General features: G+C 45.3%; 3 protein-coding genes across 7 annotated transcripts; 2 read left to right on the top strand and 1 right to left on the bottom strand.

The window, feature by feature from the left end:
* The first annotated feature begins 79,162 nt into the window (after nucleotides 1–79,162).
* Nucleotides 79,163–89,376, top strand: AEN (apoptosis enhancing nuclease). Its single transcript, XM_081171235.1, is given in 5 exon segments — nucleotides 79,163–79,272; nucleotides 79,274–79,324; nucleotides 82,758–83,466; nucleotides 86,842–87,042; nucleotides 88,910–89,376. Coding segments are annotated over 5 exon segments (1,260 nt in total). The 5' UTR covers nucleotides 79,163–79,177; the 3' UTR covers nucleotides 89,114–89,376.
* Nucleotides 89,377–170,790: 81,414 nt separating this feature from the next.
* Nucleotides 170,791–254,691, top strand: ACAN (aggrecan). Of its 5 annotated transcripts, XM_081170997.1 has the most exons (20): nucleotides 170,791–171,166; nucleotides 199,772–199,850; nucleotides 208,734–208,810; nucleotides 209,874–210,260; nucleotides 211,459–211,633; nucleotides 213,061–213,188; nucleotides 214,223–214,516; nucleotides 215,840–216,322; nucleotides 217,139–217,313; nucleotides 219,828–219,955; nucleotides 223,650–223,943; nucleotides 225,519–225,698; nucleotides 226,598–229,105; nucleotides 229,712–229,825; nucleotides 236,531–236,644; nucleotides 243,573–243,731; nucleotides 244,537–244,619; nucleotides 245,900–246,044; nucleotides 248,591–248,773; nucleotides 251,582–254,691. In XM_081170997.1, the coding sequence occupies exons 3-20, from the start codon at nucleotides 208,741–208,743 to the stop codon at nucleotides 251,668–251,670; spliced, it is 5,709 nt and encodes a 1,902-aa protein (XP_081027123.1). In that variant the 5' UTR covers nucleotides 170,791–171,166; nucleotides 199,772–199,850; nucleotides 208,734–208,740; the 3' UTR covers nucleotides 251,671–254,691. The 5 variants fall into 5 exon arrangements, with proteins under 5 accessions (XP_081027123.1, XP_081027124.1, XP_081027122.1 ...); XM_081170998.1 differs by lacking the exon at nucleotides 199,772–199,850 and having other exon boundaries at nucleotides 209,877–210,260; XM_081170996.1 differs by lacking the exon at nucleotides 199,772–199,850.
* A 3,585-nt stretch (nucleotides 254,692–258,276) lies between these two features.
* On the bottom strand, nucleotides 258,277–288,049 carry HAPLN3 (hyaluronan and proteoglycan link protein 3). The gene is made up of 5 exons (XM_081171264.1): nucleotides 287,931–288,049; nucleotides 272,998–273,146; nucleotides 270,755–271,123; nucleotides 264,038–264,340; nucleotides 258,277–259,917 (listed from the first exon to the last, which is right to left on the bottom strand). Exons 2-5 carry the CDS (start codon nucleotides 273,116–273,118, stop codon nucleotides 259,637–259,639), a joined length of 1,074 nt encoding a protein of 357 aa, XP_081027390.1. The 5' UTR covers nucleotides 273,119–273,146; nucleotides 287,931–288,049; the 3' UTR covers nucleotides 258,277–259,636.
* Nucleotides 288,050–288,358: the final 309 nt, after the last annotated feature.

The raw sequence follows: 288,358 nt of genomic DNA, 5'->3' as shown, positions 1-288,358 counted from the left end.
ACTCATCAGGAAGGCTGCAGGACCCAAGAGAGAGAAAAGGCTCTAGATCTCAAGAGGCTTCAGATAACCTCAGAGGTACAATTCAGAGTTCCTTGTGAGGAGGGATTGATTATTAAACCAATCTGAAAATTGTAGCTTTGGGAGGGGGGAGGGGTCTCCGAACAACTCTCAGCACCCTATAGAAGCTACAGCTCCCAGGATGCTTTGGGGCAAGCCATGACTATTAAAATGGTATCTTACTGCTTTAAATGTAAGGTTCAAACATGGCCCTGCTTTGGGTTTTATTAGAACTCCAGAAACTACAAGCGAGAGAGACACTGATAGATTTGAAGAACAGAGGCAGGGTGCCTCTGAGCACATGCTAAGCCTAGGAAATTGCTTTCAGTAACAGAACTCAGCTACATTCACAGTCCATTTAAAACACATCGAGAGGGTCACAGGTTTCTCCACACCTGCTTTGAAACAATTGTGGGCTATCTGCTTTGCACTCTGTTCCATAGCTTCCAGGCTGGCCCTCCCACTAGCTGCTGGGCGTAGGGGAATAAGTCATCTCTGTTCATCTGCTCTGCTTTTCTTGGGGTACCTATTGAGACACATTGTTTGAATGTCAAGGGTTATCAATCATTAAAAATACAACGCCAAACAGGCCATTAGAAGCATTGCCTCCAGATAACCCATACCACTATCTCTACTCAAGGACAACTTAAGAGCCAAGAATCACAGCAGCGGGTGTGATCACAGCAGTGATCCCAAGGGTACCAGTGTGTGTACTGGTTAGGGCAGGGGTTAGCAAACTTTTTCAGCAGGGGGCCGGTCCACTGTCCCTCAGATCTTGTGGGGGGCTGGACTATATTTTGGAAAAAATAATGAACGAATTGCTATGCCCCACAAATAACCCAGAGATGCATTTTAAATAAAAGGGCACAGTCTACTCATGTAAAAACACGGTGATTCCCGGACCGTCAGTGGACCGGACTGAGAAGGCGATTGGGCCAGATCCAGCCCCCAGGCCTTAGTTTGCCTACCCATGGGTTAGGGTGTCATGCTAGGACCTGGGAGAGCAGGATTCAAATCCCCACTTGACTTGATCCAGAATCATAAAACTGAAGAGTTGGAAGGGATCACAAGGGTAATCCAGTCTACCCCCTTGCAATGCAGGAATATGCATCTCTCCCATACGGGGATCGAACCTGCAACCTTGGCGTTATCAGCACAAGGCTCCAACCAATGGAGCTATCCGCTATGCATGGGTAGTGGAGAATTGTGTGCTCTACATTAAGATCCTTGGAGAAAAAGGTGGGCTACAAATACAATAAATAAATCAGACAGACCAGCCCCTGCTCCCACAACTTATGTCATATATAGTGGTACCTTGGGTTAAGTACTTTATTCGTTCCGGAGATCCGTTCTTAACCTGAAACTGTTCTTAACCCGAAGCACCACTTTAGCTAATGGGGGCCTCCTGCTGCCGCCGCGCTGCCAGAGCACGATTTCTGTTCTCATCCTGAAGCAAAGTTCCTTTTTTTATATATATGATATTTATTGAAAAATTTTGAATTACAGAGAAAAAACAAAGCAGAAAAAGAAAAAGAAAAAAAACCCCACATCAAACAATACAAATTCAAAAAACAAAAATACACCGCAAACAGACAAAAATAAATCCATCTTTTTCAAATCCTCAACTCTCATTACCTTCTTTCTTTGACCTCCTCCTCCTCCCTTTTTTTTGTATCCTGGTTAATAATTATCGCAGCAAATCCTTTCCATATTTCATAGTATTCTGTCATTACATTACCTTAATCTATTTTCCTCTTATCTTATAGAAAACCTTAAAAACTTAAAACTTAAATCTTATTTTTACCGACTTCTCACATCCATAATATTTTTACCTAATTCTTTAAACATTTTTGCTAGAGCCAAGTGATTTCGTTCCAACATTTTTCTAACATTCATCAATTTTATAAAACAATCCTGGTAATAAAAAGAGAAATAAAAACAATCCAATCTTCATCCAGCGTCCCTTCCTCCTGGTCTCGGGTTTTGTCAGTCCTTTTTATCCCATAGATCTAGCGCATTAACCTGGTAACCTTATATCCGAGGCCCTTAAATCTCTTCCATGTCCCTTCCGCAGCTCTTCTTCATATTCTCCTTTCACTTGTGGGAACTCCAGCTTGGTGATGTTTTTGACCCCTTTCAACAAATCAGCCCCTTTTCCATAGTCCAGACTCAACTCCATGTGGTATTTAAAAACATGTTTCAGAATCCCTCCAAAATTGAGAGCCCCCACAGCTCCAAACATCTCACGGCCCATTGCCAGACTCAGAAAGTCCAAACATCCCTGCATAGGGGGGGTCTATCCAACCCCCCATTTCCAAACCAATCCAAACTTTATCTTTCCAAATCTGGCTTTTTCCAAGTTCATTTGTCAAATTCAAAAGCTCATGTTCCTGCAAGGCCGCAGCTCCTTCCATCTCTGGCGCCCAAGATTCAGCAACATCCTCTTCTCTCATCTGCTCTGTCAGGACACACTCCTGATCTAATTCCTGGGTGGGCTCCACATAGTTTCCCACTGCCTGTTCAAAAATTCTGGCCGCATTAGTCATCAAATCCATCTTCTCACTTAACTGTTCCAGTAGGGCACTTGTTTTACAGAGAGCACACAACAGAGCCTCTGAATACATTGCCCTACAAGGTCACAAGTCCATTCCCATGATTGTAATCTGAGACAGCTGCAAGCTCCCTGGAATTAGTTACAGTTTCACGGTCTCCCTCTAGGGGGAGAACTTCTATTTGTTCTTGCAACAAAGTATCCTTTTTGAGATATTTTGTCAATATTTGTTCCTTTAAAGTGTGAAAGGAATCAGTGGAATCATTATGTTTCTCTTCCTTTAACTATCTGTCAAAAACGTTTGTCTCTGGTCAATGAGCTTCAAACGTCAGTCCTGACACCCCGCTCCAGGATCAGGACGGTGGAAAGTTACTTTACTTTAAACTCAGGTTTAAACAGTCCAAAAAAGATCCCCCTTCTTCTCCTGCTGCCGAAGGGGGGTTCAACAATTTTAAATGATGAAAGCCAATCCTTTAGAAGCGATTTTATGAGCTCTAGTTTACGTTGTCTTTGCTTTATTCTGTCTACAAAGAAACGGAAGGCTGACTTCCTGTTTAGACCTTCCCGTTTCAGTACCAAATTGAAGTAAATTTTTAAGTCCAATTCCTTTCTGCTCGCAAGTCCTTATTTAAAGTCTGTGTGATGGCCTGGGATTCCGATTCGGAGGATGAAACAGAGGAATCCCAGCCTGCACAGGAGTCCCCGCCTCCAGGGCCGGCTGAACTGGGGCAAGGCCTAGAGGCTGAAGAGCCTGCACCTGTGGCAGTGCAGCAGGAGCTGGCCCCAGGTGAAGTCCTCCTGGCCCCAGAGGAGCCTGATGACTCAGTGGCCACAGGTGAGCCTCCTCCAGGGCCCAGTAACCCTTCGGCCTCTCCTGATCTGCAGAGGCTTAGGGCAGAGAGGCGAAGGGAACTAGTTGCCCCCAGGAGGAGTGCTCGCCTTAAGGCCAGAGTAGGCGGGGCTCCTGGGGGTCGGGACCGCCCCTGACCTTAGAAGAGGATAAAAGCCCACTCATCCCGGCCCCAGGTTGCGGGAGCAACGTCGTTGTTGGCTTCGGACCTTCCTGTGTTCTTGATCCCTGCTCGGCCTCCTGTTCCTGACTATCCGGTACTCCTGTTCCCTGCTCGGCTTCCTGTTCCTGACTATCCAGTACTCCTGTTCCCTGCTCGGCCTCCTGTTCCCGACCATCCGGTGTTCCTGTTACCTGCTCAGCCTTCTGTTCCAGCGTTCCTGTTCCCCGCCCGGCTCTCTGCATCGGACCTCGCCCCTCTTCGTGTGGACTCTGCTACACTCACGGTACCTTACCCCCGGGACCAGCACAGTCTGATTGTTCAAAGTTTAAGTACTCACGGGTGCTTATTTTAGAAGCCAAATTGTCCCAGGAAAAAGGCAGCGGTCTCCGGCAACGGCTGTGCGGCTTCGCTCCACGGAAATAGCAGTTGACTCACAGCACCGCGCCACTTCCCCCTCTTCACTTCGGAGCCCGTTAGTGGGTTCCTTTGCGGGTTGGGGGGGCGCTAAGGGTGCCCGCCGAGTCCCATGGTCACAGGCTTCATCCGCCTGTGATTTTTAGCAGGGTCCCCGCTTTGCCGTAGCGGAAAAGACCCGTTTCACGCAGAGCTAGTCCCTCCAGTTCAGAGGGAGTCCGCCATTGCCGATGGCGCCACCCCGGAAGTCTGAAGCAAAGTTCTTAACCCGAGGTACTATTTCTGGGTTAGTGGAGTCTGTAACCTGAAGCGTATGTAACCCGAGGTACCACTGTACTTTGGACTCGGCTACATTAGTAAAAAAAAAAAAGTGTTTTGAATGTGTTATAAATATGCAACACCAGATGGCGCTGGGGTGTAATTTTTTTTTTAAAAAAAATCGATTTGATTTTCCATAACGTTTTTTTTTATTTATAACGATTTAATTTCTGACTTATTTATAGAATTCCCGTGTAGACCCACCCAATGTTGATGCATTTGGCATTCCCCTATTCCTGTCAGCTGTTATGCAGATTACATCAGGGCATTCCACTGCATCCTTACTCACTTACTCTCAAGACAAGAAGGAATAAAGGAAGTTGTCTTAAACAGACTTTTGGTCCGTCTACTATTGTGGATGCTGACTGACAGTGGCAGCCCAGGTACTGAGACAGGGGCCATTTCTGGCCCTACCTGGAGATGCTGTGAAATGGACCTGGAACCTTCTACACCCAAAGCATGTGCTCTGCTGCTGAGCTACAGCTCCCTCCCCTGACCCACCCTACCCCTAAATGCTAGGAAGCTGCCTTACATAGTTAGACTGTTGGTCCATCTAGGTCAGCACCGTTAACACTGACCGGCAGCAGCTTTCTGGGATTTCGGGAAGGGAATATTTGCCAGCTCTACCTGGAGATGCCAGGGCTTGAAACTGGAACCTTCTGCATGCCTAGCAGATGCTCCACCAATGAGCTGCTGCCTTTCCCATTGAAATAAACATTGCCAGCTGCCAACATTAATGTGAATATGCTAATCACGTTGGCAGAGCAGGGAGGGGGGGGAATCAAGGTTTCCCGGGGGCCTCCTTGCATCGAATGGCATCAGCAGCCAACGTGACAGTTTGACTATCAAAAGCACCCTCCAGTCCTCTTTCCAGGGCACTAGTGTACCCTGGAACACCATTTAAGAACATAAGAAGAGCCTGCTGGATCAGGCCAATGGCCCACCTAGTCCAACATCCTGTTCTCTCAGCAGATGCCTGTGGGGAACCAGCAGGCAGGATTTGAGTGCAAGAACACTCTCCCCGCCTGTGGTTTCTAGCAACTGGCATTCAGAAGCCTTGCTGCCCCTAAATGTGGAGGCAGAGCACTGGCATTATGGTTAGTAGCCTCCAGTAGCTCTCTCCTCCACAAATTTGTCTAATCCAGTGGCATAGTGTGGGGAGGCCCACAGGGGTGGTTGCCATGGGTGCAAAATTTGTGAGGGGTGCAAAATTTCAACACCCAGTGCTGCCTCAATGCAGCTACGCGCTTCCATCGCTGGGCTCCATGCGAACCAAAAGGGGACCTCTCCAGACAATGGAAAAGCTCTTCCTTTCTTATCCCCGTGGTTGCGATCTCCTTGGTAACACAGATGCCTTAGGCAGTTGAATGTGCATGTGTACTCTGTCCGTCCCCCCTCCCCCTTCTATCCACTCTACCTCTATGTGGCTACGGGTGCTAGCAACCCACGCTATGCCACTGGTCTAAACCTCCTTTAAAGCCATCCAAGGCAGAGGTCATCATTGCCTCCTGTAGGAGGGAGTTCCGTGCTTTGTGAAGAAATAAGGAGCAGCCCCTTTTATGTTGCTCTTGTATGTCCTGGGTGGGAATATACCCAACATGTCCAATGGGCGAACTAGCCCCTTTCGCTGTTGCTTCATAGAAGCAGGACAGGCTGATGGGGAAAGAGAGAAGTAGAGAGCGTTTGCGGTATCCACTTACTACCTGAGGCTTCACAGAGACATAAGTGATGAAGGTCAAGTGCTTGGAGTTTCTGAAATGGGAAGTGCAGCGGTGGCTGGTGGCCATTGGAACTGGAAGGGCGGAAAACAGGGAAGCCAACTGTAGGTGGAGCTAGAGCCAATGACACGTAGAGTCATAGAATCATAGAATTGTAGAGTTGGAAGGGACACCAAAGGCCATCTAGTTCAACCCCCTGCAATGCGGGAATCTCAGCTAACACGTCCATCACAGACGGCCACCCAACCTCTGCTTGAAAACCTCCAATGAAGGGGAGTCCACAACTTCCTGAGGGAGACACCTTCCTTTTTTCTTTTTTTTCAAGTTCTTTATTTTATTTTTTTTATTTATACAACAAGAAAAACAAACAAACAAAAAACACAAATACCAAATTGTACACAAATTACAAAAATAACCATAGACACATAATATTCTTAGCAAACAATAAAACATCTATTGGTCTTAACACTAAAGACCCAACCTCCCGTCTATTCCATACTTCAAATTCATATTACTTATTGCCAATACACTTTTTTTTCATAATTAAACTTATTCTCATTAAATCTAATTTCTTATATCTACCTTACAACTATTACTGAAGTTCCTCGAATGCTGCAACTACTATATTTATTTTTCAGATATTCTTTAAAAACCTCCCATTTAGAAACAAATTCCTGTTTTGATTTATTCTTTATTTTTTCTGATAAACCATCTAATTCAACATATTCTGTCAGCTTTTGGATCCAATCTTGAATAGAGGGGATTTCATTACTCTTCCATTTTGCTGCGATCAAAACTCTTGCTGCCGCCGTCGCATATAAAAAGATACCCTTCTTCTTTTGTGGAATATCCAAATCTGTTATTCCCAGGAGGTAGGCCTCTGGTTTTTTATTGAAAGAGATCTTTAGCATTTTTTGCAGTTCTGCATGTATACTCTACCAGAATACCTGTATTTTCCTACATATCCACCACATATGGAAGAATGTTCCTGAGGGAGACACCTTCCACTGTTCCAATAGCTCTTACTGTTGGAAAGTCGTCGTCCCCCATATGTTTGGTTGGAATCACCTTTCTTGTAACTTGAAGCCCTTGGTTCAAGTCTACCCTCCAGAGCAGGAGAAAACAAGCTTGCTCCCTCTTCTGTCTGACAGCCCTTGAGATATTTGAAGGTGACTATTGTATGGGACGCGGGTGGCGCTGTGGGTTAAACCACAGAGCTTAGGACTTGCCGATCAGAAGGTTGGCGGTTCAAATCCCCGCGACGGGGTGAGCTCCCGTTGCTCGGTCCCTGCTCCTGCCCACCTAGCAGTTCGAAAGCACATCAAAGTGCAAGTAGATAAATAGGTACCACTCCAGCGGGAAGGTAAACGGCGTTTCCGGGCCCTGCTCTGGTTTGCCAGAAGCAGCTTAGTCATGCTGGCCACATGATGCGGAAGCTGTACGCCGGCTCCTTCGGCCAATAAAGCGAGATGAGCGCCGCAACCCCAGAGTCGACCACGACTGGACCTGATGGTCAGAGGTCCCTTTACCTTTATCTATTGTATCTCCTCTCAGTCCCTTCCTTTGCAGGCTAAACGTATCGATCTCCTTCAACCATTCCTCATAAGGCATGGTTTAGTCAACTATTAGTCAACCAATTCTAGGTTTGTTCTCATCCTGTTGAGCTCCACAACAGCAACTGGGACTAAGGAGAAGGAAGCAGTGGCACCCCCTGGTGTGACTGTACAGGTAGGCAAGTGGAGGCTGGCAAGTGGAGGCTGGCTGAAGTTAGTGGGGCACTTCTCAACTCGCCCAAATGGACCAGCCTCCACTGTGGAGGTGATGCAAGAGGGAGAAACCATTTTCCTCATCAGTGAACTTCACACAGATGGTTTTCCTGTGGCTGAACATGGTTGATGTTCAGAGTTAACAAGGGTTGTATCATTAATTCTGACCTCACACCCTGGCAACATCCCTAACTCGTAGAGCTGCAACAATGCCAACAGGATAGGTATTTGGCCATCTATGTGTGTGTTCTGGCTCTCATGCGTTGCTTTTTCTATGGCCTATGGATTACGTTTAAGTAGCACAACATGGTTGAAAGCCAAATTGTTAATTCCTTTGGCTGCCATCCTATGTCGATGGCTGGTACTTAAGTCGCACAGAACTTAAGGAAGCCTAACTGAGCCTGGGATTGAAGCCATCATGATTTGTAAAATTTTGGACTAAGTTCACCATGCTAAGAAGCTAGCGCTAAAAGTGAAGGAGAAGAAAAGAAGATTGTTCTTGGTGGGATCTTCTACACATGTTTTTATTTTGTTTTGTTTTAATTTTAATGCATTTATATTCTGCCTTTCTCCCAAATTAGGATTCAAGGCAGCTTCCAACATTTAGAAACATCATTATAAAATGCCAAGTAAGAACAACAAATTGGTCAAAAACAATAATTAGAATAATAATAATAATTAGAATAATTAGAATGCAACAGAAGCAGCAACGAAAATGCAGTTTGCCCTGACAGCAGCCCAGGGATTAGCATCATCTGCACCTTAGTTTTCAAAGTTCTGCCTGAATACGAAGGTCTTGGACTGATGGTGGAAGGATAGCAAAGGGGGACCCAATCTAACCTCTCTTGGGAAGGAATGGGTTGCCTTTAGTGTAACTTCTACTCAGAGTAGACCCATTGAAATTAGAGGACATGGCTAACTGTGGCTCTACCCTCAGTATAACTTAGCTGAATACACCCAAATGAGTGACCTCTGAATGAAGCCAGACAGGATGTTATGTGGAACTTGCTACTACTTTAGGATTGTGGAAACCAGCATTCCAACAATCAGAGAACTTAGCCTGTTTGATTATGAAGTGTCCAGCTTACCTCTTGGTGAGATCTAGAGAGAAATGGCATATATTTGCAGTGATGTGAATGCAGGGGTCAAGCATTTCCAAAAACCCAAGAACCAGTTGTGGAGGACCTGCCATTGGCTGCAGGTTTCTTCTTTTGACATGGTATTTGTGCAACCCATTCATCATCACGCCGACTGCACACTGAGCGCATTCAGCCACCGAAGCTAATGCATACCAAGCCACATCCTTGGTAATCAGCGCAGTCCTGGGGGAGCAATTTGCACCTATTCTTTGCCGTTTACAACTGTGGCCCGACAGTGTGTGTTTTGACCTGTGAAGCCCTAGCTGGCTGCCCGCCTGCCTCTGTATCAGCAGGGCTCAAAGTAGAACCTGTTATAAGAATTTTAAGGTCTTAAGTTATATAATAAATGTTCATAAATGTACCAAGCAAACATGTACATAAATATATAAACCACATGTCTGGAGCAGCACAGGAATACAGTCCTGAAACCATTTTGACTCCCAAACTGACCAAATGTTTCTCTGCAAGGAGGGAGAGGGAACCTTCTCATTGTCTCAGGAATTAAAGGTAAAGGGACCCCTGACCATTAGGTCCAGTCATGACTGACTCTGGGGTTGCGGTGCTCATCTCGCTTTATTGGCCGAGGGAGCCAGTGTACAGCTTCCGGGTCATGTGGCCAGCATGACTAAGCCGCTTCTGGCAAACCAGAGCAGCGCACAGAAACGCCGTTTACCTTCCCGCTGGAGCGGTACCTATTTATCTACTTGCACTTTGACATGCTTTCGAACTGCTAGGTTGGCAGGAGCAGAGACTGAGCAATGGGAGCTCACCCCATCGCGGGGATTTGAACCACCAACCTTCTGATCAGCAAGTCCTAGGCTCTGTGGTTTAACCCACAGTGCCACCCGTGTCCCTGTCTCAGGAATTAAGTGATTACCATCTCAAAGGAATGGCCAGACTACCAGGCAGTTGTTTCGGCAACTTACTTGGGAATAAGCCCCAGTGAATTCAACAGGACTTAGTTCTGAGTAGTTAAGATCTCCCTGTAAGTTGTCAAGACTGCTTTTGACTATGAGAAGCTCCTGGAAGCATCACCTTCCGGCTACCAGCTCCCCCCATCATACCAGTGTGACAATAGTGGTTACAGAATCTTGCAATCCGTGTGGATGACAGGCAGCCTAGAAGCAGCCTAGTGAGGATGGCACATGTTCAGTGGGCATGGAAGGCTGACTGACTGCTGGGAGCAAACACAGAAAACATGGGGAGGGGAGCAGGGTTGTTGGAACAGCTGGAAATCTGAACAGGGACAAGTCTACACTGCACTGTTCTGTTGCATGTCTCACTGCTTTTATGGTAATTTTAATTGACTTAGTCATTTATATGGTTTCTGGGGAGGGGTTAATTAGAAAATGAAATTTTCTTTATATCATTCAACAGAACTACATCACATATACTTAAATATAACATAGATATTTTTTAAAAAACTGCAATACAGATATTGGTCAAGAAAAAATAGTAATACAGAACGTAAGTTGAGAGCAGCCATTGTGCTTATAACACGTCCTTGATAGCAACATATTTTCCTATTACAGTGGTACCTCAGGTTACATACGCTTCAGGTTACATATGCTTCAGGTTACATACGCTTCAGGTTACAGTCTCTGCTAACCCAGAAATAGTGCTTCAGGTTAAGAACTTTGCTTCAGGATGAGAACAGAAATCGTGCTCCGGTGGCGCGGCGGCAGCAGGAGGCCCCATTAGCTAAAGTGGTGCTTCAGGTTAAGAACAGTTTCAGGTTAAGTACGGACCTCCGGAACAAATTAAGTACTTAACCTGAGGTACCACTGTATATAGCCAATTTTAGATAAGCACAAACAAAACATAGGCTGGGACTTTTCCTGCAATTTTGTGTTCCAATGATATACGCTAACTCCACTTCTCAGTTAATTTATTTGTCCTTATTTGCTCTGATTATAGTAAATAAGTTGTGTTAGTGAAACTGTATCCGAACCCAGCAACCTCAGTTTGCCCTCACCTACGGTCTTACTTACAACCAGTCAAGGGGTGGTTCTGCCTGCCATTGGCTCTGGCGCCACCTAGTGTTGGCCTCCCTCCCTGCCTTCTGCCCTACCAGTCTCAAAGGGCACCAGCCACCAGCGATTCAGAAATAATACCACTTCTGAACTTGGAATCTGCATAAGCTATTGCTGACAGCCATGGAATTTCCTAAAAACTGGTACAGTACTGCTTTAGAATTTGCAGCCAAGACTTTTGAGACTTGGGCCAGCAATATTACTTTATTATTATTTAAAAATTGGGGAGGAGAAAAGGCATAGCTCCCCCATCTTAGCTAGTTCAGGGCGACTTTCCTACTTCTTCCGCCTTTTTGGATTCCAGCTCAAAAAAAAAAAATGAAAAGAAGAAAAGAAGAGGAGACTGAAAGAAGCTATTGGGCGCAAAGGCTAGGCAGGTAGAGAAGTCACCTAGAGTCCTTGTCATATACTGTAAAGCTGTGATCCTCCTGCTTGTGGAAGAGAGAAAACAGGAGAAAGGTCAGTGGTTACAGCATCCACCTTGAATGCAGAAGGTTCCCAGTTCAGTCCCTGGCATATCCAGATATGACTGGGAGAGATTCTTGTCTGAAACCCTGGAGAGCCGCGTCTGAAATCATAGAGAGCTGCTGCCAGTCAGTGCAGATAACACTGAGCTAGATGAAGGTCCGTATAGTTAAAGCTATGGTTTTCCCAGTAGTGATGTATGGAAGTGAGAGCTGGACCATAAAGAAGGCTGATTGCCAAAGAATTGACGCTTTTGAATTCTGGTGCTGGAGGAGACTCTTCAGAGTCCCATGGACTGCAAGAAGATCAAACCTATCCATTCTTAAGGAAATCAGCCCTGAGTGCTCACTGGAAGGACAGATCGTGAAGCTGAGGCTCCAATACTTTGGCCACCTCATGAGAAGAGAAGACTCCCTGGAAAAGACCCTGATGTTGGGAAAGACGGAGGGCACAAGGAGAAGGGGACGACAGAGGACAAGATGGTTGGACAGTGTTCTGGAAGCTACCAGCATGAGTTTGGCCAAACTGCAGGAGGCAGTGGAAGACAGAAGTGCCTGGAGTGCTCTGGTCCATGGGGTCACGAAGAGTCGGACACGACTGAACGACTAAACAACAACAACAACAAACAGATGGAGCAGCGGTCTTCCTTTGTATAAGGCAGCTCCTGTATTCTTAAATATCTCATGCCAAAGGGCCGTAGTTCAGCAGCAGAGCACCTTCCTTGCATGCAAATAGATGGCCCCAGGTTCAAGCCCAGGCATCTGCAGGTAGGGTTGGGAGAAAGCGGAAGGGCTTGGAGAAGCAGAGTGCTGTAGTGGTTAGAATGTCAGACTAAGGACTGGAAGCCTGGGGTTCGAATCCCCACTTGGCCATGAATCTCGCTAAGTTGACCTGGGGGCCAATCACCGCCTCTCAGCCTATCCTACATCGCAGGGTTGTTGCGGGGATTAAATGAGGAAGGGGGAAATCATGTCTACCACCTTGAGCTCCTTGGAGGAAAGGGTGGTCTAGAAAGGCAATAACAGACCCTACAAGTGTCCCTGTTCCAGACTTCCATAGGCCATCCTGGTTTCTGATTTGATCCTGGAACGTTCCGCTTTTCCTTAGGATGTCCGAATTTTCATCAGAGAAATGTTGGGAGGGTATGGAGTTATGCATCCCCCGAGCCAAGGAATTAAGTAATGATACAGTTGTACCTTGATTCTCAAAGGGAATCTATTCCGGAAGTCTGTTCAACTTCTGAAAACGTTCAAAAACCAAGGTGCGGCTTCCGATTGGCTGCAGGAGCTTCCTGCACTGAATTGGAAACAGCGTCGGTTTGGCTTCCAAAATACGTTTGGGAGCCAAAACGTACAAGTACCAAGGTGTTCAACAACCAAGGTACGGCTGTACAACCTTTAGAAGACATCTGTATAGGGAAGTTTTTTTTTAGTTTTTTTATGTTTTTATGTATGTTGGAAGCTGCCCAGAGTGGCTGGGGCAACTCAGTCAACTGCACGGGGTAATAATAATAATAATAGTACTACAGGCTGTCCCTATTTTCATTGGAGAAATGTTGGGAGTTCATGGAAACGCAAGAAACAAAAACCTTCCCCGAACCCCGCAGTGCCACTACCTGCGCTAGAGGGCGCAGTGCTCGGCTTGACTGCATGAAGCAGCTTTTGCCATGAGACTCCCTTCCATCCTTCCAGCCCTTTTTTGCAGAGGAGGACAACCTCGCCTTCCTCAACGCTGCAAAATGTCCGCTCTGGAAGGGGAGAGCGCGGCGCATGCGCGCCCGCACCTGGCCCTTTGCGGAGCCGCGTTGCCATGGCCGCGCGCCGGGGGTCTTTTGTTCTGAAGTGGGTTTCTCTCTCTCTCTCTCTCTCTCTCTCTCTCTCTCTCTCTCTCTCTCTCTCTCTCTCTCTCCCCGCCCCCTTGAGGATGACGTCATGGGCGTCCGCGGCAGTGACGGGGCCACCTGTGGGTTGAGCGAGGCTTTAAAGAGACAGGCTCCGGCCGGGGAACAGGAGACCTGGCTATTGTCTCTGCACCTGAGGAGGAGAGAGGGGGAAATTCTCCCTGACGGAGCCAGTCGTGCTCTCGTTTCACACACACATACCCACACCCTGCACGCCCAGAAGCTTGATTCAGGCAGCCCGGGTTGCACACGCGCTGAACTCGCGTGTACAAGGAACGCAGAGCATCCTTTACACGCGCGCGCAACACACACATGCACACACGCAGAAGAATCCCTTGTGCGAAAAAAAGGCTGCCTCCATCAGTGGCAGCTCTGTGCCCGAAAAAAAAACCCCTTCCTGGAGGCCGCGGGAATGAATGTTGTGATTCATTCATTCCGTTGCAATTCATTCATCCGCCCCAGAGAGGTGAAACTGGAGGTAAGATCTCTAAATTTATTCTCTCTCTCGCTCTCTGTCTCTTCTCCCGTTTTTTCCTCTCGCCTCCTTCCTCTGTACTGGATGGTGGCAAGGTGATCTCCCCAAATCTAGGAGCAGAACGTGGAAAGAAAAAGAAAATGTTTTCTTTCGCGCGCGCCTGTGTTTTAAGCTGTGTGTGTTTGAGGGGACTATTCCGTCTGGTTCAAACAGAGAAGGCATTCAACAGGTAGGGTAGCTCTGAAGTATTGTTCTCTGAGCTCTTGAGCTAACACCCATTTCCCATCTTCTACACCCTGGGAGGCTCCTTAAAAATCTTTTTAATACTGTGCAATATAGACAATTTTGTTTTTCAAATGCAATATAAGAAAAAGAGAGGTGGAAAAATCTTAGAAATATAGAATATATTTTCTTTTGTAGGTGGGGTGGAGTGTGTGTGTGTGTGGTGGTGGATTTGTACAGGGTCCCACTGATCTTCTTGAACTATTTGTAAGCCACTAGCCATCATAGCGAATGGAAGCTCTCTGCACAGGGCATTGACTGCATGCTTGTGATGAGTAGCAGGTGCCTGGCACAAAATCAACAGGAGAGAAGTTAAGAATGGAGGAAGCTAGCCGTCCTACTGAGTCAGACCGCAGATCTGTCTAGCTCAGTATTGTCTGCTCTGCATTGGCGGGCAGCATGTGTCTAGGATATCAGGCAGGAGTCTCTCCCAGCCCTACCAGGAGTTGTCGGGGGACTGAACCTGGGACCCTTGGCATGCAAAGCAGATGCTATGTCACTGCATTAGGGGGAGAAGTTGTTTGTCTTCCCTCCATGCTCTGCTTGTGAGAACCCAGGGTGGCTTCTGGCTGGCGAGGGTTGGAGTACCAGATGGAACCCCTTGGTCTGATCCTCTAGATCTCTCTTTGTGATCCCCTTGAATCCTACTGACGAAGTCAGCTTGGCAGCGAAGAACACTGTCCTCCCGGTCTCCAGTTCCGAGACTGATCTCCAAAGTTTCTCATGGAAGCAGGAGACCATCAGAAACCACCCCATCCCCAGATCCCTCACCTCCTAAGGAACATAGGAAGCTGAATTATTCAGAGTCTGACTGTTGGTCCAGCTAGCTAGCCCAATATTGTCGACACTGACTGGAAGTGGCTCCCTGGGCTTTCAACCCTACCTAGACATGTTGGGGATTGAACTTGGGAGATTGAACTGCATACAACACAGATGTTCTGCCGCTAAGCTAAGCTGATTTATTATTTTTTTTGCAGTTACTCTATAGACCTTGAGGCCTTGGGGATCCTGGCTAATAAGTTACCCCTATTCCTCCCTTGGCTTTGTTGGGCTTCTGCATTATTCTTTCACCCCTCTCCTTTCTATGACATTATTTTTCTATCCTGTTAATTTTTTAAAATGCTTACATTCTTGTTGAGACAACTTATGGATCTTGAAGGATGGATATGCAGAGTGTGAACGGTTTTTTAAAAGTAGAGTGCTCTCCGCCCTCAGTCACTACTGTGGAATCTGGGCATCAGGGTCATTTCCTTCTCTGGCTTCCCATCTGTTCACTAGCTTCCTCTTTCTGATATATCTGAACTTCACTTCCTTGTTTAATAAGCCTTCCTGCATTGATTACGTTTCTTCCCTCCCTGTTTATTTTATTAATATTTCCAGATGTCTCTCTGTCAATGCAAGCTTGGCTTTATGGTAAGAAGGCACCCTCAGCTATGCCTTTGATGGTAGCCAAGCTGACTCCTATCTCCTTTTGCTAATGTCCTAAGCTTCTCCCACCCCCCTTTTGCTTTCTTTCACTATGCATTTAATCTAGGTTTCCAACCTCCCCTCTTCTCCCCTTTTTCCCTTTGGAGATCCAAGCTATTAATGACACTGCAGGATCCTCTCTTTGCAAAAAGGGCAAATTGCCCTTTGCAGAACTTGTTGAGTGCTAATAATAGGATTCTGCAAACTCTTGATTGTGTTATCGGGCTTTAATCTAATCTTTGAAGCTCTCTCTTTTTTCATTTCCTTGGGGCTTCAGTCTCTCCCCCCCCCCATCCCCACTTTACAAGAGGGGAGAAATGGTTTCTTTTGAATTCTCTGTAGTGCAAATTGAATTGGAGAACAATCGCACCCTGGGAGCTAACAAAGGGGCTTCATTGGATGTCACTGTCATCCCCAATTATCTGATTGCTGTTTGTCAAATGGTTGCTGCAGTGGAGAATTCCAGCCCAGGCTTTTGATTTTCTGCATTAACGGAAATTAGAGCTATCACTGTTCTATTTTCTTTCCTTAATGCCAACCTGAGAGAAGTGCAGCTCTGATCACAGAGAAGCCAGCCATTGGTCCCAAAACAACAGAGCCTTAAAACCTGCATTTAGAGGCTAAATGCAGAACCACTGAATTTTAGCAATGAAAGGAACTTCAGGGATTCGTCCTTTCCCCAGTGCAGGACACCCAAACAGATAAGTGGACTTTTCAGAAGGGAGAATATTGGTGTCTAGAGTTTGGATGGTGGGTGAAACCTTGTGATCTGATTCTTTAAAAAAAAAATTCCCCAAATTCTCCACTTCTGTTCGCTTGTTTGTTTTTGCTTTGCCGTTGTTGTTATTTTGTTTAAGTTTTCCCAGATGGTCAGATGAAAGGGGGAATAAATTGTTGTAGCTGATGAACTTTGCATGATCTGGAAGTCATCTCTCCTGCAGTGCCATTGTTAAATAATTTAAAAAGTGGATATGAGATGCTTTTGTGTTGGTAGTGTTTGCATAATAATAGCCAATTTCAATAGAAGGGAGGAACCAAAACACTTGTTGATGATATGCCTAATATTTCTAACTGGATTAGATTAGGACGGTCTGGAAAACAGCCATGTAGGGCAGGTTAAACATTTGGGTTAGTGCCAGCCTCGCCACTGGGAACAGCTTCTTGGAAGAATGCGGTCTCCAGCGCGGAAGTAGCTTTCAGAACCAGGTTCTTGGACAGCTCCCTCCTGAACAAAATACACTATGGGCTCAGCCAAAGTTCTGTTTGTCCCATGATTTCTCGGCTCAGGTTTGAGAGGTTTGCCTTTGCTGCTTCCCCAGGAAAACCTCTTGTTTTGCTGTTGAATCAGAACTTCAATCCTTAGAAAACCCGACTGACGACTGCTCTGATTCATCAGTAAACAGAAGGTTTTCCCAGGAAAAGTGGCTGGGCAAAACTAAAACCTCCCATACCTGTGCCTAGAAATCATGGGGCAAAGGGGAAATAAACCCTGAGAAGCTTCTGAAGTCTTTGGTCTCCAGTGCTGAAGTGGCTTTCAGCACTAGGGTCATGGACAGCTCCCTTCCAAGCAAGAGGCGTTGCTGCGCCTGAAGTCTTTGCACACTGAAGTCTTTGTCTGTGCAGCCAGGGAAACTCTGGAAGGAGATTCTAGAGACACCACACCTCATCTCTCTGTGTATATATAGAATTGTGCCCAGTTTTGTTGGTTTTGTTTCTTTGCCTTAAATTTACTGGAGGCTTGTTGGGCGTCGACTCGTGGAGCTGCATTTTCTCTTGCCAGGGAGCAGAGTTTGAGATATATTTGAGCTCTAGTTTGTGCAATGCAGGTCTCTTGCAGACGGTTTGCCCCATGATCCAGTCAAGGATATGTGAGCCTATCCCTTCCAAGGGGACTAGCTTATATCTTCTCATCACTGCTTGGTGCTAGGCATGTCTCTGGCAAAAGGCTCAGGCACAACATGGTAATTGAATCTTGGTTCAGTTGATGTGGACAGTCCTGGGTGCTTTCAGAGCGAAGGAGGAGGGAGGTGATTGTGGCAATCGTTAGCATACGTTCAGAGAAAGCTGTGGACCAGAATGGGGTGGGCGGAATAGAGGTGACGCCTCATAAGATCTCAGCAGTTACTTTGGTGAGCGTCTGCAGTAACAGCAGTTGCTGCGGTTTCTCAGAGGAGATGAAAAGCTCTTCTGGAGTAAAGACAGGGGTTGGGAGAAGCCTCTTTCTTTGGTTTCACAGGGATAATTTCATGGCACTGATTCCCACTTCTGAAGAAAGCAGCCACAGGATGGGACTGAATTGCCAGTAAGTTCTTCACTGTATATCTCTACATATATGTTTTGAAATCACTCGGAGAAAGCTGCTTTAGAAAGAAACCTGTATCACATGGGTGTTTGAGAAACAATGTGTTCAAGGACAAAGAATCAGGTCTGTTTAATTATGTTACTTCTTTTGAATCAAGGCTGTCTTGTGCTTAATTTGTACTTTGAACTGCAGCTGGTGTAAAGCTCAGAGTGCCTGAGTGTTTGTCTCATGCTAAAGGAAAGCTAGACTAAAATGGGCTAGTTCATCTCTGTATATCGCTTAAAATACCTTTTTTTCATCATGGAGATGGTGGTGTGAGCTCCCAGACAGCCCGTCATTCATTCATTCACTAGACCCAGTCTTACATAGCTTCAGCAAGTTGGCTGTATTATCTGCCTTCAGACCTTGATCTCGGCTCAGTCACCTCCCAAGCGGGAAAATGCTTTGGACTAAGCCACCCTGTGCAAAACTGACAAAAACTATCAGTACAGGCACTGAAGCAAGCAGAGTCATCGTATGATGTTAGAGATCATCTTTCCACAGTATATTTTCCCTGCCCCCCCACCAACCCACCCACAGCCACACTCTGCTGACAAACTGAATGCAAAGTCCAGCTTCTGAGAGAGAGAGCATCTGTTCCATCCACTTTCTTCACCACCCATCTGCAGATAACATCTTCTGCTGTGTTGACTATGTGCCGTACTTGGGTTGTTGTCGGGGATGTAATGAAAGATGATGTATTTAAGAGATGCGAAGGGTTCCGTGGAAAATTCCATATTTGTTTTGCCCAGATCCCTTGCATCTAAAAACAACAACATCTGCCTGCATATAACAAATTAGCACAGTGCAAGGATGAAACAGTGCAAGTTTATAGCTAGCAGGAAGCTTTTTTTACCTGGGGGGGGGGGAAGACTCAGAAACAGCCTCCACACCCACAATATGAAGTGGGCTGGTCTGTAATTCCACCATCTCACTGAATCACTTCATTCTGTGTAATTTGTGAAACAGCTCAAAAGAATTCAGAAGGGGAGCAGAGAGCAAGTGTTTCCTGTCAAACTGCTTTCATTTGTCATCTCCCCCCCCCCTCGTTTCACTTAATGTCTCATATTTTTTGTGTTCTCCAAGACGTGTTCACTGCTCATCTATTTTTTTTTAAAAAAAGTGTACTCTATACGCTGCCATTATTTCCGTCACGTCCATCAGTTTTGTGAATGGAGCTCATTCTTATGGCATATGTCTTCTTTTCTTTTTACAGCTTTTCTTTGAATTCCTTTCAAATTCCACAAACACAATCAGTATTGGGGAGGCAGAAGTGAGAGTTTTTCTTATTCAACATGTTCACAATGTTCTGTGCACAATTTCTGCTCCCTTTTGTGGCCATGGTCCAACTGACCATTGCATGTTTGTTCAGTTTGTATCATCAACAAACATTGTTCTCTGGGTGGCTAGCTGTGACCTCCCAGATATTGTACTCTGACTTCCAACTTCCATCATTCATAGCTAGCATGGCTCAGTGATCAGAGATGATGGGAGCCCTGTAACATCTGGAGGGGCCCAGGGTAGCCACCTCTGATTTAAAGGAGCTGAAAGCTGACTTCATAGGATGTGCATAACATTCTTTTACTTGGAAGTGTGTTTTGGCTGGCTTGCTATTTCAGAGGGTCCTGGACTGCTTTGTGGTTCTAATTTCTATTTCATATGGTGCCCAGCATAACGCTGTCATATTTCCATATTGTTCATCATCATATTTTAGTGCTGTTACACGTGATGCTAGCGTATTTCTTGTTACCACCATTCCTTTCATTTGGCTATTGCAATTGTCGCCAGGGCGTTTCTCGAAAGATCGGGCTGCCGTTGTGCACCGTTCCCCAATCCGTGAAATGGATGTGATTGCTAAATTGCAGCTTATTCTTTCCTTCTTTCTCAACTTGGAGACACTAATGCAACAACTCCAAATAGGTGGGATAGTCTTTGGTTTAGATGAACATTACTGAGTGTTTGGTGCATCCCAAGAAAAAGCAATTGTCAGAAAAATGAGGAGAGATAAATTGATCAACCATAAGAGCAGAAGATTTGAGGGGTTGGGTTTTTTTAGGCAAATAAATTAAACTTGCTCAAAGCTGGCTGGGAGACAGCCAGATGAAAGGGTAAGATTAAAGAGAGAGGTTAAGGAAGGAATAGAGAATAGCAGAAGCAAGAGAGGGAATGAAGTCCGAGGTAGGTGAGATGAAGCAAGCAATTAGTTAGCTCAGAGGAAGAAAGAAGATGAGGGAAGGGCACTTCATATAATTTTACAGTGGTACCTCAGGTTACATACGCTTCAGGTTACAGACTCCATAACCCAGAAATACTACCTCGGGTTAAGAACTTTGCTTCAGAATGAGAACAGAAATCGTGCTCTGGCAGCGCAGCAGCAGTGGGAGGCCCCATCAGCTAAAGTGGTACTTCAGGTTAAGAACAGTTTCAGGTTAAGTACGGACCTCCGGAACGAATTAAGTACTTAACCTGAGGTACCACTGTATCTGACTTTTCTCCTCCATATTTTTGTAGCAGTGCCCCCCAATGCCCTGGCATAGTGCTAGGTCCAGGCATCTGTGAAGGGTGCAAACTGGTGCTCAAGCTGACAACACAGTCACACTTTGTACTGCTTGCAGCAAACAACAACACCCTGGGATGGGGGAAGGAAAGAAGCTGGGCTGTTGCTGATGTTGGGCCCAAAATTATTTTCCCGCTTGAGAAATTTAGTGAACTGTTCTCCCTCACCCTTCAATTTCTCTGCTCACAAACAGGGTGGAGAATTTTGAGCGGTCATTTGCTCAAACGTCTTTGAGATGCTCAGAAAGTGAAACTGGACCAAAAGCAACAAGAAGGAAAGAATGGAGAAAAAACATTTTGCATATTGACTTATACACCACTTTTCAACAATGATCTGTGACCAAAGCAGCTTACAGCAAACATCAAAATACAAATATATTACCGTATTTTTCGCTCTATAAGATGCACCAGACCACAAGACGCACCTAGTTTTTGGAGGAGGTAAACAAGGAAAAGAAATTTCTGAATCTCAGAAGCCAGAACAGCAAGAGGGATTGCTGCGCAGTGAAAGCAGCAATCCCTCTTGCTGTTCTGGCTTCTGGGATAGCTGCGCAGCCTGCATTTGCTCCATAAGACGCACACACATTTCCCCTTACTTTTTAGGAGGGAAAAAGTGAGTCTTATATAGCAAAAAATACGGTAAATACAGAGCGCATGTCACTAAATTAAAAAATGACAAAAAAATCAACAATTTAACCAACACAGAATTTATTCATCACCATCATCATAATGTAGCTTTAAGTACATAAATACAAAGCAATGCAAGAGTTAATTGACAATAAAGTTTATGGCACTGGTTTATGGCACTCCAAGGAGCCTGGCTTAAATTCAGTTCAGGGGGGAGGGGTCCTCTCACCAGGCTAGATGACATGCAGCTGGCCCCCACATCCTTCCTCCAGAGGGAAGGGCAATGGCGGTCAGTCTCTTCTCTAGCCTCCTGAAAGAACGAACTGCTGGTGTAGGTATTATTGCCCTGTGGCTGTTTCCTGGTTCTGCTTCATTAACTCAGATTGCAGAGAGTAGGACCCTCCCCCCATTTTTTAATAGAACAATTAGAGCCAAAATCAGAGCAACTAGGGTTGTCATCTCTGAAGTTAAGGTGCTTGCATGAGATAAAAGTCCCCAGCTTTTGATGTCTTGGAGGCTAAATAAAGTTGAAAAGTATATTAAGAACATGATATGGTTCGGGATATATCTTCAGCAGGAACCAAAATAGAATGCAGGGCTCATTGCTTTGTTCATACTTTCCTGGTCTGAAAGTAACTCATGGTTTGGAGCACCAGTTTCACAATCTCCTAGGCTCCCCATTACTCAGTACATTTGGGATAGTTTTCTATATCTACATAACTGGGAGAAAGCTCTACTAAATTAAGTGGGACTTACTTTGAAGGAAATGTGTATAGGATCGCACAGTTAGATGCTGTGCTTTCCTAATATTTGGTAGGGTTGGTATTTAAAAATAAAGCGGGGTGGGGGTGGGAAATCATCTTTTGATCCATGGAACACCTGTAGCAGGAGAGTTGCTTCATCATTTGATACGTGGAGGGTTTTTATCAGCATTGTAAATGAATGTTGTATGTAGTGGAACTGTATGATTTAGCTGTTTAAAATTTTGTATTATTTTTTAAACAACAACACTGGTGTTTTATGGCTGCCCTTAGCTCTTTTGAAAGGAAGAGTGGGATGAAAAAAATATCAGAATAAATAAATAAGTAAGTAAATAAAAACATGGATTATCCTGTCACCATTTATTCTCAGCTGGGGGAGGGTGGAAATATCCTAAATTTGATAAATGCTATATGATCGATGAGTTAGCTAATATATATGTGCAATCTAATCAAGATAAGTATATCACACGGAGAGTAGCATGATCCTCTGAGCATGAAATACATTGAGAGATTCGCTGTGATTTTTAGAGATGTCAATATGATTTTTTTGCACAATAGATTCCTTTTTGTTACGACCAGTTCTGACAATTATTTTACAAATATTGTAACCACCCCATCGGTTGGAAAAAGAAGGAAGGGGAAACAGCCCGGGTGTGTGTGTGTGTGGTTAGAAACCAAAGTAAGAAAATTAAAAGCTTGTACAGTGGTACCTCAGGTTAAGTACTTAATTCGTTCCGGAGGTCCATTCTTAACCTGAAACTGTTCTTAACCTGAAGCACTACTTTAGCTAATGGGGCCTCCTGCTGCCGCCGCACTGCCGGAGCACGATTTCTGTTCTCATCCTGAAGCAAAGTTCTTAACCCAAGGTAATATTTCTGGGTTAGAGGAGTCTGTAACCTGAAGTGTATGTAACCCGAGGTACCACTGTATATTTAATTGATCCGTTGGTTGACATTCCTGCTTTTAAAGTGTGTTTAAAGCTGGAGTACTGTAGGGGTTAAGTCACTGAGCTATAAATCAGGAACTCCCAGGTTTTAAATCTCAGCTCTGTTTTGCATTCAATAGATCAGTGCTTCAAGCCACTTTCTCTCAGCTTTTGTGCTTTACAGGGTTTTTGTAATTATTATAGCAAACTAATGCTTGTGATGTGGTCTGAACCACCTTCTTCTTCTTCTTCTTCTTCCTGTCACACCCACCCACCTACCCCCCCTTCTCCATGCTTACAACTGCCCTGTGAGGTAGGTTGGACTGACATATTGGTGATTGGCCCAAGCCAAAGCTTACTGGCTGAGTGGGAATACAAATGTAAGCCTCCCCAGTCCAAGCCAAATTATACAGCAGCGACTCATTCAAAAATGCACAATAATTGGGGGTAGTGATGCAAATCTTGAGAGGCAATGGAGTCAATTGTTTTAGGGCAGGGGTAGATAACCTTTTTCAGTCTGAGGGCCGCATTCGGAGCTGGTCAGCCTTCCAAATTCCACGTGCCAGTGGCGGGTGGGATCAGAGACAAAAGTGGACAGAGCAGTTTCCACACCCGACACAGCACACTCTGTCCTCCATCCGGGCGAGGAAGAGGCGTTATCAGAATTCAGTGACACCTTTAAGCCGGACAAAAACCCTCAAGGAGATTGTGAAGCAGTGCCACTGAGGGGCGTGGCCTGGGGAGAGAGGGCGTGGCATCCATCCACACTGACCCCTACTTACTTCCACAGATTTGTAGGTGCCAGGTAGGTCCTTTTCATGGTGTCTCCTTCTTCCTGCCTGACGCCATGGCCCCCCCCCGAAAGCTCCTGATTCCTGTGGGCTGCTCGATCTGGGACGGTCTCAACCCAACTTGACCCAATGCCCAGATTCCCCCAAATCTGCCCCATTTGGTTCAGGACTCGGCCAAATCTGGTGCATAGTCCGAGTTTTCAGACAAGGCTCATTCCTTCCCGACCTGGAGATGGCAGGGATGGAACCTGGGACCTTCTGCATGCAAAGGAGATGTCCTCTCTGAGCAGATGTCCTTTCCCTCGTGGAGCATTTGTGCAGAGCATTCCATTAAAAAAGGGTATATTTGCTTGCAATGTCGAGAACAGGGACTGCATGTTTTATAGGTGAACAAAAGTACAGTGGTGCCTCGGGTTAAGAACTTAATTCGTTCCGGAGGTCCGTTCTTAACCTGAAACTGTTCTTAACCTGAGGTACCACTTTAGCTAATGGGGCCACCGCCGCGCGATTTCTGTTCTCATCCTGAAGCAAAGTTCTTAACCTGAGGTACTATTTCTGGGTTATCAGAGTCTGTAACCTGAAGCGTCTGTAACCCGAGGTACCACTGTAAATATTTGTGTGTGTGTGTGTGTGTGTGTGTGTGTGTGAGAGAGAGAGAGAGAGAGAGAGAGAGAGAGAGAGAGAGAGAGTGTAAACGAAGAACATGGGAAGAGACTGGGGAGCAGAACCTGTGTTCCAGTTTGTTTGCCACCCCTGTTCCCTGCCTCCATTACAGCGTTCAGCATGTGAGGACGGCCACTCAGGCATGATTTGCAACCTCTTCAATCCTATCCTTTGAGCTTTGCTAGCTTGATTATTTATTTTTCTCGTTCAACCCGCCTCCCACCCCCCACCCGCTGGCTCCCCCTGCAACAGAGCCCCCAGCTCAGAGGCTGCTAATTATACTAACATGGGTGTTCTGCAATGTGTCTCTCTGTTTGTCGGTTTCATTATTTCCTGACAATGGCAGCAGATTGGGGAGGGGGAGGAGGAAGAGCGGGGGGGGGGGCTGCTCTGCCTTTTCTGCCAGGGCAAGATTACAAGATTACAATGCCACAGCAGTAAACATCAGAATTACCAAGGCTCCCAGGAAGCAACTGGAGAGGAAAGATGTAGCCAGCTCTCTCGGCAAATATTGTAAGTAGCTCTGCCAACTTTCAAACACCGCCACTGCTACGTCTAACAGCAGGTGGATGTACAGATTTTTATATAATTTTATATGCAGGTATCCTGGGCTCTTTCCATCCAGTTTAGGCCCCTACTGTGGCTTATGCACGATTCAAATTAATGATCAAATTTTGTTAAACAACACAAAAAAATCTAAAAATATAAAAATCTAAATATATATCTAACAGCAGTGTGTGTGTGTGCGTGCGTGCGTGCGTGCAAAGAATCAGAGACCCACAAATGCCTCTTCTTCTAATAATAATAAAACATAATAAAAGTCACATTTCTAGAGAAGGACACTGCACAATCTTGATAGGAACACAAAAACTTCCTTACGCTGAATCAGATAATTGGTCCATCTTGCTCAGCATCATCTTCACCAGCTACGGAGCCTCTAGCCCTCTAGGGACTCAGCTATACAGCTGCAAATATAACGTTTTAAATGCATTATGCAAAGGTGACACTAGATGGTGATGGTGAGCTAATGGCAAATTCAATACATTTTTAAAAAGCATTTTCGCAGCGTTTTTTATATGTGTCTAAATTCTCCCTAGTTGTTGCTGCAGCTCTCATCACCCCTGGCCATATTTTGCTAGAGATGATGGGCGTTGTAAAGTATCATCTAGAGCAGGGGTTGTCAACCTGGTGCCTACCGCCCACTAGTGGACATTTCAGGATTCTAGGTGGACGGTAGGGGGTTCTAGGGCACAAGCTGAATCCTCCTTCCGTCGAGCACTGGTGGGCGTTAAGGAAATTTTACCATCAAGAAAGATGCATTAGTGGGCAGTAGGTATAAAAAGGTTGACTACCCCTGATCTAGAGCAGTGTTTCCCAACCACTGTTCCGTGGCACACTAGTGTGCCGCGAGATGTTGCCTGGTGTGCCGCGAGATGTTGCCTGGAGGGAGGCGGGCAAGTCGGGCGGCGAGAGGCGGGGTGGCGGCGGCGAGGAGAGGCCGCCCAGCGCGGGGCTCTCGCCGTCTGCCTGCCTGGCTGCCTGCGAGCTCGGCGGGCAGCGCCTCCGTCCGCAGCGCCCGCCTCGCGGCTCTCATTCCCTGCCCCTGCCAAAGCTCACCCAGCCAAGCCGCGCTCTCCTTCCTGCCTCGCTTTGCTGCCTCCTCCCCCCCACCCCCAAAGCTTGGAGGTTCCCCGGCAAGGGGGAGGGGAAAAAATTGAAACCTACACTTTCGTGCGTCCCTCCCGGCGTGATGCTGCGCGCTGACGTCACGGGGCTGTAATGGTGGTGTGCCTCGAGATTTTTTTCATCAAACAAGTGTGCCTTTGCCCAAAAAAGGTTGGGAAACACTGATCTAGAGGGCCAAAGGTTCCCGGTGCTGCCTCAATACAGCTGCGCACTTCTGTTGCTGGGCTCCATTGAAACTGGCTTCTCCATGCAAACTAAATGACTCTTCTTTTCTTCTTTCTGTGCCTGCAGTCTCCTGGGTGGCACAAGTGCCGTTAAGCAGTTGATTGTGCATGCGTATTCTGTCTGTTTCCCTCCCTCCCTCCCTCCCTCCCTTTGCATAGCCCCGGGCACTGGCAACCCATGCTACACCACTGAGTGACACCCTCTGGATTTATTGTAAGTAAGAAGGCAGGCAGATGGGAGCTGGCTAAGGGCAGGCTGAGGTTGGTGGGGAGTTCCCCCAGTCACCATGATGGACCAGCTTCCACGAGTTTCAGGCAGGGAACCTTTCTGATCCCTACCTGGAGATGCAGGGGGTTAAACCTGAGATCTCCTATATGCAAAGCAGATGCTCTGCCACTGAGCTACGACCTTTTCTTAGCTGCCAAAGTAGGGACCCATTTGTCTATGATGTGAAAAGAAAACTTAGGACAGGCATAGGCAAACTCGGCCCTCCAGATGTTTTGGGACTACAACTCCCATGATCCCTCGCTGACAGGACCAGTGGTCAGGGATGATGGGAATTGTAGTCCCAAAACATCTGGAGGGCCGAGTTTGCCTATGCCTGGCTTAGGAGATGGTCCAGTCCCACAATTGCATTAAGAACATAGGAAACTGCCTTATAGTGTCAAATCATTGGTCCATCGAGTTGCGGCACGAAGTGTTTAGCCCGCTTCCTGCCAAGATGCTTCATTCCATTCCCTGTCCCACCCAGGCTTTCCATTCCCCCCCCTCACAACTCCCCCCTCCCAAGAAATCCATGGCCACTGAGCATGCACATCTGTCTTCTGACTGTTTGGGATTCACCCCTGTATATATACCGTATTTTTCGCTCTATAGGACACACTTTTTCCCTTCTAAAAAGTAAGGGGAAATGTGTGTGCATCTTACGGAGCGAATGCAGGCTGTGTGGCTAAGCCCAAAGCCAGAACAGGGAGACGGAGCTTGGCGTTAGCTGCCAAAGCCTCCGCAGGGCAGCGTGGTGAAGGCACCCCGCTGCCCTCTGGAGGCTTCACAGGCTGTCCCCGAATCCAGAACAGCAAGAGGCTACCCCAGAAGCCAGATCCCTCTTGCTGTACTGGCTTCTGGGGTTCAGAATTTTTTTCTTCTTGTTTCCTCCCCCCCAAACTAGGTGCATCTTATTGTCCGGTGTGTCCTATAGAGCGAAAAATACGGTATATTTTTACATCTAAAGATATATTTCTCCCAGACGTTGGGTTCCAGCCAAGCCTGCTGATGCCTTCCGTGTGTGTGTGTGTGTGTGTGTGTGTGTGTGGTTCAGTTTTGTCTATATATATGCAATGGCACTCAAATCCTGAATGCTGGATATAGAGGGAATGAGGAAACTGTGAGGGCGGTGGTTATTACGGGTTGTATTTGACTTGCATGCAGTTGCAGAATGACTTCTGCTTGAGCAATGGGATTTTGACCTCCTCTCCTCCTCCTCCTCCCCTTGAGGAAAAAATAGTATGTGCTGGGTCCCCCCCCCAATCCTCCAGAGCAGATCTCTGGATGCTGTAGGGCTTATGTAGGGGGAAGGAGAGGGGAGGGAAGTCCTGGCGGGAGGCTGCTTTGACCTTCCTTTCCCTCCATGGTAGAAGGAGGAGAAGGAGCTGGCCGCTGGAGGTCTGTCATGCCCGGCTCCTCTCTTTGGCTCCATTTTTGGGAGCATAAGGGGGCCCTGACCCTTACCCCCCAAATATAGGGTTTGGCCCCTAGGAGCCAACGTCTCTGGTCATGTCCAGTTTTAATCTAGGCTACTGTCTCTGGAAGCGGGTGGCGCTGTGGGTTAAACCACAGAGCCTAGTGCTTGCCAATCAGAAGGTCGGTGGTTCGAATCCTCATGATGGGGCGAGCTCCCGTTGCTCAGTCCCAGCTCTTGCCAACCTAGCAGTTCGAAAGCATGCCAGTGCAAGTAGATAAATAGGTACTGCTCTGACGGGAAGGTAAGCGGTGTTTCCGTGCGCTGCTTTGGTTCACCAGAAGCGGCTTAGTCATGCTGGCCACCTGACCCGGAAGCTGTACACCTGCTCCCTTGGCCAATAAAGCGAGATGAGCACAGCAACCCCAGAGTCGTTCGCGACTGGACCTAATGGTCAGGGGTCCCTTTACCTTTACCTTTACCTTTACTGTCTCTGGGCAATTTTCTTACTCGCTCCCACTGCCCTTCTTTGCACTGTGGACACAGCTACAGTCATGGTCTTTTTCATTATTTCTTTATTTGCATGATGTAATAATAAAAGGCAATCATCGTTGCCTGCACTGCCTTTTCTAGAATAATGGTGTGCATTTGAATCCATGGCCCTCCTTACAGTTGCAGATACCGTCACGCTCAGGGTATACTTTATCCTAAGCCAGGGTTTGTTTAGTTATTTATTCATTTCTGATTTAAAACATCTATTTTTAACCTGACCTTTGGGTTTTAACTTTCTATGGCCTTTTAACTTTCTCACCTTTTGTGGGTGAGATGTTTCAGTGTGATTTCCCTTATTTCTATCTTTTCTGGTTTTAATGTATGTATGCATTTGTTTTTTGCTTAAAATATTGTAAGTTGCCATGGCAAAAAAGCAACTGGTAAATTTTATTATTATTATTATTATTATTAAGAAAGGAAAAGACAAAAAAAATAGAATTAATCTATATGTATAAACCCAGTCACCCGCAAATAATACTAGTAATAACAACAACAGACTACCATCTGTTCACATTGCAGATTAGGTGATCATCAGTACAAGACTTAAATTAAACATAGAAGCTAATATAAGCCCTCCAGGTGTCCAAATAGGTATCCACATGAAATAGATGCCAATATGATGTACGTTCAAATGTAGATGGGAAAGTGATGTCCTTAGATTGTTGCATAAATGATGGTGAGTGCTTGTCCTTCCAGGCTCAAAGTATTTTAGCCACCATAGGGCCCCATAAAACCCACTTTTGTGCTCCATCCATTAATCCTCATGTAACTACACAGGGATGTAGTTTAAAAGTACATGAACACCTGCAAATATAAACGATTTCACCAACACAAAATGGACACGAGCAACAACTTCAGACCAAAAATGGATACATCACTGTGCAATAGAAAGCAGAGATAGTTCTAAGCCTGCACTAGAAAGCACACATTCATTGTAGTATATAGTTTAACCCCAGCCCACACGCTTTAACCTTTTCCCCATATGGAAGGCACACCCCACCCCCGCGATCGTTTTAGTAGTCCTTCCCTAAACTTTTTTCCATAACCATTTTAGGATGGGGTGTCCAGAACCGTAGGTTGCACTCTAAATGTGGTCACATGTCAGGCTTTGACGCTGTGGGATTATGCAGGCTGCTGTTTTGATTCCCTTTCCTAATCATTCTTAATCAAACACCGCCACAGCTCTGACGCACGGGGAGAGAAAGAGAGAATCATAACTATCATCAAAGCCTTTCAAAGGTAAAGGGGGCTTTTCACCTGTCTCCAACCTTCATTCTTGTCCACGATTTCCCTGCCCTCCTCCCAGCAGCTCAACCATCTGGCCTGGCCTCTCCGATGTTAAGCAAATGTTTGACTCTGTTATCAGTCCGTGCCTTGCTTTTTTCAGCACCAGCACCAGCCCCCACCCCTGCCCCTCCAGACAGATGGAGCCTGAATCTGCTCAGAGCCCAGGCCTGTAGCACTCACGTGTGTGAATGAAAAAATTGAATTATTTATGATCACATAAATAAGGGCCAGCACCGCTGCGGAGCCCAAATGTGAAAAGGCTCTATTACGTGACAAACACCTGTTGCTATGGAGCTTGTCTCCAATTCCCCCCCACCAACACCATTCTTCCTCCTTGTCTCCCAGCTCCAGGCACAATTACATCTTCACACCAGCCTGAATTTCTGATTTGCTGGCTGGGGGTGGGGTGGGGTGGGGAGAGGTTTTTCACTCTTCTCCCCCTGGCTCCCTTATCATCACGCTAGCTTCCCAACCAGCACCTCATTGTCTAGCTGTTGCATCCTGGAGAGACAAAATGAAGGAGAAGGGTTGTTGAATCTTGGCTGCGATTTCTAGGATGCCTTGGATGCTGATGTTGGGAAAGAAATGTGGACACAGCACAGGTTTGGGACGTGGGCATCTCATGTTTAGCCAGAAAGCTCCCTTGCTCACAGTCCTTCTTTTGAAATTAGGAGAGGACTCTTTGATGCGTAGATGGGTTGACAGCGTGAGGGCTGTCAGTCACCCAATTAAAGAAATATTAGCTGATTAACCATGGGTTTGAGTTGACAAATCAGGTGATTAAAGGTTAACAAATTAGGAAGTAGAACTGATAGTTTTAGAGGAGGGATGGGGGGTGGACTGTGGCTCTCAGATCTTGTTGGGCTACAACTCCAAAGCATCCCTGACTCTTGTCCATGCTGACAGAGGCTGATAGCAGTTAAGAGTCCAGTGGTTTCTGGAGGCTCACAAGTTCCTCACCTCTATTCTAAAGGGAGAACCAAATCTCTTTGCCTATCTTTGTTTCTACATGATGGAAAGGTGTTGCAGCAACGGTCATTTTAGAAGAAGTATTTGGGAGAAGAAGGAGATGTCTATTTTACTCTTCAATCCCAAACATGCTTACCTGGGAGTATGTCCCATTAATCCCAATGGAACTGATTTCTCGGTAGACATGTATAGGAATGTGGTGGGATTTTTTTAGGAGGGGGAAATCAGCTTCTTGATTAAGATTAAGTTGATCCAAGTGCGTTGATGGAACCAATCTAATCAATCACCCACTAAGGCTATATTCCTGTATGCTTTAACCTAGGAGTGAGGCCCACTGAAAACAAAGGGACTTACTTTGAGTAGCATGTATCATATTGCACTGTTTGTTTATTGCATTTATATTCCACCCATTTCTCTGAGGAGCATAGTGTTAAGGCACTCCTTCATGGCGGAATTGGCACTATTATAGTTGCCACAAAATACCCATTCTACATTTGTAGAAGAAGAGGAAGAAGAGTTTGGATTTGATATCCCGCTTTATTACTACCCTAAGGAGTCTCAAAGCAGCTAACATTTTCCTTTCCCTTCCTCCCCCACAACAAACACTCTGTGAGGTGAGTGGGGCTGAGAGACTTCAGAGAAGTGTGACTAGCCCAAGGTCACCCAGCAGCTGCATGTGGAAGAGTGGAGACGCGATTATGGTACACCCAGATTACGAGTCTACTGCTCTTAACCACACTGGCTCTCCTTGGGAACTTAGTCGTTTGGTGTGGCTGCACCTGTGCTTTGGAGTTCTCTGCCTATTGATATCAAGCAAGCCCTTTCAATCTGCTCTTTTTGGTGCCTGCTAAAAGCATGTTTAGACAAGCCTATCCAGATGTTTATTAGGTTGGTGTGCATTTCAATTTGTTTTAGTCTATTGTGGGTTTAAATTTTGTACGTTTCAAATTATGGTTGCAACCTTTCCTTGTGGTAATTTTATTGTTTTATCTCTTTTGGTAAACTCCCTTGATGGTTTTTCTGCAATCAAGCAGTGTATCAATTTTATTAAAGAAATGGAATCTGAGAGAGGGGTAGTGTGGCCCAAGAGGGATAAAAAGTTTCCATTAAGCTCCAGACCTTGCTGGAGCAAGGTGTCTGCTTGGAGCTGTCCAAGGTCCTGCAATCACAGCCTCGCCAATCCATGCACAGGCTCTCATTGTACCCCTGCTGACTGGACAGGACAGGAGACCCACCATCCTTGGGTCCTACCTATATCATTATTGGTTCTGTTCTGCATGGGCTTTGGAACTCCACAGAGGCCAACCTTCTGAATATCCTGGAGGCAAGATTTTCCGAGTTTCCAGTTTTGGAACACCCTACTCTCCTCTTGTTGCCTCTGTGCTGAATGCTCCCCCCCCCAGTCAAATTCAGAAACACATGATTTGTTCTTGCTCCTGTCTGCCTTGTATCTTTCCATTCCCTGTTTCTTTAGAAGGTTCTTACAGTCTGCTAGAGTACACACGTTTGCAGTTGATCAAGTACACCCACTTTGCATCTTCCCTCTCCCTCGGATCCCATCTCTTTAACTCGACGGCCAGTAAATTCTCTCCCATAAATATGCTAATGAAAGCCATCTGGAAGAACCGCTGTTCATGCTGTGATGCAGCAATGGGGAATGAGCAGGTGAAGTTTGGACGTGGGTTACTGACATAATGTCGAGCACTGGTATGGGACGGCCATTACACATTTAGGAATAGAGGAAACAACTTCTTAACAACTCAGACCATTGGTCTACATGTAGTAAGCTGATTGGCAACAGCTCTAGGGAGTTCAGGCAGGCGTCTCTCCCAACCTAGGATTTCCTGCATGCAAAGCAGATGATTATTTATCATATTTGTTAGCCAATTTTCTTACAAGTCACTAAAAGCAACTTACATGAAAACCACTGATAAAACCTAAAAGTACAGATATTCAGATAAAAGGCAGGACTTACAGATTCTGTCACCCTAAAAGGCACTCCTTCATATTATTATTATTATTATTATTATTATTATTATTATTATTATTATTATTATTAATTACATATACAGTGTTGTTTTTCGAGAAAAAGAGGTGCCGGAACTCACCATGAACACCTCCCTCTTTCTCTTAGAATGGCAATGGCACCCACCTGAGAGGTGCCAGAACTCACCTGAGAGGTGCTGGAACTGAGCTCCACCAAGTTCTCCCTGAAAAAAAAGCCCTTATACTGCTCTTCATCCAAAGATATAAGAGCCAAATATCTTGAGGGCTTTCACATGGAAGAGGGAAAAAGCTTGTTTTCTCCTGCTCTTGGGAACTGCCCTGAGATCTTTTGATAAATCTAATAAATAATAAAATAAATTAATCAGTATTAAACTTGGGGAACTCCGACGTGCTCTGCCATTGAGCTGTGGCCCTTCATTTGGTTTCCAAGTAGTTTTTGAATGCATATTTAGTAAACCTTACTCAGGGCCTCTCCAGACTGCTTTTTATATTGTTATTGGCAAGTGTATTTTGCAACATTCCGTTGACATAATAATAATAAGGGTGAATTTATACAACTGTCCACATATCATTCTATTTTAGTAATTTTCTTGCAATGGTTCATTATTGTCATGCAAAGGGAATTTAGCTACCCCCCCCCCCCCACAACACCCCTTCCCTTCCCTAATACTGCAACATTTGTGGTTGGAAAAGTTATAGGATTTCAGCAAAATGGTAGGAGAACTGATTAGAAACAAAGCAGTATGTCTGCCTCCTCCTCCCCCACAAAAATGCAGACACAAACAGTATCTTTTTGAAAATAGTTCTTGCTGATTTCAATAAAACAAAACAGAACAACTTTGAATAAACCTAAAATTGTTTAGTTGGAAGGCAAATCAAGGGTCACCTAGTCTAACCCCCTGCAATGCGTTCATAACAGAATCCAGTTACAGATGCAGATTATGGAATACCTAGTACTGAGTCAGAACAGAGTACAGCAAGATATTAAATTGTTTTGGAAGAGCCTGTTGTATTGTACAGCCCCTTCAAAGCAAGGCATGGGAATCGGAAGGGCCTGAGAATTTTGAGCCCTTATTAATAAAGGAGGAGAATGAAAAACTACACTTTCTCCAGCCGGTATTTCTTCATGTCGCCTCTCACCTGTTTGTCTGTGACATCATTGGAAGCAAGATCCATGTATGACATCATGAACATGACTCACCATGAATGTGAAATAAAAATACACCGGGAAGGGGATGGAGATGGCCCAGGGCTTTCCCTGCACTGATTCACCACAATTTTTCTCCTCAGGAATTTGCAGTTGTTTGAGGGCATCAGGTTGGCAAAGGCCTGCCCCCCACCCAACACCTGCTCCCCACCCCAGGCCAAAGCACGAAAGGCTAGCCTCTTCTGCGCTCATCCTCCCAGAAGTCTTCTGGTCCAGAGTTCCAAGTGGGAAGCACCCAGACCCTGGGAGGGGGCCAATCTTGGCCCCTTCTCGTTACGATAACCCTTGAGGTAGAATAAAGCGGGAGCTAATTGTTTCCATAGCTACGGGAAGTGGCCTTTCGAAAGGAGACGCGCGTCATCATTGCTGCCACAAGGTTAAGCCAGCTGGGGGGTGGGGGGTGGGGGGTGGGAGGGGAACTGGAAACTGAGGTGGGGGTGTGTGTGTTGTCTTTGGGGAAACCATGGCAACCAATTATTTCCGAGGGAGCAACCGCGAGTGTCAAGGCTGGGAGGAAAAGGTTTGGGCAATCCAGTGTCATTGACAAGTCTCTCGAAGTACTGAGCACTTTAGCACACCAGACCCTTTCATCTTATGCAAAAGCGGGCATGAGAAGCCCCTGGAGGGTCTTCGGCTCTACAGGGCCAGGGTGAGGTGAAGGATACAGCGAGGCTGGGGTAGCTTAGGCTGCAAAACCTCCATGTTTATAAAGCAGATGGGTGGCTGAAGCAAGTTTCTGTCTCTCCGTGTAACCTCCAAGGACTTATCCATATATGGGGTGGGGGTGGGGAATACTGGATTTCCCCATGTATTTATTTATTTGAAGCACAGTGGCGGATCATTTTCCGCCTGAGGGCCACCTTCCCTTTTGGACAACTTTCTGGGCTATTGTTTCAGCCAGAACCTGCTGGAACCACCTCTCTGGTGGGCACCATTGCAGCTTAGCAGTCCCTCTTCCCGCTTCTTGCCTTTATGTCAGGAGTCAGCAAGCTTTTCCAGCAGGGGGCCAGTCCACTGTCTCTCAAACCTTGTGGGGGGCCGTACTATATTGGGGGGGGATGAACGAATTCCTATGCCCCACAAATACCCCAGAGATGCATTTTAAATAAAAGGGCACATTCTAGTCATGTAAAAACACGCTGGTTCCCAGACCGTCTGCGGGCTGGATTTAGAAGGTGATTGGGCCAGATCCGGCCCTCCGGGCCTTAGTTTGCCTACCCAGTGGCGTAGCATGGGGGGTGCAGGGGGGCCGGCCGCACTGGGCGCAACATCTGGGGGTTAGGGTTAGGGGGCGCGAATCCACGGGTTAGGGGGCACAAATTACTTGCCTTGCCCCGGGTGCTGACAACCCACGCTACGCCACTGTGCCTACCCATGCTTTATGTACTTCTGAGAAGCCCAAAATGAATGTTTCAAGTCAAAACGGAAGCTGGCCAGCGTGTGCAATTCTACAACCCTGTTGTTTAATGTAGATCTATGACTCTACCTAGCTCCTAGCTGCGATTGGTCAAGCTACGGGGCAAGGACCAATTTGTATTTCCTTTTCTTCAATCCATCTTCCGTGTAGCGGCACTGGGCCTTAAGCTTTTAAGCCAGGCCTCTACTGTTGCACACAAGAGTTTGCTCAAGGGCCCTTCCGAGCTGTCCTAGCCATCTACCTGAATCTATGAGAACAAGGGAGGTGGGGGCGCATTTATTTGACCTGCACCAGAACCAGGGGCGACCCCCAAACCAGCTAGGGAGATGGCTTGCCATAGTTTTTAGCACCTCTACGTTCGTTGTTGTCAAACTGGCATCTGTTCAGGGCTGCCCCGAATCACTCAGTGACTTACTGTAACCACCGTGAGTTCCGGCACTTATTTTCTTGATAAAAAGCACTACGGAGGCCATGTTCCATTGGTGGGCAGGGCCAGAAGCTGCTGCTGCTAATAATAATAATAATAGTAGTAGTAATAATAATTTATTATTTATACCCTGCCCATCTGGCTGGGTTTCCCCAGCTACTCTGGGCAGCTCCCAATAAATTAAAAACAGAATAAAGCATCAAACATTAAAAACTTCCCTAAACAGGGCTGCCAAAGTGGGTGGAGAAATATATGCAAATTTTGCCTTTGTACAGTGGGCTAATTGCTCTTCACACACTCTTTTCATCCCATATCCTTGTTAATTTTTTATATATCTATAACAAAAAACTGCATGTATATTCTTATTTAAATACATATTTTATTTCAACATACATGCTTCTAAACATATTTTATCCCAAAATCCAATTTTTTATGCATTTTGCTACTTTTTTAAAGCTTAAAACTGCATTGAAAAACTTGGTGAAGGGCAATAGCCAAAGGATAATTACATTCTTATTCACACATGATTAGTCTGGGCAGTGTGGATCAAGTCAGTTTTGGAATGGGGGAGAAATATGATTATGATTGCATTCCAGTAAGAAATCACAAAATTCACATTTTCTCAACCAAAATGGCTTCCCTTGCCATTTAAGCCTCTCCAAATTTTGTGATGTAGTTCTCTAAGTAGGAAGTGTATGGAAATGCATATACTAAGATATTAGTAAAAGTAAAAAAAAAAAAAATTAAAAATGCATTATATTAGCAAAGTAGCTTTGCCAAATTGTCTATATTAGGCAAAAGTGAATTTAAAAGCATTAGGAGAAATTCAGAGTAATATGCTGATGAAGTCTCATGAGAAGTTTCTTTTTAAAAAATGTGAATTGCCATGAAAATATGGAGAACGTGAATTTAAGATGGCGGAAAACAAGACACTGGGAGAAACCAAAATTGACAGATTCATCCATCCCTAGGTCAGTTTACACTGGAATTCACGGAAATGAAATTACTCGATCATAGTATTTTCACCCTACTAGTCCCATCTATCTTCCATCATCTTCCTTCTCTCTTTTCTAGCTGCCTCCTGTCATTTCTCTACTGTCATTCGGTGCTCTCGACAACACTCCCTGCCACTTACTCAACACCCCCAAGGGACCTCCTTCCCGTTCCCTTCCGAATGAAAATCCAGAACATGGTTCATTGCAAAGGGATTATTACGTATTCCGCCCTCTAATAAAATTCCCATGGTAAGTACCCTGGTCTCCTTAGAGGAAGGCTATTGGTAATATTGAATTTGTGAACAACTTCTATATATGCTCAAGTTGTTTCTGTGTTCAGTGGAACCTTGGGTTACGTACCGTCCTCCTTACAAATGCTTCAGGTTACAAGCTCCACTAACCTGGAAGTAGATGCCCCTAGTTGCGAACTTTGCCCCGGGGTGTGAGCGGAAGTCATGTGCCAGTGGTGCGGCAACAGCGGGAGGCCCCATTAGCGAAAGCGTGCCTCATGTTTCGGCTTAAGAATGGACCTCCGGAACAAGTTAAGTTCGTAACCGGAGGTACCACTGTATCAGGAATGATCCTGATTTCCTGCTACCTGGGAAACTTCAGTCTTTACACCGCCACATTTCTCGTGTTTCAGCTCCATGCTCAGGGTCTCCACAAGCATACAGTGTGACCCTGTACATGTGTATTCAAAGATAAGACTTATTGAGTCCAATGGGGTTTAGTCCTAGGTAAGCAAATATGGGAGGGGACGCGGGTGGCTTTTTGGGTTAAACCACAGAGCCTAGGGCTTGCCGATCAGAAGGTCGGTGGTTCGAATCCCCGTGACGGCGTGATCTCCCGTTGTTCGGTCCCTGCTCCTGCCAACCTAGCAGTTTGAAAGCACGTCAAAGTGCATGTAGATAAATAGGTACCACTCCGGCGGGAAGGTAAATGGTGTTTCCGTGCACTGCTCTGGTTCGCCAGAAGCGGCTGAGTCATGCTGGCCACAGGACCCGGAAGCTGTACACCGGCTCCCTCGGCCAATAAAGCGAGATGAGCGCCGCAACCCGAGAGACGGTCACAACTGGACCAAATGGTCAGGGGTCCCTTTACCTTTTTAAGCAAGTATGGGATTGCAGCCTTAGAGGCTGCATTACGTCAGGATTTACGACGTCTCTCCCACACAAGACGCGGCAAGCTGGCAGGTTAATTACTCTTATATTTATTTAGTAATTACACAGTAGCAACAGTCCGAGCTCTCCTAGCTCTCAGTCTTCACTGGATGACCCAGTTGGCCCTACTGGATGATGCTGTCTGCGCCAGCAGGATATCCTCCACCTTTTGCCCTACCTCCTGCTGGGCTGACGTTGCCCCAGTACCCAGCTCTTCCTTCTGCTCCGAGGAGATTCAGGTGAAGTCAGCCCCTCCTCCTCCTCCTGAGCCGAGGCTGTTTCCCTGCATTCGGCTCTGTCTGCTCTGTGCTGCTTTGAGAATTGACAACCTGCATTCCAGAGCGAGAGGGGCTTACATCACTCTCAATGTGGGAAGGAACCAAGTCTCTACTCCCTCCAGTCTGCTCTTCTTCCTCTTCGGATTCCTTGCTGTCACTCTGGGGAGGAACGTCCCTGACATCTTATTTAATTTCTTCCCACTGGGGGCTCCTCAAAAGTCCAGTCCTCCATGTTAATGCAACACAATCAAAAGTCGCTTCAAATAGGGCGTTGCCCTTTATTTTCAGCCCTGACAATTAGAATCACTCCCACCAGTGAATCAACTTGAGCTGTAGATTAACTTACCAATCAAAGCTTTCACCACGATGAATGTTGCGTGTTTATCTCTCTCTCTCTCTCTCTCTCTCCCAGTGTGCATGTGTATTTTGGCGAATGACTATTAAGACACCACACTGTGCACAGCCGGCAGCTGCTGACCTACGTGTCGCCCTGTTGATAACATATCTGTGGGACCATTATGTTTTCCTAGTGCATCTCTAACCAAAGGAACGGTCACCCTTATTTGGTTTTTAATGAGTAGGAAACAGGCTGTCACAAAGCAAATGAATGCAAAGTATAGCCAGGCAAGGCCTGGCCTTCAACGGTGTGTAATGGTGGAGAAAGGAAGGGGCTTGCAACGTGAGGATGGCTGTGCTATGAGAACAGCCAGATTACGACCTCTAAAGGCCCTAAAGATTATAGGTCCTATGCTTAGCAGAGAAACCAGGAATGAGCTGACTCCAGGCTTGTCCAACGATGCTTTGTTTTTAACTCCAACTCCACAACTCAACCACAGCCAGGCACAGGGCCAACTCATAGGTTTGATGAGGCCCTAAGCTGCTGAAGGTAATGGGGCCCTTTATATGTCCAGCTGTCCTTTGTCAACAACAAATTGTCACTTGTTTTTTGAGTTGAATATATGCTATATGGTATTTTATGGACCTAACAGGTATCTAAAGCCATTTGAACATAACAAAATATGTATTTTATCTAAGTAATTGTTGAAAAGTCCATGCAGAATGTAGGCACCCTATATATAGAAATGAGCAAACCAGTGATATTTTAGGGAGCAGGCTAGCCGGCGGGGCCCATTACTTACATCATAGGAGCCTACACAACACAAAACACTGGTGCTGTATGTAGGTTTTATTTTATTTGTTTTTTATATTATATTTTCAAAATGTACATCCACAAGTTTTTTTTGGGGGGGGGGGGCAAGAGTGTGGGGCCCTAAGCTATAGCTTGTTTAGCTTATACGTAAATCCAGCACTGGCCAGGCACCAATTTTAGAATTCAAGATAGATGTACACAACAGCCTGCCCACGTCAGGTCTCTACTTCCAACATGCAGACAGAGGCAATTTCATTGCTGAACTTAGGCTGTTTGTAGCCACAACATTTCATTAGTTCTTATTTAAGTTTCTATACTGGCAACAGTAAAGCCGGGGAAGGGGGGGGAAATCCATGGCAACAAACATTAGAAGATCAACAATAAAATTGCATTAGGGGGAAAAATAGCCAATGCATCCTAAATTAGTATTTTATTTATTTGTGAAAATAAAAAAAGTTTTTATTTATTTGTTACATTTATGCTTATTTATTACATTGATACCTTGCTTTTCCTTCAAGGTGCTCAAGGCAGCATCAAGGTGCTCAAGGCGACCCATTGAAATGAATGGGCATGACTGACAGGTTTCTTGATTTCAATGAGTTTTCTCTAAGTAAGCTTAGGTGGCGACAACCCTGTACTTTCTCACTGGGGTGTGGGGTGGACTAAGCAGAGGGCCAGTGCCTCTGTTGGATCTGAGGGAAGAGCTTTAGCTTATACCATCTCTTTGCCCAGCATAATGTTATTTGATTCCTCCATCTTCTCTCAGAACAACAACAAAAAAGCCCTAATCATTGTAGCATTTCCTCATAGAAAAACTGCCTCAGCCTTCTGGTTGCCCTTTTCTCCACCGCTTGCAGCTCTGCAGTTCTCCCCTGAGAGTCATATCCTCTAAGAGTTCATAGATGAAAATAGAGATTTCTCTCATCATGGACCGCTCTGCCTCAGCAACTGCCCTCTCTTCCACTGTCATGAACTGATCTCCCCGTCTCCACTACACAATAATATCCCTTCCTTAAGAACAGCAGAAAATCCCTGCTGGATCAAGGCAAAAGGCCATCTAGTCCAGCAAACTGTTTTCACAGGGGCCACCAAAATGCCTCTAGGAAACCCACGAGCGGAACCTTTTGCACAAAAGCCCTCTCCACGCCTGCTGTCACCGACAACTGGTATTCAGAAGCATGGACTATTGTGGTTAGGAAGCATTCATAATTGTGGGCCTCTATGAATTTGTCCCAACCTCTTTTAAAGTCATCCAAGTTGGTGGCCATCACTGTCTCCTGGGGGGGGGCAGAAGTTCCATAGTTTTAACTGATGGGATTTGTAGTCCAAATGCAGCTGGAGGGCCACAGGTTCCCCAATCTCTGGCCTATGAGATCACCAGCCAGGGAAGATCAGGCTGGCCTGGTTAAAAAAAATGCCCTCCAGATTTTTATCGCCTTGAAGCCCCTCATCTTCCTTTTCCCTCAACTCCGCTTTTCTCTTGTGTGCCTCATCTGTTTAGTTTGCAAGCATGAAGCCAGAACATCTCTCTTGTTTCTGGGAGACAATAAGCAGGATTTTTTTTAAAAAAAACATTAAAGAAAGGAAGAAATTGCCCCTTAATGCAATTCTGTGATGGGTGCCAAGGGTGTATAAATTAACTTGAGATACAATAAACATTTATCAGCCAATTAGCTCTTTGGCAATTACTCTGACACCAATCCACACTTCCTACCAAACTGCGGAACCTGCTGTGTTTAAAAAGACAACAACAACCAACTAAAGGGGGGCGGGCAAGGAAAGAAGGCTGTGGATCAGTAAAGCAAGCAGCTCTCCAACCTTGTCTGAGGAACCATACCCTTGGTGCCTCTCGTTACAGATGATGTCATTCGTAACCTAGGCTATAATCTACAAAATGCAAAATAATGCAAAAGGTATGTTGTTGTTGTTTCCATTGCACAGCTCTTTGCTTTTCACTTTCTCAAGCAGAATGAAATTCTGGGTGCAGCTCTCTTGTAGGGGGGGAGAGTACAGGGGATTTACAGAGCCAGTGTGATGCTTATTTTCAGATGCACAGATTGTGCAGGTAGGAAGCAAGCATGATCATGATGGTGGTGATGATGATTTATAACCACCTGTCTTGGAAGGTTCAGCATACATGAAAGGAAGTACCTGTTTACTAGTTTAACGGCTAGTTAAACTATGGAACTTGTTCCCACAGGAGGCAGGGATGGCCACCAACTTGAATGACTTTAAAAGAGGATTAGAGAAATTCATGGAAGAGAAGGACATTGATGGATGCTAGCCGTGATAGCTATGTTCTGCCTCCACAGTTGGAGGCAGCAGTGCTTTTGAATACCAATTGGTAGAAACCGCAGGAGGGGAGAGTACTCTTGTGTTTGAATCCTGCTTGTTAGTTTCCCACAGGCATTTGGTTATTCGCTGTGAGAACAGGATACTGGACTAGATCCATCAGGCAATATTAGTCCATCAACTCCACAGATTCAGTCTTCTCTCCTAAGCCCCCTTTTTAATACAGTGGTACCTTGGTAATCGAACGCCTTAGTTGTTGAACAAATAGGCTCCTGGATGTCGCAAACCCAGAAGTGAGTGTTCCGGTTTACGAATGTTTATTGGAAGCAAAACATCTGACGCGGCTTCCGGTTGGCTGCAGGAAGCTCCTGCAGCCAATTGGAAGCTGCGCCTTGGTTTTTGGACCATTTTGGGAGTCGAACGGACTCCTGGAACTGATTAAATTCGAGAACCAAGGTACGACTGTATTACACTCTGCAGCTTGGAAGGTGGTGTGATTTGATGTCAAAGTAGTTGCTGAAGAGATAACAGAGGTTTGTGTTGTTTTGACCAAACAGATGGAAATATGACAGGCAGTGGGGACTGGTTCGTTGGGGTGAATGGGGCATTGCCCCATCAACTTCAGTCTGCCCTAAGCCAGCCCTCACCTGCCTGCCTTCTTATTTACAAGCCAACCAGGAAATTTGTTCTATGGCTCTACCTACTGCTGGTCTCTCCAGGCATCACTGGCGAGAGGGTTGTTTGCCGTGGAAAAGCAGTGGGTGAGAAGGGATGCTTAATCCTTCCCCTTCCACCACTTCCTCCTGAAGCCCTTCCCACCAGTTGCATTTACCCTGAGTTGGAGTTCCAGACACACCTTTTGCCATGTTGCAGGGAAAGGACAAAGGAGGTGTCAGGGAGGGAAGCAGAGTCAGCAGGGAGATTTGAGCACCCTCTTCCCTGCATTCTCTGCTCCATGTTGCCCTTCACCTCCCCTCTTTTCAGCTTTTCTGGCAGGAACCTAGGCGGCCTGGTTTTTTGCTCCATCACAGAACGTGTTATTCTGCCCGCCGTCAAATGTGACTTTCTCCCAAGTAAGTAAGTAAGTAAGTAAGTAAGTGCGGGCAGGATTTCAGCTTCAGTGCCGGCATTTAATGCTCTGTAAGATCTGCCCTCAGAGGGATTCTCGCAAATTGTTGCAAAAATTCACTGAACATGACATCTGACGCCTGTTGAGAGTGCTGGAAAGCAGCCTCCCTCGGCTGGCTGGCTCAGGAAGCGATGCATGCAGAAACAGCTGACTGGAGAGCTGATGGGGAGAAGGGGAGACAGCTGGGATACAATATCATGAGGTGGTTGGTTGTGCCTCTGCCTTCCCAAGCAACACAAGAATCAACCTGCAGTGGCTGCATTAAGCCCAGTTCATGGAACAGGAGGAGAGGTTAAGGCTGTAGCTCAGTGGTAGAGTGCCTGCTTTGCATGCACAAGGTCGCAGGTTCAATCCTGGCATCTCCAGGTAGGGCTGCCCAAAACCAGAGAGCTTCTGCCAGTCAGTGTAGGCAATGCTGAGCTAGATAAGACAATGGTCTGTCTCCATAGCTTCCTATGTTTGTGTGTTCCCTGACTGAATATGTGGAATTATTGCATTAGAAAAGCACCATGGTAGATACTACAAAAAGGATCTGAAGGTCCTGGGTGACTGATCCGCTGTGAGTCCTTCTCACATGCAAATTCCTATGCAGAGCTTCTGCCAGTCAGTGTAGGCAATGCTGAGCTAGATGGGCCAATGGTCTGACTCTGTATTACAGGCATAGGGAAACTTGGCCCTCCAGATGTTTTGGGACTACAACCCCCATCATCCCTAGCTAACAAGACCAGTAGTCAGGGATGATGGGAGTTGTAGTCCCAAAACATCTGGAGGGCTGAGTTTGCCTATGCCTGCTGTATAAGGCAGCTTCCTATGCTTCTGTCCTCCAAACTAACAGGTAGCATAGAGTAAGACTAAACAGGCAGTTCTCCCATTGGAGGGATATAGCAAGCGGAATCCCACAGTGATAAGTCTTGTGCTTTGAAACTCCTTCATAAATGATCTAGAGTTAGGGTGGAGCAGTGAGATAGCTACGTTTGCTGGTAAATTGTTCATGGTGGATAAAACAAACAAGGAGGGGGATTGTGAAGAGAGCTCTAAAAGAGCCTCTCCAAACTCAGTGAATGAGCAGTAAGATGGCAAATGCAAATTTTAAGTAAGGAAGTTTAAAGTGACCCCTGGGTGGACTCGAACCACCAACCTTCTGGTTAACAGCCGGATGCACTGACCTGTTTCACCAGGCTTCCTCAACCTCAGCCCTCCAGATGTTTTTTTGGCCTACGACTCTCATGATCCCTAGCTAGCAGGACCAGTGGTCAGGGATGATGGGAACTGTAGTCTCAAAATATCTGGAGGGCTGAGGTTGAGGAAGCCTGTGTTTCACCCTGCCTCATATATGCTTATAGGGTCTGAACTGGCGATTACTGACCAGCAATGAGACCTGGGGGTTGTAGTGGACAGCTTGATGAAGATTTCAGCCCAGTGTGTGGCAGCTGTGAAAAAGGCAATTATGCCACTATCATAATGCTCTACAATGGTACCTCAGGTTAGAGACGCTTCAGGTTACAGACTCCACTAACCCAGAAATAGTACCTCGGGTTAAGAACTTTGCTTCAGGATGAGAACAGAAATCATCCTCCGGCGGCACAGCAACAGCAGGAGGCCCCATGAGCTAAAGTGGTGCTTCAGGCTAAGAACAGTTTCAGGTTAAGAACGGACCTCCGGAACGAATTAAATTCTTAACCCAAGGTACCGCTATACAGTTATGCATGGTGTCGAGAAAATGGTTTGAGGAAGGTTTTTCTCCCTCAGAACGCTAGATCTCATGGACATAGCAAAAGGCTGGACACTGGAAGATTCCGGACAAATTAAAGTACTGCTTCACACAGTGCATAGTTACACTGTGAAGCACTCTCCCACAGGATGCAGTGAAAGCTACCAAGTTGGATGTCTTCAAGATAAATTCATGGAGGATAAGCTATCCGTGGCTACTAGCCCTGAGGGCTAGGCTGTGCCTCCACCATTGGAGGTAGCAGTGCTTCTCAATGGCGTAGGAAACCATAGGAGGGGGAGAGTGCTGTTCTCCTCGGGTCCTGCTGGTGGGTTTCTCACAGCCACTGTGAGAACAGGATGCTAGGCAAGATGGGCGACTGGCCTGATCCAGCCTATTACAGTGGAACTTTTGGTTGCGAACGGGATCCGTTCCGGAGCCCCATTTGCAACCTGAAAGGAACGCAACCCGTGTCTGCGCACGTTGAGATTCGCTGCTTCTGCGCATGTGCATGACGTCATTTGGCACATCTGCGCATGCACGAGCGGTGAAACCCGGAAGTAACCCTTTCCGGTACTTCCGGGTCGCCGCGGGACGAAACCTGAAAAGACGTAACCTGAACCAAACGTAACAAGAGGTATGACTGTATTATGTTCTCATGTTCTCATCTGCCTCTGTTGGGCATAGGTTTGAGTAGACATGGTTAAGAATGCACTGTGAGTAGCGATGGTTGAGTCTTGTAAGTTTTGGTTTCTCATTTTTCTGATGTCAAGCTCAGTTCTCCGCATTAGGTTGCAGATATTCATTCATTCTTTTCTTCTTCTTTTTGAGTTTTATTTATTAACGTTCTTATGTTACATCGGTAAACATTATCATATTACATCACAAGGCTTATTATAATATAATTTTCAGCATGTATGCAAAGTTTATATACCTAAAGTAAAGAATCAAGGACAAAGATCTATTCCAAAATCATATATTTACCAACACTTTGGATTTCCTGTCTATCCCGTTATATATTCCTTTTTTTTACAAATGAATGTACTCTTATTATTGTATATTTCTTTACATTTTATCTAATACATTCCTATATCAATATGTACCCTTGGTCTTATTTCTCAACTCAGTCTCCAATGTTTTTAAGTGTTGAGGGATAAATACGCCATGTGAGCTTCTCCAGGACTTTGATCCAGTTTCTGGCAGTTACTCCTAGTGTGGCAGCAACAACGGAGGGGAAGAGAGGGGGAGGGGGAGATCGAGTCAACTCATCAACAACAAATCTAATTAACCTACAGCATAATCTCTTAATTTGTGGAAAGTCACTGCAGCCACTCAGCTAGAACCAGCCTGTCCACAACACTGGCTGGTGAGCAAATGGCAGCGGCGCAGCCACCGTGAACACTCTGCCCATGCTCAAGTGCCTTCTGCTTGCCCTCAAGTTCTCCCAATTTTGTACAGCTTGTTCCAGTGGCTGCCTCCATCTGGCATCTCTGTGGGAGACATAACATCAAGCACCAGCCTTTCCCATGTGGTAATCCCTTCTGATTGTATGGCTGTGTGGGTGTTTTGGCTCAGTCTTGCATCTTTCAGCTTCCAATTTTTATGATCTAGCAATGTGAGTTTTCTGCTCTGGTTTTTTTAGCTAGCTGTTCCCTACCCTCGTACTCTTCTTAGGGTATCTTTCAGCTTCATAGCACGACTCCAGCCATGTGTGGTGTAGTGGTTAAGAGCGGTGGACTCGTAATCTGGGGAACCGGGTTCGCGTCTCCGCTCCTCCACATGCAGCTGCTGGGTGACCTTGGGCCAGTCACACTTCTCTGAAGTCTCTCAGCCCCACTCACCTCACAGAGTGTTTGTTGTGGGGGAGGAAGGGAAAGGAGAATGTTAGCTGCTTTGAGACTCCTTCGGGTAGTGATAAAGCAGGATATCAAATCCAAACTCTTCTTCTTCAATCAGGAATCACATAGGATGCTGTCGCAATGCTACATACTAGCCAATTCGATTCGGCTATGTGCCGATGCCCCTGTACAGAGCCGACTGAAGTAGAATCATAGAATTGTAGACTTGGAAGGGACCTTAAGAGTTATCTAGTCTAATCCCTGCAATTTAGGAATCTCAGCTAAAGTATCCTTGACCAATGGCCATCCAACCTGTGTTTGGAAACCTCCAACGAAGGAAAGTCCATCACCTTACGAGGAAGTCCATCCCATTGTCAAACATCTCTTATCAACCAAATACACAGTTGGCTCCTCCTTCTGACTTTTGCTTAATGTTTAGAGATAGGGTAGGGTTGGAGTCACATAGCACATGTATGGTGCATTGGGGATGAGGTCAGTGGCATGGCACCAATTCCTCCCAGGTACTTACAGCTCAACATTGGTTTTCCAAAAGAGATGGCATTTTTGGCATATGTATTTATTAGAGGTGGATGAATCCGTCAGTTCTAGTTTCTCTCAGTTTCTCATTGATTTTCCCATCTTAAAATTCAGTTGTCCACATTTCCACAGTGATCTGCAATTGTTTTTGAATCCTCGTGTAAACCCACGAGTAATTTCCTCCCTGAAGCGCACATTTTAAAAACACAACTTTGACTGATATGCACATTTGTGCAAGCAATTTCCCCAACGTAATGCGTCTTGGTATGTTCTTTTCACTAATGCATACATTGTTAATGCACGCATTGGTTGGAGAATGGCATTACAACATTCAGAGGAGAGCAAATTCTAAAGGACAATTGTGTTTGTGTATTTGTTCAGAAAGTGCAAATCGAGTCGTTTATGATTAAAATGCAGACAAAATTAAATTTCTCCCCCATCCTTACTTGCTACTTTGGACCATTTTATTTATTTATTTTTGTAAAAAAAAAAAAGAGAGAGAATTTTCTTTCCCCAGGAGTCCATTCTTTCTACTGTCTCAACCCCCCTACTGGACCACAACTCCCAACAATCTCTTGCAGTCATCTGACAGAACCTTTTCACTTGCTAGGTAAACTCCTTCCACAGCTAAACAGGGTCTCTTGCTGATTTGTATTTCTGCGCATGTCATTGACTTGATGTGTAATTAGAACTCCTGAAGCCTGTCTCATGCTTTAATTGCCCTGACAGGGGCCACAGCATATCCGCTTGTTAATTAGTAAACCACAGTCTCCCAGGGGCTCATTGAGAGCTGCCTTAATTGTATTTCAGCTGGAAAGGAGGGATAATTACCCTTCCCTACCTCTGCTGCTTTTCAATCCCTTTTAAAAGAGAGAGAATGAAAGAGGTGCCTTCTCTTTTTAAAAAAACAAACAAACACACACAAAGATTTTTATTTAATTTACTTTTCCTTTTTCTGCTCCTCGGGTCTCCTTCTATATCCTTTCTTTAACCAACAATACCACAAGCTGAGGTTTCTCTCTCTCTTCCTCTGTTTGCTCCTTGAAGTTTTCTCCCCCCTTCTCCTTGTTTAAGTCGCAGAAAACAGAAGTCAGGGGGAGGAGTGTTGGGGAAATAACATACGGATGCTTGAAAGCACATCTGAAGAAGATGCTGTCAGGAAGAAACCTTGTATTTATAGGCATGCCCATCTTCATCCATTTAGGCTGAAACCTAGGCCCATTTGCCTGGCAGGAAACCTCACAGGACCAAATAGGATTTTACTATTAGAATCTGAGCTGCTTAGAGTACACATACCCCCAAAAAGAGGGGGGGCGGACCTGACCGCTGATGATTTGCATAAAATTTGCCTGAGTCCATTTTATATATATAGATGCTGATTTAGTAATAATGGCTTGTATCCAATATCATACGCTCCAACATTTCTCCAATGAAAATAGGGATGTCCTATTTAATAATAATAATAATAATAATAATAATAATAATAATAATAATAATAATAATAATAATAATAATAATTACAGTGGAACCTTGGTTGTCGAACAACCAAGGCGCAATGGGCGGTTGGCAATTTCAAGGGAGAAAACAGAGAAAGGCGCCCCAGAAGCCATTTGACTTCCAAGGCGCATTTGAAAACTGAAGCAATTACTTCCAGGTTTTCGGCGTCTGAGAACCAAAACGTTCAGCTTCCGGGACGCTCAAAACCCAAGGTTCTGCTGTATACCCCTCCCAGCTGACTGTGTTGCCCCGGCCACTCCCTGGGAGGAAAATTGGGGGGGAAATAAGGATGATATGTTTCTGGATAATACCGTATGTTTTGTTTTAATTTTGAATAAAAAAGTTATTTTTTTAAAAAATCACCTGTCCACTAGACAAGAGCCCTTATACTAGCAGACATACTGCCTAACCCCTCTTACACTACTGGAAGGGAGGGCAGGAGATCTCTCCCTCCTGGCCCGTGGCAAAGCTGGGTGATGTAACAGGGGTGCCGTCCCTTGGGGGCGGGGTGTTGTTTTCAGTTTGAGGCGACCGGTTCATCCTGCCTCATGGACTAAAGTCTTTGACTGTTTCACTTCCCCCAAAAGAGCCAAATGCTGGATCCCTTTTCTGACTCTGACACCAGGTGCTCTACGGGCCTTGCAGCTGCTCCTCTGCCAGCTCCTTGCAAATTACATTCACTGGAGCTCAGCTGGAGCTGACATTGTGAAATAGTTCAATTAGATGAAAATATTTCCTTGGCTATTTAGCTAAAGGCTCGGCAGAGCAGGAACAGCAGCAAAAATAGCTTCTGTCTTTGTGCTGTCCTTTGGGGAGATTATTATTATTACTGTTATTACTGTAGGACATCCCGGGGTCAGCTCTGAATGGAGCTGGTAAAAGTCCAGGATCCTAGGCCTACTGCTTACCACGTTTTGGTTTTTCTCTGCTGGTTTGGTCTCTGGAACAGCCAATATTCAGCAGACACAACTACATTCCAAAGTATAAATCCCATTTTAACCAGCTGAGCTGTAATGCTGTTCCACAAAGTACCTGGGATTTGTAGTTTGGTGAGAGAATCACCTGGACTGATTCAGATAGCACTTTATTCCCTTTCCCCAATGTTTCATTGCCTGATTAGTTTCTATGTTTTATGTGATCTTTTGCACGGGATAAAAAAACACTTCTGGGAATCTAGCAGAAGTTTAAAGCTCATCTCCATGCTGATTGTTTTGAGTACGAGGGGAAATCTGTTTGAAACCCCATAAATCTGGGAAATTGTGGGAGCTTTGTGTGGTCATTTCCCCTCTATTTTCATGGGCATGTGACAAACTTTCAAATGGTATTCTGGCATACAGTTCTTGCTTGCCGTCTTCATGGAGGAACATAAACGGTAGCGACCTTTCCAATAACGTCCACTATTGTGTCACACCACGGATGTGAATGACATTTAGGGGGACATGGCGATATATGCAGTGCTGTTTTTCTAGAAAAAGAGGTGCTGGAACTTTCCATGGACACCACCCTTGTTCTCTCAGAATGGCAATGGTGCCCAACTGAGTTCCTATGAGTTCCCCCGATAAAAAGCCCTGGGTATATTGATCAAAGGGACGCGAGTGGCGCGGAGGGTTAAACCACAGAGCCTAGGACTTGCTGATCAGAAGGTCAGCAGTTCAAATCCCCGCAATGGGGTGAGCTCCCGTTGCTCGGTCCCAGCTCCTGCCCACCTAGCAGTTCAAAAGCACATCAAAAGTGCAAGTAGATAAATAGATACCACTCCGGCGGGAAGGTAAACGGCATTTCCGTGCACTGCTCTGGTTCTCCAGAAGCGGCTTAGTCATGCTGGCCACATGATCCGGAAGCTGTACGCCAGCTCCCTCGGCCAATAAAGCGAGATGAGTGCCGCATCCCCAGAGTCGGTCACGACTGTACCTAATGGTCAGGGGTCCCTTTACCTATATTGATCAAAAGGCCTCAGGTCCATAATTCAACAGTGTAAAAGAAATTATTGAAATCAAGGCAGAAGTGCTACCACTCCAACCAGGAAAACGAATCCAATAATCTCTACATCTGAATGTACTCCAAAACTTTGCTTGCGATCTATAGACCTAACCCTTCCATCAGTTCTTGGCTAAAGGTTCCAGGTTTCAGTAGGCTGGTTTTCACGGAAAAGGTATGAACTGCCTGTAGAAATCCATTGAGATCTCCCTTCCTCCAAAGAAAAGTTTGAGCAGGCATGTTTATGTTCCAATGTTTGCCTCCATTCTTTTGTGACATTAGTACCACTCGCAAGCCTATCTTGCATTAAGTGAAACATTAAAATAAATAAAAAAGAAGAGGTCACAACATCCAGCTTTATTCATTTGCTTGAGCCCTTGACGGAATTTAGAGGTTGCACAACAGTGGAATCCACTGTGCTAGCCGATCCTTGTTGTGCAAGAGTTGTGCAATCTTTTTCGCAACAATCGTTGAAATGGTCTTGTGTTTTCTCTTGCACAGTGCCACCAGTGCAACAAGTTTACCTTTAATTAAGTGTCTTTAGCTGGGTGCCATATTGGTACTACAAGCCCTTGGTTTTGGCATTCAGAATATACCTAGCAGTTCCATCTCCACAGGGTGAGTTACACCGCTGTTTTCACTATTCCACAAGTCCTGGAAAGTCACAGGTCCTAGCTGGGTGATTTGGGGTGTGTGCATACCCACCAACATTTCTCCGGTGAAAATAGGGCCGTCCTATTCCACCATCATCATTTTATTATTTATACCCTGGCCATCTGACTAGGTTGCCCCAACCACTCTGGACAGCTTCCAACAAATATAAAAATACAATAAAAAAATAAAAATTAAAAAGCTCCCCTCTACAGGGCTGCCTTCAGATGTCTTCTAAAAGTTGTATAGTTACTTATCTCCTTGGCTTGTGGTTATCGCATAACTCCATACCCTCCAACATATCTCTGATGAAATAGGGGCGTCCAGGACATTCCGGGATCAAATCAGAAACTGGGACGGCTTCTGTAAATTCAGGACTGTCCCTGAAAAATAGGGACACTTGGTGGGTCTCTCTGTGTGTGAATGTAATCTGATTTTCAAACTTCCATACTTCTGTATATGCAAGGAGTCCCCCAATTATGTAGAAACCACTCCTTTACTTTTGCATGAGCCACCACTCCCCCCTCTACTTTTCCCCTAATTTAAAGGGACTTAAATACCACTGGAATTTGCTACTGGAAAAAAACCTGATGAAGGTGGAAAAAATCAGATGTGGGTATAGACCAGGGGTCTGCAACCTTTAAGACAAAAAGAGCCACTTGGACCAGTTTCCGAAGGGGAAAAAAAAAACTGGGAGCCGCAAAACTCGTCATTATAAAAATAACTTTTTTCTCACTTTTTTATTATTTCTTTGTTTGACCCCTCAGAATTACTCCTCCTCATAGAAATAAATGTTAAATTAACAAGTTACCTTTGTGTGTGTGTGTGTTCTTCACTCCCCTTCAAAACAGTGACCAGAGTACATGCCCCCTTTCAATGCAGTGACCAGCGTACATACCCCTTACAATGTAGCGGGCGGGCGGGAAGTGGACGTCGGGACGGTGCGTGACTAACGCATGCACCGCCCCATGCGACGTCACAGCCAGTACAGCGCCCGCCACAGTGGGAAGTGTCGGGGCGCACAATGCACCTCCTCCCCTCGCTAGTATCCGCCCCGGAGCCACGGCAAAGGTGTAAAAGAGCCACATGCGGCTCCGGAGCCGCGGGTTGCAGACCCCTGGTATAGACAGTGTGGGAGAGCTGTTGCCTTCATGCCATTGTTGTTGCATTAATACATTTATTCATCACTTACTGCATAAAATTGCTCAAAGGGACTTACAATTATAAAAGCACACATAACACAAAAATGTAAAACATATCAGTTGTGGGCTTCCCAGATTTATCTGACCACTGTTGGAGACAGGATACAGGGCAAAACCAACCTTTCGTCTGATCTAGAAAGGCCGTTCATAGCATCTTGAGATGCCTCCACAACACGCTTCCCCTCCCTTCCCTTATTTGGTGCCTCAAATGAAGATTGCCCTCATCTTTGTGCTGCCAGGAGGGATCAGGTCCCATTTCCGCAATTCTCGCCTCTTTCTCTTTCTCTCTCTGGGCCGTACGGTGGTTTGGTCCATCTGGAGGTGACAGGGAAATGAGAGACCTGAGATACAGTTAAATGTCATCTTTGATGGCTGTCATAGAGCATGTACCTCGAGCCCAGTGCAGCACTCAGCATCAAGCAAGGGACAGAGAGCCCCTGCTGCTGTCAGAACATAGTAATTTTATTTCTGCTGGCCCCCCCCCCCCCGCCCATCGCAACTTCCATGACGCATTTTTCTAATGGATATATGCAGGTGAATAACAGCTTTCACCGCTGGGCTGTTAAATTTGAGAGCAAAAATGGATTGGCCCCATAAAGACATTTCAGAATCTTCCACTGCGGATATTGATGTTGTGCATCTGCCAAATATTCAGTACTGTACCCAATATCACTATTTGACAAATTTGTGTATTTGCATATGCATGCATGTGATAGAGGTATTAGGGCCACAGATGTGGCAGAATTGGGGTGCATATTATTAATTATAATACCAGCGCACCAGTCCTCCAGGGAGCTAATATCAACAGTTTCCTCCTTACTTCTGCTATCCCACTACTGCTTCACATTTTATCCACACAGGAATCCAGTGAGGTGGTTTATGCCGAGGCAGGAATTGGCCTAAGATCATCCACTGAGCTTCTTGTTTGAGTGGGGATTAGAACCTGGCTCTGCCCTCTCTGGCCTGGTAACTGCTATACTTCTCTCTCTCCCCCCCCCTCTCCCTCTCCCTCCTTCTCTCTCTTTATAGGATCCTTTTTTAAAATGTGCATTCAAGGTGATTTGGGCTGTGATAAATGTTGTGTCAAAAGGATGCGGGTGGCGCTGTGGGTTAAACCACAGAGCCTAGGGCTTGCCGATCAGAAAGTTGGAGGTTCGAATCCCCGCGACGGGGTGAGCTCCCCTTGCTCAGTCCTAGCTCCTGCCAACCTAGCAGTTCAAAAGCACAAAGTGCAAGTAGATAAATAGGTACCACTCCAGCGGGAAGGTAAACAGCGTTTCCGTGTGCTGCTCTGGTTCACCAGAAGCGGCTTAGTCATGCTGGCTCCCTCGGCCAATAAAGCAAGACGAGCACCACAACCTCAGAGTTGTTCGCGACTGGACCTAATGGTCAGGGGTCCCTTTACCTTTACCTAAAAGTTGTGGCAGTTATCTGCGATTCCACTTTCAATACTGTTTGGACCTGCAGAAGTTGCAGGGCGGACGTGCTGTTTTGTTTCCAGTTGGGTGTATAACTTTCTGCTGAAATCCGTCAACTTTCCATAACACAAAAAAAAGTTCCAGGTGGTGCTGTCTTTAAAACAAAATAACCCTGCCTTGGTTGTGCTATAGTGCAAGAGTGCCCCACCAGATGGCAATAATGCAGTAACATTGGAGCAGCATTGCCGAGCAACTAATAAAAGCAGAATGATGTGTGGGCGGTTCAGTGTAAATTCACCACTAATGTTCTATTTTATGACATCGATGACATATTGCAGAATATACCTGCAAAAAAAAACCCACCTCACCAGTCTGGGTGGGTCCATATTGCCAGCATTCCACAGAGGAAAAGAGTGCCTATCTTTTAGTAACCTTATTTTCATGCCAGGGATAATTTGGTGAGCTCCATCGGTAGAGCATGAGACTCTTTAATCTCTGGGTTGTGGGTTTGAGCCCCGCGCTGGGCAAAAGATTCCTGCATCGAAAGGGGTTGGGCTAGAATGATCCAATTCTGTAATTCTATGACATTGTTGAAAGTTCTTCATGCTGTCCAGGGCACCGCATCCATTTCATGTCCTCCACAGATTGAAAAAGGTTGATAGGTCTTTTGCTTAAGGATATAGTAGGACACTGGGACGTGGGTGGCGCTGTGGGTTAAACCACAGAGCCTAGGGCTTGCCGATCAGAAGGTCGGCGGTTCGAATCCCCATGAGGGGTGATCTCCCGTTGCTCGGTCCCTGCTCCTGCCAACCTAGCAGTTCGAAAGCACGTCAAAGTGCAAGTAGATAAATAGGTACCGCTCCGGCAGGAAGGTAAACGGCGTTTCCATGCACTGCTCTGGTTCGCCAGAAGTGGCTTAGTCCTGCTGGCCACATGACCCGGAAGCTGTACGCCGGCTCCCTCGGCCAATAAAGCGAGATGAGCGCCGCAACCCCAGAGTCGACCACGACTGGACCTAATGGTCAGGGGTCCAATTACCTTTACCTTATAGTAGGACAGGAGTCCTCAGGGGGTATGTATGGAAATTTAAGGAACTGTCATGGGCATCTCAAAATAGCAATTTCACAGGGGGGAAACGGATGATTCTCAGAATTGCCTTAAAAGAGGCAAAACACTTCTGCACACTCCAAAACGAAACAAAAAAGCAGGCAGTCAAGAAAAAGGCCAAAAACACCCAAATCAAAAAGTTTTTAAAATGAGGAGGGCAGAGAACTTTGGAGGGTGCAAAGGGGGGTGTCCAGGGAGGAGGGGGGGACTGGTGTGTACAGACACCACATTGGGGACCCCAGTACTAAGAAAACATAATGGTTATCAACTGTACCCAGATATGCCTGCACTGTGCATTACTACCCAGGTTTTGGTGGGCATAAAAAATTGCAAAATGTCAAAGCGTTAAGCGAAAGAGATAAAGCACCCCCTTCTTGACCCCACTTTGGATTTTTCTGCAGGGGGTTTGAACAAGTAGCTGTATTGAAATCCCCCCACCCAATATTTGTAGATTATGCATCCTCACGCTAAGATGGAGTGTTTTTTCTTAAGCTTTCAGGTATGTAGGATTAAATATCTAATATGGGGGAGGGTGTGATTTGGACAGCTTTTTTTTTTAAGGTGAGATGGCTAAAAGAAACATTTCTGTGGTCTGCTGGAGTGATTTTGATTTGGATCAGGATCACAGCACATGGGGGGGGGCTAATTTTTCCTTTCCCAGCAATGATTCTGATCCCAATGGATCAGGGCATGGGGAAGGGGCATGCAGCAATTACATTTAGGGGGATGTTTCCAATGAGACCAATCAGAGTCTCTCCCCCCTTCTCAATATATATATATATATATCAAGAGAGAGAGAGAGAGTGGTGCTGCTGCAATTGTGCCAGATCTGAGACTGGAAGAGGAACTGAGGCAGCTGGAGTGGAAAGTCTGATTGGGAAGGGCAGCCGACAACACTTAAAAAAGAAAAAGAAAAAGAATCCATTGTCTGCCACATCCTAAAAAGTAAGTTAAGTCTAACCAGCCCCAAACCTGCAAAATTCTTGGCAATTTTTCTCATCCCTTCCCAACTTTCAAGGTAGTTTCTTAAACCTCTTTCACCAGCCGTGAATGGTCAAAAAGAGCTAGGTTGAAAATAACTGGCTCAGATCTATTTTGAACTAAAACAGAGGAAGAGCCCCCAAACCTTTCGGAGATCTGATCACGTGCCAAAACAGAACACTGAAATGCATATTTGTTTAAACAGATGTTTTGTCTTGATGTGCTATTTTTCTGGGATTTTTGTGCAGCAAAATTCTTGGACGGTCCAGAAAAATGCATAATTATATCAAGTTATTGGGGAGTGGGGTTCCCCCCAAATGTATGCACATGCAGATGTGCAAAGGTGCAAATCTACATTAGACATGCAACTTGAAATTCATTTGAAAAATGTTTCTTCCCTCCAAAAATTCTGGGTCCTGTCTGTTTGTTGAGGGTTGTAACTCTGGTGTGTGTGTGTGTGTGTGTGTGTGTGTGTGTGTGTGTGTGTGTGTGTGAACTACAGTACCCAGAATTCTTTGAGGAGAAAAATGTGCTTGAATGTGCTTTAAAAGTATTTTGCATACAGTGCCTGTGGGGTTGCAAGGGAGGATCATGCTGCCTACTGCAGAGGGCTGGACAATCATTTTGGGCACAGGCAAATACATATTTTATAGAAATATGTATTTAACTTCCCCATCAATATAAGTGAGCATCATTTCTGATTTGTGGAGTGCACCATCTCTCCCTCTCCTGCAAAAAAAAGAGAGAGAATACATACTTTGCTGAACTGTCTTTATTACTATTTATTTTGTGGGGAAACCTGAGTGTGTAAGGAGAATTACTTGCTCGTAGGACCTCATCCTCCCCCACAACCCACACACTGGGTGTTTCTATGCAATTGGCTTTTCTGGGCATGCCTTCTGACAGGAAGGAAGTGATCCCAGAGACACTTGGTTCATCCAGAGATGGAACAGTTGTTCTTATTAAAAGAGGATTAGACCAATTCATGGAGGATAAAGCTATCGATGGCTGCTGCCCACAATGGCTATGTTTTAGCTCTGCTGCCAGAGACAGTGTATATCTGAATCGAAGCTACTGGGAATCACAAGTAGGGAGAATGCTCTCGCACTCAGGCCCTGCTTGGGGACATCTGGTTGGCCTCTGTGAAATAAGATGCTAGACTAGATGGGTCCGTTTCCCTGATCCAGGCTCCTCTTAATGTTCTTAACGGGTCCTCCTCTATGGTGGTTGTGCCCAGTGGCGTGTGCTTTTGAATCGACCCTTCCCACTTGTTCCAGAGACTGCGCCAAATTGCCTGGCCGTGATGGAGGCTGATTGGAAATGGTCTTGCCTGTGTGGCACCTTTTTGAGGCTTGAATTATTGTGCTTATTTTCTCAGTAATGCAAGCGCACAGCTCGGGGATTGGTGTGTAGCAGGCAGATAGCCCAGTTCTCTTGCAACGAACATCCATTCGCCCCATCTGCTGCAAAGCGTCCCAAATGGAGGATGTGTGTGTCTGAGAGAGAGAGAGAGAGATCAGCCCTGCCCCCCCCCATTTAGGGATATCAGGGTAAATCTCATTAACAAATGCAATTAACAGAGTGTGGCCTTCCTTTTCCCACCCTAGAAAGAGACGTACTGTACGATGTTAAGGGGGTGGGGGAAATATACAACTATTTATTGAACAGCGGGCGCACCCCGGCTTATCACGGCAGACAGGAAATTACAGCTCGGAGCTGTGCGTTCCGCTTATAATAACTTTGGCAATAAAAGGGTCTCGTCGAACGTGGCCAAGCCGGAGCGATAATGAAGCCTGAAAGGCCCATAATTGCAATTCATTCTTCCAAGGTTAAGCCAGTTAAAGGTGTGAGTGGAGCCTTGTGGGAATCGGTCTTTCAGTAGTAGAGGCAGTGAGGCTCCTTTAGGCTGGATCCTTCTGTCTTCAAAGCTTCATGGGGGGCTGGGGAGGCTGGGGGGGGGGAGGGTGGCCCAGGAAAGCAAATGGGTCACTGCCCCACCATCCTCAGTCTGCCTTCAGCCACCTGCCTGTCTTCTTACTCAAAACCAATCTAGAGCGTGGCCCTGCCTGTCAAATTCCTCCTCCCCTTTGGTCTCAGGCCACAGCCACACCAGACATTTGAAGCATCAGCACTTCAAACAGTTATTGCTTCCCCAAAAGACTTCTGCAAGCTGTAGTTTGCTGCGGGTGATGAGAGTTGTTGTTTAGTTGTTTAGTCGTGTCCGACTCTTCATTACCCCATGGACTAGAGCACACCAGGCACTCCTGTCTTCCACTGCCTCCCGCAGTTTGGTCAAACTCATGCTGGTAGCTTCGAGAACACTGTCCAACCATCTCGTCCTCTGTCGTCCCCTTTTCCTTGTGCCCTCAATCTTTCCCAACATCAGGGTCTTTTCCAGGGAGTCTTCTCTTCTCATGGGGTGGCCAAAGTATTGGAGACTCAGCTTCAGGATCTGTCCTTCCAGTGAGCACTCAGGGCTGATTTCCTTAAGAATGGATAGGTTTGTTCTTCTTGCAGTACATGGGACTCTCAAGAGTCTCCTCCATCACCATAATTCAAAAGCATCAATTCTTCGGCGATCAGCCTTCTTTATGGTCCACCTGGAGCAGGAACCAGCAAGCCACTCCAGTATCCCTGCCAAGAAAACTCCATGGACAAAGACAACAGGCATATGAGAGTTGTTAGGAAGCCCTTATTTTCCCGACAGAGCTACAAGTCCAGGAGCGGTTTGATAACCCATCTCTTCATAGGGAGTTCTGGCCTCTTAACAACTCTCAGCTCCCTTAACAGACTACAGCTCCCAGAATTCTTTGGGGGAAGCCATGACTGTTTAAAGTGGTTTCATAGTGCTTTAAATGTATGGTGCCATACTGCTCAATTGACCTTTTGGTCTGGCCCTCTGCCACGAACCAGGTGACTCGCGCAAGAGACCCAGACCATTAGGCGTTTCTCAGCAGTGGCGCTCTCCCTGTGGAACGCCCTCCCATCAGATGTCAAGAAGATGAAAAACTACCCAACTTTTAGAAAACATCTGAAGGCAGCCCTGTATCGGGAAGTTTTTAATGTCTGCCATTTTATTATTTTTTTATATGTGCTGGAAGCTGCCCAGATGGGTGGGGTAACAACAACAAAAATTATTATTATTATTATTATTATTATTATTATTATTATTATTATTATTATTATGTGGTTAAATTTCTTAGGCAAAATTTCTCCTGTTCACCTGCGACAGGGAGATCACCAGATTGCCATTGTCTTGAAATTGTTATCCTGCAGACAGTGGCTAAACACCAGAGAAATTTTTCTGTCACTGACAAAGACCACAGAAGCGAGAGAGGGATAAATATCTAATGCGCTGCGATGCACCAGCTCCGCTGGGCTCTGCAAAGTTAACAATCCCAGCTTCTTGCTAATCGCTTCTCAAGGAGACAAAACGAGACATGTCTAGGCTGGGGCTGAGAAATGAGGCATTTTGGAGTCACATCAGGAACGTGCTGGGATCATTGGAGGCCTCGGCTCACCACATGGCTTCCCGGGCAAAGAGAAGGCATTGTTATTCAGCATTAGGGCTCTCTGGGACTTTACCTGGAATTACTGATCCACATTCATAAACATGATTGTGTTAATTGTCTGCCAGAACAGTAGCTCTCATCTTCCATTGCCCTCCCTCGCAGCGCTGGGCCATCCGCCACATTCATGTCCCTTTGCACTCCAAATGCTGAGATGTCTTTATTCCACATCTGGCTTTGATTAGAAGAGAAGGCTGGGAATGGTGTGAGAGGGAGGGAGGGAGAGAGAGACAGGCAGGTGAAGGCTGTGGAAGGAGCAAAAATTAAGGAAAGACAATGAAATCAAGAAAGCTACCATCATCATCAACCTTTTATTCGACCGTCAGTCAGAAAAAAGTACAATTGTCAATACACAGTTAAAACATCCAAGAAAATTTTAGAGCTTAGCCAACACTAAAATGGGCTAAACAGAACCAGAACAGAAGGGTCATTGATCAGTTGCAACACTCTCCCTTTCTCTTGACAGCCTCATGGAGGAGTTCTAAACGCCCATTTTTGGTAGCCTTTCCCAACATTTTTGGTCCCTCCCGAAGACGTCAAAAGTGGGAGAATAAATGGATTGTGGATTGTGATCATTGCATTGGTCTTCTTCACCAGCTCCCTAGAATTCAGGATTCAGGACCAAGTTGCTTGTGGTCCACCATAGAGGCTTTTTACACCCAGCTGCCTACGATAATTTGTTGACTGTTGTTGCTTGTTGAGGAAGTCGGCAAGAAGGAGGGGAAAAGATGGAGCAAATGGAACCTTGGGTGTAGAAAAGGGGGATAAAAGAGATGAGATGGATAAAAATCTGTTGAGTGATGGGTGGCGGGAGAAAGCGAGGGTGTGGTGCCGACAGATGAGAAAGCCCTATGAGAGCAGGGAGAAAAAAAGGGGCTAGTACTGGTTGCAGTGTAGGAATGAGGGAGAAATTTGATCCAGTTTGCATTCCAAAGCAACCGTACCTAATTTGCACTTTCTGAAACTGTACGCGAAAAGGAACTTGGCCATCCTTTGAAATTTGCATCTCTCCAAATTTTGCAGCACATTTCTCCAGCCATTTAATGCACACAGAAATGCACACACTAGCATAAAGCGTTCATATAAAGGTGTACATTAGTGAAAATAACTTACAAAAAGGCATTATACCAGGGAACATTGATTTGCAGAAATGTATTTACTAGGCAAAATTGCATATGAAATTAGGAGTAATTTGCACAAACATGCTGCCAGGTTTTGATGAGGACTTTAATAGTAATTATAATTCACAAACTGATGCGAAAATTTTGGGAGCTGAATCTTAGATTGGGCAAATGAGAAATGGAGGGCAACCAAAATCGACCTAGTTGCCCATCCCTGTTGCAAAGAGACCAGAAGAGTAGGTAAAGAAAGAGGGCAGAGATGAGATTACATAGAGAGAACTGGGGGGGGGGGGGGGGACTTCCGGGTTGGCGCCTCCAGGCAATGGCGGAGTTCCTCGGATCGGGAGGAATTTGCTCCGTGGAAATTAGGGTCTGACCGCCACGGCGAAGGCGGAGACCCACTGAAATCACAGGCGGGAGAAGCCTGTGAACTTGGGATTCGGCTGGCACCCTTTGCGCCTCCCCTACTCGCGGGGAAACCCTGATTTGGGGATCCGGAGCGAAGTGGGGTGAGTGGCGCGGTGCTTCGAATTGACTGCTTCTTTCACGGAGTGAAGCCGCATCACTGTTGCCGGAGAGCGCTGACTTTTTCCTGTGGACAATTGGACTTTAAACAACTACCCGTGAGTAGAACGGAAAATTAGATCCTTAAATTCATTAATTAGGCATCGAAACGGGAAGGTTTTAAACAGGAAGTCCGCCTTCCTTTTTTGTAAACAGATTGAAGCAAAGAAGTTGCAAGTTAAAGCCTTGGAAAGTTTATTTTTGTAAAGGATTAAATCTCCATCGGTTAAAACTATTAACCCCCCCCCTGGAAGCAGGAGAAGAGGGGGGAAATTTTGGACCTAGCGAGCCTGCAGGAGAGAGTGAAAAACCAAATTACCACTGCTCCGAACCTGGAAACGGGCTGCCAGAAAGAGTGACTTTTTTTTTTGACAGCTAGCTAAATAAGAGAAATATATTGTTTCCATTGTCCTCATCTGCGTTTAAAAAGTAGGAAAAGTAACTGAAAACTGAAACTAACTTTATAATTTAAATTGTGTTTGAAAGGATTGATACAAATGGAAACTGTTTCCATCTAGAGGGAGCTTTTGAAACTGTTACAAGAGAGTGGAGCTGGGGTTTTTCCAGCTGCAAGATAAGAACTGTGTGAAATAGAGATTGACCTTGGACTTTAAGAATGTTGACAGAAGGAGCCTTAGTGACTGTATTATGTAAGATAAATTATTCGTTGGAACAGCTCCACAAGAAGACGGATGCTATGAATACCAAACTTGAGAACTTGGGACAAAAAGTGATTAATTTTGAACAAAATTTGACCATTAATACAGAAATTGTTCAGGACTTGACACAGGAACCTACTTTGACAGGACAAACTGGGGAGGAGACGAAGGAGAATGTTGGTGTTGTTGAACCTAAAATAACACAAGTGGAAGCCCCAGTCTTACAGAGGCAAATTGAGGACTATAAGTGGAGGCCTTTTATGAATGAATATAGAAAAAGTCAGAATTTGAAGATTGGAGCCCTGCTTGGATTGGAGAAGGAAAGTTGGAAAGACTCTTTCATGCAGAGATTTACTGACCTTTGGTTCCTGAATCTGGGTCAGGAGGTGATTGGAGTTGTGGGGGCCTTTGGATCTGGAGGAGCCTTGAAACATGATTTGAGATATTGTATGGACATTGGTTTTAGCTGTGGAGAGTTGGTCTGTCAAGAGGGAATGGGGCCATGGTTGGGTCGGGGCCCCTCCAAGACCTGCGCTTCAGCATCTTTAGCATCAAAGAATATGAAGAAAAACTGCAGAAGGGACTTGGAAAAGATTTAAGAGCCTCGGACAGAAGACCTCCAGGTTGATGAACTATATGGAATGGACGGAAATGACTGGCAGAATCCGAGACCAGGGAGAAGAGGTGGTGGTGGAAGATTGGGAAGGTTTAAAGTTTATATATAGAAATATTGTAAATTTAATGAGTGTTAGAAAATTGTTGGAATGAAACTTTATGGCTTTAGCAGAAATGTTATAAGGAGTTAGGTATAAATAAGTATTCTAGTATTAATGGAAAATAAGGTAAAAAATATGTTAAGATATACATAATGATAAAAATAGAGAAAGTTGGAAAGGAATTGCTGAAACAAGTAATAGAAGTGGAATACAAAAAGGGAGGTGAGAGGAGGTCGATGAAATAAGGGAATGAAAGATAGAGTAATGAAATGGTATGGTATATGTTTTTAAATTGTTGTTGTTTTGCTTTGTTTAGTTTAGTGTGTTAAGGTTGTGTTTTGTATTGTTTATTGTATTTTCTTTTCTTTTCTTTTCTTTCTTTTTTCTCTTTTTTTCTCTTCTCTGCTCTATTTTGTCTTTCTCTCTCGCCTCTTTTCTTCTTCTTTTTTCCTTGTAAGTTTTAAAAGTAATAAAGATTATTTTTAAAAAAAGAGAGAGAGAGAGAGAACCGGGGGGACTCAGGATTTCCATCTGAGCTGTTGCACCTTCCTCTGTCCTTGGTGCCTGGAACACTGCAATACCAGTGTTCCAGGCACCCTGGGAAATATAGATTTCCCAGAGCACCTGAGTACAGATACCAGGTGCTACAGTCTTCCTCCTTGTCATACCTTCAAAAATCTCACTGTCACCCAACCTTTCCATTCACACCCACCTGTTCTCAAGTAGCCTAAGTCAGACCTCTGGGGAAACAGGTGGTTGATGGAAGTCACGATACGAGCAGAGCTGCAGGATCAGGACCACAAATTGATTTAGCGTGCATGACCACTTTTTGCATAATTCACGCCCACGTTTTTGATGCAGACAGATGGCCGGGCAGCTGTATTTCCACTTCGAGGTGGAATGGGGAGTGGGGAGGGAAACACCCCAGAGTCCTTATGGGGATATAAAACTGGACAAATTTATCAAGAGATAGCCTGCTGCTGAAAAATAACTCAGAGCAATTCTTAATAAGAAATTACTATCAAGAATCCGGAACAAAAGCGAAGGCTAGCAACAACAAAAAATAAATGAACTAAACTAAAGCAGGGAATGGAATCTTTTGCATTAAAACATTCCAATTTAAAGCAAATTTGAGGCAATTTATACTTTTCCTTTCCTGTCTAGAAGTGGGTTGGAAAGCAAGTCAGTAGAGGGGTGGGGCGGGGGGAGGAATCAACTTCTCTAGTGTTTCCTTGCATTTGAAACAGCAGCTCTGGAAAACGAACCAGGTTTTTCCCACGGTCTGTACGGCATCAAGTAGAGGAAGTGGGTTCGAAACCTGACCCCCGGGAAAGTGGTTGATTAATGATGTAATGCTATACCTGTCTATTCAGAAGTAAGTCTCAATGAGTTCAGCGGGGCTTACTCCCAAGGAAGTATTTTTGCCAACCTGGTTTCCTCCAAATGTCTTGGACAGTGAATCCCATCACCCCTGACCATCGGCCATGCTGGCGAATGGGAGTATTAGAGTCCAACAATATTTGGAGTGCTGGAGACTCAGCATCCCTGGCCTAGAGTAATCTCACTGCCATCAGCCCCAGCCAGCACGTTCAGGGATGGTGGGAATTATTATCCAAAACATCTGGCGGGCACCAGGTTGATAAAGGCGGGTGTATAGGATTATGGCTGAAATCTTTTTCTGTTCTACATTTCTGATGTGTGATAGGAAAATCCCAAAGCAGTTAACAAGAGTGAATTAAGGGTGTGGGGGGAACCACCCACAAACAATTAGCAATTAAAAATATTTTAAAAATAAAGCTACAATTGAAAGGCAAATCACAGCAGGGAGAAGCAGCAGCAGAGACGCGGGGTTTTGGGTTCCATTTCTGTAAATTGTCATGGAGATATGAAGACATGAGAGTACTAAGTGTATTAATTTCCTAATGTGCTATCTATCTATCTGGTTTTTTGTGATGGTACTGAGCAGTATGGAATACTGTCTCTTTTTGCTGCCCCTAGCAGCCATTATGTGCTGGCATCTACAAGATGTGGGTAACAACACCTAATCCCCACCCCCCCAAGGTGCTATTATATATCTGTATTTGTTTTATAACCAACACTCTCTTTGTGTAAGGGCAGAAGAAGTTCCCAAACTGTGGTCTACAGACCACCAATGGTCCATGAGCTTCAGCCAGGTGGTCTAGGCATGTCTGTGGATTTGTGGCCTGAAGATGGCACATGAAATAGTCATATTGATTTTCCATTCATTGTTATTTCAGTGGTTTCTTTTATTCCTTATATATTGCACTTTATTGTCCTATGGTTTTAATTTTATGGAATATGGTTAGATAACATGTGTGCATGCCTATGGAGGCACTGTAACAGAAATTATAATCCTGGGGGGCCCAGCTTGGTGTTGGCTCTTAATTTTTTTATGTAAATTTCAACAGTTTGCAAATTTTATACAAAATACATACTTTCCCATTAATATTCAACTACTATTTGACTTCCCATCCACCACAGTTTCCCCATAATTTCTAGTATTGCTGCATATTTTAATTATTCTATGCCCTATCCTTTCCACTTATTCCCAAATGCATATTTACTGCTTTTTTCATTCAGATCCTACTTGTGCTTTAACATGTTTACAATAACTCATTAAATATTCTACAAAAGGTTTCCAGTCCTCCTTAAAATCTGCCTCTTCTTGATCCCTAATGTTCACAGCATGGTCGTGGCTTTTGGACACAACAGCTTCATCTGACATCCTGCCTTGGTCTCTGCCAAAGCCCCATAATTTTTTGAGTCACTCAGTGAGCTCCAGGATTGTTAAGGATTTGAACCCAGCTCTCTCCCTAGCCTGACACTCTGCCCAGCCTTTGCCATCTTTTCTCTCTCCAAATGTTTTGGACTGCCAGCTGGGTCTGATAGCAGTTGTAGGCCCAAACATCTGGAAAACTCTAGGTTGGCCAAAGATGCTCTAGCCACTAGTCAACACTGCTACTCTTTGTTGCAGTGCACTGCAGAATGACAGCGCGCCACAATGGATGCAATAATTCTGTCTGTGTTTGGTTGTGTTTTTTTCCAAAAGGTTTGCTTGACACTGTCGACAGCTCCTGCTTTTCCAAAGACGGATCGCTTGAAGGAGAAGCTCGTCTCTCTTGCCTCAGGAATTCTCTCAGGTACATTAGCTGTACTTTTCAGGTCACTGAAGGGGGATATGGCAATATGATGAAAAGGTCAGCAAATGCTACCAACCTGATCTCTCCACGTGAACTGGAACTCGAAGTAACATCAGTGGGCAGGAACGAAGGGAGGGAGGAAGAGAGAGGGAGACGGGCCAGCTCTCAAATTCTTTCCACTCCATAAACTGCTCTTCTGTGCAAGGAAAATCTCCCCCATGCATGCACAAAAAATGCAGTGAAACCTCACTCTGTTCTGGGTTTTCTCAAAGTCATGTCCAATGTCCCCATGATAATAGGGTTGTCCACATGGCTAGGCTTCAAGATTGCAACCGAAGCTACGATGTCCCTGTGTTTGAGTCAACTCTCCTTTATTTCACGTGGGCTTGTACATAACAGATTTCTGGTAGACTGAGGCCCATCCCATGCCCTGAGTTTACTTATTTTTATTTACTGTACTTCTAAGCTGCCTTATAATTAACCTGGGGGCTCCCTGCTTAAAGAGGTCTTTCTTTCCCCTTCCTTCATTATCTTTTGCCACTATGATCAACCATGGTTTGCTTAACCAAACCCTACAAAACCTAAGGGCAGCTGACTAGCTATGGGGTAAAGAACAGACTGCATGGTCTGCACATAGCTAGCCATGAGGTCTGTTCTTCCTTCTCTGTCAGAGGCAGTGTGACTCTGTAGACCACTCACTGGGAAAGAGGGATTGGTGGTTAAGCCACTCCGGAAACTGTAGCTCAGAGAGGGGCTCCTAGTACCTCTCAGCACTCTTAACAAACTACAGCTCCCAGGATCCTTTGCAGAGGAGCCATGGCAGTTTAAAGTAGTGTCATAGTGCTTTAAATGTATGGTAGGACGCAGGTGGCGCTGAGGTCTAAACCACTGAGCCTCTTGGGCTTGCCGATCAGAAGGTCGGCGGTTCGAATCCCCACGACGAGGTGAGCTTCTGTTGCTCTCTCCCAGCTTCTGCCAACCTAGCAGTTTGAAAGCACAACAGCGCAAGTAGATAAATAGGTACCACTGCAGTGGGAAGGTAAACGGTGTTTCTGTGCGCTCTGGTTTCCGTCATGGTGTCCTGTTGCACCAGAAGCGGTTTAGTCATGCTGGCCACCCCCCGGAAAGCTGTCTATGGACAAACGCCGGCTCCCTCGTCCTGAAAGCGAGACGAGTGCCCCTAGTCGCCTTTGACTGGACTTGAACGTCCGGGGTCCTTTATTTTTTTACCTTTAAATGTCTGGTGTAGATGCAGCCTATGGCATGTCCAAAGCCACTTGGTTGGATGGAATAAATTTAAAGTGGCACATTCGGGAATGGGGGCCGTCAAGGACTTAAGCAGTGGCCCAAGATTGGCTTTCCAGGGTCACCTGATCTCTGTGACCCAGAAGGATTCTGGGTTGTGGTGTTAGTGTGCTGGCTCAAGCTGCTTATGCCCGACTTCTCCTACCAGTAGGTTTGGTGGCTCAGGAAGCAGAGGACTCGTGCTCTCGGCCCCTGAATCCAATTTGTTTGCATTGACAATCTTCTGCAATTCTGTTGACGCTGATCATGCTTCCATTTTGGGGATCTCTACATTCACTTCATTTTCAGTGGACAGTGTCTTATTTCACAGCCAGAACGCTCCTTCCAAACAATTTGGCAGAACAGCCCAGGGCTTAAGATCCCCCAACAAACGGAACAGGGATAATTACCTCCCTGTGGTTTTGCCATGCATAATAAACAAGATTAGAGCTTTCCTATAGAAAAGAATGACCTTCAGTGGCCTCCTAGGAAGCTATTGTGAAACGTTTTTAAAAGACTCATTAATGGAAGATTAATTAGCTTAGTACTAGGGCTGCAAGGGAAGGAAAATGCTTGGATTTTTTTGAGGTGGTGGCTGTCAGGGAAGAGATTTTATAGCCATGAAATTGGGGGTGGGGTAGGGTGAAATTATGGTTTGAAGACACTTGCTCCCTTCAAAAGAATAAACACACCCTTAGGTAGCTAAAATGGAAAAGTCGCAAAGTTTCCAAACTATTTGGGCCACAGTCAAATTTCAAAAAGGTGGGAACTTTTGGTGATTGAAATGGTGGAAGAGTGAGAGAAAATGCATTAAATGTTGACAGTTGTGTCCAATTCAGGGCCAATTTTGAGCCACTTAGCTTGTGGCACTTTCAGAAATTTCTTGCGCAAGGGAAAAGACAAGTACATCGCAGAAGATCGTTGTGCAACAGATTGCACAACGAGGATCAGCTGTTGCAAAAGGGAAAATAGAAGTACATTACCGAAGATTGTTGTGCAACAGATTGTACAACAAAAATCAGCTGTTGTGCAACAAGCTTCTGCTAGCATAACTGTTAGATTGGATCACTTTGTTGCGCAATCTTCAAACTCTGCGGGGGCTCTTGCACTGGCAGATGGAGAACAGTGGTTACGGCCCCGAGGCCTATAAGAGATCGGCAGAAAAATCCAGATTTGAGAGTTTATTGCAAACCTCTTTGGGCATCAGGAGTGGAAATACATTAGAAATCTGATGGGAAATGAGCTGATTAGCATTTCTGCACCAACATGCCGATTGGAATGCAATTCTCTTTCAGATTTTGCCGTTCTCCAAATTTTGCAATGCAGTTCTCAACTCCCAAAAGGTACAAAAATACATTGAAATGTGCATTTTCAGATATATTTAGAAGTATGGACATTCAATTAAAATTTTCATGTGCATTTTTTTGGGAGGAAAGTGATTAATGCAGAAACAGGATGAATAAATACATAGGAAATTGACATGGAGTAGAAATGAGATTGATCCATGCCTATGGAAAGGTGGCAAATATCATGAGGGAAATGTAAGCTGATAAGTTAATGTATATAACAACTGGTTGTTGTGCACATTCCCCAAGTCTTGTGGATAATGTACACATAATCCACCCATGAAGAGGGCATTGTGCTGTGATGTTGTTTTTGTGCATATGGCAAATGCTTAAAGTAAGTTCAAACGAGGTTAATATTCATTTTGATATGGCCACCACACACCTAATTTCTGGAGAGGGTGTTAAGATAATTTTTGGAATCTGATTCCTGTGAATGTGTGTAGTGGGGAGCAGAATCGTGTCCAGGCTCCTTGCTGCGGACCCAGTGATGAGTAGTCAGAATGTTGGCCCAAGACATGTGGGGACCAGAGGCAGAGCAACAAATGTTTCCCCTCCTCCAGTCGAGATACAGACTGGCCATGTTATATTGGCACAAAAAGCACATAGAAAATCCCACAAGTACCAACCTGGCAGTAAAAATACAGTAATATTTTTTATATATATAAAAAGCAATATGCTGCTTTTCATGATGCTCAAAATCAGCTACCTGAGGCAGCTGCCTCACTATTCCTAATAGTAGAGCCAGCCTGATGCTGGAATGGGAGGGCGGGTATTGGCCATTCAACCACTGAAGCACACTAGATTAGGTAAGATAAAAGGTAAAGGATCCCTGGACGGTTAAATCCAATCAAAGGCAATTATGAGGTGTGGCGCTCATCTCGCTTCAGGCCGAGGGAGCTGGCGTTTGTCCATAGACAGTCTTCTGGGTCATATGGCCAGCATGACTAAACCTCTTCTGGCACAACAGGACACCATGACGAAAACCAGAGCGCACAGAAACGCTGTTTACCTTCCCGCTGCAGCGGTACCTATTTATCTACTTGCACTGGTGTGCTTTCGAACTGCTACGTTGGCAGGAGCTGGGACTGAGCAACGGGAGCTCACCCAGTTGTGGGGATTCGAACCACCGACCTTCAAATCGGCAAGTCCAAGAGTCTTAGTGGTTTAGAGTCTAGATCAGAGTGCCACCCGCTCCCTCTACCCTTACACTAGGTTACCTTGGGGCAGTCACTATCATCTACTGCACAAGATTGTTGAAAGAATGAAATAAAAAGGAAAGGTAAGCTAAATGTGAAATAAATATGCATACAATTGGACACATGTAGCTTCCATAATATAGGTAATTGGGAGACCCCACTTTCTGCCATGTTCCTGGTTGTGTGGAGATAGCTTCCATATGTGCAGTTGGCACACTCTGAGATTCTATTCATGCCTTTTGCTAGATGCAGACAGAATTCACCAGCAACACTTACAGAACTAACCCTTTAGTTATGCACAGAATGATTTCTGCTGTTGCCCTCCCAACAAGACGTACTGCATTTCTGCTTTAAGTTATAGTTATTTTTCCAAAGGTCCATCCATCCGTCCGTCCGTCCGTCATGTTTGACAAATTTCATGCAAATCTGTCTTTTCTGTTATTGATGATAATACATTTTCTCTTTTTTGGTGCTACATAAGTGACTCTTGCTGGAGCCTGGAGTTCCTTGGTGTAAGAACCTTTTCTTCCCCATCACATTCCTCAAGAGGAAAGGGGGAAAAGGAAGAACTGATGGTATTCCAGGTGGGTCTAATCCAACTTCAGTCTTCCTAGTATGGATGGTTGAGCTACTGACTGGGCATCTCGCATTTCTGTTGGGCATTGTTCTATTTACAAAGAAATGCTTATACCACCCTTCACCCAAAGGGTAGTTTACACCATAAAAAACCCAATGTAACATACATGTAACATAACAATACATCCCTAAAATGCAAAAATCAAAAAACAGTTATGTCAATACAATTCATAATAAGCAAGAACATCAAATTGTTCATATATTATTTCAGGCGCTGATCTCGTAATCTGAAAGCTTCCTGGAAGGAGGTGTGTCTTGATCTTTTTTCTTAAAATAAAAATAAAAAATAAGATGGTGTGGTTAGAGTATTCCACACATGTGGTGCCACTACTGAAAAGGTCATGCCAGAAGCCCAGGCACTAGGTGCACATCATTCCGCACAGGGACCACCAGTTTGGCCTCGTCTGCTGAACTTGAAGATCTGAGACGCTGAGGAGTCAGCATTGTGGGGAATGAATCCCACATGAAACACACTTGCCCTGCTCCTTATGGAAGACTAGTGATTTTGTTGTTCTTTTATCTCATGACAACAAGTCACAGTCTGCCTTACGAAGCCTGGCTTCTGCTTCGGTGATGTCACGGAAACCCCTCAACTCTATCTATGGTCCCGTTAAGCTTTCCATCATTGTCTTTGCACACAGTCTTCATGCGGGATGCACAGCAGACGCATGAAGGAAGATGAGTCACCTCCTGTTCCTCTTGTTTCTGATCACCTCCGTCGTTGCTTTTGTGAGCGCTTGAGAGGAAAGCAATGAGAGGGCAGGTCCGAAATGCATTTTGCCGTCTGCCCACAGGAGAAAAGGTTGGCAGCACTCACCAAACGTTTCTGCAGAACAGGACGGCGCCAGAATTCAATGCCAGGTGAGTTAGCAGCTAAGCCAATAGCTGCAGGGATGGGGAACCCTTTTTCAAGGGCCACCTTCCCATCTAGGCAATCTTCTGGAGGCCACATGCCAGTGTTGGGCAGAGCCAGAAGGAAAAGGGGGCAAAGCGATCAAAGTAATTTTGGCTAGTATTTGTATCCACACACCCCTTTCTTCCCTTCAGGCAAGATAGGTGCATTAGAGTTCAAGGACACATTCAAGCTAAGCAGAAACAAACAGGGATGCTGTGCAGCGGGGAGGGTGTGGCCTTGGGAGATGACATCACAGAAAAGGGGTGTGGCCTCGAGAGAGTCCCAAGGACCAGGCAGAGGTCTGGAGGGCCACAGGGCTCCTGAACCTGAGGTGGTCCATCCTTGGAACTGTGCACACTGAAGTAGTAGGAACCAACTCACTAGCAAAATAAGCACACAGTTGTGTGCTAGAACTCAGCACGCTTGGACAGCCGCCTGAGGCCAGACCCTGACAGGACCCACCAGCATTGATTCCTTTCTTAGGTCTCCCCCCATACACAAACACACCACTACCAGCTATTGTCAGAGCAGCACCAGGCAGCTGAGTCTAGCTGCCATTTTAAGTCCCCACAATGCCCCTGATGCAGCATCACACTGGGGCTTTGTGGGAAATTAAAATGGCGGCCCTCACCCATTTGATTCTGCTAAGAGCATGGTTGCCTGCTGAGCACTGAGATCATCTGGAGGACCACTGTGTTACAGAGGCCCAAATGTCTTCCACTAGAAGCCATGCTGTGAAAACACTCTTCCAGAAGAGTTGCAGCAGAGGCATCCTCACTTTTGACTTTCAGACATTTCTTTATGTAGACACTGCATTGTGTAGCTGTGTTTTGAGCAGCCAGCAATTTAATTATCTTTAACTATATGAATATATCTAAAGAGCTTTAGATTTTGTTTTGTTTTTTGCTGATTTTAAAGCATGTGTTCTATTTTGTTGTAAATCACTTTGAGCTATTCTTGTAAAAAAAAAATATTCACTAATGTGTTTACTAAATTACGTGCACATCCACACACACAAATATAGATTCATCTACACAGCACAAGCAACCAAGGCCTTACTTTCAATTCTCAGAGAGAAAAATAAGAGAGTTATCATGCATCTCCCAGCCTCCTCCTTTTCCAGAAGCACATCCACCTTCCCTGGTCTATCTGTGATCTCTTTCCCTCTCTCCATCTCAACCCCACTTGTCTGAGCAGAGAGGAGAAAGCAATCTGATACCGCTCCTCACCGTCTTTTGCAACTGCCCTGCCTCCTATCATCCCCACTGCCAAAGAAACCAGCAGGTGTCTGGTCCGTATTAGAAATCTTATTTGCACAAGAGGAAAAGTGCAAATTAACATCTCTCCTCTTCTCCACGCTGGACTTCCAGGGGGTTGGGGTACAGAGGGAGGACACAGGTTGAGAATTTTGGCACAATGGAAAGCTTCCAAAATTAATGAGGAGTGACCAGGTGGGAGGGGAAGAGACAACAGGCAGCAGAAAAGAAGATGCTGTTGCAGCTAAGAACCATTTCATTTGTGACCTTAGCTAGCTCTCTTAAATAATAATAGAACGAATGATGAAGGAGGCGATGGTTTGCCATAAGGAAGGGCTGTAGCTCCATAGGAGAGTAAATGCTTTGAATGCAGATGGTGCTGTGTTCCGTACCAATCACCTCCCAGTAGGAATGGGACAAACTTCTCTGCCTGGAACCCTGGAAAGCCACTGCCGATGGGTGCAAGAGGGGGTGGAGTCATTCTGAGAAGAGGTGGAGCTGAGAAGAGAGGCGGAGCCTGAGAGGAGTGGCTAGGGGTACAACCTGAAAGCTTGCTGGACTGCACCCAGCCCACAAGCTGCCTGTGTTATGGGCTACACGTGGCTCCATCTGGCATGCAGGCCAACAGTTCCCTACCCTGGTGCAGGAAAGAATGAGCTACATAGACTAGTGGACTGACTCTGCACAAGGCAAAAGTCTTATGTTTTTAACACGCTGTTGATGGTGCTGCCTGGTTGTTGCTCACCTGTGACGGGGACTTTTTGGTGGCAGCTCCCCATTTGTGGAATGCTCCCCGTGGTGAGGTGCATCCATTTCCCTTAATACTAACATTCAGGAGAAAATTTAAAACATTCCTGCTTGTTGGCAGAGATAGACTGTCCCTGGCCAACTTTTTAGTTGTGAGAATATGTGACTTGTTTACATTTTAAAAATAATTTAAAATGCATTCACTTATGGGTTTTTTGGGGGTGGGTTTTTTTGTTGTTGTTATTGTCCTGGGCTCTCTCTTCTGGGAAGAAGGAGGGGGTGGAAATTTAAGGGAATTAAAAATCTTCTTCTTCTTTGGAGATCACACATAGCCAAGTAAGATTGTCTTCCATAAATAAGGTTTTAACAATGAGTCCGTAAGTGACTGTGGAGGCCAATTCTGCATCTACACATCCTTCCATAGTGGGGACATTAGTTTCCGGGCGTCAGTTGATCACAGTGTGGATTTGCCAAGTGTGCTTTCCTCTTAGCACATTTCTCCCTTGCGTCCTGAGTTCGAGTGTCTTCAAAGCCCATGACACCTTTGGTAAAGGTTGTTCTCCAGTTGGAGCGCTCTCAGGCAAGTGTTTCCCAATTGTTGGTGTTAATACTACATTTTTAAAACTTTGCCTTGAGACAGTTTTTGAACCTCTTTTGTTGACCACCAGCATTACGCTTTCCATTTTTAAGTTTGGAATAGAGTAGTTGCTTTGGAAAACGATACTCAGGCAGAAGCCTCCCTTTTCAGACAAGAAATCTGTATTCTGAAATTGCCCCCCACCCCCCAAAAACCCCTCCTCTGGTGAGAAATAGATGAAACACAAAATAATAGATTTCCCTGAGCCTGAATCCATAGACCAGCAGTCCTTAGCTTGAGGGGGTACAGGAAGCGAGGGGGATCAGAGACAGCGAGCTGTTGTCTAACTTGAAAGTTGGATCTTCTCAGCATTGAGACAGACATGTCCTGTGCAGGGCAAGATGGGGAACAGCAAGCCATCAGACTAATTTGCCGGGGGTTCTTCCCTTTGAAGAGCTGGCGGAAGCCATCCGTCAGACTATCCTGCCTCTGTCCCCCGCTAGCCAAGCCACAGGGCAGGGGCGTTGGCTTTAATGCAAAGTCTGTGCATGTGGCCTGGAGCATCCAGAAACTGCCCTCTGCTGGGGGACCGAGAAGGCAGGAAGAGACAGGAAGAGCTCACGCACCATCGCAACCAATTTCCAACCCTTCTGATGCAGACAGAGCTGCTAATGAAAAGCCCTTCCAGAGAGGGAGAGCATGCTGTGTGCTGAAACCATGTGCTCAGGAGTTTGAGCAAACACACAGATTCTGTTAAAGGGCCAAGATGACACTGCCTTTGTTAGTTAAAGCTATTCCCTGCCCCCCTTTTCTTTTCTCTCCTAGTTAAGGTTGGGGAAAGAGCTGTAGCTCCCTGATATAGCATCACCACTTGCACGCAGAACATCCTGGATTCAGTCCCCAGCACATCCAGGTAGAGCTGGGAAAGAGCTTATGTTTTTACTGGCCCTGCTCTTATATGTCTTCATTAGCAAACCCAATACAGTGGTACCTCGGGTTACAGATGCTTCATGTTACAGATGCTTCAGGTTACAGACTCCACTAACCCAGAAATTGTACCTCGGGTTAAGAAATTTGCTTCAGGATGAGAACAGAAACTGTGCGGCAGCGGGAGGCCCCATTAGCTAAAGTGGTACCTCAGGTTAAGAACAGTTTCAGGTTAAGAACGGACCTCCAGAAGGAATTAAGTTCTTAACCCGAGGTACCACTGTATGAGGAATTTAAGGAGGTGACATTCTTCCCAACACTGTTGAGTTTCATGCCTGGAAAAACTTTCCCTCTTTAATTCCTTGCACATCAAGCTGCTCTTAAGAACAGCAGGAGCTTTTCCTAGAAAAACAAATTGTTGACTATAGTTGTGGGCAATGCAGCCCCCCCCCCCAAAAAAACTTGTGTATTCTGCATTGACACAATAATAATGCATTAACGATGGGTTTATACTGGAGCTTCTGTACTGAATTCCAGCTTATTAGTTGTTCTGGGATCCTCCCCCAAGCCTGCCCACCCCTGATTTAGGGAGGGTGAGAGAGGGAGGCTTAATTTGCGAACAAATTGTTCAGATATTGCAAATACATTGTTGGTAACTGTTTTGTTTTCTGTTTTTACTTATTGGATTCTCCCAGAATCCATATTAAAGGGTTGAATGCAGGATGGCATTTTCTGTGGGGAGGGGGGAAGCATGCATGAGCAACACCTATCCCACAACAAGTTCATCTTGGATCCCCCACTGACTCTCTGCAGAACAACAGTAAATGCAGCAAAGGCTCTTAAAGCTACAGCTCTTTACACACTTCTTTGGGAGTAAGTCCCATTAAACAAAGGGACACAGGTGGTGCTGTGGGTTAAACCACAGAGCCTAGGACTTGCCAATCAGAAGGTTGGCGGTTCAAATCCCCGCGACGGGGTGAGCTCCCGTTGCTCGGCCCCTGCTCCTGCCAACCTAGCAGTTCGAAAGCACGTCAAAGTGCAAGTAGATAAATAGGTACCACTCCGGCGGGAAGGTAAACGGCGTTTCCGTGCTCTGCTCCGGTTCGCCAGAAGTGGCTTAGTCTTGCTGGCCACATGACCCGGAAGCTGTACGCCGGTTCCCTCGGCCAATAAAGCGAAATGAGCGCCACAACCCCAGAGTCGGCCATGACTGGACCTAATGGTCAGGGGTCCCTTTACCCATTAAACAAAGTGGGTCTTTTCATACTGAGTAAACATGTCTAGGATTGCCCTGTTAAACTACTGTTATTAAATATTTGCAATTTACTTCTGAATAGACCCAATAAGGGTGGGTGTAAACATTGAAAATAACACACACATCAGCCTGAATGTGCACATACACGAACAACCTTGCCCTCAAAGTCTAAAATGGCAGAACTGGACTTACAGCACTTTTATCTTAGTTTACAGATAGAAAAGGGTTAGTCTCGTGAAATATTTTCGGCAGGTTTTCCACTCTTCTGACATTGCACCCTGTCCCAGGGCCACTATTCATTTGTTTATATCTAAATACCATTGTTTTCCTCCAAGCTCCCCATTTTAATCCTCACAACAACCTGTGAGGTAGGTTAGGCTGAGAGACAGTGGCTGGCGCAAGGTCACCCAGTGAGCTTCACAGCTGAGTGGTGATCCCTTGTCTCCCTGGTAATATTCCTACATTATCACAGGATGTGCTTTGCGTATTCAGGCAAACCACTTCCACAAAGGAAAAGGTGTGAGTCACCCTGAGTTATTATTGCATGCACGAGCATTTCGTTTTTGTTAATAATTTTTATTGTTTTGCTTTACGTACATCCACAGAAAGTTTCCATCCAAAATTCAAACTAAGACTAAAAATGAATACATAAATACATAATAACTAAATATCTTTCCCTCCACCAATTACCCATGATTATTACTCTGAATTATCAAACCTAAGCACTCTATAGTCTTTTGAGTTGACTTCCGTCCACCACCTCAATTTGAGTCATTCTTTTCTTTCCTTAACTGCCTTCTTTATATGTTTTTCATTTCTTGGTATTAACTTATTTAATTATGATAACTGTTTTGTCTTTTGCAAAAATTAATCAAAGCATAGTGAAGGTTTTATCTGAGAACAATGTTTTTCTAGGTGAATTTTATAACACTCCCAGTCCTTACTGAACCTTTGGCTTGTTCTTTTCCTAATTATTTCTGTCATTTTAGCCAGCTCCATGTATTCAAATAACTTTCTTTGCCACTCTTCCTTTGTTGGAATCTCTTCCATTTTTTGGCAATAAGTATTCTTCTGCTGTAGAGGCATATAAAAATATCCTTATAGCTTGGGGTATCTGATGATAGTAAACCCAAGAGAAATGCTTCAGCTTTTTGACGAAAGTTTGTTTGAACTTTTTTTTTCAATTCTTCATAAATACTATCCCAAAAGTTTCTAACTTTCTTACATCCCCACCACATATGTAACATTGTTCCTTCTACCTGCTTACACCTCCAACATTTATTTGAGTTTGTTTTGTACAACTTTGCTAGTTTACTAGGTGTTAAATACCACCTGTAAAACATATTCATAATACTTTCGTTTAGTATGTAGCATGCCATAAATTTTAAATCTCTGATCCACAAATTTTCCCATGCGTCCATCTGTATCATATGCCCAAAATCTTTTGCCCATTTAATCATGACTTCTTTTACCTCTTCAACATTTACTTCCCAATCAAGTAATAATCTATACATTTTGGATAACACTTTGCTTCTATTTTGTATTAATTATTTTTCTAGCTTTGAATTTTCTGTTGTGAATCCATTTTCCTTATCTAATTTAAAGGTTTCATTCAATTGATAATATTGCAGCCTGTCACATAATGCCAAATTTCTTCAAATTTCTTTAACTTCAATTGATTTGCCTCCTCTTCCAATAATTCTTTATATGTTGCCCAATTCTTTTCCACATTTTTTTTCTTTACTGAAATGGCTTCTAATGGTGAAAGCCACCAGGGGTTTTCCTATATGTATTTATCCCATACTGCGTATAGTGCTTTCCTTATTATATGGTTCAAAAAGCCCCAGTGAACCTCCACCTTTCCATAGCATAAATAGGTGCACCACCCAAATCTGTTGCCCCATCCTTCCAAATCAAATAGTTCCGTATTTTGCAGAACTAACCATTCTTTTAACCAGCATAGACATGATGCCTCATAATAGATCTTCAATCTGGCAGGGCAAAACCTCCTCTTTCTTTAATGTCTATAAGTAACTTATGTTTTATTCTTTTGCCAGATGTAGTTTGATAAGTCTCTCTTCCATTCTTTGAAGCAACCTGCCCCGCCTATCTCTAGGATCGCCTGAAATAGGAACAATATTTTGGGCAGCACATTCATTTTAATTGTGGAGATTCTCCCCCAAAATGAGAGCTTCAATCTGTCCCATTTTAATATTTCTCTTTTAATCTCTTTCCATGTCCTTATGTAATTATCATTGTCTAAATTTATGTCTTTCGCAGGCATGCACGTGCATTTTGCTATATGAAAGACTGTCAACTTTTAAAAACATTTAAACAGCCATGCTGCTTATAGTAGTGCGACACTGAGAAATGCAACTAGTTAAGGTCACAGCCACACCATAGGGCTTCTCCGAAAGAATCCTGGGAAGTGTAGTTTAACCCTCACAGAGTTATTATTCATAGCACCTGTAACGAAATCTGGTTCTGCAGATTCTTTGGGGAACACCATGGTGTGGATGTGAGCATCTTGAGGCATGCCATTGAAACAAGTTTAAGTTGCTTCATTTCTATGCATAAGGCTTCTGTTAAGACACGGGAGCAGGACAGGCAAAAGTGTTGACAACCTTATTTGAGTGAGCACATACACTCTCTGGGAAGCCTTGAACCATCAGTTTTCCCGTACACCCATATGCCGTGAAACATACACGTGTGCAGTTGTCACGTGGGACAATCTATACTTGGGTGTTCTGCACGCCTAGTGCCTAAGCACAAAGTGCCACTAGTGTAAGAACTTTGTTACATCGAAAAGAAGCCCAGCGTTCCCTGAAAACTTTTTGCATGCAAATGGAAATATGGAACGTCTGAATCCAACCGACGGGGGGTAGTTTATCCTAAGCCAGTTCTTAAGAAAGGGAATAATGCCGGGAGAAAGCTGCAAGGCTAAATACATGAGAGATGCGGGTGGCGCTGTGGGTTAAACCACAGAGCCTAGGACTTGCCGATCAGAAGGTCAGCGGTTCGAATCCCCGCGACAGGGTGAGCTCCCGTTGCTCAGTCCCTGCTCCTGCCAGCCTAGCAGTTTGAAAGCACATCAAAGTGCAAGAGGATAAATAGGTACCGCTCCAGCGGGAAGGTAAATGGCGTTTCTGTGCGCTGCTCTGGTTCGCCAGGCCACATGACCCATGTGGCCAATAAAGCGAGATGAGTGCTGCAACCCCAGAGTCGGCCACGACTGGACCTAATGGTCAGGGGTCCCTTTACCTTTACCTCCCTATTGCACTTAGTGGGGTTTACTTCCAAGTAAACCAGGGCAAGCTTGGGATGCACGGCTAGAATCCTATGCACAATTTTCATGGTGACTAGCAGCGCGATCTTCTCCACCTTTGCTCAGAGAAGTCCTATGGGTACTACTCCCAGGATTACAACCCTAAACTCCCATTAGACTCAGAGATCTTTCCGACAAAGAGGAAAGAAATAAAGATTACAATCAGGCTGCCCTGTACACAATTACGCGGGGGTTAAAATCCAGCCTCTTAAAACTGGACGCAAGCGGCATCCGACTTGAAGGGCGACTTCCTTGCTCGCGGACAGCGAGGCGCCAGCCAGCAGCCATCCCAAGCCACGCCCATTTATGCAGATAGCCTCCCCACCGTCTTGGCTAAGGCAGCCAATCAGAGGTAGGGGGCGCGTCCGAAGCGCAGGACTTGCCCGGGCATGTGAGAGTCGCCAGATCAGCCTTTGCTTCCGGGAGCGACACGTGGGGACCGGGCTTGCTTAGGTAAGGGGGAAATGGGCATAAGGGTGGGGCGGGTCTCATCCTTAAAAGTTGGGGGTCGAGGAAGTAACTGAAGGGAAGAGAAAAAGTGGTGCTTTAGGAGGCCTTAGGAAGTTCCCAGGCCCCGTGAGGGGGTATTTTAGAAGATGGTCCGCATACCTATTTTGGAATTCCCCCTTATCTATTTTTAGAAGGGGGTGTAATTTAAGCGAAACTGGGCTGAATCGGGGTGGGACATGTCGATTTCATAAGCTGTTCTTTAGCTGAGTAGTGGTCTAGTTGAACTTTTTCTTTTTTCGGGCCTTGATAACAGGGTTTGTTGCTCTTTTAAGTTTTCCAAATGTTACATTTATTCTTTCTCCCTTTGGGCTGATTTTAAGTGTGAGTTGCCTTGGACGGGCATTTGCCCATTAAAGCAGCCTAAAATGGTTAAAGTAAATAAATAAAACTCCCCCTCCCCACCCCATCCCACCTCACCATATGGGAAGGAGGAAAGTTGTGGGGGGGGGCATCTAGTGTCTTATCCTGTCCTTATTTGTTTATTTATTCAATTTACATACAATCCTTCACCCGAAGATCACAGGGCTGGTCACAAGGTAAAAATACAAAATGAAACCACAAAATTCAAAATGAAACAATACAATAACCTCCCTCCTCCTCACAGTAGCCAACCAGATACTGATAAGAGGAAGCTGCCCTACTGATAATACGAAGCAGGTTCATCTAGTATTGTCTGCACAGACCGGCAGCAGGAATTCAGCATCACATAATCAAGCTTACAGGTCCATTGATGCAAAAATCTGCTCCTGGTCCCCTGCTCCCTAGCATTCTTTTTTCAGGCATTTTAAAGGGCTGGGCAGAAATGCTTCCTGATATACTTCAGATTACTTAGGGATATGGGACGTGGGTGGCGCTGTGGGTTAAACCACAGAGCCTAGGGCTTGTCGATCGCGACGGGGTGAGCTCCCGTTGCTCGGTCCCTGCTCCTTCCAACCTAGCAGTTTGAAAGCACATCAAAGTGCAAGTAGATAAATAGGTACTGCTCCGGCAGGAAGGTAAACAGGTGTTTCCGTGCGCTGCTCTGGTTCGCCAGAAGCGGCTTAGTCATGCTGGCCACATGACCCGGAAGGTGTACGCCGGCTCCCTCGGCCAAGAAAGTGAGATGAGCGCCGTAACCCCAGAGTCAGGCACGACTGGACCTAATGGACAGGGGTCCCTTTACCTTTTTACTTAGGGATATAGCAGTAGATTCCCATCTACCTGTTTCACACCGCAGCCTAGGGAGGTAACATTGTCACTTATCTTCCAAAAGCAGGGCCTCTCTTGTGGTGGCCTCAGAGTTACATAATGCTCTCCTATGGATAGTTCTTCTTTGGCCTCTCTTTGGAAGCACGTGAAGATTGCACACACATACCCTCATAAGGCACTGAAAGCTAGGTTCTGTTTGTTAACATTTGTTACTCATATGTAGCTTTATTGTTTTATAATGTTTATAAGTGGGTTTATTTTACATTACGTTATGAACACATTGTTGTTGAAAGGTGGACCAGATACCTTTCATGGGATCATAGGACCAGAAATATTTTTTAAATAAATAGAACAATACAATAAAGTTTATTTACTATTAACATTGATCAGGATTGTCGCCGTTTTTAAGCTAAAGACCCAACATCAATTTAAATCATATTCTTTTTCCTCTTTTTGGGGGGGCCTTTTATTGGCTTTCCTTTTTAAGATGATAAACCTGAGAGCAGAGCTTCCACCACCCAGCAATTTGTAGGCACTTTGTAAGTAAGCAATAAATAAATAAATAAATAAATAGAAGAATTATATTTTTAAAAAATCTCAGATGAGGTTTGGGGCATGGGACAACTGAAACAGGAAAAATAAACTGACCTTTTGGAAAGGATAGGGTTCAATATATTTCTGAATGATTAAAATGAGCTGGCAAGACCACTACCACCCCATGCAGGGATTACCAGAGGTCATTGCCATGATCAAGACCGTACTAGAACCCTGTGGTCCTTCTGCTGTTGTATTGGCACAACTGCCATCACCCCCAACCATTGGCTAGCTGATTGGGGCTGATGGGAACTGTAGTACACCCAAGATCTGGAGAGCCACAGGTGTCCCATCCCTCACCTAGGACAATCTTATCAGCCTTGGTCAGCATGTCCAGGGAGTGATGGGAATTGTCTGGGGAGGAGTCCCTGGGTGAAGGCATTCTTTCCAAATGTTTTTTGCTGGACAACCTGAAAACTTTCCCTCAGAGTGGATTTGATTTAAATCAAATCGATTTAAATCACTAGTCAGTAAGACTTGATTTAAATCTTTTTTTTTTTTTACAGAAAGACTCATTCTTGCTGGTAATATTCTTAATATTTACAACCAGATGAAGGTTTCATTTTTGGAATAATAAATTTTCAGAGTAGTTTTTACAGTTAGATCAAAAATTACTGATTTGGTTATACTATTAGAAATACATTGACAGATAATTGGACAACTTTTCTGGTGTACTTTATTGGAAGGAGAAAAATAATCATTTCCTTAATAACAATTTAAATGTAGTTAAATTTATTTAACTAAAACAATAACATTATAGCATATGTATCCATGTTTGTTAACTGATGTGGTCAAACGGTTTTTTTAAAAAAACAACAACCTTAGACTGAGTTTTAGCACACATGAAAAACAAAACAAATCCTTATTTCCTGATGAATAGCCTTTGGACTATAATGTAACTTAAATAGAAAACTATCTTTAGAAAGATTTTTCCTCCAAAAGCATTTTATTTTAAAAATCCAATTTAAAATTTAAAAAATCTGATTAAAAAAAATTTGTGATTTTTATCCACCCTGCTTTCCCTGTTCCTGAGTGGAGAGGCGGGATATCACCATCCCACAAGGAGAGAGTGCCTTATTTGCTCTCCCCACCATGCCCCTCTCTGCCTTCTCGTGTTTGGGTCAGCCTTTCCACCCAACCTCCCGTTCCCTAAGTCTCCCGCGTCGTCTTCTTTTTTTAATAACTTTTTATTCAAAATTAAAACAAAACATATTATCCAGAAACATATCATCCTATTCCCCCCATTTTTCTTCCCTCCCTCTCCCCCTCCCTCCCCCCACCCCCAACTTCCCTCAGTTCCAGTCTTTGATTTCTCTAAAAATGCTGTTTTCTGCATGTTACACAGCTGTATAGATCCTCAAACTATTTAGCTGATTATTATCAATAAAAAGTTTGTGAATGTTTATTCAAAACCCGCCAAGGAGTCCAGTTCACTTTGTTGCGTCTTCAAATACTTTGTAAAGGGTTCCCATTTAATCTTTATAAAGTCACAGTTATCCTTGTCCCATAGCTTGTATGTCAGTTTTGCCAATTCTGCATAGTCCATCAATTTTTCTTGCCATGATTCTTTAGTTGGGGTTTCTTATTTTGTCAGGATGCCGTCTACCACCAACTGCTCGCCAGGTGGGGTAAATCCGGTGCAAGTGTTCCAGGTGGGTAACTTGGGGATGGATGAAGAGCAGGACCTTGGGTGCCTCTGCCCTAAGTGGGATCCGGGCCACGACAAAGGTTCTCAGGATGCTGAAACCTCTGGCCAGAAGAAAAAGAAGAGCCGCCGATACCAGCGGTTTATGGCGCGGAGGGCATTGGAGCAGAGAGGGCTGCAGGGAAAAGCCCTGCCGACGACTTCAGGCAGCTCAGAAATGGGCGGTGCACTGAGATCCTTGCACTGTGAAGTCAGCTCTTGCGGCCAGTTGTTCCAGGAGGATGTAGCTGGGGCTCCTAGGGAGCCTTGCTTGCTCTGTCCGGTTGCGCCAGGCGCTTCAGTGAACCCAGGCAGGTGGCCAACATCTTCCCAAAGTCTCAAGGATCAAGTAGCCTCCCCTGGTGGAAAGGTCACCGGTTCCTTATCCCGTGCGACGCCCAGGAAATGTGTGGCGCTTGACTGCGAAATGGTGGGCACGGGCCCCGCTGGGAGGACCAGCGAGTTGGCGCGGTGCACAGTTGTGAACTACGACGGGGACGTCATCTACGACAAATACGTCCGGCCGGAGCTCCCGATTGTCGATTACAGGACTCGGTGGAGCGGGATCACCCGGCGACACATGGAAAAGGCCACTCCTTTTAAGGTTGCACGGAGCGAGGTAAGCAAAGGAGGGAGAAGAGGGGTTGAGGATTGGAATCCATGCAGCTGGAGAATTAGATGCTTGCTGCAGAACCAGTGTGGTCTAGTGGTGAGAGGGTCAGACTAGGACCCAGGAGACGGGGGTCAAATCCATGAAATTCCATGAAGGCAGCTGCTGCTGCTTCTTTGACAAAAATTGCAAACTGATGTGGAAAATGCAGAGAACTGAACTTCCAAGATTTGAAAAATGAGAAATTGAGAGCCAGTGTGGTATAGTGGTTAGAGTGTTGGACTAAGACCTAGGAAGCCAGGGGTCAAATCCCTGCTTGGCTGTGAAGTTTACTGGGTGGTCTTGGGCCAGTCACTGCCCCTCAGCCTAATTTACCTCGCAGGGTTGTTGTAGGGATTAAATGAGATATTAATAATAATAATTTATTGTTTATACCCCGTCCACCTGGCTGGGTTTCCCCGACACTCTGGGTGGCTCCCAACAGAATAATAATAATAATAATAATAATAATAATAATAATAATAATAATAATAATAAAGCGAACATCAAACATTAAGAACTTCCCTAAACAGGGCTGCCTTCAGATGTCTTCTAAAAGTCTGATAGTTGTTTATTTCTTTGACATCTGATGGGAGGGTGTTCCACAGGGCGGGTGCCACTACTGAGAAGGCCCTCTGCCTGGTTCCCAGTAGCTTCACTTCTCACAGGGAGGGAACTGCCAGAAGGCCCTCGGAGCTGGACCTCAGTGTCCGGGCTGAACGATGGGGGTGGAAACGCTCCTTCAGGTATACTGGGCCGAGGAGGGAACCATGTATGCCAGCTTGAGCTCCTAGGAGGAAACGGGGAGATATAAATGCAACTAAATAAATAATGTTATCACTTCTAATAAGCACCTGTATTCCTTAGATACCGCACTGTACATTTAAGAAGAAGAACGAACATGGCCGCCAGCTTGCAGTAGCCTAGGAGGATTCGGAAAAGCACAAGCCGGTTTTAGAAAGCTGCTGAAAAATGAGTTGGACTGTCGGTCCATCTAGCTCAGTATTTTCTGCTCTGGTTGGCAGAGGGTTTCAGGCAAGGGGCATTTCCAGCCCTACCTGGAGCTGCAGGGACCTTCTGTGTGCACCCTTAAACTGTAGTTCCCGGACTCTTTAAACATTGGTATGATACTGCTTTCAATGTATCGTGCAGGTGGGGCCCACCTCCCACTTCATCCCTTATTCCCAACATACACACACCTGCACCTGACATTCAAGAGACCCTCCAAAATGACATGGGGTGTTTGGGCCGGGACTGCAGTGTGTGATCTGCAATAATCTTGGGGGCTCTTGCCCAATTGCACCTTTTGCAACTACTTCAAACCTTCGGTTTTCCCGCAACACTAACACCTCTGGATTTTTTTATCGGTCACCCTAATTTGGCTCCACTTCTCTTGGCACTCAGCACCTGAGTTTGCTATTAAAGAGAGTGATACATTTTAACCTTCCTACTTTATTGCATCCTTCAAAATTACAATCGAGAAAATTTAAAAGCTCGTAATGCTCCCCGCACCCTTGTTGCTCGTTCTTTGAAGGCTAACGGCGCCTAGGTTAATTAGTACATCATTACCAGTTCGTTTCAAGTCTCTGAATACAAGCCTTTTAATGTTGCATTTGATTGGCTTAACCCATTTCACAGGGGTCGGTTCCAGGTGAATAATTGCTGGCTACCTGTCTATTGCAAAATGCTCTGTTCTCTTGTCTCCATTCCTGGGTTTGTATTTGCTGGCTGAACTTATCCACTTCCTTTCTGTTGATGTTTTAACACGTGCCCCCCCCCCCCCGGTGTGCTATGGCTGTGCATGCCACTATCAGAAGATCAGGGTTTAATTTTCTTATAGTTGTGTCCCATTGATATAACCCAATGGCATTGCTAATGGGTTGTGGTATACCTTGTGCTTTGTAATTTGCACAGATTTTGAGTCCAAAAGGTTTTGCGCTTTTTGTACAGAGCCATCGGGAATACAGTCATACCTTGGAAGTCAAACAGCTTAGTTCCCAAATGTTTTGGCTCCCGAACGCCGCAAACCCAGAAGTGAGTGTTCTGGTTTGCGAACTATTTTTGGAAGCCAAACACCAGATGGGGTTTCCTGCAGCCAACCAGAAGCCGCGCTTTGGTTTTCAAACATTTTGGAAGTCTGAACGGACTTCTGGAACGGACTTCCAAGGTACGACTGTATTATTATCATCATCCTTTATTAATCGCCTTCTAAAACAATGTTTCAACATGCTTTACATGTAAGATAAATGAAAACAGAAAAATGAAAAGCCGATTGGAAAGTTTGGTTTCTTCTGGAAAGTGCAGATAGGGGGTGCCTTTTAGTATCTCAACAGGAATGCTATTCAACAGGATAGGAACCTTCCCCTTGTGTATAGCTGTACAGATTTTCATATTACTGTTATTTTTGCATTTATAGTCCACCTTTCCTCCAAGGAGCTTAAGCCAGTGCACATAGCTCTCCCTGCCATTTCATCCTCACAGGAACCCTGTGAGGCAGGCTAGGTTGAGAGGGAGTAACTGACCTAAGGTAATACTCACTGACACATCATGGCTGAGCGGAGATTTGAACCCTGGTCTCCCAGGTCCTAGTCAATCACTGACCATTACACCATACTGGATTTCTTTATTTTTTCTGTCAATTTGTATTGCCATAGTCTCACTATCACAATTCACTTTGTAGCGGGTGTCCAGACTCCCATAGGAAATGGGCCAGGATGAATAATTTAATGGCTCTCTTATTCACAGGAGAAAAATCAATAGATAGGTTTGTTGTACTTTTGATACAAGCTTCTTTTTACAGTACAGTGTTACCTCGGGTTACATAAGCTTCAGGTTACATACACTTCAGGTTACAGACTCTGCTAACCCAGAAATAGTGCTTCAGGTTAAGAACTTTGCTTCAGGATGAGAACAGAAATCATGCTCTGGCGGTGTGGCGGCAGTGGGAGGCCCCTTAGCTAAAGTGGTGCTTCAGGTTAAGAACAGTTTCAGGTTAAGAATGGACCTCCGGAACGAATTAAGTACTTAACCTGAGGTACCACTGTATTTATTCTTCTTTTCACATAGAAGTCTTCAAATCGGATCTCTTCTCCTAGACCTAGTCCCAGGCTAAAGAATCCCATTCAGCCTCCGCCTCAGACCCACTAGCTCCTGTAGCTCACAAATCCCCAGGATTCCAAGCAAATATCCCCTCAAATCCAGTCACGCCACATAACATGGTTTGAAACAGTTTTAAAATATTTCTGACCCACCTTTAAAAACTTAGAGCACGACCTATCCTCACCATCTTCCTAAGGCCCTCTGTTTGTGACGGCGGGTGGCTAAACAGCCTTTTAATTCTTTCAGATCCTACAGATTGTGAGGGACAAGATAGTGGTGGGGCATGCCATCCACAACGACTTCCGAGCCTTGAAATATTTTCACCCCCATGCCTGGACACGGGACACGAGTCGGAGCCCCCTGCTGAGGAGAAAGATGGGGCTCCCTATGAAAGCCAGCGTCTCTCTCAAGAGCCTGGCTAGTGAGCTGCTACACAAGAATATTCAGGTAATTTAAGGAGATGCCTTCCTCTCTCAGATTCAGACCCAAGTACTCTTGGAGGAAACTCTTATTTTCGAGATCCATTTCAGTCGGGCTTTAGGTCCAGTTTTGGCACAGAAACTGCTTTGGTTGACCTGTATGTTGACTCCTGTCAGGAGAGAGACAGGGAAAACGTGTCTCTGTTACCGTATTTTTCGTTCTATAGGACGCACATTTTCCCCTCCAAAAATTAAAGGGAAAGGTGTGTGCGTCCTATAGAGCGAATGCAAGCTGCGCCGCTAAGCCCAAAGCCAGAACAGGAAGACGGAGCACTGCGGAGCGCTCCGTCTCGCTGCTCTAGCTTGGGGACGGCTGCGCGCAAACCTCTCCAGGGCAGCGGGGTGCCTTCACCTCGCTGTCCTGCAGAAGCTAGCAAGGCTGTTCCCAAGCCAGAACAGCGAGACGGAGGGCTCCGTCTCGCTGCTCTAGCTTGGGGATTGCTGCGCGCAAACCTCTGCAGGGCAGCGGGGTGCCTTCACCTCGCTGTCCTACAGAAGCTAGCAAAGCTGTTCCCAAGCCAGAACAGTGAGACGGAGGGCTCCATCTCGCTGCTCTAGCTTGGGGACGGCTGCGCGCAAACCTCTGCAGGGCAGTGGGGCGCTGCGCTCCAAAGGCTTCAGGGATCTTTGAGGCTGGCGGTGGGGGAAAGCAGCGCTTCGCCCCACCGCCAGCCCCACAAGCTCTGGTGAATGTACCTTGAACGTACCTTGTTTTAGAGGAGGAGAACAAGAAAAAAAAAATTTTCCCTGTTCTCCCCCTCCTATGGTCCCGTGCGTCCTATGGTCCGGTGCGTCCAATGGAGCGAAAAATACGGTAATTCTCTTTAACCTATTGGCAGCATTCCGTGCCATCAGCCACGGTTTCCTCCTGGAGCGGCTGTCTGAATTGGGATGGGCAGCAGTGCTTTGCAGTGCCTCCGGTCCAACCTAGATGGTCATCTCTAGGGGGGTCATGCTTGGGTCCTGTGGAGCCTGCCTTCAATGTGGGGTTCCTCAGGGTTCGATCTTATCCCCTAATTCTCTAACTGTGGAATGCTCTCCCCAGGGAGGTTCACCTGGACCCTTCATTACATATTTTTAAGTGCCAGACAAAAATCATTCCTCTTCTTCCAGGCCTTTGGATAATCAAACAATCCATTGCTTTTAAAACTCGGTGGGGTGTGTGTGTTATTTTGTTTATCACTATGTTATGTATTTTTATATTTATAAACCTCCGTGTTGGTGCTCTGATGAAGGGCGGAAAAGAAATTATTAATTAACTTATTAGGCAACTCCGATAGGATTTAGAGATAGAGTTGTACTGCCGTTGAGCATTTTAGCTATCATAGGTTATCTTCCTATATACATAAAAATGCAAGGCTGTCATCACGCAGCCCCCCATTGGAGGAGTTGTAGTGCCGCATCGCAGTCCTGGATTTGCATGAAGACAGGGCAAAGGAGGCGAGCAAAGGAGAAGTTGGGTTTTGAGATGTTTGAACAACATAATAGGTTTAAGTAAAGCAGGAATGGAGGAACACTGAGGGGCTGTGAGGATGTGGTGGAGGGGTTGAAGGAGCTGGGAGGATATCAGGGATGTTGGATGAAGTGGTAAATGGAGGTATTGAGGTTGGCGGGGTGAGCAGGGATGAGAACCCCAGTAGTAGAATTCAGTGCTATTGGACTGGCTATGATGTACTTCTTAAATAGGAAAACTTAGGGTTGTTCACTGCAAATATATACTTTATAAGAAGTTGGTAGGAGTGGTTGGCTTTGGTCAGTGCTACTAGATGGCACATCTGGAGGACTAGAACCTTACACACAGTTTGGTTGTTTCCCCCCCCTTTCCCATCTGTTAGGTTAGCCGAAATGGACATTCATCAGTAGAAGATGCTCAGACGTCTATGGAGCTTTACAGATTGGTGGAGGTACAATGGGAACAGACACTGGCCAGTAGCCTCCCGCCAAGCCTTCCAAACAGCCCTCCAGATAGCAGCTGGGAGAGTGTTTGCTACATGGATGACCAGTATTGGCCCAAGGACTTTGACGCAGGCTGTACATGAAGGTGCAAACTCTAGAACAGCTTTCCCCAACCTGGTGCCTCCAGGTGGTCTTTTTTGTTTTTAACTGTATCACGGCTAGTGGTGAGGGACAATGGGAGTTGTGGTTCAAAAGATCTGGAAGGCACCAGGGGCAGGGATGCTGCTCTAGAATGTGTGCTCTGGACTGTCACTTGAGAGTGCGGAGGCCATGATTCTGAACCTAATGTAGCAACTTTATTTATTGCCAAATTGCACAACCCAAGAATACACGATTCTACTGGTGATGAGAGGACTTCTGTGTTCTTCATTTGATCGAAAGGGGCTGCTTTGGGGTTCTTCTTCTGAAGTAAGAAAAGGGGGAATCTTCCAAAAAGAGAAACTGCCTATACTGGCCCTTTAGTTTGTTTTGACCATAGAGAAGAGGTTGACCCTAGAGGATGATGATGGTGATAATTTATTATCTATATCCCACCCATCTGGCTGGGTTTCCCCAGCCACTTTGAGTGGCTTCCAACAGAATATTAAAAACACGATAAAACATCAAATATTAAAACCTTGGCATCTGATGGGAGGGCACCACTACCGAGAAGGCCCTCTTCTGCCTGGTTCCCTGAAACTTCGCTTCTCACAGTGAGGGAACCGCCAGAAGGCCCTTGGAGCTGGACCTCAGTGTCTGGGCTGAACAATGTGGGTGGAGACACTCCTTCAGGTATACTGGGCTGAGGCCGTTGAAGGATTTAACACTTTGAATTGTGCTCAGAAACGTACTGGGAGTCAATGTAGGTCTTTCAGGACCGGTGTTATGTGGTCTCGGCGGCCACTCACAGTCACCAATCTAGCTTCTGCATTCTGGATTAGTTGTAGTTTCTGGGTCACCTTCAAAGGTAGCCCCACATAGAGCACATTGCAGTAGTTGAAGCGGGAGATATCTAGGTCATGCACCAATCTGGCAAGACAGTCTGTGGGCAGGTAGGGTCTCAGCCTGCATACCAGATGGCGCTGATAGACAGCTGCCCTGGACACAGAATTGGCCTGTCCCTCCTTAAGCAGCTGTGAGTCCAAAATGACTCCCAGGCTGCGCACCTGGGAGAAGAGAGAAGAGGTCGGTAACATACTGTCCTGTAGGTTGTATCCATCCGCCAAGGCCTTTTCTTTCTGAAAAGCTTTCCCCATTGACCCTTTTCTTTTGGAAAACCTACAGGTAAGTTGCATGACAAGGTGGGATTTGGTGGAGTGGGTGCCCATAGGTTGCTGATCCCTGCCTTAGGGACCTAAACACAGATTTCCTATATAATTACAAGGGTGAGTTAGAACCAAGCTCTGATTTATTATTGCAAAAGGGTTTGGACACTTGATTAGTGTGTGAAGCCACAACTGGTTCCTGTACCATTTTTCCTCTACATGCAAGCAATCCAAAATCTCATCGGGAATGTTCTTGCACAGGGAGATGTAGCATGAACCGATAGCTCATGGGTTCATCCAGAAGCGATTTCCGTGACATTAATAGCTGAGGAAATTGCTGGTGTGGCCAGCCATATCTGTGACCCGACTGATTTGCACACCTTAAATTTTCCTTGAACGTGCATGGACGAAGAGTGTTCTGGGCTACTTGTGCAATTTGCAACAGGCATTTTTGTGGGTTTTCCCTTTTGCACAAGCAGTAGCTGAGGTCGTAGAGCTGTCCTTGATTGCATTCTGCCTGAAAATACAGGATTGCAGGACTGGATGTCGCTTGCGGATAACAAGCACACAGAAACACTATGCACATTGAAAATACAGTATCCGAGAAGAGCTGTAGTCTTACCTTCTCCTTAATATGGTTTTCTTTTTTAAAAAAAGTGTGTAAGGAACATTCAACACCCCTGCTAGTGGTATGAAATGGCACAGTCCAGGACTCATGTTTCATTGCCTTATCTGCTGTTGGTGAGAACAGACTTGGCTTTCCCACTGTTCCATGTTGTTACCAAACTGCTCTTGTGAACATAGACCTGGGACCAATAGCCAGTTCCCCATGCTGATTACTTAAGAACCTGTGGCCTTCCAGATGTTAGACTCCATCTGCCATCATCCCTGACCATTGGTCATGCTGGCTGGCGCTGATGGGAGTTGGAGTCCCTGCAATATCTGGAGGACCAGAGTTTTACACATCCCTGACTTTAGAGCGATGCTAGGCCTCAAAGCTATCCCCCTTCCTGCAAAGACCTTATGCCCTAGTCCTTTACAGATCTTTCACAGCGTTATGGTTCGTTCCTGCCAATAAGGACTGGAGCATTTTAAGGCTCTTCCCAGCACTCCCCCTTTGCTAGGACTCTCTTGTAGTAGAATATTTTTTAGCAGCGGCTGGAGGTCTTTGCTTTCTGCAGATCCTGGCTCAGGCACAGCACCATATGTTAAGAGCAAGGTCCCCTTTGTTCCTTGTGCTTCTGGGACATCAAGATAGCGGAAGCTCTTGCCGTATCCCATGCAGGACCTGTCTGCCACATCACAGCGGTCTGCATCTCTCAAGCAAACTAATAGCTGCGCCTTCTGCACCGGATTGCAGGTAGCGCCTTGCTTTTGATGCAGCTTCCAGCTGGCTGGTCTTAACAGGCAGCACACCTGGCTTACCATCAGATGGACAGCTGGCACAGAAAACACACTGGGCTTGCCATCAGACAGGAGATTGCTGGCTCTTTCCTGGCACAGGGCACAAGCCGTTTGAGATTCCTTTGTGTTCTGAGTGATGCTGGACATCTAAGCCCTTGCAAAGACTACCCGCCCTCCCCAGCCTTCTGTGACTGGGCTGCAGCTGATAGATGAACAAGTACTTCGCTTCCCTTTGTAGCGAGGAGGGTCTCATCCACAGTATTATTTGGAGCCCGAACTTGTTTTTCTGCTGCTTCTCCTGAGGTCTAGCAGAGGGGTTGGCTTCAGAATAATTGCTTTTGGAGACCATATTGAGCTCCCTGGAGGAAAGGTGGGTTGCAAACGGAAGCAATAATAGTAATAATAAGATTACTCTGGAAAACTGTGAGCATTTTACAGCCATTCTTGCAAAATCCCAGGTGGGTGTCACCCCCCCCCAAAAAAAACACCCACCGTTCTTCCTAATAGTAATAATGATAATAGTAAGCTTAAAGAAGGGAAGTGTCACAGATAGGCCTTCCTGACTGAAATGACACCCTCCCTGCTTCATCGGATTTGTAGTTTTCTGCAAGGGACTCCCTTTCCAGACGCCACATCCCAATCAGTGTCGCTTTCCAGTGCTGAGGGAAGAGAATTATTCCTGAGTAGATTCATTGGTTGCTGATTCTCTGAGTGACTGTCACTTAAAAACATTAAAAACCAATAGGAAACTTTAGCATTGTCCTACAGGCACATACAATTCACATTCACTTACTCCTTCATTAGCACACTAACAGCAGAACAAAATTGGCTCAGTCCACCCAAAGCCAGGGGATGAAAGGTAAGTCTTGCCAGGTGCCCAAAAGATGACAGTGAAGGCACCAAGCAGACCTCCCTGGGGAGAGCATTCCACAGATGAGGAGCCACAACTGAAAAGGCCCTTTCCATTGCCACCAGCCACCAAGTCTCCTTTGGAGGGAAGGCCTATAGATGGGCCTCGAAATAACATCTGAGGGTCCAGGTAGGTTCATACCAGGACAGGAGTTCCTTCCTGACACTGATGGGGAGCCACAACTATCTAAACCACTGAGCCTCTTAGGCTTGCCGATTGGAAGGTCAGCGGTTCGAATCTCCTTGATGGAGTGAGCTCCCATTGCTGTGCCCCAGTTTCTGCCAACCTAGCCGTTTGAAGCACGCTAGTGCAAGTAGATAAATAGGTACCACTGTGATGGGAAGGTAAATGGTGTTTCCGTCCGCTCTGGCTTCTGTCACAGTGTCCTGTTGCACCAGAAGCGGTTTAGTCATGCAGGTCACAGGACGAAGAAAGCTGTCTGTGGACAAACGCCGGCTCCCTCACACCGCAACCACATAGTCACCTTTGACTGGACTTAACCGTCCAGGGGTCCTTTACCTTTTTAGTTTCTCACCAGAGCCAGTGTGGTGTAGTGGTTAAGAGCGGTAGTCTCGTAATCTGGGGAGCCGGGTTCGCGTCTCCGCTCCTTCACATGCAGCTGCTGGGTGACCTTGGGCCAGTCACACCTCTTTGAAGTCTCTCAGCCCCACTCACCTCACAGAGTGTTTGTTGTGGGGGAGGAAGGGAAATGAGAATGTTAGCCGCTTTGAGACTCCTTAAAGGGAGTGAAAGGCGGGATATCAAATCCAAACTCTTCTTCTTCTTCATAAACTTCAAAGGTAAAACAGGGCAGACCCGCAGGATACATGCAAAGCACATGGGAACTGTAGTTTCCCTATCCACACTTGGAAACCACAGTCTTCTTGACTACAGTTTCCAGGATTATTGGAGGTGCAAGTCATGTTTTAAATATCTGTGTGGAGTTGCCCACAGTCATGTCAAATTTTCCCACCGCATCTAAGGAAGGGGTAGCTAACTGGCCCTCCAGATGGTAAAGGTAAAGGGACCCCTGACCATTAGGTCCAGTTGTGACCGACTCTGGGGTTGCGGCGCTCATCTCGCTTTATTGGCCAAGGGAGCCAGTGTACAGCTTCCAGGTCATGTGGCCAGCATGACTAAGCTGCTTCTGGCGAACCAGAGCAGCGCACGGAAACACAGTTTACCTTCCCGCCGGAGTGGTACCTATTTATCTACTTGCACTTTGACATGCTTTCGAACTGCTGGGTTGGCAGGAGCAGGGACTGAGCGACGGGAGCTCACCCCGTCACGGGGATTCAAACCGCCGACCTTCTTATAGGCAATTCCTAGGCTCTGTGGTTTAACCCACAGCGCCACCTGCAACTCCCAAAATGCCTCTGCTTTGCATGCAGAAAGTCCACATTCAATCCCTGACATCTGGTTGGATCAGGAGAGAAATCTTTCTGAAAACCTAGAGAGCCTCTGTCTGTCAGGGTAGACAATACTGAGCTAGATGGACTGCTGGTCTGACCCATTATAAGGCAGCTTCCTATGTCCCTTCACTATTTGTCAAGATGTATTCCTTCATTCTCTTCCTTGCGCTTCACTCCATGGTGCTTTCCACAGTGGGTGGGCTGGGGGAAACTGTGCCTCCAGCGAGGTTGCCCCAGCTGCCCAATTCTCAGCCTTGCTGCTTCTGAAAATATCTTTATAGACAGCAGGGAGGCTTCCTTGCTTGCTCCCTCCCTCGAAGCTGCCTCCCTCCTCACCCGCCCCGCAAATAATCGTCTGGCGCAGTTGTGGAAATGATGGTAGCCTTCCTTGAAGCGAAACACTCATCGGGGAAGGACATGCAGAGATGACGTTTCAAAATGCCAGCGAAATGTATTATCATTTCTAAAGATGTGACTCACTTAATGATTAGCTTTCCAGTGGGGGAAGAAAAGGGAAAGCAAGCCTCCCGTGGGCTGCAAAAGCATCAGATGTTTTTCGTTCTGCAAACAGAGTAGTTAAATTGCAAGTCCCTCTTGGTCTCTAACCGGCTGGATTCTGCAAGCCTCGGAGGTCTGTGTAGGATTCGGCCTTCCTAAACCCCTGAGTTCCTTGGCCCCTCAATAAGCATGTTTCATTCATTTTTTTTACGTAACAAAATACCCATACCACTTGATTGTAAGAATACCTTCTAAGCAGTTTACAAGAAATTATAAAAGTCTATGCGGACAGAACTGTGAATGAAATAAAGCCAAGAATTAGCAATAGATAATCACCGGTACTAGGAATCATAAGATGTGAAAAAGCAGGGAATCAATTTTATTGTGGAATCAGCCTTTGGAATGCTGAGGTTCTTCACTGGCAAGGGAGGTGTGCTGAAGTACATGCGCTTTATTCTCCGAGGCTCACAGCTTCGTAGCTCATTGTCTCACGCCATGCCTTCAGAACTTCTCTGCTACCCCTAGGCCTGATGCTTTTCCTACATCTTGGCTGCCCTTTCTCTCTTTCAGCAGTGACACCAAAGAGGGACTCCTTCCACCATCTCCTTAGATAAGACTCTGCTCAGGAACGAGATCAAACAGTTTGTTTATTGCATTTGTCCCATATTTCCCCCCAATGAGTTGGCGTACATGGTTCTCCCCACTACTCATTTAATCCTCACAATGACCCCATGAGGTAGGATAATCTGAGAGCAGGGCTGGATTTAGGTTTTATGAGGCCCTAAGCCATGCATAGGCAAACGAAGGCCAGGAGCCCAGATCCGGCCCAATCGCCTTCTCAGTCCAGCCCGCGGATGGTCCGGGAATCTGTGTGCTTTTACATGAGTAGAATGTGTTTTTATTTAAAATGCATCTTTGCGTTATTTGTGGGCCATAGGAATTGGTTCATTATTTTTTCCCCAAAATATAATCTGGGCCTCCACAAGGTTTGAGGGACAGTGGACCGGCCCCCTGCTGAAAAAGTTTGCTGACCCCTAAGCTACTGAAGGTAATGGGGCCCTTTATATGTCCAGCTGTCCTTTGTCAACAACAAATTGTCACTTTTTTGTGTTGAATATACACCTAATAGGTCCATGCACAACACAAAACACTGTTGCTGTATGTAGGTTTTATTTGTTTTTTATATTAAGGAAATGTACATCCAGATTTTTTTCCTTTAATTTTTTTTTTTGGGGGGGGCCAAGAGAGTGGGGCCCTATAGGTTATATATAAATCCGGCACTGTCTGAGAGACAGCGGCTGGCCCAAGGTCACCTAGTGAGCTTCATGGTCGAATGGCGATTTAAACCCTGATCTCTCAAGTCCTGGTCCTGCCTTTCTCAACCTTGGATCCCTAGATGTTGGACCACAACTTCCATCATGGCCAGGAGTAGGATTATGGGAGTTGTAGTTCAAGAACATGTAGAAGCACAAGGTAGAGAAAGGCTGCACTAACCACTGAACTACACTGGCTCTCACACTGTTGCATTATCCCCCTCTGCTCCTTTGGCCACCCTGAATCCAAAGAACTATCATTTAAATGAACCCCTGGAGAGCTGCTACTGTCAAGAATACTGAGCTATATGAAGGCTGCAGTGGGTCTGGGTGTTAACCTGAAGGTTGGTGGTTCGAGGCCACCCAAGGATGGCTGTGGGCAGGATTCCTACATTTCAGGGGGTTGGACTAGATGACCCTCGATGTCCCTTCCAGCTCTACAATTCTGTGATTATAGGTGGAGCAACGGTCTGGCTTAAAACAAGGCAGCTTCCTATAGATCACTCATTCATTCACACACCCAATTTTCAAACAGCTCATGTTTTTGTACAGAGAGTCAAAGCAAGTCAATTTTTTTTGTGTGTGTGTGTATGTTTCACATTGAGCTGAGCAGATGGGGAAACTCTGCTGGTTCTTTACAATTATTTCCAACAAGTTTGCAAACTCAGGTTTTCAGAAGCATGTTTCCGTCTCGCTCTCGACATTCTCTACCAGCAGTCCGCTCGTCAATACAGAGCTGGATTTCTGAAAGGGCGTTTGAAAAGAGGACACTCTCAATCGATGGCTGCTAATCAGAAGTGTCTATGGAGTTTGGACCCCAAAGCGCCAGGGAGCCCCCACTGGCACAATACAAAGGTGAGCCATTATCACCCCCAGAGCTGGGAGAGATGTCACCTCGCCACCATCACTTGTGACCCATTTCCAGCAAAAACAGGTTTTTCTCCTGTACGCTGAAAAGCCGAGGGGTGTCCTATCTTTCAGAGCCACAGTATCCTCAGACCCAGCCCAAGATGTTTTGCTAGCCTGGGGCAAAGGACGAGATAGAAGCTGTTGCTGTTAACCCCATTAGTGGAGAGTGCTGTTGTGCTCAGGTCCTGCGTGCTAGCTTCCCAAAGGTTATCCACTTTGAGAACAGGATGCTGAGATAGATAGGCCATTGGCCTGATCCAGTTCATATTATGTTCATGACCTCTCTGCCCTCCTTTCCATGCATAGAAACGCAAAGGATTGGCAGCTGAATCATTCAATGCAACCAGCTAGCTTAAAGGTCTCAGGGCAGGAAGAAGGAGACACAGAGCTCTGTCCTTTACCTCTGGAAATTAGGAATTTGCCTTAGCGTTAGGAAGTTGTCAGACCATTGGTCCACCTTAGATCAGTATCACCTGCACAGACTGGCAGCCTCTTTGTCGCAAATATTAATACAGTGGTACCTTGGGTTAGGGATGCGGGTAGTGCTGTGGGTTAAACCACAGAGCCTAGGACTTGCCGATCAGAAGGTTGGTGGTTCGAGTCCCTGCGACGGGGTGAGCTCCCGTTGCTCGGTCCCTGCTCCTGCCAACCTAGCAGTTCAAAAGCACATCAAAGTGCAAGTAGATAAATAGGTACACTCTGGCGGGGACGTAAATGGTGTTTCTGTACGCTGCTCTGGTTCACCAGAAGCGGCTTAGTCATGCTGGCCACATGACCCGGAAGCTGTACGCCGGCTCCCTCTGCCAATAAAGCGAGATGAGCGCCGTAACCCCAGAGTCGGTCACGACTGGACCTAATGGTCAGGGGTCCCTTTACCTTTACCTCGGGTTAAGTACTTAATTCGTTCCAGAGGTCCGTTCTTAACCTGAAACTGTTCTTAACCTGAAGCACCACTTTAGCTAATGGGGCCTCCTGCTGTCGCCGCAGCGCCGCCGGAGCACGATTTCTGTTCTCATCCTGAAGCAAAGTTCTTAACCCAAGGTACTATTTCTGGGTGAGCGGAGTCTGTAACCTGAAGCGTATAACCTGAAGCATATGTAACCCGAGGTACCACTGTATAGCACAGTTTGAAGCAACTGGAAATGTAAGAACTGACTCCTTTTGGAAGCAATTGTTGTCCAAGCCCATACAAATATTACAGTCGTACCTTGGAAGTCGAATGGAATCTGTTCCGGAAGTCCATCCGACTTCCAAAACATTTGGAAACCAAGGCGTGTTTTCTGATTGGCTGAAGGAAGGTCCTGCAGCCAATCGGAAGCCATGTCGGTCTTTTGGATTCCAAAGAACGTTCACAAACTGGAACACTCACTTCCAAGTTTGTGGCATTTGGGAGCCAAAGCGTCCAAGTACCAAGGCGTTTGGGATCCAAGGTACGACTGTGTTCAAATTTTTACTAGCAGAACTCTTCAAAACAAAACAGAATAGTACATCCAAAACATCCATACAATGTCTTCTGTTGTCCAGCACAGGCTCAGCATCTTGGGACTGGAAGGCAGAAGTCAGGGAGCCCACCAGTAGAGGGAGCCAGAGCCAGTCACAGGCAGAGCCAGGTAAATCTGATGTTGTCCCCAATTGTTTGCCTGATAAATGGAACACTGAGACTAAGGACAAGGAAGCTGACAGACAGTACATCCCCCAGGCTAGTTGAGAGTAACAAGACAGGCAGGTGGGGGCTGGTGGAGGGCAAACTGAGTTAGGTAGGGTCATGCCCCATTCACCCTCATGGATCAGCCTCCAGTTGGTGAGTCTTTTGCTGATGGGTTGCCCAGTGCCAGTCACCGAAGCCAGACCCAGCAGTATTCATCATCATCCAGCGAAAAGTTTCACATGATTATTTCGACCAGTCACAATGCTGAAGGCACAGGATCAGTCCTGGTCAGTTGGCAACCTTAGCAACTGTTGTACCCAAAGTTAGTCCTACTCTGAGTAGACCCTCTGAATTTAATGGATGTGACTTATTAGGTCTATGAATTTCATTGCACCTACTCTGAGTTAAAGGGACGTAGGAGGCGCTGTGGGTTAAACCACAGAGCCTAGGAATTGCCGATCAGAAGGTCGGCGGTTCGAATCCCCGCGATGGGGTGAGCTCCCGTTGCTCGGTCCCTGCTCCTGCCAACCTAGCAGTTTGAAAGCACGTCAAAGTGCAAGTAGATAAATAGGTACCGCTCCGGCAGGAAGGTAAACGGCGTTTCTGTGTGCTGCTCTGGTTCGCCAGAAGCGGCTTAGTCATGCTGGCCACATGACCCGGAAGCTGTACGCCGGCTCCTTCGGCCAAGAAAGCGAGATGAGCGCCGCAACCCCAGAGTCGGCCACGACTGGACCTAATGGTCAGGAGTCCCTTTACCTTTACCTTACTCTGAGTTAAAACCTAGTTGGACACAACTCAATATATAGTGGGATAAATTACGGGGGTGATAATGCTAGCCTGCTTTACAGGGATGTTGTTAGAACTGTACCAAGCTAATCCATATGTAGTGCTCTGTGCATCTGAAAGCAGCAGCCACAACAAAAGAGGCATCATGGAAATATGGTTTAATTTGTGTGGATGTGTCCAAGTCACAGATCTTGAGTTTTTGTTAGCATGTAATTTAGACTGTCCTGATAGAGAACAGATTTTTTTCTAAGTGCAAAGTAGATACCATCCTCGTTTTTCTTCTAAATTATTTTCTATTATTTTTCCAGATTATTACGAATCAAACTAAATTAAATTAATTTAATACAATTTCTTAAAATCAGGTTTCCTGCTCCTGTTTCGAACATATGTGAAGGAGCGTGAGGGAGCAGGTGCTTTTCCGACTCATTTCCCACAGACCTGCCTAATAAAATAGCATGGTAATTTCCTTTTTGTAGCGAGGGCACCCTGAACTTCAGCTTGGAAAGGTTTCGACTGCCATCGGGTTTAATGCATGCAGCTTTTGTGCTCAAGGCTTTCGACGGTCTGATCTCTATTGCAGGCGGCTGAGCCCTTCCGCTAATTCAAGCCTTGAGATGCATACAGTATCTCTGAGTGGAATGCGCTGGTAAATGTTTTGTGAGCGCTGGGTTGTGCTTAGCAAGATGGGCAGGCTACAATGGGTGACTATTAGTCTCCTATGAACTGATCTACGCCTCCTGGAAAGTATGGGAAAGTCTGAGGCTAGAACCTGCAAAAAACAATGATTACACCTGAGAAGCAATTGCTCCTTATACATATAATTGGGTGCTGTGTGCCATGGGAAGGGTCGTATCACGATGAACAGTGCCATCAAGCACACCTTCATTAAGAGCATGAGAAGAGCCAATGTCCCATTGAATCCTGCATACTATAATGTTATAGACTTCTATCACATCAGCCCTTAGTTTCCTCTGAACGAAAAAGTCCCAAATGCTGCAATCTTTCCTCACTGTGGAGTCCAAAGGTGGCACATCCCACCAGTGGCATGCAATGAAATATTTTGTAGGGGAACATTTAGGGCCAGAGGTGCCAGATTTCAAGGGCAATTGGGGTGGAGGGTGATGTTGCCTGCATGAGCATCATGCCTTCCTCCCTCTCCTGGGACCACCTCTCCTGGTATGCCCCGCGGAGGACCTTAAGGTCCACAAATAACAACACTTTGGAGGTCCCGAGCCGCAAGGTGGTTAGATTGGTCTCAACTAAGGCCAGGGCCTTTTCAGTACTGGCCCCCAACTTGGTGGAACGCTCTGTCACAAGACACCAGGGCCCTGTGGGATTTGACATCTTTCCTCAGGCCTGCATGACGGAGTTGTTCCGCCTGGCCTTTGGTTTGGATTCAGTCTGGCCCTTATGTTTTCCTCCCTTTATGGTTTTGATTTATGGGCTACTACTAAAATGAGGCTGCATTTTAAATTGTATTTTAACCTGTATTTTAATTAACTTTTTTCTATTAAGTTTTATTGTAATTTTATTGGTGTTAGCCGCCCTGGGCCTTGTTCTGGCCGTGGAGAGCGGGGTATAAATGAATTTTTTATTATTATTATTATTATTATTATTATTATTATTATTATTATTATTATTTACTAAGCTTGGCAGAAGCTTCCTGGGCTTTGGGAAGGAGGAGCCAGACTTTAATACTTGAATACTCTAATTTACCAGGAACATATCGGGGACTAGCTTAGTCTACTGACTGCATGCCATTGCATCCCATTTTGCTGCTTGAGGAGAAAAGGCAAGTGATTCCCTGCCCTGCCGCCATCTCTGCGCCACCCTGTCTCTGCCTCCATTGCCAGTGGAGAAGTGCTGGTATCGGCTCTGATTTGTGGCAAGATCTCGTGAGACAGGTTGCGGAGCGGGCAGGATGCTTGTGGGAGCGCTGCCTGAGGCAGCTGCTTCACCCTGCCTCATAGGTGGGCCAGGACTGAGGGAGGCAATCTATCCCCTTGGTCATTTTGGTTTACCCCACGGAATAGGGCCACCCCTATATCAAATGGGGAGTAGAGAGGGAAGTGCAGACTGGCATTTTGACGCCAACCACATTGTGTGTGTACTGCAAGGGTTTCCAAGCACCTTCGATGGAGCATGCTTAAGAGCTCGCTGATCATACAAAAATCAGAAGAGCATTTTGGGGACAGGGCTTGTGGGCTTACCCCTGCCCCTAATTTAAGCCTTTGTGTGTCCAGGTGAATGCCTGGGCAGGCCTTCTAAAACAAAAGCCTGCCAGAATAAAAAAAGAGCTTTAGTAACTGGCTTGACACACGAAAGGTCCCCGGTTTTTAGGGACGCGGGTGGCGCTGTGGGTTAAACCACAGAGCCTAGGACTTGCCGATCAGAAGGTCAGCGGTTCGAATCCCCATGACGGGGTGAGCTCCCATTGCTCGGTCCCTGCTCCTGCCAACCTAGCAGTTCGAAAGCACGTCAAAGTGCAAGTAGATAAATAGGTACCACTCCGGCGGGAAGGTAAACGGCGTATCAGTGTGCTGCTCTGGTTTGCCAGAAGTGGCTTAGTCATGCTGGCCACATGACCCGGAAGCTGTACGCTGGCTCCCTCGGCCAGTAAAGCGAGATGAGTGCCGCAACCCCAGAGTCGTCCGCAACTGGACCTAACAGTCAGGGGTCCCTTTACCTTTAACTGGCGAGAAACAGGAAGGGAAGTGACCAAGGCATTCCTTAATCTGCAGCCACTTAGAAGCCAGGGTAAGAGATGTAGCTCAGTGGTAGCACATCTACCTTGCATGCAGAAGGTCCCAGGCTGGGATAAAATCCCATCTGAAGCCCTAGAGAGCCACTACTAGTCAGTGTAGACAATATTAACTAGATGGCCCAGTATAAGGTGGCTTCCTAGGTTCCTAAGGCCCTGTGCCCTGCCCCTTTACAACATGCTTCCAGATGGGCTAGGAATGGCTCAGAGCTCCAGGCCAGAACAGGAGGCAGGGACCAGGGCAGGCATCAGCAGTTGTCCCTGTCAAAGTGCTGGGGCGCTAACAAGTCAGTGCCAAGGATGTCAGGCGCTGATGCCAACTCTGCCCCATGCATGTTCCCTACACTGGCTCTCAGCAGAGATCTGCATTAACAAGCCACAATATTGCTTGTGTTTGACCACAAAAAGCAGGGCACCTCTATTCCTAATTTATTGTTTCCTCTGCAGTATCAAGTGCATTGCTTGACCGGATGACTAAAATTGATTTGCATGAATATGCATTGATTTTTATGCAAATATCGATGCGCTTTGGGTTTGCGCGCACAGGGCAGTTTCCTAGATATTTGTTAATAATGAAAGGGAACAAAGGTGGGCGAAAGGAGCTTTTATCATCCAGAAATATTGCCGCAGCTGCTGGGGCTGATAACTGGCGATGATGTCACGGAAGTGACATTTCTTTCCCCACCAATGAGGGAAGGCTGGCTGGTACACATTCATTTGCTTTCTGTCTAGCAACAACCTTCTTCGTGAGAAACAGGCAACGTTTCGAGTTGAGGCTTCAACCCAGCGTTTCACGGTGAAAGAAAAGCTTGCAAAACAATAAAACAATAAAAAATGGATTTGCTTGTGGAAGGTGATTCCTTGAACTTACATTCACCTCTGGCAGCTGTTGTGTTGCCGCCACAATTTTCTTAGGAAGTCAAAAGAAAGGCGTAAGCAGCAGGGACATCAAGGCATCCTATTGTCTGTGGCTTCTGTTTTGCAGAAGAAGAACCGAAGATCCTTATCGCATTCATCCCCACAACCACCATCTTTGCCTGTGTAATCTTGCTTAACTTTCTAGCATCTCTTGCCCTCCCAAGTGCTATTCCCAAAGGGTGTGTGCTGATAACAAACCTCATCAAACCTAAAGGACAGAGAAACCTTGTGGTCTGGCTTCACATCCTAGGTGATCCACCGCTACTTTAAATATACTGTTCCTGGATAATGGCCTGCCATACTTTTTCTCAGGGAAATGACCCAGAAAGACTGGTTGATGCTGTCTCAATGGGAGCTAACAGTTTGAAACAGCTGGAGAACTCTTTCAAGCAAGGTTTTTTGTGCGAGTGCGGGGTGGTAGGGATGAAAGAAGCTTTTCAGAAGGTAGCACATGCAGAGAAACACATAAAGAGGAGGGAGCAGGTAGAATTAGAGAGTTGAAAGGGAACTCAAAGGTCATCTAGCCCAACCCCAAGTGCTACAGCTCTCAAGTCTGCTGTCTGAGGCCAGGGGCGGACTTTGGACATTCAAATTTCAGCAATGCCCCTTGTGAGGCAAAAAATGTGCCCCCCCGCCTCTCGCCTTCTGTTTTGCTCAGTTCACTATGTCGTAGTTGCAACTCCCTGCAGCACCCCCTAGGCTTGGCACTCAGCGCAGCAGAACCGGTCATACCGTCCTAAATCTGCCTCTGCTAAAGGAGCTGCCTTGCTCTGTCCAGCAGCAGGACTGCCCTTGCTGGCTGTTCCACCAAGGCTGACAAAAAAAAAAAAAAATTACTGTAACAGGGTTCAGAGAAATCCCCTCACATGTTCAATGGATGTAAAAGGTAAATGATAAAGGACCCCTGGACTGTTAAGTCCAGTCAAATGAGACTATGGGGTTGCGGTGCTCATCTCACTTTCAGGCCGAGGAAGCCGGCGTTTGTCCACAGACAGCTTTCTGGGTCATGCAGGCAGCATGACTAAACCGCTTCTGGCGCATTGGAACACTGTGACGGAAGCCAGAGCACATAGAAACTGCGTTTAGCTTCCCGTCGCAGCAGTACCTATTTATCTACTTGCAGTGGCGTGCTTTCGAACTGCTAGGTTGGCAGGAGCTGGAACAGAGCAAGGGGAGCTCACTCCGTCGCGGGGATGAAAACCACTGACCTTCCAATTGGCAAACCCAAGAGGCTCAAAGGTCTAGACCAGGAGTCACTTTTTCAGCAGGGGGCCAGTCCATTGTCCCTCAGACCTTGTGGCGGGCCAGGCTACATTTTGAAGAAGAAAAAAATGAATGTATGAGAGTGTCATGGGGCTGTTGCGGGCTATTTGTGCTAGCATACATGCATCCAGCAAATCCTGAATTGCCCTTACCAGTATGTCAGCATGCATATAAGGCTCCTCACACATGCCCAAAGGGGAGGTGTGGCATGGGGTGCCTGCACAGCAATGATGCTTGCCCCCTAGGGGCAACCCCATCTTACCCCTCAACCAGTAGTGTCCGGTGGGCTGGCACCAATGGGAATCTCCCAGCTTCTCAACATGTGTGGAGCCAATCCAACATTTCAGCTGCTGAGGGCCATGCTGAGTGTCAGTAACTGGCAACTATCAATGGTGTTGTGAAGCTGGGAGAGCAACGAAGAACCCCCTCCCCCGCCACTACTGCCCTCAACAGGTGAGGTTAGTGATGGAGAAGAAATCTGATGCATTGTGCATTTAAAGCTGAATCTATCACATTCTCACTTTCCGAAGCAGTATGCAAAGTGAAACACAGCCGTCCTTCAAAATGTGCACTTATCCCAATTTTGCGGCACAGTTCTCCAACCGACGTATATCAAAATGAAGCTGTTAGTGAAAATAGCAACAAAAACGTGTTATGTTAGGGAAGAGTGCTTGCAAAACCATGTAGTCAAAACTGTGCATGAAAATATGTTTATTAGGAGAAATTTTCACTAAAATGCTGATGAATTTTCATGAGTGTTATTTTATAAAAAAAACACACCTCAATTGTTGCAGAATGTGGAGAACTGAATATAAGACGGGAAACATGGGAATGTGATAACTGAAACTGAAAGGCCCTTCCACCCTTACCTGAGGTTTGTTTTTATGAACACTCCTTGTAGGATTAGACTAACCCATTGAATTACATCAGTTCCCAGAGGAATCGGCATGTTTGTCTACTGCAGCAAAAAAGAACAGTCTTGTGGCACCTTAAAAACCAACATGTTTATTGTGGCATCAGCTTTGGTTGACCAGAATCTGGTGCATATTCCATAATCAATATGTTAGTCTTCCAGGTGCACCTTTCAAGAGCAGGTGTGGTAGTTGGACTAGGACCTGGGGGAGCATAAGAACAGAAGATGAGCCCTCCTGGATCAAGCCAATGGCTTATCTCAGGCATCCCCAAACTTGGCCCTCCAGACGTTTTGGGACTACAGCTCCCATGATCCCTAGCTAACAGGACCAGTCATCAGGGATGATGGGAATTGTAGTCTCAAAACACCTGGACGGCCAAGTTTGGGGATGTCTGGCTTATCTAGTCCAGCCTGCCCACCTGCAATTCCCAGTGGAGGTAGAACAATAGCCATCATGGCTACCAGCCATTGATAGGCTTGCCCTCCATGAATCTGTCTCATCCTCTTTCAAAGCCATCCAAGTTAGTGGCCATCCCTGACTCCTGTGGGAGTGAGTTCCATAGTTTAACTATGTGCTGTGTGAAGAAGCACTTTATTTCATGTGCCCCGAATCTTCCAACGTGGATCTTTGATGGATGTCCATAAGCTCTAAAGTTGTGATGGCGAAAAACTTATCTTTATTCACTTTCTCGCCAGATGATCTTGGACCTTATACTATCTCTTAGCCTAACCTACTTCGCAGAGTTGTGAGGATAAAAGGGTGGGTGAGTGGGAAACCCACAAATGCTAACTTGGACCTGCTGGTGTAGCTCAGTCGGTAGAGCATGAGTCTCTTAATCCCAGGGTTGTGGGTTTGAGCCCCACATTGGGGGCTCAGGGGATTGGGCTAGATAATGCTTGTGGTTCCCTCTCCAAGTCTACAATTCTATAATAAATCTATAATAACTTGAGCTCCTTGGGGGAAAGAATATAAACAGAATATAACAACAACAACAACAACAACAACATAATAATAATAATAATTTATTATTTATACCCGTCCATCTGGCTGGATTTCCCCAGCCACTCTGTGTGGCTCCCAATACAATAGTCCTTCAGATATTAAAAGCTTCCCTAAACAGGGCTGCCTTCAGATGTCTTCTAAAAGTCTGGTAGTTGTTTTTTCCTTTGACATCTGGTGGGAGGGTGTTCCACAGGGCAGGTGCCACTACCGAGAAGGCACTCTGCCTGGTTCCCTGTAACTTCGCTTTTCACAGTGAGGGAACTGCCAGAAGGCCCTCGGAGCTGGACAATGGGGTTGGAGATGCTCCTTCAGGTAACCTGGACCAAGGCCATTTAAGACTTTAAAGGTCAGCACCAACACTTTGAATTGTGCTCGGAAATGTACTGGGAGCCAATGTAGGTCTTTCAAGATCGGTGTTATGTGGTCTCGGCAGCCGCTCCCAATCACCAGTCTAGCTGCCGTGTTCTGGATTAGTTGTAGTTTTTGGGATACCTTCAGAGGTAGCCCCACATAAAGCGCATTGCAGTAGTCCAAGCGGGAGATAACCAGAGCATGCACCACTCTGGTGAGACAGTCTGCGGACAGGTAGGGTCTCAGCCTGTGTACCAGATCGAGCTGGTAGACAGCTGCTCTGGACACAGAATTGACCTGCACCTCCATGGACAGCTGTGAGTCCAGAATTACTCCCAGGCTGCGCACCTGGTCCTTCAGGGGCACATTTACCTCATTCAGGACCAGGGAGTCCTCCACACCTGCCCATCTCCTGTCCCCCAAAAACAGTACTTCTGTCTTGTCAGGATTCAACCTCAATCTGTTAGCCACCATCCATCCTCCAACCACCTCCAGACACAAGACTCTGGGGTTTGTTTTTTAATTGAATTGTGTCTATCATTCATAGCTGTGAATGATATGGAACCATAGAGAAGTGACTACACGATCTTTTGGGGGAACAAACCAAATCTGAAGTGGTTACACCAGTCTTGTTCTTCTGTCATGGCGCTAGGAGATTCCTCCAGCATTTGTAAGTCTTTAACGAAATGCAAAAACTCAAAGCCGTTCTCATTCCTGATCTAGCCATTCATCCCTGACTTCCCCTAAATAAAACGATGATTGTCTGTGCTCTCTGCTGATGTTTAAAGAAACATCCGCCCACATTTGCGAGTCAAGTCACTTCCCCAAATTCGAAACCACCGACTGCATCTACTTATTATATTTTGACCAGGCGCGGATGTGGGGCTGCAAACTGATGTAGCATTTGCAGAGTGATTTTATTTTTCACATTTTACCAGTTGAAGGTAGTGGAGAACGGTATGGAATGTGAAGCAATTTCCTCTTCACCTAGACACACGCACAAGCATGCATGCCCCTGGCTGCTTATAAACCACACGTCCTCCTGCCCAAAGCATTTTTTTTTTTAAAAAAGGAAAAATTAGGGAGCTTTATTCACTGTCTTGGGCACCCAGAGAAAGTGTAATAGATGCGTTGCAAGCATCAAATGGATAAGGTGAGCAACCGCTTGTTGCTATGTGTGCATGGCAGTGAGTGGAGCCTCGCTGACTTCTGATTGGTTAAAAATGGATCCCAGTGAACCAATGGAAGGCACTGGTGTGTCCTAGTAACAACATTTCCCTAATGAACACCAAGACATTATGGCTCTATCTGGGAAATCAAGGGAGGCGAGTTCCTCAGAGAGAAAGAACTGGGTCCTGCATTGACAAAATCGAGTGTTTTAAGAAAGCAGGAGCACAAGGATAACGTATGGAGTGAGACATTCTGCAAGTGCTTTTGTGAAAAATAAAAAAAAAAAATATATAGCATCCTCCTCCCTTGTCTGCTTTTCTCATTCTTTCACTACTTATGATTCAGGACTAGGTTTGCCAACATTTTTTACAGCAATGCTCCTGTTTTTAACAGCACTTGCTGTTGTCATTAGGCGAAGACACTGTTTATTTCTGTGCTGTAAGAAAGGGGGATCAACTGTTGATTTCTGCAGAGTCGGTTGTTGCTGAAGTCGGTCCGGTTTAAAATTAAATAAACAAACAAACCCCACCCACAATTTGATGGTTGTTACTGTTTCCTTTAAAAAAAAAAAAAGTATCAGCATCTTGGAAGAAAGGTTGCCACCTTTTTCCAGCCCCTGCTGCTGTGTCTTTAAAAAAAATAAAAAAAATCAGCATGACAACATCAACATGAAGCAGGTGAAGTTTTATTTATTTTTTATCACCAATCTCTATGCAAGGCTTCAAGCTGACCCTTCAGGTAAAGTACTGAACAAAAAAAACAACAACCCTAAGTGTGTGAGAACATTTTCTGTGGTTCCTTGGATACCTCAGGCTTAACCAGAATAATGTCAGGAATCAACAATCTGCGTACGCTTTTTAAAGCAAAGGGAACTGTACCACTTCAATTTTCGATCAGCCTAACAATAACTTTTATTCCAACCCAGGTCAGGGCATCCGTGTATCTATGGCTTTGTACACAGTAACCCGTTTTTGGCACAAAATGAAGTTTTTCCTTAATCTGCAATTGTTCCCGCTCATCCTTAAAATGCCTCTTTTGATCTATATTGATTCTTGATCCTGCCATCCACAAGGGCAGTTGTGGTCCCTTGATAAGTGTGTGAAAACTCTCCTTGAATAGGTCCCCCCCTTATTGTGATCCTGGTATATACACTCACCCACAACATCAATGGAAAGTCTCAGACCACTTACACCTGTTTTTCAAAGGACACACTGCACGGTAATGCAGAATAAATCTGCAGTGAGCTTTCATTTTCAGAATGAAAACAGTTTCTCGAGAAGCACTTTTGGGGGACAACCAAAAATATGCAATAGATCTCGACTGTGTGGACAACATAGAAACAAGTACTCAAGTCTCCGGTGGTACTTAACCCCAGTTAAATTAGCAAAAATGTATAGAACAAGTACCAGTATACGCTGGAAATGCAAAGGAAAAGAGGGTACCTTTTATCATATGTAGTGGAATTGTAATGTAATAAAAAAAAATCTGGTAAATGATATATAATGAAATGAAAAAATGTTTAAATTAACCTTTGTTAAAAAACAAACAAACACCAGAAGAGGTTTTATTAGGAATTATAGGTACTGAGATCAGAAGAAACTGTTCATGTATGCTACAATGGCCGCTTGGATGTTGCTAGCCGAGAGATGGAAGGAAGAAACAATCCCGACTAAAGAAGAATGGCAAATCAAGGTGATAGACTATGCCGAAATGGCGAAATTAACTGGGAAGCTCAGGGACCAAGAAGACAAGAAATTTTTAAAAGAATGGGAAATGTTTATAATGTATATATAAAATCATTGCAAACAGGTCAAAACATTAGCAGGATTTTAAATGCACTTGTAATGTGACAGAAAGTATAGATAACTTAGGAAGATGAAAAATTGGAGAAGTATTAATATGCAGTTGAAAATAGAATTAAGAGGACCCATGGATGGGATGGGGGGAAGTCAAGAGATTCAGAGTAATCTCAACATGTGGAATTTGTATGATCTTTTGATGTAAGTTTTTTTTCCCCTTTCCCCTTTTTTCCCTTTTCTTTATTTCTGAAAATCAAATAAAAAATATTAAAAAGAAACAAGTACTCAGTCTCCATGGATTCTAGAATAAATCACGTGCCTGCAGCCTTTCGGTCTGCCTATCTAACTATCCATCCATCCATCCCATATTTTGTTGTTCCTCAAAGGATTTTGTTGTTCCTCAGGATTATGCATGTACAAGACCAGATTAAGGGTGAGAAAGGGAAGTGTTTAAGTGACATGCACAAATAAATAAGAATAAAGTCATCAAACAAGAGATTCAAAATAAACCCATGTTTTCCACTGAAAGAGAAAAGCTCTCAACCTAAATCATTCACTGCCTGATTTTGTCAAACATCCCTCCCTCCTTTTCCTGGCTTTGTCTGTAGGCGGGGCATGGAATGAGGGCGAGCTCAACAACATATGTGAGTAACAAAATTAATGAATAGCAAAACAGACAAGGGCTGCTTCCAGCCTGTTGCTATTTTTCAGGTGGAATTCAGTTACAGCACATTCAGGTTGCAGAAATTAAAGTGGATTCAGAGCTCCTGGGCAGCAAATCCACTGACTCATGCACCCGCACCCGTAAGAAACCAGACTTTTTGCAGTAAGAAAAGTGATGAGGATATACACTGTTAAGTGTGCAATAACAATTGCTCGATGCAACAGCAGATAAGCTCTCCGCAAACAAATAGAAATGAATTCTCAGCAAACCGTGGGTGTCATATCACCTCCCTGCACACAAATCAGGACGAATGCTCAGTAAACAGGCTGTATGGCAGCTACCAAAGTATTCGATAATGAAGACAAACGGAGTAACGAAATATAGACAGGGGAGGATCTTGGTATTATTGTGCCCTGCGAAATTGCAGTTATGATGATTTCTTGGTAGACCATGCCATGGCAACCAGGAAGCTCTGTACATTTGCCCAGCCAAAGGGCAGCGCCATAGTTTCAGCCTGCCCCTTATTTTGTCCACAACAGCCCAGCCTTCCACAGCTCGGGTCTGCTTGCATTTGCGAGAAACCTGAATGGACCATTTTGCACATGGAACTTTTTGTTTGTAGCATGGTGCTCTAAAAATGGCTTCTCCAGGATTCCTTTTTCAGTCTGAGAGATGAAACAAATTGGCTGGGCATCCTACAGCAATGGCAGCTGGGAAGGTAGGCTGAGAACGGACATAGCAGAAGCACCTCAGCAAGCGAGGCAGACCTGCTATGCTAGCTTTGCAGCAGGTGGGCCACTGTTGCTTTCTGGGAAGGAGAGAAGAAGGGCGAGGCAGAGAGGAGGTCAGCACAGTGCAAACACACTGGCAGATTGACTCTGCTGGTGTTTGTGCACCATGCTGAGCTCCCCACCACCCTCCTGGTAAGCAACAGTGACCCACCTGACAGGAAGCTAGAGTAGGGGCTCTGCCTCTCCATCCTCCTCAGCAAGTTGCTTCAGACCAATCAGATGCTGCCCAAGCAGGGCCGAGGAGCAAGGGCAGGAGAGTTGTGTCAGTGGTCTAGCTCCCACAGCCACATTGGTTATTCACTCATGTTGTTGCTTGCACTCCAATCCCCGAGTGGCAAGAGATTCCAGGGGTTCCCGTTCTTACCCAGGGTTTGCAGACCCTCCAAGTCTTCCTATTTTCCAGGGACAGTCCTGGATTTACAAAAGCTGTTGTGGTTTCTGATTTGTTCCCAGAACATCCTGCTTTTCCTTAGGACGTCCCTACTTTTATCAGAAAATTGTGGGATAGGGCGTTTCTATTTTTACCAGAAAAATATTGGAGGGTATGGGTTTGATTTCCTTGGAATGGATGGCAGAGGAGACTGTACTGTCTTTAGACCAAAAGCCTACCTAGTCCAGCATCCTTAACAATGGTTTGTTAAGGGTGCTGAAAGTTGTTAGGTAAAAGGGTAAAGGGGACCCCTGACTGTTAGGTCCAGTCGTGACCAGCTCTGGGGTTGCGGCGCTCATCTTGTTTTATTGGCCGAGAGAGCTGGCGTACAGCTTCCGGGTCATGTGGCCAGCATGATTAAGCTGCTTCTGGCAAACCAGAGCAGCGCATGGAAATGCCGTTTATCTTCCCGCCGGAGCGGTACCTATTTATCTACTTGCACTTTGATGTGCTTTTGAATTGCTAGGTTGGCAGGAGTTGTTAGGATACCCGTATTCCCTTTACAGAGTTTTAATTCCTAGAGTTCCCAAGAAAGAAGTATTGATAGTTACACCACTCCGTGAATTGTAGCTCTGTGAGCGGAATAACAACTCTCAGCACCCATAAAAAAGACTACGGATCTCAGGATTCTTTGGGGAAAGCCAAGACTGTTAAAGCAGTAGGATGGTGCTTTAAGTGTATGGCACAGGTGCGGCCTGAAAGGGATGCGAAAAAAGATTTCTGGCTTCACTGCAGATCAGGAGAGAAATTCTGCTGGCTTGAGAGAGTGGGGAAATGTATATTTATAGCTATCTGTTTTTAATTGCATTAATGTGCTGTAAGTTTTATTGGTCTGTGCCCTCGGTGAACAATTCATTTGTACTCATCATGGGAGCTGTATGCCACTTCCATGATCAGAAGCAACATGTTGGTCTCTGATTGTCCGTTGCTGGGGAACAGGAACAGGAGGGTGGAGTTATTCACGTCCTACCTGTGGGTTTCAGAGCAGGCAGTCCCTGTGTGAACCAGGATGTTGGACTAGGTGGGCTTTTGGTCTTATTCAGCAGGGTGATTCTTAGGTTCTTATGCTCATAAGAACTAGACTTTTCAATTTCACATCCTTTTCTTCTTCTTTTTGCTTCTCATTTATAAAGACTGTGCTTTCATTATTAGCCACTGGGGGGAAGCCTTTGGCTGCTTATTAGCGGCACACCCATGTCTTGGGCATCCGAGGGTCATTTTTAAATATTGAACCAGTTGCTCCGGGCTTGCAAATTTCACAGAAACTAGTTCCCCGCTCTCGCTCTCTCTCTCTCTCTCTCTCTCTCTCTCTCTCTCTGTATGTCTCACACAGAGAGACAAACATTCTGCACCACAAATTCTGAATTTTGCAACTTGCCTTCACTGGGATCATCTTCTTAACTGCCACAGGAACCCTCACTGCCAGGTTCCACAACAGATCCATGTGCTAAATCAATGTGGGAAAGGGTACCTTGAAAGTAGAATTGTATAAAACCAGGACTGCATAATAGGAATTACCCATCCCTTTAGAGTTAAGGTGGCCAACTCATCTATTTGACAGAGGACAATCCTCCATTTGAATGGCAGCTGGAGGACAATTCCTCTGTCTTAAGCAGCTGTCTGTTTGAAGGGTTATCTTGTCCAAGTCCAGTTTAAAGAAAAAGAACTCCAAGAAGGGAAAGCAGGGGGTATCGAGGTTGCCCATAACCTGTTGTTGTTGTTACAATTTATATCTGGCCTTTTTATGGAAAAAATTCAGGGGGGTGACCCCCTGCCTCCCTCCCCAAATGGCGTACCTGACCACCACTGAAAAGGTCCCACCATGGATCAGTGCCAACCAGGCAGCCCCTGATGGTGGCGCCACCAACAAGGTCTCACCTGCCAATCGTAGGCTCCAAGATGTTTGGTATGGGGCAAGATTTTCCTTTAGGTCCTTGGCTCCATTTGGGGATTTATATGCTAATATTAACACCTTGGATTTTGCCTAATTGCTCAGTGGAAGCACCTGAACAGGTTGGTTAAAAGGAAGTTGAGATCGGCTAGTCAGGAGCATCATATCTCTCCAGTACCCTTGGGGGTAGTCCAAAACCATAACAATAAAAGTTCCGTTAAGAATGTACAGATCAGCAAAGGTACCACCGCATCCAAGAGGATGCCAGTGTGATTAATGAGCAGAGGCAAGGAAGCTAAAAGAGGCAAGAAGGCTTCCTTCAGAAAACAGCAAGTCTTGCCCAAACAAGGAGAACAAAAAGGAACACAAACTTTGGCAAAAGAAATGCAAGCAAAGAGTAAAGGGGGAGGACGACAAGGAGGGAGAGCAGGAAAGGCCTTGAAATTCTGTCCATGAACAATTACTATTTATTTAAAAGCATTTCTATTCTGCTGAATATTTTTTTTAAAAAAAGATCTCTAGGCAGCATACAATCAACCTATAGTTAAAAAAACCTCATACCAGTGAAACAGCAGTGTAAAAGCACACAAAAGCAAATAAAATGGAGATCCAGAAGATTTAAACACATAAAACAGTGTGCAATCTTATGGATCAGGGAAAGCCTGGGCAAAAAGATAAGCCTTGACAAGCCTGGTGGTTGATGTTTCACGTATGGTAGAGGGAGAGGTATTCCAAAGAACGGGCAACATCAGAAAATACCCATTTTGGGGTCACTGCCCTCTGATATTCTTCAGGACGTGGTACCACGAGTAGAATTTCCTCAGATGATCTAAGTGATCTTAGAATACCCTCCAACAATTCTCTGATAAAATAGGGATGTCCCATTTAACAATAATAATAACAACAACATCCTACCCATCCGGCTGGGTTACTCCAGCCACTTCAGGCGCTTAACATAATAAAACATCAAACATTAAAAATAACTTCCCTATAGAGGGCTGCCTTCAGATGTCTTCTAAAGGTTGTATAGTTACTTATCTCCTTGGCTCAGGGGTCACATAACTCCATACCCTCCAGCATTTTCCCAATGAAAATAGGGATGTCCTACCATACTCTCCAACATTTCTCCGATGACAATAGGGACACCTAAGGAAAAGTGGGACATTCCAGGATCAAATCAGAAACCAGAACAGCTTCTGTAAATCTGGGACTGTCCCTGGAAAATAGGGACACTTGGAGGGTCTGCCTTAAAGGTCAAAACAAGGGGAGGTGGTCTTGCAGGTATTCTGTTCAGGGCTTGAACATGGCCTGGTAGCTGATCGACAGCCAGTGCAGTTCCTCAGGAAAGGTGTAACTTGCACCCATCTCAGCAACCTGACCTCAGCATCCCAGTTAGCACCTGGAAGAAGACTGAGCAGAGATTCAAGCCACCTGGCCACAGCCTTCCCTATACAATGGTACCTCAGGTTACATACGCTTCAGGTTACATACGCTTCAGGTTACAGACTCCACTAAACCAGAAATAGTGCTTCAGGTTAAGAACTTTGCTTCAGGATAAGAAGAGAAATCAGGCTCCGGCGGCGTGGCGGCAGTGGGAGGCCCCATTAGCTAAAGTGGTGCTTCAGGTTAAGAACAGTTTCAGGTTAAGAACGGACCTCCAGAATGAATTAAGTACTTAACCCAAGGTACCACTGTATTGGTGAGATGCATTTGGTTCCAATTCAAACTGCAGCGATTATTTTTATATTTGTATGTATAAGTTAGCATACGCAAGTATGTGTCCTCTTTTTGTGGGTGATGTAAATCCTCTCATTTTTAGCAATGCATATCCAGCCCTCTCGCTTTAGGAATTTCCCTGGCCCCTTCCTGTCCGTTAAGAAACCATGTTCTGTTTTTAGGATTGTATGGAAAAGCTTTTGTGGTTCATGTTCTCCACGCATTTTGCAAAGGAAAAACCCCAATAAGCTAAAAACAGCACATTCCGTTGCAATTTAAAAAATAAAAAATAAAGAAACACCCACAGGCAGGACAGGTCAACTCAGCTTGTTTACCTATTGATATGCGAGGTAAATAACCAAGAAATGGAAATGACCAAAGTTGGGGTTATGCGGGGCAATGTTGGGGTACCACTTTAGGAAAATGTTTGGCTGCGTCAGAGAAAAATGAGTCTAAAAATGAGCCACTCTCTCTCCTCACCCTCCCAGTTAATTGAATATAACTTCTATTTTTGAATCATACCTGCTCACTCCCACAATGAATAAATCTGGGCTGTTTTAACTTCTGAACAGCCTTGTGCTGTCCTGATATGCACTTTCTAGAGGAGTGAAACACTTTAAAAAAACCTCAGTTATGAGTGACACATGAGGAAGACAGACCTTAGTATTATAAACGAGGGATAATGGAGCAATTCAGCCTTTATAAATTCCACTGCGAACTGACCTGATCCATATGGGCTAATGTCCAGATCTGACCTCAGTTTCTTCCTCATCTTTCACACAATAAGAAGGTTCTGACGTAATTCTCGCCTAAATATATATATTTAGAAAGCATTTAAAATGTATACTTTAGGAGAAAATGTCTTTAGAAATTCATGCTTTGAGAGAGAGAAACACAGATGCTTATAAATAATTGTTTGGAGAGAAAATATATTTTTAAAAATCAGGTTTTGAGAGGAAACATGTTTCAAAAGATGGGTGTAAATAAATATTGAAATGTGGATTTTCATGCAAATTAAAAACATCCACAGATTAATACAGAAACAGGATGCCATGCCATAGATAGAGGATAGATAGATAGATGATAGAAAGATATAGATAAATATGAAATACAAGGCCAATTTAAAGTTGACAATGACCTCAGTTTAATGTAAATTCCTGTTCACAGCACAGAAGGGTAACTGGTGGTACGAGGTTAAAAGATTGCATTTGGTGCTAAATATATTTCAGTACAGACCTTTAACTTTTTCACACTTTGCAAAGATTTGGAGATTTTTAACGGTGGAAACCTGGGTTGCATCCTTGCCATATTTTTAGACTTTTTGAAATGAATCTATAAAGTAAATTATTATTTGCATTTTTTAAAAAACCAGCCAAACCTGACTGCACAGGAAATGACCCCCTATGGGATGATGTAGAGACCCCATATTCTATACTCATTCACTTTTTCCTTCCATTCAAATTCTCTTAAAGATAAACATGTTTTGAAGGACGTGATACATCAGCATAGTACAGCTGCTGTGTAAAATTCAAAGTTTCACTATGTTGTGATTTCCTTGGACTCCCAGAATATTTTGAGCATATAGGGTTTCATACCCACCCCATTACTTTAATTGGGGTTAAGTGATTCCCTTTTAAATAAAGCAAAACTGTCAACTAAAGCTCGCAAATATGGGAGAGGTCCTAAAGACTGCCCCGCTTTGTAGCAAGAGAATATCAATTAGCATAGGTATAAGGGGGTCCTTCAAAACATATTTTCATATCTCTTTGGGGTCATCTATGAACCACTCCCAAAGCATTGATGAGTTGAAATAACAAATGAATGGGGAGGAGCTGGTGGCAATTTAGAAACAAACAAACCCCCCTATCTTTTCACTTTCCTGATTGTTATATTAGCACCTTGGTTACTAGGAACGGTGAGCGAACTTAACCGGGCTGCAGCTGGGATCTGGGTAACAGGATGTTTCAAGCTGAGGGTTTATGAAAACTCTTTTCATGAGCAGCACAGAAGGTTGGCTGTTCCCAGGACCAGGGCCTTTAAACTCTCTTTCTCCCACCTCCCCACGTGGGTTGGTTCTGCGCTTGAAATATGCCCAGTTCGCGGTGAACAAGACAACCCGGAGGAAGGAATTTACAGCAGCGGTTCAAATTTGGCAGCAGCTGGAGGCGTGGCTGAAGGCGAGAGGAGTTAGGAGCAGCCTGGGCTGGTGGGGAGAGGGTGTCTCATCAACGCCGGTACTGTAACTTGACGGTGCCAGGTTTGCTCTGCGGCCACAGGACCTTCCAGAAGTCCAGCTCAAGCACAGATGTTCCCATTGTACATCGAGCCGAAGAACCTTTTTGGAAAAACACAAAAATGCTTCACCTCTCAGTCTGCCTCGTCGGGATTCCCACCCCCTGCATTAGCACCATCACTGAAATAACGCAGATGAAGAGCCGAGAGAAAAGAAATCCCAACAACACTTTACTGAGGAAACTGGACGAAAACAGCGTATAATTTGAGGAGAAAGGAGCAGAGAGGTTTTGCCGTTCTTACTTCCTGCCTTGGTGCATGGCCGGGAAAACATTCAGCCAAACCTACAGTGGAAAAACTCCCTCAGAACTACACAGTTGATCGGAACATGTGCTGCCTTGGTAAACATCATGCCACTTGGCCTCCACAGTCACTTCTTGGATAGTTGACTTTAGCGCTAACGGAATTAACCCTTAAGTTGCACACAAGATGATCTCTGCTGTTGCACTTCCAACGCCCCTCTCCGAACTAACAGCAGGAAAGGCTTTTCCCTCCACTACCTTCAGCATTCCTTGTTGGGTCCCCAAAGTTATTCGACTGCCTTTTGATTTTAAAAATGTTGACCCTCTCCCCTCTACAGGGGCAAATAGTACTTGACGAGGCAAACGAGATTAGAGTAAAGCAGAAAGGGGCAGCGCTTTGAGGCATAAGGAAGCAAGGGGGCTTGAGAGCACGGATTCAAATTCTTTGCTGGGTCCAAGCATCCCTATTTTCCAGGGACAGTCCCAGAATTATAAAAGCCACCCTGACTTCTGATTTCATCCTGAAATGTCCCTATTTCCCCTGTCAGTGTCACTGCCATTGAGCTTGGGGGTGAGCGTGAGTCAGTGCTTGTCCTCAGCGATGGCGGTGGCAGCAGGGGAAGCTGCAAGGGAGAATCTCGTTCCCTTTCCATGGCCTCTCCATCATAGGTGTCAACCATCCCTTATTTGGCGGGAAAGTCCCTTATCCCAGCGCCATGTCCCGCTGCTGTCCCTTATTGATGATGTCCCTTAAATTTCCTGGGTTTCAAAGGAAGCAGCTCCTCTCCCTCCCTCCCTGCCGGCTCCAACTGTGTTGCTTGGCTGCGTTGCTCACCCAATAAGGAGTCTAAGAATGACTGGGGGGTGGAGCTTGCATGCCTTGTGCCGATCAAATCGGCCGCGTTGCCTGGGGACTCACCTTTGCTCAGCGCTTCCCAGCGGAGAGGTGACAGTGGTTTTCCTTGCTGCATCCCCTTTGCCAGGTTGCTGCGCTGTGGGAACCACTGCTTGAGGCTTCGTTTGGCTGCTGGCTGGGCTTTCTGCCTTTGGCTCAGAGGGGCAACGGAAGTTTCCATTTAGGTAACGGCCTTGGGTAGGCCTGCCCTCCAAGAATTGGCTTCACCAGTCCCATCCCCCAACCGGCAGTCCCAGTGCTTTCCATGTAAGGAATTTGTAAAGGATGAGCCAGTGCTTAGTTGTATAGTCACATTCATTATCATCTGACTCATAATTCTTAGAGTGAAGTCATTATAAGGAGGACAATTGGCAGCTATCAAGCAGGCCCTGTTTCCTGAGAGGTGGCTGAGAGCTGTTAGGAAACCTCTATTCCCACCCTATCACAGAGCTACAATTCTCAGAGTGCTTTAAAAATCATTCCCTCTTCCCAGGGAAGAGGCTCTTAAGAAACTCAGTGCCCTTAAGAAACTACGGTTCCCAAGATAAAGGTAAAGGTAAAGGGACCCCTGACCATTAGGTCCAGTTGTGACTGACTCTGGGGTTGCGGCGCTCATCTCGCTTTATTGGCCGAGGGAGCTGGCGTACAGCTTCTGGGTCATGTGGCCAGCATGACTAAGCCACTTCTGGTGAGCCAGAGCAGCACACAGAAACGCCGTTTACCTTCCCGCTGGAGCGGTACCTATTTATCTACTTGTACTTTGACATGCTTTCGAACTGCTAGGTGGGCAGGAGCAGGGACTGAGCAACGGGAGCTCACCCCACCGTGGGGATTTGAACCGCCAACCTTCTGATCGGCAAGTCCTAGGCTCTGTTGTTTAACCCACAGTGCTTTGGGGGAAAGCCATGACTGGTAAAGCAGTATGATACGGCTTTAAATGTTTTTGAGTTAAAGCATGGGTAGGCAAACTAAGGCCCAGGGACCGGATACAGCCCAATCACCTTCTAAATCCGGCCCATGGACGGTCTGGGAATCAGCGTGTTTTTACATGAGTAGAATGTGTCCTTTTATTTAAAATGCATCTCTGGGTTATCTATGGGACCTGCCTGGTGTTTTTACATGAGTAGAACGTGTGATTTTATTTAAAATGCATCTCTAGGTTATTTGTGGGGCATAGGAATTCATTCATTCCCCCCCCCAAAAAAAAAATATAGTCCGCTCCCCTGCAAGGTCTGAGGGACAATGGACTGGCCCCCTGCCGAAAAAGTTTGCTGACCCCTGAGTTAAAGTGAAGAGGACTAAGAAGTTAGGGGTTCTCATCCTAGGATTGCCATATTCCAAAAAGTGAAAATTTGGCCAATGATGTTGTTCAGCTTTTTTGAGTTTTGCCCACAACTTGTCAAGCTTTTCTCGCAAGATCTAAAATAAAAGAAGTTTTTGAGCTATTTTAAAAGAAATTCGCTAAAATCTACACTTCCAACATACATCTGGACACTGTTTTCGACGGCCGAATCCTGGACATATGGCAACACTAGGACATCCTATTCCATAATAATCATAATCATAATAAATTTATTTATACCTGTCCATCTGACTGGGTTGTCTCAGCCATTCTGGGCAGTTTCCAACATATATAAACACCATAATAAAACAATGAACATTAAAAAACTTCCTTGTACAGCGCTGCCTTCAGATGGCTTGCAGGTTGGATAACTCCTTCCCGCCCCAACATTTCTCCGATAAAAATAGGGCCGTCCTAAAGAAAAGCAGGACTTTCAGGAATCAAATCAGAAACTGGGGTGGCTTCTGTAAATCTGGGGCTGTCCCAAGGAAATAGGAACACTTGGAGGGTCTGTTGCCTCACCTCATCATTCACCCAGTTAGAAACTATTCATACACACACACACTCCAAAAAGTTTGGTTAATTCTGGAGCCCCATAATTCTGTAAAAACTTACTGCTGGGAAATGCCATTATGCAACCTGGGGGCAGGCTGGAATTAAGCGCCTATATTTATGGGAGAATCTTTATGGGAGATGTTCTCTTTGTTCCAGTTGTAGAAATTGTCGAATATAATGGAAGGACTGAAATCATTTCTCCTTCAGTGCTTGCAAATGGGGAGCTTTATTTTAAATAAGTTAAGAGAGGATAATTTGAGGAGAGAATTGCAACCATCCGCACAAAACTCTCTTATCTGTTCTAACTGAGTTCAAGGGCTTATTATTGACAGCCGGCAATATTCTTATTAGTTTTGTAATGTCGGATGATTTGTCCTGCAGGATTCGCCCTGCAGATTGACATTAGACTACTGTCCTTTTATCTGGACTAAAAGTCCTGGATATTCCAGAAGTGCTCTTAATCTGCTGCCTAAAAGAAGAAGAAGAAATCATTTTTCAAAATGTAAAGTTGTCTCCAACTCAGCGTAGATTACCTCTCACAGAACCATAATTCCCAGCACCCTTAAAACAAATTACAGTTCCCAGGGTCCTTTAGAGAAAGCCAGTGCTTTAAATGTGCTTTAAAGTAAACGTATGCTGTGGACATGACTGTTATCTGTCCCTTCTGATAAGCTTGTTTTCTAGATGCAGAGAGCAGGGCTTTTAGGAAGGGAAGCTATGGAGAACACTGGTCATCTAATCCAAGCAGGTGTGAATAATAATAATAATAATAATAATAATAATAATAATAATAATATATTATTTATACCCCACCCATTTGGCTGGGCTTCTCCAGCCACTCTGGGTGGCTTCCAACAAAATATTAAAATACAATAATGCTTCAAACATTAAAAGCTTCCCTAAACAGTGCTGCCTTCGGATGTCTTCTAACAGTCTGGTAGTAGTTGTTCTCTTTGACATCTGGTGGGAGGGCGTTCCACAGGGCGGTGCCACTACCGAGAAGGCCCTCTGCCTGGTTCCCTGTAAGTTGGCTTCTTGCAGTGAGGGAACCGCCAACAGACACATACATGCATTTGGGATACAATTTTGCCTAATATCTGCACATTTGCTAGCAGTTTCCCCCGACAGAATGCATTTTCCTACATTATTTTCACCAATACACACAATTTAGTCTCACTTTCCCACCAATATACCCATTTTTATGTGGAGAAGTGAATTTTGATGGATACCTGCATTTATCTTTGGGCATTGGTTTGGGAAGCAGGAATTAGGTAGGCTTGCATTAAAATGTAAAGGGAATGAATTGCCCCCTGTCTGCATCCCTGGTTTCTGGTTAGTGTCTGGATGAGACAGCTGAGGAGCACATTTCCCTTGAGTTCCATGGTGGAAGAAAAGTGAGATATAGAATCATAGAATTAGAAGAGACCACAGGATCATGTAGTCCAACCCCCTGCAAGGCAAGAATCTTTTGGCCAACATGAGCTTCGAACCCATGACCATGAGATGAAGAGTCTCATGCTCAACCAACAGAGGTATCTAAATATATTTATATACCTCCTGCAATCTAAAGTGGCACATTCCCTCCTGAAAGGCACCGCGTATCTATTCCAAATATGATGATGGATTCCTTATGTGTGCTGCTAGGCTAAATGCCCCTGAACAAGTTTGATTCCACACACCCCCCTTTCCTTTCCAGGGTCCCAAATACATCCATTCATTGATAGAATTGCTATGCGATACTCTATTCACCTCCCTCTTCCACTTCCTGCTGTTCTCAAAGGACCGACAGAGCCCTTGTGAATGACCACACAGTGGATTCCTACAAAACACCTATTCAGGTTGTGTTTTTTTTAAAGAAAAGGGAAAAAGGAAAAACGACTTACACAAACTCCACGATACAGCAGTAAAATAGCTCTTTATATACCTTACCTGGGTTTAAAAGGTCAATATAGTTAAGCCACTGCCCCATAGATACATCTTTCCCCCCTTTAAGCCTGGGGTGTCCACAGTAGCAAGAGTTTCTCTGCCGCCTGGAAACATGTGAAAGAAGGAAAAAGGACACTGCAGGGTTTGTTGGGACAGTATTGAGGGATATTGATACCCCCAGCGCTATCTGGGTTGAGATAATCTTGTCACTGAATCAGAGGATGTTCATAGCCTGTAACTGACTGTAATCATAGCGGGTGCTAAGTGGATTGAGAACAGAATGAGAACGGAAACATAAATTGCCCATTTTGATTTGTTCGTCCCATGTCTAAGGTCAGAAACAATCTAGCAAATCCTATCAGTATTTGCTGTTGTTGTTTTCAGTCCACAAATGATATGGCATTTATTATGTCACATACTCACCCACCCCAATTTGTAATGAAATGAATGGAGTGGAACGATGTCATGGTATTATGCAATTTACATAAGTTACAAAGTTTCACCACAGGGGACAGCAAGATAAACAAGGTAGTTTTGGGTGGAAGATGAGCTGCAGCAGAATGGGAATGATGCTATGTTCAACAAATTCGGGGCGGAATGGGAAACAATGCGTTTTTACATTCCTACTCCCAAGTAAGGACATCAGTCTGGTATTTAGAGAAGCAAACCTGATCTGCAGGGACAAACGGAGGCATTTCTCTTTAAATGTATTCACCCCATGTTTTTTACATTGCTCTGCTTTCAGAGACTACCTGAGCACTGTCCAAAAAATATTATATAACACACAATGCAGATAATAGAAGATTATTAAAACATAAAACCAACAAGAATTAAAAACTAGACTGAAACTAGACTAACCTAGATTCAGGTAGGTAGCCGTGTTGGTCTGACGCAGTCAATATAAATAAAAAAATTAAGAAATTGCTCAGTAGCACCTTAAAGGTAAAGGGTAAAGGGACCCCTTCCCACCGGAGCAGTACCTTCCCACTGGAGCAGTACCTATTTATCTACTTGCACTTTGACATTCTTTCGAACTGCCAGGTTGGCAGGAGCAGGGACTGAGCAATGGGAGCTCACCCCGTCGCGAGGATTCGAACCAACGACCTTCTGATCGGCAAGTCCTAGGCTCTGTGGTTTGCTCTGTGGTTTAACCCACAGCGCCACCAACAAAGTCTGTTCTCGGTATAAGCTTTCATGTGCATGCACACTTCTTCAGATACCTGTTATCTGAAGCTAAGTGAAGAAGTATGCATGCACACGAAAGCTTATACCCAGAACAAACTTAGTTGGTCTCTAAGATGCTACTGGACAATTTTTTAATTTATTTAGACTAACCTAGGAAGGCTTGGGGAGGGGGGAGAGAGAAAAATGTTTTTATGTAACAACAGAAGCACCACACTGTTGGGACTTTATTGACTTCAATGGAAAGAGCATTCCAGAGAACTGGTACCCCAAATGAGCATAAGAACACAAGAAGCTGGGCCCAGGCCGAGCGGTGGTGAAAAAGACCACGTCTTCTGCCTGTGAACTTGGAAATGTGCTACAAGTCAGAGTAGTCAATATTGGGGAAGAAGGGCAAATAGTCAGACTCAGTTAAAGACAGTTTCCTATGTTCCTAAGGACAGCTGTCCATGGAGGCGCAGGTTAATTCTGTGTCCAGGGCAGCTGTCTACCAGCTCCACCTGGTACGCAGGCTAAGACCCTACCTGCCCATGGACTGTCTCACCAGAGTGGTGCATGATCTAGTTATCTCCTGCTTGGACTAGTGCAATGCGCTCTACGTGGGGCTACCTTTGAAGGTGACCTGGAAACTGCAATTAATCCAGAATGCGGCAGCTAGACTGGTGACTGGGAGTGGCTGCTGGGACCACATAACACTGGTTCTGAGAGATCTGCATTGGCTCCCAGTACGTTTCAGAGCACAATTCAAAGTGTTGGTGCTGACCTTTAAAGCCCTAAACGGCCTCAGTCCTGTATACCTGAAGGAGCTTCTCCACCCCCATCATTCAGCCCGGACACTGAGATCCAGCACCGAGGGCCTTCTGGTGGTTCCCTCATTGCGAGAAGTGAGGTTACAGGGAACCAGACAGAGGGCCTTCTTGGTAGTGGCGCCCACCCTGTGGAGCACCCTCCCTTCAGATGTGAAGGAAATAAGCAGCTATCCTATATTTAAAAGACATCTGAAGGGAGCCCTGTTCAGGGAAGTTTTTAATATTTAATGCTGTACTGTTTTTAACAATTGGGAGCCGCCCAGAGTGGCTGGAGAGACTCAGCCAGATGGGCGGGGTATAAATAATAATAATAATTAATAATAATAATAATAATAATAATAATAATAATAATAATAATAATTAGCATTTCTATTGCATTCTGCTTTTGCAGTGCTTCCTTCAGCTCAGATCTGAGGACTGATGCACATATTATCACAAGGCACAGACTGGAAATTCTGCTATCATCTCTTCCCCCACCCCGCCCCAGCTCCATTCGCTGGAGGTACCAGCATCACAACCATCCCAGCTGCTATAGATGGCATATGCATTCACCCCTTGACTGCTCCACTCGCTTACACTTTCCCAGATGACTAGACTGCAAAAAGGTTATTTTTAAAGCCTGGCCTCACGAGCCTTTATGGGCTCTTAACTTCCCGTCTGTCAGCTGCTGACACGTTTGCAGTTTGTCTGCCCGCGGAACGGCAGAGCAAGGAGACAGTCCATGCACTTCAAATGCGGACAGGATCACGAAAGAGCAGCTCTGCTTCTCTGGAAAATCTGAAGCTGAAGCTTTTCCTTTATGACATATGTGGCTTGCCTGGAATTGAATTTAAAGGAAAAGCCCTCCCTACCAGTTGGGAAGGAACCTGGAGAATCTGATTCTACAAGGACTGTAGATGGAAAGAAAGAGAAGTGTGTGTGTATGTGCGTGTGTGTGCCAGCTACATTCACACATTTAAATCAGTCTTTTGACCTTCCCCAAAGAATTCTGGGTACTGTAGTTTGTTAAAGGGCACTGAGAGTTCTTAGGAAATCCTTATTCTCCTCACAGAGCTACATTTTCCGGAGTGCTCTAATGGCCAATCCCTCTTCTCATGGAAATCTGGGAAATATAGCTCTATGGGGCTGGGGACTAGGGGTCTTCTCACAACTCCCAGCACCCTTAACAAACTACAGCTCCCAGAATTCTTTGGGGGAGCCACAACTGTGGTACCACAGTGCTTTAAATGTATGGTGTCAGTGTGGCTGAGACTTAAGGAGAAGGAAGTTGACCGGCGGCAGCGCCCTCTGGGCTGACTGTACGTGGAGAGGCAGGCAGGTGTGGGGCTTGGTGACCCATGACTTCATTTGCCCAAATTGGCTAGTCAAGACGGGCTTGGCCTGATCCAGGAAGGCTCTCCTTAATGTTGCTATGCTCCTGCTCTAACGGTCCTGGTAATCAGGCGGTCCAAAGGGCTTGGAATTGTCCCAACATGAAACCTTCATATAGAAGAGAGAGCATTTGTCTGTTTGTTTGAAGAGAGAGCAATCAGAGAAGAATCTTTTAAGAGTATTCCCACCAGGCACCAAAGGTTCAGTGGAGCCTACAGCTCTCTCTTCTCTCTCCGCCCCCCTTTCCTTTTCTGAACAAACCCATGGATTCCCCGAATCCCAGCTCTCTTCTCCTCGCCTGTCTGCAGCCCAGGGAACAGGGCCATCCAGTCTGACTCGGTAGCAGACTGTAACTCCTTGATAGGCTCCAAAGACTGGCAGTCTTGTTCCTCGGCATAAGGAAACAGTGTTTGAGAGACGCCAGTCTCCCGGGCTTTCTCCCCACAAACTGTGTGATTATGTCATGTCTCTGTGAGGTCAGTTTAACGTTTCTGTAAGTTAAAGGAGCTTAAATCATTCCAGGCCTCCTCTCCGCAAGGTCACTACGGGGAGCACAGGGTGCGAAACTTCAGGTTCTGTTTAGCTGGGGGCCAGAGCAAACTCCCCCACCTCTTTCCCCACCTCTGGGAAGAAAAGAGCTTTTCTTCCCTGTCTCCCTGGAAATATATATATATATATATATGCACAACCTGAGATGGTAAAGGTTTGGAAATCTAACACCTTGCTTTTCAGAGGCCAGGAAAAAGCTAACGAGTGGCTCGAAGCCCAGTCCAGATTTTTCCTCCTCTTCTCGTGTGTTTTTAAAAACATGTTTTTAAGATTTTTTAAAAATTGTTCTATCAGTTGCCGTTTGCCATCCTGGGCTCCTTTGGGATGAAGTGTGGTTATAAGAATGTACCGTATTTTTCGCTCCATAAGACGCACCTAGTTTTTAGAGGGGGAATGCAAGAAAAAAAATTTTTTTTAAAGGGAGCGCTGAGCAGAGCCTATATGCATCCCAGGCTCTGCCTTGCGCTCCCTTTCATGAGCCGCGTGGAGCGTGTGTGCAGTGCTTGCAGGCTTTTCCCTCGTGGCTCGTGAAAGGGAGTGCGGCTCTTGGGGGCTTTTCTGGGAGGCGGGGGAAGGGACTGAGGGGCTGCCCTTTGTCCCTTCCCCCACCTCCCACAAAAGCCAACAAGAGCCGCACGCTCTTTAAAGGGTGTGCGGCTCTTGGGGGCTTTTCCCCAAGGAGGGAGAAGAGGCGCATCTTATGGAGCGAAAAATATGGTAATAAATAAATACACGCCGTCTCCCCAAATTACTTATGGAATTTTTGGGGTGTGTGCATGGTTTTGGTCCTGAGCTCACGTGGGAGCAACCTGACTCGCACCAAAGCACAGGACCCAAAAATGGGACGTTCTAGGATCCAATCAGAAGCTGGGATGACTTCTCTAATTCAGGGATGTCCTGCTCAAAAGGGGTTGTGCTCTCTGGCTTTGCTCCAAACCCTTCTCAAGTGTTTTTGCCTGACTGACATGTGCCCTTGAACTCTTCTTATGTCTCTTGATTGCCCAGATGGAGGACAGAGAGGGATGTGTGAGCATGTGTAAAACATAAGCCCCGCCCACCTTTGCCTCTGGCCCCGCCCACCACCAGCATGTGGCCCCTGGAAGATTGCCCAGAAGAAAAGGTGACCCTTGAGGTGAAAAAGCTTTCCCACCTTTGCTTTAGATTCTCCTCCAGTTCTGCAGAAAACAAAACCCACAGATTACAGTGGTACCTCAGGTTACATACGCTTCAGGTTACAGACTCTGCTAACCCAGAAATAGTGCTTCAGGTTAAGAACTTTGATTCAGGATGAGAACAGAAATTGTACGGCGGCGGCGCGGCAGCAGCAGGAGGCCCCATTAGCTAAAGTGGTGCTTCAGGTTAAGAACAGTTTCAGGTTAAGTACGGACCTCCGGAACGAATTAAGTACTTAACCCGAGGTACCACTGTACTAAGAGATGTTCTTGAACAATCCCTGAGGGATGTTGCTGGTTTTATTGCAACATCTTTTGGCTTGCTTCAAAATCCCTCAGATTTTGTTCCGATTTGGTGCTGAATTTGACTATAGGCGATAAACAGAAAAGGCAGCCTGTTCCTAAAGCTTGCTGAACCAGGGGTGAAACATTGCTACAAGACCTGCCTGTTTTTACACCTTTCATGCTTGGGACTGTTCCCATTGCAGTGCCACGTATGAACCCGGCAGCCGGCTGATTCAGATAATAGAAGGAGCTCTGTGCTTGCAGAGAGAACGATGCCCAAAATGCTAACCCAGTATGATTCATAGCTCACATTTTCTGCCTGGAAGGAAGGCATAAATCCTGTAACACTGGCAAAAAAAATAAATTAAAAAATGGCTTTTTATTTCCTCTTCTTTCAGCTGGAGGGGCTCGGCGTGTATTTTTAGCCCTGGAATTCCATTGCCATCGGATGACGTCTCCATTTTCTTGGTTCCGATTTCCCAGCTGCAAAGATGCTGAGGTAGCAGGAAGATCCCTTGAAGCAGCTTTCTGTGCCGCTGGCTGGCTGGCTGGCTGCTGCTGAACTTCCGAGGATGTGCATGTCCGATGCCATCACCCGCTCCCTGGTGGGACACAGTTTCGCCTCTTTTTTGGCCTTGTCATGAAATACATGCTGCTATCCGGGAGGAAAAGATGCAGCCGAACGTGCCTGGGAAATTTCTAGCTGTTGTCAAGGCACAGCTACAAGCAGCTTCACTGACATTCCCTGCAACAGCGAACTCTGATAATCACATTAACCGCATAGCTTCCTTTCCTCTTCTCTTTTAGGGTGGTGCTGATCAACATACAGGTGTACACATGGCCACAGGTAAAACAGCGCACAAAGCACCTTGACACAGCCGCTACAGACGGTGCCCGGAAGCTTTTGAATCATTCCATTTCACAGAAAGTGGTTGCATTGAATGGCCAGGTGATCGCGCACCCTTCCATTGTTTTCAGTAAAATGGCCTTATTTCGCGACGATGGCGTGCACCTTTCCGATTGGGGGAATGATATATGGCTGGCTGATATTACAGAGGGCTTGAGGCATTGGTTACAGATGTGAGGGTATTTGGCGGCGAGCCTTTGGGCTCTTGTGGCGGTTAGGCATTGTTTGACCTTGTGTGGGGAAGGGGAGGTGTGGCCATCACCTGCCCCTCCATGCTTAAGGGTATTCCGTTAAAGGAACCCGGGGGTGTTGATCTAGTCTGAAGCCTGGCTGGGGGCTGGGGCCTTGACACGACCCCGACGGGAACACCAGGAGGAGCTTGAGTTGGTTCACATCGACAGGGCTCCCCCTACCGGTGGCTTACCCTTACTGGACTCCCTGCACAATGGGCAGGAATCAGATATAGTCAGGTCCAATCAATGCCTAAGCCAATACTGCTCACATTCTGTAATTTCAATAAAGTTGTGGCCAAAATTTGCCCAATAACATAAACCTAATATCCATGTCCTTGTGTGAGTTATTTTCCAACGAGGTGGTGGCTGCGGGGTCTCGACACGCAATCCCTGCAACAGTGTACTCTGATAATCACATTAACCACATAGCTTCCTTTCCTCTTCTCTTTTAGGGTGGTGCTCATCAACATACAGGTGTACACATGGCCGCAGGTAAAAGAGCACACACACAAAGCACTTTGACACAGCCATGCATGCAATCACATTTATTTATTGCATTGTATTGTTACTCTGCGGGACGCGGGTGGCGCTGTGGGTTAAACCACGGAGCCTAGGACTTGCTGATCAGAAGGTCGGCGGTTCGAATCCCCGTGATGGGGCGAGCTCCCGTTGCTCGGTCCCAGCTCCTGCCAACCTAGCAGTTTGAAAGCACGTCAAAGTGCAAGTAGATAAATAGGTACCGCACCGGCGGGAAGGTAAACGGTGTTTCCGTGCACTGCTCTGGTTCGCCAGAAGCGGCTTAGTCATGCTGGCCACATGACCCGGAAGCTCCCTCGGCCAATAAAGCGAGATGAGCACCGCAACCCCAGAGTCGGCCACGACTGGACCTAATGTTCAGGGGTCCCTTTACCTTTACCTTATTGTTACTTCACCTTTCCTCCAAGGATCTCAGGGTGGTGTGCATTGTTTCCCCCTTCTCTATATTATCCATGCAACAGCTTTGCGAGGTAGGTTAGGAGTTGAGGAGATAGGTGGGCCAAGGTGAACATTGTGGCTGAGACGGGATTATGAACTCTGCTCTCCGAGGTCTGAGAAAGGAATGGACAGTGGTGTAGCGTGGGTTGTCAGCACCCGGGGCAAGGCAAGTAATTTGTGCCCCCTAATCCGTGGATTTTAGGACGCCCCCCCCAGCGCGCCCCCCCAGATGTTGCGCCCGGTGTGGCTGGCCCCCCCTGCACCCCCACACTACGCCACTGGGAATGGATAAAGCACTCTTAAACTGCTTAATGCCTCTTTCACGCATGCCCAAGTACATCAATTCTGTCCCATTTCCATGATGATTATTAAGGTGGGGGTACCTACATAATGAAGTCGGGAGTGCCTGGTGAGCTCTTGTCCGTGGGGTCACGAAGAGTCGGACACGACTAAATGACTTAACAACAACAACAAACTTACATAATCCACAAAAAATAGTAATTTTTTATGGCTGCCGAGACTCCATAGCACTGGTCCTGAAAGACCCACATTGGTTCCCAGTATGTTTCTGAGCACAATTCAAAGTATTGGTGCTGACCTTTAAAGCCCTATACGGCCTCAGCCCTGTATACCTGAAGGAGCATCTCCACCCCCATCGTTCAGCCCGGACACTGAGGTCCAGCTCCGAGGGCCTTCTGGTGGTTCCCTCCCTGCAAGAAGTGAGGTTACAGGGATCCAGGCAGAGGGCCTTCTCAGTAGTGGCACCTGCCCTGTGGAATGTCCTCCCATCAGATGTCAGGGGAATAAACAACTATCTGACTTTTAGAAGACATCTGAAGGCAACTCTGTTTAGGGAAGCTTTTAATGTTTGATGTTTTATCGTATTTTTATTATTCTGTTTGGAGGTGCCTAGAGTGGCTGGGGAAACCCAGCCAGATGGGCAGGGTATAAATAAATTATCATCACCATCATCATCATCATTAATCTCCAAAGGTTTCATTTCCTTCCTTCCTTCCTTCCTTCCTTCCTTCCTTCCTTCCTTCCTTCCTTCCCTCCTTCCTTTCTTGCCAGCTGTGGGTAGCTGAGGTTTCCTACACACACACACACACACACAGAGAGAGAGAGAGAGAGAGAGAGAGAGAGAGAGAGAGAGAGAGAGATCCTAATAGGGGCAGCACATCATCAGATCCTATCACTCCCAGGGAAAATTGCAGCCACATTTCCCACATGAACAGTAGGAACCCCATGTGCTAGCCACTCTAATGGCAAGTACCCATTTGCTTGTTTTTTTAGAAAGGAAAGAATCAACTCTCAGAGCATCTCAATGTGGAATCTGGTAAGAGAATAGATTCTGAGGCAGATCGCTTCTGAGCTGCATGTTGGTCCAAAAGGTATGGATCAGGTGAGTCCTGTTTGGAAACTAAACTCAGGCCCCATCTGCACTATGCATTTAAACTGGCACCACGCCACTTTTCCTCCTGCTGAAAAGCACATGAATGTGACCTTTGAAGAGTTTGTAAGTAAACCCTTTTTAACTTGCCAAACATGTGGTCTCTTTTTGTGCTAAAGAAAGTGCAGAACTTTGAGAAGCAACTGAGAAGGGGATATTTTAAAGGTCTAACAGCCTATTTTTCCATGCTTTGCTGCATATTTTGTGATTTTAAATCTCTGCTGGAGCTCTCTTACTAAAGAACACTTGCTCTAAAACTGGATCCTGGAATCTGGGAAATTTTCCTTTTATTATATTATACCTAGCATTTTTTACTTTTACCAAACCTGGATCCAACAGGCTTGAGGAGAAATGTATTTGATTGGCATTTTAATGAAACTTACCAAATCCACACTTCCCAATCCAATATGTGAACCGAAACCAGGCTGTCCTTCAAAATTCACATTTCTCCAAATTTTGCAACATAGTTGTTGAACAAAGGCACACATACAAAGTGTGCGTATATTAGCTAAAAGTGCATGCAAACATGGATATAGTAGTGAAAAGGTCATATTAAAATGTATTGTATTAGGTAGAAATAGCTTGCAAAAATGCCCATACACGGGACAAAATTATGTACGAAAGTGATCACAGTACAATTTTTCATGCAGACCTTTTTTTAAGAAAAGGAAATTGCAAATGCATGTGGAATTAGGGTAGTCTTAATTTAAGGCTGGAAACTTGAGAAACTGAGAGAAACCAAAATTGATAGATTCATCCACCCCTATGTAAAACTCAGCCTCAGCAACAGAGAAGCTGAATCACTGAACAGAGTTTGGCAAATATGTTTCAATGACACACAGTGCATTTTACAAAGTATACCAGCTTGTGGTTTGAAGGCACTGTGTCAAGAGGCATTGTCAGTAAACCCATGCCTGCAAATGTGGTCTCGTCAGTTCTCCGAAATGGAACAAGACTGGTGTTTGAAAGCAAAGGCTTTCCAAGGATCCCTCAGCCCAGGGATTATAATGACTGGGTAAAAAAAAAAAGCAGCCGTACTTTCCTCTTGAATCAGCACAAAGTGAAGTCATGCTTTTGGGAAGTTATGGCAATAGATCTAGAAACCCCAACATATAGGTGATTTACAAGGGAGAAATCATTTACGGACCACACAGAGATGGCAAGATTAACCGGGAAAATCAGAAACCAGGATTAAAAACTTCAGGAAAGATTGGGACAAATTTATATTATATTTGAAAGACCACTGTAAACACTTGAACTCATTAGCAGGTTTTAAAAAACTCTTGCAATGATACGTAGATTTTGGATACAATGAAATATAGTAAGCTGGATGGAATTGATGCTTTTGAATTATGGTACTGGAGGAGACTCTTGAGAATCCCATGGACTGCAAGAAGATCAAACCTATCCATTTTTAAGGAAATCAGCCCTGAGTGCTCACTGGAAGGACAGATCCTGAAGCTGAGGCTCCAATACTTTGGCCAACTCATGAGAAGAGACGACTCCCTGGAAAAGACCCTGATGTTGGGAAAGATTGAGGGCACAAGGAGAAGGGGACGACAGAGGAGGAGATGGCTAGACAGTGTTCTCGAAGCTACCAGCATGAGTTTGACCAAACTGCAGGAGGCAGTGGAAGACAGGAGTGCCTGGCTTGCTCTGGTTCATGGGTCACGAAGAATCGGTCACGACTAAACGACTAAACAGCATTCCACTCATTCACAATCAATCCCTCTTCCCAGGGGAATGAATGTGACGCAGGACTCCTTTTATGCTCATAAAACGTCTCCATCTTTCCCACCCAGGAAGTGTTCAGCCTCTGAAAGATGACCAGTCCCTGCACATTTATTTCGCTGGCTGACATAGTGCCTCAAGTTATATAAGGTGAAGTTCAGATCCCAAGCAAAATAAATAAATAAAATACCAGCATATTCATGGAATATTTAAATATCCTCGTGTCTTGACTGGGCTTTTTCTCTCTATCCACCTTCTCTAAAAAGGACACTTTCAAAAGGGCCTTTCAAGGGTGCTTTTGCAAATAGGAATAGCTGCTGGTCAAGCTGGTGCCAACACCGTGGAGACTTCCAGCGGAGGAGGTGGGAAATAACATTTCACTTTTCATTACATACATTCATGAAAAAAATATATACATCTTGATACTGGACTGGCAGCAGGACTGGATTTAGGTTTGATGAGGCCCTAAGCTACTGAAGGTAATGGGGCCCTTTATATGTCCAGGTGTCCTTTGTCAACAACAAATTGTCACTTTTTTGTGTGTTGAATATATGCTATATGGTAATTTATGGACCTAACAGGTATCTAAAGCCATTTGCACATGCAGAATGTAGGCACCATATATATAGAAATGAGCAAACCAGTGATATTTTAGGGAGCAAGCTAGCAGGCGGGGCCCATAACTTACATCATCACACAACACAAAACACTGTTGCTGTATGTAGGTTTTATTTTATTTGATTTTTTATCTTATACTTTGGAAATGTACATCCAGTTTTTTCCCCTTTAATTTTTTGGGGGCCTCCCAAGAGAGTGGGGCCCTAAGCTATAGCTTGTTTAGCTTGTACATAAATCCAGTACTGACTGGCAGCCAAGGAAAGCAGAGCTTGTCCCATATTGTCGCAGGAGGCCTTTCTCTATGCAGAAGGATGCTTGACCTGAATAGAGGTCTCTGTTAGGGTTGGATTGCCCAATGACGCATTGCCTAGAAAGAGGGAACGCATCACCTGCAACTTCACCTTACCTTATATATGCCCAATAGACCACTCTGATCTGCAGAACCGAAGCTGTTGCAGGTGACACATAATACTTGTCCTACCTTTGTAAGAAACTGAACTTTTAGCATGGCAGCGCCCACCCTTTGAACTCCTTGCCTGTTGACATCATGCAGGCACCTTCACTGTACTCTTAAAAACATTTTTGATAAGCAGTTGGTGAATCTGCAAAGATACGATGTAGACAATATAACAACCCCCCTCCTGTGGGACACAATCAAAGCAGTCACCAGAGGAGCTTGCATAAAAGAGAAAGCATTTCTTAAAAAACAAACCTCTTCAAAAATTAGCAATATAGAACAAGACATCACAGCCCTATCATTATGCTACAAACAAACAGGATCTAAAAAAACTCCTCAAACTTATAGAACAAAAAAGGAGAGAACTAGACTCCCTAGAAATCAACAAAACAATGATCAGCATTAAAACATTTTTATTTAAGCAAGGCTATCCAGACAGGCAGATTGTTGGCATGCATTTTGATCTGATTTCCAGTTTATTGCTGATTTTCTTCTTTTTCTCAAATTTTCCAACTTGTTTTAAAAATTTACTGATGATTCCATTGTTTTATTCTTTTTGTAAATTGCTTTGAGGCTTAAAAAACCCCAAACAGCGTATCAATTTTATGAAATAAATAATAAGCAAATAAGTCAGTAATAAAAAGGAATGGAATTTCTCTAGGGTCAATTACCCTATATCTCCAAAGGTAGGGTGAGGAACCTCAGGCACAGGGCTGAAATGTGGCCCTCAGGGTCTCTTTTCCTGGCCCTCAGAATGATCCCAAGCCACATCCCTCGCTATTCTGTATGAACTATGATGATGCTTCTTTCTTGCCAAGGCTGGATCTACACTAACCTGCTTAACGTTATTCCCCCCTTTTAGAACGATGTCAGTATGTCATTCTAAAACATCACAGGGCATACAATTAAAACGTTTCAAATGTAAGAAATGTGGGAATGTTCTGGGGTGCAGGAGAGGATATATTGACTAATTATATCCTTATCCAACTTGTGCTAACAAGTTCCCAAAATATCAGCAGAGTTTATAGACATTCCCCTTTAAGTTCGCAACGGTAACGTGTGCACAGGTTCGCTAGAACCTCTATAATAATTACTCTGGTAATTTCCCCTTTGTTCCCTCTTAAAATACAAGACACAACACAGTCTTTATAAAAGTATAAAAGAGTTTACTCACGATCTGTTCACAGTATGATCCCAGATGGCAGACAGGCTTAAAAAGGTAAAATACACTTAGAATCTATCTTATAGGAAGATGGGCCTCTCCTCTCTTGGCTGAGAGCCAAGAGGGCATCCTGCTTCTTCGAAAGGTGATGGCAGAGAGAGAGAGATGGCTGCCTGCCCTGTGCTTTTGTCATTTACCTGCACAGGTGAGGCCACACCCACCTCTGGTCACATGTGGAGGAAGTCCGTCCCCAGGAAGTTTACCTGCTTGCTGGACAGACATCCCTCCCCATGTTTCTAACATGTACACTCTAGGAATGTTGTCATTGACTGCTCCTGTGTTTACATCCCACATACCCCTTCTCAGGCAAGACAACATATACAAAACATAAACAACTTTATTCAACCACCCAGAGTCCCAGCTTGACACGTAGATTCTGGAAACTCTCTCTTGGTAGGGGTTTCGTCAGGATGTCAGCAGTCATCTCTTGGGTGCTGCAGTAGGATAGCTCCACAAGTCCGTCCTGGATCATCTGGCGTATGTAGTGGTATTTAACCCCAATGTGTTTTGTTCTGGCCAGGAACTTCTCACTCTGCGTCAGCTTCAGGCAACTTTGATTGTCCTCTAGCAAGCTGACAGGCCCTTTTCTCACCAACCCAAAGTCCTTCATGAGTTGATCAAGCCAGGCGATCTCTCTGCAGGCTTCTGTTGCTGCAACGTATTCTGATTCTGTGGAAGATAATGCTACACAACTCTGTTTATAACTGCCCCATGCAACAGGTCCATCCCCAAACATGAAAACATGACCACTTGTTGATTTATAGTCAGCATTATCCCCAGCCCAATCAGCATCAGTATACCCAACCAACTTAGGGTCTCTGACGGCTGGTAACCTTAATTTACAATTCATGGTACCCTTCAAATATCGCACCACCCTCTTTACACCTGCCCAATCATGCTCAGTGGGAGAATTAACTTTTCTGCTAAGAATCCCCACAGCATTAGCTAAGTCAGGTCTACATGTGGTAACTAAATACAAAAGTTTACCAATCGCCGACCTGTAGTCATTGTTGTCTGGCAACTGCTTCGAATCCTGCTGATTCTTCAGGAAGTCAGTAGCCATCGGTGTAGCAACTGGATGTGCGTCTTGCATCTGCATGTGCTCAATCAGCTCGTGGATCTTCTGTCTTTGGCTGAGAAGAAATGAGCCGTCCTCTTCTCTTTCCACCTGGATCCCGAGGTAGTACTGGACATCTCCTAGCTCCTTGACCTCCACCTCCTTGCTAAGGTGTTTTACTATCTGTGTATAGTCTTTCTCACTTGCTGTGGCAATAATCAGGTCATCAACAAATGCTAAGATATATGAGAATTGTCCATTATTTGGCTTACTGTACAAGCACTTATCAGCGTCGCCTTGCTTGTACCCAAGTTGCGTCAGCATTTTATGCAACTTCTGGTTCCAGGCTCTGGCAGCCTGTTTAAGTCCATAAAGTCCTTTCTGGAGCTTGCACACTAGATGTGCCTCATGTGGTTTTACAAAACCCTTGGGCTGCTTCATGTAAATTTCTTCTGAAATCTGCCCATGTAGAAAAGCGGTAGCAATGTCTATGTGTTTCACCCTCATTTTCTTGGAGGCTGCAATGCTTAAAAGCATTCTTACGCTGCTGTACCTCACAGTTGGTGCAAAAACTTCATCATAGTCTTCACCAAAACGCTGTGAAAATCCCTGTGCCACAAGTCTAGCTTTGTAGCGCTGCACTTCTCCTTCTGACCCCTTCTTAACCTTGAAAACCCATTTACTGCCAATGGCCTTCTTACCGGGGGGCAGCTCAGTGAGTGTCCAGGTCTTGTTCTGATGCAGTGCATCCATCTCCTCCTGCGCGGCCTTCCTCCAGAGACTGGCTTCTGCAGCTGGCATCTCCTGTATCTCTTCCCAAGTGGAAGGTTCCTGTGGAAACGCCGACCCTGCAAGGTAGGACAACCGTAATGGTGGGACACCTCTGTTGGTTCTGGATGAACGCCTGACCTCTGGTTCTACAACCGCATCAGCTTCCTCATCCTCCTCCAACGCAGGCATGTCCCCATCTGAGTCCTCATCTTCGTCTCTGGTGCCGCCAGGGTTCTGGTCCTCTGCGTCTTCTAGTGCGTCGCCTGTAGGGGGCGCTGTAACACTCGAAGGCAGATAATTACTTTGTGGGGTCTCAAAAGGGAAATATACAAACTCTTGAGTCCTTTCTGACTCATCTGAAGAATCCACAACAGTGTTCTTAGTGTCTACTTTTCCATATTCATCAAAATAAACCGCATGGTATGCATTCGTCTTTCCAGTTTGTAAGTCCATAATTCTGTATCCTTTGCCTCCAGAAGCATATCCCACAAGGATACCTGCTTTTGCCCTGGAGTCAAGCTTGTGTCTGTGTTCCTTGGGCACGTGGAAGTAACACGGACTTCCAAACACACGTATGTGCGACAGATTGGGAGCTTTCCCATGCCAAAGTTCAAATGGTGTGCGCTCTGCACCTTTAGTTGGCAGTCTATTCTGCAAATAGACTGACGTGTACACCCCTTCGGCCCACAGCTTTTGTGGCAAACGTGCATCCTTTAGCATGCACCTTGTCATGTCCATAATGGACCTAAACTTTCTCTCAGCTATGGCATTCTGCTGTGGTGTGTAAGGAATTGTGGTGACGTGTGCAATTCCTTCCTTGGCCAGGAGAGCCTGCATTTCATTTGAGCAGTACTCACCTCCATTGTCGCTCATTAACACAGATGGAGCTCTCTGGAATTTGTTCTTGACCATGGCAATGTATTCCTGGAGCTTGTCCACTGTCTCACTTTTCTCTTTGAGGAAATGTACAACACAAAATCTTGAAAAGTCATCCAGAAATATTAAAATATATCTATTCTTTCCCAGTGAGGGAACATTCATGGGTCCACATATGTCAGTGTGCACTATGTCAAGCACTTTGTTGCTTCTTTGTTCTGCACAATGTGGAAATGAAGGTTTTACAGCCTTCTCAGTAATACAGCTTATGCACTTTGCTGGAGCTTTGTTGCTCTGCTTTACCTGCAAACCTCTTACAAGATTTCTTTTCTGTAGATCCAGAATGAGGCTGGCGTCCCTGTGTCCTAGCCTTCTGTGCCATAAGTCTAGATCTGCTTCATCCTTCTGGCTGGAATGTGCCACTTTTGCAGACTGGTTCTCTGAAAGATCAAGCTCATATACACCATTTATTAGCTTTGCTTGAGCAAACACTTTGCCATTTCTAGTCACTTTACATTCTCCATTTCCAAATGTGACCTGGAAACCTTTCTTGTCCAAAGTGGACACACTGATTAGATTGCAGCTCAGCTCTGGAACATACAAAACTCTAGAGATTGTGTTCTCAATGCATTCATTGTTTATATTGCATTTCAGGCTCATGGAACCTGCACCTTTGGCTTTAACAATGTTGCCATCTGCAATCTCAATTTCAGATCCTTCTTCATCATTTATTTCATTAAAATAGTCCTTTTTATGACAAAAGTGGGAGGACGCACCTGAATCCAAAATCCATTTATTACGTTTATTTTCACGATTCTGGACAGTTAAATTCCTTTCTTGCAGTAGCCATGTGCATTCACATTTCCCCTTCTTTTCCCCTTTTGGCTGAAAGAGGTGGGGTTTCTTTGCTTTAGGAGCCCTGCAATTCTTTGCAATGTGTCCTTCTTTGTTACAATTGAAACAAATCACTTTCTTAGGCATCTCTTTGGACTTTGTACATTGCCTAGATGCATAACTGCTGTCCTTGCTTCTAGCATTCCTCACTGGAGATTCACCTCTATCTCTGCATTCTTCTTTTAAATAACCAATCAAGTCTTTAAAAGTCAGACCTTGTCTATGATCCATCAAACTTACAAATGCGCCAAAGCGTGGTCCAAGTGATGATAACAAAAATGCTATCTTTGTATCCTCATCAAAAGCTTTGGGAGTCAGATCAATTCTTTGAATAATCTCAGTAAACTTGTTGATGTGCTCTGTGAATTCCTCTTTTGAATTCATCCTCAATCTGGTTAATTTACACACCAAGTTTCTGAAGCTGTTTATGCTAGATTCTCCATATACGCGCTCAATATCTCTTAAGATTTGAGATGCATCATCTGTACTATTTATTAATGATAGCTGCTCATCACGAAGTCCACTCAAAATTATGTGTCTAGCTTCGCTGTTCATGCGTTTCCAAGCACTTATCTTGGCTAAATCCTCCTCAGACGATCCTGTAGGCTGAGGCTCTAAAGCTTCCAAAATGTGCTTATAATCTAAACATGCTATCAAGCGCTGCTTCCAGTGCATGAAATTGTACTCATTCAGCACAGGCATTCCTAGCTTTGCATCACTATCAAAAGCTGCTCTAGCCATCTTAAAATCCAAAATTTGAAAATTCTTCAAAATTTCAAAATTTCTCAAAATTTTAAAATCAAAATCTCAAAAATCTCAAAATGCAAAACAATTCTTCACTGCCTTGGGTCACTGTGAACTCTGAGGGAAGGGGGGGTTGCTTAATCCCCACTGCACAATGGAACAAAGGACCATGTGCTTACCAGGAAGTTAACTCAGAAAAATACTACTCAACTCAAAATCACAATCCAATGCAATCCTTCAAAAATACGCAGAAATATGCAATACTGGGGCCACTAACCCTTTGTGGGAATGTTCTGGGGTGCAGGAGAGGATATATTGACTAATTATATCCTTATCCAACTTGTGCTAACAAGTTCCCAAAATATCAGCAGAGTTTATAGACATTCCCCTTTAAGTTCGCAACGGTAACGTGTGCACAGGTTCGCTAGAACCTCTATAATAATTACTCTGGTAATTTCCCCTTTGTTCCCTCTTAAAATACAAGACACAACACAGTCTTTATAAAAGTATAAAAGAGTTTACTCACGATCTGTTCACAGTATGATCCCAGATGGCAGACAGGCTTAAAAAGGTAAAATACACTTAGAATCTATCTTATAGGAAGATGGGCCTCTCCTCTCTTGGCTGAGAGCCAAGAGGGCATCCTGCTTCTTCGAAAGGTGATGGCAGAGAGAGAGAGATGGCTGCCTGCCCTGTGCTTTTGTCATTTACCTGCACAGGTGAGGCCACACCCACCTCTGGTCACATGTGGAGGAAGTCCGTCCCCAGGAAGTTTACCTGCTTGCTGGACAGACATCCCTCCCCATGTTTCTAACATGTACACTCTAGGAATGTTGTCATTGACTGCTCCTGTGTTTACATCCCACAAGAAATACGTGGCCACACCATTTTCCAAAATGCTGTTTCTTTCCTTGCTGCTGGTTGCTGGTTGCTCTGCTCCACCCTCTGTTGTCACACTTTGATTCTTCCTCCTTCCTTCCTTGTCTTTTGTTATCTGTACATGTCAGCCTTTCAAATTTAATTGATATTAAATTAAATACCATGGGAGGGGGGCGGAATCTGAATGCAGTAAAGAAAGGTAAAACACTAGACAGGGGCGTGTGAGAAGTGTTTCACCTGAAGCATTCAACAGACATTTAAAGCACAGGGCTTTCCACAAAGAATTCTGGGAACTGGAATTTTGCTAAGGATGCTGGGAATTGTAGGTGTGTGAGGGGAAACTACAGTTCCCAGGATTCTTTTGGGGAAGTGACATGCATTGAATGTCCTTTCAAGGTATGGTACAGCTTTGCCCTACGTTGCCCAACAGTTAATGTGGACGTGCTTTCACATTTTCCCCCAATGGAATTAGGAGCAGTGAGCTTGATTCTATAGCTCATTCACTCAGCTCCTCCTGTTACCATGATGCATCTGAGTCATTCCCTTGTAAGCCTCACAAGTCATAAAGCAGGACACCTGTATTTTCCACAGCCGTTTGGATGACACCTCAACCGTTCACTATGAAAAGCAACACAGTGTTCCCAAGGAGAGGACCAGTACTAACAGAAACAGGGGAGGAGGGGAAGAAACGCCCAACAAGCAAAGCTGTGGTTGGGCAGGAAGGGTGACTGGACATTGTTTCTTAACCACTTTCCTGAACTTCATCTGTTAACCCGTTTTTGGCCTTCACCAATGAAAGAGAAAATCAACAAAGTTAACCAAAAGGCAAGTGTGCATCTCAAATATATCTTCATCTCTGGATGGAAGAGGAATAAGATCCAGGTTGCATTTAAAGGTGAATCTGTCTAATTCGGACTTTCTAAAATGATATGAGAACTGAAACACAGCCGCAGACCTACCAAGTGTCCCTATTTTCTTGGGACAGTCCCAGATTTACAGAAGCCATCCTGGTTTCTGATGTGATCCTGGAATGCCCTGCTTTTCCTTAGAATGTCCCTATTTTCATCAGAGAAATGCTGGAGGGTATGGAGTTATGTGACCTCCCCAAGCCAAGGAGATAAATAACTATACAACCTTTAGAAGACATCTGAAGGCAGCCCTGAATAGGGAAGTTTTTTAAAAAATGCTTAATGTTTAATTATGTTTATATATATATTGTAAGGGACGCGGGTTGCGCTGTGGGTTAAACCACAGAGCCTAGGACTTGCCAATCAGAAGGTCAGTGGTTCGAATCCCTGCAACGGGGTGAGCTCCCATTGCTCGGTCCATGCTCCTGCCAACCTAGCAGTTCGAAAGCACATCAAAGTGCAAGTAGCTAAATAGGTACCGCTCCGGCGGGAAGGTAAACAGCGTTTCCGTGCGCTGCTCTGGTTCGCCAGAAGCGGCTTAGTCATGCTGGCCCCATGACCCGGAAGCTGTACGCCGGCTCCCTCGGCCAATAAAGCGAGATGAGCACTGCAACCCCAGAATCGTTCACGACTGGACCTAATGGTCAGGGGTCCCTTTACCTTTACCTATATATATTGTAAGCCACCCAGAGTGACTGAGGAAACCCAGGTCAGATAGGCATGGTATTATTATTATCATTATCATCATCATTATTATTAATATCATTGAATAGGACATCCCTTTTTTCATCAGAGAAATGTTGGAGGGTATGCAGCCATCCTTCAAAATTCACACATTTTCTAAAAAAATTCAACCTGATGTGGAAATCTGTAGAACTGAATTTAAGATGGGGGAAATGACAACTGTAGAGAAAGCAAATGGTATAGATTTGCCCATCCCTATCTATGACCTGGATGATACTGTGGCGCAACTCCCAAGAAGACCCTCAAAACATTCCAGCAGCTTTCACAGTCCCTCCAGAGTGCTGAATTTTACTCCCGCCTTGCTAAATTCCTCCACTTCTTTTAAGTCCTGTCAGCAGTTGACATCTTCATCTCCAGCGAGGAGAGCCACGCCTCAGCTGCATTCCAAAACCCTACCCTGCTAGAAGATGGAAATAAGTCCGAGGGCAGAGGGAATGATGTGTGGAGGACAAACCTGACTGCTGGGGCCAGGCCAGGTTACAAGGCTCTGAGGCGGTGTATGGCTTTGACTCGGTTAAATGACTGCACGCAGGCCCTCGCCTCATGCACTCCAGGGGGAATGGAAAAGTACCAGGGTTCTCTGCAACAAATGAAATGGAACTGGGTGAGGGCGGAAAATACCACAAGCAAGTTCCCTCCATTCAAATGTGCTTGCGCAACCATGCTCCTTGTCACACAAACATGGGTTCGGTGAATACCTGAGCAGGGCGCAAAGCCACAGCGCCAAGGAGCCCTACTCCTGAATGTCAGCACGTCCCTCTGGCCTTCTCCCATGATTAGGGTTATTGAGCTTCTTTTTTGGCAAAGGTGATTAGTTTTTTGTGCGTGCAAAATCTCAAAAAAGGAGAAGTCTTTACCTATTTTTTAAGGAAAAGAACAACCTGGGTAACCTGAGCTAACAACACTTCCATATGCCATTAGCTGCTTTTTAAAAATTTCACCCAGGTGCCATTTTTGAAGGGCGAATCCTGGCTATGTCCAGGAGATTCCAGACATATGGCAGCCCTGCCCATGATGCCTGGGCATTCAGTGGAACACATGAATGGGGCATGTACATGCGTAGAGAGCTGTATTTGCATAGAAGATCCTTTCATATGCTCCTAATGTGAGTCCTAATGACTCATACATTGCCAAAAGAAAAAGGGATGCCTCCTCCTCCTCCTCCTCCTCCTTCATTGTCATTTTTTGACTACCCACTATTAACCAGTAGATTTTAGGGCGCATTGCAACAATTTAAAATTTGGCTATGCAACTGTAGGTCCAGGCTATCTGAAGGATCATATTCTCCCATACAAGCCTGCCCGGGCTCTGAGATTGATTCTCAGTCCTGCCACCCTCACAGGCATGCACAGGGAACACAGGAGAGGGCCTTCTCATTAGCTGCTCCCAGACTTTGGAATTTCCTTCCTTGAGAAGCTAGGCTGGCTCCCTCCTTGTCTTCCAGCGAGCAAGTGATGGCAGTTTTATTCTGACAGGCCATTGGGAAGGAGAGGGCTTTTAATAGTGCTGTGCTGATGTTATTATCTGTATTTTCGTACGCTTATTTTTATATCGTTTTAATTCTATAGGAGTGTAATGCCTTTCGAACCATGATCTTTTATATGTTTATAGTGTTTTATTTCATTTCATCTGTGTTGTTTTAAACTGCGTAAGCCCCCTTATGTCCTGGTCTGGGGAAAGGTGGGTTACTTAATCTCAGGGTTGTGATTTCAAGCTCCACCGTATGAAAAAGATTCTTGCGTTGCTGGGGGTTGGACTACATGACCCTCATGGTCCCTTCCAACTCTACAATTCTAAGGTTCTAATAATAATAGTTCAGAATTAAAAACAAACTATAGTTGAATAGGCATCTTATGTTCACATTAACCGTTCTCTGATCTATTTTTTAAAAATCTAAATTTTGTACAGGTGGCGACCATCTTCCATGTGTCCAATTGGCAGAGAAAGTTCTTTCCTGGGCCGGCTCTACCATTAGGCAGAAGTATGCTTCAGGTGGTAGATTTGAAGTGTTGTGAAAGGGCAGCAAATTCTTGTTAGGTTTTTACTGCCATGCATTGGGAGGTGCTTCTGAGGTTTTCTGCTTCACCTGCCACAATAAATTGACTGGCCTTGGGAGTTCTGCACCTTGGGACTGTGATGGGGGGCCATTTGCTCCTCTGCCACAGGGGGCAAACTGTCTTAGGCAGTTGCTATGTGATCCCTTTAACACTGGATGTGAACCCAGGATCTCCTGCATACAAAGCATGTGCTCTACCACTGAAAGGATTAGAAGAGGCATAAGGCTGTTTGGGGGTGAGGAATGACTCTGCAAGAGAGAGACCCACAACCTATAAATGAAATATTTTTGGGGCAAAAGAGGTTGATTGTGCATTGGCTACTTAGCAGGAAGAAATGGCTGTTTATTTGTATTTAGTGTTGTACCTTAGATCCCGAATGCCTTGGTACTTGAACGTTTTGGCTCCCGAATGCCGCAAACCCAGAAGTGAGTGTTCCGGTTTGCGAAAGTTCTTTGGAGCTTTAACATTCTGCAGCCAATCAGAAGCCACGCTTTGGTTTCCAAGCATTTTGGAAGTTGAACGGACTTGCAGAACTAATTCCATTTGACTTCCAAAGTACAACCGTATTGTATATATTTTTAATTTTTATATATGGATGTTTTATGATGGCCTATACAGTGGTACCTTGGGTTACATATGCTTCAGGTTACATACGCTTCAGGTTACAGACTCTGCTAACCCAGAAATAGTACCTGGGGTTAAGAACTTTGCTTCAGGATGAGAACAGAAATCGTGCTCTGGCGACGCGGCGGCAGCAGGAGGCCCCATTGGCTAAAGTGGTGCTTCAGGTTAAGAACAGTTTCAGGTTAAGAACGGACCTCTGGAATGAATTAAGTACGTAACCTGAGGTACCACTGTACTTGTAATGCCTAATAAAGGTTTGGCAAAGTGGAAGTAGAATTAGATTGTGCATTGGAAAGTGTTGGGCAGCAAACAGCTCTTGCAGACATCAGAGCGCAGGGAGGGTGTCCTAAAGCTGTACAACAGGAGCTCGCTGTTAAGCAAGCAGGCCAGGACTTCCCGTTCTTCTCTGAAATAGGTGTCCCAGGAATTGCTGTTTCCCTGCCAGGTTCTTCCTGGCTGAGGCACCTGAGACAAGACATCCAGAACTGCTACCCACCCCACTCTGAAGATAAAGAGCAGCTGAACCACTGAGATCAGCACATTTTGCACTTCCTTGAGAAATTGTTTCTATGTAAATACAAGCACACTCTTCATTAGGAGGATTGATGGCAAGAGCTTGAACCTTGACGTCTGATCACTGAGGCCCAGCTATCTCGAATGAAAACCCAGAGGCACACTATGAAACTAAAAAAAAAGTTAATGTTGAATTTTCCTTCTGCTTGCTCAAGATACAGGCAGCAGTGTCGCTGGCAGGTTCCCCAAGGCACGGCTGGCCCAATGCATTTTGCTGCTTGAGGCAAATCAGAAAATGGTGTTCCCTGTTCTCTTTCCAGTGGCAGAGCTGCCTGAGGCAACTGGAGGTGGCCTGTGTGCTAAAGATGACAAGGAAGAAAAAAGGAGACCAGAGAAGAGCAGGCAGCAGCAGAGTGACCTTCCTGCTCAGGGGGTTTCTGGGATGGCAGTGGCAGAGGCTCCTATCCTCAGCCAGAGGAGGAGTGGCAAAGGCATGTGAGCAGGGCCAGATTTACCGTATTTTTCGCTCTATAAGACACACTTTTTCCCTCCTAAAAAGTAAGGGGAAATGTGTGTGCGTCTTATGGAGCGAATGCAGGCTGCGCAGCTATCCCAGAAGCCAGAACAGCGAGAGGGATCGCTGCGCTCCCTCTCTCTGTTTTAGCTTCTGGCTTAGCCGTGCTCTGTCTCTTCCCCCACCTCCCAGAAAAGTGACGGGCTGCCCTTCTCCCTCCTCGGGGAAAAGCCTGTAAGCACCGCACACACGCTCCACACGGCTCATGAAAGGGAGCGCAAGGCAGAGCCTGGGATGCATACAGGCTCTGCTCAGCGCTCCCTTTAAATAATATTTTTTTCCCTTGCATTCCCCATCTAAAAATTAGGTGCGTCTTATGGTCAGGTGCGTCTTATGGAGCGAAAAATACAGCAGATGAAGAGAGGCCCTAGGCTACTCCACTTGTGAGACCCCTCCTCAGCCCCCACCCTCACAACTCGAAGAAAATGGAAGAGTGTTACAAACAAAACTGAGCAAAGGCAAGGATGATGACGGGTATTTAAAATTCTGCAATTCACAATTTCTCCTCTAAAGGACATAAGATATTATTGTTAAATACCATGGTAATTTTTAAAAGTTGCATAAAATTAACACTGAAAAACTTTTGCAATAACTGAACTTTTTAAACCTTTTGTGGAATAAGCATTATTTTTTAGGAAAATGAAGTTGTAATGTTATTCTTAAAAAAAACTGTGGAGCTACACTGCTCTGTGTAGCTCCTGCCCTGTCATTTGATAGGGTGCCCACTTGCCCTCCTTCTTGACATGGAATGCTCTCTATTGGAGTCTCTAGGTCCAGTACAAAGGCCATAAGAAGGGAGAGCAGGAACCTTGAAGTTCCCAACAGCTGTTAATCAAGCAAGCATGCACACAGGTCACCTTTGTCACAGTCAGGATGCCTATGTCCTGGTCAGGCCTGTGCCCAATCTTGTTTTTGTACAGTCTTGTTTGTTCTCAGTAACCAAAATTATATTATCAACATAAACAAGCAGAAAAGTTGTTTTCCTTCATTTGCAAGGAATCGTACAAAACAAAGTGGCACTAATAAAGAAAAGTTCCAGGGTGGCAACAGGAAGCAAACTAAAAATGTTTTTGCAGTTCATCAAAACTATCCAGCAATATCAAGTTATAGGAAAACTGGTGCTATTAACAGTAATCCTTCTAGTTGGTAATTGGTTTGGCAACTTCCATGCACATGATGTGCGATGCTAATTATTTCCCCAAAGAGTTAAATGATAACTAATCAGAGGCATCTACAGTTGCAAATGGCAACAAAATATCTGTGAAAGGAAGAGGAGCAGGTTTGCTCAAGTGTGTTGCAGGTAGAAATACTGTTTGTAATGAAGTGAGTGCAGTAGTTTACTTGCTCGAATTAACAAATAAGAAAGTTTTGAGAATTTAAATTCTAGATTAAAATTGATTACTTAACTGAGAAGGGGATTGTAACAAATACTCTGGGGCCTAATTTGAATAGTAGAGTGCCTGGAATCTGGTGGGCAATCTCATCCTTTATTTCCACACTGTGGCTGCAGACCAAATCACCTGTCAGGAGAGTTATGAGATTCAGGTGAGGGTCAGATGCCTTGTCAATCCCAGCAGGTATATAAGAGGATGACCACCTTTGCCCTGGCCAGACATTAGCACTAGATTTAGACATTAGCACCCCTAGATTTAGAGGCCCGAGTTGCCTTGCCCTTGCATGAAGTCTTGGGTTTGCAATTTGGGGAGAAGGAAGACCGCTCACTGGGGAGTGGGTGGGCTGGCGAGGCCCCCTAGATTTAAAGGCCCTAGGCTTCAGCCTACTTAGCCTATACATAAAACCAGCACTACACATGAGGATGCTCCTCCCTTTCCAGATTTGCTGTGCCTTAAAGCTGTCCCCAGTCTACCATCTGAGGTGACTGCCTCAGCGGGGCTAATGGGCGGGCTGGCGCTAGTTCAAGGATACATTCCAGTCAGGTGAAAGCACTTGAGAAATCTATGCAGCAGGGCTCTGAGGGAGTAGCCTCTGAAGATTTTTTGAGGACCAGATTAGAGAGGCCTGGAGGGCCACACTTGGACCCCACCCCTGAGGTCTCTTACTTCTGACATGAGGGAGACCACAAAGTAGGGCCACATTCAGGCCCCAGGCCTAAGTTCCCCACCCCTGGATTAGAGGATATGGCCCAGCCCCTAACAATAGCTTACATGTCCTGATATGGAACCAGTCATGCCCTCCCACCCAGCCCAGTTGGTTAACATACCCTCCAACATTTCTCCCATGAAAATATGGAAGTCCCATTCCATAATTATAGATTTGCTATTTATACCCCACACATCATATTGGGTTGCCCCAGCCATGGTGAGCAGCTTCCAACATATATAAAAACATAATAAAACATTAAACATTAAAAAACCCTTCCCTATACAGGATTGCCTTCAGATGGATAGGGGTTGGATAACTCCATACCCTCCAACCTTTCTCCAATGGAAATAGGGACACCCTAAGGAAAAGCGGGACATTCTGGGATCAAATCAGAAACTGGGATGGCTTCTCTAAATCAGAAACGTCCCTGGAAAATAGGACGCCTGGAGGGTCTCGGTTAGAGCGTAGTGCTGATAATGCCAAGGTTGCAGGTTCGATCCTCATAAGGGACAGCTGCAGATTCCTGCATTGGACTAGATGATCCTCAGGGTCCTTTACAATTCTACAGCTCCGGGTTTGGGAAATGGTGTACAAATTCACCTCAGACAGATCCTGCAGGACGTATGTTTGAGGATGTATGAGGTCCAGCTCCAAGGGTCTTCTGGCGGTTCCCTCGCTGCGAGGTTACAGGAAACCAGGCAGAGGGCCTTCTTGGTAGTGGCACCCTCCCATCAGATGTCAATGAAATAAACAAATAAACAACTATCTGACTTTTAGAAAATACCTGAAGGCAGCCCTGTTTAGGGAAGTTTTTAATGTTTGATGTTTTATCGTGTTTTTAATATTCTGTTGGGAGCCGCCCAGGGTGGGTGGGGAAACCCAGCCAGATGGGTTGGTATAAATAATAAAATCATTATTATTATTAAAGAGAGAGAAAGCTGACACTGAACTTACTGTGAAGCAGCAAAGCGGAGCTGCTGAGAGGCCAGAAGCAAGCACCTAAGAAAAATCCAATGAGTTGGCATCACTTTTACCTTTCCAACTCCACTTTTGCTCTTTGGGAATCTTTTCCTTGTTTCTGCCAAGACTCCTACCTCAAAACTCCAGACATGAAAGCAAACTATGTGGCTTGGAGGGAGAAGTGGGGATGCAGACACTACAGTGACCCAAGTGTCTGATGTTCACGCACACAGTCTCACCCTAAAACATACCAGGAGACCAGAGATGGACAGGAGAAGAACCTCTTTGTTAGCAGAGAAGAAGTATTAGCGACATCAAGGCCAGTGAGTCCCACAGAGTGTGCTAGTTTGCCATCATGTACTGCAGTGGGGGCTGGTCTATGGGGTGCAGACTACAGGGTGACACTATCAGCTTCTGGCTCTGGCCTGGTGGAATGCTCTGTTTCATGAGACCAGGGCCCTGCAGAATCTGATTTCTTTCCACAGGGCCTGAAAGACAGAGTTGTTCCGCCTGGCCTTTGGCTTGGAATCAACTTGATCCCCTCCCCCTCTTTCCTCTTTCCTCTTTCCTTTCTCCTTCTGTGATGGAACTCCTATTTGGGGACTTCCCTGGCTTATTTCTGGCCAACATAGGACCAGTCTGGATAGTTGGCCTTGGTGAAGATTTGATGTTTTCATTCCCAAAAAGTTTTTGATTTGAGTTTCTACTGAAATGAAGCTTCATTTTAATGTTGTATTTTAATCTTGTTTTAAGCTGTATTTTAATCAATTGTTTTTATACCTTGTGTTAGCCGCCCTGAGCCCAATCTTGGCTGGGGAGGGTGGGGTATAATTATTATTATTATTATTATTATTATTATTATTATTATTATTCCTCCTTCGTAGTCTCAGTGTTGCCCCTTGTAGAAATCAGCAGGGAGGAGAATGGGGTCAAAATGAGAAATAGTAGATTCCACCTGTCATTGGCTGCAGCGCCCCCTACTGTTGGGCTCCCTGCCTTCCATCATATCAGTCCCAATGGACATCAGCCACCACTGCTGTAGCCCACAGGCAGAGAAGAGTATATCTGGTACCTCACTGATGCGAGGGACAATCCTCTGTTCTTTGCACACAATCGTGATGGAGGCCTCTTGCAAAAAGCAAACCCCCTAATACCCAGCAGAGGTATCGGGCCAATGCTGTGGTCCATTCTGGCTCAGTTCATCTCAGCACCTGGAAGACCTACCTCACTCCCTTGAAGGGTCCCTTTCTTGCAGCCTGAACACCACGCATTGTCCTTCTCCTCCAACCACTTGCAGTCTGGAGTCTTTCTCCCAGTTGCTGACGCTAAAAAAAACAGGCTTTTCCTTGTTCATTCTCTTGCAATTTCCAGTAAAGCGCTCTTCGCACAATCTCTGTGCGGCTGTTATAATTATGTGCGAAATCGTTCTCCCCCATAAGGAAAGGAAAACAAAATCAACATACTAGAAGCCTTTCTCTTGGCAGGGCCTGGGGGACTGAGCAAAGAGAAAGAAAGAACGAAAACCAAAGAAAGATGCATTGCAGCCTGAGCTGGATCTGGACTAGCTCAATAATGGCAGAGCTTTGTATGCCAAAGGTCCCAGGTTTAATCCCTGGCATTTGCAGATAGGGCTGAGAAAGACCCCCCTGTGTGAAACCCTGGAGAGCCATTGCCAACCAATCAACTAGATGGACCAATGGTGTGCTTTAATACAGGACTGGGTTCCTCCTTACAATGAGAGAGCTACAATTATTATTCCCATATTGGCCTGAATATAAGTTGCAGTTTTTTTCAAATTCCGACCATGAAAAGTTAAAGTGTGTCTTAAATTTGTGACCTTACAAAAATTGGCTTTTATAATATCTGTAGGATTTTCTTCTACATTTGCCATTTATGGGTGTGGTTGGCTGCGGAATTTTAAGGGAGCGGCTTATATTTGAGTATTGTCTTTTTTTCTTCCCCCCCCCCTTGAACTTTAAAGGGGTGGCTTATTTGCATGTGCGGCTTATATTCAGGCCAACACATCATTATCATCATCATCATCAACATCATCATCATTATCCAACTCTTCCTTCCCCAAAGAACCCAGGGCAGCAAATGGATTACAATATAAAAAGAAACAATGCTAAAACAGATTAAAATATCCTAAGAACAATTGCAAACATCTAGAACAGTGGTAAGCAAGGTTTACCTTGCCTGGGCCAGTTCACTCCAGCGGAGATCCCTCTGTGGGATGGATCGCATGTGTGTGTGTAATTGTGCCTGCCTGCGATTTCCGGCATCTGCGTCTGAGCAAACATGATTTCCAGTGCCGCGGAAGCGAGTTCCTGCACTGTGCTGGTTTAGCACAGCATGCGGGGACTCACTGAGCAGGTGGCTCGGTTCAGGGGTGGCTTGTGGGCCAGTTAAATGATCCCCGTGGGCCACTTGTGGCCCATGGGCCTTAGGTTGCCGACCCCTGATCTAGAAGCAGCTACAAGTAAAAACATACTTCCAAACAGTGATCTCAAGATTGCCAAGAGCAACACTCCTCAGCCACGCAAGGCCTGAGCAAACAGGGATGTTTTCAAATTCCTTATAGACAGGAACACCTCACTAGGAAGGGCATTTAACAACCAGGGAACCACCACTGAAAAGGCCCTGCCATGGTTTGGCACCAACCAAACAGCGGCCATCATATTTTACACAATATTTTTATTTCTATATTCCACATTCTACAGATGATGGATTTTTCCATTCCTAATAAATAGGTTCATTTTGGACATCAAGTCATAAAGAGACACCAAGATATAAAGAGAAACACCGAGTCATAAAGAGAAGTATCTCTTAGGCATCTGGTTGGGTCACGTCAAGGACGCTTGTTAGCATCTATGCTACCTTCACAATTTCAGGTTTCCCAGAAGCTTTCGTATGGCCATTGTGGGAAGCAGGAGGCAGGACATGATGGAACTTCGATTTGATCCTGCAGAGCACTTTTTGTGTTCTTACTTATTTTGCTTGGCTGCTATTATTCAGTAATGGACTGTCCATTATCTAAGGCTATAAGAAGATAAGTGAGAGCTGGACCATAAAGAAGGCTGATCGCCGAAGAATTGATGCTTTTGAATTCTGGTGCTGGAGGAGACTCTTGAGAGTCCCATGGACTGCAAGAAGATCAAACCTATCCATTCTGAAGGAAATCAGCCCTGAGTGCTCACTGGAAGGACAGATCCTGAAGCTGAGGCTCCAATACTTTGCCCACCTCATGAGAAGAGAAGACTCCCTGGAAAAGACCCTGATGTTGGGAAAGATGGAGGGCACAAGGAGAAGGGGACAGCAGAGGGCGAGATGGTTGGACAGTGTTCTCGAAGCTACCAGCATGAGTTTGACCAAACTGTGGGAGGCAGTGGAAGACAGTAGTGCCTGGCGTGCTCTGGTCCATGGGGTCACGAAGAGTCGGAAACGACTAAACAACAACAAGAAGAAGAAGAAGATAAGAAGAGCCTTCTGGATCAGGCCAATGGCCCATCTAGTCCAGCATCCTATTCTCACTGTGGCCAACCAGATGCCCGTAGGAAGCACACAAGCAAATCCTGAGCACAGCTATGCTCTCTCCTCCTGCAGTTTTCATTAACTGGCATTCAAAAGCACATAGCCATCAATGGCTAAGAGTCATTGATAGCCTTGTCCTCCATGAATTTGTTGAATCCTCTTTCAAAGCCATCCAAGCGGGTGGCCATCACCAGATCTTGTAGCGATTTCATAGTCAATTCCATAATTTAAGTATGGGCTGCCTGAGTAAGCACTTTCTCTTGAAAGTCCAGAACCTTCCAACATTCTGCTCCCGACAGTCAACCTGTGGCAGCGCACCTGCCATTGTGATAGCCTGTGGTCTGGAAGACATCGCTTGACCCTGGAAGGGTCCATTTGATTAGTAGGGGAACTGGTGGGTAGATGTTCCTGCTTTGGGGACAGGGAAGGTGAGACTAGATGATCTATTTCAGGTTTCTCCCAGCTCTCCGAGCCTATGAATCAGCATCCTCAGAATTCTTATGGCGTAGTTCATTTGGTGAAGAGCTGCAGTTTGCAGGACCTATCCCTGTTCACAAATATTGACATTGCAGTCGGTGAGTCCAGTGCTAGGAATAACATTTCTAAGGCTGGCTTTAATCTGACAAGCCTTTCAGTTAGTTGAGTAGCAAGAAGAAGAAAAATCAGTTCCACTCCCCACTCAACTCATTATATCAGCCGTTTGGACATGAGGGTGTAGAACTTCGGATACCAAAATTCTCCCTCAGGCAATTCTTAAAGGGCTCAGATAAATCTTGTTGAGTTTGAACTATACGGCATAGTTCAGACTTTCCCAAACTGGTACGCTCATAAGAAAAGCTCTGCTGTATTTGGCCAAAGATCCACCTAATCCAGCATCAGTTATCTCAGTGGCCATGGGAAGCGCACAAGCAGGACTTGAGTGCTGTCAGGGGTTCAGGGACAGAGGCACAGGTGAGGGGGGAGACGGAGAGCGATGGGGAAGAAACCCAGGACAGTGAGGAAGAGGATGACAATGACTTGAGGTCTTCCATGAGTCTCTCAAGTGAATCGGAGGATTCCCAGAAGGGGGCGCCCCTGGTCAAGCCAAGGGGGGTCACAGGGGGGACTTGCCAGGAGCAGGGAAGCAGCAGGGAAACCCCGAGTGGGAGTGGGAGATCGGGGTCGGCTTCCCAGGAGGAACGGAGTGAGAAGGGTGGAGTTCCCAGTGTGACACACGGAGCAGAGCAGGAAGGAGAAAGGGGAAGGAGATCGGGGCAGGACGTCCTGCCGGAAGAGGCGGAGAGTAGTACAGGGAGTAGTGTAACTGTCAAGAGGAAGGTCAGGGATAGCGAACGCGCGCCAAGTTCAAATGTGGAGGCGCGCGGAAATGCAGAGAGCCCGGAGGAGGAGCCTGGTCCCAAAGCACGAAGGAGGGGGGAGCAGGCATCTGAGGGATCCGCGTCAGGGGAAAGCAGGAGGGAAGGAACCCAGGGGGGCAGGAAGACCCTGCGGAAAAGAAAGGACAGGAAGAGGTGGTCTAGCACAAGCCTCTTAAGCTGGTGTAGAGGCGGGACCGACTCAGAGGGGACTTCAAACGTCTAGGCTAAAAGACGCGGGGCTGCACGCCTCGGTAGTGGAACCAATAATGAACTGCAATAAACATCCTTGTATATAAGAAGAGCTTGGCGTTGGTCTTTTGTGAGCTGAGACCTGAGGCAGCCCCTGACAAGTGCAATCGCTCTCTTCCATTTGTTATTCTCTGCAGTTGTTATTCAGAGGCAATCCTAAACTGAACTGAACTGCGTGGGCTAGCTGCTTCCCTCCCTCAGTCCCCAGGCAGCCAGGCCAGGCTGGGCCACCGATACCACTGGAAACTGAGGTCCAGCGCCGAGGGCCTTCTGGCGGTTCCCTCATTGCGAGAAGTGAGGTTACAGGGAACCAGGCAGAGGGCATTCTTGGCAGTGGCGCCCACCCTGTGGAACACCCTCCCATCAGATGTGAAGGAAATAAGCAGCTATCTTCTCTTTAAAAGACATCTGAAGGCAGCCCTGTTAAGGGAAGTTTTTGATATTTAATGCTGTATTGTTTTGAACACTTGATTGGAAGCCGCCCAGAGTGGCTGGGGAAACTCAGCCAGATGGGCGGGGTATAAATAATAAATTATTATTATTATTATTATTATTATTATTATTATTATTATTATTATTATTATTATTATTATTATTATTATTATTCCACCAAAATTATGGCAAGTGGCCTTTACGGAGCATCATTCCCACTTTCCTTGCATAAAGCTTCTACAGAGGTTAGACTACATTCAGTCTCTACTGAGTATGTGTTCTGATTTGATTGCAGGCCAGTTATACAACTTTGCACTTCCTCATCACTTTCCTAACTGCAAAAAAATTAATAAATAAATTCACACCATACATTTAAAGCACATTTAACACTTGTGGCTTCCCCCAAAATAACCATGAGAACCGTAGTTTATGCCTTTCAGAGCTACAGTTCCCAAGATCCTTAAGAAACCACTGTTCCCATTATTATTTGGGAGAACCCATGTGCTTTAAATGTATGGTCTGTATGTGCCTTAGGGCAATTGATGACTTCGGTCCACTTTAACTGAGCAAACCTAAATCTCCTATGTTCCCTTTAATCCCTTCAGCAAAAGAATGACAGCCTGGAGTCACCCTCAGTGTTCCTGTGTAGACAACACCATATTAATGTGAATATGTGAAGCTTTGCAGAGTAGCAAGGAAATAACAAGAGACACCTGGGGAGTAGAGGGCTTTATTATTAGGACATTATTCATCTGTTTTCTGACCATTTGTGTGTATGTCCCGATCTTATAGTCTTGGTGGAAAAGTAAATGTACTATGTACCAAGTGACACATTCTAGGCTTCGGTCGGAATTCCATAAAAAGATTCCACTAAAAATATTGGGAGGGGCAGATCCTGAAGCCAGTGGTCCCTTCTACAGTGAAATGAATAAGGCAAAAGATCAGGGCGGGGGGAGGGAATTTACTAAGAATATACCCAACGCGGGAGGTAAGTGAGGCATCTGGCTTCTTCTCCCTCTAGCTGTGTCATGGTCTGGAAATGTGTTGGACCACTACACTTTCAGGGATCATTTCTATAGCGTCAACCTGGAAAAGCGTGCTCAAAAACTGTACTCAGAATGGTCCACCTAGTCTAGCATTCTGTTCTTACAGTGGCCAACTGGATGTTTGCAGAAAACCTTCAAGCAGAACCCAACACACAAGCCCTCTTGGCCTCCTGCTGTTTCTAGCAACTGGTATTCAGAAGCATACCACCACCGACGGTGGACGCAGAAGATAGCAATCACCACTAGTCAGTCGTAGCCTTGTTTTCCATGAATTTCTCTAACCCTCTTTTAAAACCTTACAAGTTGGTTGCCCTCACTGCCTCGTGTGGGAGCAGGCTCTTTAGTTTTAACTATGCACTATGTGAAGAAGTACTTTCCTTTGCCTGACCTGAATCTTCTAGCAAAATCTCTTGGGGAAGGTAGCAACAAGATATCTGAGGGAAGCTTATTTTTTTTGGGGGGGGGGAGCCATATCTCTAATCTGGAAACGTGGTGTTCAAATGCAGCCACTATAGTAAATAGCAGCATTTTCCTGGCCAACTGTAAAAGTAAAAGGACCTGACCATTAGGTCCAGTCGCGGATGACTCTGTGTTGTGGTGCTCATATCACTTTATTGGCTGAGGGAGCCTGTGTACAGCTTCTGGGTCATATGGTCAGCATGACTAAGCCACTTTTAGCAAACCAGAGTAGTGCACGGAAACGCCGTTTACCTTCCCGCCAGAGCGATACCTATTTATCTACTTGCACTTTGACGTGCTTTCAAACTGCTAGGTTGGTAGGAGCAGGAACCGAGCAACGGGAGCTCACCCCGTCGTGGGGATTCAAACCACCGACATTCCGATCAGCAAGCCCTAGGCTCTGTGGTTTAGACCACAGCGCCACCTGCGTCCCTCTGGCCAACTGTACTATAGCTTAATTTATGCCAGTGGCCTGGGTAACACCAAACTGTAAGGAACCAATCCTCCCATGAAGAACCACGAATGAAGTAGGGGTATGATTTTGCATGGTTTTCCATTCCACCTTGTACTCATCACATGCAGCACTGTTTCTGTTCCACCACAGTTTGTCTTCTGCCAAAAATGACATTATGTGTCTTGCTGGCCTCTGTGGTTCAATTACATAAATTACACAGTGACTTTCTCATTACAGTGGTACCTCTACTTACAGACATGATCCGTTCCGGGGTGCCATTTGCACCCTGAAAAGTCCATAAGTAGAGTGCCGCTTCTGCACATGCGCATGACGCAATAGAGCACTCCTGCACCTGCGTGTGTTGCGAAACCCAGAAGTATACACTTCCGGGTTTGCCGCATTCGCAACCCGAAAATCCGCAACATGAACGTAACTCAACTAGAGGTATGACTGTACATAATTCCACCTCACTTTCCACCTCACCCTCTGAGAATTTGTCACTTGGTCTGTCCCTGCTCTGCCCTCTTCATACCTCTTCTGGTTCTGGGAGACCAGCTTCTCCTCCTCTCCAGCATCCACTTCTGCCTCTGATTCTGGACTGCTCTCTATCACAGACTTTTCCTGCTCACTTGAATCATGTTGCCGGTCCAGCTTCCAACACCTCCTCTTTCCAGTCTTCTCTCTCTTCTCCCTGTCACCCTCCAGTCACCTGGGTGTGAGCCTTCTCCCCTTGGGGGTTCCCCAGCAATGCAGTTCTCCAGCCAAGAAATGTGTACAAAGAGGGACATTTGATCAGAGGGGGGGGGGCGGGGGAGGCTTCCTAAATCCAGTTGCTGGTCATCATCATTGTGGGCCCCTCCAGATCTATGGACCAAATCCATGGCTGTTGGCCATGCTGGCTGGGGTTGATGGGAAATGTAGTCCACAACATCTGGAAGACACCATGTTGGGAGTGGCTGCCGAGACCACATAGCACTGGTCCTGAAAGACCTACATTGGCTCCCAGTACGTTTCCAAGCATAATTCAAAGTGTTGGTCTGACCTTTAAAGCTCTAAATGGCCTCGGCCCAGTATACCTGAAGGAATGTCTCCACCCCTATCATTCAGCCCAGACATTGAGATCCAGCGCCGAGGGCCTTCTGGCGGTGCCCTCACTACGACAAGTGAAGCTACAGGGAACCAGGCAGAAGGCCTTCTCAGTAGTGGCGTCTTCCCTGTGGAACGCCCTCCCATCAGATGTCAAGGAAATAAACAACTATCTGACTTTTAGAAGATATCTGAATGCAGCCCTGTTTAGGGAAGCTTTTAATGTTTGATGTTGTTGCTTTTTTATTATTTTTATTGGTGTTCTGTTGGGAGCCACCCAAAGTGGCCGAGGAAACCCAGCCAGATGGGAGGGGTATAAATAATAAATTATTATTATTATTATTATTATTATTATTATTATTATTATTATTCCTACTCTGGCCCATAACTGATCATGTGCTGCCTCTAGATTGGATTATGGGGAAAGGGAAATGAATTGCCACACTCATGGATGTTCCTGATCACCCAAACCTTTTCATCACAGCCAGGTTTAACATCATATGTGTCATCCAAAAGTACTTGTCAGTTGACAAATTAGCCTACCCAAATTGACCTTATATAGACCAGGAACTATGTGTACTTGAGAAGCAATTCAGAAGTCTACTCCCCTCCCCCCAAAGCCCCCCTGTAAATATCAGCTACCCACTCAGAGACCAATGGAGAAGAATTTCCTTTCCACCCTTTCATTTTTCTGTTCTGTTGTGCTGAACTTGTTCCTCTCTATGTTTGGATACACTGGAGGGAACTTGTGGTTATATGGGGAGGTAGGAAAGGGAATGTCCCACTTCCTGTCTCATTCCTGTGTCACCATGTCAGAAAGGGACAAATAACAACATGAGGTATGCAACCACTTTAAGCAATGTTCTTTAGCTGAAAAATAAGTAAATAAATGACTCCCACCACATGATCCACTGATCTAACGATCTGCTGGCCTGCTATTCATTCTGTGTCCATCATACTGGTTTTGAATCCTTACCAAAAATGAAAAAACTCTCCAGATGGAATTTCTTCCCAGACATTGGGGTTCCAATCTTTCCCCCTGAAATGGTGGGATAGTTTTTTGGGGTGTGGAGTGGGGAATGAGGGGGGCAACTGGGGGGCACACTGTATGCTTTGCATTCCTTTTTAAAGGAGAAGGGAAGGGAAGTGAATTGAACTGTTACCTGCTTGGCAGAGGGTTGGACTCGATGGCCCTTGTGGTCTATTCCAACTCTACGATTCTATGATTCTATGAACTGCTCTCCCTCCTTCAGTTTCTCCCTCCAGGCTATGTACACACCAGACACGACTTCCCTCAAGGAAGCGTGGAAACCGTAGTTTTCTAAGAGTGCTGGGAAACATAGTTCTATGAGGAGTAAATAGAATTCTTTGGGGAAAGGCGTGTGCTTTAAATGTTCTTTAAATGCATGGTGCATAGACAGTCAAAGACAGTGTGAGCTACCTGCTACTGTCTGGTTGGCCACTATGAGAACAGGATGAGGGACTATATTTGCCATCTGTCTGATATAATAGGGCTTTTTCTATGTTTTTTAAATGCTGACTTCCTCCCAAGGGATGCACAGCTGGTCTCTTCAGTCATGTCATTTGAAAAAAAACAAAAAACTTTCTAAGCCTATTTGTTTCAGGTAACAGTTTTTGGAAGAAGAAAAAGTTTTGTCCTGGCTAGATCTTCTTTAAAATATTGTTGAGGGTGGGTTTTTTTTTGGGGGGGGGAGGGGTGTCATAGAAGCATAGAATTGTAGCATTGGAAGGGACCCAGAGGATCATCTAGTCCAACCCCCTGCAATGCACTAATATGCATCGTTTCCTGCTTGGCAGGGGTTTGGACTCGATGGCCCTTGTGGTCTATTCCAACTCTATGATTCTATGATTCTATGCAGCTTTCCCTTAAGGGGATCAAACTTCAACCTCAGCATTAATAGCACCATGCTCTAACCCATGGTCATGGGTTCCTTCCAGGTCTGTAATCCTGCATCTGAGGTTAGAATATATACCAGGAAACCCATGAGAACAGTTTCTTTGCAAGATAATGGCCTTGGCTGGGCAGATAAATACCTTCATTTACATGTCTAAAGAAGTTGCTCTGTTGCCAGAGAGACTAATGGGTGGGTCTTTTCCCATCTCACCTGAATGGCTTGTCATTCTAGAGAAGAGAATTACAGGTGGGGAAGAGGCTATGTGTGTCAGTTTTAGCTGAAGCTGGAAACTGGAGACACCGATGCATGTTTTGCTGTGTGCTAGGGAGCCTAGTGGAGAAGCAGTATCTGTTGGGATGTTAATGCTGTGAGCCCTTCCATCCTATGCTCAGGCTGTATATATGCTTAAATAAAACTATGTATCCCCAAAGACATAGCAGCCTCCATTGATCCTCATTCCAAGAAAACCAAACCCTGGGTAAGCACAGGTTTTCCTGGAGTCTCCTGCCATTTGGAGATTATGGCATGTACCACTGTTATTTATTTTTAAAAACCTGATTGATTTATTTTTCAGATCCAATACAATGCTACATTACAAGTCGTATGCAATGTTAGTAATACTTGGAGCAGACCTACTGAAATGAATTGATGCAACTCCCCTAGGTTGATTTATTTCAATGGGTTTACTATGAGTTAGGGGTCAGCAAACGTTTTTGGCAGGGGGCCAGTCCACTGTACCTCAGACATTGTGGGGGGCCGGACTATATTTTGAAGAGAAAAAATGAACGAATTCCTATGCTCCACAAATAACCCAGAGATGCATTTTAAATAAAAGGACACATTCTACTCATGTAAAAACACGCTGATTCCTGGACCATCTGCGGGCCGGATTTAGAAGGCGATTTGGCCGGATCCGGCCCCCAGGCCTTAGTTTGCCTACCCATTGTTAGAACTTAGTTGGAGACAACCCTATGAAATTTTATGTCGGCATTCTTGTTTGTCGCCTTCAGAGGGCTTCTCTCCTGCCTCATCCTGGGAAGGCGGTCTATAAATACAGCGGTACCTAGGGTTACGTACTTAATTTGTTCTGGAGGTCTGTTCTTAACCTGAAACTGAAGCACCACTTTAGCTAATGGGGCCTCCGCTGCTGCCGGGCCACCGGAGCACGATTTCTGATCTCATCCTGAAGCAAAGTTCTTAACCTGAGGTACTATTTCTGGGTTAGCGGAGTCTGTAACCTGAAGTGTCTGTAACCTGAAGCGTATGTAAGCCATGGTACCACTGTATTCAAATTAAATAAATATAAAATATATAAGAACGGAGTAGACATGTGATGGAACAATGCCTCTGTTGAGCTACCTTCAGCCCTCACTTCGTAGCTATGGAGAGAAGCGTTTCATGGGCACAAATATCCAATACAGCAAACGCTCTTCACCTGAGGTAATCCCACCATTCATCTCCAAGGTCAACAGAGAGCTGTTTATACAGTGCTGAACTAGGAAGAAAATTCTGGGAGAAAAGTCAACAAGGGAGATGTCGTGTGTCCGCCTGCACAAAAGACACCATTTTCTCCTACTTACCTGGTTCATCTAGTGACGGGGCAAACATAAAATTAGCCCTGTTTTCATTTGTTCATTAGTGCCAGTCTTTGCGCTCTCTCTCTTTCTGAGTTTTCAAACCTATGAGCCAAAATAAAGACAAGGGAGCAGCTTGATGAAGAGGTGAACCACAGCGACCCCTCAGAAAACCACTCTCTGATTAGCTGCTCCTACATTCAGGGAGCCTGGCTGTGGACTTACCTAGCAACAGTGGTGGACAGTGACAAACAGCCATTTTTGATTTCCCACAGTACCCCTAAAGATAGCATGACTCTGAAGCATTGTGGGAAACAAGGACTCACACAGGAGTTTCTAGGCAGGTGTTGATGCTAGTAGGCACTGCCAGGACCTCAGCATCTGCCCAAGGATTCCAGGTGCTAAAACCAGGCCTGTGTTCAGCCTAAGAGAGTGTCACATCCACAAAATAGTGGGATGCAGCATTGACAAGGTGGATGTGAGATCTAGTAGGGCCTAGTGGTCAGTCTGTCTCTGGCCTATGCCGCTTCAGATATAGGTAGCTGCGCTACTTTGGAGAACAGCGCTTATTAGATGGGGCCTTCTGTTGGAAGGGTTGTCTGACACTAGTCCAGATTAAAGATAAAGAACTATAAGAAGGGAAAGCTCGGAGGTGGAGCTTGAAGTTGCCCATCAATTGTTAGCCATATCTAGAAAGCAGACAGAGCAGATGTACAGGTCTCCTGGTCTTTTCTGTTATGGTGATATGAAAAAATACCGAGAACCTGATTGATGTTGTGCTTAGAATGTTGTTATTTATATCTCTCAACCACTGAAACCACCAAGAGCTCTTCTATAATGCTTTTTTTAAAAGGCTCTACGCCAGTGTCTGGCATATGCCTGTATGGAAAGGTGTGTCTTCAGCTGGTGTCTAAATTGCATAAGTATTGGTACCAGCAATTTTTCAGAAGCAATAAAAAGACACAGAAACATTTTTCCAAATAGAATAATGGGAATACCTAGAGAAGAAGCAAATGTTGGCCTGCAATTGTTCTGGGCTTGGAATTATAGTAAAGAATAATGTTTAATATTGGCATAGCATTTCTGAGCGTTTGATGCACGTCATGTGAATTTTCTAGTTGTAACCCCTTAAACCACAGAACCTAGGGCTTGCCGATCAGAAGGTTGGCGGTTCGAATCCCCGCAATGGAGTGAGCTCCCGTTGCTTGGTTCCTGCTCCTGCCAACCTAGCAGTTTGAAAGCACGTCAAAGTGCAAGTAGATAAATAGGTACCGCTCCGGCAGGAAGGTAAACGGCATTTCCATGCTCTGCTCTGGTTTGCCAGAAACGGCTTAGTCATGCTGGCCACATGGCCCGGAAGCTGTACGCTGGCTCACTCGGCCAATAAAGCGAGATGAGCATCGCAACCCAAGAGTCGGCCATGACTGGACCTAATGGTCAGGGTCCCTTTACCTTTACCTTTAACCCCTTACGAAAGCCTTGCAAGATAAGTGGGATCAGAGGAAACAGGGGAAGCTGTCTTATATCATTGATCCATCTAGCTCAGGACTGCCTGCACTGACTGGCAGAGGTTTTCCCGGGTTTCAGATAGCAGTCTCTCTCCAAACCATACTTGGAGATTCCAGGGATCTTCTGCATGCCCTACCACTGAGCTGAGGCCTTTATTATTCCCTATATTGCAAATGGGAAGGACTGGGGCTGAAGCGAGCAGCATCATACCACTTGAAACAGTCATGGCTTCCCCTAAAGAATCCTGGGAGCTGTAGTTTGATGCAGAGTGTTACTAGGACACCTCTATTCCCCTCACAGAACTGCAACCACCAATCCCTCATCCCATGGAATTCTGGGAATTGTGAGGGGTCCTCCTAACAACTCTCAGTACCCTTAAGGGACTACAGTTCCCAGGATTATTTGGGGGAAGCCATGACTGTTTCAAGTGATGGGGCATTGCATTAACTGGGACGTGAGAGAGTGTGTGGTTTGCCTCGGGCCACCTTGCGAGTTCACAACAGAGGCAATGCTTGAACCAAGGATCTGAACCAGAGCTCAGACGCTTTGCTGCAGCAGTCACCAAGCTGTGTCTTGCTTTTTCCTCCTGAACAGAACCTGACGAGTAACTGGAAAGATACAGAGAGAAAATGAGGGACAGGGGGCTGGGAACAGCTTCTAAATAAACCCCGCTCTGTGTAAGCAAGGCCCATCCTTCCTGGAAGCCTCCGCTTTTATTTTTGCCAGGTGATGAATAAGCCACAATATTGGGGTGGTGGTAGAGAGGGAGGTGGGAGGTGGGGAGGGGAGAGGACTGTGGCTGTTTACAACTAACCTTGTAAGAGGTGCCCAGTCTACGCAAGGAGAAGGAGCCTCATTCAGAGCCAGCCGCTGCAGGTTAAATAGGTGCATTGTCCTGGGGGCAGCAGGCTTGGGCCAAAGCAAGGTTACCAACCTGAGGCTCCAAACTGCCAGGCAGCTAAAAGGGGAGGGATTCGGCCGCTCCCAAATATGTGCATGAAGCTATTGCTTATGAAATGAAGAACAGGGAGAAATTTGGGTTTTGGGTTGGGCTCTTGCGATGCAAGAACAGAAGAAGAGATGCATTGGATCAGGACAACGGCCCATTGCAGGGGGAGCCAATGGGTTGCCCTCTGGACCCCAACTTCCAGCAGCCCCAGTCAACGCAGCCTGTGCTCAGGGGTAGTGGAAGCTTCTAGAAGGAACCACATTGGTTACCCATGGTCCAGCTCAGCTAACAGTAGAGAAGCAGAGACCAACCAGATGTCTTTAAGCTGCCCATCAGTAAGCATGAAAGCAATGGTCCTCTTGTGTCATTGCTACCCAGCACTGGTATTCTATAGTCATACAAGAAGGTTCCAAATAGCCATTGCTAGCCTTTTCTCCACAAATTTGTCTAACTATTCCCCTATAAACCCATCTAAAATAGTGGTGGCCCTAACTATACCTATTGTCAGAGAATTCCATACATTATGCTGTTACAAAAGTTGGGTGACTCTCCTTTTCTCTGCCAAGTGGTAACAAGATTTCAGGGGGTTCCAGGCACTCATCCAGGGTCTGTGTTCCTTTGGAGAACTGAGACACAGCAGAGACTGTTGTAGCTTTAAGAAATATGGTTTATTCACCTATTTACACCTTCATTCTGTATGGAGGGAGTCCAGATCTTACAGCATAGTCATTTCAAGAGCGGCTTGTCCCTCAGAGCAATGCAGCTAGCCTTCAGCCAGCCTGCCCAAGATGGATCCCAGTCATTCTTCTTCTTCTTCCTCTTCTTCTTCTTCTTCTCCTCCTCCTCCGCCTCCTCCTTTCTCTCCAAGGCAAAATATTCCTCTCAAATGGCCCATTAACCCCATTAATACATTTGCTGCTCTTCACAAGGCCAGCCAGGCTGGTTTGCATAAACCAGCCCAGGGTTTCCCTGTCTGGCACAACTCTGCAGCTTGTAGTTTCATCCATATCCCAATTAATCAAAATCCTACCATTTATTAATTTCTAGGGCTTAGCCCCTGCCCCATATGATAACAATCCACTGACCCACAAGTTCTTTTCAATTCGTGAAACTGTTCAAATGGGCAAGGTCTGTAGAATATTTGGAGGTCTGGGAATTGTGGCTCTGGGGGGAGGGTCTCCTAACAATCCCCAGCATGCTTAAAAAACTACTGTTAGAGTGGTACAAAAGTGCTTTAAATGTGTGGTGTGGACATGAGCCAAGTCTCTGTCAAAATCCCGGCAGTTACAGTTCCCAGACTGTCTTCAAGGGCAGCCCTACACAAAGACCATTTTAGTAATCTAAAGTAGCAGTAATCAGGGTGGGCATGAAGCTAGGACATGGCCAGGTGTGGTTTTTTTTAGAAAAGGTAACAGCTGAAACACTAGCTGGCACTGAATAAAAGCCCTGCTGCTGCCACTTGGACATCTGGTACCAATGCTGATTTCAGGAGTAACTCCTTCCTTCCCCTCCCCAAACTTGTGAATGTGATCTTTGAGGGGAATGCAATTCAACAGAGAACAGATTGTATATGGGCACTCAGATCAACAGAACCCCAGCCAAGAGCATTTCACTGGCTGGACAGGAGTGGGTGAATCTGTCAATTTCGGCTTCTGTCCATTTCTCATTCCTAAATTCCTCTCTCTAAATTTCTGCATCAGTTTGCAACAGATGTTTTCTAAAGCCCTCGTGAAAATTTGTCAGCATTTTAGTGCAAATTTCTCTGAACATATCCGTCTTTCTGTGCAGTTGGACCCATGTTTGCAAGCAGTTTCTCCCAATACAATGCATTTTTATACGTTGTTTTCATTAATATATGTATTTATTATTATTTTTTCATTAGTTGGCTGGAGAACCACCTCACAACATTTACAGAAGTGAGAATTTCAAAGGATGGCTTTCCTATAGTTTGCATATTGTTTCAGAAAACGCAAATTAGATAGGTTTGCATTAAAATATGAACTGTATCAAATTTTTCCTCTATCCCGTTGGTTGGATTAAGCTGCTGTTTGTTTGCCCCTATCCACTCCTCCAGCAATAATGCCAAACACTGACTCCTTATCTTCTTCAGCACCTCCCTATGATGTGCTCTATGTGGGGCTTCCCTTGATCCAGAATGAGACTATTAATCTCAGGACTGTGGCTTCGAACATCATGTTGGCATGTTGGTCTCTTCCAACTCTATGATTCTATGATCTGTGGAACTGCCACATAACACTCGGTGAGCATTGTAAGGAATCAATCTTTTAGGGCAGAAGGCTATTTCTAGATTTGTTTGGCAGGGCAAGAAGCCTCGAATAAAATTTAAGATATTAACGGATGCTAAAGAAAGAGGTGGATTTGCCCTGCCAGACCTTAAACTTTATAATGAATCAGCTGCTTTTTGCTGGCTGAGAGAATGGCTGCTTCTTGAAAATACTGAAGTGTTGGATTTAGAAGGTTTTAACAATGTATTTGGTTGGCATCCATATTTGTGGTACGATAAGGTAAAAGTACATAAAGCATTTAAAAATCATATTGTTAGAAAAGCATTGTTTAATGTTTGGATAAGATATAAGGATTTGTTAGGAAAAAAAACTCCAAGATGGTTGTCACCAATGGAAGCGAAGGCACAGAAAAAACTCAATATGGAGGCCAAATGGAACAATATGGAGAGAGAATAAAATTGCAGAGCTTTGAAAAATTGAAAAACAAAGTGCGAGATTGGCTCCATTATTATCAAATAATGGAGGCATACAAATTGGACAAAAAAGTTGGTTTCCAGGTGGAAAAATCAAAATTGGAAACAGAATTGTTAGATCCAAAAACCAAGAATTTGTCAAGAATGTATAACTTGCTGTTGAAATGGAACACTCAGGATGAAACGGTGAAATCAGCTATGATTAAATGGGCACAAGATGTTGGACATAACATAATGATGGCTGACTGGGAACGGTTATGGACCACAGGTATGAAATTTACGGCATGTAATGCCCTAAGAGAAAATTTAATGAAAATGATTTATAGGTGGTACATGACACCAGTTAAGCTTGAAAAAGTTTATTATTTGCCCGATAATAAATGTTGGAAATGTAATGAGACTGAAGGTACATTCTTTCACCTTTGGTGGACGTGCCCAAGGATTAAGACATTCTGGGAGATGATTTATAATGAAATGAAAAAGGTATTTAAATATACCTTCCTTAAGAAACCAGAGGCCTTTCTCCTGGGCATGGTCGGCCAATTGGTGTTAAAGAAGGATAGAACTTTTTTTATGTATGCAACAACAGCAGCAAGAATACTCATCGAGAAATACTGGAAGACACAAGATTCACCCACCAGGGAAGAATGGCAGATGAAGTTGATGGACTACATGGAATTGGCGGAAATGACTGGCAGAATCCGAGACCAGGGAGAAGAGTCGGTGGAAGAAGACTGGAAAAAGTTTAAAGACTATTTACAGAAATACTGTAAAATTAATGAATGTTAGAAAAATGTTGGAATGAAGTTATATGGCTTTAGTAGAAATGTTATAAGGAATTAAGTATAAATAGATTAATAGAGTATTAAAGGGAAAATAAGGTTAGAATGTGTTAAGACAATTATAGGATAGAAAACAGAGGAAGATGGAAAGGAATTGCTGAAACAATTAATAGAAGTGGAATACAAAAAGGGAGGTGTGAGGAGGTCGAGGAAATAAGGGAAAGAAAGATAAGATGTTGAAATTGGATTGTGTTTTAAATGGTTTTTGTTTTGTTTTGTTTTGTTTGTTTCTTTTATTTTATATTGTATTGTATTGTACGTTTTTTTCTTTTTTGGTGTTTTGCAGTGTTGTGTTTAATTTGTTGGAAAACTAATAAATATTATTTTTTTTAAAAAGGAATCAATCTTTTAGGTTGGCCATAGCCCCACTCTAAAAAACCCTGCCTCTTGACTTAAGACAGTCTCCTTCACGGTACAGTGGTACCTCAGGTTAAGTACTTAATTCGTTCCAGAGGTCTGTACTTAACCTGAAACTGTTCTTAACCTGAAGCACCACTTTAGCTAATGGGGCCTCCTGCTGCTGCTGCACCACCAGAGCACAATTTCTGTTCTCATCCTGAAGCAAAGTTCTTAACCCGAGGTAATATTTCTGGGTTAGCGGAGTCTGTAACCCGAAGCGTATGTAACCTGAAGCATATGTAACCCGAGGTACCACTGTACTGTTTTTATCGAGTGCTTTTGTTTAGAAAAGCCTATCCAGACATGTAGAATATTGATGAGTTTTTATTTGGTTTCTTAGCTCACTGATGATTTTAAATATGTTTTGAATGTGTTTAATAGTTGCTTTTCACTGATCATTTTATTGTTTCCTTCCCTTGGTAAAGCACTTGGAGGTTTCATGACAATCAAGCAGTATATAAACCTTGTGAATTAAATAAATGGGATCCGAAAATCAAAACAAGAGGGAAGAGCTGAGTGTCAACAAACTGCTCATGTCTGTTCAGAACAAATTATATTTTGCATCCAGAAAGTTCAGTCCTCGACATCTTCAGTGAAAGGGGTCAGGTAGCATGTGAAAGACCCTCTGTCTGAGACCCTTGAGAGCTGCTGTGAATCATTATAGTCAGTACTGGTCTTGACAGAGAAATACTCTAGCCTGCTTTAAGGCAGCTTTCCCCCATGTCCCTGTATTGAAACTCTGCAGTTCTTGGTGGCTCTGTTTTACAATATTTTTATTTTCTGTTTTACAATTTAAAATACTCATTTTACATCCTTAAGATATCAGTGACTTCCCTTCTCTTTCCATGGTTCATTTTACATATAATAAATCCCTGCATATTTAACAAAAACTATACCGGCGGGAAGGTAAACGGTGTTTCTGTGTGCTGCTCTGCTTCGCCAGAAGCGGCTTAGTCATGCTGGCCACATGACCCGGAAGCTGTACGCTGGCTCCCTTGGCCGATAAAGCGAGATGAGCGCCACAACCCCAGAGTCAGTCACGACTGGACCTAATGGTCAGGGGTCCCTTTACCTTTTTATACCATTCAGTATTCCATTATTACATCCCTCAAAACTTGTTTACACTGTTGTATTTATCTTAATGCTGCCAGCGTTTTCAGCTGTACACAATTATTTCCCATAAATTCAATAAATGTTTTGCAATCTTCTTTAAATGTGTGCTCTTCTGGTTCTCTTATTCTGTATGTTAGGTCTGCAAGCTGTGCATATTCTGTCAAATTAAGTTGCCATTCTTCTTTGTTTGGGACCTCGCTCGTTTTCTATTTTTGGGCTAACAAAACATGGGCCACAGTAGTAGCCTATAACCTTTTTTGACACCTGGGAATTTCAGTCTGAATTATCCCCAACAGAAAGGACTCTGGTTTGGGGGGGGGGGATTACTTTTAAACGTTTTTTTTTCAATTCATTATGGATCATTTCCCAATACTCTTTTACCCTTTTACAAGTCCGCCACATATGAAAAAACGTGCACATTTAACTACTTAAAACACACGAACATATTTATTTCAACTGAAATGAACAGTGGTCCTTCTAGTTGCTTCTCACTGAAGCATTTGTTGCCACTTTTCCGTCCATCACAAGTATGGCGCTTCCAACCATATTCATTCATTGATTCATTTGTTTTAGAAAATAGTAACTGCAAAGGTATAGAACAGGGATAGTACTCTTTATCTGCCCCTCAGAACTCTCCCCAGGCCACAGCCCTCACTGGCCCTGCCTCACACACGCCCCCAAATGTTTTTGCCTGGCTGGAATGTGTCCTTGAACTCTAATAAAGAACATTGATAGACAAATATATTACAAAAGTCATGCGCCGCCCCCACTCTCTGCAAGATTCATGGGGGTTCCAGGCACTCTTCCAGGATCTGTGTTCCTTTGGAGAACTGAGACATGGCAGAGACTGTCGTAGCTTTTAGAAATATGGTTTGTTCACCTATTTACACCTTCAGTCTGCATGGAGGAGGGCCAGATCTTATGGCATGATCATTTCAAGAGGGGCTTGCACCCCACGGCAGTGCAGCCCTGGAGTCCAAGCCATCTCTCCCAGCCAGCCTTCAGCCAGCCTGCCCAAGATGGACCCCAGTCTCTCTTCTTCCTTCCTCTTTCCAGAACACCCTGCTAAAAGTTCTCTTTTCCTGTCACTTCACACCCAATAACCCTGGCACCCCACTCTCTGTTCACATCTCAGGGCAAAGGGGGCACGCGAAGACAGTTCCCTTGCATTGCCAATGACCAGGTTGTTTTGCATAGGCTGGCTCAAGAATTCCCCTGTGGCTTATATTTCTCCCTTCCCACATCCCAAATAATCAAAATCCTACCACTTATTAATTTCTAGAGTTTCAAGGGAAGTCCCTGCTCACAAATCCATCACAATATACATGGCACCAATTGTCTTCTTCTTGCTCCCTTCTCGCTGCATCTTCCTAGCAAGGTACCATTTTCCGCTAAGTTCTGTTCAGGACCAGCACACGACAGGACAAACTGAATGGTAACCTCAGCAGAAGTACCTATGGGCTGCTTGGCCAGTGTCTTCCCACTGGAGAGGCAGTGTGGTGTAGTGGTGAGAGTGTCAGACTAAGACCTGGGAGACCGGGGTTCAAATCCCCACTCTGCCATGAAGGTCACTGAATGACCTTGAACCAGCTCACAGCCTCTCAGCCTAATCAACCTCACAGGTTATTGTGGGGATTAAATGGAGGCGGGGATAGAACAATTTAAGCCACCTTGAACTCCTTGTGGGGACAGAGGGAGGTGAAGTATAAATGCAATAAATGAATACTAATTAATATTCCGTGTCTGTGTAGCCGGACGCCTGCCAATTGCACCCTAACTGGAATCCTCTGAACTTTCCTCTCTTCTGCCTGACTTGCATGTTTTGGGTGACCCCCTACGGAAGATGCTCCAAATATTTATCCTGACAGCTCCCTTAGCCAGCCTGCAGCATTATTGACTGCATTGCAGGCACCCTCGCCCTCATTTTCACCCACTCGTCTTGCTGAGAGATTTTAATTAGATATATCTCGATTCTCTCCCCCCCCCACATCCCCATTTTTGCACAAGTCCTGCTTCTCTCTTTAACCTCATTCCTTATATTCTTCCTTACTTTCAACCACTTGTGGTACATAGTTTGGCTGCTCTCTCTCTCCCTCCAAACGGCTGTTTTGGTTTTTTTTTTAAATAAAATAAAACCCCCAATTCCCTGTTCTCCCTATTCAGGACTTTTGGTCATCCTTTCTTTTTCTTCTGCCCCCCCCATTCCCCCCCCCAAAGAGGTTTGGCTTCTCTTTTCTCTCTTACAGCCTTCCTTTTGCTGCCTCCCACCACCCTCCTCTTCCCCACCCAAGCTCCTGTCTTATTTTTCCTGGATGCCTGCCTACCTTGACTCAAACTTTTCATAGGAGGATTCAGTGCCTTTAGCAATCTGCCAGCTATAGCAAGAGGTATCTAAGGAGGGACAGGAGGAGCCTGGAAGTCTCTTTTCACAGCCAGTAGCAGCTCAACGTGGGCTGTTGCTTAAAATCTCTCACCCCCACCCCTTCGCTCTTTTGATTTTTTTTCCTCCTTCCAAAAAATCAACCTTGCTGCTGCTGCTGCTTTTGCTGCCACTGCATGAAAGGAACCTGACGTACCAATAATTTTGATTTCTTCTTGGGAGGTTAATAAACCAGGGAGGGGGGGAAGATCTATCCACAAAACAAAAGCAGGAAATCTCATCTGGAGGCTGTGAAGGGGATCTACAAGGGATCGCCGGACGTTGTAACCTCTTTCTTAACACACAAGAATCCTTATTGCTCTGTTAGGTGTATGGGACTTAAATTCTTGAAGCACTGAATTTGTTGAAGGTAAGCATGTATTTTTCCTTTTTTGCTGTTAAGTATTTTATTTTTAACCAAGGTGGGATGGATTGGATGTTTCCCCCTAGAATCCCGAGGCAGTGGTACCTTTGAATGGCATATGCTTGGAGCATTGAACAGTGTTGAAGGTTTCATGCCATGCTTGTAGAATTCCTGGAGGGCTCTCGCTGACCACATCCTTGGCCAGATGAGCTGTCAGTCTGATTCAATGGATTATGTATGTGCAGGAATGCAAGAATATGGGGTGGTTTCGACACCCAACTTGTTGTAAAAAGTTGCACCCCAGAAAAGTTTGCTCATGTCAGAGAAGCGTGTGCATGTGCGATGCCCACTGTTGCCAAGCAACCAAGAAAAAAATCAGACTCTGCCAGCAACTCAGTCTGTTGAAATTTCAAGGAAATAGATCTATAGTCCGAAGAAGGGCATTGCCTAGTTTGCTTGCTAAAACAATAATAATAACAACAGACTCTGATTATAATGAAAGAATAGCTGGTGCACAAGACGTAGAGTAGGGTTAGGGGTCAACCGCCCAGCCCTCTCCCCAATAAATTATGCCATCTGAATACAGACGGCACTTTAGTGGAAAATTTATTCTGCAAGCCTCTTGTTTTCTATCAGAAAAAGTTTCTGTCATTGTCCCTCCCTACTCCACCCCAGACAAATATCATCTTATTTTTATTTATACCATGCCATGATCATACTTACAGCACCTTGTAGAGTTACATGGAATAGAAGCATAGATGGGTCCCTGGCTGCAAGGAGCTTACAATCCACATAAATCAGAATGAGGAGAAAATAAGGAGAGAATGAATGCTGACAAATGTAATCGATGCTTCTGAAATCCATTCATAAAGCAGGATTCAACTATTTGTTTTTGATCGTGAAACAACAGCATTTGTACATCTCCATCTTTTCAAATCTTCAGCTTGCCTCACGAAATTTGCTTCCGTGGCTTTGGCTAAATTCAGTGAGAACAAATTGTATCCAGTCTATTTTTGCTCTGTGTTAGTTCATTCAGATGTGTTCATTCATAAATCTGTTCTCTCCTGCCTCCTCATCATTCTGTAATTTTTATTTTTTTAAAAACAGCAACACAGAAACAAATCTGCATTTTGTATGCATTTTACTCTAAAAATGCATTTCTTGTATATGTTTTATTTCCAAAAAGCACTTTATATACAGCGTGGATTTTTTTTTTTTTGGGGGGGGGGGTTGAGCCGAGAATTGTATAACAAAATTCAGAGAAATGTGAAAAGCCAATGACAACTATATTCTAATATGCCTATTAGTTTAGGAAGTCCACATCAGAACAGTTTGCTTAAAAATGTAGACCAAGTTAAAGCGTCAAGCATTTGTATATGGAATAGCAGTGCACAACGACTATGGGGTGAATTTACCATAGCTCGGCCTAAGTTTAGAATTGGGCTGCAATCCTAACCATATCTACACAAGAGGAGGAAATCCTATTGAAATCAATGGGGTTTACTCCCCGTTTAAGTGGGTTTAGGATTACAGCCTCAGTTTATCACATAGGCGCTTCTCACTCTTTCTTCCATGGAGTTGTGAGTGGCGCGCATGGACTCTTCCTAATTTTTCCTCACAACAGCTCTGCGAGGTAGGCCACCCTGAGAGATAGGGATTGGTCCATTGTCATCAAGTGAGTTTCGTGGCTCAGAGCCCATGTCCTCAGCCCACTTCCCAAGCCCACACTGCCTGCCTTGGTCAATGGTGACTCATAAAGCAAAGCACTGATACCAAACAGCAAAATTACAGATTTGCTAATAATGTATTTGCAAACCGTTCTGCAAAACTGGAAATTACAGAGCTCGCCACTGTTGAGCAAGATTCAAAAATCGCTATGCTGCAAAACCAAGAATTATCGAATGTGTTTGTACTTTGATGTCACCTCCTGGTATAATCTGTCTGTGACTTCCATTATATGTGAGGGTGATTGTGTAGTTAAAGAGGCTGTAATTACCATAGGATTGTGTGGCTGCTGAGCTCAACACTAGTACAAATGATGGATGAATGGCTGCAGGAAAGGAGGGGGGAGTATGTTTGTCCTACATTCTAAAATAAAACTTTTTTAAAAAAATCAATAGACTTGGGCAGCTAACAGGGATTTGTTGCTGTTGAAATATGGTTTGTTGCAAGGTCTACAGTGACTTGGCATTCTTTTAAAGTCCAGGGATCTGCTTAGAATCTCTAAATACCCGCCTTCCTTTTGAATGAATGCACAGAAAGTGCAATTTTTCCAAGCTGCGGTTTCACGTTGAAAAGAAAGTGTCGTTTCTACATGGAGACTGCTTTTTTTCTTCTTCTTTCAACCCCTTCATTACTCATGGAAGTTTGCATTTTCAACCTGATGCCAAAACCTCACATTTTCCCCCTACCCTATCCAGTTAGAAAGTTTCTTTTCTCTATGGCTCTATTAGTCTTATTTGTTTTTTTAAAAAAACGTCTTAGACTTCTTCCAACAGCGGTAACACTCAGAAGGAACATAATCTGTTTGTTTTTTTAATGGTTAAAGCAAATTGCTCACTTCTACAAGTCAGTCCAAATTGGCTGTGTAAATCGTAAAGACGAGCAGGAAAAGTTATCAGGTGCTTTTAAAAAAGCAATTGTTAAATCCATCAGCATTGCCCACTAGTGCTTTGAAACGATTATTGGGAGGGTAACAGCAATTTAGCCAAATGGTGTTATTTACTAAGAAATTGTATATCACTGGAATGAGGAGGAAGCATAGAGAGATCCCTTAAGGTCTTTGGCCCCTGTGCATATAGATTGAATTCCCCCTTCCCACTTTCAGGTTTGTCTTAATAGATAGGAGGCAACTCTGTGGCAGTAGAGGCAGGTCCCACTGCTATCGCAACGTTGTCCCAAAATGCCTGGGAGAAAATGCACTGAAGAACCTTGAGGAACCCGTAAAATGAACCAACACAGTTACCTTTCTAGGAGTATACAATAGCCATGTGTATCTATGGGAGAAAAGTCATAGTCTGTGCTAATAAATATCATTGGGATGCACTTAAGAAGAGGGCCAGTGTGGAGCAGTGGTTAGAGTGCCAGACTAGAACCTGGAAAACTAGAGTTCAGATCCTTCCTCAGACATGAAGCTTGCTGGGTGACCTTGGGCCAGTCACTGTCTCTCAGCCTAACGTACCTTACAGGATTAAACAGTGGTAGGAGGACTATATACCCTCCTTAATTGAAGACTTAAATTTTGATCTGCTACTTCAGTGACCATAATGCCTTGGGAGGAAGTGGACAGGTTTTGCACCAGCCCTGAAACAGCAATGAAAAAGATACTTACCAGTGTCACTGAGGTACGATATTGTTTGTTGCGTCCTTACTACAGAGGACATGCATAAGTTGTGAGTCTTTTGACTGGCTCTTCTGAAAGTGGTCCATGAGACCAAAGAAGAAGAACAAGTCATGGGTCATGTATATGGGGCCTAAACTTTATTTCACAAAGAGACTGGATGTGTACATAATAAGGATTTAGTTTTTGGCCTTGTTGGGTCACACAACCCAGCCAATACGCAGCGCCGGATTCTTAAAGAAAAATGAATAGTTTTTGTTACATACAAGAACATGTAGACACTGGGGTTGAGGGGGTGGGACAGGTATGTAAAAGAAGGCTTATTCACACCTCCATTTGCCCTGCCATTTCCCCCCAGGAACACTTATGGTATAGCACCGAATCAGAACAAATGGCAATCCATTTTTCAACAGATTGCTGTTTATTCTGATTTAACGCTAAAGAGTGCGTTTTCTGGGGGAAAGCAGCACAGCAAAGGCAAAACCACTCAGACCTGTGCTTTCTAGGCATGAGACAAGTGGAAGTACGGGCAAGCCCAAAGAAATGGTGGAATAAAATAATAACAATAAACCAGCGGAGCAAATTTCACTTTTTCTTCATTGAAGCATCAGGTTCTGGTGAAAACCGTACACTGAGGACTTTGCATTGGCCCTGCCAGATCTCTTCCTACTCCTTCCCCTGGCTTGTCTAATTTTCCAAATTTCCAATCTCCTAATTTATATTGGCTCCTCCCACATTTTGCCCTTGCTCGGCCCCCTGATGCAACAATCCTTCAGGCTCTGAAGCTAGACCTTTGCCTTGGCTTTTCCCTTCCTGGATCCACCCACTAGATCCACCCCTTGATCTCCCCTCAAGACCCACCCCCCTTACTGCCCCTGCTTTGCACCCTCCTTGAGTGTTTTATGCCTTGGTGAAATGTATCCTTGAACTCTAATAATGCTTCTTGCCTAGGCAGAGGATAGAGACAGGCAGTGCTTTCTTCTGGTGGTACACAACAATATGCAGTAGTATCATCTGGGGTGGGGAGAGGGAAGGAGGTGGGAGGGCTCTCAGACCCCATCAGAGCATGGCGCCTCCTTCCCCAAGCCTGGGAAGTGTTTGCTCAGCTTAGGGGAGGAGGCACGATGCTCTGACAGGATCCTGGAGCCCTGCTGCCACCTCCCAAGCCAGGCAGGGAAGGCCTTTTCACCTGGGCAGCAATGGGAGCCAGCATGGTGTGGTGGTTAAGAGCGGTGGACTCATAATCTGGTGAACTGGGTTCGCTTCCCCGCTCCTCCACTTGCAGCTGCTGGGTGACCCTGGGCTAGTCACACTTCTTTGAAGTCTCGCAGCCCCACTTACCTCACAGAGTGTTTGTTGTGGGGGAGGAGAGGAAATGAGATTGTTAGCCACTTTGAGACTCTTTAAAGGTAAAGGTAAAGGGACCCCTGACCATTATGTCCAGTCATGGCCAACTCTGGGGTTGCGGCACTCATCTCGCTTTATTGGCCGAGAGAGCCGGCGTACAGCTTCCAGGTCATGTGCCCAGCATGACTAAGCTGCTTCTGGCTAACCAGAGCAGTGCACGGAAACGCCGTTTACCTTCCCACTGGAGCGGTACCTATTTATCTACTTGCACTTTGATGTGCTTTCAAACTGCTAGGTTGGCAGGAGCAGGGACCGAGCAACGGGAGCTCACCCCATCGCAGGGATTCGAACCGCCGACCTTCTGATTGGCAAGTCCTAGGCTCTGTGGTTTAACCCACAGTGAGACTCCTTAGGGTAGTGATAAAGTGGGTTATCAAATCCAAACTCTTCTTCTTCTTCAATGCCCTGGCAGGTGGGTGGGCAGGCAGGGGAGTGTCAAGCAGCTCACCTGCCTTCACCACCCAGCCTTGGCATCAGGCCACGCCCCACCCACATGTGCTGGCCTTGCTCCCTGCTTGCTGGTGAGTACTAGCCCATTTTTTCTAGAAAAAACCCCACTGGGGACAGGTATGTGTGTAGAAACTAGACTACTGTATAAAAGTAAAAAATCGCTTTCATTGCTCTGCTCACTTTTGCCTCCGGCCAGTGTCCCCCTCTGGCATGTGGCCCCCAGAAGGTTGTGCACATGGTAATGTGGCCCTCAGGCTGAAAAAGGATCCCTGTTGCTGCCTTACAGAGACTTCTGGGAGATGTAGAAGAGCAGGAGTATCTATAAGAGAATACACTACATTAGATCAAAACCTAAGCCCACTCTTACATTATTATTTTTCTAAAATGCATATTTATATAAATGAACTAGATCCTTAAAATCCTATTTAATCTGGACTTTAAATCTGGAGGGTCACCAAACAGCTCATGCACTTAATAGCCGTCTTCTCTGGAGAAGGTTTGACATAGAAGTGTAGCCTCTGCTTCCCCTATCTCCTTGCTCCTGTTGTCACTGGATGCTTCAGCAGTTGTAGCTGAATCAGAATTATGATGAGGAACCTCTGCATCTCCATACTCAAGCTGGTACCCGAGGTGGGACCTTTTGCAGATGTTCAATGTTTCTAATTACAACACTCCCATTTTCAGGGTTCATATGCTCAAAGGAAGCGTGCAATCTGCTCCTAAGAATCACACGGTGCTCATGTCTACAGGTTGGCTGAAATTTATCACCTGCAATAGTACTAGCAATGTTGACCAGGTTGTGGGGCACCTGAACTACATCTCCCATTGGACCTAGCAAGCATGGTCAATGGCCAGTGGAGATAGGAGTTGTAGTTCACCAATGTCTGAAGTGCCAATGGTTCCCCAGAATGGAAGCAGGCCCACAACTCTGATGCTGTGTCCTTTAGCCCTTTGTTTTGCATCACTATATTGTTTCACCTTGTCCTGGTTCTGCTGCTGAGCACAGGAAGTTTGGTGCATGGATGGGATGGGCACATCTGTCAGTTTGGAGAACATCTCAGTTCCTCATTTTTCCAGTCTTCCATTCTCCACATCAGTGTGTGATTGATTGATTGATTGATTTTTGATCAGCATTTTAGTGCAGATTTCTCCTAATACATACTTTTTTTTCTTTGCAATTTTGCAAGGCAGTTTCCCCTGGTATGATATATTTTTGTATGGTTTTTTTTACTAATATATGCATTTACATGCACACTTTACTTGGCTGGAGAACTGCATTGCAAAAACCTGGGGAAGTGCCAGCTTTACAGGATGACTCTGCTTCGGTTTGTGTGTTGCTTTAGAAAGTGCAGATTAGGTAGGTTTGCCTTCAAATGAAAACTTAATCAAATTTCACCCTGACCCTAGTTTGGTATGAATCTGACAAGAAAAATGCAATCTGGGAAATGCCTCCTCTGAAATTCTGCATGAAGTAGGTCAATAGGCCATAAAGATCTTTAATAATTCTATTTTCCAATTCTGCCTTTCACAGTGAGCTGCTTGTAGGGTTTTCTTCAAACAGCAAAGGAACACCCAACCCAGATCCAGTCCCAAATCAATTTGAGGCATGGGGCAAATGTTCAATTGGGGTTTTGAGAGGGGGATGGAGCAGTGGCGTAGCGTGGGGGGTGCAGGGGGGGCCGGCTGCACCGGGCGCAACATCTGGGGGGTAGGGTTAGGGGCGCAAATACACGGGTTAGGGGGCGCAAATCCACGGGTTAGGGGGCGCAAATTACTTGCCTTGCCCCGGGTGCTGACAACCCACGCTACGCCACTGGGATTGAGATGCTCTACCTCCTTCCTTGCAGGGAACGTGCTTGTGAATGATCACCTGCATCCTGCAGGATTGAATCCTTTGCTCACCAGCTAGTGAGTGGAAGTTTCAGTCCTGCTGGAGTCTGCTTCCCCAGCCCATTCCCTGTGGTGGAACATACTGGGGCTGCCTGCCTCTCATTCCTGCCTGACATTCTGCCCCTTGACAGCCCCAGATCACTCTGGGTAGTCCAATGTGGGGTGATTTGAGGCTGTTTCCACCCAACTCAGGAAAAGCCTGGACCCCCCCCCCCCATTTGAGCCTGATTCAGTTCAAGATTTGGGCTTTGGCCAAATCTGGTACACAGCCCTAATCATCAGTGACTTGAGCACAAAGGTTTGGAGTACATGTCTCATGCATCAATGCCTAGCTTGGTCCAAGGATGGTGTGCTAACTGAAGAGGTCATGTTGGTTGATCATCATGTGAAGGTTGGGTCCATCCATAATCAGCACGTTCCTGATATAGCGTTCCACATCAGAACCCATATTTGGCCAATAAAACTTTGCACATAGAAGTTGTTTGGTCCATAGAACCCCATGATGCATCTTATCATGAGCCACCTTCAATCAATTGCGTATCTTAGATTCAGGTATAGCAGCTGCAGCAGGCATAACAACCCGCTCACCTCTTGACAGAACATCCTCATGGACGGAAATTTTGCCAGAGGCAAAATTGGTTATTTAATAAGATGTATACACCACCAACAACAAAATCCTCCAAGCAGTTTACATGCTTGAAAGGGTGCAACTAAGTGGGCACTGTCTGTGTGATCAGTTGCCAGATTGAATAATATGTTTCAACGTAGTGAGAAATACATCCTACTGATATCTTTTCTTGCAAGAGATAGTGCCTTGAACCACAAAATACACATGTTGACAGCCTTAACAAGGAATTTCACCCCATTTCAGAGAGTGTAAGATGTAATAATAAAATCAACTGTGTTGGGCTTCCTAAAGCTGTGTTTGATAGTACAAGCATAGTGAGTGTTGTCATCTCCCAGTGAGATGCTGAGTTCAAGATGGTAAGACATTGTTTTTAGTTGGTTGAAGCAGGTGTATGAGTACTTTGTGATCAGTCAGCAACACAAAATGATGTCCCTCAGAAGCAAGCATTGCAATGTTTTATGAACCATACATGCCACAGAGTTTTATGTTCATTCTGTGAATACCGCTTCTCTGGAGTAGAAAGGGGAGCAGCTGGCATTTACTACAGGTTTACAAGATTCAGCTGGTTAAATCTGTAGCAAAATGACTCTTAGTTCAACAGCACTGTCCCTCAGTGTTTGGTACAGTGGTACCTCGGGTTACATATGCTTCAGGTTACATACGCTTCAGGTTACAGACTCCGCTAAACCAGAAATAGTGCTTCAGGTTAAGAACTTTGTTTCAGGATGAGAACAGAAATCGTGCTTTGGCAGCGCGGCGGCAGCAGGAGGCCCCATTAGCTAAAGTGGTGCTTCAGGTTAAGAACAGTTTCAGGTTAAGTACGGACCTCTGGAACGAATAAAGTACTTAACCTGAGGTACCACTGTACATGAAGGTTATAATAGACAAGACAATGGTCCTAGGTTGGTGCAATTTTCAGGTGCTGAAAAGCACTGTCACTGTAGAACAGTTCAAGAAAAGCCCATTTTAGTCCAGAAAGTGGTTCTGAGATACCTACATAATTGGAGAGGGGGGGGGGAGCGAGAGAGTCAGAAATTGCCTGGAAGGAACACAGAAATTTCAGATTCTTAGGTTTTGGAGTCTTTAAGAACTAAAGACTCCATTGCAATCTGATTCACTGACTCTCCCTTCTGAAAAATATGTACAACAAAAGCAGTCTTCTAGGCAAGTAGATGTTCCCCATGACCAACATACAACAGTATTTTTCTATTAGAACTGTGCTTCCCAGTAACCCATAAACATGAATGGATGGAGCTGAGCATAAGTGGTTTTTGTTGTTGTTATTTGTGGGCAACAGCCTTAATTGTGTGGTAAAGTTTGGCACTAACAAAATTCCTTTCACTCCCAGTATCAAACACTATCTCTGACTGCTTCCTGTTAACTTCCACACTTCCTTTCCCTTTGTAATTCATAAAATAAACCAGGCCCTCTTCCTCCTCCTCATTTTCAGTTGCCAAGGCAGCTCATACAAGTTTGTCCAGGGCCAGCCCTATCATGAGGCAGAGTGGCACAGATGCCTCAGGTGGCAGATGCTGAGAGTCATGAAGTAGGCAGCTGTGTAGCCAAGTGATCTGTCCTGTCAGTCCCTAAGCTAGCCTACTGCCCTTAGGTGCAGTGAAGGATGCTGTCCCAAGTTAAAAGGAAATGCCTGTGCTGGTGGTAAGGAAGGCATATTGTCCTTTGCCTCAGGCGGAAAAATGTCTTTGGTTGGCCCATGATTGCAGTTAGTCTGCATCTCTGGCTTTTTTTTTGTGAGAAATCCAAGTTCGATGTCCACTTTATTATTTGCAATATAAACAAGTAGCATTTGTTGTGCCACACTGCTCTCAGGAGTGGTTCAGTTATCATTAACATTACCATTATTATATATATTATTACCTACCCTTCAGCTTAAGGTCCCAGGGTGGGTTACAACAATTAAAACACAACATTAATATTTTTTTTAAAAAACAATTTTATGCAATATTTAAAACAACAAGCTACAAATGTCCAGTTTGGCTCTATCTCTTTCTCATTTTTAAAATTCAATTCTCCACATTTCTTCAGCAATTACTTTTTCAAAAAAATCCTCTTGAAATTCTACAGCATTCTCTTAATAAATACATTTTTGTATGCGGTTATGACTTTAAATGCAAACCACATTTAATTTCTCCCCCGTCCCGAGTGGCAGCCAAGATTATCAGAGCTTGTCTGATTTGTATCCTGGGGTGCAGCATCCCTTGTGATTGCTACATTGCTGAGTGACACAATTAATGGACATATCTGCAGTCACCACACATAGCAGCCATTAGGCAACTTTATTCTTGAACCCTTTCATACAACCTGGCCATAGTAATTGCCTTCTCTGGTGGCTGTTCATCCTGCTGCAGAAATTTATAATGTAATGTTTTGTGGATGCATTTTCCCACCACCTGATTCCTAAATCGTATAAGCTTCCAATTCTCTCTGCTACCATGATTTAGCTAGTTATCGTAGGCATATATAGATTTGCCCAGAGCTTGTATTAGGTGTCCAAATTTAAATATTTCAACCACAACATTTGTGTAGTGAACTACTTACTGAGGCAGCTCTAGATTGTGCAAATTGGAGGCGGAGGAAGTCAGTTGTAGTCAATCTCCCAGAAACTGTGAGAGTGTTGCCCTTCTGAAAGCATCATTTTTCTTGTCCAGTTTGGCAGTGATTTTATAAAATGTCAAAGAGCCCATCAATAACTTATACTCAGTATATAGTCATACAGGATATAGTCATTAGATTCTGGAGCAGCATGACCTCAGTGAGCCATGAGGACACAGTGTTCCTGAATTCCAGCTTTGTCACCAAGTTGTAGTGTCTCTTTGAGGCTTCTCTAAAAATGACATCTAAGGCCACATGAAAGGAACTTTTGGCCTTCTAGATGTTGCTGAACTACACCTCCCATCAGCCCCAACAAGTGTGGCCAATGGCCAGGGATGATAGGATTTGTTGTTGAGCAACATCTGGAGGGCCAAAGGTCCCCCCTTGGCCATGCTTCTTGGTGCTGATGGGAGCTGTAGTTCAACAACATCTGGAGGACCATAGGTTTACCACCACTACCTTAGACAGTGCATTGTTTTGACATTTTTATTCCTGTAATGCTTCTTCTAATCTCTAGCCCTTTTGTAGCCACCACCACCTGTTCCCTCCTTCCTTTTACTTCTTGTGTCCCTTACAGCATCAGTGGGGAGCTTCCAACCCTTGGCCATAATTAGACCCACAAGGCCTTTGCCTGCAAGTGTTTTTGGGGCAAACTACAAATGCAAGTAGATAAATAGGTACCGCTCTGGAGGAAAGGTAAACAGCATTTCCATGTGCTGCTCTGGTTCACCAGAAGCGGCTTAGTCATGCTGGACACATGACCTGGAAGCTGTACGCCGGCTCCCTCGGCCAATAAAGCGAGATGAGCGCCACAACCCCAGAGTCGGCCACGACTGGACCTAATGGTCAGGGGTCCCTTTACCTTTACCTTTATACCCTCCTGTCAGTCACCTGATCTCAAATGACATCAGTTGTGAAGAACCATTACCTCCAATCTAAGCACTGTGTTAACTTTGGAGATAAGGGGCGGTGCCCAGTGGTCTCTGTCTGCTAGTGCAAAGGCTCTTGAGCTAGCAGATGAATGAGTTTTGATGCTGCACAACAGAGGAATCCAATGCAACAGTTGTACTAGCAGACACTTGTGGTGTAACATAATCTATTGCACAACAGAGCTACAAGCAAACTGCTTATGCGTTCTCTTGTGCAACTAATGTTCTGCTGGCACCAAAGCATTTTGCCAAAAGAACAAGTCAAAGTCACTTAGCGCTACATTAGATACAACCCAGTGGGTCTTTGATCTTAGAACTCAGCACCAGAGTGCTAAGATCAATAACCTTCTGTTATTTGTGTCATTTTCACTCACACCAAGATTAGCTGCCTTATTATCTCCCCACCTGTTCTATGCTTTTTGGTTTACTCCTCAATAGTCTCTCCCATTTATTTCAAAGCCAATAGGGTGTTAAGGAAACATATATTTGAATAATGCTGGCTGTTCAGAGCATACCTCACAAGCTTCAGTGTGTGAAATAACATGATGCCCATAACATAAACATGATGCCCATAACATAGTGCTCTAGTGTGCACGCACGCACACACACAAGCCTTATTGGAGTGGCTTGAAACACACTGTGTATGGGGCCTTACACAGGTATTGGCAGGTGCTGTTCATCAGTGCTGTCTGCAAACCCTCTTTCAGCCAACACCTGGCATTAGGTATAGAGCAGGTGGGCCTGGCTTAGCCAGCATGGTCTAAGCCAATATGGATTAGAAGTTCCCCACAGCTGCTCTGAAGAAAGGTAACTTATAGGAAGCTGCCTCGTACTGAGCCAGGCCATTAGTCTACCTAGCTGAGTATTGTCTAGTGACGGACAGTGGCTCTCCAAGTTTCAGGGAGGGTTCTTTCCTAACCCTAACCAGAGATGCTAGGGATTGAACCTGGGATTGAACCTGGGAACCGAGGGATTGAATCTGCAAAGCAGATACTCTGCCGCTGAAACACAAGAAACTCATATTCATAAGGCTAACCAGACATCACGAAACAGCCAAAACAGGAGCAGTGATGAGAAAGGATGCAGGTAGCGCTGTGGGTTAAACCACTGATCCTAGGGCTTGCCGATCAGATGGTCGGCGGTTTGAATCCCCGCGACAGGGTGAGCTCCCGTTGCTCAGTCCCTGCTCCTGCCAACCTAGCAGTTCAAAGTGCAAGTAGATAAATAGGTACCGCTCCAGCGGGAAGGTAAACAGCGTTTCCGTGCGCTGCTCTGGTTTGCCAGAGGCGGCTTAGTCATGCTGGCCACATGACTTGAAAGCTGTATGCTGGCTCCCTTGGCCAATAAAGCGAGATGAGCGCCGCAACCCCAGAGTCAGTCACGACTGGACCTAATGGTCAGGGGTCCCTTTACCTTTACCTTATGTTATATAAAGCAGTAGGTATAAGGTGGGAATAAAAACAGTATGGAAGTGAGGGTGGGAAGTCAACAATTTTCAGAAAAACATGTATTGAAATATAAGTAAATTTGTAAAACCTGTGAAATCAATTTAAAAAAATTATGTCCAAAACAGGAGCGATGGCTTACTAGAAAATTGACTGTAAAAAGAAGTATGTATTCTATTTAGGCATTCAGAGAATGCATGCAACAAGGTATAGACAGGGTATTGTGGGAGTGTGTGCCAGCCCCACTCCAACATCCCTGTTCCCAGTGACCAGAGCCACCCCAATACATTCTGGAACTTGAGGGGGAATCCTATAATGGTGCCCCCTTCCCACCAGGAAAGAAGGGGTCAGGGAAGATCTCTACATCAGGAACTAGGTGTTGGGGGAGATCAACATTGGTATCTGCTGCCCCATAGACCCTGCTGTCTGAGGCAGTGATGTCACCTTGCCTCATGTGTGGGCCTCATGTGTGGACCTTCTTGCATTTAGCGGGGCAGCCTGAAAGCGGGGGTTCTTCTTGGCACGTTCAGCTGGTCAAACTAAGAATACCCTGCTGCAATCAGGACCCAGATTGTGGAGAGAATTGTAAGCTAGTTCACTCAATCACATGAAGAAAGTTCCTTCAGACCTGCTACCTTGATGTGCAGAATTCAGAGGCAGAGCCATCAATGTACACGAGACTTTCCAGTGATGTAAATCAAAACACCAGTGCCTGCCCCCATGCTCAATCTGACACTCTCCAGTTGTTTTGAATGGCTCAGCTACCCACCATCCCTGAAAACTGTCCATCCTGCTTCGGAGAAGATACCAGGTTGGGGAGGGCTGGTCAAAACAGTGGGAGAAAAACCACAACAAAGAGTGATGTGATTAGTACCACTCTAGGTTTCTCTGCTTCTCAGTCGGGGCTGGAGCAGAAGGCTGAGAGCCCCAGTAGGTAGAGCCCGAGCCAATGACAGACAGAGCCAGCTTAATCTAGAATCCTAGAATTATAGCATTGGAAGGGACCCCAAGGGGCAACGCTGAAACGAAGGAGAAGGACTGGTTGTAAGTAAGAAAGCAGGCAGGTGCAGGCTGGCTGGCTGAGGAGAGGATGAGGCAGGTGAGCCAGTGACCCATTTGCTCTCATGCAACTGCCTCTACTGTCTGTTCCTATATCCCATTCCTCTCCTCCCCCATTTTTTTTTCATGCCCCTGTGATCTCCCAGCCTCGGTCCAGTATACCTGAAGGAGCGTCTCCACCTCCATCGTTCTGCCCGGACACTGAGGTCCAGCTCCGAGGGCCTTCTGGCGGTTCCCTCACTGCGAGAAGCCAAGTTACAGGGAACCGGGCAGAGGGACTTCTCGGTAGTGTCACCCACTGTGGAACGCCCTCCCACTAGATGTCAAAGACAAAAATAACTACCAAACTTTTAGAAGACATCTAAAGGCATCCCTGTTTAGGGAAGCTTTTAATGTTTAATAGGTTACTGTATTTTAGTGTTTTGTTGGAAGCCGCCCAGAGTGGCTGGGGAAACCCAGCGAGATGGGTGGGGTATTAATAATAATAATAATTATTATTATTATTATTATTATTATTATTATTATTATTATTATTATTATTATTTCAAATCCTGGGGGAACCCAAATACCACTGGGCAAACCCAAGCAAAACATTTGCATTTATCCCAGCCTCTATTATTTGCCCATTTCACGTGAGCCATACAATGTAGGTTTCCTTGGTGCAATGGTGTGTGTGTGTTTTATTACTGGCACAGTCCCACCTAGATTTCTCGAGAAGAGGCACATTTGTATGCAGCCACCGTCAGCATCTTAAGCGCCTCCATACCGTTTTGAAAATCAACAAGAGCTTTCATAGGCTATGAATGAGACATCTTTTCTGTCCTGGTGCTCTAACCTGCCCGTTCCCTTCGCTTTCCCCTTGTTACATTGCAGAAAGGTGCCTGGCCACCGCAAGGTGCCACCGTCCCCAAAATCTGTCGCCTCCCTCTCCCCCCTCCTCCTCCTCCCGCCAGTCCCTCCACCACTCAGCTCCCGTGCACCAGACAAACCGGTCACTGTGTGTGTGTACCCTTCGCGGCCAGCTTCTCAGCAAGCAGCAACAAAAGCTGTGTTCATTGCAAGGCCTGGACCACATACGGTGCCAGCTTTCAGCTTCTGCAGAGCAGCTCTGAACATTCAAGGTCCTTTAAAAAGAGCAAGAGTTGGGGCCTGAGCAGGGGTTAAGGAGAGAGAGAGAGAGAGAGAGAGAGAGAGAGAGAGAGAGAGAGAGAGAGAGAGAGAAGGTGGAATGAGAAAGAGAGTTGTTGTATATTAAATTAACTTGAGCACCATGTAACAACGGAAACTGCACAGTTTGCTTTTTAAGAACTCACTGCCTCCTTGTGCGAGACCAGAACAGATCGCCCTGTGTGTGTACGAGCCTGAAGTTCTTCGGTCTTCCATCCATCTGTGTGTACAAGGGGGAGTGGGTGTGAGTGGCTGCCTCTGCCTTTCCCTCTCAATGGGCTTACAGTGTGAGATGTATAGAAGCTTTTTTGTTGGGTTCAGGAATAGATGGGCCTTTTTATTTTATAATGGGAACTATCCACCTCTCTCTCTCTCTGAATATGTGTGTGTGTGTGTGTGTGTGTACACACACACTGGTGCAATACATATGTTTGTGCGTGCAAAGTGTTTTCTCAACATAAAATGATCACATCCCTTTCAGGTTCAGGTTCAAAGGGGGTACAGGGAATTCAGAGTAAGATTGAGATGGCTTCTAACAAAATTCACCCCCGCTACACACATGTACACTTTACTTTAAATCTCTGTGCAATGTAGGGTTGTTGTCAACAGACCACAGATTGAAGGGTGGCGGGGCTCAATCCACCCACTGTTTATTTAGCTTTGGACCAAAGCCAAAGGAACAATTTGTGTGGTGGGCTCCACCTCCCAGGACCCAATTCAACCTGGGCTCCACCCCTATTTCTACCCACATACTGGAACTTTTGATTTCAAGAATGAGCAGCTCTGATTTGATCCACCCCAAGACTCAGCAAGAGGTATATTCAAGCTTCTCTCTTATTTTGCAATGCCAAAATATGCCAGTAGTCCTCGTGTCTGTCAGGAGAACAAGGGAAATTGTGTTTTCCAGTGTTCCTGGCACCTTGCTTGTGGCTATAGGTCCTGACGAGGGGGGGGGTAAGAACCCCCTTCTTCCTCAATCTTTATCCAATAGCTGTCTAAGCAGTCAGAGAAAGGAGAACTGAGTCCTGGACTTAAATTCCAGAATATTATATTTTTTCGGTCCTGTGGCTGTGTTAGATGCTAACATGTTTATAGCACAAAAATGTTAAGTTTTCTCTTAATCTGGAATTGTTCACGCTCATCCTCCACATGCTGTTTTCATCCTAGATTGAGTCTAGGTGTGCATTCATACACCTCATTGCCAGGTCAGCTTACACCTGTTTTCAAATGGACATACTTCAGCGTAATGCAGAATCAATCTGCAGTGAGCTTTACTATTCAGAATGAAACCAGTTTCACAAGAAGCACATTTTAGGGACAAAAAAAATATGCTATAGATCTAGATTGTGCGAGGACAAGCATTCAGTCTTCATGGATTCTAGAATAAAATGCTATGTGTACACAGCCTATATTTTCCTTCCCAGCTGTTTAGAACTCACTCTACAGAAAAATCCATAAGGGGAGAAGGAATGTTACATCAGAATGGAAACCCGGCTGGATCCGTAGGAGAGGCCAATGAGCAGGAGAGAGTTTGTCATATGCTCATACATCATAGATCTGCATTTCACGCACATGTTCTTCCATCTGCAGGAGTCATCCCTGCTTGTTATTAGATGTCTTCTAAACACTGCATTAGTCAGAGAAGCCTTTCAGACCTGAGATTCTTTGCCAACCAGCTTGTACTGAATTACTTGAGGTTTTTAGTGTTTTTGCTGTGTACCTCCTTGTGATATTTTTATATGAAAGTATGGTTTATAAATGTTTAAATAAAAAATAAATAAATGGAAAGGAATTCAAAGACATCCACAGGGAGGCAGTGGCGTAGCGTGGGTTGCCACGCCCGGGGCTGTGGGGAGGGCAGGGAGTGGGAGGGAGGGAAACAGACAGAGTATATATTGTAGGCACAGAGATAAAAAGAGTCATTATGTTGTCTAGAGAGGTCAGTTCCTGGTTCACAGGAAGCACGATGGAAGTGCAGCACCAGATATTGAGGCAGCACCAGGTGTTGAAATTTTGCGCCCCTAACAATGTTGCACCAGGGGCAACCGCCCCTGTGCCCCCCCCATGCTACGCCACTGCAAGGAGGGGAATGAAGGACTGGATAATTTTTATTAGCATTACTCAAATGTATATGACTTTCTTGTAAAAAATTAATGATGAAATAGTAAAGCTCTCACAGAGCAAGCTTGGACCCCAACTGCACAATACATTTAAAGCAGTACCATGCCATTTTAAAGTCATAGCTTTAAAGAATCATGAGAACTGTTGTTTGTTAAAGGTGCTGAGAGTTGTTAGGAGACCACACTTCCTCTCACAGAGCTAGTTTTCAGAGTGGTTCATCAATCAATCTCTATTCCCTAGAAACTCTGGAAACTGAAGATCTCTGGCATCATCTTCCCTCTCAAAAAAAATAAAAATATGAATGTTGGGGACTGTAGTTTATCCACCACAGCGCTGCACATCCCAGCACTCTTAACAAACTACAGTTCCCATGATTCTTTTAGTGGTGAGGAAATGTGCTTTCAAGTATGATGTGCGCCTTTTAGAGGCGGACTTGTAGTGGGTCAAGGCAACATGATCTGTGTCTCAGGGAGGTTGTGAGTTTGATAGGCCTGCCTTGTGAGACTTGACACATCTCAACATGCATGGCAGAACTAAAGTTGCCTTAAGGACTTTGGAGGGGGGTGTCTGGTAGATGAGCGATTTGAAGAGGTGTGGGATTTTGGTGACAAAGGAGGCATAGAGAGACTCCAAGGGCAGGGCATTTTCTATCCCTCCAAGCTGGTGCCAGTGCAAGGAAGGCAAACAGAGAACTATTTGTGAGTCAGAAAGGCCTGCCTGCCTGCCTGCCACAGACAAGATGTTTGTGTGGCAGGAAACTAATGAGAGACCGAACATTGGCTTTTAACTTGAGGTGTGGCCATTTAAACCTGTTCCGTTCATCTGGCGTGTGGTCTTGTTTAAAATGCAAATGTGACTCATTCTGCTCTTTACTCAGGAACATGCTGACTGGAAAATAACTATTTTTGAAAAAACTGAAATAAGTGTTGCCAAGCTAATCAGCCTTTGTGCAAGGTGCTAGCATGTGATATGGTTCACATAGCCGCCGCCATCTTGCTTTGTGAAGTAGTGAAGCCTGTGACGATGGTTACAGTCTGGTTTCATTGATATTGTCCTATAAAAATAGAAGGTTATCGTCAGGGCCGTCTTTAGCAGATGCGGCGCTGGGGTGCAAATATCTGCTCAGCACCCCCAAATTACCACGGATGGGGGGGGCGAAGCTTCACACTGCCAGCCATGGGAGGGGGTGCGCAACTCTCCCCCATGCCACTATGGTTGGCGGGGCGCAGCTGGCAGGCATGCAGGGAAAGGGGAGGCCACCAGCAAAGCCCCACAGCTCCTCACTCACTGGGGCACCCCTGAGAGGCCAGTGCCCTGGCGCAACGCACCACTAAGCCGTATGGGAAAGATGGCTCTGGTTATCATCATGCGGTCCCTAGGGGAGGACTTCTGGGGCCTCATCAGAATCCAGTTTTTTTGTGAAGTCAGGGCAGGGCAGGGGGGCAAAAGAGAAGGCGGGTTTTTAAACAGTGGATTTCAACAACAGCAGAGGTTTGAGTAATGTAGGGCTAGAAGGGGAAAGAGGAGCTGCAAGGGTATTGGGGGCTTGAAAGAGCTGTGAGGGGGGTTGGTGAGCAATGTGAGCAGGGGCAGAAGCCTCTGGTGTGTGGAACAACACTGATGAGAAGCACTGGAGCCAAAGGTCCATGCTATGGCTTCTTCTCACGCCAGCATCTTGGGATGCTTTTGCTAAGAGGCCACAGGCCAAATGGGATGAGTTTATGCTGTGGCTTCCTATCACACCAGCATCAGTCCTTGGGGCATCCCTGATGAGAAGCCCCAGGTCAAATGAGATGAGTCCATGCTCTCCAGGGCTCTAGACAGAGGTCTCTACCAGCCCGGAGTTTCCAGTGGTTGAACCTTGGACCTTCTGCATGCAAAGCAGAAGCTCTACCATTGATTGTATGGTTGTATGTTGTGACCCACCATAAGCTCATCTATGCTGAAGGTATAAATGAATCAATGAAATAAAAATGCCAGTCTGGAGGCCAGCCTTCACCAAACTAGTGCCCTCCAGATGTTATAGATTACAAATTCCATCTGCCTCAGCCAGTACAGCTCATAGCCCCTCTTGCAGAACTACAGTTCCCAGAGTTCCATGGGGTGGGGAGAAAAAGGCTAGTTAACCAGTCCTCTTTAGAAGGAAGGATTGCATTTGGGAGAAATTTTAAGATAATCAAGCAACTCATTCATCACAAAGGCCGTACAAGATGATAGTATTACACCAGAAGCAAGTAAAGATTTATTAGGCCAGAGGTAGGGGGATAAGGTTTGTTAGCTCATCCTAAGTTGTTACCTTGGGATGATTATACTGGCACAACTACTGATATGATATGGACATGGGAAATTAACAGCACACTAAAAATATCAAGATTACCTTTTGTTTTGGAAGGTTCTCTCCTTGTTTGCTTTTCTTTCACTTTTGCTAAAACTTGGGCACTTCAGCTACAGAAGCTGATGGTTAGAGCCCTGCTCAGGAATGCTAAAAGTGGGGAGGAAGCTGGGGCAGACTTCCAATGCCCCCACCTGTGCCATCTCCACGTCAAACAGTCCCACATTGAGAAGGAAGGTTTGAAAGGAAATTTGAAGGGTGTTCATAGCTGAAAGTGCTTAGAATATCCCCCATGATCAGAAACCGTACTGTATCAGTGCTCCTGGTCACAGCAAGGATTCTAAGCACCTTACAATCTGCTTTCACATTTTCCCTCTCGGTGTGGGAAAGTTTGAAGTCTAGCTAGAGCTCAGTGAGGTATTGGGGGGGTATCTGTATGTATACACATTTGCCTACCCTCTTTAAACCCACGTGCATTCACCCAAACATCTGAAGAAGACTTAAAGGTAAAGGGAACCCAGACTGTTAGGTCCAGTCATGGCCGACTCTGGGGTTGTGGTGCTCATCTCGCTTTATTGGCCGAGGGAGCCAGCGTACAGCTTCCGGGTCATGTGGCCAGCATGACTAAGCCGCTTCTGGCGAACCAGAGCAGCGCACAGAAACGCCATTTACCTTCCCGCCGGAGCGGTACCTATTTATCTACTTGCACTTTGACGTGCTTTCAAACTGCTAGGTTGGCAGGAGCAGGGACTGAGCAACGGGAGCTCACCCCATCGCAGAGATTCGAACCACCAACCTTCTGATCAGCAAGTCCTAGGCTCTGTGGTTTAACCCACAGCGCCACCCACGTCCCCGAAGAAGACTTATTTCCTCCAAAAATCTGAACACATCTTTTCAAGATGTGAAATCTGTCTGGATATTATAACTGAGCAAGTCAGTTTACCAGCCAAATTTTTCATGGTCCAGCCCTGCTTCTGTCCTCCTGATCTGTGAAAACAGATGAAGACCTTGAGGTAGGAGATGAGACCTGCCATCTGAAGAGAGCATCAAGGCACTCCATTTCTACAATCAGGCATGGCATCAATATATTCAGCATCTGTCGGCAGTTTCCAAGGCCCCAAAAACCAGAATGGTCCCACTGGCACCTGCCTTGCTGCCTGCAAGCCACAATTTTAATATCCCACAATGTCCTTGACATAGTGCCTTTCCAGGAAATTTCCAGTGTGGTCCCACCACTGCTGCGCTGTGAAACTTATGTATGTATGTATGTGTGTGTGTGTGTGTGTGTGTGTGTGTGTGTGCCCTCTGCACACAAGAAGATCCTTTGCCAAAGGTCTTCCTTGAATCCCTGTACGTATCTATTGTGACTCATTCACAAACAAAGCTTAGTACCTGATGAAATCCAGAGGTGGGCAAACTGTGATCTTCAGCCAGGTCCGCATTTAGGTTTGATGAGGCCCTAAGCTACTGAAGGTAATGGGGCCCTTTATATGTCCAGCTGTCCTTTGTCAACAACAAATGGTCACTGTTTTTTGTGCTGAATATATATCTATGTGGGGCTACCTTTGAAAGTGACCCAGAAACTACAACTAATCCAGAATGTGGCAGCTAGACTGGTGACTGGGAGCAGTCGCCGAGGCCGCATAACACCGGCCTTGAAAGATCTATATTGGTTCCCAATACGTTTCCGAGCACAATTCAAAGTGTTAGTGCTGACCTTTAAAGCCCTAAACGGCCTCAGTCCAGTATCCCTGAAGGAGTGTCTCCACCCCCATTGTTCTGCCCAGACACTGAGGTCCAGCGCCGAGAGCCTTCTGGCAGTTCCCTTACTGCGAGAAGCCAAGTTAGAGGCAACCAGGCAGAAGGCCTTCTCAATAGTGGCGTCTTCCCTGTGGAACGCCCTCCCATCAGATGTCAAGGAAATAAACAACTATCTGACTTTTATAAGATATCTGAAGGCAGCCCTGTTTAGGGAAGTTTTTAATGTTTGATGTTGTTGCTTTTTTATTATTGTTATTGGTATTCTGTTGGGAGCTGCCCAGAGTTATTACTCCTACTCTGGCCCATAACAGATCATGTGCTGCCTCCAGCTTGGATTATTAACAAACAAATCAACAGGGAATGGTATATCTATTGTCTACACTTTCAATTCGTAGTTTTTTTCACAGTTCGTTTACATTTGGTGAGAGACACTTTTGTCATAGACATCTTGCAGTTGGGGGGAAAGAGAGATGGGGTGCTGATATTTTGTTCTATTGCCTATTATTAGTGTAGGGATTTGTGTCAGCATCACGTGGGTAGGTCCTTTATGTTTTTATTTATTTTTATTGAGCGTTTTACTTTTTTCATGGAAAAACTTCTAGGATGGCGTCATTGAGGTTCAGCCACGTGTGCATGTGTTGTTTACATTTTTTAAAAAAATGTTTTTCACCGTGTCCCATTTGTCTACAGCATCTAGTCCAGTTGGATTGCTCTAGCTGGATCATAATAAAACAAGATTCACTTTGTAATGTTTTGGAGTTTCCTGGGAAAGATTGGTTGTTAAACCACACTGTAAATGTTATTATTTGGCAAAAGTCATATCGTAACACTTTAAATGTATCGTGTGAATGTGGCTGTCAAAGAAGGAGCCTTGAGTTTATGACTAGGTTACCTTAGTAGTCAGAAGCACATGGCTGGGGAAATTTTGGCCTTCCAGATGTTGCTGAACTCCAGTTCCATCGGCTGCAGCCAGCATAACCAGCGGTCATTGTTGATGGGAGTTATAGTCCATCAACATCTGGAGGGTACTTATAGCAGATGCATAGAAGAATTATGTGGTGGTTTAAACCTCTTTCTGGGTAATCTGATGGCTAAATGTGTGAGAGATCATTGAAATGTTTGCACTGCTGGGAATTAATTTTTTTAAACAAAATCAATTCTGCTTAAAAGTTGGCATTGAACTGAAATGTTATCAATTGCAGACTTTTTATTGTTCCTTTTTCACATTGTTTGGATTGTCATTTTGCTATTATTAGCTTCTTATTTGTTGTTGCTAGCCCTTCTGGGCTTCCTCTGGGAAGTAAAAACAGGACACGAAAGCTAAAATGAAATGAAATAAGATCAGGCTGTAAGTGAGTTTACTGAATGTACCAGCTACACTGAGGGAATCTTTAAAGCAGTTGCTCCTGATGTGTTTTTCCTTTTCCTTTAACTTCCTCCCTTCTCTTCTTTTGCAATTCAATCACTGCCAGGCCAGCAATGAAAGGCTTTCCCTAAAGTCTTTGTTGTACCTGATAGATGGGTCTCTTCATACCTGACCCAGAACAAGCACTTGTAAACTATCTCACTTTGGCCTTTTGTCTTCGCTGTGCTTGAGCAATTTGGCTCTGTTGAAATAAACCACTGTAGATAATAGGGAGGGAAATTAGGGAAGATTTATTTTGCAGATTTGTTTTGCACTTGGAGTTCTGCCCCCAAAAAGAGAGGAACAGGCTTAACCAAAGGTAGCTATTTATTGATGGGATCAGCTGACTGAAAAGGACACCATTTTGATTGAGCGCAGTTGCTTGAATGCATTAGTTAGAACAGCCTTGCATGGTTTTTGACTTTTCAAGCTTTGAACACAAGTCTACCAGGCTCAGAGGCCTTATACTGCAAAATGGGGTGGGGAAGGTGGACAGATTGTCACTTTGCCTCCCACAATACATAAATGGAGGTTGCATTTCATACTCTCCAACATTTCTCTGATGAAAATTGGGACATCCCATTCCATAATGATAATTTTACTATTTATACCCCACACATCTTACTGGGTTGCCCCAGCCACTCTTGGTAGCTTCCAACATATATAAAAACCTAATAAAACATTAAACATTAAAAATCTTCCCAATACAGGATCGCCTTCAGACAGCTCGGGGGTCAGATAACTCCATAACTCCCAAGATTTCTCCAGTGAAACTAGGCACATCCTAAGGAAAAGTGAGACATTCCGGGATCAAATCAGAAACAAGGATGGCTTCTCTAAATCAGGGACATCCCAGGAAAATACTTGGAGGGTCTGGCATTTGGCTTGATGCTCCAAGTGCAGGACTGAATTAGAGGTCGGAATGGGTGAATCTGTCAGTTTTGGTTTCCCATGATTCCAGTCCTAAATTCAGTTCTCCACATTTCCATAACAGTCTGCAAATTCCCTTTTTTAAAAAAATCCCTCATGAAACTTTAAAAGCGTTTTAGTGCAATTTTCTCCAATATTTTTATACTGTTGTAAACCACCGGGATATGTATTTTATGATGTAGCAGTATATATATATATATTTATAAATAAGCAATGTGTGTATTTTTGCAAGCAATTTCCCCTAATGTGGTGCATTTTTTTAAAGTTATTTTCAGTAACATTTCCATTTTTATGGACACTTAACCTCAGTATGGGACACGGGTGGCGCTGTGGGTTAAACCACAGAGCCTAGGACTTGCCGATCAGAAGGTCAGCGGTTCGAATCCCCGTGACAGGGTGAGCTCCCGTTGCTCGGTCCCTGCTCCTGCCAACCTAGCAGTTCGAAAGCACGAAGTGCAAGTAGATAAATAGGTACCGCTCCAGTGGGAAGGTAAATGGCATTTCCGTATGCATCTCTGGTTTGCCAGAAGCGGATTAGTCATGCTGGCCACATGACCTGGAAGCTGTACGCCAGCTCCCTCGGCCAAAAGCGAGATGAGTGCCGCAACCCCAGAGTCAGTCACGACTGGACCTAATGGTCAGGAATCCCTTTACCTTTAACCTCAGTATATGCACTCCTGTACACATTCCTTGGCTGGGGAATTGCATTGCAAAATTCAGAGAAGTGCAAATTTCAAAGTATGGTTGCGTTTTTGGTTGGTGTATTATTTCAGGAAGTTTGATTTAGGTAGATTAGCCTTTAGATGTGAATGGAATGGAATTTCTCCCCATCCCCAGTTAGAGGTATATATTAATGATCTCAGGGATACCCAGAGAATGCCTTGGAGAAGTCCAGTCCTAGATGTTTTCATCTCAAATGGGGTAATGTACCTGAATGACTGATGCGGCAACCTGGAAAAGTACCCTCTGGGCACCTTACTTCTAGGGAATGAAAGCTGGGGATTTTAAAAGGGATTTTGAAGATGAAAAAGAGAGGAAATGTGTTGCGATTGGCTCCTGCAGCCAATCGGAAGCAGTGCCTTAGAATTCAAACTTTTGGGAAGTTGAACAGACATCCTGAACAGATTCGACTTCCAAGGTACGTCTGCAGCTCCCATTGGATGCCATTTGCCATTCATTTCAAGGGGAAGCCCAACTGTCTCCTCCTTATAACTTTAGGTAACTGTGCTAAGTCTCATAGTAACAACTATGGCAATAGTCATCAGAGCCAGCGTTGAGGATAAATCCCTCCCGTAGTGTGTGTTGCATAGGGTGACCTTGAATCTTACTTTATAGAGGACAGCCCAGTATTTGAAAGCACCTTCTGAAGTTCAAATGTGTTTTAGCGCAGAACCACGCCATATATCAACATATATGATTTCCCCCATAGGATCCTGGGAACTGCAGTTCCCCCCTCACAGGCCTGAAATTCCCAAACTATAGTTCCCAGGGTTCTTTGGGTAAAGTTGCATGTTTCATAAATGTGTTAGCTGTGCTTTAAAATGTATTGTGTGGATCTTTCCTTGGATTAAGGCTGGATCTATACAAATTTTTAAAAACGCTATAGAAAATAATGCTATAAAAGCTCTTAATGGAAAATCCCATTGGATGATGGATTACTGCTCCACAGCACCATCTGGTGTTGCATCTTTATAATGCAGTTATAACGATATAATGGACAAGTGTAGCTAAGTCCCAAGATGGGACCTTGAAGCTGCCCATTAGCCACACCTGAGCAGCATGAGCAGCAAACTGGGCAGGTAGGGATACATAACACTTGGGCACGGCCACCTTCCCTGCTCTGGCTTAGTATATTTAAATGGTCGTGATTTTTCTACATATTTAAATTTTCAGGGTTGGAGTCAGGCATAGGACAGTGACAAGAACAATAAATCATCCAAGGCCAGTGAAGTTAGCTCTTTATTCAAGGAAACTACCACAGTTCAGTCCTAGTGGTCTCAGCAACTCTTTCTAGGAGGTCTTCCCTAAGGAAGCAGTTGCGAGGACTGAAAGTCCCCGCTTTCCCAGTGCCCTAGGACTCTTCCTTTCCAGGGTCTTCCCCACACAGTCTGAGGTTGTGTTTGTGCACAACCCCCCTCTGCTCTGCCTGTTTCATTTCTCTGTGAGTTTTAGGGGACCAGGGGGAGGGGAACTGGTCACGGCAGGAGGGGGAGACTCCCTGGATTCTTCAGCACCCTGCTTCTACTCTGCCTCTGCCTCAGCCTCCGAGTCTGAACTGCTCTCTGCCACAGCCTCTTCCTGCTCACTAAACCCTGCCACCTCTCCTGCTGCTGACACCTCCTCCTCCTGAACCAGCCACTTACCGGGTCTTAATTTCAACTGCAGTGCCGTCCCAGCTCTCTGAGTGTTAAAACCTGCCATGTCCTAACTAGGCAAACTGCTTGATTAGAAAGCTCTTTAAAAACCCATTTGGCCCTCCGCCCAAACTGCAGCCTTTGCATTTGGCATCTGCGGAAGGGTTTGTTTTCTTAGCTGATTCTCTCTTGGCGCTATTTGGACGTCGCCCATGTATCTTGGGGTGATTGTGCTGCCGAGACTCAGAAGCAGGAGGACTTGGATACGGGCTCGCTTTGCCAGCGTTCAGCCCATCTCTGCGGATTCTCCTTTCTTTCTCTTCCCCTGCTTTTTTTGTTTGCAGGATGGTTGCCAAGGATGGAACACTTCCCATTTAAATGGCTGCTTAGCTCAGGAGTCACCAAAGTGTGTCCGCCAGTATCTACTACAGCATTCGCAAAAGGTCTCAGTAAATAGCCCCTCCAAAATCGACAACTCATGTGAGGCTGCCTGTTCTTCTTCCTCAGTTCCTGCATTGAGTTGGAACAAACTAGTTTCATAGGATCACCTATTTATGAAGAGTTCTCCATACTTTGCCATGACAAAGGTTTCAGATTCAATCCCTGGTGTTGCCAGCAGTGGCACAGTGGCAAATTCGGAAGTGCAGGGTCCTTCATGATAGTCACAGCCACAACCTTGTTCAGGTTATACAACCGTCTAAGATTTTACAATGAACTTACAATTATACAACAACAATAATTAGGGATATTTAGCAATGGTCAATGCAGATCTCCAGGTGTCGCCTTTCAGCTAGATCTAATATTTTCCGTGCACATACATGGGGAAATGGTTTGGAGTGCTCTAATAGTTTCTTTTTGAGTGACTTTAGTTATGTTCTCCATGAAGTCCCATTGCATATCATACTCTTGAAACTGAAGCATCTTGTGTTTCCTTTGGAGCATACAGTGGTTAAAAAGCTCCCAGTTCCTGCTGATTGGGTAACTCTAGGATACTGGAGTATCCTAGATACCTCAGTAGGGACTCTGCTGCAGAAATAGTAATGGGTGTTTGATACCACCACCACTGCACGAATGGATCTTAGTTATTTCAAAGCTCTTGGGTAGAAGAGCTGGAGAAATCTTTATACAATCTTGGACAAGTAGCTTACCTATAACCTGGCTCATTCTAAGGTAGCATTGTACATTGGCCTTATGCCAGAGTTTGAAGAGATGCTCTCCCCAGTACTGGATTAAAGTTCATGCATAGTGAGCTACAGAGTAGAAGTCCTGTGACATATTCAAGGTCCTTGTGGAGTATTTTTGTTTGAATGGCCTTCATCGTATCCCCAGTGGTGGAGCTTCATGCTCGGGCATTAGGAGGTGGAGAGCCGGTGGGGGCGGGGCTAGTGCACGTCCTGGGGGTGTGGCGTGCTGCCCGCAGGGGTGTGGCATCCAGCACGGGTGGAAGAGCAGCCACGATGGCACCCCACCGGGATCACGTTGCTGGGAGCAGTGCGCTCCCCCCACACTCCTCGTCCTCCGCCAGTGCGTATCCCTGGCCCTGTATTCTTTTAAACTTCTCCATATCCCAAAGAAGCTTTCCAAAAATGCTTATTGAACTTCATGCTCAAGGCCAATCTGCTGCATCAGATCAACAGAGGAATAGACTACTGAGGAAACCTGGTGGCGCAGTTAACCAAATGGACATCAATTGCAGCAGCATTTTGAGGGATGAAAATGCTCCAGATGCACACCCACCAATTATGGGATAGGGATACTTTGCCTTCTTGTTATGCCCCTCTTCACATACCAAGAATGAGTGTGGAATACCCACCCCTTCCTGCTACAAATATGCAACCTGTCACGCATTGCCGAAAGCTGTTGCCTGCCTTCTAAGCAGTCTGTTCATTTACTCTGCGGTAGTTTGTCCTGAGATGGAACTATGAGAGTGCTTGTTCTTTTGGCTACAGATATATTAGAAAAACAATATTTGTTTCCTTCACCCCACTCTGCAATATTGCTATCACAAGCCTCAGCATCTGAAACTGCAAGCTGAGATGGATTATATCTCTGTGTAAATTACTGAAAATTATTTCTAAATTTGCACCTAGACATACACATTAGCAGCTGTAAATTTCATGCCACTCGGGGCCGTCTTAGGAGCCGACACAAAACAGAACACCCTGGTGCTACAATCCAAATAACAATCTTCCTCCATTTTGGTGATGCTGCATAAGCAATGATATGTGAAAAGCCACGATCACATTTCAAGTATCTGGGTTTATTTTTGTCTATGTATTAAAGAGCAGCTGCTGGGTAGAAGATGGGGAGGGAATAAAGATCAGGGCATAGGGACTACTTTTCCAGAATCTACGCACCAAACCACCCCATCACAAAGCTGCTCTTTATCACAGGAGACAAGCATTACCTTCTTCCAGGGCCATGATATTGTTTCTTGGTTGGTGGGAGAGCATCATTATGACATGCACACAGATTCAGCAGATGAAGCAAAAGGCTTATTTCCTCTCCTGCGTCAAGCCTAGAGGGATGTGTTGGCTGCCAGCTATGTCACCCACAGCACCGGTTAACTCTGCTTGGTCTCGCGTCTTACCGCTGAGCACCATAATGTCCTTCAATAACACAGAACGTTGTGTTTTGTCTTTCGGCATCTGCGTACATTCCTTTTCCCGGCAACCTAGGAAAGCTAAGGCAGATGCTTCCATAGAACCATGCATCCAGATTGCCCTGCCTGCTTGCTGCCTTGAAAGGACTCTACCTTCTCTCTCCCTCTTTTCTTGAAGGACCCTGCTAACCTCTAGTCTGAAGCAGCTAGCCTTGGAGACTTAATGGAGATTCAGACCTGCTGACTTCTAGTTCCAGGTAACCAACCAGCTGCCATTTGGTTTTGTAAGTTTCTGGGAATGGCATAATAAACCTGGCATCGAAGTGGGAGGAGGAAGGAAGCAAATAATGAAGATAGGGTTTGGGTTAACCCTTACTATGCTAATTCACCTTGCTGGGTCACTTTAGAAACCCACCAGTTAGGTAGTTTTAGACTCTGGGTTTATGGGTCTTATGGACGGTTTGCCTCCAGAAAATTGTATTGGTTTGTTTACTTCAAAATGTGGTAAACCAGCCCTGCTGATCTCGTTCTCCTGAGAAGGGCCTTGAACCACTTGCCCCCAAATTCTACATTAACAGCAAGCACCGCTGGTATCCACTTGATGGGGAAATAATTTCTCGAGCTGGTTTTAAGGCAACAGGCCATACAGTATTGCTTTCTTTCTTATTTGTTTATTCATTTTTTAAAACTGAATGGCACACTCATGGAGATGTTTAAAGGAGGGGAAAGATCCTTGAGTTTTCAGCAGCTGCACTCCAGCCTAATGTTATAAAAGGAAACATGGTCTCTTGTGTGAGATAATTTTGATGGACATTAGGGTATTTAAAATGTGTGTGTGTGTTGTCACAGAGAGAGAGAGAGCGCTTGGTTGTCATGAATATTATAGTAGAAAGAGAAACCCCCCTGGGCTAAAAACCTGTCTCCTTGACATTGTTTATAGCAGAACAAGAGCTCCTCAGAGTACTAATTGCTTTAATAGTGTAAGCAAACTCCTTCAGTTACTTGAGGAAATCTCCCTGTTGAGATAAAGGTCTTGTTGAAGCTAGCATAACACAGTAGCTGAGCCTGCAGTAGTTTTACTCATTTACCTGGGAGCAGTGCTTTTTTTCCGTAAATTTTTTTAGAGGTACTCTCATTTTCCTACTCATATTGAAATACAGCCCCTCAATGAGGCCAAACTTAGATTCACAAAATGTTTAGGGGGTATGCGTACCCCTGCATACCAGCAGGAAAAAAGCACTGCCTGGGAGCAAGTCCTATCGAACTCAGCAGGGCTTACTTCTGAGTAGGCAGGTGTCAGCTTGCATTGGAAGAGTCTTGCACTCCGACTTGGGAAGCCTCTCTTTTGAATCTTGGGTCTCTGCCGTGAACTTACTATGTAGCCTTAGGTAAGGCACAAATACAGTCAGCCTCCAGTCCTCATCTGCACTATAGTATAACCCACATCTGTACTCACTTCACAGGGTCATAGTGAGGACTGCAGCAATGTGTCTGAAGTGCTCTGATCCCTCTGAAGCAGGGGTGTAGGGGCCTGTCACCTTCCAGATGTTGTTGGACTCAACACCCATCAGCCAGCAGAGCCACCAGTCAAGGCTGATGGGGTTGTAGTCCATCCACATCTGGAGGGCAGCAGTTCCCCATCCCTGCTCTCAAGTAGTGTATAAAAGCTAAGCTGTTAATGATGTTACTGAGCACAGGGGGCACTGAGGAGAAAGACTGAACATACCAAAGCCAGGCTTCCCCTTTCTAATCTGATTTTCATATTGGCCAGCACTCAAGAATTTTCAACAGTTGCTCTGCAAGGAGAAATTGAGCAGGTGGAAACTTTTCCTATCACTGCACCTGTGGTGGTGATAAAACTTCACCTACTGATTTTCTGCCTGTTGTGTGTCTGTACCCATTAAAGCAAAAGGGATGCGGGTGGCGCTGTTGGTTAAACCACAGAGCCTGGGACTTGACAATCGGCGGTTCGAATCCCCGCAACAGGGTGAGCTCCTGTTGCTCAGTCCCAGCTCCTGCCAACCTAGCAGTTCGAAAGCACGTCAAAGTGCAAGTAAATAAATAGGTACCCCTCTGGCGGGAAGGTAAACGGTGTTTCCGTGCGCTGCTCTGGTTCGCCAGAAGCGGCTTAGTCATGCTGGCCACATGACCCGGAAGCTGTACGCCGGCTCCCTCGGCCAGTAAAGCGAGATGAGCGCCGCAACCCCAGAGTCAGTCACAACTGGACCTAATGGTCAGGGGTCCCTTTACCTTTACCTTTACCCATTAAAGCAGGGATGGGGAACTCCCAGTGTTGTTGGACCACAACTCCCATCATCCCTGACTATGGGCCATGCATGAAGTATAGTTTGTTAAGGCTGCTGAGAGGATACCACCTACTACCCTCACAGAGCTATATTTATCAGAGTGACTTAACAATTAATCCCTCTTCCCAGGGAACTCTGAGAAATGGTAGGTCTTTGAAGGGACCAGGAGATCTCCTAACAACTCTCAGCACCCATAAAATTGTATGAGCCATGCAGGGGAATTTTCTCCTTTATATGCTCGTTTTCTGAGGGCAAGGGTTTTTGCACACAGATATGTGACCCACACACAGGGAAGCCCCGCTCCAAACATTTAAAGCACACCCATCGCACATTGGAAGCACATGGCTTTCAGTTCTCAGTACCCTTAAACTACAGTTCCCAAGATTCACTGGGGAAAGTTATGTGCTTTAAATGTGTGGCGTGGATCTGTCCACACACATACCTGCAACCTGAAATGGTACAGTCCAGGAAAAGCTTGACCACTGCATCCTGCTATATAAACATGGCTCTCAGCGAGAGAAAATGCAGACCCTCTTGTATGGTGAGCGCCAAGAGGATATATTTTCTTTTTCCATGTGCCCAAAAGGGAAAGCTGTTCCAAGCAAAATGTCTGGGTCTGAGGAGTTTCCACCACAGCGGTTGATCAGGTTCTTGTTGAGACTAGCACTGTGTGCAAATGGTCTCTCGAAACTCTCTTCACTCTATCGTAGTCTGAGAAATTAGAAAGGGTGAAGCATTTCATTGAATCTTTCTAGAACAGTGGTTCCCAACTTTTTTTGGCCATGTCCCACCTAAAAGGTAAAGGTACCTCTGCCCGTACGGGCCAGTCTTGACAGACTCTAGGGTTGTGCGCTCATCTCACTCTATAGGCCAGGAGCCAGCGCTGTCCGCAGACACTTCCGGGTCACGTGGCCAGTGTGACAAGCTGCATCTGGTGAGCCAGCGCAGCACACGGAACACCGTTTACCTTCCCACTGGTAAGCGGTCCCTATTTATCTAGTTGCACCTGGGGGTGCTTTCGAACTGCTAGGTTGGCAGGCGCTGGAACTGAACGACAGGAGCACACCCCGCCGCGGGGATTCGAACCGCCGACCATGCGATCGGCAAGTCCTAGGCACTGAGGTTTTACCCACAGCGCCACCTGCATCCCCTCATGTCCCACCTAAGCATCTCTAAAATCCTGATGCCCTCACCCCCATGACATATAATTCTTATTATTCAAAAAGTGGACTCCTATTCACGTGGAGGAAGCCTAAAAGGCCATTAACAATTGTTAATAACTCATTCTTGAATTGCCCCCCTTAAAAACCAAATTGCCCCCCTGTGGGGCGTTTGCCCCACGTTGGGAACCATAGCTCGAGAGAGAGGAGAAATTCTCCAGCAGTTTCTCAAGTGTGAGGATCACCATTAACAGTGACAAGAACGCAAAGGTGTTTTCCTTTTTTGCTGCCACTGCAAATGAGGCCAGTAGCAAATGTGCCTTCTGCCTGGCTGCAATTTTATCTCTTCCAAAAGAGAAGTGTCTCACAAGGGGAGGTGGAGCCACTGGACCAACTTCCTGGCTGCTTGGTCACTGTTGCCTACCAAAGGGAGAGCAGGAGCTCAGCGTGGGGAGGTTAGTGTGGCCCAACCGCACTACCCTCTCTCATAACACTAGCACTCATGCACAGTGACACTATGTTGCCCCTAGGTTGGGTGGAGGCATCATGCGTATGTGGAACGCCCTCCCATCAGATGTCAAAGAGATAAACAACTACCTGACATTTAGAAGACATCTGAAGGCAGCCCTGTTCAGGGAAGTTTTTAATGTGTGACATTTTAATGTATTTTTAATCTTTGTTGGAAGCCGCCCAGAGTGGCTGGGGAGGCCCAGGTGGGCGGGGTACTAATAATAATAATAATAATAATAATAATAATAATAATAATAATAATGATAATAATGATAATAATTTACGTCCTGCACACTTCACACAATGTCAGAAACATCTCCGAATGCTCCCCAGGCATTCTGCGACATTGCACTGGGGCCCCTCAATATTGGGAGGGCTGAGCCCCCTTCAAACAATTATTGAGAGTTCAGAAGACAACCCCTAGAGTTGGCGCACCTGCTCACTGACTATCAATGAAGCTGAATGTTGGAAAATTCACAACCGATAAAAGAAAGAAGTGCATAGTTAAGCTATAGAAATTGCTGCCACAAGAGGCAGTGATAGCCACCAAATTGGATGGCTTAAAAAGAAGTCATGGAGGATGAGACTATCAATGGCTACTAGCCATAGTGGCTATGCTCTGCCTTGAGGGCCGGAAACTGTAATGTTTCCAGCCAGTGGGTTGCAAGCTGACCTTTGCTGAATCACACTATCATCTTTTCTTTCGTATATATTTTTTATTAAATTTTCTGTTTTCCAATTTAAGATACTCATTTTTACATCCTTAAGATATCAATGACTTCCCTTCTTCTCTTCCCATGGTTCATTTTACATATCATACATCCCTGCATATTTTACAAAAACTATACCATTCAGTATTCCATTATTGCATCCATCAAAGCTTATTTGCACTGCTGAATTTATCTTAATGCTGCCAGCGTTTTCAGCTGTACACCATTTCCCCCCATATATTCAATAAATGTTTTCCAGTCTTCTCTAAACATATGTTCTACTTGTTCTCTTATTCTATATGTTAAGTCCACAAGCTGTGCATATTCTGTCAACTTCAGCTGCCATTCTACTTTAGTTGGGACCTCACTCGTTTTCCATTTGGGGGCTAACAAATCATGGGCCACCATAGTAGCATACATAAATAACCACCATCTTCTTCCTACTGTGCTCTCTAGCTTTTAGGACCAGGTTCCAGCTTTTGGCTCCATTTGTATAGTTGCCTCAGAGGCACCTGCTTCCTTCACCCATTGACACAGCTACCTGGTGGTGGTGGTATTGCTAATCTGGTTGCAGTAGATTAGTAGTAGTGGAGCACTGCCCCACAAACCCCCAGCTACCCTCAGCCAGTCCTGAGCTGCCTGCCTTCTTACTTACAAGCAGCCAGGGGAGAGCACAGCCTATCAGCTTCCTCCTCTTCACCTTAGTGCCACCATTGGAGAACACAAGACAGAGGAGAATGGGTTGACTCTGCCTGTCATTGGCTCTTGCACCACCTGCTGTTGGTCTCCCTGCCTTCTGCCCTACCGGTCCCAAAGGGCACCACCCACTGCTGATTGGCTCCAGGCAGCTGCCATTTAAGTTCCAGTACTGTTTCAAAGCAGCACTATATCACAGGCGCTAGAGGAATTAACGTGGTAGCCAGGGCCAGCCCAAGACTTTTGGGCACCTGAGGCAAGACGTGCTTCCCCACACAGATCCGGGCCCATGCTCCGGTGGTGAGGTAGGAGCATACCATCAGAGCTGGTTTGCTTCATGTCACCTCATTGGTGTGCCAGCTATGTTATGCCAGCAAACTAGCTTAGGGGCTGCAGGGCAGACCACATGGCACACCTTTCTAGACACTTTCCACCCCTCAGAATTTGCCGCCTGAAGCAGCTGCCTCACTCTGCCTCATGATAGGAAGCTACCAGACTTAGTGCCAGAAAAAAATTAAAGGAGGTCCTGGAAATGTGCTTGGCTACCCAAGAGCCCTTCTGGAGCGATGGGGTCCTGGCAAATGCCAAAGGGTATCACATGGTGATGCTAGGACTGTTGCGTTTAAGAAAGAAAGGAAAAAAACAGGAAAGAAGGCGAATGACTGGGTGGAAATGAGGACAAGGGATCCTTTGCACAAAAACAGCTGGGTAATAGGCCTAAACAGCTTGTTAACATTAATTGCAGCTTACTGAAAGTAATCGCAGTTTACTGCACCTTTGGGGGCGAACAGTAGCTCTGGTGGGGGTGATTTTTCTAGCAGGAAACCAGCGCAAGGAACAATACGGATCAGAAGTGTGACGCTGTATAAAGGCACTGCTGGCTACTTTTGGTTCAAAACAAAAGTGAATTTGTTAGACATACACGCACAATGTACTTTGGCTCACAAAGTCCTCCTGTCCTGTCCTCTTTTGGCAATTGATGATCCAGAGAGAAATGGAGAAAGATAGGCCTATTCAGAAAATCGATTTGTACGCTGGATCCTGGGTGCTTGAAGATGACAGCTCTAAGCTATGTTTTCTTTCAAGAGTGAAACACTAGCTCCCATTGCAGCAGACATGAGGTGCACCCAGTGAAGACCTGTTCTCTTTGTGGGGCTTTCAGATTTTCCAAAATCTGGCTGTTCTTTCCAATGTAAGGTGCACATTTACTTGGACGGAAATCCCTTTGCATTCGTTTGTATAAAACTAAGACACCTTCAGTGCATCCGTGCGTTCAGCTAATTCCCTGCTTTTGCCCTTCAGTGCACACATACCTCTACCTAATGGGGCTGACATAAATAATTCTGCCAGCTCCTCCTTCTTAGAATATAACCTAGGAAACAGGTTGGTCCAAACATATCCTTATTTCAGACCCTCCAAGTGTCCCTATTTTCCAGGGACATCCCTGATTTAGAGAAGCCGTCCCAGTTCCTGATTTGATCCCGGGATGTTCCACTTTTCCTAAGGATGTCCCTATTTCATTGGAGGGTAAGGAGTTATCTGACGCCCGAGCTGTCTGAAGGCAATCCTGTATAAGAAGGTTTTTTAAAAATGTTTAATGTTTTATAATGTTTTTATATATGTTGGAAGCTGCCTAGAGTGGCTGGGGCAACCCAGTAAGATGAATAGTAAAATTATCGTTATGGAATGGGACGTCCCTATTTTTAGTGGAGAAATGTTGAAGAGCATGTTATTTTGTTTCAGTTAATTTGATGACCAAGGAATTGCGGCAATTAAAACAAAAAATAATAAGGACGGGAGAGGAGGAGAGCACCATCCCAAGTAGCTAAATGTATAAAGGAGTTTCAGTCTTGGGGTGGTTTGGAAGCCGGTCAGAATGGAATAAATTTCTTATTTTTGCTACAGCTGAGAAAACACACACACAAAAAGTCACAGAAGTATATTTATTTCTGTATTTGGGTTCCAGCGTTTGCCTTATTTAAGAAGGGAGGGGGAGAGAGAGATGTAAAATGAGTTCCTCCCCTGCCTAAAAACTCTCCCCTCCCATTTCCTGAAGCAAGCTGGATTTTGAACAGAAAAACTCTCATTTCTAGGAAGGCATCTTGTGAAAACAATCAGGGATTTGTTCACAGAAGTGTGCACCAAATCACAGAACCCAAATGAGCTCCTCCACATTTCCTGCGTTATGTTAGAGCCCTGTTTTGGCAGGACTCCCCAAGCATCAGATCTCTGTTCTGGCCCATCGTGTGGTTGAGGGGTCACAAAATGAAAATGATTGGCGGTTGGTCCATGTCTGATAAACCAATGTCCATTTTTATGCCATGTTTATTTACTTACAGTAAAAGGCGAGGCACCTCAGACTCAGGAGCCAAATGTGGCCCTCCACACCTTTCAGTGTGGCCCTTGGAACTATTCCCAGGACACCCTCTTCCCCAGCCACGCCCCCTCTTATCAGACCAAACCCTTCTCCAGCTCTGCTTTCCACCCTCAAGTCGTTTTCCCATCTAGAATATGTTTTTGAACGCTGATCATGCATCTTGCCTGCCTGAATGGAGGAAAGAGAACAGTGTGTCATTTTGTGTAGAAAATGGTCTGCATTCCTGACTACCAGCACCCAATTTTGCAAGGGGTGATGATGGCTGCTTGCTTAGAAGGATTCCAGAAAGAATGATAATATGAACGCCAGTTGCTTGGGAATACAAGAGGGGGGAGTCTATTGCACTCACAGCCTGCTTGCAGTCTTCGTAGAGGCACTGCACAAAACACAATGCAGGAATTGATGGGCTTTTGGTTTGATCCTGCAGGGTTTTTCTTAGGTCCTTATGGTGCTCAGATGCAGAAAAATAGACGACTAAGAGGTCACAATAGAGGGGTGTTTTGGTTTGTTTTTCGATTAGTATAAAGAGAATGGACTCACAATTTTTCTCCTTGTCTCATAATACTAGGCGGATCACCCAATGAAAGTGATAGGACTAAGAGCATAGGAACAGAATAAGAGCTTGCTGGATCAGGCCCAAGGCCAATCCTTTTTTCCACAGTAGCCAACCAGGTGCCTAGAAAAAGAAGGCCACTTTGCTGAATCTTCTCTGAATATCATCCACTATTTTCATGTGTTGGCCACCACTTTCTCTCCAGTTTGTTATGTTTTTCTATATGCTGCAGCTTTACCAGAATTGGTTCCAGGATGTTTTTGTGGTTGTTGTTTTTACATCATCATGATAGATTGTATCCAGCTAAGTTCTATTTGGAGTACAGCCACTGAAATTAATGAGCCTTAGTTATTCACATACGTTCATTTCAATGGGATTACTCTGTGTAGGCCAGCATGGTATAGTGGTTAGCATTTCAGTGTAGGACCTTGCAAATCAGGGTTCATCCTCACTCAGCCATAAAGAACAATGGGTGGCCTTAGACCAGTCACTTTCTCTCAGCCTAACCTATTACACAGTGTTATGTAGGAATAAAATGCAGAGGGGGTGAACCAAGTTTGCTGCCTTGAGCTCCTTGGAGGAAAGGTAGAAACAACAGCAACACTGGATACAACCTAATTAACATTACTAATTAATAATATATCACTCAGTGAAGGTTCTTCTCCCCCATTGTCATTTCCAGAAGATTGCCTCTAGTTGAACCAATGCTTGCCCCACACCTCTCGCAAATACAGGAGCCACTCTCACTTCTTGCCACCTTCATTCCACAAAAGATGGTGCTGTCCATTTCTCTCTAACACAGCTCTTTTGTCTTTGTGCTTCTTTCAGGAAAACAATGACCACTTTTCTACTAGCCTTTGTGTGTTTGCGAATCATCACTGCAGCTGTCGCTGTGGAAGTCTTAGGTATGTGAGACCTCCGGAGCCATCCTTAAAATAGATGAAGTTTTGTGTGTGGAGAGTGTTAGGCCTTCCTGTGAACAGTATCCTGTTCTCACAGCGGCCAGCCAGTTGCATGTGGCAAACCCACAAACAGGACCCAAGCTCAAAAGCACTCTCCTTTCCCTTGGTATTCAGAAGCATTACTGATTCCAAACATGGAGGCAGAACCTAGCCACCAGTAGTGTGTGGTCTATGGACATGGGGCACTGGCTACTCCCTTACATGTTCCCAGTAAATTAGAATATTAAAGCCTAGCACCTCCTTCCCAAAGCCTGGGAAGCTTCTACCTGGCTTAGGGAGGGAGGCACCAGAGCCGTCTTTCCCACTGGGTTTACTGGCGCATTGCGCCAGGGGACCAGCCTCTCAGGGGTGCCCCAGTGAGTGGGGGAGCTTTGCCGGCGGCCTCCCCTTTCCCTCCTGCACATCTGCCAGCTGCGCCCCGTCAGCCATATGGCTGGCAGACGTACAGCTACCTTCCCAAGCCTCCGCGGGAGGAGAGCGATCCCCGCAGAGGCTTAGGATGGAAGCTGCGCCCCGCCAACTATATGGCTGGCTGATGTGCAGCTGCCTTCCTAAGCCCACACCGGAGGAAAGCAATCCCCACAGAGATTGGGAAAAGTTTGACAACTCTGGGAAATTGGGGGGGGGTGTCAGAGGTAGCCAGCCCTGGGAGGCGTGATGCTATGACTGAGTCCAGGACCTCCCACCATCTTCCCAAAGCCTCCCAGTTTTGGGAACGAGGCAGCAGGACTCTAGTATCCTGTCCAAGGCCTGGCGCCCCCTTCCCAGAGCCCGGAAGTTTCTGCCTGGCTTAGGGAGGTGCGATGTTCATGCGTGCAACATCAGGACATTGTGATGTTGCACGCATGATGTCGGGGGCCCCATCGCCTTTGTAAGCTGGTGCCTCTAGGCCTAACGATGCCCCTATGAAAGATTTCACCGCATGCCACCGATAGCCACCATGCCTAGCAATGGATGAATGCTGCTGATTTCTCCCTCTCTCACCTCCTCATCTTCTTGGAACCAGCAGATCATGGTGCCACACTGAGTGTGAGCATACCTTTACGCTCCCCCCTGCGCATTCCCCTGGGAAACACCCTGACCATCCCCTGTTACTACATCGACACATTGGAACACGTCACCACGTCTCCGTTCACCCCGCCTCTGACTCCGCGGATCAAATGGAGCAAGCTGTCGGGCGGCAAAGAGGTTGTCTTGCTGGTGGCCATGGATGGGCACGTGAGAATCAACACTGCATACCAGGAGGTGGTCTCTTTGCCCAATTACCCAGCCATACCCACTGATGCCACGCTGGAAATCAAGGCACTTCGCTCCAACGATACCGGGATCTATCGCTGCGAGGTGATACATGGCATTGAGGATAGCCAGGACACCGTAGAGGTGAAGGTAAAAGGTAAGGTTGCATCTTTTCCTGTTGTTGCTGCTGCTATGGCTGACCTTTTTGGTTGGGTTCTCCAGATGGCCATTCACTTCACACAAGGAGTGGTTGGCAGGGCAAGCTAGCAGGGCTTACCAGACCTTCCACCACTGGCATCGCTGCAGCTTACCTGGAGACGGTGAGTTTGGTGCGGCCCACCACCACCAACGGCTGTTAGATGCAAGAGAAGTTGGCAACCATGGAAGTTTGCTTCTAATTGCAAGAGTGGGGGGATTTTGACAGGCCCATGACATTGTCGGAGACTAGGCAGAAGAGGAATGGTGGAGACCTCCTCCCCATCCTGACCCTTACCAGGGAGGAAGAAGAGGAAGACAGTATAGATTTACAACAGGGGGTTGAGGGAGGTCGCAGCTCAGAGGCTGATGAAGGGGGAAGTTGGGAAATCATGGGAGAGCAACACCCGGCTGAAACATTGTCATTAGAAAGCTTTCCAGGCCCTCCATACCCCAGAACCTGGAGAGCCTTAAAAGTAGGAGAGCAAAGAACTCAAAGACAGAGGACACTTCTCAGCACCCGTAGAGGAGATGATGAGAATGAAGAATGAGAAAGTGGGAAAGACAACGTGTGCAGAAATTTTAAAAAGGCTGTAAGAAACTTTTCCTTGTCTCTATAATTCCTGGGCAACCAGCCGGGAGCCGCTGACAGCATCCTGACAGACATGGGGCAAAACGTTTAACTGCATTCTGTGCTTGCCATGGTAGTAATCCTGCTCACCTATCAATTGGTGTTAAAGGTGGGGGGGGGCAAATAGACTGATCAAATGGACTTACCCATTTAATGTCACCACCATGGTCACCACCATGGTACCTTTCCCCTGCCCGTCCTGAAATTTGACTTGAAAGAAACATTGTGTTGTATCCAATGAGAATAAGTTGCGGTGTGTGCTTGGTTGCAGCGTGTGTGTTTGTGTGCGGTGCCCGCAACACTTTCTCCAGTTTGAAGGAGGGCCCGTGGGCCTCAAAAGGGAAGTTTATGTGTTTCAGACCTGCAGGGACCCAGAAGCAAGCACACAGGCAACTCTAGATTCTCTGCAGTATCACTCCAGTTCCTGAAAATCCTAAGTCGCTGCCCTCTGCCTCACTTATATTTTAAACTCAACTGGTTTGGGTTATTTACTGATGCATGTGTGTATGTTGGTGAATGTGTTTTCCAGGCATCGTGTTCCATTACAGAGCCATCTCCACCCGGTACACTTTGGACTTTGAGAAGGCTAAGCAGGCCTGCATCCAGAACAGTGCTGTCATTGCAACTCCAGAACAGCTTCAGGCTGCCTATGACGATGGCTTTGACCAGTGTGATGCTGGATGGTTGGCTGATCAGACAGTCAGGTGAGTGCTGGCAGGGAATTATATGAACAAACCACAGGGGAGAAATTGGTCATTGGGGAAAATTCAGGTTATCATGGACAAGGAATCAGAAAAGGGTCAGAGGTCAATGTGACTAGGGGCTGTTGCACACCGGTTTTTGCTTCTTACAGCTGTATTCTGCAACATGGCATTGGGTATATTGTTGATTTTCCTGCTCTTTTTGTACTGCAGTACCTGTTGGGTTATGGAACTGTAGCTTTTTGACCCATATACCCTCATGTTATATCAGATTTCATTCACACCAGCGGACATCACAACTAACGTCACTGGACGTCGTTATTCTTCCATCTTTTCTGCACATGCGTGCTCCTTTCCCCTCATAATTCCCCCCTGAAAACAGCAAGGAAGAGCTGCATGTGGGAATGCCACCCCAATTTTCATCACTTTGCTCCTGCAATTTCCCAGGTTAATGGAACATCCCCCCCAATCAGATCAAGGGATGCACATTGGCCTTCTCTCTCAAATTTCATATAGATGCTAAAGAGGTTTGGAGTGGTGATGACTGACCAGGAACAAGACCTGGGAGTTGTAGTGGATGACTCAGTGAAGATATTGACCAAGTGTGTGGCAGCTGTGAAGATGGAGAAGTCCATGTGAGGGACTGGAAATTAAACAGCGAATATCACAATGCTGTTACACAACTCTATGTTGTAACCACACTTGGAATACCGTGTACACTTCTGGCCATCCTCACCTCCACAAGGAAGTTGTAGAACTGTAGCAGGTTCAGAAAACAGTAATCAAAATGATCAAGGGGCTGGAGCAACTCCCTATGCGAAACAGTTGCAACATTTGGAGGTTTTTTGTTTAGAGAAAAGGCAATTGAGTGGGTACGCTATGGAGGTGTCTAAGATCATGCATGGCATAGGGGAAGTGAATAGGGAGGTGGTTTTCTCCCCCCTCTCTCATACTTTTACATCCTGGGGATTCAGCATAGATAATATAATTTACTTCTTCATGCAACACAGTCGAACTATGGAAACTGCTCCCACAGGGTGCAATGATGGCTACCAACTTGGATGGCTTTAGAGGAGGATTAGACAAATCTATGAGGTCAACACTGTCTATGGCTTGGCTACTTACCCTGATGCCTATGTTCTACCTCTACTGCTGGCGGTAGTATATCAAGTGGGGACAGCTGCTGTTGCATTCAGGTTCTGCTTCCAGGCTTCCCATGAGCATCTGTGAGGATGCTGGACTAGATGGGCTTTTGATCCAGCTGCTAGGCTCTTCATACAAGCATAGGTGTATATCCAAATTCTGCTTAGGTTCCCTTTGCTCTTCAAGATACTACCTCCATCCCAGCACCATACAGTAAACAGTATTTCTCCACCCCACCCCCAGGCAACACAGTCTTCTTCTTCTCACTGAATCTCTCACTGAATCAGGTACCCAATGCACCATCCCCGGGAAGGTTGTTATGGTGACAAGGATGAGTTTCCTGGAGTGAGAACATACGGTGTTCGTGAGACGGATGAGACGTACGATGTGTATTGTTATGCAGAAGAAATGGAAGGTAATTGTTTCTTACTTATTTAACACTTATTCATGCCATTTGCCACCTCAAGGTACTCATGACAGTTGGTGGTCTGTGGCCCTCTTGTGGTGCAGCAGACCCCTGGGTGACTTTACATTCACGAGTTAGCTTCTCCAAGTGCTCAAGGATATCATTTTGAATAAAATATACGTGCAATCTTATCTGCCCCAGTGGTGGTGAACCTCCAGGCCCTGGAACACGTCTCCCCATTTAGACCACAAAGCCATTGTCTCCAAGCCATGACTACCTGCCCCATATCTGATGTCATATGTGATGCCCGGTGTCAGGCAGGTAAAGGTGGCTGCAGGGGGGAGGAGGATTAAACTCCCCAAGGAAACTGGCTGGCCTTGCAGATTGTAGGGTTGGACCCCGTTCCCCAGGCATCAGCTGAGTTGAGTCTCGCTTGGTTCAGTCTCGCATCAGCCAGTTCAAATGACATTTTAGTGGCAACTCTTAACTATATAAATCTCTTTGGCTTTCATCCAGTATCTTCAAACTATCTTTCCTATTCATGACATGCTTGCCATTTTGAATCTCCTCACCTCTGCTCTCTTTGTCCCCTTGACCTTGTGAACTATCTAAGAAAAGGCCAAGATCACTGTGTAAAAAGGAAAAGATGCAGACCTTCGGCTAATCCTTGGTTTAAGTACTTTAGATTACTGCAGTTTGTGGGAGAGCTTCTCCTGCAAATTCCAAAGATTTCAGAAGCCACAGTAACTCAGATCAAGGTCTTCAGTGTGGCTGTCCCTGTTTTGTGGAATAGCAATCCTGTCAAGACACGACAGGTGCCCACTATCTCCACTTTCCAGAAACAATTGAAGACATTTTTGTCCCAATAGGCTTTCCCAGCTAGTTAAACCGGTCTTGACCATGAGTGTCCAATTGTTAGGGTTTGGGCTCTTGTTGTTTTTGTGCTTTTAACTATCTTGTGTGTAAATTGCCTTGAGACAGTGGTTTAGAGGGCAATTAATAAATGAATTGTAGTAAATAAAAATTGCTATGTGTGATTGCAGGGAAAGTCTTCTACGCCACCTCCCCGGAGAAATTCAGCTTCCCAGAAGCTGCAGAGAAATGCCACCGCCTTGGCGCTCGTTTGGCAACGACGGGAGAACTGTACTTGGCCTGGAAGGATGGGATGGATGTCTGCAGCGCTGGCTGGCTGGCAGACCGCAGCGTCCGGTACCCCATCAACAAGGCACGGCCCACCTGTGGCGGCGGCCTGGTCGGGGTGCGCACCGTGTACCTCCACGTCAACCAGACAGGGTATCCTCACCCCCATTCCCGCTATGATGCCATCTGCTACGCTGGTAAGTGCTGGGTCCCAAGTTATTTCTTCGTACTTTCCTAGATGCAAGAGTACAGAAGCGTGAGAGTCATCAGCCAATGTCCAATAGTAGTCAGTGGGTTATCTAACCTCCTGTCACAATCAGAACTTGCACCTTTACTGGGTGGCAGAGGTGATAGGGCTGGGAGAGACACCCATTGTCAGGGACTGGGCTGAAGGGAAAGGGACTGAGGAGGAATGGTAGAGGCCGGCCACCCTCACCTTGAACCTTTTAGAGAAGAGGAAAGCAGTATTATTATTATTATTATTAATAATAATATTTATGCCCTTCCCTCCTCGGCCAGAGCTGGGCTCAGGGTGGCTAACACCAGTAAAATTACAGTAAAAACATAATGGGGGGGGGGACAATTTAAAATACAGGTTAAAATGCAATTTAAAATGCAGCCTCATTTTAAAAGTAGCCCATAGATCAAAACCATAAAGGGAGGGTCAGACTGAGTCCAAACCAAAGGCCAGGCGGAACAGCTCTGTCTTGCAGGCCCTGTGGAAAGATGTCAAGTCCCGCAGGGCGCTAGTCTCTTGTAACAGAGCGTTCCACCAAGTCGGAGCCAGTACTGAAAAGGCCCTGGCCCTAGTTGAGACCAATCTAACCATCTTGCAACTTGGGACCTCCAAAATGTTGTCATTTGTGGACCTTAAGGTCCTCCACAGGGCATACCAGGAGAGGTGGTCCCATAGGCGGTCCTGTATTGAGTTACAGCAGTGGTTTGAGGAAGGTCACAGCTCAGAGACAGGTGAACAGAAGAGTTGGGAGGTGTTGGGAGGACAGAAGGGGGAGACAGAGACAGAGCAGCCAGCTGACATGTTATCACTGCAAAGCATTCCCGACCCCCCTTCTCCCAAAACCCAGTGTGCATTGAAAGTGGAACAGCAAAGGACTCAAAGACAATTAGCCCCTGGTGGCCACCATAAGGGGAAGTGCTGTTGCTAGGAAGGGGGGAGGAGCTCAGCTGGAGCAGAGCCATTAATCTAAGAGGCAGCATACATGAGCCTCTCACTGTGAATACTGAATGAAGACTCAGTAAGAGCTTCCTTGTCTACTTCCTTGGCCGTCTGCTGTGAGCAGGGGAGGATCAGAATTCACTGAAGCCTGACACCCATGGAGAGCCATTGCTAGTCAGTGTGGACAATACTGAGTTAGATCTGTCCACCCTGTAAATTTCCTATAAACCCCCCTGATGCAGCATTGTTTCAGGACTTTGGGGGACCTAAGGCTGTAGCCTGGCAATGCTTTGTATTCTTCCATTGCATTCATATCCCATGAATCCTCACTCTTTCACCCTAGGTCGCGACTTGGACACAATCATCCATGAGAACTTCACCGACGAGATAATTGATGAACTGGGCAGTGGCTTCACCATCCAGACAGTCACTGAGACAGATGTTGAGCTGGAATTCGCACGCAACACCACTGAGGAGGAGGCCCGAGGCAGCATTGCCACCTTGGAACCAATAGACTTTACCGCCTCGGAGGTGGATGAAGGCTTCACAGCAATACCAGATCTCTTTGTTACTAGCTTCGTTGAAGAGGCAGAGAACAGGACAGATGTGGGGATCTGGGAGGGTCTAGAAAACGCCACCTTCTCGCTCCTAGATGCTCTTCCCACCACTGATACCCTGGAGGTGAGCTCGGTGGAAGACAGCTTGTGGGCTACCGTCATGCCAGGAGTAGACTCCACCTTGTCATTTACCGGGGAAGATCAAATTGTGCCGGGAACAGCTGCTCCTGATATTGGCCTCATTCCTGGGCAACCCATTTCTCCCACAGGTATGTGGCAATGCCTAGTGCTATATGCAAATGCAAGGTAACAAAATCCACCTGATTCAGTAGCCCAGTGCGGTCCACAACAAATCACATAAGAATGTAAGAAGAGCCTGCTGGATCCAGCAAAGTCCCATCCACTCCAGCATTCTGTTCTCACTGTGGCCAACCTGAAACCCGCAAGAGGGACCCGATCACACCTAGAAATGGACAAGTCTGGCAATTCCAGTTTCCCATTTTTCCAATCCGGTGTTCACCTCTCCAGATTTCTCCATCAGCTAAGAAACCTTCAAAAAAAATGATCTCATGAAAATTTGTCAGCCTTTTAGTTGCATTTTTCTGAATATACACGTTTTTGCACGCAATTGCTCCTTATCTAATGCAAATTTTGTATATTGATTTCACTGAGACACACATTATTATGCATACTTTCCCCTATTGTATGAATTTTGGGGCACATTATTGGGTTGGAGCGCTTCATCGCAAAATTCAGAGGTGTGAATTTCAAAGAATAGCTGCTTTCTGCTTTCCATATGGTTTTCAGAAGTGCAGATTGGGTAGATTCGCATCAAAAGGAAAAGGCTAACTGAATTTCTCCTACATCCCTAATCACAAATATTTCAAGGAAAACAGGACGGAGCCAAAACCAGTGACATACACTCATCCTCCAGAGGGAACTGCTTTTAGAGTCAGTTTCAGTTCTCCGGAAACACATATTGAAATTGCAGAAATATTAGCACATCCCTAGGGGAAATGCAATGCAAGTGTTGATGGGTTCATGCCACTTGCCCCTTCAGTTGTTTTTTTCTTTTCCTTCAACAGGTGTCATCTTTCATTACCGGCCATCCACCAACAGGTATTCCCTGACTTTTGTCAAAGCTCAGCAAGCTTGCCTGGATAATAATGCTGTGATTGCCACACCCGAACAGCTGCAGGCAGCCTATGAGAATGGTTACGACCAGTGTGATGCTGGCTGGCTGAGAGACCAGACGGTCAGGTAAGGACAGATGATGACTCGGCAAGTCCAGTGGGAAGGTTAATGAGCAGGGTATTTTTAGCCTGCAGGGTACATGATGAAGTGGTGGGATGGATGCCATCTTCAAGCATTTGAAGAGCTGTTGCGTTGATGATGGAGCCAATTTGTTCCATTGCTCCAGAGAATAAGGATCTGACTTCAAGCATTTGAAGAGCTGTTACGTTGATGATGGAGCCAATTTGTTCCATTGCTCCAGAGAATAAGGATCTGAATTAGTGAGTTCAAATTACAAGAAAGAGGGTTTCAGCTAAAGCAGGGGTAGGGAACCTTGGGTCTTCAAGATGCTGCTAAACTATAACTCTTGCCTTCCTTGACCTCTGGCCATATTAGCTGGACTTTATGAGAGCTGGAGTCCAAGAACATCTGGAGATGAACAAGGTCTATGTCTCTGACTTGATGAGAATTGGAGTCCAATAGGATCTGGAAGGCAATGGGGTGGTGGCTCCGCCCACCTGTCAACATGGCACAAGGTGGGGGGCAGCTCAGAATCCAGCCTGATAGCAAGCTCCTTTGCTCTCCCCTAAGTACTATAACTTACAGAGAGCTGGTGTGACATAAGTGACTAATATTTTGCAAATCCCAGAGCAAATTGCATGCAGCTGCCAGTCTCAGTGTCAGTATTTGATCGGAAGATTCTTCTAAGACTGGAATGGTTCTTGTCAGATGATGTTTGCTGTGCCACAGGCGTGCATCTTTAAAAAACAAAAAAGGATTCTATTTTCTTTAGACCTATTGTTTCTTCTCATATGCAGATATAATAATAACAACAACAACAACAACAATAATAATTTGTTACTTATACCCCATCCATCTGGCCGGGGCTTCCCAGCCACTCTGGGCGGCTCCCAACAGAATATTTAAAACACGGTAAAACATCAAACATTAAAAACTTCCCTAAACAGGGCTGCCTTCAGGTGTTTTCTAAAAGCCAGGTAGTTGTTTATTTCCTTCACATCTGATGGGAGGGCATTCCACAGGTTTAAGCATTTAATGAAACTAAAATACAGACAATTAATAAATGAATGTTCATTTAACTGAGTGGCATTGCTGGTGATCTCATTTCTACTATTGCTACTATCTCTACCATCAATGTATTGATCTACATTGGGGAAAGGCTGTGGCTCAGTGGGAGAGCATCTGCTTTGCATGGAGAAGGACCCAGGTTCAATCCCCGACATCTCCACGTTGGGCAAGGAATATCTCCTTCCTGAAATCCTGGAGAGCTACTTCCAGGCACTTTGGACAACACTGAGCAACATGTTCTGCCTTGTTATGAATCAACTTCCTATGGCCACTACTGAGAAGGTGATGTTTCTCATGTGGCCAATCTAATTGAGCTTACAGTCATGCCTGTGCAATTGTCGCATCCGTTCTGCATTGGGAGGAGACATTTCTTTAGTGTGGCTTTATCTGTACTTCGGATCTCCTTGCCTATTGACAACTAAGCAGGTGCCCTTGGTGAAAGTTTTTAGGCACCTGTGGCCCTCAAAGCCCTTTTTGCAGCTCTCAGCAACATTTGACACCCTCCAGCCCTTGCACTGCCTTCCCAAAGTTGGGTAATCAAGGAGATGGTTTTTGGGAAGAAGGAAGGAGGGCTCTAGGACCTTGCCAGAGCCTCGCTCCTCACTTAGCGGGCTTTGGGAAAGCGCTGGGGAGGGGGGTGCCAAATTTTGGGCTCGCTCTGCCCCACACATGCCAAGGCTGCTTCCAAAGTACTCTTGCAACTCCCTTTGTATGAAAAGTTGGGCTGCCCTGTTTTAGACACCTACTGAAAACTTTTTTGTTTTGTTTTGCCAAGCATACCTAGAAATATAATGAGTTACCCTATATTTGTTTCAAAAGTGATGTTGAGTTTCTATTTCCTTTTAACGGTGGTGGTTTCATGCACATTTGTTTGTAATTGGTTTGTGGATCTTGTTGTTGTTGTTTAGTCATTTAGTCGTGTCCGCCTCTTCGTGACCCCATGAACCAGAGCACGCCAGGCACTCCTGTCTTCCACTGCCTCCTGCAGTTTGGTCAAACTCATGCTTGTAGCTTTGAGAACACTGTCCAACCATCTCATCCTCTGTCGTCCCCTTCTCCTTGTGCCCTCCATCTTTCCCAACATCAGGGTCTTTTCCAGGGAGTCTTCTCTTCTCATGAGGTGGCCAAAGTATTGGAGCCTCAGCTTCACAATCTGTCCTTCCAGTGAGCACTCAGGGCTGATTTCCTTAAGAATGGAGAGGTTTGATCTTCTTGCAGTCCATGGGACTCTCAAGAGTCTCCTCCAGCACCATAATTCAAAAGCATCAATTCTTTGGCGATCAGCCTTCTTTATGGTCCAGCTCTCACTTGTGGATCTTAGCTGTGTTTTATTTACAGCTTTATTTTGCACACCACGCAGAGAGCTCTTTGATCAAGGGATTCATACATCTTCTAAATAGATAGATGTGTGAGATCTTGGGTAAAAAAATAACAAATGTCTTTAATGGCCAGGTACCCTATTGTGGTTCCGCGGAGCAAATGTGAAGGAGACAAAGACGACATCCCAGGTGTACGGACATATGGCATGCGCCCAGCATCCGAGATGTTTGATGTCTACTGCTATATTGACAGACTGAATGGTAAGTTTTCTTCCATAATTCCTGTGTTGGAGGTAGGGGAGTACAGTGCATTTGAATGTATTCATGCACCAGACACAGTGCCGGATTTACGTATAAGCTAAACAAGCTATAGTTTAGGGCCCCACTCTCTTGGAGGGCCCCAAAAAAATTTAAAGGGGAAAAAATTGGATGTATATTTCCAAAATATAAGATAAAAAACAAAATTAAAGAGTGCTTGTAGACTGATGATCAGGCAGCATAGACTAAGGGTGTGAGTCTTATGCCTACTAATTGATTTTAGGTAATACATAATTTATTTATTTTGATCCCATTATAAAACTACTGTAGAAAAATATTCATCTTTATTATTTAGTAGGCCTATATTATTATTTACTAGTACGTATAGTTCCCTATTACCCCCACTTGCTACTATAATACTATATATAAATATTATACAGTGGTGCCTCGCAAGACGAAAAGAATCCGTTCTGTGATTCTCTTCGTCTAGCAATTTTTTCGTCTTGCGAAGCAAGCCCATTGACGGATTAGCAGATTAGCGCTATTAGCGCTATTAGCGGCTTTTAGTGGCTTATCGGCTTATCGGATCAGCTGATAAGCGGCTTATCGGCTTAGAAAAAGGGGGGAGGGAAAAAACCGCAGGAACTCGCAAGACATTTTCGTCTTGCGAAGCAAGCCCATAGGAGATTCGTTTTGCGACGCACCTCCAAAACGGAAAACTCTTTCGTCTAGCGAGTTTTCCGTCTTGCGAGGCATTCGTCTTGCGGGGCACCACTGTAATTATTTAACACAAAAAACAGCAACAATTTGTTGTTGACAAAGGGCAGCTGGAGATATAAAGGGCCCCATTACCTTCAGTAGCTTAGGGCCTCATCAAATCTAAATCTGGCCCTGGCCAGACATGTTAATATTCTGGTCGCCTCACCTCAAAAAGGATATTGTAGAGTTGGAAAAGGTTTAGAAAAGAGCAACCAAACTGATCAAGGAGACGACGCGCCCCCTATGAAGAAATGCTACAGCGTCTGGGACTTTTTAGTTTAGAGAAAAGGCAAGTAGGAGGTGACACGGTAGAAGTTTATAAAATCACACCTGGCATGGAGAAAGTGGTTGGAGAGAAACATTTTCCTCCCTCTCCCATGGCACTCATAAACATTCAATGGAACTGAATGCTGGAAGATTCAGGGCAAGCAAAAGAAAGTACCTTTTCATGCAGCACATCGTTAAACTATGGAACTCACTGCTACAGGAGACCACCAACCTAGATGGCTTTGGAAAGAATTAGACCAATTCATGGAGGAGTGAACTATCTTTTTTTTAAAAAATAATTTTTATTAACAGGCCAATCACATCCCATTATCCATATCACATTGATTCCAAATTATACAGCCAAATTTTAAATTTTGTTGGGGGTGCCCATACATAAAGCTCAGCTCGAGTCCAAAACAGCATCACTTATCTTACTGCATTAATTAGACAGTTCTGTCCAGTTTGATCCGGATAGTCCTTTATTACTTCCTTTCTCTTCTTGTTGTTATCATAAATTCCTTTCTTTGTGATCTCTGATGATTTTCAGAAGCAGGTTAAAAGCTGGCATTCTATGTGGATTTTGTACTCTTCCAAAAATCATAGCGATCCGGGACAGCCTCTGTACAACGCTTCCATAAACAAAATTAATCTCCGATCTGTCCTTTATTTTTCTCTGGCTTACCAAATAAATCAAATGAGTCTGGGGGTTCTGTCAGGTCAAACTTACATTCCAGCATTCCTTCTCATTCAAACAATCCTGATTCTCCTCCCCCAGTCCTTCTTCCTCCGGCAAACCTGTCATGGCGAGATGCCATTTTTTAACTGCGTCATAAAAATTTTCCTCTTTTCTCACCGTTCTCCAGTCTTCTTTCCTGTTATACTCCGTCCCACATAGTTCTTAAAATCCTGCCTGTGATTCATAGAAACGCGACAATCTTGTTTCTACCTGGGGTGAAGGGTAATTAATGTCACATTATGCAGGGGGGAAAAAGAGATTTTTCCTCTACCCCCCCCCCTTTGTTCCAAACATACAGTCTCCTTATGGTAATTCATCAGAAGATTTACTTATCCGTCCGTCACTCCTGGTCGCAGAGATCCATTAATCAGCAGTCTTATCAGTCGAGCTTTACTTGATGTATGTGCTTTCAGCTTCATTTCCAAACGTATGTTTCCGATTATAATTCCAAGCTGCAGCAACCAGCACGCGCTGATTGGAATCGGCGTCAGGAAGGTCTGACTTCACCGAGGGCCTGTGCCAAGTGTTCAGCACCCCCATCACTCGTTTCAGGGGGTGCATTGTGAACACCGCTGGCAGGACAGTGTCCCCCCGCATCCTGGGGCGATTAGGAAGGCTGCATACTTCCCATAGCAGCCCCTTAGTACCTCGTATGGGTCAGAGAGATGTTATTGTCGGCCATCTTCCAACGCGCCACCTGGTGGCCCCCTGGAGGAGGAGCGGACTATCAATGGCTGCTGGCCATGATGGCTATTTCTGCTTCTACAGTCAAGAGCTGAATACAAGTTTCCAGAAACCGTAGGAAAGGAGAGTGGTCTTGTGCTCAAATCCTGCTTCTGGTTTTCCACAGGCATCTGCTTGGCCGCTGTGAGAACAGGAGCCTGGTCCATTGGCCTGATCCACCAGGGCTCTTATTATGTTCTTATATTCATGGGAAACAAATCTGAGTCAAAACAAGGAGCCTAAGATGCCATTGTTTCTGCTCTGCCCTGAATAAGTCACATGCAGCGCTCTTTCCATTCCATGGCAGTCCATCAAGTGATTTAACCATTTTTAACAATCAGCTTGGTTTGCCAAGCTGTTAGACTATTCCAAAATGGCAGAACTGACTGGAAAGCTCAGGGATCACGAAGACAAAAACTTCAAGAAAGAATGGGGGGGGTGGATTTATAATTTACTTAGCAGACCACTGTAAGCAGATGAAAACATTAGCAGGATTTTAATCTAACTTGCAGTGTAACAAATACTATGGACAATATGGATAGATACAAAATATAAACTATGAAATTATATGCAGTTGAAAATGTTGACAATAGGACCCATGGAGGGGATGGGAAAGTCTTGAGATTCAGAGAAATCTTTCTATATGGATATGTATTTGGTTTTGTTATAAATTTATATTTTTAAAATCGTATTAAAATGATTAAAAAAACAACAATTTTTAACAATCAAACCTTCTTCCTGGGGAACCCTGGGGAACCTTTCTGGGGGGAATAGGGGTCTCCTAGAATTCTCAGTACCTTTGCCTATATTTCCCAGGATTTTGGAGGAAGCCATGACTGTTTAAATTGGAATGACAATACTTTAAATGTTGGTGGGACCAGCATTAGTAATCTCACTGTCCCCCATGGTGAAATTTCATCACTTACATAATTTGCGTATTTAATTACAAAAATTATGTTCTCATTACATTGATCCACCCACGTATTTTGGTGCAGAGGAAACGCAATGCAAATTTGGAGGAATGTAATCAATCAAGTCCCATTTGCAGACTGAAGGCAAAGGTGAACAGCAATCATATTTGCTGGATTAATTTATGTTCCACACATGGGACGAATAAGGGAATGTCAGCAATTTCCACCCCCCACTTCCATTTCCATAGGCCCTCTCCAATATATCTAGCCAAAACTCACACGCTTACTATTTTATCCCTAGGTGAGGTCTTCTTCGCAACACAACCAGACCAGTTCACCTTACAGGAAGCTCAAGAATACTGTCGGAGCCAGAATGCTACACTGGCTTCAACTGGCCAACTCTATGCAGCCTGGAAGCTGGGTTTGGATAACTGTCGGGCTGGCTGGCTGGCTGATGGCAGCCTTCGATATCCCATTGTTCACCCACGTCCTGCGTGTGGTGGGGAGAAGCCTGGTGTGAGGACCACCTACCTGTACCCCAATCAGACGGGATTCCCTGATCCTCAGTCAAGGCACCACGCTTTTTGTTTCAGAGGTACTGTCTGGGAGAGTGCTGTTGTGGTCAGGTCATGCTCACAGGCTTCCCATCCTGTGAGAACAGGATGCTGGAGCAGATGGGCTTTGAGCTAGCAGGCTCTTCTTCTGATGTTCTTGTGTCTCTGTGACTCATCACAGAAAGTTTTTCAAGCACTACAGGGCCAGAATAATACCAATTAATGTATTCCAGAAGAGAAGAACGATGTGAATTGTTTTAAAATGGTGAAACTCTAAGCCACTTTGAGTCCAAGCCTGGGGAAAAGGCAGGATTTTAATATTGATAGTGGCATTGGTATTGGTATTGGTATTGATCTTGTTAATAATTTTATTATTTGTACCCTGCCCATCTGACTGGGTCGCTCCAGCCACTCTGGGTGGCTTCCAGCGTATCCAGAAGTATAATAAAACACCAGCCATTAAGAACTTCCTTATACAGTGGTACCTCAGGTTACATATGCTTCAGGTTACATATGCTTCAGGTTACAGACTCCGCTAACCCAGAAATAGTACCTCGGGTTAAGAACTTTGCTTCAGGATGAGAACTGAAATCGTGCTTGGGCGGTGCAACGCCAGCGGGAGGCCCCATTAGCTAAAGTGGTACCTTAGGTTCAGAACAGTTTCAGGTTAAGAACAGACCTAAAATATTATAAGTTGTTTGAATGTTAAGATTGTGCACGATTAAGAAACGTTATGCTTCTGCAATTTATCTAAGTAAATGATAAAGTAAGTATTGATGAAAAAACGAGATAAATTAGAAACAAAATATTATGTTTATTAAGAGTGTTAAAACTAAATTACAAACTTCCGAAATTGGTAATATAATAAATTCAAAGGTACAATAAGATGTGAAACAAGATAACAAATTGCTGAACTGGCTAGAATAATGAATGCAATGTTGAGAGGATGCGAGGAGGTCCAAAAAGAAAGTGAACTGTTGAAGGACGTTGTGAAAGTTACTTAACTTTTTCTTCTTTTTCTTATTTTTCTTCATATATAAAAAAAAATGTTTCTTGCATGTTGCTATGTAAACAAAACTGTTAACCTATGGAAAGAAATGCAATAAAAAATTTTTATAAAAAAAAAAAAGAACAGACCTTCGGAACAAATTAAGTACTTAACCCAAAGTACCACTGTACAGGGTTGCCTTCAGATGTCTTCTAAAGGTTGTATAGTTACATATCTCCTTAACATCTGATGGGAAGGTGTTCCACAGGGAGGGTGCCACTGCCAAGAAGACCCTCTGCCTGGTTCCCTGCAACCTCACTTCTTGCAGTGAGGAAACCACCAGAAGGCCCTCGGAACTAGATCTCAGTGTCTGGGCTAATGATGAAATAGTAAAAATAAAAATAAAAAACAACATCATCAACAACAACAAACAATGTAAGACTTTTAGCTGAGGAAATGAAATATGGGGGTCATGATAGACTAATGAGAATTACATTGAGTTGGGCATTATCCATTCAGAATTGAGGGTGTTCCAAAAATTCTCCCCACACTAAACAGGGTAGACGTAAGACATCTGAGACAGACAGGACACTTTTGGATATTCACTGTGATGTTTTTTGTCTTTCAGCTCAACCATCTCAGTATGAGGGCATAGAGGAAGAGCTCATTGCAGCCCAGCTAGTTCCTGGGGTCGAGGAAGTCCCTTCTGGGGAGGAAACAACTGTGGAAATGGAGTTTGCCACTGATTCTGTAAATCAGACCGAGTGGGGAACAGAAGTATTTCCAACAAACATATCATTATTGTCTGGTATGTTGGGCTCCATGGTTATAACTTTGCAGCCCTATTCAGAGGTGGCTCTAACCGTGTGTTTCCTATGTGTGATGGACATAATGATGCATGTAGACCAAGGGTGGGAAACGTATGGTCTCCAGATGTTGCTGGCCTATTAGCCATGCAGACTGGGACTGGTGGGAGTTGGAGTCAACAACATCTGGAAAACAAGTCCTATGAAGAATGGTTGAAGGAACCAGGGGAGAAGACAAAATTGAGGAGACATGATAGGGCTGTTCAAATACCCAGAGGAACAGGGCAAAAATTTCTTCCCTGATGCCCCAGAGAACAAGACTAGATCCAAAGAACTTAATTTACAGGATGGTAGATTTAGAATAGGGGGGATCTCCAAAGCGTAGCCACACTTAAAGGCCCAATTCTGACATCGTACAGAACAGACCTGCTGACAGGATGCCTTTTCCTGCAGAATACAGCAATAGGTGTGGCACATAGGGGATGAGACGATCTTCTAGGTATTCTGGGTATCCTGATCACAGGCTGCATAAGGCTTTGTATGGCAGTACCAGCACCTAGAATTTTGACCAGTGGCTGTAATCTAATCTGCCAATGACTAGCACATAGTCAACAGTGGAACACAAGGTATCTGCAGTGAAAAGGATCCAGTAGCAGGCAGTGGGTGAGACCTTCTGCTTGAATTCCTGGGCTGCCATAGCTAGTGAGAGATGATAATGGACAATTGATATTGAAAAGAGTTCAGACTGATGTTTCACTTTATATCATGTGAGACAATATAGTGTCCTTGAACAAGATTTGTTTAATGTTCTCTCTCTCTCTCTCTCTCTCTCTCTCTCTCTCTCTCTTTCTTTCTTTCTTTCTTTCTTTCTTTCTTTGTCCCACACACTTCTTTTTTTAAGTGATTCCATCAGCTGTTGCTCCTATTGATGCCATACCTAGTGAGACAAGTGTAGAAGCTCCAATCACACAAACATCTGCTTCTGGGTGGACATCTGGAGCTCCAGATACAAGTGGAATGTATGAACCTAGTGGAGAACCCTCTGGATTTGGAGAAAGCGGGTTTCCTTCTGGAGCCACAGATTTCAGCGGACTCCCTTCTGGTGAGAGTGGCCTATCATCAGGAGACATAAGTGGCCTGTCTTCCGGTGTTATTGAAGTCAGCATTTTACCTTCTGGAGATGAAGAACTGACATCAGGGATTGGCTCAGGAATCCAAGAGCGAGTACCTGGACTTCAAGAAGGCAAAGGGGTTCCAGAAATCAGTGGGTTGCCCTCTGGATTCAGTGGAGATGGTTCTGGTGTGGACTTTTTCAGTGGCTTACCATCTGGAGAGTATGATTACAGTGGTCTCCCATCTGGATTTCCTACCGTGTCCCTTGTCAATGCCACATTGGTGGAAGTTGTCACCACAGCAACGGACAAGGAAGTTGAAGGGAAAGGAACAATTGGTGTCAGTGGAGATGGAGACTTATCAGGGTTGCCCTCTCCAGGATGGGACATGAGTGGCATAACCAGTGGGTTACCCTCAGGATTTGATGTCAGTGGAATACCTGACATCAGTGGGTTTTCCTCAGGACTTGATATCAGTGGGGAGCTGCCTAGGATACCTGATTTCAGTGGATTACCATCCGGACTTGACGCTAGTGGACAACCATCTGGCCTACCAGATATTAGTGGGTTGTCCTCAGGAATTGACTTCAGTGGGGAACATTTCAGGATACCTGATATAAGTGGCTTTGTGGACTTAAGTGGCCAAGCTTCCGGTACTGATGGAAGTGGCGAGCCTTCAGGGGTTACCTTCATAGATGCCAATTTGTTTGAAGTGACAACTCCTTCAGCTAAAGAAGAAGAAGGCAAAGGATTTGTAGAAATGAGTGGGTTGTCTTCAGGAGATGAAGATCTATCAGGCACAGTGTCTGGAATGTTAGATGTGAGTGGTCAGCCTTCTGGCCAAATAGACTTCAGTGGGTGGACTTCAGGATCTCATGAAATTAGTGGACTTCCAAGTGGACTAACAGACATTAGTGGTGAAAGTTCTGGTGTTGGTCTCACCAGTGGCTTGTCATCTGGAATTTATGATTACAGTGGGCTCACATCTGGGTTTCCCACGGTCTCCCTTGTGGATACAACTTTGGTGGAGGTTGTAACACAGCCATCAGTTGCCCAGGAATTTGGAGAAGGGACATCTGGGGTATTAGAAATCAGTGGGTTTCCTTCAGGAGATAGGGAGGCATCTGGAGAACCATACGATGTGACAACAGTTAGCGGCTATCCATCAGGAACAACTGACATCAGTGGAACATCATCGGGTGTTCCTTATTTCAGTGGAGAAATTGCTGGTGTCACTGACCTAAGTGGAGAGTCTTCAACTGTAGCTGGTACTAGTGGTGATGCCTCTGGAATCCCAGAAATCACCTTAGTAACTTCTGATCTGATAGAAGCTGTGACAAGCCCTGCAGTTTCACAGGAAATGGCTGGAGGAACAGAGGCAACGCATCCCCATTTTTCAGAATCAAGTGGGGAAACCTCCACGACTGGTGGAGAGACTTCTGCATATCATGAAAGTACCATAAGCCCACCTGAATATCATGATATTAGTGGTGAAACATCCACATTTCATGAAGCCGGTGTAGAAACCTCTACAATTCATGAAACCAGTGGTGAGATATCCACATTTCATGAACCTGGTGTAGAATCCTCAACTGTTCATGAAACCAGTGGTGAGATATCCACGTTTCATGAAGCTGGTGTAGAATCCTCAACTGTTCATGAAACCAGTGGTGAGATATCCAGGTTTCATGAAGCTGGTGTAGAATCCTCAACTGTTCATGAAACCAGTGGTGAGATATCCACATTTCATGAACCTGGTGTAGAATCCTCAACTGTTCATGAAACCAGTGGTGAGATATCCACGTTTCATGAAGCTGGTGTAGAATCCTCAACTGTTCATGAAACAAGTGGTGAAGCATCAGCATTACCAGACAGCCACCATGAAATGCCAACCCTTTATGAAACGGGTAGTGAAACATCAGCATTGCCTGAAAGCCATACAGAAACATCTGGAGTACCTTATTTCAGCGGACTGCCCTCTGAGGCACTTGAAGAAAGAAGCCAAATTCATGGGGATAGTTCTGGGCCACCCCCTGACCCTGCCTCTGATGTTCCAGAGAAAGCTCTGCTGCCAGATAGTCTACCAGGAACCAGTGAACCAGATGCTGAATTAACTGTGCACTCCAAGCATCTAGAAGAAGGCCAGGGTGAAACAGAGGCCTATACACACAAAATACCAGGTTCAGAAACAGAAGGTGCAGCTTTTCCAGAGGTTCCACCAACACCTCCGACTGCCACTGATGTCCTGCCTGAAGTTTCACCAGAGGTTACAGATGAGACTGAATCTACTACACAAGGTACAGTTAAAAATATGCAGTGGAACCCCCAATAGCCAGCCTTGGTTATTTGAATCTCCAGAATGCTCACATTCCCTGAGGGGGAATCTACACACATATTTTTAAAAATTGTGAAAATGCATTTTTAAAAGTGTTTTTAAAAATACATTGAATTTTCCATAAGGCTCACCATCGCCATCTAGTATCACATTGTATATTGCACTTAAAACACACTTCACATGTTTTATTTGCAGCTGTATAGCTGAGCCCCGAGTCTCTCCCAGACCATCCTTTATCATACTGCCTTTCATCAATAGAACCTCATTCCTGTTCATCTAAATCAGTGGTCAGGAACCTATTTCAAACTGAGGGCCACATAGTCTTTCTGGGAATTTCTTTTGGGGGGAGGTGAGAGCATGACTGAAGGCAAATGTGAGTGAAGAAATGAATGTTACTTTTGTAAACAGGAAAGAGGATGTAGACAAAAGTAGAACTAGTTGGCTTCGCCTGTCATTGGTTCTACTGCCACCTACTGTTAGCCTCCCTGCCTTCCACCCTACCAGTTCCAAAGGGCACCAGCCACCATGGGAAGGGATCATTAATGCTTATCTCCTTTCATGGTTGCAGTTATGCCCAAGACATGTGAAGAGAAACCATGTGGTGCTGGAACCTGCCAAGAACAAGATGGAAGCATCACTTGCGTTTGCCCACCTGGGTATATGGGTGATCACTGTGACATAGGTAAGTCCTAACTTCTTCTTAATATGGAGGTTGAGATGGTAATATGCACCCCACCAAGAAAATGTTATTGCAAAATTGTGTTGCTTGTTGGGCATGTTGAGCAAATATCCCAGGTTCTGAGCACGGAGGCAGAACCAAGAAACAGAAGAACAGACAGGCTACCCACAATGCACTATTGTTACGTTCCTTTGTTCAAGCTCACATGGAACTACAGATCTGCTCTACTGATCCGCAATTCAATAAACAACAAATGCAGCTCAATGCAAACGGATAATAATCCAAAATTGATGGCTGTCAAGCATCAACCCTGCAACAGCTGGTATACGTAACCGCACTGGGAAGAGAGTTTCTCACCCAGTGAAGCATTACAACCCCAGGAAGGAGGCATCATTCATAGTTCTAGCTGCAGGGCAAGTGGGGCTGGTCTCACTCAGCCCAAGATGGAACACACACACCTTTGTGAACAGCAGCACTGCTTAAAGTGGTGTCACTGTGCTTTAAATGTATGGTGTGAATGTGGTTTCTGCCTCTGTCTATTGTCCTGCATACTAACAGTAGCAGGGTTACCATATTTCAAAAAGTGACTGTCCGAGCAGAAAAGTTGCTGAGCTTTTTTGGGCAAAGTGGTTGAGCTTTTTTTTTGGGGGGGGGGGTTGCCATATATCCGGATTTTCCCGAACATGTCAGCGATTTCTGCCTGGGCATTGTTTCCGACTGCCATATTCCGGCTAAGTTCAGGAAATTCTGGACATATGGCAACCTTAAACAGTAGTAGTCCTTTACACCCAATACACGAGGGGTTAAAAAAAGAAGAAGAAATTTTCCTTTCCTCTTGTCCTTTCCCACTAAACACAGAAGCCCCTTTCACTCTTGGGCATGAGGGCCATAAATAAATCAAGCCAGAATTGTATTTCCTTGTGAGGAAGGAAGCTCTTATTCTGAAATGTTTCCCAGCAGTCCAGGACTATTCACTGAAAACCATGTCCTTCTGGAATGTAACTCACAAGAGAGTGTCCATCAGACCAGGAAAAGTCATCCTTACCCATTCTGTCTCTAAAGCCAAACCATTGGTAGTCTTGAACATTGTCTACAAAGGAGAGAGGAAGAGGGAGGGGATATCTCTCTATCATTTATCTATCATCTAACTATCTATATCTATCTATCTATCTATCTATCTATCTCTATCATCTATCTATCTATCTATCTATCTATCATCTATCTATCTATCTATCATCTATCTATCTATCTATCATCTATCTACCTATCATCCATCTATCTATCTATCTATCTATCTATCTATCTATCTATCTATCATCTATCTATCTATCTATCTATCATCTCCATCCATCTTGGGTCTCCAGCTGTTTTTGGACTACAACTCCCATCACCCCTAGCTAGCAGGACCAGTGGTCAAGGATGATGAAATTGTAGCCCAAAAACAGTTGGAGACCCAAGTTTGGGAAACCCATGGCTGCTTAAAGTGGTATCATAGTCTGTGATTGACCTACAATTTTGGGGCCTTGAAGCTTGAACTGTTATGGGGTGGGGATGGGGGGCTTCACAACCAGCAACAAGGTCTGAATAACCACTTTTATATTGGGGCTGTTCCACAACAGATCACCACTTTTTAAAAAAAAAACACAAAAAACTGCTACATCTCAGATTTTGATTAAAATCGCTGTACATGTCAAAATTATCTCACATGTCAAAGTCACTGGTGTGAATAAAAATGTCCTATCCCTTTAGTTTTCAAATTCCTGCAACATACCACCTATAGAACTTCTGTGCTACTGATGCTCAAACTTTGGGATTGGGACACAACAAAAAATTAGTCAATTTGAATTGTGTGACTCAAATTGGATGTACTAGCCCCTCCCCCACCCCCCCAAAAAGCAGCATGGACTAAAGTCGTTTCTGGGAGCCCTCCCGGGCCCTGAAGCTTAATCTTCTTTAGTTTTATAGTAGATCCACCCTGATAATAGTGCTTTGGATGTATGGTCTGCATGTGGTCTCCAAAGGAGGTACTTCTTCACGCAGTGAATAGTTAAACTATCCAATTTGCTACCATGAGATGTATCAATGGCCTCAACTTAGCTGGCTTTGAAAGGGGATGAGTCAAATTCATGGAGGATAAGGCTATCAATGCTTACCACCAAGATACCTCTCTCCATGTGGAAGAATCCGGATGCTACAATCTTCATCTGAGGCCCTTCTCCATCTGCCCCGTCACAGGAGATCCAAAGGGTGGCAACACAAAAACAGGCCTTTTCAGTGGTGGCTTCCCACTTGTAGAAACACTGTCCTCAGGGAAGCTCTCCAGGCATCTTTTATATATTTCTAAACACCTGGCAAAATTTTGCCTTTTTACAGAGGCTTTTGGCTCTTAATCTGAAGGGTTTTCAAGTATTTGCGGCCTCTTTCAGTGCAGCAGGATCTGTAAGATCTTTGTATAGAGGTGGGGTTCTTTCGTTTCTTTTATTGATTGTGTTTGTTGGAATCAGTTTCAGTATTTCTGTTGTGTCTGTAAGTTGCTTTGAGTCATTTCCATTATCATGGCTATGTGCTACATAGGGACACGGGTGACGCTGTGGTCTAAACCACTGAGCCTCTTGGGCTGGCCGATCAGAAGGTTGGCGGTTCAGATCCCTGTGACGGAGTGAGCTCCCCTTGCTCTGTCCCAGCTTCTGCCAACCTAGCAGTACAAAAGCACACCAGTGCAAGTAAATAAATAGGTACCACTGTGGCAGGAAGGCAAACGCTGTTTCTGTGCGCTCTGGTTTCCGTCACGGTGTCCCATTGCGCCAGAAGTGGTTTAGTCATACTGGCCATATGATCCAGAAAGCTGTCTGTGGACAAACACAGGCTCCCTCGGCCTGAAAGCGAGATGAGCGCCGCAACCCCATAGTCACCTTTGACTGGACTTAACCATCCAGGGGTTCTTTACCTTTACCTTTTACCTTTTGCTACACCTTCATGGTCTGGGGTGATATGCCTCTGAACACTAGTTGCTGAGAATCACAAGTGAGGAAGAGTATTATTGTACTTAGGTTCTGCTTGTGGGCTCCCTGTAGGCACCCAGTTGGCCACCGTGGGAAGAGGATGTCCAACTAGATGGGCCTTTGGTCTTATCTAGGAAAATCCTTTCTTATGTTCTTCCAGCGCCATCTACTGTTGCTCCTCCTTGCCTTTGCCATCACCTGCTCTCTTGCCAGGTAAAAAGTCAGGAAGCAGGTAGGCCGAGGCAGCAGCTGCTGCTGCTCCTTTATCTCACCATTGTTGCCAGTCCCTTGCTTATATCTTCTGGGCCAGAGGAAGAGATAAAGCAAGCAAGCAAGCAAGAGACAGAGGTGAAGAGGAGGAGAAGCAGGTTCAGGGAATTCGCAGCAGTCACACCCTTCTGGGGTGTGGAGCTCAGCAAATGCTGAACCGTGCTGACTCCCAGTGCTGACCTGTTCTCTGCTGGTAGGTCTTTTTAGAGTAAGCACTTTACATCACTATACCTTGGAGGGTTTTTCTGATAAGAGAAGAAGTGGCAAAATAATGTTTCTCAGGAAAGTGCTATAGAACCACATTCTCTGACAGCTAGGAATGTGTGAATCTGTCAATTACATATTCTCTCGGTATCTCATTTTTTCCAATCGTAAGTTCTCCACATTTCCACAGCAGTTTGCAATTTTAAGAAAAAAAGGTTCTCATGAAAATTCATCACCACTTTGCTGCAAATTTACCCAAATATACAAATTTTTGTATGCAAATTTTGCCTGATGTACACATTTCCGAATATTTATATTTCCCCTGATGCTGTGCATTTTTTACTCATATCTGCATTTTTTGTGCACACTTTACGTGACCATGTGCATTTTTGTACACATTACTTGGCTGGAGAACTGCATGGCAAAATTCGGAGAAGTGCAATCTTCAGAGATCCCTGTGTCTCAATTCTCATATTGTTTTGGACAGTGCGAGTTAGGTAGATTTGCCTTTAAATGTGAACTGAATTATCCCCCCCCCCTCCATTCCTCTGTTTTTTCTAAATTATAGAAACTTCTTGCAAACAAACCAAACTAAATGAAGACTGGATATAATCTCACCTCTCTGTAACCTTTGCACAAGCAAATCAATAAATAGTTCATCAGCTGGAGCACTTATTCCCTGACAGCCAGTCTATGCATACTTCAGAATCCCATGGTGAAGTTTTTTCAGATGGGAGGAGAAATGGCATGATTGCCTGTTCACTGTCAAAGAAAAGGGGAGAAAACCTCCATAAATTACTTGTGCAAAAGCCATTTTTTGTCTTCTTAGCAGATACAAGTGAGAAAGGAGATGTGGATGTGGGGTGCAGAGAAATTTTTGATTCAATTTTAGATGGGTTTTCTATAACATACAGGCCTTTTTAATGCTGTTAATTTCCTATGCTGTTCCTTTATTTTCTTTAGCTCATCCACACTTCCTTTTGTGCTGCAATTTCCAGGAAGAGGTCCATGCTTTATTATACCTTTCATGTCTGAGCATTTGTTTGTTTGCTTTGTTCTCAGCGCTTTCCCCAGGAAAACCTGCATTTCACCACTGAATCAGAGAAAATGACAATCTGCAGAAAACCTGATTGCCGTTTCCTCCGATTCAGCAGTGAACGCGGGGAAAACACACTGAGGCAAAAAAACAAAAAACAAAGCTTGGATATGGATCTTTAAAGCCCCAACCTGTGCCTAGAAATGCAACACAAAAGGAAGTCTGGATGAGTCCAAAGTTGGAAATAAGGATGTGGCTGGTTATCTTTTCTTATCGTTTGGCTTGTGAAATGAATGTGTGATGACGACCAGTGTCTAAGGCTCTGGATAAAGATGGAACAACTAGAAGCAGACAAAGGCCCCCTCTAGGCTGTCAGTATTTTGTAGGAGAAACTCAAGAGCATACTGGGAAATTTAGGCTTGCGCAATTAAAGTGGATTGAAGCCTACTGCTGCCCTGGGGCAACAGATCCACGTTAAAAAAAGAAAAAGAAACAGACTTTTTGCAGTTGTGGGATGAATGGCTGACTAGTGGGAAGACATATAAACACATCACGAGCAAATCAGGATGAATGGCCAGTACAGAAGAGTGGCTCAGGAACAAGGTGCTGCTGAGAACATGCTCAGAGACCAAGAACTTGCTTTCAGTACCAGAACTGGAGTTGCTGCATGGATCCATTCACACATACACCTACTTCTGTTTGCTCCCAAACTTTCTTGATTTCAGCAGTCAAATTTTGGAAAGGAGTTGAAAGGCTTTTTTTTTTTTTTTGTCACTCTTATTAAAGCACTGGAAGTTGCCAACCCTCACTGAGCTACTGCAAGTTACCCAGAGAATGTCCCTGTAGATCCTGATTTGCCTCCCGCCCTCTCCTGGTTTAGACATGCTTCCTTTCTGCTGGAGAACTCTTTCATCTGCTCATAGAATCATGAAATTGTAGAGCTGGAAGGGACTATGAGGGTCGCCTAGTCTAAAGCAGGAATCTTTTGTCCAATTCAGGGCTCAAACCCACAACACGGAGATTGTCTCAGGCTCTACCAAATGATAGCTAGGTGACCTGAGGGGTGAGAAAGCCACAAGCGGAGATGTCCAAATGAAGCAGACAACAGAAAGTCATGGCAATAACTGATTTTGCAGGGTGTGCTAAAAAGTCATGGAAAAACTGGGGCTCCTTTTCATTGATTGATAACCTGAAACACCAAGACCTATAGAGCTTACCAGCTTGGGATAGGGCAAAGCTAAGATTGTGGGGTTTTTCTGCTCTAGGTGAATTAAGATCTTGCCTCCTGCCATTGCACATTGAGGAACATAACAATATCATATCATCATCATCATTTACCTGTCCTTCACCTTAAGGTCCCCAGGGTTACAACAATTAAAACAAAATATTAAAAACAGTTTAAAACAACTTGCAAACACGGAAACATGGTGGATCCTAACAAAACAAATCTTAAGTGTCAACAGGCAGGGTATAGAGGGGCACTTTCAACATTTGCTGTATTACAAAGGTGCCAGAGAAACCACTCTTCCTGTTCGTTAGGACCGTTACATAACCATATCACCCTCCTCTGAATTTCCAGCATTTGTTATATAAAATAAAAAGTCTCTGGAATTAGAGGGCTGTTGGTTTTTTACTTGTGGGCCTAAAGGAGAAAAACATCAGTGGCTCACTAATACAATTAAATAACTTTGCAAACATATGAAGCTCCCTTTCCTGACTTTGGTCCAAAGGTTCGCTTTTCCATTTAGGTCTTCTCATCACAAAAATGCCCCACAATTTTCTTTTATCCTCTCTCCTTTACGAGCACGTCTATGTCCTGGGTAGCCCATCACAATCTTATGCATCTTGAGTGCCTCCCCATCAAAGTACTAAGCTGCCTTCCTTTCTCCCAAATGCAAGCAGTCGTTTGCCTCTATGGTTGATCTGTCGTCCCTGTTGGTAAGCAAAAGGGAATCCCTCCTATCACATCCTAGCCTGCCCTTCCCATTCCCCGTTCCTCTTCTGCTTCTTTAGCGGTGACCGTTCTAAGGTGAAAGCTGGTGCCCGCTTCCGAGTTTTACCCATTGCCTCTCCAAACCAACCATTCATTCATTTCTTCCTGCCCTGCCCTGCAAGACAAGCAAGGAAAGCCTTTCTCCTGCTGATGGACCTCTTTCCAGAGCCTGAGTCCTAATGGCAGCCCTTGATTTCTTGCAGACATTGATGAGTGCCACTCCAGCCCCTGTCTGAATGGAGCTACCTGCGTCGATGGCATCCACACTTTCAAATGCTTATGCCTTCCCAGCTACGGAGGGGACCTCTGTGACGTTGGTACGCTCTGCCTGCCTGGCTTCAGCTAACCATTCTAACAGCATCCCTTCTCTCTCCCCTGGGTTGGGAGGTGTGGGGAGACATCCTCTCTGTCACACACACACACACACACACACACACACACACACCCATCCCATCCTCATCTAACTCTTTAATAACTGTAATAAAAAAACCCCAGTAGAAACTGCAACAGAACATTGCAGTATGGAGTGCTGCTGACGTTCAGGACTCTAGCCTCCCCACCTCCACTCAGTGTTTTCTCATTGCCCTGCCAAATATCTAATCTGCATAACATGACTACTGAGCATGCTCAGACCTCTCTGAGCTAGCCTGGGATTCCCTCCCACTAGAGGTTTTTTTTGCCGGTTTTTCTTTGCTCATATGTCTGCAAACTTTGGTGTTTCCCCTAAGCCTGCTGATGGATCTCTTTTGCGAGCTCATGCTGGTGTCATTTTTCGCTACGCACATAATCGACAGCACCTGAAACTTGCATGTTAGTAATAGAAGGAATTGTTCATTTTTGCCACAAGGAAATCTGGTTTCTTTGATTACCAGCCTATATTTATCTTGTGTATGGCAAGGAATTTCCATAGGTAGTTTCTGTCTTTCCCTTTTTTATAACTCTTAAGACTCCTGGGTATTCTCTTGGTCACACTTAGAAACCGAAGGAAGCCTTCGTTGGGAAGTTCCCAACATTCTTTCTCTTGGTCACATTCTTAAATGTCCAAGCTTACGTCACCCTTCCAGCATCGTTCCAAAAACACAGGGTGGGATTATGGAGGTCTGACTCAAACCTACTGGACCCTACTGAAATGTGTAGAAGAAAGAAAAGGAGGCTGAAATCTGAGGTGCAATTGGGGAAAGGTCAAATATGTTGCCTTACCTCTGCAACTTTAACCCCCTTAGTTGTGTGTCTAAATGTATCCCTTTACTTTCTTCCTATGAATGAGTGGATTCACTTCTGGAGGGCAGAAGTGGGGGGGAGTGCTACATTAAGGGAGGCGGTCCTACCATTAGGCTGAGTGAGATAACTGCTTCAGGAGACAAATGCTATTTGTGGCAGTAGCAGTAGACCGTTTGTCCTTCATCCTTCTGCTGGTTGACAAAACTGTATGTGGCACAAGGGCCGGCTGTGCATCCCCCTAACTAGCCTTCAGCATTACCTTTTTTTTTGGTGGGGGGGCACTTCCAGACCATCACTTTCCAGATGGAATTCAATCACATATCAGCAAATTAGGTAAAGGGACCCCTGACCACCAGGTCCAGTCGTGGCCGACTCTGGGGTTGCAGCACTCATCTCGCTTTATTGGCCGAGGGAGCCGGCGTACAGCTTCCAGGTCATGTGGCCAGCATGACTAAGCTGCTTCTGGTGAACCAGAGCAGCACAGGGAAACGCTGTTTACCTTCCCGCCAGAGTGGTACCTATTTATCTACTTGCACTTTGACATGCTTTCAAACTGCTAGGTTGGCAGGAGCAGGGACCGAGCAACAGGAGCTCACCCCGTCGCGGGGATTCAAACCGCCGACCTTCTGATCGGCAAGCCCTAGGCTCTGTGGTTTAACCCACAGCACCACCCGTGTCCCAGCAAATTATGGTTGCAAAATTATGTTTGAGTGGGTGGTCTTGTGCAACAAACTCCCAAAATGACTGCATTCTTTGGGATGGGGAAATGCCCTGGGATGATATTTGCTTTGATGCAGCCACATCCAATCCTCCCGACAAACAGAATCAGAATGAATGCTCCTTAAACAGGCAACCCCATCTGGCCTCCTTGCAAGCAAAGCAGGGTGAATGGCCAGTAAATGGGTCACCTGGAAGCTCCCTCAAACAAAGCCAACCAGTTTTCTCTACTGTTTTCATAATGGTATAAATTCTGGTTATTCCTACCATCGCCACCACCCCAGTTTGTTTATAAGTTCCATACTTTAGCTTTTCCTCATGGGGAATACTCCAGCAGCAAGGAAAACATGATACCAGTCCATGTGCCAACACGGATGAGTTTCTTGTTGGGGAGAAAGAAGGAATATTTCTTTTCGAGCTGGGCTATGGAACTTCCCTTAGGAGCCTCAAGTAAAAGCATCCATCCCATCTTCTCACTAATAGGCAGGCAGGATGAATTCACATCTGATGCCTCCTACATCTTTCTTCCTCCCACCCACATTACTTGCAGAACAAGCTGAGAGTAACAAACAACCAGGCAGGGTTTTTGCCTGTTTACCTTGGCAAACAGGGCCAGAAAAGAAATGGACTGTGTACAACAAGGAGGGAGATGCTTTCTTAACCCAAGGGCCACATTTCCTTCTGGGAAATCTTCTGAGGGGCCGTGTGGAAGTTGTGGGTGGGACCAGGGACAAAAGTGGGAGGAACAATGAATATAAATGTTACCTTTGTACATTCAGGTTAGCACATTCAGTATCTTCCTTCCAGGCAAACAAGAAATATTAGGAGAGTTCGAGAACATGTCAGGCAACTCTGGGGTTGCGGCGCTCATCTCGCTTTATTGGCCAAGGGAGCCGGCGTACAGCTTCCGGGTCATGTGGCCAGCATGACTAAGCCGCTTCTGGCGAACCAGAGCAGTGCACGGAAATGCCATTTACCTTTCTGCTGGAGCGGTATCTATTTACAGTGGTACCTCGCAAGACGAATGCCTCGCAAGACAAAAAACTCGCTAGACGAAAGGGTTTTTTGTTTTTTGAGCTGCTTCGCAAGACGATTTTCCCTATGGTCTTGCTTCGCAAGATGGAAATGTCTTGCAAGTTTGTTTCCTTTTTCTTAACACTGTTAATACAGTTGCAACTTGACTTCGAGGAGCAACTCATAGAACGCGGTGTGGTAGCCTTTTTTGAGGTTTTTAAAGACTTTGGTGATTTTTGAAGCTTTTCCAAAACTTTCCCGACACCGTGCTTCGCAAGATGAAAAAAATCGCAAGCCGACAAAACTCGCGGAACGAATTAATTTCGTCTTGCGAGGCACCACTGTATCTACTTGCACTTTGATGTGCTTTCGAACTGCTAGGTTGGCAGGAGCAGGGACTGAGCAACGGGAGCTCACCCCGTTGCAGGGATTCAAACCACCAACCTTCTGATCAGCAAGCCCTAGGCTCTGTGGTTTAGACTACATAATCTACTGATTATGGTATGTGGTTTAGACCAGCATAATCTACTGAGATTTACCTTCTGATCAGCAAGCCCTAGGCTCTGTGGTTTAGACCACAAAATCTACTGATTATGTGGTTTAGACCAGCATAATCTTCTGAGGAGGGTCCTACTTCTTACAATATGCTCCATGGATTTCCACTGCCCTGTTAGGCATATTTAAATCAGCCTAAAGTTCTGCTCCAGCTCACTGTGTCCTAGATGCCATCTGCACCACACATTTAAAGCAGTATCATATCACTTTAAACAGTCATGGCTTCCACCAAATGACCCTGGGGACTGCAGTGGATTAAGGGTCATGAAAGCAGGTTCACCTACCTAACCCAGTTTCTAATATTACAAAACAGAGAGAAAAAGCTATCTCCATTGGTGTTCTACATATAATTCGTAATTTTGTGATTTCCCCCTTTCTTATTCATCATTTTTCTAATCTACAAAAAAGCCCCTAACACTTTTGCTTTCCTCATAGTGAACATTCTCCAACTTTTGATCATTGGAGTGATCCAACACAACACAAAACAAAACATATTTACGTTTATAACAAAGCTAGATATGTATTATCTGTTGACCACAGCTCCAAGCCATGGCTGTTTAAAGTGGTATCACAGTGCTTTAAACGTATGGTGTGAATCTGGCCCCAATTATTATTTTTTTAGGGCCTAACACAGTCTTGCAGCGATTTCTTTACCTGCTCACAATTTATCTCAGAAAACTTCCCTGCTCCCTCAAGCTCAGCTTCTTGGAATACAAGGGACTGACCATGTTGCCCTGTCTCCATTTTGGCAGTCTTAAAAGGCTCTTCCATTCTCCCCTTGTCTCTTTGGCACACTGTGGTGTCCTTTAATGGGCTTTCGAAATTTTGCTCAGCTCTGTAGGGAAGTCAATAACAGGGAAGTCAATAACTCTTCTTGTCTGAGAGGACAACTGTGCATCACAGCAAAGTGCGACATAGGCGTCTACATGGCGGGCAGAAGACATTTTCTTCTCTGAGGTGGAGCAGCAAATGGGCTCCCCTTCCAAGTCAACATACATAATACCCAAAGCTGGTCAAGTTATTTTGGCACCTAAGCAGAAGAGAGAGAAAATCCCACAAGCGCCTCTCTTCCCTGCCTGGCAGTGAAAATGCAACAATAATAAATTAAATAGCTAACCTTTTGCTGTCCTTCCACGATGCCCAAAATCAGCTGCCTGAGGGTAACTGGCTTGTTCTGCCTATGTAGCCAGAAATTGCAGTTGCTTTCAGGAGTGAAACCCTGCTCAGAGATTTGCATGGGGCTGCCATTTTGTCATTAGGCAAAGTTCAAGGTTTTTGCTATCTGCATATAAAGCGCTTAACAGTTTGGGACTAGTTTGTTTGTTTCTTTTATTATTTATTTGATTTACAGTGGTACCTCGGGTTACATACGCTTCAGGTTACACACTCTGCTAACCCAGAAATAGTGCTTCAGGTTAAGAACTTTGCTTCAGGATAAGAACAGAAATCGGGCTCCGGCGGCATGGCAGCAGCAGCTAAAGTGGTGCTTCAGGTTAAGAACAGTTTCAGGTTAAGAACGGACCTCTGGAACGAATTAAGTACTTAACCCGAGGTACCACTGTATTGAATTTATATACCACCCTATACCCAGGGGTCTCACAGAATAAAATCAAGGGGATTACCTTATTCCAAATACACTCACTTGACTCCTTTGATCTGCAGAACTGGCACTAATAGAGGTGCCACATAATACTTGTTCCACACTTGTGAAGTCTTTTAGTATAGCAGCACCTAAACTTCGGAACTCCCTGCATATTGACATCAGTCAGGCGCATTTGCCATAACCTTTTCAGACCTTGTTGAAAACGAACCATTCTTCAGGCAAGCCTACCTAGAAACATAGAAACTGCTACGTGTTGTAATCATCTTCTATTTTTAGTTTAGCTGTTTATTTTAATTTTAGCTTAGTTTAACTGTTTATTTTAATTATTTTTTATTTTTTGATATTTTTTTAATACATGATTTTTAACATTGTCGTTCTTTGACCATTTTGGCTTTGTTCTGTTTCTGAAAAACTACTTAGAGGTTCTATTTACAATGAAGTGATACATAATTTTGTTAAATAAATAAATAAATAAATATGTGTGCACATATTTTTAAAGCATATCCAGTTATTTGATATATGCGTGTACGTATTTAAAAGCATTTCTAAGTCACTTAATATCTGAAAATCCCTAAGTGGTATACAAAAATAACATAAAAGCTACAAATCAGCATTATTATTCTAAAAGAAACAGGTAAAAGCAGATACAGGTAAAATCAGAAATCTAGTAAGAGCAGGATCCAATCTTATGAGTCAAAAGGATGCATCTTTTCAAGATACCTGAAGCAACTGTTGGATGATGCTTCTTGTAGGTCAGAGAGAAGACCATTCCACAGTGGCAAAAAATGCTTGTTTTAGTTCCCTGCCCTGTGATATTCTGTAGGGTATGATGCTGTGAGTAATATTATACATCTCTACAAGGGCAGGCAGTATTATTTCTTCTTCTTCTTCTTCTTCTTTTTCTTCTTCTTCTTCTTCTTCTTCTTCTTCTTCTTCTTCTTCTTCTTCTAGTTTTTATTTACACTTTTCAAGTTCATACATTTCATTAGTTTTACAATCTATTTAACATTTCAGAGTTTGACTTCCTTCCCCCTCTTTCTGCGGTTCCTTAAATTTATTTTTTAATATCTTCTGCATCTCCAAATTCATTTCATTTGCTCATTTAATTATCTACTTTAAATATATATACTCTTATGAAACTGCAGGTTATTACAATAATCCTGCCAATCTGTTTGCAATTTATCTGCAAAATATTCAATAAACCATTTCCATTCTTTTATAAAAAGTTTGTTATGATTTCTTCTTCTTCTTCTGGTAAGTTTCGCCATTTCTGCATATTCCATAAGTTTCTGTATCCATTCTTCCTTTGCTGGGACTTCTGCTTCTTTCCGCTTTTGGGCAAGTAGCATTCTTGCCACTGTAAATAAATTTCTGTACAATTTAGGTAGTTCTGTCCCTATAATTCCCGAAAGAAAAGCTTCTGGGTTTTTTTACAAATGTTATTTTGAAAGTCCTTTTCAATTCATTGTATATCATTTCCCAGTAAGGTGTAACCTTACTACAAGACCACCACATATGTTAAAAAGAACCTTCTTTCTCTTTATATTTCCAACACTTGTTTGATTTACTGTATTTTTCACTCCATAAGATGCACCAGACCATAAGGCACATCTAGGTTTGGGAGGAGGAAAACAAGAAAAAATTATTCTGAATCCCAGAAGCCAGAACAGCAAGAGGGATCTGGCTTCTGGGATACCGTGTGGCTGTTCTGGCTTCTGGGATAACTGCGCCAAGCCTCTTCAGGGCAGCGGGATGAAGGCTCCCGCTGCCCGAAAAGGCTGTGCATGGCTAAGGCAGAAGCCAGGACAGGCGCGTCGCTGAAGGGGCGCTGCGCAGCTCTCCCTCTCTGCACAGCACCATTCGCTCCATAAGACGCACCCACATTTCCCCTTACCTTTTAGGAGGGAAAAGGTGTGTCTTGTGGAGTGAAAAATACGGTAGATTTATACATTTTGTCACTTTACTCGGTGTTAGATACCGACAATACATCATTTTCATATAATTTCCTCTTAAACTATAACATGCTGTAAATTTTATATCCATATAGGGCAGGCATTATTTCAGGTAACCTGGTCCTGAGTTGTTCAAGAACCTTTGCTTCTTGTTCACATGCATTCCCTCTTATTTCTCTCCAGATCTGGCAGAATGTGAAGCAGGCTGGACCAAATTCCAAGGCAACTGTTACAAGCATTTTGAAGAAAAGCACACATGGGTGGATGCTGAGAACCTCTGCCGAGACCATCAGTCTCACCTGAGCAGTATCATCACTCCCGAAGAGCAGGAGTTTGTGAACAGTAAGTGTGGTGATTTGAGGAGTATGCAGGGCCAGAGATCCAGGTTGCACTTTCCAAACAGGTGGCATTGGCTGATCAAGAAACTACAAAATCCTATTGAGTTTAGAAGTAGAATCAAAACGTTGCAATTTGCAGTCATCCCAGATTGGTTGTGGAGGAGTTGTGGGGTGGTGGTGTAGTCAATTAATGCATTAGTGGTAGAATTATACTGGGCCACCCATCCATCATTCTATTTTATTTGTCGTTTTATGATGCTTCCCCAGTGTTGTCATATTATTGCGGGTGACGCTGTGGTCTAGACCACTGAGTCTCCTGGGCTTGCTGACCGGAAGGTCAGCAGGTTCGAATCCCCGTGATGGGGTGAGCTCCCGTTGCTCTGTCCCAGCTCCTGCCAATCTAGCAGTTTGAAAGCATGCCAGGGCAAGTAGATAAATAGGTACCACTGTGGCAGGAAGGTAAATGGCATTCCCATGTGGTCTGGTTTCCATCACAGTGTGTCGTTGTGCCAGAAGTGGTTTAGTCCTGCTGGCCACATGACCCGGAAAGCTGTCTGTGGACAAACGCCAGCACCCTCGGCCTGAAAGAGAGATGAGAGCCACAACCCCATAGTTGCCTTTGACTGGACTTAACTGTCCAGGGGTCCTTTACCTTTTTACCTTACCTGTCTGGAAGAGCACCCAGGCACAACAAAAGCAGAGCAAAAGGAAAGGGTGGAACATTTGTGGTGTAAAAATTTGCAGGATTTCAGCAGGAAGTTACAGGCTAACTTTCTAATCTTTATGCTCTCTCTGTCTCTCCTTTCTAGACAATGCTCAAGACTACCAGTGGATTGGCCTTAGTGACAGAGCAGTTGAGGATGACTTCCGCTGGTCTGATGGACACTCCCTTGTGAGTTACATTCCAGAAGGACATGGTTTTCAGTGAATGATCCTGGGCTCTGGCGAAACGTTTCAGCATAAGAGCTTCCTTCCTCACAAGGAAATACAATTCTTGGCTTTATTTATTTTTGCCCCTTGTGCCCAAGAGTGAAAGGGGCTTCTTTGTTTAGTGGGAAAGGACAAGAGACAGAGGCAACATTATCACAACACATTTAAAGCACTCTGATACCACTTTAAACAGTCATGGCTTCCCCAACTGGTAATTGTAGTTTGAGGGATTCTGACAGTTGTTAGGAGACCTCTGTTCTCCTCGCTGAGCTCCAATTCCCAGAGTTCTCTGCAAAGAAAGATTGGTTGTTAAACCACTCTTGGAACTGGAGCTCTGTGAGGGGAATAGAAGTCTCCTAACAACAAACTATAGCTCCCAGAATTCTTTGGAGGAAGTCCTGACTGTTTGAAGTGGTATCATAGTGCTTTAGATACATGGTGTGCTTGTGACCAGAGTTAGGGCTGGCTGCAGGTTTGATTGGGGCTTTGACCACTTGCCCTTCAGAGCTGCCAAGTGTCCCATAAGGAGTTGGGCATATACAGGTATAAGCCAGGCATAGGCAACCTCAGCCCTCCAGATGTTTTGGGACTGCAATTACCATCATCCCTGACCACTGGTCCTGTTAGCTAGGGATCATGGGAATTGTAGTCCCAAAACATCTGGAGAGCCAAGGTTGCCTATGCCTGCAATAAGTGGTAGTGGCTGGTGCGCATTGTGACTAGTAGGGTGGAAGGCAGGGAGGCCACCAGTAGGTGGAGCTAGAGCCAGCAAGAGGCAGCGCTAGAGACAATAGAAGGTGCAGCAACTAATCTTCATTTTGTCCCCTTCCCTTCTACAAGGAGCAACATCAAAACTAAGGGTAAGGAACCTGGCAGGCAGTGCCAGCCTATGGAATGGTAATAAGAAGGCAGGCAGGTGGGGCTGGCTAAAGCCAGACAGAGGCTGGTGTAACAATGCCTCATTTGCCCGGCTGGGCCGGATTCCACTGCCTGCAGAGCAAATAACGACTTTGAAGGAGTGGGTGTGAATTTAGAGCAGAAAAGTCTGGGGACAATAAGCCCCTCACTTTTCAGGATTATGGTCCCACCCTCACTTGGGGGACCCTGCAAAAACAAAACAAAAATGGGTGATCTGATGGCCATTTTCTCCACCATTGGGTCTTATTAGACCCTAAGGAAAAGCCTCCCCAACTGTCTTCGCTGTCTAAGTTCCAATACCAGCTTTGTTCTCATCTCTCGCAGCAATACGAGAACTGGCGGCCCAACCAACCCGATAATTTCTTTGCCAAAGGAGAAGATTGTGTTGTAATGATCTGGCATGAGAAGGGAGAGTGGAACGACGTCCCCTGCAACTACCATCTCCCATTCACGTGCAAGAAAGGAACAGGTAAGGCTGGATTCCTGGCAGCGAGAGACCTATGGGACAAGGAAGGACGAGATAGCAACTCCTCCCAAGGGCATTTGTACAGGTGTGGAGAAACCTTTGGCCATCCAGAGGTTGCTGAACTCCAATTTCCAACAGTTCCCCAGCAAACATGGCCAATGACCAAGGGTGACGGGAGTTGTAATTCCACAACATCTAGGGAGCCAAAGGTTCGCCGCACCTGCAGTCATGTGTGTGACTTGGGAGATCTGCAAGTCTACCGTGCGAAAGAATTTTAGTAATTAAATCAGGTATGGGAAACGTGTTTCCAACCCCAGATGCAATTAGATTTCAGCTTCCATCAGCCCCTTTGAAGCAATTTTAAGGCTAATTTCCAAGGGGGTGGGGCAGCAGTCTAGCAACATCAGCCACATGTTCCCCTTTCCTGAATTACCGTATTTTTCACTGTATTAGATGCACCGGGCCATAAGACGCACCTAGTTTTTAGGTGAGGAAAACAAGAAATAAAAAGCAACACAAAGCATCCTGAGCATCTTCCACAAAAGCCAGGGATATCCTCTAGCTGTTCTGGCTTTTGGATAGCCCCGCAAAGCCTCCGCAGGGCATGGGGATGAAGGCTCCCCGTGCCCTGCGGAGGCTTCCCGCGGCTAAGCCAGAACAGCCAGCGGGATTGCAACGCAGCGATCCCGCTCGCTGTCCTGGCTTCTTGCTTGGCTGCACACAGCCTCTCCCGGGCAAGGGGAGCCTTTATCCCCTGCCCGTGAAAGGCTGTGCTTGGCTAAGGCTCCCCCAAGAGCAGCACTCCCTTTAAAGAGCACGGAGTGTGTGTGCGGCTCTTTAAAGGGAGCGCAGAGCCTCCCGCCTGCATCCGCTCCATAAGACGCACACACATTTCCCCTTACTTTTTAGGAGGGGAAAGGTGCATCTTATAGAGCGAAAAATACGGTAAATTTTCCTCATAGGGTCAGTGACTCACACAAGAGAAGTCGGAGGGCAGGAAACGTATTGTGCGATTGGACCATTCAGTCCCTCAAATGGCAGAAATCTGCCAGGGCTTTCTTTTCTTGGATAAAGCTGCTCTAGGTGGAAGTGACCTACTCAGAGTTAAAGTGTGTTTTGTGTTGGAGAACTGCGTTGCAAAATTCATAGGTGTGTGAATTTCAAAGTTCGGCTGAGTTCCACTTTGCACGTTGTTTCAGGAAGTGAAAATTAAGTAGTTTACCTTTAAATGTGGCCTGAATCAGATTCCCCCCACTTCTCTAGATGCTAGTTAACCAGTTGTTTATAGCTCTAATCCTGCCTGCCACATTAAAAAAAGAGATGGCCCTCTGCAGCCACTAAGCCTGGCTCATGGACCAGGCAACAGAAGGCTCTTAGCAACCTTGGCGTCTGAAGGTCTCATAGACCAAACAGCGAACAAAGGCTTTAGTATGGAATCCCCATTCCTGCATGGAACCAAAAGTCAGAGCAAGGATAAATTTTCAGAGAATCTGCTCCTGAGCCCAATAAGTGCAGAGAACACCAACGGCATTTTAAGGACGGGACCAGCATCTCATACTTGCAAATCCCCCAAGATCTCTGTTTCTAACCTAGTTCCCCAACCCCATTTTTAAAAAATAAATATTGAAGCACACTTTTTTCCTGAACCAAACTTCAACATTTGCTTCACTCTTAACCTTCAAAAAGATGTGCTTTCAGGTTGTGTAAGCAGAAGAACTCTCTGCACTCAGAACATCCTCCTGCACTGCTAAGTGAGCAGGGATGGAGGAGGAGCTCAATTCTGTGTGCCTCTAAAGGAGAATTTACCAAATTTGCAGTTTTCAAAAGAACGTGGGAGCCAAAGTGCAACCATCCTTTGAAATTTGCACTTACTGTACCTGAATTCTGCAATTTACTTCTCCAGCCAAGTAATGTGCATAAATATATGCACACATATATTTGTGAAAAGGACATACAAAAGTGTGTTAAATTAGGGAGATATTGTTTTGCAGAAATGTGTAAGCTATTTGTATGCAAGATTGCATACAAAATTGTGTGTGTGTGTGTGTGTGTGTGTGTGTATTAGAAAAAATTTGCACTAGAATGTGTATAAATTAACATTAGGGCTGTGAAAAATGGACACAATTAAATGTGGAGAAACTGAACTTAAAACTGGAAAAGCGAGAAAAACGAGTGACTGTTCTGTATATGACTCCTGACTGTAAGGAGACAGGTACTGAGTGGCCTCGACAGACGTCCTTCTCTGAACTCAGGTGACTGATTCTGCTGCATATCTGTATCAAGAGTGTCTGAATGTTACAATCACACCAATGGAGAGGCAGAGCAGAATTAGACAATCAAATTGGATGCTGATGGTGTAAAGTGAAAACCAGAGCAGTAAATCATACAGAGACACAGCAGGCATCCTATCAACCGGTTAGCAATCTGGTGTCACACATTAATATTAAAAGTTCTTGTGATGATAGAAGAATAAGGTTAGGAGCATCACACCAGCCACTGAGCTGCTTTGTGCTGAAAGCAACTTTGAAGGCTTTCTTTCCCTCCACCAGTTTCCTGTGAAGACCCACCCGTGGTTGAGAACGCCAGGCACTTCGGAAAGAAGAAAGACCGGTACGAGATCAACTCCATGGTGCGGTACCAGTGCAATCAGGGCTACATTCAGCGTCATCTGCCCACCATCCGGTGTCAACCCAACGGGCACTGGGAAGAGCCACGGATAGCCTGTATTGATCGTATGTAGTGGTCTATCTTATTTGTACTGCGAACCAATATCCTGATTCGGTATAAGACAGCTTCCTGTGTTTCTGTGTAACCTCCATGCAAGTTTTGTGCGAATGTATCACCACAAATGCTCAATAAATAGTCAGTCTCAAAACTCCCAGGGACAGAGAGTTTGGAAGAGTTTATCCAGCTCCCATTTGAGTTAGACAGATGGCGTGTGTATGCAGTCCATCGACCTTTGCCAGCCAGTAGTTGACCCACACTTTCCAGGGGAAATTTCCCATCGCTTTTCTCATTGGACTTTTTGTGGTTAGAAAAGCAATGAGATAATCGCACTAGAAAGATGTAGGGTGATGACCAAATTTTGTGCAAATGCACAGCTATACTGGAAAGACCTTCATGAATGCAGTGCCTACACCGGACCAGAATGCTCTCTGGTACACCAAAGTATTATTCCCTAGCTTCTTCTTCCTAATTAGGAATGATCAGACAGTTCACACCCACAGCAAGGGAGAGGCTGGCTGAAGCTTCCTCATGTGTGACAATGATGCTCTTAGTTAAAGCTCAGTCTGACAAGGACTCCAGGTCTATCCCTCTCCCAGGCAGAGCTGGCTCACAAGGGCCAGCTGGATATTCAGCTTGGGGGACGCTTAATTCCATAGCGATGCCAACAGCTGGCAAGTCCTTCTTGGCCAACATGCTGTGCTCAGCAGACTCTCTGTAAGTCTTTGAGTTCTCTGGCTTGTGAACGGACAGAGGGCAGGGATAAGATTTGCAGGGGTAGAGGAGAGGCAGCTAGACGGCAGCTCCCATGCCACCCTTTCAATTGGCTAATAAAAGGTTTGGGAATCAACTTAATTATGGGTTTTCCTTTAAGGATCCTGACTAGGGATGGGGGAGAAATTCAGTTTGCATTTTAATGGGGACCTCCCTAATTCACTCTTCCTGACACGATACACAAATCAAAACCACTGTACTTTGAAATCCACACCTCTCCTAATGTTACGATGCAGTTCGCCAACCAAGTGATGAGTAGGGAAAAGTGCACGTTAGGCTAAATGTGCATTAAAATGTGCCTTTTCCTGAAGATATGCAAAAAATGCATTATATAGCGAGAAAATGGCTTGCAGAAAAATGTGTGTATTAAGACAGAATTGCATGCAAAATATAAGAGAAATGCTGGGCATTTTCATGATGAATTTTTTATTTAAAAAAATCACAAACTGTTGGGGAAATCTGGAAACCAAACTTCAGATGGGGGAGATGAGAACTGAAATTTACAGATTCACCCATCCCTCTTCCTGAATGTAAAGTATTTGGGGAAAAGAAATACTAAATAGATCCAGGATTGGGGGCATGTTTGGAAAATATAGGCTTGTAGCCAATTAAGTCTTACTCCAAGTAGACCCATTGAAATGAATGTGCCTAAGTTGGTTATGTTGTTTAACTTTAATGGGTCTGCTCTGAGTTGGGCTGGCATTGAATACAACCAATAACCTTCCCTTCTCCAGATTTAACCTACACACCACCTCTGACCCTTGGGCTGTCTCGGGGCACTCTTGCATTGGTTGAAAATACCAACATCCCACCATCAGAGGTAGCCAGATGTTGTTGACTACAATGCAAACCATCCCTGACCATTGGCCATGCTGATTTGGACAGATGGGAGTTGGAGTTCACCAACATCTGGAGGGTATCACATTGGCTACCCATGACATGGGTGGCGCTGTGGTCTAAACCACTGAGCCTCTTGGGCTTGCTGGTCAGAAGGTCAGCGGTTCAAATCCCCGTGACAGAGTGAGCTCCTGTTGCTCTGCCCCAGCTCTGGCCAACTTAGCAGTTTGAAAGCACACCGGCAAGTAGATAAATAGGTACCACTGCAGCAGGAAGGTAAACGGCATTTCCATGCGCTCTGGCACTCATCACGGTGTTCCATTGCACCAGAAATGGTTTAGTCCTGCTGGCCACATGACCCAGAAAGCTTTCTGTGGACAAACACTGGCTCTTTCGGCCTGAAAGCAAGATGAGCGCTGCAACCCCATAGTCGCCTTTGAGTGGACTTAACCGTCCAGGGGTCATTTACCTTAACCTTTTACAGATGTGGCTCAGCTGACTCTTAGCTTTGTGAACACTTTGTGCCAGCAAATCAGAAGGCCAAAAAAGGCCATCTGGAGGAGCCCATTGTCAATGAAGTAGCTTGCTTTAAAAAACAAAATTGTTACAGGGCAGAGGGCGTTTTGAATTTTGTCCTCAGGCACCAACATCTCTTGGGCTTATTTTTTTCTGGATTCCTCCTCCGCAAAGAGAAAGCTCTCTTCTCTTCTCCAGCTATAGCTCCTTGAACAGGGAGCCATGTAAGAGAGTCTGCCTCATGGGCTGGCGATGTCTCGGCCTATCAACCGTTACTGGAAAGGGCAGACTTTATTCCCTCACGCCACGCCACGCCACGACGGACAGTAGCAGAGTTGTCTGTGGCACCCTCAAATCTCTTTCCCCTTAGTGTTAGGTGGAAGGGACAGAGCCTGCGACAAAGTGTCCTAGAGGGGGCGAACTCACCCAGCCGGTTCATTGGGTCCCAGAGCACCGGAGGTGAGAGAAGGCCCGATTGTGCTATGGTGAGAATGCTGGCGCCATGGCACGTTCAGCACGGCCAGCCAGAGAAACAACATGCTACAGCCTCGGCAGTGTTTTTCCAGAGAGCAAGAGGGAGAGAGGCGTTTGGTCAAGCCAGCTGAGGACAAACAGGGCCTCTGTAACCTCCATCCCTAGGTAACAAGGTGCCTTTTCTTCTTCTTCTCCTTCTTCTTCCCCTCCCACAGCCTCCACCTACAAGCACAGACTACATAAGAGGAGCGCAAGGACTCGATCAAGGACCAATGGAGGAATGGCGCAGAGACCCACCCATTAAAGAAGAGACAGAGAGAGGAGATAAGAGAGAGAGAGAGATTTTATGGAACAGTTATATTAACAGATTCGATTTCTTCTTGTTGCTTTTTTGTTGTTGTTATATAAGGGGAAAAATATATTAAAGAAAAATCCACCTTGTGCATATGTAAAAAGAGAGAGACAGAGAGAGAAACTTTTGCAAAACAGCAAAGCAAAAGCTTTTTGCTTTTTTTTTTACTAACCGTCTGGATCCAATTATCTTTGTGCCTTTTCGGGGAAGGGGATGGAGAGGGTCGCAAGAGGGTGAGGGTTAAGTTAAATAATAAAGAAGATTTGCTATTTTTTTGTGGGGGAGGTCCTGGTTTTATTCACAGGCCATGTAATTATTTAATCTGCAGGGTGGACAAGACTCTCTCTTTTTCTTTTTCTTTTGTAAGCTGTTGTGTTTCTCCTTCCCTGCCCCACTCTGCTTCTTCCCACTGTTGCAGCTTGCCTTGTAGGGTTCAGAGGGAGCCACTGGGAATGTGTAAATCGAGAGAGAGAGAGAGAGAGAGAGAGAGAGAGACAGAGAGAGAGATCAAATGGGCTGAATCTTTTCAATGAGAAAGGAATGAAAAAGAGGTTTTCCGCCTCTCCCAGGGAGGTGGGGGAAACAGCCATTGCTCGTTTGGAAATGTCAGTTCTTTTAAATAAATGCAAAATGTAAAATAATGTGTGGAGGCTGAAATTAACCAGAACATCAGACCAGCCAGAGTGGCATTCATATAAAGAACAAAGGGCAGAGTTAAAAGCTGGACCTCTGAGGCTGTGTTAGTTCTTGTCAGTTTCCAGCTACTCTCGGCCAATTTCTCCTCCCCTCCAATTTTATTTTATTTTATCTCTAAAGTTGTGTGAAGGAAATGAGAGAGTAAATGACTGGAGCAACAAAATTCAGGTCTTGTTACTGACAATCGGCAAGCCAGCTTCATATATACACCTATGAATCAACCTTAGTGGGTCGTTCCAGAGATTCTCCCTCAAGTCCCAACATTCTGAATGCACAGAGGCAATATCTGTTTTCAGCCGCTGTGTGAATGAATGTAACCACTTTGTAAGCTGCTCGTCTGTATCATCCTGTCAGGTGCTGATCATTGGGCCACACTCTTTGTTCCCCAGAAATTTGTTGAAAGAAAAGTGTAGTTGAAACAATACTTGACAAGAAGTTACAGAGGTGCAACTTGTGGTCAGTTACCATGTTGGTCAGTGGTCATCTGTATTAGCTTCCTAGCTCAAGTCAAATGCTGTTGCGAAGTTCTTAAGCAGGGCACAGGAAGCTGTCGTACCCAGGTGGGCCATAGGTCCATCAAGCACAGCATTGTCTATATCAGAGTTACCCAAACTTGGGTCTCTAGCTGTTTTGGGTACTACGATTCCCATCATCCCTGACCACTGGTCCAGCTAGTTCAACAGCAGCTGGAGACCCAAGTAGTAGTTCAACAGCAGCTGGAGACCCAAGTTTGGGAAACTCTGGTACAAGCATAGAATCATAGAGCTGAAAGGGACCCTAAGGATCATCTTGATCCAACCCCCTGTCCCATAAAGGGATTGATCTTGCAACCTTGACATTATCAGCACCATGCTCTAACCAACTGAGCTATCTAGGCTGGTCTACACTGACTGGCAGGAACAGCTTTCGAAGATTTCAGCCCAGGGCTTTCCCCAGCCCTACATGGAGATGCGAGGGATTGAAACTGGGGCCTTCTGCACTCAAAGCATATGTTCTCCCACTGAGCCATGGCCCTTCAGTTCAAAGCATGATAGCATCCTCAGCATCGGTAACCAAAGATAGACTTCCTCTGCCTATTGAGGCTCCCCCTCGTTTTTAGCTACCATGATTGTCATCTGCCCCATAAAACTGTCTAATCTAATAAAAAAGTGGGGGAAATAATACCCAAAGCTTTTAGTCAAATTTATTCTGGATGATGAGCAGGTCCATGAATGATATGCATCTCTTCATGCAAATATGTGAGGCAGTATCCAATGCAGAGCTAAATTAAAGCCAATTAGTGACCAACTTGTTCCTCTGGAGAAATGTTTTGTCCCAGCAGGACGTTGTGTTGTGCGAGAGAATGCACCAGCAAGTGGCTGGTAGCTTTGCTGCACAATAGATTGTGCAATCTGTTGCACAATTGAGTTTCTGGTTGTGCAACTGTTTCCTGCAGTGGAAGACATACAGAGTTGGAAGGGACACCATCTAATCCAACCCCATGCAGCACAGGAATCCTTTGCCCAATGTGGGGCTCAAATCCATGACCCTGAGATTAAGAGTCTTATGCCCTGCTATCTGAGCTAACCCGGTTGTGCTGAATTAAAGCTCGCCCTTGCACTGGGACCGAGAACACGGGATACAGACAATGGCTACTTCACATTTAACCCCTTTCTCTAAGCAGCTCAAGGGACATGGGTGGCACTGTGGGTTAAACCACAGAGCCTAGGACTTGCCGATCAGAAGGTCGGCGGTTCGAATCCCCGCGACGGGGTGAGCTCCCATTGCTCGGTCCCTGCTCCTGCCAACCTAGCAGTTCGAAAGCACGTCAAAGTGCAAGTAGATAAATAGGTACCACTCCGGCGGGAAGGTAAACGGCATTTCCGTGCACTGCTCTGGCTCGCCAGAAGCGGCTTAGTCATGCTGGCCACATGACCCGGAAGCCGTACGCCGGCTCCCTCGGCCAATAAAGCGAGATGAGCGCCGCAACCCCAGAGTCGGTCACGACTGGACCTAATGGTCAGGGGTCCCTTTACCTTTACTAAGCAGCTCAGGATAGCGGACGAGGGTCCATGCCGTTTTATCCTCACAACAACCTTGTGAGGTGGGTTTCACTTCCCTCTGTTTGTTCCGAATCTGCTGCCAGTCATTTCATTGGCTTATTTCCCCTGTCAGAGTAATGCTTGAATTATGCAGAGGGGGGCAGGAAGGTTGTGGCGTCCTTCGTGAAGTCTACAAAGTCCATCCTTGAATTTCTCTACTTTTAGCCAAATCGCGATACAAACATCCCACCCCGCTTGCCATAGCTTTCTAAAAAACAACAAAAAAAAAACCAGGTGTTCAGGAGCTGGCACAAAACGGTAAGGGGGCTGAGCCCCCTCTGGCCTGCGTATAATTTGAGCTACAGAGTCACTCAGCTGACAACATCATGGGTTTGTTTCTTCGGCCGTCTTCTCCCTGCTTTCCTAAGTGCATCTTAAAGATGCAAGTAGAGGACATAGAAATATATCTATAACGCAACTTCATAAGCCTGTGTCCCCCCACCACGGCTGTTTCCTACCCCCCACCAGGACATATGGAAAAGCAGCTCCCATCCTGAGATGGCGCTCTCTCAAGGGGGACCGTGCCGGGCACCTGAGTTCCTTGCATCTATTTATATATATATTTTTAAAAGCATAATGGTAATAATTATTGAGAACAAAGAGAAAACTGGTCATTTTTACAATAATTTAAATGGACTCGCCAATGTCTCAAGGATGCTGGTACGAGCCTGGCTTTTGATGTGTGTTCTGTTTTCAAAGTGGGGGGGTGGGAATGGTCTGGGGGTGGGATGTGGAATGAAGCAAAGAAGAGCTTGCCTGATTTTTTTGTTTTCTGTAAAAAGCAAAAAAAAAAAAGAGAGAGGTAGGAAGAAACCCAACCCAGAATATTTTCTTCTTCCTTCTTCCCTCCTTTTTTTTTTCCAGGGGTGGGGGGTGTTTAACTCTTATGCATAAAATGCAAGATTCAAAATTAAAACAGCTATCGGCGCTGTTGTGAACCCTGTAAAATAAAAGTTTGTTGTATTTTACCCTTGCGGAGGTGCTGGTTGCATGCTGTGTGTGTGTGTGTGTTCTGTGTGTGTGCATTTGGGAACACTTGTGCACACATCGTCGCAGATCAGAAGCCACGTTACAGATCAAAGGGGTTATGTCAAAAGCACAGTGGTGGAGTTTAGGGACTGTAAAGAAAGTTATGTATTGATCAGGCCAAGGCAAAGGCATCCAGTATAGACTACAATCACTCCCAGCCTCAAGCAATGCAGGGCTGCTCTGCAGGAAAACAGGAAGCTGCCTTTCGTCAGGTCAGAATAATTCTCCACTGAGCTCAGTACTGCCTACTCAGACTGGCAGCTGCTCTCCAGGATCCCAGGAAGATGTGCTTCATGTGACTTCCTTCCTGGGGCTTTTTAACCCCTTACATGAGGGATCAGGCACATGTAGCTAGACTACAACTCACACCATTCCAGACCACTGGGCATGCTGACTGGGAGTCTGATAGGAGTTGTGTTTAGTCGTACTGCTTTTTTAACCTATTTTAGTTGTTTTATTGCATATCATCTCAAAATTTATATGAAAGGTGATTCATAAATGCATAAGCAAATAAATGTGAAATGAATAAGTAACTGGAGGTGTCAGGGAATAATCTTAGATCCTCCTTCAGGCAAAATAAGTGATCTGCTGCTGAGATATGACCCTGTATTGAGATGGGCAAACATACAGGCATATTGTCTGTTCAAGCACAGCAGATGTCATAAGTACAGTGGTACCTCGGGTTACATACGCTTCAGGTTACAGACTCCGCTAACCCAGAAATAGTGCTTCAGGTTAAGAACTTTGCTTCAGAATGAGAACAGAAATCGTGCTCCGGCGGCACGGCGGCAGCAGGAGGCCCCATTACCTAAAGTGGTCTTCAGGTTAAGAACAGTTTCAGGTTAAGTACAGACCTCCGGAATGAATTAAGTACTTAACCCGAGGTACCACTGTACTGTCCTAAGCAGTTCAGTTGGGCCTTTGCTGTTTCCCCAACTTTTGTAACTGCCCAAAGCAGTCTCCTGCTATCTTTTGGGGGGACAAATGTGATTCAGTGTACATTTAATGGCACTCCTACCAAATTTGCAGCTTCCAAAGCAATGCAGAAAGCCATCCCTCAAAATCTGCATGAATTTTGCAACGCAGGTCTCCAGTCAAGCAATGTGTCCAAAAATGTATACACTAGGGTAATACATGCTTTAAAAGGCATATATTAGTGACAGGAACATAGAGACGTGCATTGTATTGTGGGAAATTGCTTTGCAAAATTACATAGAAAAATGTGGGTATTAGGAGAAATTCACAGAAATTCGCAGTAAAATGCTGGTGAATTTTCATGAGGATCTTTTTTCTTTTTAATTCAAACTAATGTGATAATTGAAAAAGGAGAAACAGAGAGAAACCAAAATTGACAGATTCCTGCATTCCTAGCTCTGTCAGAATGGAAACTGTTAGGTTGGCAGAAGCTGGGACAGAGCAACGGGAGCTCACCCCATCACGGGGATTCGAACCGTCAACCTTCTGATCAGCAAGCCCAAGAGGCTCAGTGGTGTAGACCACAGTGCCACCTCCGTCCCAGTGCAAGTACAGTGGTACCTCGGGTTACATATGCTTCAGGTTACATACGCTTCAGGTTACAGACTCCGCTAACCCAGAAATAGTACCTCGGGTTAAGAACTTTGCTTCAGAATGAGAACAGAAATTGTGCTCCGGTGGCGCGGCAGCAGCGGGAGTCCCCATTAGCTAAAGTGGTCTTCAGGTTAAGAACAGTTTCAGGTTAAGAATGGACCTCCGGAATGAATTAAGTACTTAACCCAAGGTACCACTGTAGATAAATAGGTACTGCTGCAGGGGGAAGGTAAACGGCATTTCTGTGCGCTCTGGTTTCTGTCACGGTGTTCCATCACACCAAAAGCAGTTTAGTCATGCTGGCCACATGGCCACAAACGCCAGCTCCTGAAAGCAAGATGAGCGCCGCAACCCCAGAGTCGCCTTTGACTGGACTTAACTGTCCAGGGGTCCTTTACCTTTTTTTACCTTACCATAAAGGAAACGTGCATCTCAGCTATCTCAGCTGCCTCTTTCGGGGTTCCATCAGAGTCTATGGCCCATGTGCGCCACATGAATGAACAAAAAGAGCAGTGTGCCCATTGGGTTGTCTGCCTTAAGCATCATTGTGTCTTTGCACAGCTCATTACTTACATGTCCCTGTCAGGCTTGCTTCATTATTAACAGAGAAGGAGGAGGCAAACAAACTGCGGCAAACTTTTTAGAATTCATTACATGAGTTGGGAGCTGAATTTTAATTAAATATTTAAGCAGAGAGTTCTTTGATATGCTGTGCAAAGGTAAGCATGGGCTTCTGATTAAATTGTTGGCGCCTACATGAATGCAATTCATTCAGGGCGCCTTCCACCAGGCTCGTAGCCTCTCTCGCGTGCATGTGCACCCACACCCCCACACCGCTATTTCCTTCCTGTTCTTCCTCCCCCGCCCCATTCCTTGATACATTTCGCTTTTCAAAAACCCCTTTCTATCCCAGATGTTCGTTCTCTCCCTCTCGCCCTCGCCCTTTCACACACAGATGCATACATTCACTGGTGTGTGTTATTTCGGCTACGAAAGCTTTCCCTAACAGTAGAAAGAGGACTTCCAGATCTGGCAGCTTCCACTCACCCCCTGAAAAAATTGTTTAGTGTTTGTTGAACAGATCCTCCAAATCAGGGAGCCACTCCCCTACACACACACACACACACACACACACACACACACACACACACAAAGTGCAACAATCTCCCACAAATTCCTTGGGTAGTTTTCTTAAGGGTTTTATTCGCAAACGTCCGAGAAACCCCCAAGTTTGAACAGCAAAACCAAAAGGTGAGGGACACACAAGAATAGAGCACACAGATGCCAAAGTATGGTAACTTAGAGAGCTTTCCGTAATAGTGGCAAGGTAGTTTCACGTAAGGGTATAAAGGCAGTTCCCTATGTGCCTGTGACGTGGGAGGGGGGCATGGCTAGCCAACAAGAACTAGAACATTCCTACAAAGTGAAGATACACTGCAACGTTTTGCTGCAGGTCCCACTAGTATGCTCTACAGGCCCCCCCCCAAAAGGGACATTAACTGAAATACTATATTCAGGCATCCTGCTTTCTTTCTTTGAACAAAAGTAGGCACCAGCATGACCAGCAGGATCAGGACCTTGCTACGGGGGAAGAACCCCTTGCCAGAGGTCCTACTTGTGTGTGTGTGTGTGTGTGTGTTTGTGTGTGTGTGTGTGTGTGTGTTTATTTCCAACCTGCAGAGGTAGACTCCTGTGACCCTCCTGATGTTGCTCTGATTCTAGGCATGCTTACTCAGAAGTCAGTCCCTTTCATGGCCCCACCCCTCTTGTCAGGCCACACCCCTCTCTCTAAGCCACACCCCTTCCCAGCCTTGTTTCACGCCCTCGAGTGTTTTTGCCTTGCTGGAATGTGTCACTGAACTCTGATGACATCTCTTGCTTCTCTGGAACGAAGACAGAAAGGGGCATATGTAGAAACAGGTGTACTGTACAAAGCTATATTTTCCTTCTGGCTCTTCATGGCACTGACAAGAGGTTGCCCAGGGGTGAACATAGCCCTCAGGCTGGAGAGTTTCCCCACCCCATCCTAATCTGTAAACACTGGATTTACTAGGAGGCAAAGCCAATGTGGGGTGAGGAGACCTTATTCTAGTAACTACTGGGAACCTCCCATCGGGACTGGGAATCCTTTGGCAAGATGCAGTGACCACAGTACAGACCCAGCTGAGCACAAGACAGTTTTGCAATCTCATCCATAGATCTCAGCCTGAGCCCATTCCAGAAATCAGATGACCAGACAGAAAAACAACACTAAAACTCAGGAGGGGTTTCTCTACCACTGGATTAGACGGGCAATGGAAGTGGAAGAATCTTAAAATCAGCACCAAGTCCACTCCAAGGCTATTCTGTGGGGCTGTGCAGCATTCCTCCCCTTTTGTTACAAAAATGTAAAAATAAAAAAAACCAAGGCCCAAGAGACACACAAAAAATAAAACATACAATTAAAACTGCCCCCCGAGACTGGCCCTTTAAATAATAAACTCTAGGTGGGCAACAGAAGGATATTGTCCATTGGTGCACAGTGTCCATACATTGGCCTTCCTTCAGCTCATCTTGTAACAGTAGACTCCAAACTTGCCAACTTTGGGGAAGCCAAAGCTTCTGACCCCAGGTTCCGGGGGACCACAGTTAGGCCGGGGCGAAGTGATGGGGTAGCGCACACTAGCATCAGCCAACCAGCCGGCATCACAACGGTCCAAATTAGAGAGCTTCCATGCTGAATAAAGTTGGCCCACCTTGGCAATCTCAGCCCCATCGTCCTGGCATGCTTGCTTGGCTTCCTCCAAGGTGAGCTGCTCGCGGCCAGAGAGATAGTAAACCGTTCCTGTTGGGAAGGGGGCAGAGAAAGAGTTATGGAGCAATGCAGGAAAATCCCAAAAGAGATCCACTTACAGATACATGTCCCGCTCTTTATTCCCTGTTTAGTTTATTTGGGTTATACTGAATGCTAAGTCCTGCTCAGAAATGACTCATTGAAGTTAATGAGGATGACCACCCTGGGTTCATTCATTTCAGTGGGTCTAATCTGACTATGTAAGAAGGCTGTTGGGGCAGGCCAATGGTCCATCTAGTCCAGCATCCTCTTCTTGCAATGGCCAAGCAGATGCCACAAGCATGACCCCAAGCACAAAGTCCTCTCCCTTCCTGTGGGTTCCAGCAGCCGGCATTCAGAAGCATCGCTGCTTCCGACTGTGGAGCCAGAGCATATCCAACATGGCTAGTCGCCATCGATAGCCCTCTCCTCCATGAATTTCTTTAGTCCTCTAGGACTAGCATAGGGACACGGGTGGTGCTGTGGGTTAAACCACAGAGCCTAGGGCTTGCCGATCAGAAGGTCGGCGGTTCGAATCCCCACGACGGGGTGAGCTCCCATTGCTCAGTCCCTGCTCCTGCCAACCCAGCAGTTCAAAAGTATGAAGTGCAAGTAGATAAATAGGTACCGCTCCAGCAGGAAGGTAAACGGTGTTTCCATGCGCTGCTCTGGTTTGCCAGAAGCGGCTTAATCCTGCTGACCACATGACCCAGAAGCTGTACGCCAGCTCCCTTGGCCAATAAAGCAAGAAGAGAGCCGCAACCCCAGAGTTGTTCACGACTGGACCTAATAGCCAGGGGTCCCTTTACCTTTACCTTTAGGACTAGCATTGGCTATCACCTTGGGTTTGCAGACCCCAAACAATGGTCGTTCTACCCGGACACTGAGGTCCAGCACCGAGGGCCTTCTGGCGGTTCCCTCACTGCGAGAAGCCAAGTTACAGGGAACCAGGCAGAGCGCCTTCTCGGTAGTGGCGCCCTCCCTGTGGAACGCCCTCCCACCAGATGTCAAAGAGAACAACAACTACCAGACTTTTAGAAGGCAGCCCTGTTTAGGGAAGCTTTTAATGTTTGATGTATCACAGTATTTTAATATTCTTTTGGAAGCCGCCCAGAGTGGCTGGGGAAACCCAGCCAGATGGGCGGGGGTATAAATAATAAATTATTATCATTATTATTATTATTATTATTATTATTATTATTATTATTATTATTATCATCATCATCATATGGTAAAGCAGGAGTCACCAGTCTTTTGCAAGCCAGAGAAAATGTTGTGGGCGCTATACATGTGCTACAACCATGCATGCACCACACTACACAAAGCACACACCCCCATGCACCACAAGGACATACGCCAGCGTGGCCTAATGGTTAGCATGTTGGACTAGGACCTAGGAGAGCAGGGTTCGAATCTCCACTCACTGGGTGACCTTGGGCCGGCCACCATCTCTTAGCCTAACCTACCTCACAGGGCTGTTGTGAGGATGAAATGGGGAAGATGGGAACCATGTACATCACCTTGAGATCCTTGGGAAAGTGATATATAAATGTAATAAATAAAAACAAACAAATAAAAATACGCTCTTACTCCTCCTCTTCTTCCCTTCCCTACTCCCTAGTTACCCTTTAGCCTTAGCTTTTTGCTAGCCTAATTGGGGAGTTTAGAAGGATGTTGTTCTTTCTTGGAGATTATATTGTGGAGAGAAGATTCTGCTTCTTTCAAGCCTAATTATAGCTATGGAGAATCTGATCCCTCCCACGGTAGCTGCCAAGAAGCAGAGAAACAATTAAAAGTTCTTACCACGTAATTTATTAATATTCGCAGGAAGAGACGAAGGAATGCAGTCTTCCCTAATAATGGCGAATAAAGTCCCACCCCCTATGTCTCTATTATACGTCACCCCTGCGTTGGCTAATCTGAGCTTTCTGCTTCTGAGCTCTCTGTTCTCCTACTCTCAAGGCCCGCCTGGTCCTGGGAAAGGGGGAATCAGGAATGCTTTCCAAAGACATTGAGTCTGTCAGTGTCAGCTTCATTCCAGAGCTGACAGAGGCTGGGAATCAAAGCAGGCAAAGGGAGATAAGGACACTGGAATGTGAGCTGGAATATGAGAGAGAGGAGTGGCAGCCGAGTGGCATAGCTTCAGAGAACAGAGAGCAGGCAGCAGATAGCAAAGATCCAAATACCAATCTTAGCTCAGAGACAGAAGGGGAGAGGCCGAGAATAGCTAGCCCAAAAACTCGAAGGCACGAAAAGGTCAGTGAGAGGAGGGGGAAAGAGCGGAAGCGAAAGGGTTTTTCCCCTGTTGGAAGAAGAGGAAAGGGCGAAGTTTAGACTCAGCAACTGCAAACTTGGAGTCAGACACGGAGTGAAGGAGCTCCGGAGTGATTTATGTGTGTGAGCAATAAACCTGAGATAATTACTGCCGGTGTCTCGCGTCTGTGGGAGACCCAAGCCATTACAGTCAGCTGTCTCTCCCCTTGTGCTGCTTCTTCTTGCTGTTCCTTTTCCAAAATTTCCCAGTTTCTCCCCTCTGCAGCCTCTGAACTACGGCCTTCTGCAAACCGCTGTTCTAAATCTATACTGTCCTCCTGTTCTCAGGAAGGTTCAGGAGAAGGGGGGGATGGTACCCACCGTTCCTCCTCAGTCCAGTCCCTGACACAAGGGGGGGGGGACCCTAAAGGTGTCAGGTAAGCCTCTTTGAGCACATGTCTGCTTGTGAGAGCCATGCTGGTAGCCCATGCAGAACAGGGTTATCAAGACAACTACAGCACAGAGGAGAAAACACAGCCTAGGGGAACACAAATTGTGCTTTTCAGTACCGAAGTCCATGAACAGTTACAGGGAGTTAAATGGAGAATTTAGACTCCAGAACTCATCTTCCCTTTAATGATTGCTCTTTGTAGTATGAATAAAAAGCATACTCAACGCAGCACACAGCATTTACAGTATTTCATTAAAACCCATCAAATGCAAAATCGAAAGGAAAGCTACCCAAATCCATTAACTACCGTAAAATGAAGCTCAGGGTGAAACAATCAACAGGAGTGAGATGAATTCCAACCCCAGCTGAAAGCCAGGTGACGGTTTTAAAAGCTCAAATGAGAGGGAGCCAACCTAGACTTATCTTGGGTAGGGATTCTGCAGGCTGGGCGCCTCTAAGAGTAGCAGGATGCATAACAAGGTTTGTGATGTTGAACTGAATGAGAGGTTTAGCTGTATCTAAAAGGTCCCAAGTTCCACACCAAGGACATCTCCAGCTTGGCCAGAAAGGTCTATTGCCTATAACTCAGGAGAGCGGCTGCAGGTCAGAGTAAACAGAATCAAGCTAGATGGATCGAGTCCCAATCAGCAGCCTAGAGCAGGCATAGGCAAACTCGGCCCTCCAGATGTTTTTGGGACTATAACTCCCATGATCCCTAGCTAACAGGACCAGTGGCAGGGGATTATGGGAATTGTAGTCCCAAAACATCTGAATGGCCGAGTTTGCCTATGCCTGGCCTAGAGACTGTAGTTTGAACTAACGATAGTCCTCAAAGGCAGTCCCATGTTCGGTGCATCACAGTATTATTATTATTATTATTATTATTATTATTATTATTATTATTAAATTGAATTTATATTTATTGAATTTATATACCGCCCAGGGGTCTCAGGGCAGTTCACAGAATAAATTCAAGATATAAAACCACAAAATACCTAATAAAAATAAAAACAACAACCCAATAGCCCCCCCCCAAAAAAAAACATTTTAAAAGGGCAGGGGATCTAAATCAGATCAACCAAAGGCCTGGTTGCAAAGGAATGTTTTTGCCTGGTGGCTAAAGGTGTCTAATGAAGGCACCAGGCAAACTTCCTTGGGGAGAGCATTCCACAGATGGGGAGCCACTGCAGGGAAGGCCCATTTTCGTGATGCCACCTTCCGGACCTCTCGAGGAGGCGGCACACGAAGGAGGGCCTCAGAAGATGATCTCAGGGTCCGGGCAGGTTCATATGGAAAGAGGCCAGAAAATCGGAAATCGCCAGAGTGGGAACATACGGCCAGGCCAAAGGGGACATGCCCAGCCCCACCATCTTCCCATCCCTCCTTTAAAGTAGCCTGCCTGGTGAACGATGGCAGAGAACAACTCACCTTTCAGAGCAGAAGAGAAACAGAAGACGTCGAAATGGTGGAGGTTCTTGTGGCGCTCTCCGTAGTTCCGGAGGCCAGGGGCCATGTGCTTCCCTCCACAGGGCTCCCGTGGCACAGTGATGGGGTATTGGGCTGTGCCATCCGTCAGCCAGCCTGCATTGCACCAGTCAAGGCCCTCCATCCAGGACTTAAAGAGCTGCTCAAAGGAGGCCATCATGGCATCCTGGTCCTCGCAGGTCTTCTTGGCCTCATGGAAGTTGAGCTTGTAGCGCCCACGTTGAGGCTGGTAAGGGAACACCACCCCTGGGGAAAAGAAAGTTGCCGAGTGAGTACAGGAGGAAGGATCACTTACTGAGGTGTGAGGAACCTATGGCCTTCAGAAGTTGCTGGACTCCAGGCTCCCATCAGCACCAGCCAGCTAGGCCAACAGTCAGGGGTTGTCAGGGACTGGGCAGAGGAGGAATGGTGGAGACTGCCTCCACATCCTGACCTTTCCAGGGAGGAGGAAGAGGAAGACAGTATAGATTCACAACAGGGGTTTGAGGGAAGTCACAGCTCAGAGGCAGATGATGAAGAAGAAGAGTTTGGATTTGATATCCCACTTTATCACTACCCAAAGGAGTCTCAAAGCGGCTAACATTCTCCTTTCCCTTCCTCCCCCACAACAAACACTCTGTGAGGTGAGTGGGGCCGAGAGACTTGAAGAAGTGTGACTAGTCCAAGGTCACCCAGCAGCTGCATGTGGAGGAGCGGAGATGCGAACCCGGTTCCCCAGATTACGAATCTACCGCTCCTAACCACTACACCAAACTGAGGGGGAAAGCTGGGAAATCATGAGAGAACCAGAGCAACACCTGGCTGACATGTTGTCACCAGTAAGCATTCCAGGCCCTCCATATCCCAGAACCTGGCTAGCCTTAAAAGTAGGAGAGCAAAGAGCTCAAAGTACACATTGCAGTACCCATAGAAGTGACGAATGAGGAAGTGGGAGAGGCAGGGGGTGGAGATTCACTCGGGACAATGCCATTATCCAAGAGGCTAGGTTCTAGAGCCTCTCTCTGTAAAGTTTGAAATAAAAAAGGACAGTAAGAAACTTTCCCTTGTCTTTATACTGTCCTGGGCAACCAGCCGGCAGCTGCTGACAGCATCCTGACAGGGATGTTGGGAGCTGCAAGCCTGCAGCATCGGAACTACACATTTATAGCAGTCATGGATTCCCAGTCATTTGTTAAGGGTGCTGAGAGTTGTTAGGAGGTCCCTGCTGCCTTCTGAGAGCTCCGATGCCCAAAGCAGTTTTAACAACCAGTCCCTCTTGCCAGGAAACTCTGGGAATTGTATCTCTGAGTTTCTGTTCCCAAGAGAGGTGCACACAAGGCCTTTGGCTTCTTGTGAATTGCTGCAAAAGAACATTTAGACAAGTCTAAAGAAAAACTGGGACACAAATTTTCATGGCCCTCTATGGTGTCTCGTTCACCAGATGTATTGAGTGTTAACTCTGGAAGTATGGTGCTGGAGGAGATTCTTGAGGGTCCCGTGGACTGCAAGAAGATGAAACATCTTAAAAAGCAGAGACATCACCTTGCCGACAAAGGTCCGTATAGTTAAAGCTATGGTTTTCCCAGTAGTGATGTATGGAAGTGAGAGCTGGACCATAAAGAAGGCTGATCGCCAAAGAATTGATGCTTTTGAATTATGGTGCTGGAGGAGACTCTTAAGAGTCCCATGGACTGCAAGAAGATCAAACCTCTCCATTCTTAAGGAAATCAGCCCTGAGTGCTCACTGGAAGGACAGATCCTGAAGCTGAGGCTCCAATACTTTGGCCACCTCATGAGAAGAGAAGACTCCCTGGAAAAGACCCTGATGTTGAGAAAGATGGAGGGCACTAGGAGAAGGGGACAACAGAGGACGAGATGGTTGGATAGTGTTCTCGAAGCTACCAGCATGAGTTTGACCCAACTGCGGGAGGCAGTGGAAGACAGGAGTGCCTGGTGTGCTCTGGTCCATGGGGTCACAAAGAGTCGGACACAACTAAACAACAACAACTGGAAGTGTATGCTCAATTCTGACCAAACTAAACTTACTAGAGCAAAATATAGAGCAGGAGGGGTCTCGATGTGAAATATATTGGCATTATTTTCAACTCTCCTACCCCACTAGTGAGCTTTATGGATAAAGAGGGATTTGCCCTCATGTAGGGTTGCCATATTTCAAAAAGTGAAAAGCCAGACACAAAAGTTGTTGAGTTTTTTGGGTTTTTTCTCCAGGGGGTGGGGGGTGGGCAGAGTGATGTTCTGATTTTTTTGTTCGTTATTTTCAACAGACAAACCTGGATATGTCCAGGAGTTTCCCCTATAGCTTCTTGTTTGCCACTATGGGATCTGGGATGCTAAACTAGGTAGGTCTTTGTTCTAATTTGTTGGTTGATTAATCATTATAATAACAAAGCTAAAGTAGGCTTCATTGCGAACCCACACAGTACAATGGTTTTAAAAAGAGAAAACGCTCATCTTTCAGTCCATTTAGTCAAACAACATACTGCCTGGCATCACAGAAATATATAATCACAGGATGGGCTCCTCACATGGGGAGGGGGGAAATGCTTAATGTATTCCCACAGAGCCTTTCATCTTGGATGAAAGAAGAAAGAATTTTTTAAAAAAAACTGAGAAAAATGACAGGCTACTGGTGACCTCTGGTGGCCAGAAATAGGTATATACTTGGCAGTTCTGGTAACTGCCTCCAGACTTCTTAGAAAATCCCAAGGATTCTACCTGCACAAAGGTGGAGTCCTGTTTATTAGGAAGCGGGAAAAGGACAGTTTCATGGGTGTAGCCAGGGGGGGCACAAATATTATTAAAAAGCATTGAAAGTACTCAGTTATCTGAGGTCCTGGCCCCCACAGCTAGCAGAAGCCATCCCCGCACAATGTCCTATTTACAGGGTATTTTTACCTGTGATTTTTACCTAGAAAAACTCAGCAAGTTTGATTTCCTTTAAAAAAATCTTTCTCTCCCCCCACCCACTCAAAAAAACCCAAAAATCCTGGTTACGCTCATGAACAGTTTCATTCATGTTTCCAAATAAAATTTGAGAGAGTGATCCAGAAACATTCAGTTTGCCATCTGCTTTGTGGCTTCTATCTCATGCTGCTGATGGTTAGGAAGATTCGTCAAGCATCCATAGTATTAAGTTGTTTGGGCAGTCTAGCATCCGAATGTTAAGTGGGGGGGCATCCATCACAACAATAATGCTGTGTAAGTATGGGATTTCATTATTTTTTTCTTCTGAACTATAGATCACCTTCCACATATATGTCCCAAGATGTCAGGGAACTGACATCAGAGCGAAAGGCGAAGGGGAGGCTCACAGATTATGCTGGTGAAGGACCCAGCAGCAGGGGGAGAAACAGATCAGTGGAGGGGGAAGCTAATCAGCGCAACACCAGGGATAAAGGGGGGCCGACGGGGGAATTGGAGAGAGGGCTCAGGGACTCTTCACTGGACATCAGTGAGGAGAGCCCAGATCCTCCGCTGCCCACGCCTTCCCTGCGCAGAAGACTCCCGCGCAGTGAGAGGAGGAGGAGACTGGGTGTCAAACAACTTTTATGTTGGAAGAGGTTCAAGAAACGCCCACAGACGGATTCTGCCAGCGACTGAGGCAGCCGCGATGAGCAAGGGCTGCGCAGTCAGAAAGGTTTAACAAGGCAAATTAGCCTAGAGAGGCACCAGTTTACGCACAAGTAACTCATAGCCATTACACAAGATTATGTACAAATCATAATAAAAACAGCAAAAAAAAAAAAAACCAGTTAAAAAGAGCAAGTGATTTTTTTTAAGCCCACCCAGGTATTTAGAAAGCTAGTGTGTGTTTAAACCTGTTTTTAGCTTATTGTTTATCTTGATTTTTTGAAAGCTTCTAATTATTGTTGCTAACTCTGCTTATGGATAATTTTACTGTATCATTTTTTTCTATAAGCCACTTTGAGGTTTGTTTGGTTGGTTGTTGTTGCTGTTTTACAATCAAGCAGCGTATAAATTTTAGGAAATAAATTAAATATGTAAATAAAAACAAGACAAAGTAGACACCCATGGCTGAGACCAATTCATTCAGCATTTCAGAACAAAACAAAACAAAAGTTTTCAGTTGTTTCCCAGAAAGTACAGCTAGCGAGTGCCGGTTGTTATTTCAACAGGAATGGTATTCCAGAGAACAGGGGCAACCATACTAAAAGCCCAGCACAGAGTTACGGCAGAACAGGTTTCTGAGATCTCTGGCTTTTCCATCCTGTCCTTCTCTCTTTACTTCCTCTCCATCTCCAGTTTGAATCATTTGTCCTACTCTTTTCTGCTAAGAAAGGAAACATATGCCAAACCGCTTAAGTTGCATTATCTAAAATAGTGGTGGGGGACCTTAGTTTCTTTTTCCGTGATCCACAGACCATTAACACATTGCAAAATCAGTTGACAATGACAAATGATAGCACAAATTAAAATATACATAATACAGCTTTAAAAACACAAAATTAAAATATTAGACACTGTGTGTGAGAGAGGGGGAATGGGGGGAGATCAGATCTCAATTAGAACAGGAAAAAGTGGGACATGCAAACAAAATATCTGTTTTAAACTGATTGCAGAGAGAGAGAGAATGTATACGTCAAGCAATTGTTAAAGAGGTCTAATGAAGATATCTGTATTCAAGAACTTTGCCACTTGATCTGTAACTGCTTCGGGGCCCCAATAAGTCAAAGTGATCTGATGACACACAGAGGAGCAAATAATAGGATATATTAGATCTTTCCCAGTCCCTTAAGAAAAACTACAATAGAAAAGTACATGCAAGATAGATGCCCCTTCAGCATTGTTGCAACAGGCAGCATCTGTTGTTCTTTGGGGTTTTATTATATCTGCCATGGAATAGATTGGAGGGGAGAACATTGAGCCTTACCAGATAGGAAGCTTCCCTGTATTTATGGAAGATTAACCATCCCAGAAGGGATGCAGGTGGCGCTGTGGGTTAAACCACAGAGCCTAGGACTTGCCAATCAGAAGGTCGGCAGTTCGAATCCCCACCATGGGATGAGCTCCCGTTGCTCGGTCCCTGCTCCTGCCAACCTAGCAGTTTCAAAGCACGTCAAAGTGCAAGTAGATAAATAGGTACCGCTCCAGCGGGAAGGTAAAAGGCGTTTCCATGCGCTGCTCTGGTTCACCAGAAACAGCTTAGTCATGCTAGCCACATGACCCGGAAGCTGTACGCCGGATCCCTCGGCCAATAAAGTGAGATGAGCGCCACAACCCCAGAGTCAGTCACGACTGGACCTAATGGTCAGGGGTCCCTTTACCTTTACCTTAACCATCCCAGGCATGGCATTCTGTCTTTACAGCAGGGGTGTGATTTCCCAGTGACTGGGGGGAACAAGTCTTTATGCAGGACACTAAAGTTCTGGGAGATCAGAGACTTAACCGTTGGTTTGGCTCCCTTTAATTCCCTGCTTAGCAGGTATGAGGGTGAAAGAGCAACTGAGCTAACTTTATGCACCGCAGCCTTCAACCAAGGTGATTCGAAAGAATCAAACATGGTCTCGGAGATGAATGAACTGGGAGCGAGCACAAAGCAACAACAGAGCCACAAATGGATGGAATCAATCCACAAAAAGCCCTCCCAATGAATTCAAGCCAACTTCCAGTTTAAGAGTAGCTCCAGAAACCCGCCTGGGAACCCAAAATTTTGGCCTAAGGAAAAAGTTTGAACTTACGGTATGCAAACCAAATTGGTGCCCCAAAAAGAATCTGGGAAACAATTCTGGCCCTATAAAGCCAAGATAGCTACTGGAAGGGGGGGAGGAAATCCAGCCTTTGTGGCAGAGGAGATGTGAATTTTCGCTCCCACATTTTCTTATGCTTTGATCCAGGTGGATATTTCCCATACCTTCCTGCCTATATCTTTGTAAAACCATACGCCCAGATATTGATACAAAGCATTGTCAGCCTGAGGGACTTGTGGGCAACCTTAACAGGGGCCACGTGCCATTGGTGGGTGGAGCCAGAGGCAAAAGTGGGAGGAGCAACGCATATACATTTTAGCTTTGTAGAGCAGCCTACACAGGCACACACTATCTTTCTATCCTCCATAGGTAAAGGGACCCCTGACCATTAGGTTCAGTCGTGGCCGACTCTGGGATTGTGGCGCTCATCTTGCTTTATTGGCCGAGGGAGCCAGCATACAGCTTCCGGGTCATGTGGCCAGCATGACTAAGCTGCTTCTGGTGAACCAGAGCAGTGCATGGAAACGCTGTTTACCTTCCCGCTGGAGCGGTACCTATTTATCTACTTGCACTTTGACGTGCTTTCGAACTGCTAGGTTGGCAGGAGCAGGGAACGAGCAACGGGAGCTCACTCCGTTGCGGGGATTCAAATTTCCGACCTTCTGATCAGCAAGTCCTAGGCTCTGTGGTTTAACCCACAGCGCCACCCGCATCTATCCTCCATAAAGGCAAGCAAAAGGCAGGATTCAAGAACACTCCTGGAAGGTGCAAAGCAGAGCGAGGCAGCGACATGGTCTGGGGAGAGTACCGAGGGCTAGATAGAGAGGCTTGGAGGGCTGGATTTGGCCCCAGGCCTCTGCTTCCTCCCCACCGCGATCCAGAATATTTCAGAATTTAGTTAAAGTTGGATTATGATTTTTAAAACGGCCACTGAATGCACCGTCCCACTCACCTTGGAGCGCTAGCTCCACAACTGCGCTCTCATCTTCCAGGCCATCGATGACCTCGCAGCGGTACTTGCCAGCGTCGTGCAGGCGCAAGTCATCGATCACCAGGGACGCTTCCTGGTCAGGCGCCTGCTGCAGGGTCGTGCGCCCCCGGAACCCCCCAAAGCTCCGCTGCTTCGACCCAGACGCCACCAGCACATCCTGATCTTTGGTGTTGTCCTCCCGCAGCTTGGACCACTTGACGCGGATCTTCCGCGGGATGTCCAGCTTGGGCACATAATGATAGCGGCAGGGCAGCACGGCGCTGGCACCACGGTAGGCATAGATGGCATCTGGGGAAGTCTCGACCATTAGCCTTACAGCACGGAATTGAACTGCAGGGGTTGAAAAACAGGGTATGAAATACAGTGGTACCTTGGTTCTCAAACGCCTTGGTTCTCAAACGCCAAAAACCCGGTAGTAAATGTTCCAGTTTCCAAACATTTTTTGGAAGCCAAACGTCAGATTCGGCTGTCGGCTATTGTTTCCGGGGCACCTGCGCCAATCAGAAGCTGCGCCTTGTTTTTTGAACATTTTGGAAGTCAAACAGACTTCTGGAACAGATTAAGTATGGCACTTTTGAATTTGCTATTTATTTTGTGTTTTTGTTTTTGAGGCGTTTTCTATTACAGTGGTATCTCTAGATGCGAACGGGATCCGTTCCGGAGCCCCGTTCGCATCTAGAAGCAAACGTAACTAGTGACGGCACGTCTGCGCACGCACGCGTCGCTTTTCACCGCTTCTGCGCATGCATGTGATGTCATTTTGAGCATCTGCACATGCGCAAGCGGCGAAACCTGGAAGTAACGCGATCCGTTACTTCCGGGTTGCCGCAGAGCGCAACTCGAACGTGCTCATCCCGAAGCACATTCAACCCGAGGTATGACTGTAATTTGTTTTTGTGACTGTATGGAGCCCAGTTCAGCTACTGATTGTGTGACTGCGGAAATGGATAAAAGCCCCCCATCCAAACAATGACTACCATCAGTGCAGGTAAGAAAAAATAATAATTTTAATTTTTATCATCCACAATACTGTCTTATTTGTTTTATAGTATATTACATTGGTTATTGCTTTCATTTTATGGATCAATGATCTCATTAGATAGTAAAATTCATGTCTCCCCTCGCCTTACCCACTTTTTAATTATTCTAAACTAGAATGCCACATGAGCAACGGCATTCACAACCCAAACACCCAAGGTGCCCATTAAGACTGGTAGGGAGGCCAACAGTAGGTGGCGCCAGAGGCAATGCCAAGCAGAGTCAACTCATTCCAGTTTTGCCCTCCCTGCCGAGTGCTACAAAGGCAACACCAAAACTTAAGAAAGGGAAACTGACAGCCAGGGACATGCCCTGGACTGGTTATAAATAAGAGGGCAGGAAGATGGACATTGGCTGAGGGCAGAATGAGGCAGCTGGGACAGGGCTCCATTTGCCCCAATGGAGCAGCCGCCTCTAGGATTAGGTTCTCATGGCCTGCTTTCCACATCTGTAAAGGTAAGAACACTCCTGCTGGGTCAGTCAAACAGCCCACTTAGTCCAGCATCCTCACGGTGGCCAACTAGATGTCTATGTCAAGGAGCCTTCACAGCAACTGGCAATCAGAGACACATTGCCTCTACAAGTATGAATAGAATCATACAATTGTAGAGTTGGAAGCGACCAGGATTCAACCCCCCTGAATGCAAGAATCTTTTGCCCAATGTAGGGCTCAAAGCCATGACCCTGAGATTAAGAGTCTCGTGCTTTGACCATGTTATGTACTGAGTTGAATAGGATCCAAAAAGCAGCAGTCTGATTGGTCCTAGAACAATAGGGTCCAGAATGCAGCAGGCTGATTGGTCCTAGAACAATGCAGCAGTATGATTGGTCCACAGGAGCCACCCAATCCAGCTCCAGGTGGAAATGAATCCGCAACCTGATTGGCCTATAGGAGAATCCCAGAATTAGCCAATCACGTGTGACCCATTGTGTAAATAATGTATATAAAGCAGATATTTTGGGGAAACTTTCATTCCTCACTACTATGAGCTGAATAAAGAGCATGAAATCCACACTCGACTCCGAGTATATTTCAGGCCAACTGAGCTATTCCAGGTTCTGACTTCTACTGGGTCTGCCACAGCCTTCCAGCCCAACCCAGTTCCTTCAAATTCTCCCTCTTCAGGTGCTGTTTTGCTTTGTTTTTCCCCCTTCCCACTTCTTACCTTCATCGTCAGCCTCTCCTTTGTCACTCATGAACCGGTCATAGTAGAAACCATTGTAGAAAGGGAGGCCGCAGTAGCAGCTGCTCGCCTGCAGCAGCATCACAACCAGTAGGAAAAGCATCACTTGCGGGAGATTGCAGAACAGAAGCCTGTCCATCAAAGGAGGGGAGAGGGGAATTAGCAAACTGGTTAATGCACAGAGACTGTTGTATGTGAGGGAGGCAACTTACACACACACACACACACAGAGAGAGAGAGAGAGAGAGAGAGAGAGAGAGAGAGAGAGAGAGAGAGAGAGAGAGAAATTTTTAAAAGACAACACTTGCATAAATTTGGCACATACAAATTTGTACGTATAACTCACAATTTAGAAATAATTAGTGAAATTTGAAACGGGGGGGGGGGATGACTCTCACCAGAGCAGGATTGATGGCAGCCACAGTGGCTGCCCAATCTAATGTCCAGTTGCTAAATTAGTGAATACCATGGTACCTCAGGTTAAGTACTTAATTTGTTCCGGAGGTCCGTTCTTAACCTGAAACTGTTCTTAACCTGAAGCACCACTTTAGCTAATGGGGCCTCCTGCTGCCGCTGTGCTGCCGGAGTCCGATTTCTGATCTCATCCTGAAGCAAAGTTCTTAACCTGAAGCACTATTTCTGGGTTAGCGGAGTCTGTAACCTGAAGCGTATGTAACCTGAAGCGTATGTAACCTGAGGTACCACTGTATACAAAACAACTACAGTTACATGGACTTGCATAGAAGCATGGAATTCCACAATTGGAAGGGACCATGTGGGTCATGTAGTCCAACCCCCTGCAATGCAGGAATCCTTTGCCCAATGTGGGGCTCAAACCCACAACTCTGAGTGTCTGGATGCTGTCAGTGGCTCTCGGCTGGTTGCCCAGGAAAGTATAAAGACAACGGAAAGTTTCTTACCATCCTTTTTTATTATTTCAATCTTTCCAGAGAGAGGCTCTAGAACCCAGCCTCTTGGATAATGGCGTTGTCCCGAGTGAATCTCCACCCCTCGTCTCTCCCTCTTCCTCATTCCTCATTCTCATCGTCTCCTCTACGGGTGCTGCTAAATGCCCTCTGTCTTTGAGCTCTTTGCTCTCCTACTTTTTTATATATATAATATTTTATTAAGTTTTATCGATAGAAAAGTTTAGAAAAATACACAGAGCAAAAAAAAAAGATACAAATTACAAAATACAAAAATACAGACATTAAACACAAAAATAGAAAGGGAAAGACACATATACAAAACAAAACAAAACAAAACAAAAATCCCTCTTTCTTAGTTTCTCATCTTTCATTAACTTATTTTCCTGACTTCCTCACTTCTCCCATTTTTGTATCCCTTTTAGAAATTGGTTCAGCAAATTCATATCCTATTAGTTTATCTAATTATTAATCCCATCTTACATTTTACCTTGTTGCTAGAACCTCTTCAATTCATTTCAATGTCATCAGCATTCAAAAATTTTACAATATTTCTGCAAATAAGTTTTAAATTTCCTCCAATCTTCTTCCACCAACTCTTCTCCCTGGTCTCGGATTCTGCCAGTCACTTCCGCCATCTCCATATAGTCTATTTTGCTCTCCTACTTTTAAGGCTTGCCAGGTTCTGGGAGATAGAGGGTCTGGAATGCTTTCTAATGACAACGTGTCAGCTGGGTGTTGTTCTGACTCTCCCATGATTCCCCAAATTTCCCCCTCATCTGCCTCTGAGTTGTGACCTCCCTCAAACCCCTGTAGTGAATCTATACTGTCTTCTGTTTCCTCCTTCCTGGAAAGGGTTAGGATGGGGAGCCGGTCTCCACCATTCCTTCTCTGCCCAGTCCCTGACACTGAGATTAAGAGTCTCATGCTCTACTGACTGAGTTATCCTCAGGCCTCACTTCACAAGGCTGGAGCATATGTATACACACACACACACACACACACACACACACGTTGCAGACCAAAACACACTTTCCAGGGAGTTAGTGCTAGTGAACTCAGCAGAGCTTACTTTTGTGTTTTGTATTTTTTAATTTTTTTATTGGTTTTTATTAAATATTACAAGAAAATAAAAAGAAAAAAGAAATAGAATAAAAAATCAATACATAACACTGTAAACACATTTGTCTACGTATTTTCCAACATGCAGACTAGAAAAGAAAAGAGACGAAAGATAAAAGAAAAGAATAAAAGGAAAGGAAAAAGGAAAAAATACTTTTCATAATCAATAATACCAAATTTATACTTCAAACATTACAATATATACATCCTAGTTAAAATATTCTAAAAGACTTCCACTGCATTTACCACACGTCTCTTAGTTTCTAGTTCACCTTTACATCTGTTCTTCAGTCACTTCCTTTCCTTGAGTTCTTTCATAGTCCATCAAATCTTTGTGTTCTCTATAGTCTTCACAAGGTTAGTCTAAGCACAACCAAACTTTCGTATTTGAACCCTGCTTGTGTAAATATTCATTTAAGCATTCCCATACTGTAGTTTTGGATTTGTGCCTTATTAAATCAGTCAATTTTGCTAACTCCAGATACTCCCATAATTTACTTAAACATTCCCTTTTTGTTTGGATATTATTTCCTTTCCAATAACTGGCTACCAATATTCTCGCTGCTGTTGTTACTAGCAGAGCTTACTTTGGAGTAAACACGCTTAACTTTGCACACGGTTAGTCTGAATCACAGAAGTCTGTGCAAGCTCCCCTCTGGCCAACAGAGGGCACTTGATACCCACAAAGTTCCCTGCTTGCTCCTCAGCTCTGGAATTTGACTTCTTGGCCCCCTGCTTAGACAAAAATTTACAACCTATTTGAAACCATCACTGCTGCTGCTTGGAAAAGGAGGGGGCCTTGCAACTCTCCCCTCTTCCAGTCCTCTCCCATCATTGCCACACATACCAGAAAATCCACACACTCAAGCTTTCAAAGAAAGGGTCATATAGCTCAGTGGCAGAACATCTGCTTTGCGAGTGAGAGAGATCCTGGCATCTCCAGGTAGGGCTGGGATATGACTCCCTGCCTGAAAACCTGGAGAGCAGCTGCCAGCCAGTGTCCAGGCATGGCCAAACCTGGCCCTCCAGCTGTTTTGGGACTACAATTCCCATCATCCCTGACCACTGGTCCTGTTAGCTAGGGATGATGGGAGTTGTAGTCCCAAAACAGAGCTACGTGGGCCTTTAGTCTGATTCGGTATAAAACAGCTTTCTTTCTTTTTTGTTAGGGCGTTTATTAATTTTCCAATAAAAAACATCCAATTAACATATCAAATCACAATCCAATAAAAAACTAAAGTAAAAAAAATCAAATTGTCTTCCAAATTATAATCTTGAATTATAATCTTGAAACAGCTTTCAAACTCCCAGTTCATCGCATCTAAGGCTGCTATCTCAGCCACTGACGTTTTGAAGAGATGTTAAACTCTGCAATCATTAACACACACAGCAAGATAGCAAACTCGGGTCGTGAGTTATGATTGCTATGTATTTATCTTTTACAGTGGTACCTCAAGTTACATACGCTTCAGGTTACAGACTCCGCTAACCCAGAAATAATACCTCGGGTTAAGAACTTTGCTTCAGGATGAGAACAGAAATCGTGCTCCGGCGGCACGGCGGCAGCAGGAGGCCCCATTAGCTAAAGTGGTGCTTCAGGTTAAGAACAGTTTCAGGTTAAGAACAGACCTCCGGAACGAATTAAGTACGTAACCAGAGGTACCACTGTATTGCGTTTATACCCCACCTGGTTCTTCAAGGAGCTTCAAGGTGGTCACATGGTTCTCCTCTTCCCCATTTCATCTTCACAGCAACCCTGTGAGGTAGGTTAGACCAAGAGATGGTGACTGGCCCAAGGTCACCCAGTGAGGTTCATGGCAGAGTAGGGATCCACACCCTGGTCTCTCAAGTCCTAGTCTGACACTCTAACCACTACACCACAAAGGGAACTACCGGGAAATAAGGAGGCAGTAGCGGGGTGCTCAGGGGACTCTCCGCCCCTCCATAACTGGCAGAAGTCAAAACATCAGAGAGAAGAAACACCAGCGTGCACCTATAGCAGCAAAACTGGACTCCTTCATCTGCCCCAGCTGCAACAAAACATGTCTCTCCTGCATCCATCTCAAAAGACTCAGCAGGCACTATAATTCTTCAAACCGTATGACTTTACTCCCAAAGTCAAACCGTTTATCTGCCATCGTTTCCCAAGACAGATGCCAACAACAACAAAACAATATTGAGAGTGAAAAATTCTATGGGAGTAATTAAAAAAAAAACAAATAGCTCAATGATGTCTGAGCATGCTCAGTGACCACAAACTTCCAAGGGTGAGAGAGGGATGGAAAACCGGGGAGGGGAAACAGAATGGAGTTGACTCCTTCAGAACACTCCACACCACATTATTTTTATACTACCGTTAATTATTTCATTGCTTATGCTCCCTTCAACACAAGGTCCCTGGGCAGGCTACAGCAATTTAAAAATGCAATCAGTTTAAAGCAAATATTTTGTTTGCATGTTCCACTTTGTCCTGCTCTAATTTGATCTTCTGTCTGTCTGTCTGTCTGTCTGTCTGTCTGTCTGTCTGTCTCTCCACCACTTATTTCTGGAAGACTGTCCTATTAAATTACTCACTATGAAAGCGTAGTCTAGCAAGCTCATACCCATCACATTTTGAAGACCAGGCAAAAGATTTAAGCAAATCATTCCCTCCGTTTCCAATATCCAGAGGTCCAGACAGGTAATATGTCAATGGAACAGCACTGCAGACAAGGAGATGGTTGTTTGTTGGTTGTTGTTGTTGTTTAGTCGTTTAGTTGTGTCCGACTCTTCGTGATGCCATGGACCAGAGCACGACAGGCACTCCTGTCTTCCACTGCCTCATGCAGTGCACGACAGGCACTCCTGTCTTCCACTGCCACTTCCACTCATGCTGGTAGCTTCGAGAACACTATCCAACCATCTCGTCTTCTGTCATCCCCTTCTCCTTGTGCCCTCCATCTTTCCCAACATCAGGGTCTTTTCCAGAGAGTCTTCTCTTCTCATGAGGTGGCCAAAGTATTGGAACCTCAGCTTCGTGATCTGTCCTTCCAGTGAGCACTCAGGGCTGATTTCCTTCAGAATGGACAGGTTTGATCTTCTTGCAGTCAATGGTACTCTCAAGAGTCTCCTCCAGCACCATAATTCAAAAGCATCAATTCTTCGGCGATCAGCCTTCTTTGTGGTCCAGCTCTCACTTCCATACATCACTACTGGACGATTGTTGGTAGGTTTGGGGAAACCCTGAGATTTGCAGAAGGGCAAAAAAACTATTTTGTGGGGGCGGACACTAAGGAGTGAAACGCCTGAATAAGAGCTGAACATGCAAAGTAGCCACAGAATGCTGACCGTCTGTTGGATGGGGAGGGGGACTGGGAGGGAGGGGAAATAGAATAGTGCATGCTAGAGGAGGGCTTGGGTAGGTGGCATCCTGTGCAGAAACACTCCACACTGCACCATTTTGTTGCTGCTCCTAGTAGTTGTTAACAACTGTGCATTTAACACAGAGTTAATGGAGTTAAGGCAGGCATACCCAGGCAGGTCAAAAAAAGGTTTTGAATTAAAACTGGTGGCTCTTTTCCACTGATATGCCAAAAGTGGTTTCTTTTCAGGGTGTGGAAAAATGAGAACCAGTAATTTATTTTTATCTAACAAAATTTGAGTACTGCAGAACTGTAAAGGAAACCTCTGAGCGGTTTTCGAAAAACATGAAATAGGCATTAAAATGATCGATGGAAGTTGAAGTGTGTGTGTGTGTGTGTGTGTGTGTGTGTGTGTGTGTGAATCAAAACATAATTTAAAACTATCTGTAATCTGTAATTACAGATTAAAGCATATGCCTGGGTAAGCTTGCCTAAATAAAAGCATTTTTAGCATGTGCCAAAAGGAGTACAGGGAAGGTAGCCGTTTGATGTCAATAGGCAAGGAGTTCCAGAGGGCAGGTAAGACACTGACTCCTTACGAATGTAGAATGAACATTGTGTGGCACTTGCAATAGTGGCAGCCCTGCAGGTGCTTTCAGAAAAGCATGCCCCTCTGTGGGTGGCATTCAACTAAGTTTAACACAGAGAATACCCAATGAAATTAATGACCATGGCTAAGTTAGAAGAAGAAGAGTTTGGATTTGATATCCCGCCTTTCACTCCCTTTAAGGAGTCTCAAAGTGGCTAACATTCTCCTTTCCCTTCCTCCCCCACAACAAACACTCTGTGAGCTGAGTGGGGCTGAGAGACTTGAAAGAAGTGTGACTGGCCCAAGGTCACCCAGCAGCTGCATGTGGAGGAGCAGAGACACGAACCCGGTTCCCCAGATTACGTGACTACCACTCTTAACCACTACACCACACTGGTGCCATTCATTTCAATATGTGGTATTCAATGCTGGTCCTACTCAGAACACCCACTGAAGTTAATAGACATGACTAACTTTGATTCATTAATGAGTCTACTTTGAATAGGACTTAGTGGAATGCAACCCGTTCGGTCTAGTCTAAGTAAAACATAGTTGAGTACCACCCTGCAAAACAGTAATGTCATAATGCATGACTACTCAAAAGTAAGTGTCATCAAGTTCAATGAGAGAGCCAGTGTGGTGTAGTGGTTAAGAGCGGTAGTCTCGTAATCTGGGGAACCGGGTTCGTGTCTCCGCTCCTCCACATGCAGCTGCTGGGTGACCTTGGGCCAGTCACACTTCTGTGAAGTCTCTCAGCCCCACTCACCTCACAGAGTGTTTGTTGTGGGGGAGGAAGGGAAAGGAGAATGTTAGCCGCTTTGAGACTCCTGAAGGGGAGTGAAAGGCAGGATATCAAATCCAAACTCTTCTTCTTCTTCTTCTACTGCTGCTTAACAACATATCCCTGTGCATGCCTACTCAGAAGTATGCCCCGCTGAGTGAAGTAGGAGCTTATTCCTTTGTAAATCGATGCAGGATTGTGCCTAAATCTCTGTTCCGAGCATGCAAAGGTTATGAAGCAGGGAATGAGATGGCCACCTATCAGGGATGCAGCAGTTTTCCTGCACTGGCAGGGGCTGGTCTCGATGACCTTCAAGGTCTCAACTCTACAATTTCACGTTCAGAACAGGGGATCATGCAGAGAGACAACGGGCAGCCTCCTCCGGGGATGGAAGAGGCACTCCTGAGCCTTTACACATTGGTCCACTGGATGAAGAAATAAGGCAGGATTTCTCCCCGCTTCTGGTGGAGAAAGCAACAGCAAAAGACCAGACAAGCAATTCACAGTGAGGTGCAGTTGGCATGCCTGGTGTGCGGATGGATCAGTGCTCCCAGCTCACAGGAGCCTCAATTTATCTGTTTCTCACATCCACACCAGCAGTCCTCCTGTACCCCACTGGTGCACAAGTGTACGCTACAAAATCAGAAGCCGCATCCTGCCTACATTGGGTTTCCAAGTCAAACCTCCATATTTAGAGGATTAGCTGGGACTTGTCTTAAAAGAACAGGACGGGTGATTTTGAAGCACAGTGTGAAATGACTACTAAATTCAGTGAGCACTGTGGCAACTTAAACCTGGCTTAAGGTTATCAAGAAGTCTCCTGGCCAGCAGGAAGCACCACTCAGTTTTTATGTATCGCCTTTTGTATAACCCGAGTGTTGTCTACAACACAATGTTGAGCACCACTGACAGAAATTGTTCTGTTTTCTGGCATTCCCTGGAGTTTGCCTTTTGGCATATAAATTTCCCCCAGCCTTCTGCCTTTATTAAGTTCTCACATTTATATCCCACTTTACCTCTGAGAAGGGACACGGGTGGCACTGTGGGTTAAACCACAGAGCCTAGGGCTTGCCAATCAGAAGGTCGGCGGTTCAAATCCCCGCGACGGCGTTAGCTCCTGTTGTTCGGTCCCTGCTCCTGCCAACCTAGCAGTTTGAAAGCACATAAAAGTGCAAGTAGATAAATAGGTACCGCTCTGATGGGAAGGTAAACGGCGTTTCCGTGTGCTGCTCTGGTTTGCCAGAAGCGGCTTAGTCATGCTGGCCACATGACCCAGAAGCTGTACGTCGGCTCCCTTGGCCAATAAAGCAAGATGAGCGCCGCAACCCCAGAGTCAGTCACGACTGGACCTAATGCTCAGGGGTCCCTTTACCTTTACCTCTGGGAAGCTTAAGAGTCTCCTCATTTCCATTTATTATTACAACAACCTTGCAAGGTTGGTTAAAGTGACTGATCCAAGGGTCTGCAGCGAGCTTCCTGGCTGAGCAAAGCTCTGGACCAGGCTCCCCAGTCCTAGGATGGATCTACACACAGCAGGGGGGGGGGAGAGACGCTATAAATACAGTGGTACATCTGGTTACAAACAGGATCCGTTCCGGAGGCCTGTTTGCAACATGAAAAGAGCGCAACCTGAAGCGCCGTATCTGCACAGGTGCGCGGCACGATTTGGCGCTTGTGTGCATGTGTGAAGCATGATTTAGCACTTCTGCGCATGTGCAAGCAGCAAAACCCGGAAGTAACCCTTTCCAGTACTTCTAGGTCGCCGTGGGACGTAACCTGAAATAACGTAACATGAAGCAAACGTAACATGAGGTATGACTGTAAGTCAGAAATTAAATTGTTACAACAAAAGAAAAAAAAACTCTATGTAAAAATCACATAGAATTCCTTTTGCTCTCTGTCGCCATCTGGTGTTGCATGTTTATAACACATTCAAAACGTTGTTTTTACTAATGTAGCTGAGTCCTCAGTCCAACCCTAGAATCATAGAGTTGGAAGAGACCACAAGGGCCATCGAGTCCAACCCCCTGCCAAGCAGGAAATACCATCAGAGCACTCCTGACATGGTTGTCAAGCCTCTGCTTAAAGACCTCCAAAGAAGGAGACTCCACCACACTCCTTGGCAGCAAATTCCACTGTCGAACAGCTCTTACTGTCAGGAAGTTCTTCCTAATGTTTAGGTGGAATCTTCTTTCTTGTAGTTTGGATCCATTGCTCCGTGTCCGCTTCTCTGGAGCAGCAGAGAACTCTGCCCCGAGCCAAATTTGCTCTGCATTTTTTGAAGGGGCAGACACCAAAGAGACCAGGGAAGAGGTGTTTCTGAGAAGCACACAGTGAGGCATGCTACAAAATAGGAAGCCATATCTTGCCCAGGAAGCTGCATGCCTATTGCTCAAGGGTAACTTAAGTGAAACGTGGTACCTGCATATACAAAATCTATACCTTAGATTCAAAGATGCTAATGACAAAGAGTGGATGGGCATGCCCTGCTTGAACAGTTTCTGGAACCATATGGGGCTAGCCACTGTCAGATTACACAGACCTTATCCTGACCCGGCAGAGTAATTCTGATGTTTATATATGCTGTCAATTGAATCATTTATCCCTTCACTCAATCCAACACTTCTTACAATGCCCCCTCTTTGTTCTTCACTGGCTTCTCTTTCATCTCTCTCTTGAGCTTCCTAATTCCCACCAGAAAAACTCGCTTATAGGGGGAAAGGAAAACTCCTGTTACAGGAAACTGCCCCAGGACCCTATCTCTCCGCCAAGCTTACATGGGTCTCCTTACAGCCTCTTCCTGCATAAAATGCTGACTGTTCTTCCAGCCCCTTCCCCTACCTAAACAAGCTGTGGATTTCCTTTACAATCTGCCCCCCTCATCTAAACTGAGCCGTTATGATACTTGCTCCATAGACCAGATTACATAAATCTCAGTGTAACACTGACCTTCCCAAAAAACCTTCTGTGCCCAGATCAACAATTATAATTTTTTGGTGTGTGCTATTGGCATGCATATGCCTTTAAAACATAACAATCCAGAAACTTGGATGAATTTGCTGTGTGTTTTTTTTTTTACCCTGTAAGGACAGCATCTACAGGGGTGAGTTGCACAGTGTGAATCTGTGCTGATTCTTCTTGGGCTGTACTTCAAATAGGGAGACCGAGTTTTTGTTCTGCCATATCTTCCATTATCACTGAAAAGGAAGAAGAATTAAATGGGAGGGGTGGCATTTGCCCTGAATTAGATACACTGCATTTGGGAAGGGCAAATCCATAAATTTTGGGCTTGTTCAGTTTCCCATTATTCTGATATTAAATCTGAATTTTCACATCAGTCCCCATGAACAGACATTGTCACTTTACTAGAAATTTCTCCTAACATACATTATTTTTTCATGCAAGTTTGCCTAAAGGACAGATTTTTGCAAGCAACCTTCCCAACCGTAATGCATTCTACCACAGACTTGTAGGACTGGAAAGCGACCACAAGCATCATCTAGGCTAAGGGAGCTGGGCATGTTTAGCCTGGAGAAGAGGAGGTTAAGGGGTGATATGATAGCCATGTTCAAATATATAAAAGGATGTCACATAGAGGAGGGAGAAAGGTTGTTTTCTGCTGCTCCAGAGAAGCGGACACGGAGCAATGGATCCAAACTACAAGAAAGAAGATTCCACCTAAACATTAGGAAGAACTTCCTGACAGTAAGAGCTGTTCGACAGTGGAATTGGCTGCCAAGGCGTGTGGTGGAGTCTCCTTCTTTGGAGGTCTTTAAGCAGAGGCTTGACAACCATATGTCAGGAGTGCTCTGATGGTGTTTCCTGCTTGGCAGGGGGTTGGACTCGATGGCCCTTGTGGTCTCTTCCAACTCTATGATTCTATGATTCTATGATTCTAGTCCAAAACCCTGCAATGCAGGTATGTTATCTTCACCAATAGACAGATTTTTATGCATATTTGTCACTCTTGGCTGAGGAACTGCACTGCAAAGAAGTGCAAATAATTGTCACGTATTGTTTCAGGAAGTTCAAATTAAGCAAGTTTGCCTCTGAATGCAAATGGAAACAAACTCCTACCCCATCCCTCGGCTGGATACAGTCCAAACCAAGTCAAGCATTTTAAGCCCGCAGTGATACCGGCAGGAAAATACAACATATGCTCAAATCTCAGCTGCTGAAATCCATGTCAGGTGGATGTTAGTCATTGCATCTTTCCTATAGTTGAGACAGACTGAGAGAACTTCTCGCGGCTTCCGTATTTCACAGCCCAATCCAAAGGAAGGTTACTCAGAAATAAGTCCCATGCAATTTCAAAGGAGCATCTTTCCGAGTCTGCACTGCAGCCTACGAGATGGCATCAAAACCACTTCCCTGGAAATAAGCTCACCTAGGAATCTATGCTGTCAGGTGCAGAAAGGACAAAGTAGCTTGCATACTTCTAAACTGGTAAGATTTTGGAGAGAGAATGACAGCATATAGAAAGCAATATACAGTGGTACCTCGGGTTAAGTACTTACCGTATTTTTTGCTCTATAAGACTCACTTTTTCCCTCCTAAAAAGTAAGGGGAAATGTGTGTGCGTCTTATGGAGCGAATGCAGGCTGTGCAGCTATCCCAGAAGCCAGAACAGCAAGAGGGACTGCTGCTTTCACTGCGCAGTGATCCCTCTTGCTGTTCTAGCTTATGAGATTCAGAATATTTTTTTTCTTGTTTTCCTCCTCCAAAAACTAGGTGCGTCTTGTGGTCTGGTGCGTCTTATAGAGCGAAAAATACGGTAATTCGTCCCGGAGGTCCGTTCTTAACCTGAAACTGTTCTTAACCTGAAGCACCACTTTAGCTAATGGGGCCTCCTGCTGCCGCCGCACCGCCAGAGCCCGATTTCTGTTCTTATCCTGAAGCAAAGTTCTTAACCTGAAGCACTATTTCTGGGTTAGCAGAGTGTGTAACCTGAAGCGTATGTAACCCAAGGTACCACTGTATTAAATAACAATGACAATATAAAGTGTTACTATGGAAGAAGTCCTCCATTGGCCTTCTGCTATGGGAGCATGACCCTGCTCAGTCACAACCTGACCCAAGGTGAGTCAAAACAGCAGCTCTACTGCCAGTAGCATACAAAATTTTGGAACAGTGTTTCCAGACACATGTTTGGGTTAATCGTCTGGAAAAGGTTGAAAGGGACTACATCCCAATGAGATTTCCATGTGCTTAGGTCTTGACAGCGGTTCTCAACTGTGGGTCCCCAGATGTTGTTGGACTACAACTCCCATCATCCCTGAGCTCTGGCCTTGCTAGCTAGGGGTGATGGGAGTTGTAGTTCAACAACATCTGGGGACCCACAGGTTGAGAAAGGCTGGCTCAGGAACAAAGTGTAACTGTTAGAGTGCTGGACTAGGACCTGGGAAACCTAGGTTTGAATTCCTAAGTAGTCATGGAGCACACTGGGTGACCTTGGGCCAGCTACTGCCTCTCAGCCTAACCTACCCCACAGGGGTGTTGTGGGAATTAAATGAGGAGGGGAAAACCTTATGCACCCCCTTGAGCTCCTTGGAGGAAAGGTGGGATTTACTTGCAATAAATAAATACAATTAAAATAAATGTTGGGCCATTCATTCACCTAGCTCCATTCTGTCTGCACTGACGGACAGCAGCTCTCCAGGCTTTCAGGGAGAGGACATTCCCTGCCCTATCTGCAGATGCTGGGGATTCAACCTCGGTCCTCCTGTATGCAAAGCAAATCTCTGTTGCTGAAAGTCACTCCCCTCCTATTCCACTTTTTTTAAATTAAGGGTGTCAATGCAGGAAAGAATTTGGGACAGAAAGCAAGCCCCACATAGTAGCCAATACATATATTTGCTTATTTAAAATTAATATACTTCTATCCCACCTTATACATATTTCAATGGGCAATAAGAATCCACTTATAATCAGAATCTTTTTAAGTCTCGTGGAAATGGAAAGAGACAGTAATATTCACGGATATGTTCTTCAAAAGAAGGTATCTCCCAACTGCCAAAAGTCCCCATGAACTATTTATGGGAAGCAGTAGATTCCAGGAGTGGCTTTAGACATAGACCAGAATTTCAGGTCTCATCTAGCAAGAAGGAGTAGGAATGAAAACCTTCGCATACCTACATGGGAAAAAGTCCCAGTTTGACTTAACAGTTAAGCATACGTGCACAGTCCTCCTCACATAGAATCCCAGGAGAGAGATCATCCTTTTCTAGGGCATCAGGTCATGTGTTTGCTTAAAAATCATATCACAATGCACATACTAAACTAGCAGAGTTCATCTGAGCTGACTGACGGTATAATCCAAAGAATTTTGTAGCAAATCAGCTGTGATGAACTCTTTTAGTTTAGGATATGTATTGTGATGAAATATTACATTTTGGCAAGCTACAAGTCTTCCTTGATTACCCAGGACATATTTGTTGAAACTGTAAAGGGATCGCCTTAACAGTACCTTTAATCATGCCTGTTTCATTCTTCCTTTGCTTTCAAAGATGCACTTTGTAGCTCGCTCTGCTTTTACATGTCTTCATCCCTTCAACATCACCAGCTGTTTGGGCAATTTCACATGCAAAATTGGGCCCATCCATAAAGGTAGGTAAAGGGACCCCTGACCATTAGGTCCAGTCATGGCCGACTCTAGGGTTGTGGCGCTCATCTCACTTTATTGGCCGAGGGAGCCGGCATACAGCTTCCAGGTCATGTGGCCAGCATGACTAAACTGCTTCTGGCAAACCAGAGCAGCACACAGAAACGCTGTTTACCTTCCCGCCGGAGAAGTGCCTATTTATCTACTTGCACTTTGACGTGCTTTCGAACTGCTAGGTTGGCAGGAGCAGGGACTAAGCAACAGGAGCTCACCCCGTTGCGGGATTCGAACCACTGACCTTCTGATCAGCAAGTCCTAGGCTCTGTGGTTTAACCCACAGCGCCACCTGCATCCCTTGGCCTTAATATAGATAGTGAACCCCTTGTCTTTCCTTTGACTACCCCTCATCCACGTGGAGTTCTCCTCCAACTCCTGCTGTCCCACATTTTCTGCTCCCTAAAACTGGAGATACCCTATGCAATCAACGTAGCTCTCCAATTCCGATTTTAAAAGCATGGCAAACTTTTGGACTTAGAAGAATATGTGGGACAGCAACAGTCAGAGGAGAATTAAAGAAGACTCAAAGGGTTCACAATCCCATAAAGCAGGAGGACAGGGTTGTGTTTAACAGCACAAACCTCTCTATGTCTACTCAGAAGTAAGCCCCACTGAGTTCAATGGGCTCCCCTCCCAGGTATGGGTGGGATAGGATTGCAGTTTAAACCAGTTCTTGATGCAAAGGTAAAAATGAGCCCGTAAAAATGATGCAAAGGTAAAAATGGACATTTCCACTTTGCTTCCTCATCCGAGCTCATCAACAGTATTCACACTTCGAGGCTTGAGATTAGTTTGTGCTTAAAATCAAGAACCAGTTAAGAACCAGTTAGTCTTTAAAGCTGCAGTCCTGTGCCCTCTACCTGGGAGTAAACCGTATTAAACTCAATCAATGGGATGGTACTTCGGCAGAGACCTGGACGAGATTGCAAGTCCGTCCGTCCAGAATGTGCACTGCATCGCCTGACCAACAATCACAGAAAATGCTTCTTTTGGCTCTGGGGAAGCGGCTGGAATAATTCCTCTTTTACACTTCGCTGTGCCCAGAGCTCACCTCCCAATCATCACGACAGCATTGATGGCATGCTCCAAGTTTGCATCCTACTCAGAGTAGACCCTCTGAAGTGAACGGACATAGCTCACTAAGGTCCATTCCTTTCGATGTGTCTACTCTGAGTGGGACTGAGGTGGAGCCACCCCCTCCGTGGATTTTACGCCTGTCCCATCAGTTCCTCCCTTCCACCCCCTCCCCATAAAAGAAAGAAATCCTCTCGTTGTCAACATGCCTCCAGGACATGTTGGCAAAAGGGTGAACTTCCGTGCATTTAAAAGCTTCTGCACACTTGTCCCCCCCCCCCCCCAGCCCTGCCTCTTCCAAGCGCTCCATCCTCTAGGACGCAAAGCAGCGTCCCAGAGGATAGAAAGAAAATCTCTCTCTCTTTTTTTCCCTCCCCAACACCCCCAATCCTGAGTTCCTCATTCCAGGAATCCCAAAACTTACAGATGAGAGCCAAACCAATCTCCTGGTCGAGGGAGAGGCGAGGAAAGGCAGACGCTGCGGGCTTGATCGCTCACTGCAGAGTGAGTGAGGAAGTTGAGCTGAAAGTTTAATGAAATGTGTAAAAGGGAGGGAGGGGGACGAAAGGGGAGCAGTCGCGGGCCGAGCCTCTGGGCTTTAAGGACAGCCTCTTAAAGGAGCAAGCACGCCTCTTCCAGTCCCCCGTGCCTCAAAACAGGCTGCAGAAATGATGGAGATAACCAAGAGAGGGTACCCAGCCCTCCTAGAAAGACTGGCGCATCTTGCATATGTAATCGCCTGCTACTCGTTTCGTTTTACATATTGTTGTCGAGGGTTTCTGGAGCTTGGAAACAGGCGTGGGAAATGGTGGTCCTTTGGGTGCTGCTCGACTCCGACTCCCATCAGCCCCA

This window comes from Podarcis bocagei, assembly GCF_964188305.1.
Source record: "Podarcis bocagei genome assembly, chromosome: 14".
In the NCBI taxonomy this organism is placed as follows: Eukaryota; Metazoa; Chordata; class Lepidosauria; order Squamata; family Lacertidae; genus Podarcis; species Podarcis bocagei.
This window is presented reverse-complemented; position numbering and strand designations above follow the sequence as displayed.

What these genes read in the sequence shown, in the direction of transcription:
- ACAN (XM_081170996.1), top strand. Translation starts at nt 208,741, where the DNA reads ATGACCACTTTTCTACTAGCCTTTGTGTGTTTGCGAATCATCACTGCA. An exon ending in TGATGCCATCTGCTACGCTG is followed by an intron (nt 214,517 to 215,839) that starts GTAAGTGCTGGG and finishes CTTTCACCCTAG; the next exon opens with GTCGCGACTTGGACACAATC. An exon ending in AAACATATCATTATTGTCTG is followed by an intron (nt 225,699 to 226,597) that starts GTATGTTGGGCT and finishes TCTTTTTTTAAG; the next exon opens with TGATTCCATCAGCTGTTGCT.
- HAPLN3 (XM_081171264.1), bottom strand. Translation starts at nt 273,118, where the DNA reads ATGCTTTTCCTACTGGTTGTGATGCTGCTGCAGGCGAGCAGCTGCTAC. An exon ending in AGGAGAGGCTGACGATGAAG is followed by an intron (nt 271,124 to 272,997) that starts GTAAGAAGTGGG and finishes CAACCCCTGCAG; the next exon opens with TTCAATTCCGTGCTGTAAGG. An exon ending in TTTCTCTTCTGCTCTGAAAG is followed by an intron (nt 259,918 to 264,037) that starts GTGAGTTGTTCT and finishes CCTTCCCAACAG; the next exon opens with GAACGGTTTACTATCTCTCT.